We start from the raw sequence: 288,358 nt of genomic DNA, 5'->3' as shown, positions 1-288,358 counted from the left end.
GAAGATTATCGCTTTCTGGCTCAGTGTTTGTTCCAATCAAACGGGCATCGCTGAAAGGCAGAAAACGAGGCACGGTCTCAGTCTCAGAATCAGGAAGTCCTTTTTGGACCCACCGGTCGTACGGCAGAGGCAAAGGGACCCTCTTACAATGTACGCCGTGAATCCAGTTCTTTTTACCGTGCACTCGTACTGCAGAACGGGTAGATAATAACACCAGGTAAGGTCCTGTCCAGCGGGGCTGCTCGTTCTTGGTTCGCTGAAAATTCTTCACGAGCACCCACGCGCCAGGTTCAATGGTGTGCCCTGGATCTTCAGAAACCTGTGGCAAAGTATCATGAACCTGTTGATGCAGAACACGCAATTTAGCCGTCAATTCGTACAGGTAGTCAAGCAATACAGGGTGTTCTATCTCACTAAATTTTGTCGGCCGCGGCACTCCCCAAATATTTGCCGGGCGACCAAACACAACCTCATAAGGACTCAGACCCATTTGTGAATGCACAGTCATTCTTGTGGACAGAAGGGCTAACGGCAAAGCATCAGGCCATTGTAGACCAGAGCACGCTTGAATTTTGGCCAATTTCAATTTTAACGTGCCATTGTAGCACTCAACTAGACCAGCTGACTGGGGATGATTGGCAGCGTGCAACTTCTGCCGGATTCCTAACCCATCACACACTCTCTTCATCACTTGACCCACAAATTCACTCCCATTGTCACTCCAGACCATTCTCGGCAACCCATACCTAGGGAAAAATTCCTTAATAAGGGCTTTAGCTGTGGACAAGGCAGTGTTGTCCTTCAAAGGGTAGGCTTCCACCCATCTAGAAAAAGAGCAAACAACCACTAAGACATACTTCAGGTTGTTGCACCTCTCCATGTGGATGAAATCTAGCTGCAAAGCCTCAAACGGATACGTGGGAGGAGCAAAATGACCAGCTGGAGTTGGAGTTCCCTTACCAGGATTGTACATCAAACAAACCATACAGTTCTTGACCAAATTCTCTGCACACTTAGGAATTCCAGCATTTTGCCATACTGGGGCCAACAACTTACAAATCCCTTTCATACTGATATGGGCCATTCCATGTGCCCTCGTAACCACTGGAAGTACATACGCATCAGGCAACAACCATCGCTGATGCTCTGACAGCTCAACCCAACAACCATTCGAGTCCAATTTACCCTTGCTTTCTCTCCATTCATTCAACTCTTTCTCTGTAGCTTCAGCTTGGATGGATTTCACACTCTCAATCGTATCTTCACACATACTTCTATCTGGAATCCATCTCGTCGAACCCGCAACATACATTCGACTCATCACATCTCTCGCAGTCTCTTTCGCGACTTCATCTGCAAACGCATTACCACGACCAACATCATCCGGGACTTTCTTTTGCGCACTGCATTTCACGATCGCAACTTGCAACGGCAGAGTAAGAGACTCAAGAAGTTCATTCACCAATTGACCATGTTGGATCTTGGTCCCATGCGAAGTCAGAAACCCACGTTCTCTCCACAATCGTCCAAAGCTAAGAGCAACACTGAACGCATACTGGATGTCAGTGTACACAGTCACTCTTTTCCCTTTCGATAACACACACGCTCTTGTCAATGCAATCAACTCTGCCGCTTGTGCTGAATTATGTGGGATACGGGCAGCTTCAACAATCGTATGCAAAGTCGTAACCGCATATGCCGCAGTCGTATCACCATTCGGAAGCTTGAAGCATGAACCATCAACCCATAAAGTACCATCACATTCTGCAAGAGGAGTGTCCCTAAGGTCTATCCTCCCTTTCGTTTCTTCCTCAGTCCTAATAAAACAATCATGCTGTTCGGTATCATCTGTCTCAGTTGAGATTGGCAACAACGTGGCTGGGTTCAATGTGTTGCATCTCTTTATATGTACATGACTTGCTAACAAGGTCAATTCGTAACCTGACAACCGAGCACTAGTTAAGTGCTGTGTCTTGGTACGGTTCAACAAGGTATCCACTGCATGTGAAACCATCACGATCAGTGTATTGTCCATCACCAAACCAGCAGACTGTCGGATTGAAACAGCCGCTGCCGCTGTAGCTCTCAAACAACTCGGCAACGCTCTAGCTACCGGATCCAAAGTCGACGAAAAATAAGCACATGGACGTTGCTTATCGCCAAACTGCTGAGTCAAAACTGACAATGCACATCCCTCTCTCTCGTGGACATACCATGTGAAGGGTTTACTGTAATCGGGAGTACCCAACACAGGAGCCGAACACAGCGCATCACGCAATTCTGAAAAACTCTTCTGACAGTCGTCAGTCCAAGGAATAGGATTCGGAGTATCCTTAACAGTAAGAGCTATCAAAGGTTTTGCAAGCAACGAAAAATTAGGAATCCACTGTCTACAGTACGATGTAATACCTAAAAACGCACGCACTTCTCTCTGTGTCGTAGGCACACTCATTTTCGCAATCGCTTGCATTCTTTCTGGGGTCAATCTTCTTCCCTCCTTCGATAAGAGGTGACCTAAGTAGGTAACTTCTTGTCGGCAATACTGTAACTTCGAAAGAGAAACCTTATGATGGAAATCAGACAAGTGACGTAATAACGACAGAGTAGCCTCTCTACAAGTCTCTTCATTGTTAGCAGCAACTAAAAGATCATCCACATACTGAATAAGGGCAGCACCATCAGGTAAAACCAACAAATCAAGTTGCGTCTTCAATGCCTGACTCTAGATCTATGGACTCTCACAATAGCCTTGAGGAGCGCGTTTAAACCGGAAACTTCGGCCTCCTAAAGAGAAGCCAAAAATATCTCTACTCTCCACGGCAATTGGGATGCTGAAGAAAGCATTCTTCAAATCAATCACCGAAAACCACGTGGCTGTAGCCGGAATCAAAGTCAGTAAAGCGGTGATATCAGGCACGACAGGGAATTGCGGAACAACGATCCTATTCACCTCGCGAAGATCGATCACAAACCTATATACAGGAGGCTGAGAAGAATCGGTTCTTTTCAGAACAGGCAAAACCGGACTTTTGCACACATTACCTCTCGTTTCCTCAATCACACCTTTCTCAATCAGATCAGAGATGATCGCCAAGAGTGCTCTTTCACCATCACTTGAGATACGATACTGTGGAATGCGTGGCAATCTAGCATTCACCTTCAATGTCACAACATATGGCGGAATCTCCAAAAGACCCACATCATTAGGACCAGTAGCCCAAAGAGAATCAGGAAGAGAAGATAATTCAGCTGGAAGTTGGTCTTTAGACAAATACATCGGAGAGATCACTCTCTTTCCCAATGTAAGCTGTACTCCTGAAGGAGAACAATAAAGCGTCGCATACAATCTCTTCAACAAGTCCAATCCCAACAAGTTCTCACCACAACCTGTCGTCAGAATGAGGGGTACTTCGAATTCATAAGGTCCAACAGAAAGAGACAAAGGACTAGAAATCGGATTTCTAACCGGGGCGCCAGAAAAACCTACTGAAACATTCGTAGAGCCAGACAAAGCTGCACCAGGGAGTTTAGAATGCATGATAGAGCTCTTCGCAGCACCAGTATCCAACAGAAAAGGCTCTGACACACCTGATGCAATCACTTCAACATAAGGTCCACTCTGATCTACTGGAACTGAAACGACTCCCTCTCTTTGTCTGTGGCTGTCCTAACAATAATTACCTTCCTTATCCTCTCCTTCAACGTAATAATCGTCCGCATAATACTGAGCCGTCCTACCAGACGCGCCATTCTGTTGATCAAAACAATTCATCGAATTCTGCGGAGGCAAGGAACGCGCAATCTGAGACATACCACGTCCTCGCGGAGCTTGTTGAACACCTCGACCTCTCATACCAGAAACACCATTTGAGCGCTGTAATAAAATCGGGCAACTATTCTTGAAGTGACCCTCTTCTTTGCAATACGCACACTGATTAGGGCCTACAAGAAAACGCTGTTGAGAAGACTCGAACCTTTGCGAGTTTCTCTGATATTGTTGGGGTTGCTGATAATCACGCTGGGTATTGCGAGGCGGGTATGCTTGCTGCAAAAGAACCTTAGTCTTCAATTCTTTAGTCTTTTTATCCGCTTTCTCTATCTCATCCTTATTTCTATTCTCATAGTACTGGGCAGTAGCCAATATCTGAGCTGACGAAGAAACAGCCTAGGCACTTTCAGAATCCTTCAACCTATTGCACAACTCGGGGAGCAAATTATGCACAAACTTGTCAACGAACAACTTTTGACCACCTTCTGTACTCATGTCTTGACCACTGTGGTCTGTAAATGTCTCTGCAAATCGAGTGAAAAAGTCGGACACAGTTTTGTCTTTCTTCTGCTCGCATGCAGACAACTTGTCCCAATTGACACGCATAGCAGGCATCAAGGTCTTCATATAATCAATAATTCTACCAGGGAGATCAGCAATCACATTCTCGGGTTTAGCACCACCTATTTGTCTTTCATCTGCAGTTCTAAGATTATTCCATGTATCACCTAATTCCTGCGCATGATCCGTATGACGAATCTTACTCCATATAGGCTGTGGAACAACATTCCCAAATAACATATCTATATCAGCCAAATTCATAATACATGGACCCGCAGTTTGAGATAGCTCCTTATAAAACCCCGCAGGATTTTTACGTGGATCAGGCAGAGTCTGCTTTAGAGCGAGGACTTCGGCCCGCTTCCATGGAACATGCACCCAAACGCGCTGGAAATGTAGCAGAACAGGTGGATTAGCTTGCGCATCACCAGGTCTCCAAACGGGAGGAACCTCACGCATCGGATATTGACACGCCTTTCTCCTAACTGAAGAATCAGGCTCAAATAACGACCTAGAAGGAGACTCACTCCTAAACGACAACAATGTCGCGACTGCTCTTTCAACATCAAGACCCACTATAGTTCCTTTCGCAAACTCGGACCACACACGGAACAACTCAGGCGGAGTCTGCCCTACCTCACTATGTTCCCACTGTTCACGAAGGAAAGAACACATCATATCAAATACGTATCTCTGTTTCGGTGCTTCCCATTGATGGAAAACATCCATAACACCCTCAAGATCATAGTGCGAAGGAAAGGTAACCCATTTACGCACCAAGTGATCCAACACTGTCTGTTCATCAGGACCAGGCAATTGACTACACAATTGCTTACGCTCTACAACAGGAGACATTCCCAATGAACCCATTAGAGGAGAAAAAAGACTAGCAACCGCATCAGTCATCCTCCGTGGAGCAGAAGGAGAAGGTGACAAAAGAACAGGAGACAAAGCAGAATAAAAAGGAACCGAAGTCGGAACAGTGACAGAGGGAACAGACAACACAGGTATAGGAGTAGCAGACGAAGGAGGTGGCAAAGACGGCGGCCCTTGAGAAGGCTGCGCCGAAGCAGTAGTAGCCAATAGAGGGAGAGCTGGCTGTTGAGGAACCACTGGAGGTAAAGCAACCAGGGGTTGCGCAACTACAAGTGGCGGAGGTGCGGTAGCACTCTGAGCATAAGGGGGTGGCGAACTTAATAGATGTGACATTAAAGGATCTTTCGCAAGATCTTTCTTTTCTTCTTGCTGTTGAGGCGGCAAAGCTGGATAACATTTGTCTACCGCTAATTGACGTTGCCTAAACATCTGTTCGCTTTCTTGCTCTTCCTCATTATCCCTAAACTGTATAGCAGCTTGCACCATCGACATACCTTGTGCACGCTTATTTCGTTTCGCTAACTTAATTTCCTTTTGTTTGGCTTCCTTTCGCCAAAGGCGGAAAGAGTCAAACATTGCCGGCCGGGCTTTCTTGTTGAATAGTCTAACTTCTAAATTATCTAACATTTCCGTGTCATAACTACCATATTGGGGCCATTTTAGGACACCATCCTTCCTAGTATACCTAATCCATACATCATTATACGTGATGGGGCCCACGCCGTGTTTTAAATAGAGCTCATAAGTCGGAGTTCCAATCGGAGGCACCGGACACGAGTCCTCCAATCGGGAATCCCTATTACAACCATAACAAAATATCTTTCCAAGTTTGCTAAGAGCAGGCATCTTCGCTCATTAGTCTAGCTTCAAACTTCAAGGGAATATCAAAACGATAGCCTCGTGAATACACGAGTCCCTCGGCTTTGGGGCCTGCAGGTACCAAATCAAAGCGATCCCGAAGGATACCAAAACAAACTAAGGACTGGGAGACGCTCCACTCATACTTAACTGAAATATCGATGACGTCGCCAGAAGACCCGTCTATCGTCTCGCTTTACAAGTCATCAAAGGGCTCCAAGACAGGGCGACAGTCAGGGCAGCAGTCCTTCGTAGCCGTCGGAATGTGGGGAACTTCGCAGCAAAGACTTTCGGACCACAACGACATACAGGGGTCGATGAAGTGGTAGGCCTCCCTCCAGAATTTTCACACGAAGCTCCTCACGATCTTCAGGCTTGGACCGGTACCGCTGAAGTCGCCCCACATTGGGCGCCAACTGAAGAACCGGGATTTAATCCCAGCGGCGCAGGGGACACGCCTGAAGTCTTCGGGTTCACCTGTCTTAGAGTACAGAGACACGGGATTCTTGTGGTGACATCAAAGATCACATTTTATTAGCTGCAGCCAGTAACAAAGGTTCTAGAAGTACAACACGGTGTATGTTCTCAGGAGACTGCTCAAAATAATAGACCGGAGCATCGTCTTTTATGCCAAAAACCACGTTCCTGGCTAGCATCACTCACTTACAAATTTGACCAATCAGAGGATGACATTTACAGAGGCATCACATAACGACAAACCCACTTTCAGTTATCCAACCCATCGCCAATGACAAGGCAAAAATCCAGCATTCTTGCTTGAACAGGCCGCACGGGCCCATCGTAAAAGACCTCAACCCAAATCAATAATTAGGCCATAAGGCCATAAAAGGAAGGAGCAGAAACAGATGAAGAGCAAGATAGAGGGTGTGTGCGTGTGCCATGGAATCAATAAGGTCCGGCTCTTTGATCTCTATCTGACCAGCTGCTTAACAAGGTACTGGCTCAACAAGTTTAGCCTCGGGCAACAGGGTCAGTTGACTCAGGTCAAACAGGAGTCACCACGAACTCAGCTAAGGTGTACGCGTCCCTAGAGGCTCGCTTGGCCACAGTCATCCTGTAGTCATTAGCCTATGTGAGGGCAACCACAAAATGGCGGTTATGCACAAAATGAAACCCAAGGGTGCAGACTAGATCGTCAAATACACAGTGAATCCATCGGTGTAGCATGACGAAAATGCTTACGCATACCGCACTTGTCAGTCGCGGTTCGCTGATACCAAAATCATCACGATACGACAACCTTCATTGAATGGGTTCAGAATTCACGGAACCACACCTGTCCAACTCATCTTCTCATCAGGACCAAAGAACGAATCCTGACCATGTGGCTCACTATCACCACTGTTAAAATTGCTGCTACCATGAAGAACATCCAATTGGAGGCCCCATATGACCCTTGCCCCCATCACTCCTTCACCAAAGGACTTCTGCTGATCATCAAAACACTAAGACCCATCCTCAATGCCTCCATCGACTCAGCCACATTCTTGGACACCTGAAAACATTCCACCGCCAGGCCTCACAGACCGCCTCAGCATCCACCAGCTTCTTGACACCACGCAGTCCGTATTCAGGCCCAACCACAGTGCAGAAACAGCGGTCATTGCTGCCACAGATGACATCTGCATGGTCCCTGACAGAGGAGACACTCAGCCCTCATTCTCACACCCCATCCTCATTAGGCACCTCCACGACATTGCCATTCAAGGACCTGGTCTCTGTTGGATCTGCTCCTTAACGGATAGAACACAAACTTCGTACTGCTCGGAAGCCCACAAATTCATCAGTGGAGTGCCTTAAGGTTCACTGCTCAGTCCCACCCTCTTCAACACATACATGATCCCTCTAGCCATAGTAATCCGTTCACACGACATCAACATCCTCTCCTACGCTGATGATATGCAATTCATGCTATCACTCACTGACAAGACTGCCAACACAAGAAACAAGTTCACCGTCTGCATGACTGAAGTCGCTAACTGGATAAAAGCCAACTGTCTCAAACTCAACAAGACAACAGTAGTGAGGACACTTTCATATTACTCGATTTATATTTATATGTTCCATCATCTTAGATCTACTGCATACACATATAATAATCATATACATTAAAATCTTTGACAGAATAAAAATGATCAGAACAGTGAGTTTCTTCACATCCAGGTTGTATGTCTGAATATTATTAGCAAAAATAACATCTGACTGATATAATATGTCCTAAATATCATTAACAAAAAACAATTGGGTTCATATTTTCTATTATTAACATAAATGAGGCAATATTATTCTGAACCAAGCTAGGACGTGACATTTCTTCAAAACAATATTTTAGGTAAGATATTCTGGGAAAATACCCTAATTTTCTCTTGCAATATGTTTGGACTGAGAAAGAACCCCTACAAGTCTCTTTTAACATATGCTACCATTATTTCGCTGGCCTTACACCAGGAGTCATTTCATTACATTGTTGTGATTACATTGGGAGTCATTACATCACAGGTATGATTTATTGCCTTTCCTAAAAGTGTTGGTTTAAATTATAAGTTTAGAATATTCATTATAACCTGGCTGGTGTGCGCTATTGCACAATGATTCTTTCTAGATTGTGTATGTCACGTTTGTCATTTTGTTGTAGTATTGAAAAGGCTCTGACACTCTGTAGACTTTGGAATGTTACTTCTGGTTTCAGAAAACTGACAAATTAAACTAGTGATCAGTATAAAAAACTATTTGTTTGGGAGTCACATATTATGATCTTATACCTATGTTATTTATCTTTTACTTGTGTAATTAATGTCATTCACCTGTGCATATTTATTGTAATAATTTCTTATTGGATCATTGTTACATATCAGTCCAAGTAAGATAATTGAGTTTTTTAAATAATTCCTTCAGGAATACTACTGGTGAGTTATATTGTCTGTACCCATTTCCTGAGGGACGATTGGATTGCCCTACTGTGGTGGTGGAGTGAGCTAAAGAATGATGATGGATTAAACCCAGATCAGTTGACTGTGGGTGAGTGTTTGATTTGCTCTAACACTCCGTCCATCCCTTTGGTATCGCGTGGTTCTAGTATCCACCTGAACTTTAGCTGTCAAGGAACTGCATTTCAGCCCCTTAAGTAACACATAAATATGTACCATATGGCAAAGACCGAAACAGCTTTATTTTGGAGAATAGACAAATGGCACATGTTGCACTCACAAAGGGAACATTTTTGGATTCTTCTCTGTAAGGATGAAATTCCACAGACCTTGCAGAACCGGCCTGTGGCCATACAACATATGCATCCAGAGCAAAGTAGAGGACTGTATAGCTCCTGCTGGCCTCTACAGATATAAGTCGTAGATTAGGGACTACACTTCACATCTGTCTGTTTTTTTCCCTGCCGGGCAGTCAAGCCTACCATATAAACATGCCTCTGGAATTATGTTGCCAGGCGGACCAAATTATGCGCCTGGAAGACAAATTATGCAGCATAATGTTGCAAATTTTGTGATAGTATTACTTCATTATTTTGACATTTTTATACATGCGAACTCTGTCTGGGCAAAGGTTTCACCTCATTAGTATCACTTTAACACCCAAATGTAGTAATAAGCAACAGAAAGGTGACCAGCCACCCTTTGCGAAAGTATTCCACTGTGTGGCGGTCGCCATATTTTTAGTAACTTTTGATACGTATAAACTATAAGCAAATATTGTTTGGGTTAAAATCTGCAGACTATACAACAGACGATATATTATGTGGTGAATGTGGCAAATCTGTACGTTGGCCACAAAAACAGTAGCCGCTAAATCGTATACTTTTGGTGTCCCTGCTTTTAAGGTACACTGCAGTCTTAAAGACAAGAAGAACATATTTTTGAGCTTGAGAGGGTGCGGATCATGGATCTACATCAAGAGAAAATAACCCACATTCTACCTCTCTATCAACATGAATAAACAACTAAGCCACAAATACCCCTCAACCACGATGTGTCTAGACCTTTGGTTCGATTATCACTCGAAAGAGGGTCCAGCGTCCCCTAACAATTATTTCATAGCAGATGTTCAGTATACTGACACAACAAGAGGGTTTGGCCTGAATAGTGGTGACTCAGCATGTGTATTTGCTGCCCTTGGTACATAGTCTTAGGTACTAAGCAGCTGGAGGTTCAGTGCAGCTCTGTACTTGGCAGTGCTGACTGGACCAGGATGTCTTAGGAAAACACCATCCAATCCGGAATAGATCCACTGTTCACTTATCTTCCTTTTGGTATAATTCAAGGACCCTCCCAACCTCTGTTTTGTGAGATATGTTGAACCTTGGAACCGTCAAAAATAAGTGTAATAAAAATAAATAATTGAATAAACGTTATTGGTTAATGTCTCTGTATAAGAGGCATTCTAGGCTTTTAATTTGTGTACCACCACAAGTACAGATCCACAGTATTGAATTACAAATATTTCAGATTCAAGACTTTGGATCCACCACAATGTCGGATCCATTAGTTTTCAATGTTGTACAAGTAAGTGAACGTATATATAACGTAGGGTCTTAGGGTAAAAGTTATATATATGTTTGTGTATATATATATATCTATATATATATATATACATATTATCTACTGGCGGTCGCCAGTAGATAGTTATAGTTACAACCTAGTTTCCATAGGAAATCTCAAAATTCTATTTTGAATAACTTTGGCGCCGGTTGACGAATCCTCGCGAAATTTTCAAAACTAATGGGGCGCTCCGTTCAGCTCCTACCCTGAAAGTCTCGGGGTGATTCGTTAAGCGGGCGCCGAGAAAAAGGGGGGGTCCCAAAACACGTTTTCCCCATGCATTTTTCCATAGGACCTTTAGTCGCAGCTACAGCCCGAACGGCTGAACAGAATTACGTGGAATTTGGCAGAGAGGTAGCCATAAGGTCAAGGAAGTGCCTTTTGCAGGTCTGGTGTAAATATGTTCAGTATTTCCTGAGAAAATAGCATTTAAAAGAATATCAATATCTATACGCGCGCACCGTGGCGCACTGTGCGCGCACCCTGCCGTGCGCGAGCGCAATTCTGATTGGTTGTTAGAAGTCGGTAAACATTCGAATCGGTCGAAACCAGGAAGTGACGGCCGCCATTTTGTCTCTTGCAGTCTGAGGGGGTGAAAAACAAAGGTGGAGAACGTGAAAAGGGGGCAGAGTGGACAGTTCCTGACCCCCTAGCCTTGGTCAGGGGGTCACAGAAGGACCCCCTGACCAAGGCTAGGGGGCTTTTTTTTTTTAAATCGCTCGGTGCGCGCACCCTGCGCGCACTGCAGTCCGTGGGCGCGCACCGAGTGCCCACAGAACACGCACGGTGCGCGCACGGTGTAAAACCTGAAAAAAAAACCCATACCTTAGCATTTAAAAAAACGTACAAATTCACTGAAAAATCCATAGGTTTCACACACGTTATAGTTACGAATTAGCATTTAAAAAACCTTGCAAATTCACTTAAAAAACCATAGGTTTCACACATGTTATAGTTAGCTGGACATTTCACTCGTAAAAAACCAATGAAATTCCCCTGTTATAGTTACTGCAGGCAACTATAACTCACGCGACCGCAATCCTCTGCTGATGACGTCAGATATTACATCACTGATAACATATGTGTCTTTCTGAAAAATAAATATTTGTAATATATGTATAGCTAAAGATTAATGGAAGAAGACATGGGTAAATAAGTGTCTAAATACAGTGATGTAATATCTGACGTCATCAGCAGAGGATTGCGGTCGCGTGAGTTATAGTTGCCTGCAGTAACTATAACGGGGGAATTTCATTGGTTTTTTACGAGTGAAATGTCCAGCTAACTATAACAGTTGTGAAACCTATGGTGAATATATATATATATATATATATATAAACCTCAAAGTGCCCCAAAGCAATAAGAACGCACTCGACTTCAAAAGCAAACCCTCCGGTTTATTTACAGGAAAACGGGCTGCAGCATTCATGTCATTTCTTCTCCGACGCGTTTCGAGGCTCCTGCCTCTTAGTCATGGATAATTGACACTCTGCAGATGGCTCCAAATCAGCATGCTCATTTAAATACCCTTAGTGGGCGTCGCTCAATGCATCCTTCTTTTTGCAATGCAGGCTGGACCTTGTAGTAAGGCTTGGAAATTATTTAACCCTCAGTGGGCTCTGCTGAATGTCAATGCATTAAGTCTGTTATTACCCTCCAGTGGGTCATGTTTGTTGCGCTCGTTTGAATTTTGCCGCTTCTGAAGTGCTGAAATAAGTCAGGCATTGTTCCTGCTCACAGCCTCTCACTCGATAATCTGGAGATGGTGCAGTTCTCCACGGCAGGGCTGCCGTGCAATTATGTAAACCTCAAAGTGCCCCAAAGCAATAAGAACGCACTCGACTTCAAAAGCAAACCCTCCGGTTTATTTACAGGAAAACGGGCTGCAGCATTCATGTCATTTCTTCTCCGACGCGTTTCGAGGCTCCTGCCTCTTAGTCATGGATAATTGACACTCTGCAGATGGCTCCAAATCAGCATGCTCATTTAAATACCCTTAGTGGGCGTCGCTCAATGCATCCTTCTTTTTGCAATGCAGGCTGGACCTTGTAGTAAGGCTTGGAAATTATTTAACCCTCAGTGGGCTCTGCTGAATGTCAATGCATTAAGTCTGTTATTACCCTCCAGTGGGTCATGTTTGTTGCGCTCGTTTGAATTTTGCCGCTTCTGAAGTGCTGAAATAAGTCAGGCATTGTTCCTGCTCACAGCCTCTCACTCGATAATCTGGAGATGGTGCAGTTCTCCACGGCAGGGCTGCCGTGCAATTATGTAAACCTCAAAGTGCCCCAAAGCAATAAGAACGCACTCGACTTCAAAAGCAAACCCTCCGGTTTATTTACAGGAAAACGGGCTGCAGCATTCATGTCATTTCTTCTCCGACGCGTTTCGAGGCTCCTGCCTCTTAGTCATGGATAATTGACACTCTGCAGATGGCTCCAAATCAGCATGCTCATTTAAATACCCTTAGTGGGCGTCGCTCAATGCATCCTTCTTTTTGCAATGCAGGCTGGACCTTGTAGTAAGGCTTGGAAATTATTTAACCCTCAGTGGGCTCTGCTGAATGTCAATGCATTAAGTCTGTTATTACCCTCCAGTGGGTCATGTTTGTTGCGCTCGTTTGAATTTTGCCGCTTCTGAAGTGCTGAAATAAGTCAGGCATTGTTCCTGCTCACAGCCTCTCACTCGATAATCTGGAGATGGTGCAGTTCTCCACGGCAGGGCTGCCGTGCAATTATGTAAACCTCAAAGTGCCCCAAAGCAATAAGAACGCACTCGACTTCAAAAGCAAACCCTCCGGTTTATTTACAGGAAAACGGGCTGCAGCATTCATGTCATTTCTTCTCCGACGCGTTTCGAGGCTCCTGCCTCTTAGTCATGGATAATTGACACTCTGCAGATGGCTCCAAATCAGCATGCTCATTTAAATACCCTTAGTGGGCGTCGCTCAATGCATCCTTCTTTTTGCAATGCAGGCTGGACCTTGTAGTAAGGCTTGGAAATTATTTAACCCTCAGTGGGCTCTGCTGAATGTCAATGCATTAAGTCTGTTATTACCCTCCAGTGGGTCATGTTTGTTGCGCTCGTTTGAATTTTGCCGCTTCTGAAGTGCTGAAATAAGTCAGGCATTGTTCCTGCTCACAGCCTCTCACTCGATAATCTGGAGATGGTGCAGTTCTCCACGGCAGGGCTGCCGTGCAATTATGTAAACCTCAAAGTGCCCCAAAGCAATAAGAACGCACTCGACTTCAAAAGCAAACCCTCCGGTTTATTTACAGGAAAACGGGCTGCAGCATTCATGTCATTTCTTCTCCGACGCGTTTCGAGGCTCCTGCCTCTTAGTCATGGATAATTGACACTCTGCAGATGGCTCCAAATCAGCATGCTCATTTAAATACCCTTAGTGGGCGTCGCTCAATGCATCCTTCTTTTTGCAATGCAGGCTGGACCTTGTAGTAAGGCTTGGAAATTATTTAACCCTCAGTGGGCTCTGCTGAATGTCAATGCATTAAGTCTGTTATTACCCTCCAGTGGGTCATGTTTGTTGCGCTCGTTTGAATTTTGCCGCTTCTGAAGTGCTGAAATAAGTCAGGCATTGTTCCTGCTCACAGCCTCTCACTCGATAATCTGGAGATGGTGCAGTTCTCCACGGCAGGGCTGCCGTGCAATTATGTAAACCTCAAAGTGCCCCAAAGCAATAAGAACGCACTCGACTTCAAAAGCAAACCCTCCGGTTTATTTACAGGAAAACGGGCTGCAGCATTCATGTCATTTCTTCTCCGACGCGTTTCGAGGCTCCTGCCTCTTAGTCATGGATAATTGACACTCTGCAGATGGCTCCAAATCAGCATGCTCATTTAAATACCCTTAGTGGGCGTCGCTCAATGCATCCTTCTTTTTGCAATGCAGGCTGGACCTTGTAGTAAGGCTTGGAAATTATTTAACCCTCAGTGGGCTCTGCTGAATGTCAATGCATTAAGTCTGTTATTACCCTCCAGTGGGTCATGTTTGTTGCGCTCGTTTGAATTTTGCCGCTTCTGAAGTGCTGAAATAAGTCAGGCATTGTTCCTGCTCACAGCCTCTCACTCGATAATCTGGAGATGGTGCAGTTCTCCACGGCAGGGCTGCCGTGCAATTATGTAAACCTCAAAGTGCCCCAAAGCAATAAGAACGCACTCGACTTCAAAAGCAAACCCTCCGGTTTATTTACAGGAAAACGGGCTGCAGCATTCATGTCATTTCTTCTCCGACGCGTTTCGAGGCTCCTGCCTCTTAGTCATGGATAATTGACACTCTGCAGATGGCTCCAAATCAGCATGCTCATTTAAATACCCTTAGTGGGCGTCGCTCAATGCATCCTTCTTTTTGCAATGCAGGCTGGACCTTGTAGTAAGGCTTGGAAATTATTTAACCCTCAGTGGGCTCTGCTGAATGTCAATGCATTAAGTCTGTTATTACCCTCCAGTGGGTCATGTTTGTTGCGCTCGTTTGAATTTTGCCGCTTCTGAAGTGCTGAAATAAGTCAGGCATTGTTCCTGCTCACAGCCTCTCACTCGATAATCTGGAGATGGTGCAGTTCTCCACGGCAGGGCTGCCGTGCAATTATGTAAACCTCAAAGTGCCCCAAAGCAATAAGAACGCACTCGACTTCAAAAGCAAACCCTCCGGTTTATTTACAGGAAAACGGGCTGCAGCATTCATGTCATTTCTTCTCCGACGCGTTTCGAGGCTCCTGCCTCTTAGTCATGGATAATTGACACTCTGCAGATGGCTCCAAATCAGCATGCTCATTTAAATACCCTTAGTGGGCGTCGCTCAATGCATCCTTCTTTTTGCAATGCAGGCTGGACCTGCCGAGTGCATCTTTGAAAGCTTTCGGGTATTTGGTTTATACATATTTCACACGGCTGCCCTGCCGTGAAAGATCGCACCATCGCGGAAAGGCGAGGCTGTCGGTGGGAACTATGCCCATGCCGAATCCAGCACAGATGATGGGAATTAATTGCCAGCAATCAATCCGCCAGCCCACGGAGGGCAACAATAGCTAATAAAATGACTCTGCGATGGAACCTACTAAAGGAGAAAATGTTGCTCGGATTAAGGGAACCACAAGTCCCAACATGCTTCAATGAAAAGCACACTGAGTGCGGCCCACTGGGGGTCCTGCATGAGACAATGAACCAATCAGAGCATCCAGAGTTGATGTCAAGCTGCCTATGAATAAGAGGCTCATTGCTTCGAAACGCGTCAGGCCATTTGAACTGTGAAGGTGGGATTGAACTTTGCTGGCTTCTGTAAAATAAACCGGAGGTTTCATCATCCGTCGAGTGCATCTTTGAAAGCTTTCGGGTATTTGGTTTATACATATTTCACACGGCTGCCCTGCCGTGAAAGATCGCACCATCGCGGAAAGGCGAGGCTGTCGGTGGGAACTATGCCCATGCCGAATCCAGCACAGATGATGGGAATTAATTGCCAGCAATCAATCCGCCAGCCCACGGAGGGCAACAATAGCTAATAAAATGACTCTGCGATGGAACCTACTAAAGGAGAAAATGTTGCTCGGATTAAGGGAACCACAAGTCCCAACATGCTTCAATGAAAAGCACACTGAGTGCGGCCCACTGGGGGTCCTGCATGAGACAATGAACCAATCAGAGCATCCAGAGTTGATGTCAAGCTGCCTATGAATAAGAGGCTCATTGCTTCGAAACGCGTCAGGCCATTTGAACTGTGAAGGTGGGATTGAACTTTGCTGGCTTCTGTAAAATAAACCGGAGGTTTCATCATCCGTCGAGTGCATCTTTGAAAGCTTTCGGGTATTTGGTTTATACATATTTCACACGGCTGCCCTGCCGTGAAAGATCGCACCATCGCGGAAAGGCGAGGCTGTCGGTGGGAACTATGCCCATGCCGAATCCAGCACAGATGATGGGAATTAATTGCCAGCAATCAATCCGCCAGCCCACGGAGGGCAACAATAGCTAATAAAATGACTCTGCGATGGAACCTACTAAAGGAGAAAATGTTGCTCGGATTAAGGGAACCACAAGTCCCAACATGCTTCAATGAAAAGCACACTGAGTGCGGCCCACTGGGGGTCCTGCATGAGACAATGAACCAATCAGAGCATCCAGAGTTGATGTCAAGCTGCCTATGAATAAGAGGCTCATTGCTTCGAAACGCGTCAGGCCATTTGAACTGTGAAGGTGGGATTGAACTTTGCTGGCTTCTGTAAAATAAACCGGAGGTTTCATCATCCGTCGAGTGCATCTTTGAAAGCTTTCGGGTATTTGGTTTATATATATATATATATATATATATATATATAGATCAAATCCAAAGAGTTGCCTGTAAAGGAAGGGGCCCACAGAACAGGTGGGTATCAGCCACAATCTTTATTCGAAGCAACAGCGGGGAAAAATGAAAGGCGGCAACAAGTTCATCTTGCCTGACGCGTTTCGTGCATTGCGCACTTTCTCAAAGTTAACGGACTTCAGAGGCAGCAGCATGACATTTTCAGGCACCACTGTTAAATAATGAGAGGTCCCGCCCCAGTGGGCGTGGCCACACCATGGCCCGATGGTACTTGTGGTGCCCGTATTACTTCAGTGAGCAACCATGCCATTACACCAATATTGTCCAAAATAAGACCACAGTGGGTTTGCACAGCCAAGCACCCTTCCTCGTTGCTGACAATTGTCTTCAAATAACCGGCACTGTTCTCCATAGCGGAGGCGTCGTTCGGCGTCTCCAATGGTGGGCTGCTCGCAGCCCCAAGGCTCCCCTCCGCGGCTCAGGCAGGCCGCTTAAACATCAAATCCAAAGAGTTGCCTGTGAAGGAAGGAGCCCACAGAACAGGTGAGTATCAGCCACAATCTTTATTCGAAGCAACAGCGGGGAAAAATGAAAGGCGGCAACAAGTTCATCTTGCATTGCGCACTTTCTCAAAGGCAACGGACTTCAGAGGCAGCAGCATATATATATATATATATTCAATGAAAAAACAGAAGGTTAAACCTTTGTTATAGTTAGGAAAACATTATTCTTTCTTTCTATAAAAACCAAACTTAAACTACATACATTTTTGAAATTTGAAACTTATACTTATACATTATATTTATGATTTATGCAACACTTTTCAAATCACTATAAGTTGTGCACCACTGCATACAGTGTTTTCACCTCACTCGCTACACTACATTAACTATGGCTCCCCCTCCTCCATGCACTGGTATTTCATCACTTATACCACACGAAATCATAGCTTTGATAACTATACTAATGACATTACAAATCACATTATTTGTGAGAAAACAGTGCATGGTAGAATGGCGAGTTATAGTTAATGTAGTGAGGTGAGTGAGATGACAACACAGTGTACAGAAGTGCGCCATTTATAGTAATTTGAAGGTGTTGCGTAAATTCTAACTTTAAAGTAAACATTTTGAATTTCTAAAATTTCTGTAGTTTAGGTTTGGTTGTATAGAAAGAATAAATAAAGTAACGGTTATTTAAAGGTGGGGCGTAAATTAAAAGTTTAAAGTATGACTATAACTTTAGCATTTTGAATGTTCCTGTAGTTTGTGTTTGGCTTGTATAGAAGGAATAAACAACGTTTTCCTAACTATCACAAAAGTTTAACCTTTGTTTTTTTTCATTGAATTTGATTGTTTTTTAAATAAAAATGTGTTTGAAATTGTAGAGTCCAGTGTTATTAAATGGAATGTCATACAGTAGAGTGGAAGAGAGTGTTGAATAGTGTAGTATCATAGAGTATAGTGTTGTTGAGTGGAGTTGACTGGAGTGGAGTAAAGTGTTATAGTGTACAGTGGCGTGTTGTTTAGTACAGTGGCATGGAGTGCACAAGAGTGGACAGGTGAATCATAGAGTAGAGTAAAGTGTTATAAATTGGAGTGGCATGTTATACAGTACAGTGGATTGGTGTGTTGTAGAGTGTTGTAAAGTGTCATAGAGTAGAGTAGAGTGTAGTGTTCAGTGGACAGAGTACAGTGGAGTGGCATACAGTGGAATAGTGTACAGTAGAGTAGCGTATACTGAAATAGTGTAGAGTGGAGTAGCGTACAATGAAGAGGCGTACGCTGGATTGGCGTACCCTGGAGTGGAATAGAATGGAATAGTGTGCAGGGGAGTGGTGTAGAGGAGTAGCGTAGAGTGCAGTACCTTACAGTGGTGCTGTGTACAGTAGAATAGCGTATAATTGAGTGGCATTGAGTGGACTGGAGTAGAGTGGAGTGGCAAAGAGTTGGAGTTGGTGTTGAGTGTAGTTGCCTATAGTGGAATAGCGTATAGTGGAGTAGCATAGAGTGGAGTGAGGTACAGTGGAATGGCATACAGTGGAATGGCATAAAGTGGAGTGACAAAGAGTGGAGTGGCATAGAGTGGAGTGGAGTGGAGTGTAATAGTGTACAGTGGAGTAGCATAGAGTGGAGTGAAGTTGTGTGGCATACAGTGGAGTGAGATAGAGTGTAGTGGCATATAGTGGAATAGTGTAGAGCAGAGTGACGTACACTGTAGTGACGTAGAGTGGAGTTCCGTACAGTGGAGTTGTCCACAGTGGAATAGCATACAGAGTTGCATAAAGTGCAGCAGTGGATAGTGGAGTGGCGTAGACTGTAGTGGCATATAATTGGAGTGGCGTAGAGTGGAATAGCATAAATTGGAGTAGCATATAGTGGAGTGGTAAAGAGTGGAAGAGCATAGAGTGGAGTGGGTAGAGTGGAGTTGCGTATATTTGAATAGGCTAGAGTGGAGTGGCATAGACTGGAGTGGTGTAGAGTATAGTGGCATAGCGTGGAAAAGCCAGCAGCAGAGTGTCCTAGACTGGAGTGGCATAGAGTGGCATATCATACAGTGAAGTGGGTATACTGAAGTGGTGTTGAGTAGAGTGGAGTAAGGTACAGTGATGTGGCATACGGTGAAATAGTATACACTGGAGTGATTTAGATTAGAGTAGTATAAAGTGGAGTGGGGTACTATCAATTGTGTAGAGTGGAGTGGCGTAGACTGAAGTAGCATAGAGTAGAGTGACATAGAGTGGAGTGAGGTACAGTGTAGTCGTGTACAGTGTAATAGTGTTTGGTGGAGTGGCGTAGACTGGAATAACATTGAGTGTAGTGGCATACAGTGAAGTGATGTAGAGTGTAGTGTCGTACAGTGGAATAGCCTAGAGTGAAGAAGCGTAGAGTAGAGTGGCATAGAGTGGAGTTGTGTAGAATGTAATAGTGTACAGTGGCGTGTGGTAGAGTGGAGTGGCGTATAGTGGAGTGGCGTACACTGGAATGGCAAAGAGTGTTGTGTCATAGAGTGGAACAGCATAAAGTGTAGTGTTGCACAGTGATGTTATGTAGAATGAAGTAGCCTAGAGTGGAGGGGCATACAATGGAGAGGCGTAGAGTGCAATAGTGTACAGTGGATTGGCATAGAGTGAAGTGGGGTATAGTGGAATGGCATACAGTGGATTAGTGTAGAGTGGAGAGGCATATAGTGGAGTGACGTAGAGTGGAGTGCCGTAGTGTGTAATAGCGTAGAGTGGAGTGGCATTGAGTGGAGTGTGGTACTTGAAACAAATGCATTATGAAAGTGGGTGAGCATATGTAGATGTAATGTGGCAGGAACATAGATATGAGGTGTAAATGGTAATTTTTGGTAGTAGGTGTAAATAGTGTAAGTAGTGTTAACGTTGTAAGTGTTAAAATACATAGTTATATATTCTGTCACGGTATACCGTTGTAACTTTGCAGTATATCGCACTAGATGCCATTCAGAAGACAGTATGTGATTGGCTAATGGCTGTCATTACAAAACCTAAAAGGCAGCCATGTCGTTTTTAGCACACTTTCACTGCATTCTGGGTTAGGGCCTTAGAGATAGGTAAGTTGTAGGCTTTATTATTGCTCCCTACCTATAACCACAGGGGTAATAGGTAGAGAAATGTATTTATATTTTTCTATTGATCTTTTCAGCAGTTTATGGAGAACCGCACTTTAAAAAAGAATTTAAGTAGCACAGTAAATTTTTGAGATTATAGCAGTACTCCACAGACTTTGTCTGTAAACAATTAAATATGTAAAAAATTGAAAATAGACTATAGTCTGCTAGATTTGTCAAATATTGTGTAGTACAGTTTATTTGATATTTTTAACATTTTTGAAAAACATTTTTGAAATACCACGGTACGCCATACATTAAAAAAAATATAGAAACGTATAAATAAATCTCCCTACCTATTACCACTTTAATAAATATAAAACTTAATACCTACCTATATCTAAGGGCCTAACGCAGAACACAGCCATAGTGTACTTAAAACAACATGGCTGCCTTTAACTTTTGTAAAGGCAGTCAGCCTATGACATAATGCCTTGTCATCACTATGTACTGCAATAAATTCATGAAATACCTCAAAATATAGCAACATTTTACAAAACTAGGGCAACAACAGATATCACTAAGTTAAAATGTCTTAAAACTTAAATAAATACTTACCTATAGTACCCAAAAGTATCATCTGCACATCATAATATATAATCTTGCCAAATTTCTTGGAAAGTTGCTCAGTCGTTTTTGTGCTATGTCCGATACCCAAGTCTATGGAAAATGATTGGTGAAAAAACACGCTTTGGAACCCCCTTCCTTTCATCTTCCCACCCTCTCGACCATTCATTGTGAAACTTTCGACCCTTCGCCAATGTAGTAAAAGCTATAGGTCTGGAAAGTTTTGTGGATATTTGTCAAACAGAGCAGAAATCCGAGGAATTTCTATACCTGGGAATCCTAACTATAGCTCCAGAGTGGCTGCTGCTACTCTGTTATATATATATCAATATCTATATCTATATCTATATATACATATAGATCTATATATATATATATCTATATATATATATCTGATACTTAGTTCAGAGTTGTGAGTCAAAATACTTTTTTTCTTAATAACTTTGGCATCATTCAATAAATCTGCACAAAACGTGCCCATATTTTCAAGGCCACGTAAAGTCACTCTGCTTGACTTTTCATGGCCATGTAAACAGCCGCGGCCACTGCAGGTGAGAGCGGTGGGGCCGCTTTAGGGGGGATTTCAAGAGACGAACACGAGGGAAAAGTTATTATTTTTTTAACTTTCCATAGTGGTCGTCTCTCGAAATCCCCCCACACCTGGACCCACCGCTCCTACCTGCAGCGGCCGCAGCTGCATGTAAATATGTTTCCCTTTCACCCATTACTCATGTGAAAGGGGCCTGCCATGGGTGTTGCTGTGGGTCTTCCCACGCAACATCTATGGAACCTGACACATTCCCAGATTTACAACGTTTTGTAAAGCTGGGAATGTGTCAGAATCCTACGCCTCACTGGTGCAACCAGGAGAAATACTTTTATTTCTCCTTTTTTTTCAGTTATCTATGAGTGCTGCATAGAAAGAGAAAAATTGCATCAATGATTGTTTTTGTGCAGGAAGGTGTGCCTTCCTGCACAAAAACAATCATCCACGTAGTACAGGTACCCTTGCAAAATGACGCAATGGGGCCTGTGCTGGTGCTTAGTAGCCAATTGTGTGCCAGCGCAGGGGAAAGCACACGGATGCGTGGTATTGTTGTTAATACAATGCATCCCTATGCTTTGAAAATGATAGCTTGCCATGCTGCGTCATTTTCGTGTAAATGAGCCCCAACGTGAGCTAATGCCGCCTTCCTGCACTTCCACTCTGAAAATTGTCCCAGCACAGCTGGTCAGGGTCATCTCCTAGACTGACTTTAACTTTTCTCTTTATTTAAAAAAAAAAAGAAAAAGTATATGACCGAGTTAAAGTGTACTTTTATTGCATGCCTCGACATGTTTTGAAATTTATTCAAGGTTGCTTTTAGAGATTCTGAGAAATCTTGAACATTGACTATAGGAAGGCTTTGTTGGTAATACGAAAAATGTATACGATAGACTAACTTTAAATTGACTTTAAAATGTCCTTTGTTCTAGCAATTGTTTTTTCGTGGGGGCGGAGGGTGTGTGGGGGGGACAATGGGCCTTTCACTTCTTCCCATGTTACTTTTACTTGCAGTTTGTTACTCAATTGTCAAGGAGCGTACACATCTGAAGCAAGGCCACAGGTTTGTGTTTCTTTTCCTCAACATTTACAGGGTCTGTCATCACAAGAAAATGGAACCCTTGCTTTGGGAGTCTGCAGGCTGTGTCCGAGCCAACCGAATGCGGCTTCCTGGAAAGAGAGTATGTGATTGGATGGATACAATTACACGACTACAGGTGAGAGTTCAGTTGAAAGGCTTCAGCAATGCTCTGTTGTGTGATATCCCTGAGAAGGCCGCCTTCACTTAAGGGGCCTTCACGAAGGGGAATGTTGGTCGACATGGAAACCGAGGACGGGCTCACAGGTACAAAAGGCCTACTTTGTAGCAGAAGACAGGTGGCCAAACCGGAAAGGTGCTAGAGTGATGAAGAGTAAAGCATGCGGCCTCAAAGAGGAGTCAGTTACAATATTTTTTTAAGGATTTTCCCTAGATAGATATTTTTTTTCCTAACTGCAGCATCTGCAGCACTGTAGTTTGTATCATGGCTATGGAGTTGTGGGGTACACAAATCGCTTGGAGGGAACTCAGTTAGTATTTTTTTGTACCAAATTTTGTCTATACGTTTTTTTTTTTTTTTTTTTAGCAAACTGGAAGACGAATGGAGATATTTCTGATTTTATGTGCTATAAAAAATGCCTAGCTGTTGTAGTGAAATGCACAGCCCCAAAAGATATGCGCCCTTATTACACACGTCCCAGTTAATTGCGATTTGTGCAATAACTCCTGTTACCGAACAATTCGCAGGAATTTTGTGGCAAAGATTGGCAGGCTAACTCTACCGATATTTTATTGGGGAGAAATGGCCGGTATTGACCAAAATATGCATATTTTGGCGCAGGAACTAATAAAATACGCAGGTTATTCCACAAAAACTCACATCTAGCAGGTATTTGTCACACCTGATAAATTCCTTCTGAGCAGAGTTGCATTTTTGTTATGCGTGATAGATATCTCATCAATTACAAGACCGCGCAAAATGAGGGCTTTGGATCTAACTGTTAGCCAAAAGGTGTTCCTTTTCAAAAGAGTTATAAGTTTTACAGTCGACAATCATTACTCCACCAAACACAGAGCTCACACTTACATAGCAGTAGAAGGGATATTATTGGGCCTATGCATTGCACACAAGACGTTGTATGGCACGGTACCAGCCTATATTGAGGAACCGCTGAGGCACTATGTGCCTGGATGCCGTCTTTGCTCCTCTGAGGCGATCTTGCTGACCTGCCCTCGCTTTTATAAAACTACCTTGGGTGGTTGGGCATTTTAAGTTTTGATACCATAGATCTGGTAAATATTATCGGAAAGTTTGAGGAAACAGCTCTCCTCCCCTTTCTGAAGAGACTGAAAACTTTCTTATTTGAACAAGCTTTCAGAAAAAATTGACTTTCTCATTTTAATGATATCTGTTGCAACATGTTATCATAACCCTTAGATAAGCACCAAGAGACCTGTGGTACAAGTGTTACTAACAAAACATGCCTTGGACGCCGGTGATATTACAGCAAGAGAGATCAAAGAGCGATAGATGTTGGGTAATTGTAATTTGTTTGGCAAGATCGCTGTGGTAGCTAACAAGAGTTTTAAGTCTAAAACATCTCTTTTTCTTCTCCCATGCCTGTTACCATTTGTGATAATCAATGTTCACCACACGGGGAGGTACATAATAAAATGTTTAATGGGTATATATCGATGCAAGAATACCTTCTTACGTTCCTTCTGTAGACCCACCAGCACGAGCTGTGATTTATTCTAAGCTCAGCTCATCTCCAACCGAGCTCCCCAAGTGACTTCCGCAAAACCTCCCTCGCCGCTCTCACACCTCATCCCTGCAGGAAACCCATGCGTACTCTTCAAGGACAACACCCACCGACCACCAGATACCACAAGTACATTAAAATGAGATACCACAAGTACATTAACATGAGTTGCAAAGAGCACCACAGGCAAAGGTACTGTTGCCCTTTTCTGTCCCTAAGTGATCTCACTATGCAACCTTGGATGTTTGCTGTAGGACAATAATGGTGAGTGGCTGTTTCTTCGACAACAACTGGTTTAATGTTTAGCGAATTTCGATTGAGATGTGCGATTGGACTCATTAGAGAGCCTTGATGCTCTGGGTCTACATTAGAATTCTAGACCATCCAAGGGAATATTGAGAGGGCCAGACCACCACTGACATCTGTGGTTTCTTGAACATTCACGTTCTCTATTTTGTTAACTTATCCCAGAACTTGTGTGTCAACGATCCTTCCTGGGGTAGCCAAAATGTTAGATCTGCACTTGAACCATTATTCTAGCCTCCAGGGTGCTAGATAAGTAGGAAACACCCATCCTACGCAGAGGAAAGGGAAGGGGTGAACAGTAAATTATCCCCCAAACGTTTTGAATACAAGATTGGCGGACCGGTTAAAAAATGAAGACATAGTGATACATAGCCGACAAAGAGTAATGTAATGGATGATTAGTAACCTCAGGCATTGAAGGAAACACATGGACAACGTCAAGGACCATTAAGCACTAATCAGATGAATGTAGGTCAGCAGTGGTAGTGACCATTGACATATTGGTAGCTACTTAGTAAACATGCACAGATTACTTACCGGTAATCTTCATGGCACTCCTGAACTCCTACTGTTCCTTGTCAGAGTCATATGTAATGGGTTTAACATTCTCATACAGATATTTGAGCAAGCAGATAGTGTGCTTTCCACAAAAAAACATATTTTGAGTTCAAACAGCCTTATCAAAACCACCGACACCCAGGATTATGCACTAGTTAACCAAAAGAAGTGGAAAACGTACTCAGCTAGGCCGCCTCAAAGGAAGCAGCAGACTGATTCAATTTATAATGCAATGCAAAAATATGTGGGGATACCCAAGTGGCAGTGGAATGGCAGCCATCCCCTGGTAAAACGCACTAGAAGAGAAAAGCAAAGATGATTCTTATAGACAGCATATGCCGAAAGAATTGCTAACGGAATCCAGGCACTGAATGCAGACATGGGCAGCACAAAGGTAAATTTACATGTTTAGAATTACTACTAGTAAATACACTCTTACTCTTGTGAGCAACTTGACTATCTTAGGCAATTCACACAATCTGAGTCTAAAGTTACTCTAAAGTGTAGACTTGTCTGTCTCCATACCCTGGAACAGGGACTGGAATCATATTTACAAGTGTAAAGTTACTACTGCCAACTGGAAAGACTAGCACCACACATGGCCAACCACTGACACTGCTACACCCTCTAATAGAAAATAATGGATGTAGGAACTTAAAACTCCACAGGAATTCTTTTTGTTAATCAAATTAAAATATTTTAAAAAGTTAAACATATAAATACTTTTAATTTAATGTTTAAAAACAAATCCAACCATAAACGATATTTTTATTTTATTTTAACATATTTTAATAACCATTTTGAATAAAACAATGTAATATTAAAATATACATACATTACTTTATTTCTGTGCATCACTTTTAATAATTAATCACAAAAACCTTTTATTTACTTTAGGTGGGATTTGTTTTGTTTAAAATTCAGGAAAATAATGTTCATTTGGTATTGTGCAGTAAGTAAGTAGTACTACTGTAGTACTATTGTACTCACTACAATATGCAGTTTGTGAATCTGGCTCATTGAATATTTGCCCCATGACAAGTCCATAAGAAACTCAAACAACATGTGCCTTACAGAATGCAGTGGTACAAGTTGACCTGCATGGCCAACATCCAGTGAATGGAAGTCCTCGCCAGTCAAATCACAACCCCTAGGCATAGATTTGGCCAACAGATCCTTCTAAACGTAAAAAAGTGGCATAACATTAGGCCAGAATATTGGAGAAGGCTTCAACATGAACCTGCCAGGAAGAAGACATAAATTGGAGTCTCAACACCGTAAACTCCAAAATTCCTCCTGGCACTCATATAAAGCAATAGCAACCATAAAGACTAGGCCATCTTCCACATCAAACATGTAAGACCAGCTTTCTCAAATACTCACATGGAACACTCAGCAGTCCTTAAAGTTCTACAGGAAGATCCCAGGAAGGCACCACAGACCAAACTCTGAGACAGGCCAGCTCAAATCTTCTGATAAGATGAGCGTCATCCCCCTCAATAGAGGACACACCTCAATGAGGGCCTCTGGGCACTCTGATAGTTGTCAGTTAGGCATACAGAGATGAAGTGACCAGATCCAATCTCAAATCTGTCAAGCATAAAATCCAACCTATGTGATGTGTCATAGACGGGGAGAAAGATGATGTGCCTCACACCAAGAACGGAAAGCGTTTCAATTACGCGTGTATGCCTTCACACTTCCTCCTATGAAAAAGGCTGCAACAGCGTGTACTTGTTGGAGACAAACACGTCTATTCACTGAACTCTTAATCTCCTGGAAGATATCTAAATAGAGAGAGAATCCATCAAGAATGAAAGCTCTTGACTTAGTACGCCAGCACGCCCATTAGACAAACCCCGGAGTTAACCTTGTATTAAGTGTGGAGCAGAGTTTTTTGGAACTCCGCGTACTACGTGGAGTGCGGAATGGGAAAAACTGCAAACTCCACGAGCGGAGTGGAATTTCATGCCCAGGTCTACTTGGAATTGGAACAGCCCAGAGGGAATTGCAAACCGCAGGAATTACTTATGCCTTGGATGAATTGGAACATGGAAACAGCTATCCTGTAGAACGATGTAAGTCATGAAGTTGTCCAGAGCAACTGAAGGTATGATCTGTAAAGATATCAAACGACGCATTCCTGATGAAACAGTTTTCACCCTTCAGATACACAATTGTATGAAATGCCTCCCTCTGGATTTGCACACTAGGAAATGGTGGCATTACACCTGATGTCCCCACTCCTTCATGTGCACTGGTGGTCTTTCTATCACTTCTACAAGGCTACTTTCTTGACAGCAGTGCTTAATTTGTAAAATATTAAGTGCCAGGGCTCTGACCAGGAGGCCACTGCAGCTTGAACCACCCATCGCCCTTGTCATCACTGCCAAAACAACTACAAACCATCTGCCTCGCATTTATATGCAACAGTTCAGATTATTCCAGGTCCCCAAAGCTAAAGGAATGGCTGGGCAGGCAGGTATTAGCAATTTTAATGTATATTGTAGGCCTAAATATACCGCTGTTCTGCTTATCTCAAAATTAGATAAGCAGCGCCACCATGTGGTGGACTGTTCTGATTATGGTGTTGACAATTAGGTGCCGGTGCTGAGCACTGGAAAACAATTAAGTGCCGGTGCTGAGCACCGGAAAGCACCGGCTCAAATTAAGCACTGCTTGACAGGATCTAGTGGCCAGGAATCAGCTGGGTACCTGATTCTAGAGAAACAGACAGAAATTCTAGTGCACGACCTTTCTGGATCACTTCCAAAATCCAGGAGCTGCAAATTAACTCCTACCAAACTTGAGTAAATTATGAAAGGTGACATCTTACAGGGAAACATGTTCTTGCTAAGCCGAGGTGTGTCCCTATAATCATGAAAGCTTCTACTTGAGTCTCATCTGCAGGTTTCGTAGGATCCTCTACCATGCTCCTTGATGCGGGAGGTGATCTGGCACCTGGTTGAAAACATTTGAGCCGACTGTATAGAGGACAGAATATTACGCTTGGCATCCTCTGCTACCAGCTTCACCACCAACCTGATTTTTATTACCAAAACCTTTGCCCAGAAAAGGACACCTGAGCAGTAATGACTTCTGTGAGGCTTCCCCTTCCAGGGATTCATCCTATATTGTCTACACAATGTTCCTGGCTCGCAAACTGCATTCTGCAGTGTTTAAAGTACTACTAAAGTAGCAGTACTTATGTACTGCAAAATGGATAAGGAGGGCTTTAGCAGCCATGGCCCGTGCAGGTAAGAGCGGTGGGGCCGGGTGGGGAGGGATTTCTACAGACGACGACAAGGGAAAATGAACTATTTATTTAATTTTTCCTCGTGGTCGTTCGTCGAATCCCCCCAACCTGGTCCCACCGCTCTTACCTGCACGGTCCGCGGCTGGGCTTTAGTGAGGGCTATCCAAAGTCCCCTTTCCAACAATGCTTCTCCCATCTTGGTCGGTGCATGGCGGCAAAATGATGCCCCCGAACTTTGGGGCATATTATCAAGAATGACGCTAAAGTGGCGATAATGGGCTTGATAATATGCCCTTGAGAATTCCAATGGAAGCCCATGTTCTGGTGTGAACATGGGCTTCTGTTGGAATTCTCAAGGGTATATTATCAAGCCCATTATCGCCGCTTTAGCGAAAGTTTCCTGCCCCTAAAGCGGCGATAATTTTAATGCCATTCTTGATAATATGCCCCACTGATCGCAGTGAAACCAGTCGACGTATAATAGCGCTAACAATTTCACTTTACTCACTGTGACATCATCACGCTGCACGCGCTGCATGCCACAGTGATTAAAAAATATATCTTGCAGGATGCGAGCAAAGTTCTTCCCTCGTGTTCTGTAATAAAATTTAATGGAGAACATCACTGTTGTGCAAACACCAGTATGATGTTCTCATGCAATGCAGAGGACGAATCATTCACATCCCTTGTATTCCACAGGTAAGAGGATGTGAACGGTTCATCCTCTGTGTTGTAGAAGTTAAAATAGATACTTGGAGATGAATATTTTTAGGAACCTTAATATCAAAATGATATTCGAGTCCAATTATTATTGGGAATAACACATCAATTCCCAAAAAATATTGGAGATTAAAGGTTATGGAAATGCCATACAGATTCTGTGCTAATGAATTTGGTAGCATTAGGCCATTTTACGGAGCATGGAATTGTGAATTTCAGAATATTGTTAGCAAAAATATGGTCTGACACAAATATTGTCTCCTAAATATCATTTAAAATCTACTGTCCCAGTATGTGTAGGTTTCTCATTATTAGCTCTGATGAGGCGGTATTTTGTCAATAGTATTTACAGCACAATATTTCCGCTAGGCGCTATTTTGTCTACATTATTGTTTTACAGATTTGATGGAAGAGCTTGGTTCGCCCATTCTTACAGTGGTTATTATGGAGTTGAAGGGAAAAAATAGATGGGTTATTTTGATTCGCCCAAGATCACAGCATGTGTTATAGTTGGGAAAATCAAATTATAGCTTAAGTTTACGAGTTGGAAACTGAAGTTTTAAATGCTGCTGTAAATGGCATAAAATGCGTGGTTCAGTTCAAGGCCAAGAAGTATTCTAAGGAAAAGGGGCGGAGTCAGCCGAATGCCTGTATGAAGGGTTAGTTTGGTTTGCCAGAAACTTTGATCGAGATCAGTGCAAATGTTTGTACACCGAAATTATCAGCAAATAAATCAGAGCCCTGAGTTATCAGCAAATCCGATTCTCTCTCTGAGGGAAGGAGGCGACTGATGCTAAGTGGGAAAGAAACTGAGCAGGTGTCCGGCGAGTTGTGACTCTGACAAAGCCGTTAGTGCCCTGACAAACCCTTCTACAATATGGATCTAGCAAAACCCTGCAACTACAGACTTAGAAGAAGTCGTTGACTGCATCACTCAATATTGTTTGCTTCAGCACCTGCGTAGTGTTAGGCTATCTTTAAACATCTCACTGAGCCACCTGGAAGCCAAACCATTTACACGAGGCAGCCGGTCTGTATCATGGCCTCTTACGCCTAGGTGCATGTAGAGAACATGTATGTATCCTCAGCAGCATAGCTTAGAGCATATACCTACTATCCATAGCATGGCTTCCTACTAGAAGAACATGTCAAATGTGTATGTAGTCTCCTTACTATACCAATCGGGCATGTATAGTACACATAGAACATGCTTAATCTGCGTATCATGGTACAATTTGCTCTTTCCTCAGTGTTGACTGTAGTGTCAATACCACTGTCAGGACTAAGGGCCTTATGTAGGTGGGCTGGCATTTACCACTTCATAAATACCGAATCATACCGATTCGGTATTTATGAAGTGGTAAATGCAATGTAGGTAATGAGTCTGTAAATATTACCGAATCGGAAAAATTCGGTAATTACCGAATCGGTATTTACCGATTCGGTAATGAGGCATACCTTCCCATTGATGGGAAGGTATGCCTCATTACCGAATCGGTAAATACCGATTCGGTAATGGGGGAGCACATGCAAGGGTGGCAGGGTGTCACATTGACACCCTGTTGCACCCCTGATTCGGCCATGTGTGCACATGTGGCGCACATACATGCCCTAAGGGCATGTATGTCTGCCACATTGCACACTTAAACGTGCACAAAAAGGCTTTTTTTCACCTATTCGTCATTTACCACCAACCTTTAGTTGGTGGTAAATAACGAATCCCCACACCCACCACACACTCCCCCTACATCTCATTTCATGATTCGGTATTTACCGAATCGGTAAATTTACCGAATCGGTAATATTACCGATTCGGTAATATTACCGATTCGGTAATTTTACCGATTCGGTAAATACCGAATCATGAAATTCTCCCCCTACATCTCAAAAGCCAAAATACCGGTCGGTAACGGTATAATTACCGAAAATCGGCCGTTACCGACCGGTATTTGGCTTCCTACATGAGGCCCTAAGTGTTGACTGTAGTGTTGACACTGCAGTCAACACTGAAAGGAGCGCAAATTGTGCACTGCATGTACCATGATGCAAAGGAGCAAACTTTTCTGGGTTACGATGTAGTGTCTGGCCATACCCTTTTCCCTGCGCAGACTATTTTTCATGACCTCCTCTACCATTTATCACACATTCCTAATGTTCCTTTTTGTGAAAATTGCATTCCAGCCCATTGATTACACTTTATCCGGCCCGAGTTGGAGATTACGGCTCGTGCCGGAGATTACGGCCCTTGCCGGAGAGTACGGTCCGGGTGCGGAGATTACGGGCCGACTGCGGATGTAAAGTTAGGAGTCATAAGTGAATTCTGTGAATACTAAAAATCGTAAGTGCCTTCTTTGAATACCAGAAGTAGTAAGTTTAGGATTTTGTCTCAGATTAGTTCTGTGAATCGGCCCCAATGTTTTTTGCTTTTGTCTTTTTGTATGCAATGGCGTGATGATATTTGCATAGCACTGTTGCCATTCATATGACCTCACGGCGCTGCAGAACCAGAAAATGGGAAATAGAATTGGAGGGAGAGGAGACAAGTATTATGCTGGCTGAAAAAAACATTCTAATTCCCTGTAGGAAACGGTGACTTGACTTGCGCCTTGCAATTTATAAATACTCTATGGAAATACCGTGATTAAAACAAAAATATAGCAAAAGTGAAAAGCAGTACAGAAATTGCTATGAAAAATATCTCTTCAATTAATACAGTTGAAATTTTAAACAGACCCCATTAAGTTTGCAACGCTGTGCACAAATACATAACACTTGGGTATTGTGCCATGAGTTACTGCATGGACTCGGAATATTATGTAGTGAAAAATGCACTTTAGCATAGTGACACACATATATGAGATGAAAGATTTAGATTCCTTTCTAAAGGAAAATAAGAACTGCATCAACATTGTTCTTTTCACGAATATATACAAGCCCTAAAGGAAATCACCCTCCCAGCTATAGAGCAAAAGCTCTACTCACGGAAGAATTTAAACGCCTCAAAAAAAAATGGGAGCCGATTATTTTGGGGTCCCCCCAACACGGGGTGAGGACCCAGAAGATGGGCTGAAAAACGAGAGCATGTGTTGCTGAACAGTTTGATGTTTGGTCCCATCATCCTTGGACCACCACAGGCAAAGATACAGGCACACATCATTTTTTAAATAAAAGGCCCTGCAAAGCATTATGGAGCGATTCTTCGTGGTGCAGTGAATTTTATAGCAGTGGCTCTCCCGTTGTGACGGGGAGAGCCCTGAAGAGGTTTTCCTATGTTATTCCCCTATTTTGCTACAGCTTCACGCCTCTGTTTCATTTTTCTTCGGTGTTTCAACAGTATTAAAGCAAGAAGGATTGCAGATTGAATGATTTGCCCAGAATCACAGGATGTTGAGCTGGCGCCACAACTCGAACCTGGTTCCCATGCTCTAAGGTCAGCAACACTGGCCATTATGCCACATACTTTACCCTATAAAACATATAAAACACAAATCCTGAGAAATGTAATGAAAAGAGCAGAAACAAAGAAAGAGACCGCCAAAATGTACAAGCAGTGTTGTGAGAGTGCAGTACCACAGGCTTTCCCTGGATGTCCCTTGGGACCTCTTTTGGCCACATATGGTACTGCAACATGGCTACGGTAAGGATATGGCACAGCGGTGAGAGCTGCTGACTAGGACACTGGGGATCCGTGTTTGAGTCTGGTGTCTGCTCAACGTTGGGGGCATGGATAGGTACGCTACATAAATAAAAGTGACTAGTTTAAAATAACATAAGAATTCAAAGCTGCTATCTCGGGGGCGGGCAAGCAGTGGCTTGCCGTTCAAGTGGGTGGGGGTAGACTGTGTAAATTAACCGAATGAGCAAAACAGCAGTGGCCTCAGAGAGGTGGTGGGGGCCTGCGAGCAGTTTTGTGGGAGAGGTGAGGGGAAGGCAAGGGAGACAAAAGACTGAAGAAGTGTTGTGGGAGGGGTGAGGGGGAGGCAAACAAATGAAACAACCGAAGTTTCATTGCACAAGTAAACAGAACAGTTAATAAACAAAGAGGCAGGCCAACTAAAAAAAGAGTTCTCTCTAAGTATAAACAACCTGAACAGTAACAGCACCTGTAAGATGGCCTGTCCTCATGGGAGGAGACAAAATTTCAAAAGGAGGGACTAAGGGCCTCATGTAGGTAGCATACCAGTTACCACTTCTAAAATACCGAACGATACCGAATCGGTATTTTAGAAGTGGTAACTCGTATGTAGGTAATGAGTCGGTATTTTTTACCGATTCGTTACAATTCGGTAATTACCGAATCGGTATTTACCGATTCGGTAATGAGGCATACCTTCCCATTGAGGGGAAGGTATGCCTCATTACCGAATCGGTACATACCGATTCGGTAATGGTGGAGAAAATGCAAGGGTGGCAGGGTGTCACATTGACACCCTGTTGCACCCCTGATTCGGCCATGTGTGCACATGTGGCACACATACATGCCCTAAGGGCATGTATGTATGCCACATTGCACACTGCTACGCGCTTCCAAATGCATACACACATACATTAATTATTTACCACCAACTATAAGTTGGTGGTAAATACCGACTCATAAACACACACACACACTCCCCCTACATATCATTTCTGAAATCGGAATTTACCGATTCGGTAAAATTACCGAATCGGTAAAATTACCACATCGGTAACGTTACCGATTCGGTAATTTTACCGATTCGGTAGTTTTACCGATTCGGTAAATTCCGATTTCAGAAATTGACCCCCTACATACCAATAGCCAATATACCGGTCGGTAACGGTATAATTACCGAAAATCGGCCGTTACCGACCGGTATATGGCTACCTACATGAGGCCCCTAGTGTATTAACCTATGAAAAAACAGCATTTCTAAAGGACAGCAAGAGGAACAAATGAAAAAGATGGGTGGTTTTTCAAGCCCATATCCTAGATACAGCATGTCTGGAAGAGACAGTACATGCACTGCCTAGGCGAGACCTAATGTGACACTGCTTGGGTGCTGCAGGACACAATACATATCCAATGCGTGGTGCCCTTCAATGTTTATCTATGCATAGGAATTTATACTGGAAGGGTATGTTTCGAAGACAAATCATGTGCTAGACAGTGCATGCACACCTCTGCACCATGATGTGCGTCGCGCAAGCCAGCTTGTTTGAGCAGCAGTAGATGAGATGTCTCCAGTGCCTGGCGAGATTTAATAGATATGGCTCTGCGCTGAGCACTCCCCTTTGCACAGTGCAGTGCAGCAAATCTGAGTGCTCCGTTGCATTGCTTGGAACGTTAGTAATCTGGACCTGCCTGCATATCTTGCAAGCACTCACCTTATCATGGCTTGTCTCAGATGAATGCAGACCTGTTATGTACTCTTGTTACTATTAGTACATAGGGTGCATGCAGACCATTTATGTATTCTTCTAATTGCTTCTAATAATGACTGCCTGTAGTACAGGAAGGGCGTGTATCAACTCGCCAAGAATTCACTCATTGACTGCCTGAAGTACAGGAAGGGCGTGTATCAACTCTCTAAGAATTCACTCATTGACTGCCTGAAGTACAGGAAGGGCATGTATCAACTCTCTAAGAATTCACTCATTGACTGCCTGAAGTACAGGAAGGGCATGTATCAACTCTCTAAGAATTCAGTCATTGACGAACTGTCGTACAGGAAAAGTGCGTATCAACTCTCTTTGAATTTAGCAATTGACTGCCTGTAGTACAGGAAGGGTGTGTATCACCTCTCTATGAATTCTGTCATTGACGGCCTGTTGTACAGGAAGAGTGCGTATCAACTGTCTATGAATTCTGTCATTGACTGGCTGTAGTACAGGAAGACCTTCTATCAACTCTCCAAGAATTCACTCATTGACAGCCTGCAGTACAGGAAGGACGTGTACCGACTCTCTATGAATTCACTAACTGACTGCCTGTAGTACAGGAAGAGTGCGTATCAACTCTCCAAGAATTCACTCATTGACTGCCTGAAGTACAGGAAGAGTGCCTATCAACTCTCTATGAATTTAGCAATTGACTGTCTGTAGTACAGGAAGAGCGTGTATCACCTCTCTATGAATTCTGTCATTGACTGGCTGTAGTACAAGAAGAGCGTGTATCAACTCTCTTTACTCTAGCTTAGAATTTGAGCCAGTCTGTACTTGGAACATACAGTACACTTAGAGCATGCGGTGCTTTTAGCATGACATCTACTCTCATATGCCCACAGTATCAATTGGGCATTTATGTCTTCTCCATACTATGTCTCCAAATAAACATTTGTGAGCAGTATATGTAGAATATGCATGTATCCTCTTTACCATGGATTCTAAGTCTGGTGCACATTCAGTAAATGGAAGCATGTGTGCTCTAGTAATCATGTACAGTGCACGTAGAGCATGTATTGACTCTCCTTACAGTGGCCCGTAATACTCTAGTGTGTACAAGTCCTGCCTCTCCTTGAAACAGACCATGAGTTATGCTAATCAAACCACTAGTCATGGTCCAGCTAGAGTACTGTGGGTTGCACTACATGGGCCGGCTCGAAGGGTCACTGATAGGTTGCACGTACAAAATCAAGCAAGGCTGGTCACCAATCACATAACATTAGACCACATAACACGGGCCTTAAAAATACTCCATCTGGGGCTATGGCATCCAGGATCAAATTTAAAGCTCTATGCACCAATCAGAAGGCTTTTTGGAACAACTGACCAGAATATATGTTGAAGCAGGCCACATCCTACATACCACCATTTACGTGTTGCCTACTGAGCACATGCTCACAGTACATTTCAAGTATGTACGTTCACGCCTTACTATGGAAGATGACATTTGGAGACATAGAGTACATGCAGACATTTTACGTCCTCTTCGTACCATGGCCTACTATATTGAGGTGCATGCAGGATATGTAAAATGTATATGTACATGTGTGCTCTCTTTACAATGGATGCTAATCTTCTGGCAGGTATGCTACATGTAGTACTCTTCATACATGAATTCCTACAATCAAGCTCATACAGGTGTTACAGAGCACACATGCTCTCCCCTTTCCAGGTCTTTTAATAATAATTTTCCTACAGTACATGAATAACATAAATGGACTCTTCATCTGGGGTCTCTAATATCTGGGTGCTTGCAGTAGATGTGGAGCCGGTTTGTAGCACATTACTATTTAATATTAGTGTTAGACCTGGCATCCTTGGCGTGGTTTTCCCTGACTTTTGGCCTCTACCCCCTGTGTTTTTGATGCTGTGCTGGATTTCGTTTTTGCTTGCTTAGATGCTTTGGGCACTTTGCCACTGCTGATCAGTGTCAAAGTGCATGTGCTCCCTGTGTAAATTGATATTGTGATTGGTTCTCACTGATTGGCATATTTGTTTTAGCCGTAGGGCCCTAGTAAAGTGCACTGAGTTTGCCAGGGCTGGGAAATCAAATGCTACTAGTGGGCCTGCAGCACTGATTGTGCCACCCACATGAGTAGCCCTGAAAAGATGTCTCAGGCCTGCCATCGCAGTGCCAGCGCGCAGTTTGTTAACTGCCATGTCGACCTGGCCAGTGTACCCACTTGCCAGGACTTCCTCTTCCCCTTTTTTACACATAGGACACCCCTATGGGAGGCCCAAGATACCCCCCCTGGGCAGGGTGCAGTGTATGTGAACGATAGGCCATGTACAGGTGTGTGTAACATGTCCTGATAGTGAAATACTGCCAATTTAGTTTTTCACTATTGAAAGGCTATCTTACCCGTAGGACAGAATGGGGAATGATTTGTAACAAATTTACAAGCATATCTTCCCATAGGGATGAGATAGAATGATTGAGTTTAGTACCACGGAATTCAGAATTTAATAACACATCTTTTAGTAAAGATGGTTTTTAAATTGTGTATTTGAAAATACCACTTTTAGAAATTGTCTATTTTCTTGTTCAACCTTCCTGTGCGACTCTGCCTGTTTGTGGATTGACTGTCTGGCCTTGGAGTGACAGGGGCTGGGGTGGCTCCAGGTGGGTGAGTCAGCACTAGGCTGAATAGGCCTGATCTGGATTTGGAGTGGTGGGAGGACCTGAATAGGGTTGTTCCTGCCCTCCACAATGCTGGCTCCACCCCCCTGCGGTGTGTCTGGAGCCAAGGCTCACACTGACAAAGTAGGCTGGTGTGCACTGGCAGAGTGCCCCCCAGAACTGGTTTGAACTGGGCTCAGAGCCCCTTGCTCAAAGAGAACAAAAACATTTTGGGGTATAAGTCTCAGACCTAAAACCCCTGTCTTTAGATCATTCCTGGAATTCAAGAGGAACCTTTGCCAATGAGAAGAGCTGGAGAAACTGAGGATACGTACTGCCCTTGCTGTGTGTCTAGGGGTTGGCCTGCAGTTGCTGTTTCTGCCAAGGAAAGGAGAACGACTTTGCTGTGTGCTGTGTCCCCTGTTGAAGGAGAACTCCATGGGCCTGAAGTGAGCTGGCCTCCTGTTCAGAAGTCTCAGGGACACAAAGATTTCACCCCCAGCTCCCCTGAACTCTGCTGTTGTGAGTCCTGACCTGCCTTGAGGTGCCTGTACCAATTTTGGGCTTCTGGAGGTTGGTGCTGCTGTTTGGGAGCTGGAAGAGAGAAGAGACTCAAAGAACTACAGAAATCGATGCATCGCTCTTCTTGCGGCTGTTTTTCCGACGCATCTTCACCCCGCAAGAAGAATTTCCACGCATCGTCGTGCCACTGTGAAAGCTATCGCAGTGCCTGTTGTCGCGGCTAGAATCGAAGCATCGAGGGATCGCGGCTGAAGAGGACTGACGCAGTGCAACGCCGCCGCAATAATCGCCGCCGCATCCCGAAGATCCACGCATCGTACCTATGCGACACGCTTCCCCGACGCATCATCTGCGGACCGGAGCCGGCACAAAGAATCGACGCATCCCTCCCCATACAGACCGGAATCGATGCAACCTTTCCTCTGCATGCAGCGGGACTGTCGCATCGCCTCCTCAGGGTCTCAGGAGTGTCGCATCTCTTTGTTTTCTGACCCTGCGGCTGTTTGGCTTGGTGAACTTTGACGCAACTACAGGTACTTTGGTGAAAAGTCACGCATCCATAGTTTTCTATGGTACAAGTTCTTGAAACCTTTTGAGAGTCATATTTTAAATTATGCATGTTGGATGTCTGTTGTTTTGGTCTTGTTTAGTTTAGATAAAGATACTTTATTTTTCTAAACTAGTGTGGTGTCCTTTTGTGGTGTTTTCACTGTGCTACTGTGAGTGTTGGTACAAATACTTTACACATTGCCTTTGGGATAAGCCTGTCTGCTCGTGCCAAGCTACCAAGGGGGTGAGCAGGGGTTATCTAAAGTGTGTATCCTCCTTATCCTGACTAGAAGCAAGGGTCCCTATTTGGACAAAGGTACCTACCTCTGCCAACTGGAGACCCCCATTTCTAACAATTAGGCTATGTGTGATACATATAGAACATGTATCTCAACTCGACTTCGAAAATTCATGTACACATGTAGAATCTAGACGCATTCCTTTCACCATAACTTCAGTTCATGAAGTGGGCCCAGTATGTGCTAAACATGTATGGACTCTCTTAACCACAGTCTAATAATGGAGCGCACATCGTGTATCTTCAATACGTATAGAGTGGCTTCTACTACACAGATATATACAATAAGAGTAGACCATGCTTATGCGTGCCCCATCATCGTCGCTTCTAATGATCTTATGTGCATTGTATAAATACACCATGTCTATACTCCTATTAATAAGGCTGAATATGTTACATGCACAGATTTGTTTTACTCTCCTGAGCATGGCTTTTAAAACTGAGTGTGCATGCTACATGTTGACCATTTATGCATGCTCTCCATACAGCGGTCACTACATATTATTTTGTGCGTAATGGTTGCTTTTACAAAGCAGGAATGCTAATTCACAAAATGATCTGAGGATGTGCAGAATGAGTCGTGCACACACATCGTGTCCAACTGCAAAACGTGCACTTGTAGGCAGTTCAAGGATCTGGCAGGCACATAGCCTTGAATATCCCTCATTCATAAAGTGTTGCCCATCCTTTGCACCCCTTGCCAGCAGTCATCTCCAGGAGAAAGCGGAGGGGTATGCAGTGTAAGCCCAATGCTCCTTGAGTACATGGCCATTGCTGCATCGGATTCCATTTCTACATGGCCATTGCTGCATGGGATTCCATTTCTGCATGGCCTTTGCTGCATGGGACTACATTATTACATGGCCATTGCTGCATCGGATTCCATTTCTGCATGGCCATTACTGCATGGGACTCCATTTCTGCATGGCCATTGCTGCATGGGACTTCATTTTGGAATTGCAATTGCTGCATGGGATTCCTTTTATGCTTGGACATTGCTGCATGGGATTCCATTTCTGCATGGCTGTTTCTGCATGGGATTCCATTTCTGCATGGACATTGCTGCATGGGATTCCATTTCTGCATGGCCATTGTAGTATGGGATTCCATTTCTGCATGGCCATTGCTGCATGGGAACCTATTTCAGCATGACCATTGCTGCACGGGACTCCATCTCTGCATGGCCATTGCTAGATAGGATTCCATTTCTGCATGGCCATTGCTGCATGGGACTCAATTTCTGCATGGTCATTGCTGCATGGGACTCCATTTCTGCATGGTCATTGCTGCACCGGATTCCATTTCTGAATGGCCATCGCTGCATGGGAACCTATTTCAGCATGACCATTGCTGCACGGGACTCCATTTCTGCATGACCGTTGCTGCATGGGATTCCATTTCTGCACGGCCATTGCTGCATGGGATTCAGTTTCTGCATGGCCATTGCTGCATGGGACTCCATTTCTGCATGGCAATTGCTGAATGGGATACAATTTCTGCATGGCCATTGCTGCATGGGATTTCATTTCTCCTCTTAAGTGAGGCTGACCAATGAACCCCATCATATTTGCTTTTAAGGCCCCCTGGTCTGTGGCTGTTGATGCCTCAGGGATCTAGTGACATAAGATATGCACTCACGCGGCTCCTTGAGCGAATGACATGCTAAAGAAACTGCTTTGCATGCACTGCTTTAGTAATCCTGGAGGCGGAGCTGCAAGAGTTTGCAGTTGCACAACCCATGTCCTGGCAGCCCAGCCATCCTCCTGCAAGCAGGGGTTGTGAAGCAGGACCTGCATGTAAATAAAGTGCACATGAACGTTTATGTTATCCAAAAAGCTTGTTGCAAATGTGCATGCCACTGTTTGTGGTTCTGCTCACATATCTCAGGCCCTGGATTCTCCTTGGAGATCCCTAGGCATTCTGGGACCCGTAGTGTTGGTTCACTTGAATTTAAGCAACTGGACTAAGACACTTGAAAACAATGATTTGTAAAAGTTTGGGGCAACACAATCAAGATTGCACTGGAATTGTAAAAGCCACTTAAGCACGTTTTTGGGATCCAGAGTTAGCGTTTCCATTGTGGGCTCCCCAGTACTGGCCCTCAAACAGAAAAATAATAACTAGGGCTCTTGTAAAGCTACACCTTGCACTACTGCTGAATGATACAGTGAGGAGGTTTGCTTTCTTAAGGTTGAGGTGTGACCTAGTTGTGAAGTGGAAAAAAAAACTGCATTCTTGACTCCACAACCTGAACAATTGTGTGAACTTGGAGAAATAATTTAAGGCCTTATTTAGAAGGTGGTGGACAGGTCACCCCTCCACAAATATGGTGAATAGCTCTTTCCTCCAAATTTGTGACCCCCCTGTTCAGAGTTGATGGAACTGCCATGTTTCCTTCGGCTGAGCCTGCATTGGCTCCAACTGCAGAAACCTTTGACTGACAGCCCGATGGACGCTGAGCAGTCAGTCAATGGAAGTCAGACCACCCACGTGTGGAGGGTATCGTTGCAACATCGTTTTTTTGTTCTGTTAGAAACCGCCAGGCCAGTCGCCCAAAAATATTGTTTTTCTATTTGAATCTGCCAGGGAAATCCCAGTGGTCGCAAACAGGAAAACAAATAAATGAATCTCCCACCCTGGGACAAAGCTCCGGTGCTTCAGGGACATTTTTTTTGTTTTCACTGGCACACTGTGTCTTCCCTCTTGGGATTTTCTTACACAAAAAAAACTATAATCTGGCATTTAAAAAATCCAAATACTTGATTCAAACTTGAACCTAGACTTGAATTCCCAGAATGCATTTTTTTTCATTCTAACACAACCCAGAAATGATTACATCGTGCTATGCACACTTATATGCACTCTTTTGCAATATTTCGCGAGTGTTGACAAACAGGATATTTCAGAGTATTAGGCGCGATATAAATAAATGGTTATTTAAGATTAACATTCTGAAGCATCAGCTTGGGTAACGTGAAGACACATGTCCTCCTATGTCCCCAGTGCTTCATTTGTAAAAGAATAAGTGCTGGGACCAAAGGTTTTGCTCAAAATCCCAAGCTACTTGGGGCCTCATGTGGGTAGCATACCAGTTACCACTTCTTAAATACAGAACGTTACCGAATCGGTATTTAAGAAGTGGTAACTCGTATGTAGGTAAAGTGTCGGTAATTTTTACCGATTCGTTAAAATTCGGTAATTACCGAATCGGTATTTACCGATTCGGTAATGAGGCATACCTTCCCATTGATGGGAAGGTATGCCTCATTACCGAATCGGTAAATACCGATTCGGTAATGGGGGGAACACATGCAAGGGTGGCAGGGTGTCACATTGACACCCTGTTGCACCCCTGATTCGGCCATGTGTGCACATGTGGCACACATACATGCCCTAAGGGCATGTATGTCTGCCACATTGCACACTTCTAAGCGCTATCACATGCGTTTACACAACCATACATTATTTACCACCAACTATTAGTTGGTGGTAAATACCGACTCAAAACATCACCCACACACTCCCCCTACATCTCATTTTTGTATTCGGAATTTACCGAATCGGTAAAATTACCGATTCGGTAATTTTACCGATTCGGTAAATTACCGAATTCAAAAATGATCCCCCTACATACCAAAAGCCAAAATACCGGTCGGTAACGGTATAATTACCGAAAATCGGCCGTTACCGACCGGTATTTGGCGACCTACATGAGGCCCTTAGGGCCTCATGTAGGTAAATAAATATTACCGCTTCTTAAATACCGAGCCGTACCGAATCGGTATTTAAGAATCGGTAAGTTATATGTAGGTAAAAATTCGGTAACAATTACCGAATCGGTAACGTTAGGTAATCAAGAATCGGAAATCACCGATTCGGTAAATACCGAGGTGGTATTTACCGAATCGGAAAATACCGAGGTGGTATTTACCGAATCGGAAAATACCGATTCGGTATTTACCGAATCTGAAACTACCGAATCGGTATTTACCCAATCGGTAAATAATATCACATGACTTGAGGAAATAGCCAATCCTGTGCAACCACACCCCACCCAACCAGGAAGTGGCCACACCCAGGCAGGTGCACATAATTAACAGACCCTGGAGAGGCTTGGAGTGCAGAGGAGAGGCAGGGAGCCAGTGCCTGTTCGTGCAGCAAAAATAACATCATGTCCAGCCAGAGGACACAGAGAGATGGAGGGGAAAGGAGGAGGAAGCTGAAATTCAGCCCCAAGGAACTCCAGGTGCTGGTGGAGGAGGTGGTGAAGCAGCACCAGAAGCTGTTTAGGAGGCAGTCCCTGCAAGTGCCTGAGGCTGAAAAGCGCAACATTTGGCTGGCCATCCAGGCGCAGGTCAATGCTGTGGGAGTGACCCACAGGGACATAGAGGTCCTCAGAAAGCGCTGGTATGACCTGAGGATTGTAACCAAGAGGAAGATGGGGGACATCCAGAGGGAGGCCAGCCAGACTGGAGGTGGAACCAACAGGGCACCTGCCCTCACCGAACTGGAGGAGCTGGTGGGGGCCACAATCGAGCAAGAGAGCGTCGTGGGTCTTGGGGATGCTGACAGCTCTGCCAGAGCCGCCACCCAACAAGGTAAGACGAATGCACAGCAATGTAGCCCCCCCTACCCCTATCCCACATCCCCCATTGTGAAAGGAGAATCCCACTCCAGTCCACATGTGTTAGTGCAGACAGGCAATGCATTCTGGGAGATGTAGTCAGGGAAACACCAACCATGAAGTTAATGGCACAGGGCAACAAGGCATGTCACACACATGAGGCACAAGGAGGCAGAGGACATTTTGGAATGTGAAATGATTTATTGTGATGCTTGCAATGCAGCCCTTCGGGGACACTGAGCCGATGTTGCATTTCTGTCCACAGATGTGACATCACGCAGGACAGGTCATGCTGCAGGAGAGAGGGCACACCGGCCACAAAGATCACCTCTGGCCAGCACAAGTTCAGCCCAGGGAGCAGGGCCACAGGCAGCCGCACCACCAACACAGGCAGCCTCGCCTCACCCAGAGCCAGCATCACCGCACCCAGAGCCAGCATCACCTCACCCAGAGCCAGCATCACCTCACCCAGAGCCAGCATCACCTCACCCAGAGCCAGCATCGCCACTCATGTTTGAGTCACCGGCCACATCACCGCCTGCAGGTGTGAGAATGAGGAGGCGTCCTGCAGCCAGGCTGCGAGCCTCAGACACCTCGTCTGACGACAGCAGGGGCCCTGAACAAATCACCATGCCCCAGGATGGGAGCCATGCCACTGTGCCCTACACCTCACAGGCAGCACAGACGGGAGCAAGAGGGCGCCGCAGGTCGCGTGTCCAGAGTCCACCAGCAACCATTGACAGCCATGGTGTCTTCTCGGGGCTCGAGGGCCAAATGTTAAAACAACAGCGCCTGCAAACAAAGGCAGTCATGTCAGTCCAGAGGCACATGCGGGTCATGAAATCTACATTAGTTAACATGGACAATAACATCAGCGCTATGGCAGCGGGCATTCGGGACATGTCCCAGTCAATCCAGCAGTTGTGCAGCAAATTAGATGCTGACATAGATGCACGGCGCCGGGAACGGCAGAGGAGGGACACTACCACCAGGGCACTCAACCGTCTGGCAACTGCCACTTCTCTACTCTGCCGGCGCTCTGTGTCGATGCAGGAGGGCCTGACACACTGCTGCAGCGACGTGTCTCGGGGGATGGTGCAGGTGACAAGTGCACTAGAGGTGCTATTAACTAGTCAGGCGGCGACAACTGCTGCAGGGGATGCTGCGGAGAGCATCGACACCAGCAGCAGGAGCAGCATCACACCCCCTGTTCCAGAAGGACGCAGGAGCAGCAGGCGGCTTGGGGTTGGCTCTAGTGAGGATGCTCAAGCCGTGCCATCCAACACTGCAGCGCGTATGCGCAAACATTGATGCAGCCCTGCGTGGCCACTTCCCAATGGGTGACGTAACCCTGGACTTACTCCTTGTATATATGCTATGTTGCCAGATTGGCTTGATCTTGTGTTCATGGCGTAGTGCCGCATTAAAACTACGTCATTACATACCACAACTGGCTGTGTCCCCTTACTTACTCAGAAATAGTTGCATGTGATCTCTGCCCGTCTCTCTCTCCCATCTATTGCAGTTGGCACTCTAGCTGCGTTGCCCTCTGGCTGGCCTGACTCATCCTCGTTGTCCTCAAAATGTGTTAGTTCCACATCTGTACCTTTCTTCGTGGCAAGGTTGTGCAGCATTGCACAAGTGGCAATGATCTTGCAGCAGTTGATGGGTGTGTACTGGCGTGCGCCTCCGCTCTTGTGGAGGCAGCAGAACCTGCTTTTCAGTAGTCCAAACGTGCGCTCCACCACGTTGCGTGTAGATTTGTGTGCCACGTTATATCGTCTCTCACTCTGGGTTGATGGGTGTAGGTAGGGAGTGAGGATGAATGACCGGCAGGCATATGCACTGTCGCCTAGGTGAGTAAAAGGGAAACATCAGTCACATGCCTCTATACACTATGATTTGCAGGTTTCAAGGGGCGTCACTGTTACTTACCTAGCAGGTATCCCTCTCCAAATTCTCCGGCACTCAGTCGTGTGTAGATCCCACTGTTCTGGAAGATGTAAGAGTCGTGGGTGCTCCCAGGAAACTTCGCGACAATATCAGTGATGATGTTCCCTGCATCACAGATCACCTGCACATTGATGGAGTGGGTGGACTTTCTGTTCCTGTAGAAGTGCTCTGTGTCAGCTGGTGGGCAGATTGGGATGTGTGTGCCATCAATACAGCCAATGACATGGGGGAACTGTGCCATGTGATAAAAGTCAGTTTTAGTTTTCTGCAGTTCAGCCTGTGTGTTTGGGAAGCTGATGTAGTGGTGCATTCTCTGCATCATGGCATCCAGGAACTTCCTGAAGAAACGGGACAGGCAACTCTGGGATACACCACCCACCGCAGCTATCACCACCTGATAACTGCCGGATGCCAGTAGATGTAGGCTGCAGAGCACCTGCACATGTGGTGGTATGGCATGCGCCCTTCTAGTTGGCTGGTCCAGGAGTGGGTGCAGGTCCCTTATCAGGTCCATGATGGTTTGGGGGTGTAGCCTGTACCTTTCATGTATCTCTGCATCAGTCAGTTGGAAGAGTGTGATGCGCTGTCTGTAGATTTGTTCCTCCCGTCTCCATATCCTCAGACCTGCTGCCTGTAGACGTAGGCGCCTTGCAATGACATACAGAGCGGCCATGTTGTCCACGCTGTTGCATTTTGGGATTGCTTATATGCACTGTTGATGGTTACCACCTGCTTTCAATCTGTGTTAATTACCGACTCTTAATTACCGATTTTCATAGATTTCTTAATTACCGATAGTTCCTACATGTCATTTTCCGTTTTACCACTTCATATTTACCACTTCATATTTACCGAATCGGTAAATATGTATTCGGTAAATATGAATCGATATTTTTGGATTCGGTAATTATGATTCGGTATTTACCGCTTCATATTTACCGAAAAGTTGTTTTTGGACTCCTACATCTCACTTGTCTGAATACCGGTCGGTAACGGCATATTTACCGAAAATCGGCCGTTACCGACCGGTATTTGGCGACCTACATGAGGCCCTTAGTCTTTTAAAAAAATGTTTTTTTTTACTTTTTAATTTCATTTTCATAACTCGTTAAAAAAGAAAAAAGACATTGTACTACACATGACAACAGCTAGAGCGGGTAAAGAAACAATAGGCTATAAGCACTAGAACAATGCACAACATATTTGCAGCAGTCTTGTGTAATCAGTTACAGCCAGTCTGGCAAGCGAGTCGTGAAGGGCTAACTCACAGAAATCTCGGGCATATTTACAAGCCCCTACCGCCACCGGAACGTTATTAGGTTTCGCCTACGCAGCACGCAAGCGCTGCTTAGGAGGGACCTCTTGGAATCGCTCTGTACTTTCTTGGAAACTTGTGCATGTTTTGCACTGTTTCCAATGAGTACTCGTGCATGTAGAGCGTTTGCCTTGCGGGAGCGAGCAGCGGCGCCATCTGTTTGTAATTATCTTGCATGCCGCTGCTCGCTCCTGCAAGGCAAATGCTCTGCATGCACGAGTACTTTTTAACTTTCGCGGCCGCGGTGCCTTTTTAGGGAAAGTAAGGGCTTCAAAATGCTACCGCCGGCCACAGCTTGCAGTGCATGTGCGCGGGGGCGCGCTTGAGCAGAGGCGCCATATGGCGTGATTACTGCTGCGCGCACGCACCACTCGCGCACATGCACTGCAAAATGTGGCCGGCTGTAGCATTTTTCCCCTGCCACGGCAGTCATTTCACGAAGCGGGCGCTTGCTTTTTTTTTCTGTTTATTACTTCTATGTAGTAATGGCGGCACCCGTGCTTTAGCTTAAACATCTTAGGCTAAAGTCGGGTGCTGAGATTGTTTCAAAAGTAAAGAAATAGACAATTCTTTACTTTTGAAGCAATCTCGGCACCCGACTTTAGCTTAAGATGTTTAATCTAAAGCATGGGTGCCGCCATTACTACAGAGCAGTAATAAACAGAAACAAGCATTGGCATAGCCAATAGGTCTCGCTTTTGGGACCTTATAAGTATTTAGTTATGCAACTGTTGCATGGCTAAACACTTATAAGGTCCCAAAGGCAAGACCTATTGGCTATGCCAATGCCTGTTTCCGATTGGTATCAGACCTGGCCACTAGATGGCAGCAAGTATTAATCAAGAAAAAACAAAAGTCATGTGTGTAAACTTCCTGAAAACCAAAACAAAACACAACTGGTTCCTGCAAAAGTAAAGCTGGAAGTCGTGCAAGACTATAAATACCTGGGGGTTATGATTGATAACAAAGGCAACTACAAAGCACAATGTGAGGAAATAAAAAAGAGGGGACTAATGACGGAAGTGGCATTAAGAAATATGAAAAATAAGATCGCTGGACCAAGCTTTCTCCCTCTGACCAGGGTGATACAGGCTAAACTAATTCTATCAGTCAACTATGGAAGCGAAGCCATGAGAGGGAGAGATGCGAAACATTGAACGGCACCACTGCAAGAGCCTTGAGAATAATCTACGGGTTGCCAGGATACACATCTCCGGCAGAAATGAGGCTCGAATTCGGGATACAAAGACAAGAGCTGGCCCGCAAAGGAGCCTTCGTTAAAACCTGGTACGAAAAGAGGCAGTCAGAAACGCTAAACTCCTACTTGTGGAGGGAACTAGAAGCCTCAGAAACCTGCCCAGCAAGACTTTTCTTGGACACTGCACTGGACCAGCTGGGGTTACGGCAACTTTGCGAATCGTCAGGGTCCATGACATGCTTAAAAAAAATAGTAAATAACTCTGTCAAAAATGAATCTGTCATACAAGACAAAGCCGTCTTGTCAGAACGCGCACGCGACTGGTTCACTGTACAGTCCCACAGCAAAGCGACCTCCCAAGCATACCTCCAATCTAACTTCTCCAAAATCACAAAAGAGAAGTTTCTGAGATTTCGGTTAGGCTTATTGCCATCTTCACATCACTTGCCTCCATGGTTACGCCCTCCGAAGCCGGCAATTTGCCGTCTCTGTGGGGAAGGAGAGGAGGACATAGTGCACATCATAACCATATGCCGGGAATTAATGCAGGACGCCGGTCACTACTTAGACCAATTGTTAACAAGAAACAAATACTGTCATGTAGGCAAGCGTTGCTAGCAAGCTTCTCTGGTGAAGACATTCAACTAAGCTGTTGCCTGGTAACATTTTTAACTGCTGCTGAACTCAGACTAAAAAAATACAACCACACTATCTGAGAAGTGTGTCTGACAGCGCCTTATTACATCAAGTACTAAGCACTCTTGCACATCCAAGCCTTGAAGAAAAATATTAACGGGTTAACCTCTGCCACTTTGCACTGAGCTATAAAAGTTGTTGCTGCACCATGCACTTTAAACCTGCACTCAATCACCCTGCCTCATTTTGCTGCTAAGACTCTGACCAGGGAGGTTATTTTACCTTCTGAACTGCTGCTAAATCTCCGCTTACAAAAGATGAAGAATCTGGACTGTGGCCCACCAAGGCTGGGGGACTGGACCTCTTTGCAATTTTAACTGTGTTTTTAATTGTGGCTACTAGTCTTTTAAATTGAAGCTTTACAGTGTTACAGGAGATGGTCATTTTTGTAAAGGTTTTTAACTAACGTTACAATAAAAACATTACTTACTTACTTACTAGATGGCAGCAAACTTGCCCGTGAACACTTTAGCTCTCGAAGGACGACAAACTGGGAGCTGTTCGTAGCTTCTAGATTTTTTGTCCTGCTGGCATTCATGTGCTGCAAGTTATACGAACAAAAGTTCACACAGCAGGATTTTTTGAGTTCTCGTGTTATTTAGATATATGTGAATACAAAGAGGATGCAGCAGAAAGTGCCTATCGTATGGGTGTCCTTTTTATTATTATTAGTTCTTGCCTCGTTGAGTAGATGCTGCGATGGTGCAAGTCATTATTGAGGTAGAATAAATTGGATATAAATATTTAGAGCCGATCTCCCTTGTCATGGCAGGGTTTGCTCCTGTCTCTTCCTTTCGTTGCTAGTCGCCCCACGTAACGCGGCTTAGCCAGCTCATGGTGCATATTTCCTCCTTGTGCTCACTGGTAGGGGAGTGGGACCCATGACTCGAGGCCCCAAGGTGTTGTGTAGTATTTGCGCTTCAATGAAGGTGTTTAAATCCAGTGCGGAGAGTCTCTTATATGAGGAGTTGTCGTACGCCCAGCCTCGTGATGAGGTGCGGGTTTTCGTCTGCCTAATGGGAATCTCTCATCGCTGCGGTTCGACTTACTGTCACAATTACTTCAGTGAGATAGGCCACCCACCAGCTCACAGCTAGAGAGTTCATCCAGAAAGGTCTTGACGACTATGGGGCATATTATCAAGAAACAGTGTTAAAATTATCGCCCCTTTAGCGGCAGAAAACTGCCGCTAAAGCGGCGATAATGGGCTTAATAGGCCTTTGAGAATTCCAATAGAAGTCCATGTTCTGGTGTCAACATGGGCTTCTATTGGAATTCTCAAGGGCATATTATCAAGCCCATTATCGCCGCTAAAGCGCTGATAATTTTAACGCCATGCTTGATAATATGCCCCTGCGTTGTAAGGGCCTTTGGGCCACATGGCACCAGTGCCCATGTTTCAAGGACTGTCAGAATCCTACTCCTTTTGCGAAGTCCTGTTTAGGACGTAATCCAGGACCGAGGTTGTGCTTTTTTTTCCAGTTAATAAGTACGTATTTGGGTATGTGCTCCGAAACCTTAAGTTAGGGCAAGTAAATGTTGATTGATGGTCAATACTGGGTACAACACAGCACCTAGGAATACATCAAATGAAAACGTTGAGCCAGCTCCTGATTCTTAGCTCCCACATGCCACAGACTTTTAAGAACATCAGACATTATTTCAGGATAACGTGCATGTGAAATGTAGTGTAGTATCTTTGTAAAGCTAAATTAATATAGTAAAAATATTTTATAGAGCAAAGTCGTATCCTGGAAACTTAAAACACAGAAAAAATTCAAACGGGGGGCATATTGTCCTGACTCCATTAATTAGGGTTACCATTTTTCTTTACATTGCTGAAAATTACCAGCATTGGTCTATCTGTATTTTAAAAGTTCTGTTTCAGAATGTTTTTTATTAAGTAGGATTACCTAGTGCTCTGTACATATTTCAAATATTTCTTCACTGGGGTGTCCCCACAAAACTCTTGTAGTCATTCAACGATTGTGCCGTGAGATATGGGTGAGCATCAAATTATGAAAAAACACAGCTGAGCCTCGACTAAAATGGCTACTAACAGGGGCTGACGATAAGTGCGTTGTAGACTTAAGGGATGTTTGTGTGATAAAAGATCAAGGCCACGTAAATTAGGAGGTAAAGCTGTTCCGATTGTGCGGTAAGTAGCCCAGACAGCCCTATTCGATGGGATTGATGCCGCTCCTCACTGTCCCCTACGGTGCTTTCTTCTCCCCCCTGGAGAACAGAATTTGCATTTTTTTATGTCTCGCCTGCGAATGCAGCCCATGCGCTGCTTCGCCTCGACAAGATCTATTGTTTTTGCTTCTGTGTCCGGGCCTGTGGAAGCGGGGTTGGTGTCCGCCCTGTCGGCATTAGGCCCCGCCTACCCTGCTCAGACTTGCTTGAGCTTTTCAGGAAGCAATCTCGGCGTTCTGTACTTTCACGCGCTTTTATTGTTGTTGCTTCTGTGTGCGGGCCTGTGGAAGCGGGGTTGGTGTCTGCCCTGTCGGCATTAGGCCCCGCCCACCCTGCTCAGACTTGCTTGCGCTTTTCAGGAAGCAATCTCGGCGTTCTGTACTTGCACGCGCTTTTCAGTGCTCGCGCTTTTCAGGCAGCATTCTCGGCGTTCATTTTTTTTTATTTCAGTGTACGTGTATCACTGATTGATGTGTCTGAGTAATAATTTTCCATGCTCCATCGTTATGTGAGAACACGGAGTGCCACACACATGTATGCAGACAGATTCTACTCGCAAAAAACAATATCATGTTTTATTTTTACTCCGACCCAGTCAGTAAAGTCAAGATGTGAATCGAATAAAATCCGTTGTTAACATGGAAGCGATTTAATGTGGAATTGTTTATTAGCCTGCATACTCCTTGTGTATCATTGGTATAGATATGAACAGCTGATGCAGGGCTCAATGCTTTTGGTAGGTATGATCCCTGAATTACACAACGGCTGACTGGGAACCATGCTAAGGAATAAAGTCCGACACATATATTTTTGAATTCCTGAACTTTAAAAAGACTAGAACAATATCTCAGATGCTACAACATCACTGTCACCTCTCAGAATCTAAGAGGAAGGAAGTAGAAGCACCCAAGAAGTTCAAAGGCATCCGTAAAGCAGGGGAGGGGAGAAGGCTGGTGACCACCTCAGTCCAGTTTATCGATAATTGCTGACTGGAGAAGAAGAAGAGCTATTTTTGCATTTGACTACAGTGGGACTATGCTCAAGAGGAAAAAACTAACAACAAAACCCAAGACTAAGGCAAAAACATTTTCAGTCCGAGAAAAGGCTCTCAAAAAACTCTAAGGAGTCTTAGGTCCACTTGAGCAGAAACCTAACTAGTTCTCTCAAAGTGTTCGCAGACGTACTTTGCAGTGGATGAACCTAGGAAGATTAAATTACTAGAGATCTATGTTAAAAATGCGTGGTGTGTTGATAGCCATAACCAACAAACACAAAACATCTTAAGCCATGGACCAGCTTTATATGACCTTTTGCTCATGATGCAGAGATGCAGCATGCGTGGTTTAATTTTAATTTTATTGTATGCATATTTCAAGCGCGTCACAATTTTTATATTTAATTTGTAGAGATCTTTTGGCCACCAATGCCTTTTCCACTGACACATGGCTGTTGATTTGCCGTTCAGTCCACCATCTGCTACATATTACTTTAAAAGTGGGTTTCTGCTCCAACGGACCACCATTTTAAAGCACGGCACACCGAGTACAACCTGGTGCTCACGCTGAAAGAGGCAACTGTCGCTTTCCATTTGGGCAATCAAAGTGACGCTCTTCGCAACCTCCTGACTGGACTGTGGGGGGGTGGGGGTGTAAGAGCAGCATAGAGGAGTCTTAAATAAGTATTCAGACCTTCAGTGCTTCTTTTCAGCAGCAGTCATTTCAGGGGGCAGGCAGTTTCACAGTTTCCCGAATATGTTGCATAATGTTTCTGGTCTTGTCCTTGCAGTGATATTCAAAAGAAATTAATAATATTGTCCTGCGGGGCGAAAACTTATTGGAGAGAGTTGGTCTCACAGTTGATATAGTGTGGGTTTAAAACTTATTTGGGGGCTGCAGAATGAAGGCTATTAGGAGTACTGTGTTCACGTGGGCATGTTTTCTGCTGAGTGCATCGTTTCAACAAACGATTCGACTCGGGGGATAGTTTGGGAAGTGTACACTAAAGGGCTCTTCTGTGCTTCACCGCAACAAAGTTGTCAATGCTGATTGTTGTTTTCAACAACCAATGCCCATGGGTGCGCAGATTTAAATCAAAGGCACCCGAATGGATACTTATCCAAAATGCTTTTATTCTATTTGCATAAAAGCAAACGCATCTTTTTTATCATTTAAATGTGCATCTCACTTTCAAAAATACACGCAAAAGACATCCATTAAACATTACAAACAACAATTGATGAAACAGACCTGTTGACAATACATTTAAATGACAATTGTTTCACAGCTTTTAGACAAAGACTGAGACAGCATACAACAAATAACATAAAACAATGGACAGTGATTTACAAAGCGTCAGTATTAAATCATCAAACAGTGTGAATTTTTTAAAACACCATGTTTCTGCAAAGAATAAATCAACTACATTTTACAAATCCAAGCCCTAAAATGCTTGAACAGTATCCACTCTCTCCTGTCGCTCACAAAGCTCCTGCCCCGCGTACAGTTATCTTTAAAAGCAAGCATTTGCAATGCAATAGGTCTCGCAGTTGTGAGAGTTTGAGCTATTGGCAATGCCTTTTATTTACGTTTTGGTTTTTAAAACATAAATAAAAGGCATTGTCATTTACAATGCCAATAGCTTAAAGTCTCGCAAATGCGAGACCTATTGCATTGCAAATGCTTGTTTCCTTCTTTTATCGGCGCGAGAGGCCACACTCCCCTCTCCGAAGCGGTGACGAGGCCTCTAGAGTCAAGGCATTTTTTTCAAAAGCCATATAGCAAAGAAGGAGAAAGCGGGCACGTGCTGCGGATGATGTCTGGCGATAGGGGTCAAAGTTCACCGGTAAAAAGTCGCATTGTTCTAAAAACGAAAGCTTGAGAGAGGAGAAAAGTGTGGCACTTAATACCAGTAAAGAATACCCTGGCTATGGATAGGCCCTAATACGACAGCTCAGAGTTTATAATAACAACTACTATGATAATGGTAATAATAACAAGAATAATACAATAGTAATAATGACAATAAGTGTAATAACTGCCATAATGTTATCCTTAATAATAGTATTGAACCACTCTCGAGAGAAACACGGTTAAAATATTTCCCAAATTAGAAGTACATTTTATCGACTTCCAGTCGTTAATATTTAGAGTCCACCCCACAGGGGCCAATTAGTTTACACAAAGACCTCAGCATCATGATCTTTAGTCTCCTGAGCTATCTAGGACTCTACTAGTATATACATACACTTTCAATGTCGGGAGAGGGGTTGGCTTAACGGCTAGGGCGGTCGACCTCGAATCTGGGGAGCTGGGTTCGAGTCTCTGCAATGACGCTGAACATCCTGTGATTCTCGGCAAATCACTTAATCTCCCCTTGCCCAACAAAAATGAACGTGTGTCCTAATGTAACGTAACTGGTGCTATGTAAAGCGCTCTGATACCTGTTCCGGGTCATGTTCACGCTATATAAAACTCTGCAAAAAAAAAAAAAAAATGTATTGTCTGATTCCTTAGAAATCACGTCCCCCAAACCTTTCAAATGACTCCTGTTGACAATCTTTGAAACTGCCGTTTCACCATGCACAACGTTTCTGGTAGAAACGATTTTATTAATAAAAAAAATAAAACTCAAATACAGATTTGACTGATGGGCATACAAATCTTGAAAGAACTCTGCGTGGTCGTTAAACTCTATGGAAACAATGTACCAGATATTAGCGTTTCTTATTTAAACGTGTATCAGCCCCTCAGTAGTGTCACACTGGATACAATTTTATTTGTTACCAATCAAATAGTGTTAATTTTATCATCCTTACTGTGGAAGAATGAAGTGTCCAGTCAGTCCACAACAAGATTGGACCCTCACTCTGCAGGTTAAAGAACCAACCAAGACAATTTTGTTAAGCACATTGGGTTAATAGAATCTAAGAATGTCCAAAAAATGGATCAATTCATTATAATTCAGCATACATATATTTGACAGCACAATCCAAAAATGTACCATGTAAACTGAACAAGCATCGACATAGCCAATAGGTCTCGCCTTTGGGACCTTAGAAGTTTTTAGCCGTGCAACAGTTGATGTTGTTGCACCAAGGATATTGTGCTAGATAACTAAACACTTATAAGGTCCGAAAGGCGAGACCTATTGGCTATGCCATTGCTTGTTTTTTTTTTTTTTGAAACTCCAGTGGCGTTGTGTGCTGGCCCATATTTACAAGGCCACGAAAAGCCACTTTGTGTGGCTTTACACGTTCTTGTAAATATGGTCCTCTTTCACATAGTACTCTGCCTCAAAGGGGCATGTCATGGGTGTTGCTGTGGGTGTTCCCACCCAACACCCATGACTTTTTGACGCTGCCACAGATTCACAAGAATTTGTAAATCTGAGGCAGCGCCAAAACTAATGCATTTCCAGGGGAGGCGTTAAAGTGGCGCAACGAGGGGAAATACTTTTATTTCTCCTTGATTTTTGCTTTTTGCATTCTGCAGCACACATAGAAGGAGCAAAATGCCATTACTGATTGTTTTTGTGCAGGAAATTGTCCCTTCGTGCACAAACACAATCATCCCTGCAACAACGGCACCCTTGCACCATGGAGCAAGGGTGTCTGCTTTGGCGCACGGCTGCTGTTTGTGTTGCGGTGCTGGGGAGATCACAGGGGTGTGCCGTATCCTTCTAAATACGGCGCATCCCTGCGTTTTTTAAATGATGCAGCTCGGCGCAGCATAATTGCTTGCGGCGCCGCTCTGCGCCATTTCATTGTAAATATGCCCCCAGTGTTCTAACTGTTCCATTGTGAGGCCGATCGTCCTAGATATACCAGGTCTCTAGTCCCTGGTCGAAGGGGTGGTGGCGGAAGGATCCAACTCTCCAATCTGTGATTGCATCATATCGTTTCGTAATGGGCCCCATATATCTTGAGGCCTAGATTAGGGTAGTTGCATATTTAGGGCTCTTTAGTATTGATTCCACCTACTACCTCTCCCATTCACCACCAGACACTCCCTACCACTTTTATCTCACTCTTACAGGTTCTTTTTCATCTCTGCTTTCTTTGCCTGTCACTATTTTTCCTCCTTATTTTTCCCTTTTGTGTGTTTGTGGCTCTTGCTCCGGGAAATAGTCTGATGAGGAAATATAAGTGCTGTTCCCAAAAATTAGTGCCTGTGGGCCCCACCTGCAATCACCGGCTCAAATTATGCACTGTATATCCCACACATCCCCTCTCAATTCTTCAGACGAGAAAGTCTTTCATGCTTAGAAATGAAGAGAGCGTAAAAACATAAAAGCCCCCACCTGTGGAGAACTCTCACAGAACCTTGGAGTTTCCTGCCGTGGGCTGGCAGCAGATTTTGAGCATATTCCAGAAAACCTTTTACGTTTAAGGGAGCCAAGAGCCTTCTTGTCTTTTCTGCTCTTGCTGAGAGAGACATGCTATGCGTACAGAACAGCTCTCCTTTGAGGAGTGGGGAGGCGACCAAAAACCCAAGCAAGACATTTTGTAAGCTAGTGCAGAAACAAACAATGTCACCCCAATGCATGGTAAAAAGTTGAAAAAATGCATTTTCAGTGAATGTCTGTACTCCTTATTTCTCCATTGGAAGCCTGGGAAACAGGTCACATCACAAGGGCTGGACTGGTAACACAAAGCTGCCCTGGCAAATGTTGTCAGACCAGCCCCAAATACGGTACCTAGCTAGTGAGGCTGACCACTACAAGGGGACTTGGAATGGGGGGGGAGAGGCGGGGGGAATTTGAGAAGATGTGCAAAAATGGTGCATTTTGCAATACATTTTTCATTATCTATTTAATTCTATTCGTTTTTGAAGCATAGTAAATGATGACCTTACCGTGCACCAGGATACAGCAATCTTTATTGGGGCTCTTCAATGATTCCCTCCCTATCACCCCCCAAGAGTTCCTCTCATCTCTCCATAGCTCCTCTCTCACATGTATTCCATTTGTTTTATAGCGCCTCTCCTACCAGTGTAGGGTGTCGGAGCACACACACACATACAGAGACATGTGGGTCTCTTTAGTCCCCTTCTGAAAGTTGTATGGTCTGGTTACAAAGTGGAAGTTCTGCAGCAGGAGTTCAAGAGGGAGGAGCCTTGGCAGTGAAATGCATGGGATGGCATGGTGACGTGTATAAAGTTGTGGAATGTTGGTGCGTTTGTGACAAAGGTGCCACAGAAAAGACCGAATGTTGGGGTGGAATGCAGAATGTGCAGAAGCACATCGGTTGGATAGGGCGTGGAGGTTAGAAAACATATTTATGACTTAGTTTCAAAATATTTTAATATTTTAGCAATCCTAACCGTTTTGGAATTCTAAACTTAATGTAACATTAATCTATATATATATATATATATATATATATATATATATATACGAAGGTTTGACGAAGATCGTGGCTGCGATCGAAACGCGTTACCTGTGCACCAAATGAAACCGTCTTGTAAGGGATCCCGAGCGTCCTGGTGCTGGTTCTTAATGGGGGCAGGCATGTTGAGTATATATATATATATATAGTCTGTAGATAAGAAACAAAGGTGCTGAACATGATGACTATTGGATAATATTACAAAGAGCAAAGCTCCTATCTGTGTTCTCGCTGATAGTCACCAAATGTCACAGAGATTCCCTTCCTCCTTCTGTGAAAATGAGACAGACATCATAGTTAGAGAGTCTTGAGGGCCCAGATCAACGAAACTGAAGCAGCTAAAGGGGAAGGCCAGCACCTTTGTTCCTTATCTACAGTCTACCGGGTTTGGTTCTGCACGTGCAACCTTGGAACTGACAGCATCCTCACTGTAGGTTACCCTTCTTCGTCACCTGGCAACACCTTTGCCCTATATAGTTGTCCTTTACAGATCTTTTTTTTTAAACACACTTTATTTAGATACCATCATATCAACATTTTTTCAGTGAACATTGCCGTGGGGCAGGCGTTTTCAACTTGTCGTACATACAGCTTAAATATTTCACAAGGTTATCAACGTTCCCTCTCCGTAAGTCTGAAAAAACAAAAAGGGGGTAAAAATAAGGTCTGCTGGCCTCACGTTGAGCTGTCCATTGCTAGGATGGTAATTAGATGCATAGTGTAATGGTATTGCCATTTACAATTAACATATGTAACAAATACAACTTTATCCCTTCCCTCCCTAACCCTCCCAACCCTCCCACTCCTGGTCTTACAGTATTTTCTATGTCCAATAGGACCGCAAATAGGAGTATTATCTGCATGGCTCGCACTGGTGCTCAATAATCCTGTAATACTGTGTATGTATAGGACACAAACTTAAGGTCTGCTGTGGTATAGATACCTATTCTCACTAAGTGGCTACGAAGCTTGGGTTCCCGGAAGGGGCATTAAGTCAATTGATTCAAACTTGTGCAACAATGCTTCCCAGTCCATGGAAACGGGTTGTCTCCGAATCCCCTGTTCCTCCTCTCTCCTAAGTGCCGCTCCCTCAGCCTTCCCCCATTGTATCATGTTGGCTTGCCAACTGGTTACCGCTGGGCACCTGGGGGACTTCCACCTCATAGTAAGAGTTCTTACTGCTAAAATGAGTGCTAGGTCTATGAATCTCAGTCGTGCTTTCTGGACTCTTGAGCGTTTGCGGAGGCCCATTAGACAGTACAGGGCGTCGTCTGATATAGAGGTGTGTGTGGTATCGCCCAACGCTTGACGGATTCCCTCCCAGTAATTCCGGATACGTGGACAAGACCATAGCAAATGGAGAAAGTCTGCTTCATCCCCCTTACAGCGGGGGCAGTTGTGTGAGGCATCAGGGAACATACGATGGATCCACTTGGGGGTGAGATATGCCCGGTGCAGGATCATTGTCTGCATGAATTTTAGTTTGGCATTACGGGAAACTTTTTTGGGGTGTTCTAGCATGCACTGCCATGCCTTATCTGTAATCTCCGAGTTAGAGTCCCTAGACCATTGCTCTCTTAGTGAAGTTAGCGGGGTCGCCGCGTGCGCCCGTATTCCTGTGTATAGCCAATGCACCAAATGTCCCCCTTTCCCCATATAATATAACAAGTGTACTAGGTTGTGTTGTTGGGGTTCGCTACGCTGTGGCGCCCAGGTATTCTTTATGTAGTGGGATATGGCGGCATATACTAAATATAGACGTGGTGAGGCCCTGTACTCTGTATGAAGGTGTCGTGGTCCATCAGTTGTCCGTCAGTAAAGAACGCTTCTATGTCCTCCACTCCAACCTCCATCCAGTCCTGTATGGTGGTCTGTGCTATCCTGCCCTGCGGTGTGGGGATACCTAGAAGAGGGATGTTCGGTGAATAAGGGGTAGCCTTGGAAGTGTATGCTAGTGCCTTCTTCCAGCAGTGTAAAGCAGTGTGCAATAGGTGGGGGGCGTCTGAAGGGATCTTAACCTTGGGCAGCAACAGAGAGTGTAGCCTCCCCTGGTCCAATTCTGGCGAGGAGTACCCGATTTCTTGTAAGTGTCTCCCCGCGGTCCAATAGGACAGCCACTGGAGCTGACTAGCATAGTAGTAGGCACGGAAGTCGGGAACTCCCAAACCCCCCTTGCCGCTCTCGAGTTGGAGTTTCCGCAGGCTGACACGTCTGCGACCCCTGCCCCAAATAAGGTCCAGCAATAAGGTGTTTAGTGTATTAAAGGTAGACTGTGGGATTATGACCGGTAGGTTCACCAAATAGTATAACAGTCGAGGGAGCATTACCATCTTAGAGACAGCAGCCCGCCCCATTACCGAGAGCAGCAGGGAGGCCCAGAAGGCCACGCTGGCCCGGAGATTCGTTATGGCTCGTGTGATGTTACCGTCTATCTGATCTGCCTGAGTTCTATATATTTGGATACCTAAGTATTTAAAGGTGGTGGGCGCCACTGATAGTGTATTAGTGCCAAAGCGCAGGTTATCCGGACCCGGACTATCCCTGAAAAAGAAGGCCACCGATTTCTCCGGGTTTATAGTCAATCCTGAGAGGCGTTCATAGGTGTCAAAAATATCTGGTAAGGGAGCATTGACGGCTGACAGGTCTCGTAGGTACAACAGGATATCATCTGCGTAGATGGAGGTCAGGTGGGGCACTCCATCTATCGGTATACCAAGCCGGTCTGCCGACCTTCTGAGTGCTATCGTCAACGGTTCTAATGCGAGCACAAATAATAGTGGCGATAGCGGACAACCTTGTCGTGTACCCTTGTGAATGTGGTATTGCTTAGAGATGTAGCGGGCCGTTGGGGTCGTATAGAGAAGGCGCACCCATTTCAGGTATGTGTCTGGGAATCCAAATCTTTTAAGGGTTTCGAACATAAATTCCCAGGAAAGAGAGTCAAAGGCCTGTCGGAGGTCTAAGGCGATGCAACCCGCCGATTGGTAAGCCTGCGGAGCGGCCTCCATTACATAGTGCAATCGCCTAGTGTTGAGGGAGGTACTACAATTCGGCAGGAACCCGCATTGATCATTATGTATGAGCATATTAAGGGAGGGTTGAATTCGATTGGCAAGAGCCTTACTTAAAATTTTATACTCTGTCGCAAGTAGGGAGAGGGGCCTGTAATTGTGGAGGTCTAGACTGTCCCGTCCTGGTTTGGGTAAGGATATAACCAGCGCTTGCATGGTGGAAAGTGGCAGGTGGCCTTCTGAGAAGGCTGTATCATATACTGTTTCTAGCACTGGCACGTCCATCCCAGGCGTTTTATTCCGGTTTATGTCTTTTATCGCTGTACGTATTTCGTGTTGTGTTATAGGGCCATCTATACCCGTACGTGTCTCTTCGGGAAGTACCGGCATAGGTAGATCTCGTAGGAATTCCGCGATAGAGGCGTTATCAATGGGTGGGGGTATGGCGTATAGCGTGGCAAGGTATTCCTGGAAGGCTATGTTAATGTCTTGCTGAGTGTGGACGATATTACCTTGGGTTGTACGGACACTAGTTATTACCGGGGGGTCGGGTTTATCCCGAACTATGCGGGCAAGGAGTGTGCCCGACCTGTCTGCTTCCGTGTGTTTGCGTTGGAGGTATGCTCTTTGATCAATTACCCGTAGTGTTTCTAGTGTTTCAGCGTGTTCGATCTGGGCAGACTGTAATTCCATTTGTTTAATGGGGTCGGCCACTACTGCTTGCTCCAGTGTGGTCAGCCGTTGATCCACCGTGTGTAATCGTTGGTGCGTTTCCTGATGAGCCCCCACGAGTTGTCCTATCGATGCCCCCCTCACTATCATCTTAAGCGCATCCCATTCGATTAAATGAGAGGAGGCTGTGTTCCAATTCTCGGCTAGATAATCAGTAATGGTGGTGGAGAGGGCTGTCCGGAATGGGGCATCCTCCAATAGTTGCGGATGGAGCCTCCAGGTGGGCACTGGGGTAGGCACTGTACACCAGTTCAGTGTAAGCTCTAGGGGGTTATGGTCCGAGAAGGTTTTAGCTAGGTAAGTAGCATGGCTGACCTGTGTGGTAATGGCACGAGAGCAGAGAAATCTATCAATTCTAGTATGGAGACCGTGCACTGGGGAGAAGAAAGAGTACTCCTTGTGGGCCGGGTATATACTTCGCCATACGTCCACCATCGTCCAGCCATCCACCCAGGTAGCAAACAGTGTGGCCAACTTAGTAGTGTTCGCGCAGTTAAGGGGGGGGGGTGGGATCTATCCAGGGTAACTTCAAATACAGCATTCCAATCCCCCCCTAGCACCCAGGGGATCCCATCCCAGTCTGCCAATGCCATACCCAGACGGCTCAGGAAACGATCTTGTTCGAAGTTAGGGGCATATACACTACCCAGGATTATCAGGGCCCCATCCAAGGTGCCCTTCAGCAGTATGTACCTCCCTTGGTCGTCCACCCTACGCTCCAATTCCAGGAAGGGGACCCCATGACGCACCTAGATTGTTGTTCCCCTGGCGAATGCCGAGTAGTTAGTGGAATACATGTGTCCCCGCCATTATTTGCGTGTTTTTACCGTTTCTGAGTCTGTTAAGTGGGATTCCTGTAAAAACACTATATGGGCTTTGCGCCTGAGGAGATATGCATGTATGCGGTGTCTCTTCTGTATCGCCCCCATCCCGCGTACGTTCCACGTAACTAGATTATAAGACCCTAAGGTGGTAGTCGTTGTTGGCATGATACTAATTGGTAAGAGACTTTAATGTTTAGATAGAGCCTGCGAGCCAGTTGCGACCAGGAATCCCCATCCCCATAAACTACAACAACACCCGGCACCGCGTCAGAACTGCGCTGGGCCCAACAAAGATATACAACAATATCATAACCAATAACAGTGCGTACTCTAATAGGGGGGCCGCCGCCCTTGATCACGTCCATGTGTACTATAGTGACTGTCTCCCAATGGCTCTACGGGGCCCGCAGAGGGGGGAGTTATGAATAAGCCGAACAGAGACAGTGGTACCGCCTTGAACAAATTTGTACCTGCTAAAGTGCGTCGTATCCCCAGAGTCCCCGCAACCCAGTCTCCCCGCTTTTGCCGGCAAGAACCAAGTAACATCGGCCATTTAAGCAACCGTGTGTGGCCTCAAACCTCAACCCGTAGGTGATTGCAAAATAACCAATAACAGCAAGCCAGTGCAAAGATACAGAAAAAAGGATATGGTATGTTCTTGGGGTTAGTGTCTGTGACCCCTGCATTACATTCGCCAGACCATATTATAAAAAGGCACTGCTCCCCGCAGGTGAGTCCCGCGGTCTTTAATTATCGAATATGTGATCTGCCGCCCTGGGGGTAATCGTAGGAAAAATGATAATACTGTGTTCAGAATCCGAAGTGAGGGTACTATCCTCCGAGTCCGTGGGGTTTTTTAAGGAATCCTTGCGGCAAGCTCCAGCAGCGGCCAGAGCCTTCATCTGGTCCCGGCGCTGCTGTTCCCGTGATGGCCCTACTCCACTGTTCTCCTGGGCAGGGCTCCGGGAGCGGTGGGAGCGTGATTTCTGAGGGGTCGGGGATTTGCTCGAGCCTTGCGGCGATGGAGTTAGAGCACTGAGCTGGATAGACCCTATACACATTACTTCCATCCATTCCTCAGCATCCGCAGGGCTGTCAAAAAAGTGAGTTTTTTTGTCATAGATGACCTTGAGCCTGGCTGGGTAGAGTAATGCATATTTGAGTTGTGCTAGTTGCAGTTTTTTCTTGACCGCCTGGTAGGACACTTGCTGCCTCTGGACCATGACAGTGTAGTCTGGATATAATGAGATGCGATGGTTTTCAAACTGGATTATGGATTTTTCCCTGGCTTTCTGCAGCAACACATCTCGGTCCCTATAATTCAGAATTTTCACTATCAATGGACGGGGTGGTGCCCCGACCGAGGCGGTCCAGTTGGTATTAGATGGGCTCGTTCAACACAGAAGTACGGGGAGAGCCCCTCCGGCGCTACATGGTCCCGGAACCATGCCTCCATAAAGACCGGTGCCCTATTACCTTCGCTACGCTCCGGCAGGCCAATCACGCGGATATTGTTGCGTCTGTTTCTGCCTTCCGCATCCTCGACTATTTCCACAAGGCCCGATACCTGCTGCTACAGTTGGCGTAGCTCGGTGGAATTCGCAGTCACTTGTGGGTTCAGGTCCTTAAGGGATTGGCCGTGGTCCTTGACGGTGTCTGCTAGTTTCCCGTGGTCCGCCCTGAGTAGCGTAAGGCCAGTTGTGAGTGTGCTGAGCTGTGCCGCAAATTCCGCCCTGGAATCGCGAATTTCCTGCAGGATTAAGTCCAGTTTGTCAGGAGCAGCCCCAGTCGGAGCCTGGAAGATGGCCTTGTCACGTCCACCGGAGGGGGCCGCCCCAGCAGGGGGGGCCCCCCCTCTAGCCGGCCTTCGTGCGTCTTCATTTTGGTTCGGCCCATGGCGCGGGAACCCAGCAGTGGGATTGTGTGCTCTTCACTCCGCCGCCGCCTGCGCTTACTGATCCTGGGGCTCCGCGAGGCCGGGGAGGAGAGGTCCAGGCTACTCTCACTTTGGTGACGGGTGTGTGTCTCTGCCCCTATTCCGAGCGTTGCACAGAAGGGGCGGTAGGATCCGGCAGCAGGAAAGCTCAAGGCACTTTTCCGTAGGCCACACCAATTATAAGACAGAGGAGCAGGTCTGACCTGTAATGGTCCAGCAGGCCGGAGTAGGTCCCAAGTTCGCCCGGACAGCCAGTCAGGGCAAACTGTGTGGCAGCGGTGTCATTTTCTCCTCTACACCAGCCCTGTCCAACTGGTCCCAGCCGCAATCTCACCATATGTCCCAGTCTACAGGAAGACCCAAGCTGCACAGCCGAGGCCCAGCCGCTGGGCGCACACGTGAGAGGGAGGCCAGTGCCACCCCGGGAGCGAAGCTGGGCGAGACCCTACAGTCATGCAGTGCCTTATTGGACAGCGTCCATGACCTGGCCCGAGCACCCGAGGTAGCCCGCCCCCGCCTCCAGCGTGGTAATGGCTCCCTTGGCTCCAAATCGTACTCCCCAGCCCCTGGAATGGATGAGGGGCACTACGAGGTAGACCCACACACACACTGCTCACCTCGCAGTTGGATCCGGGGGAGGCCGCGCGGCATCCGTGTCCGCCGCTCCGTGCATGCAGTTCTGACCCACCGGGCCCTCCATGGACCTTTTGTGCAGGCTGTGTTCTGTCCCAAACTTTGTCGCTCGCGGGCCACAACAATCGGGGCGACGAGCGGGAGCCCCCCCCTGTAGTTCCCCGGGACGTCCCGGTCGTGCTCAGGCCGCTCCTACGTACATGGCCCGACTCCAGTACGGGCACCTGTTCTGCTCGATTTTCACGGCCTTCTTGTGTTGAAAAGTGATTGAATGTGACTTCAGTCTCTTACCATTCAAGTCTAAGGGTTAGAGTAGTGAATGGAGCCTATTTACTAGGCACTTCGACATGATCCTGTGCTCTTCCCCATAGATCAGGGCTTGCACACATAGCCTAGGGGATAGATTCGTTAGTATTAGGGATAACCTGTCCTGTAGTGAGGGTATTTCATGGAGCCGTGCTGAATTCAGGCCTGGTAGGCCTCAAACGGGAGAGACTCCATCTTTCTTTCTGCTCCGGCAGCTTGGGATGCTTCTAGGTCAAATGTAATGTTTTAGTTATGAGGTGTTATTCGCTTGGAGAGAACCGGTTCAGGCCGGCCCTTATCGAAGGATTGTATTTTTCTTCATGCCGAAGACACTACATCAGGCCGGCCGGCTGGGAAAGTGTCCTTGGTACGGGGAGGTACAAGAATTTGGTGGGCGGCAGGTTACGGGCCGGAATTTTCCATGAGGAAACGCACCTCTATATTAGTGAAAGTCTGAGGCAGTTACATGTTCAGTCCGTAGGCGGCATCTAGCCGTTAGCAGTAAAGCTATTACTTATTCCAGGGAAGACAGACGCCATCTTGAAGGCGGAGAAGAACCGAGAGACAGATACTCTCCTAGCAGAATAGCCAGAGAGGAGAGAGTAGCCGATAAGGAAGAGGTCCCAGTGACTCGGAGAAGGGTGAAGAGAACAGCGCATAGTGGTGCAGACATGTATCCGTGACTGCGGAGGTGTGACTTCCAGGCGAGCCGAGGCACAGACGAGAAGGGAACCTAGATGACCACTGAGTGCAGGCTACACACTACTAAGGTGATGTCGACCCTTTCTTATTAGAGTGTACAACTTAATCTTTCACTTTTCTTTGCAGGTTATGTGTTATATTGTAATGTTATGTGATTGCGTATGTAATGAGTAATAAAGTACCCAGTTTGTAGTGAACCAACATGTGCTGCGTGTTCTTGTATGAGAGGGTAGCCTATTCTTCTAGTCAGCTGCGGCTACATGAACAGATGTTAACCCTGATCAGGTAAGTGGTAACTGAATAAGGGAAAGAGGAGCCCATCGAACCAGAGAACAGGCTATGCTCGAACTGGCAGTCCTTGTGTGATCGGATGAATAGTGAGACTGATTCCCTTTTTGTATGTTATGGTGATCATAGGATGAACTGTTGTATGAGACTGCCGTCTGGGTAGAGAGGTCTGGATTCGTATGGGATCGCGAGGCCGCCACTTGTGATACTGTCGTATGGGCAGAGAGGTCTGGATTCGTATGGGATCGCGAGGCCGCCGATTGTGCTGAGACTGCCGTCTGGGTAGAGAGGTCTGGATTCGAATGGGATCGCGAGGCCGCCACTTGTGATACTGTCGTATGGGCAGAGAGGTCTGGATTCGTATGGGATCGCGAGGCCGCCGATTGTGCTGAGACTGCCGTCTGGGTAGAGAGGTCTGGATTCGTATGGGATCGCGAGGCCGCCACTTGTGATACTGTCGTATGGGCAGAGAGGTCTGGATTTGTATGGGATCGCGAGGCCGCCGATTGTGCTGAGACTGCCGTCTGGGTAGAGAGGTCTGGATTCGTATGGGATCGCGAGGCCGCCACTTGTGATACTGTCGTATGGGCAGAGAGGTCTGGATTCGTATGGGATCGCGAGGCCGCCGATTGTGCTGAGACTGCCGTCTGGGTAGAGAGGTCTGGATTCGTATGGGATCGCGAGGCCGCCACTTGTGATACTGTCGTATGGGCAGAGAGGTCTGGATTCGTATGGGATCGCGAGGCCGCCGATTGTGCTGAGACTGCCGTCTGGGTAGAGAGGTCTGGATTCGTATGGGATCGCGAGGCCGCCACTTGTGATACTGTCGTAGGGGCAGAGAGGTCTGGATTCGTATGGGATCGCGAGGCCGCCGATTGTGCTGAGACTACCGTCTGGGTAGAGAGGTCTGGATTCGTATGGGATCGCGAGGCCGCCACTTGTGATACTGTCGTATGGGCAGAGAGGTCTGGATTCGTATGGGATCGCGAGGCCGCCGATTGTGCTGAGACTGCCGTCTGGGTAGAGAGGTCTGGATCCGTATGGGATCGCGAGGCCGCCGATTATAAGAGGTCGTGGTATGTATAGTAGGAATTCCCTGTCCTTAGGTGATAGATATATGTGGTTGCACTATTGTAAATAGGTTCTAGGGAGGGGGTAACGTTCTGGCTGGGTTAGTGAGGCTCTGATGAGCGGGTTCTATCTGATCCGAAAACCCAAGCAGAACATTTGGCGTCACGAACCGTTTACGAAACCTGTGTGCGTTGTGGTTGTATCGTGTTTGCTTTCGGCGCGTGCGTGGTTTCGTTTGTATATTATTTGTATATAATTGTGTGTAGTTTTCTTTTCTCTTTCTTCTTTTTCTTTTTCTCTTTTTCTTTCTTTTCCGAGATGTTTTCTAGAAAGTCGAAATCTACTTTTAAGTTGCCCGTTGATATTCCCGGCTGGGATTCAACGCCTTATGAAGCCTTAGCCCGTGAGTGGGCTGATTCTACTGGTTTGAGTGAGAATTGGAATTCTTTTTTGGAGCTGGCGGAGCCGGCTAATGTGATTACTTGTTTACAGAAGGCGCCGGTATCTAAGGGTGATGAGCTTCCAGTTTTGGGGCGCAGAGGTTGGATTGTTCTGTCTGCGTACAGGATTCTGCATGAGAGGTTGTTGAAGTTACAGAACTTGCATAAGGATTTGGAAGCGAACTTTGTTGAGATTCAGAATGCTCATACTTTGTTGCGGTGTCAAAATAAGTTGCTTGCTGATAAACTTGAGACGTACCAAATTATTGCCGAGAGGGCGGCTGTGCGAATTGCTCGTTATAAATACAAGAATCGGCGTGGTCGGGTTTCGACGCGAAAGGTGCGTCTGGTCGTGGCGAAAGCCGGACTGGATTGGAATCCTGATGAATGGGATGGTAATATCTGGAACTCGAGTGATTCTCCTTCCTCGGGTGAGGAGTCTGCCAAGCGCGAGTCCTCTCGCTCCGGCCGTGATTGTAAGTCTGCTTCTTGCGCCTCTGATGGTGCACCCCGTGATTGCGCTCGTCCTTCGAGCGGGGTCGATGCTTCTTACACTGATTGTTCCTCTACGCGTACTGGTCGAGCTCCTTGTGATGCTCGTCCCGCGGTCTCGGTGCATCCAGTTTTTCGGCGGAAGTTGCAGCAGGCTCCCGGTGCTCCGAATGGTATTGCTTTAGACTCTTTGGAGGATTTTACTCAACAAGAAATTAGTGATATTTTGCAGCGATTTCGGCAGCGAGCTGGTGAGACCTTACTCACATGGATGGTGCGCCTTTATGAACTGGGCGCTGCTGGCATTATGTTGGATGCTGGCGATTGTTTGAAGTTTTGTTCCTTGAGTTCGGATTCTACTGTACAGGATCATTTTCGTAACTTTAATGTTGGTGGTCAAATTTCTTTGCTTCAATTGGCGACTGAGGGTTGTAATCAAAAATATCCTACTGAGTCTGACTGGCCTGTGAATGACAAACCGTGGTATACTTTGCGCGATGCTGCGCAACGTCTCAAAGAGGAGGTGATGAAAACGGCAATTTTTCTAAATACTGCTGACAGGTTGCTTGATGGGTTCTTGACATCTTCTGTGCGGAATCGTATTATTCGTTCTTCCCCTGTTGCTTATAAGCAGGTCATGATGACTTTATTGATTAATCAGACTGGTAACATGTTATCTGTGGTGCTGGAATCGGTACGCCAACTCGGTGAGTTGGGTGAGTGGTTTAAACCTGAACGGCAGTCCCGGCCTGACACTCGTACTCCTGGTGACAATAAACTTACTAGACGTGATATGTTTTTGGTCTTATGGCCGATGGTGTGCGGAAGGAGGACATTGATGGTGAGACTACTTCTCGTTTGTGGGAAATGTTTCGCAAACGTGGCTTGGATCGAAAGGAGGGTGCCCGGCGTGTTCGGACAACTGAGTGTGATCGTGGTTTTTCTGACGGTAGCGGTGATGACGACCGCCGTGGGCGCTCTGATCGTCGTGATGATCGACGTTATGTACGTGATTTGTCCCCCCGTCGTGAGAGAGACAGGGAGAGAGAGGGGGAAAGAGAGAGGGGGAGAGATGATTATGTTAACAGCAGACGTAGAGATGATAGGGATCAATCCCCTGAGTTGAGAAGGAGAGAGGATCGACACATATTGGCCGATCGAAACCCGCAGTACAATGCAGAGAACAGGAATCCATTTCGTAATGGAGATGGATATGAACAGGAGGTATCGATACCTGGGAAACGTGAGAGTCTTTATCCTGATTTATCCTGGTACACAGAACGCAGTAAAAATGACTAGGAAATAGGTCAAGCTCCAGTACACAGATGGGCTCACAGAGATAATAGACCCTATGTAGATATTGATATTTATTGGAGACATCGTAATGTCCAAAGGGCCCGAGCATTGGTAGATACAGGAGCGGAGGCCACTCTTATTCATGGAAAATCAAAGAAGTTTAAAGGTCAGCCTTTTACAATTACCGGATTAGGTGGAAAGGAAACTCCCGCAGTCCAAACTTTACTTGAAATGAGAATAGGTAGAATTCCTAGAAAAGAATACTCTGTATTAGTGGTACCACTCTTAGAATTCATAATTGGAATTGATATTTTGAAAGGAATGACTTTGCACTTAGATGATGGATGTTACCAATTTGGAACTAAACATTATATATCGTCCAGGCCTGTACGGGTTGGTCGTTTAAGAATGCCCCCCATAAAAGTTCCCCAGGCGACAAAAGTGGTTCGTCAGAAGCAGTATCGTATTCCAGGTGGTCATGAAGAGATTAGTACCACTATTCAGGAGTTGGTGGATGCAGGAGTTATAACCCCAGTTACTTCTGCTTGGAATAATCCTGTTTGGCCTGTACGTAAGAGTGATAATTCTTGGCGCATGACTGTTGATTATCGAGAATTGAATAGACACACACCCTCTTTGACTGTTGCAGTACCGGATGTTATTACCCTAATTGAAAGAATCCAAAAACATCCAGGTACATGGTATGCGTCCATTGATATTGCTAATGCTTTCTTTTCGAATCCGATTGCCCCTGAGTGTCAGGAACAATTCAGTTTTACGTGGAACGGGCGTCAGATGACGTTTAGAAGTCTTCCCCAGGGCTATGTGCATAGTCCTACGATATGTCACCGGCTGGTGGCAGAGCATTTGGCTGAGGTACCGGTTCATCCGCAAATTCAGATATGTCACTATATTGATGATATTTTGATCCAAGGCGAAACACAAGAGGAAGTTCAGACCCAATTGGACAGAGTCATTGAGTGCCTGCGTGAGAAAGGTTGGGAAATCAACCCGGATAAATTACAAGGTCCGTCCCAGGCTGTGAAATTTTTGGGTATTCATTGGCATGAGGGGCACCGAGAAGTGATCCCTCAGGTTAAACAGAAAATTCTTGATTTTGCAGTTCCGAGGAATAGGAAAGAAGCCCAAAGCTTCATTGGTTTGTTTGGTTTTTGGCGCCAGCATATTCCTCATTTGAGTCAAATATTGGCCCCTTTGTACCAGGTCACTCGTAAAAAGAATGCATTTGAATGGGATAAACCACAGCAAGATGCGTTCAGTCTGGCAAAAGAAGCAATTCAGCATGCTCTGGATTTATGGCCTGTATGTGATGGTGATGTGGATTTGAATGTGTCTGTACAAGGCCTTTATGCGAATTGGAGTTTGTGGCAGAAACAAGGCAAGAGTAGAGTACCGTTAGGTTTCTGGACTAAAAAGTTACCTGATGCTGGTGAGCGTTATACACCTTTTGAGAAACAGTTACTTGCATGTTATTGGGCTCTGGTGGATACCGAGCAATTGACTTTGGGACATGATATAGTTTTGCGACCTGAAATTCCTATCATGCAGTGGGTTATGAGTTCGCCGAAAACTCACCGAATTGGACACGCTCAAGAGGCGAGTGTGATTAAATGGAAATGGTATATACAAGACAGGGCACGTGTGGGACAAAAAGGAGTTGCATCTTTGCATGAGCAGGTGGCGCGGGCGCCATCGACTGAGACTGAGAGTGAATGTTCCGTACCTTTAGTACAGGAGTCTCCTGTTAAGTGGGGTAGACCTTTTGATGATTTGTCGGCGGAGGACAGAAACCATGTCTGGTTTACGGATGGTTCAGCAAGGTTCATAGGGACGAAACGGCATTGGAAGGCGGTGTCCTATAATCCGATCACACAAAAATTGCTGAGCACAACTGGTGAGGGTAAGAGCAGTCAATTTGCTGAACTCTATGCTGTTTATCAAGTTCTGAAACAAGAGTTACCTGGCACATGTCATATTTTCACCGATTCTTGGTCTACTGCCAATGGACTGGCAGTTTGGTTACCGACTTGGCATTCCCATAGTTGGAAAATCCATTCAAAAGAACTGTGGGGAAAAGAATTATGGCAGGAGATTTGGGAAATGCTCCCACAGAGTACTGTTACAATCTTCCATGTGGATGCTCATACCCCGATAGACTCTCTTGACAAATTCTTTCATAATATTGCAGATGAGAAATCTAAAATTGCTGAGGCAGTGGTGGACAGGCAAGATTCTGATATTGCGGGATTGGCGAAATGGGCCCACCAGAAAGCAGGACACTTTGGAGAGAAAGCCACTAGCAGGTGGGCTGCTGATCGAGGAATTTATATTCCCCTAGATTTAATCAAAAATGTTATTTTACATTGTCCCATTTTTCAGCATATCAGGCAGCGCAAAGTGCCCCAAACTGTTAAAGGTCATTTACATCGCGGGAAATTGCCCGCTCAAATTTGGCAGATTGATTACATTGGTCCCCTTCCTATGAGTAGGAATTGTCAATATGTTTGCACTATTGTTGATACATACAGTGGCCTGTTGGTGGCCCTTCCCTGTAAGCAAGCTACCCAATTGAATACTATTAAAACATTGGAATTGATTATGATGTATTATGGTGTGCCATTCCAAATTCAATCTGATAATGCATCCCATTTTCGTGGAAGATTGGTACAGGAATTCTGTGTGGAAAACAATATTGAATGGGTGTTTCATATACCATATTATCCACAGGCCTCGGGTCTTGTGGAGAGGTTGAATGGACTGCTGAAAGATCAGTTACGTAAATTAACAGATGACAAGTATAAGAATTGGCGAGACTTTTTGCCTCAAGCGCTATTGATTTTGAATAACCGTCCTTTTCTAAATGCTGAATCCCCACTTATGCGTTTGTTTCTCCGAATGTTGATGCTAAGCCCAATGAAATCAGAGAGACTGTGATGTACTGGGAGATTACTCCCGGAGCTTTGGCTCCATGTAGAGCGACCCCAGGGTCGGCAGGTTTAGACTTGCATGCCATGGATAACACCGTTATAAAAAGTAAGGATCGAGTCATCATTGAAACTGGTGTTGGTGTTCATATACCAACTGGGAATTTCGGATTAATAGCCCCTAGATCGGGGCTGGCTGTAAAAGGCATTCAGGTGCTTGGAGGAATCATTGATAGTGATTATCAGGGAGAGATTAAGGTGCTCCTGCTGAATAGCAGTGAGGTTGACTTACTGATACATCAGACTGACCGAGTGGCTCAATTGTTAATTATGCCTGTTTTCAGTGGTGAGATCACTAAAGGCACTGCCCCAACGTTGCTAACTGTACGAGGCCAGAAAGGTTTTGGCTCCACAGATAATCCTGGGGCCAGAGTTTGGGTGCAGTCGCCTAAGAATCCCCCTGAACAAGCAGAAGTCATTGCAACCGGTCAAGACAACACCATTTTAGTTATGAGACCAGGGAAAGATAGCTGGGAAGCAGTCCCGGCTGACAAATGTTACTTACGAGAATGAATAATGCCTGTATTTGATTTTCTTTCAGATCATTCTTTGGACTGTTGCTGCAGGATGTGTCGGCGTTGGACTCCTTTTGGGCTGGTACGACGAGAGAGGAGGGATCCCATCAACCCGGGCTGAGTTGAGAACCCGAGTGTCGCGTTCCTTCGCTGCGTGGGATTCGTCGTCGAACTTTTGGACTACGTTAGCCAAACGAGTAACTAAAGCCCCTCATTTCTGCTTGACACCGATGAGATCCGTGACTGACATTCTAGCGACTTGTTTAGTTGCTGTCCCTGCTACATTGGAGACTTTGACTCATATTTTTAATATATCGAATGCTCGCCCCAATGTTCTTCTGGGCGACTTCGCTACCCATGAGTATTGCCCCTTGTGTACTGTACTGTCAGACCCGATACCCCCCATCCAGTCCCAAATAGTTACCTATAATATCACACAGGGTGATTTGTGTTTTTTCCTTACTTGTGATCCTAGTGCGATTTCTGAATGTATGCGTTTAAGATTGAAAGGTGCCACTTCATTCACCGCTCATGAACGAACTTTGTGCCTTCAAAGGACACCGAAAACATGTACTTCTGTTCAGAATGACATGACTTGCAAGAGTATGGTAGTTACCCCCAGTCATTATCGCACGATGTTACTACCTGCCGGATGGCTTTTCTCATGTGGTAATACTTCCTGGCCATATATCCCGCAAATATTTCTGGAGGCCCTTGTGCCATTACTAGACTGAGCTTGTTAATGTTTTCATCACATCCGAATGCCAACTCTCGTGTGATTCGAGATACAGTGAGGTTACAGGAGGATTGTGACTCATCTTTGCATTTATATTCCAAGTCTGAATACCTTAGCCTGGCTGTTTCAATTGTTGGTGTTCCTGCCTTGGCAGTTTATAATGCCAAATCTATTGGGAAAATGGCCTGCTGGATGGTAAAATCCATTAATCATACTTCTACAGTCCTGTCTGACATGCTATTAGACGCCCAGGGTGAACGTAGAGCTATCTTGCAAAATCGAGCGGCCATTGATTATCTTTTGCTTAAACATGGACACGATTGTTCTGATTTTGAGGGTCTTTGTTGTTTTAACTTGTCGGATCATACAAAATCCATTCAAGCTCACATTGATAAACTACATGACTTGACAGAAGAAGTTAGAAAACACATTGACCAGGGCTGGTTTGACTGGCTCTTTAATTGGTTACCTGATTTGCATATGTTACGTCAGATATTAGGAGGTATTCTGATTACTATCGGCATTTTGATTTCTATCTGTTGCTTTATTCAGTGTATTCCTTCACTATTTCAATTCTGCACACCTGGTACTAGACATAGATCCGTTAGTCTTGTTTCATATTATTCTTCCACAGATATTAGTTCTGTTTAGTGAATGTATAATAGACTGAAGTCAAGGGTGAAATGTTCTGCTCGATTTTCCCGGCCTTCTTGTGTTGAAAAGTGATTGAATGTGACTTCAGTCTCTTACCATTCAAGTCTAAGGGTTAGAGTAGTGAATGGAGCCTATTTACTAGGCACTTCGACATGATCCTGTGCTCTTCCCCATAGATCAGGGCTTGCACACATAGCCTAGGGGATAGATTCGTTAGTATTAGGGATAACCTGTCCTGTAGTGAGGGTATTTCATGGAGCCGTGCTGAATTCAGGCCTGGTAGGCCTCAAACGGGAGAGACTCCATCTTTCTTTCTGCTCCGGCAGCTTGGGATGCTTCTAGGTCAAATGTAATGTTTTAGTTATGAGGTGTTATTCGCTTGGAGAGAACCGGTTCAGGCCGGCCCTTATCGAAGGATTGTATTTTTCTTCATGCCGAAGACACTACATCAGGCCGGCCGGCTGGGAAAGTGTCCTTGGTACGGGGAGGTACAAGAATTTGGTGGGCGGCAGGTTACGGGCCGGAATTTTCCATGAGGAAACGCACCTCTATATTAGTGAAAGTCTGAGGCAGTTACATGTTCAGTCCGTAGGCGGCATCTAGCCGTTAGCTGTAAAGCTATTACTTATTCCAGGGAAGACAGACGCCATCTTGAAGGCGGAGAAGAACCGAGAGACAGATACTCTCCTAGCAGAATAGCCAGAGAGGAGAGAGTAGCCGATAAGGAAGAGGTCCCAGTGACTCGGAGAAGGGTGAAGAGAACAGCGCATAGTGGTGCAGACATGTATCCGTGACTGCGGAGGTGTGACTTCCAGGCGAGCCGAGGCACAGACGAGAAGGGAACCTAGATGACCACTGAGTGCAGGCTACACACTACTAAGGTGATGTCGACCCTTTCTTATTAGAGTGTACAACTTAATCTTTCACTTTTCTTTGCAGGTTATGTGTTATATTGTAATGTTATGTGATTGCGTATGTAATGAGTAATAAAGTACCGAGTTTGTAGTGAACCAACATGTGCTGCGTGTTCTTGTATGAGAGGGTAGCCTATTCTTCTAGTCAGCTGCGGCTACATGAACAGATGTTAACCCTGATCAGGTAAGTGGTAACTGAATAAGGGAAAGAGGAGCCCCTCGAACCAGAGAACAGGCTATGCTCGAACTGGCAGTCCTTGTGTGATCGGATGAATAGTGAGACTGATTCCCTTTTTGTATGTTATGGTGATCATAGGATGAACTGTTGTATGAGACTGCCGTCTGGGTAGAGAGGTCTGGATTCGTATGGGATCGCGAGGCCGCCACTTGTGATACTGTCGTATGGGCAGAGAGGTCTGGATTCGTATGGGATCGCGAGGCCGCCGATTGTGCTGAGACTGCCGTCTGGGTAGAGAGGTCTGGATTCGTATGGGATCGCGAGGCCGCCACTTGTGATACTGTCGTATGGGCAGAGAGGTCTGGATTCGTGTGGGATCGCGAGGCCGCCGATTGTGCTGAGACTGCCGTCTGGGTAGAGAGGTCTGGATTCGTATGGGATCGCGAGGCCGCCACTTGTGATACTGTCGTATGGGCAGAGAGGTCTGGATTCGTATGGGATCGCGAGGCCGCCGATTGTGCTGAGACTGCCGTCTGGGTAGAGAGGTCTGGATTCGTATGGGATCGCGAGGCCGCCACTTGTGATACTGTCGTATGGGCAGAGAGGTCTGGATTCGTATGGGATCGCGAGGCCGCCGATTGTGCTGAGACTGCCGTCTGGGTAGAGAGGTCTGGATTCGTATGGGATCGCGAGGCCGCCACTTGTGATACTGCCGTATGGGCAGAGAGGTCTGGATTCGTATGGGATCGCGAGGCCGCCGATTGTGCTGAGACTGCCGTCTGGGTAGAGAGGTCTGGATTCGTATGGGATCGCGAGGCAGCCACTTGTGATACTGTCGTATGGGCAGAGAGTTCTGGATTCGTATGGGATCGCGAGGCCGCCGATTGTGCTGAGACTACCGTCTGGGTAGAGAGGTCTGGATTCGTATGGGATCGCGCGGCCGCCACTTGTGATACTGTCGTATGGGCAGAGAGGTCTGGATCCGTATGGGATCGCGAGGCCGCCGATTATAAGAGGTCGTGGTATGTATAGTAGGAATTCCCTGTCCTTAGGTGATAGATATATGTGGTTGCACTATTGTAAATAGGTTCTAGGGAGGGGGTAACGTTCTGGCTGGGTTAGTGAGGCTCTGATGAGCGGGTTCTATCTGATCCGAAAACCCAAGCAGAACAGCACCCCAGCAGATCGGCCCGGTCCTGCTTCTGCACCGCACCTCGCGCCGGACTGGCACTCAGGGTCTCCAGCTCCACGGGGGGGATCCGGGGCCACAGTCGTCGAATGTCCCGGTCGGCCAGTGTCCGGGGAAGGCGACACCGGAAGGAGGCACCTCTCACCAGTACGCACTCGTCCGGTCGCAATCCGTTGCAAATGGAGGCGGCGAGCGGGAGCCCCGCCCCACAGCACCCCGGGGGTGTCCAGAGCATGTTCAGGCAGCTCCGCAATACAGGTTCGGCTTCAGCACGGGTACCGTGGCGGCTCAGCCCCAGTCCACCTCCGTCCCCCACCATGCATCGGACGAGCACCCAGGGCTCCCATCGCAGCAGTGGGCTCCAGGGACACAGTTTATGGGTGTTCCGGCCGGTTGACAGCCAGGAAAGGCGGTACTAGAGATGAAAACCCCTCGCAGGCACCGGAGCTCTATCAGGAGTCGACCGCCATCTTGGGCGGCTAGCCACGCCCCCGTCCTTTACAGATCTTAAAGTGAGAAATTCCCTGAGATCCAACACCTGTATCCCCTTTTTATTCTGCTACTGTTATAATTTTCTCATTTGACACTTTTTTGGAACCCCTATTTTGGTTTTACACCCTTTCATAGTTATTTTTTTCTCCTTTTTTCGTAAATGTCTTTATTGCTTTTACAATATGTACAAGTAAGAGAAACACATCTAGGACTCCATTGGGGCAATCCGTATCAGAAGAAGGCAGTCGAGTACATTTCAGTCTCCAGTGTCCTTAGCTCCCTTTTGTGCAGTGTCTGGGGGTTGTGTATTCATGTGCGTAAGTCCATCAATACTGGAGGGCCAACTCCCTCAGTAATCTGAGAATACTTGTCAATAACAGTTATGCATAAGAGCACCTCTTTATCAAGAGGTCCCCTTGGTTAGTACATAGATTGACCATGATGAACAAAATAATACCACAACAACTTTAATAGTAACACCCACCCAACCCGTGTGTATAGTTCCTGGGATGTCATCGCCTTGTATCCTACATTCAATGCCACCCTTGTGTCCCTGCATGGTGTATAGGTATTTACTATGGTGTTCCAGGTCTAGCGACACTATTGTTTCCTCTCCGGGGAGGGGGGAATCCGTGTCCCTATCTACCCCACTCTGTGTGCACCCCTGGCAGTTGCTTGTGCCGTAGAGCAGGTGGGGGCCCGCAGCATCACCCAGGCAAGACTACTGTAACGGCTGTCAGGGCAGATGGTCATTTGATCATGCTTTGAGTTTCTCTAGAAAAGTATCCCAGGCCCTCAGCGGGTCTTCCCCATCACCTCTCATATGTAGTCATCTATGAACTGCTAACTTGGCTGGTGCCCATCTTCGCATATCTGCCTGCCTATGATGCAGTGCAGGTGCCGTGGTGGATTTCCAGGCCATGGTGATATAGCCTTTAGCCAGTATCAGTGCCAGATTCTGGAATCGTATCAGCCCCTTTGATCGTTTGGTGTTATGTCCGACATCCAGCAGGCACCAGATGGGTTAAAGTAGAAACAGATAGCTTGCACTAGCTGTTCCCTAAAGGTGGCAACACCACACACATCCACACCATGTGGTGGAAGTCCGCATTCGCTGTGCCAAACTCGGAACACGCACCGCTGGCACCTGGTTATATTCTGCCGATCTTCTGTGAGGTGAGGTATGCATGGCAGAGCTACTGAAATTGAATGAGGTGGAGCCACACACTGCGTGCAACTTGCCTTACTGATTGGAGGCACCGCTCCCATTGTTTAGCCTGGATGACTACTCCTGAGTGTCAAGGTCACCAGTCCCGTAGCTTCGCCGCTTTTCCAATTGGCCACTGTCGTAATGCCTTACAGGAGTGTGATGGCCTTTGTAGAATTCCCTTCCATCAGAACTGTCTCCAAGGGTGCCCCTATAGGAGACTGCACCCTGTCGGACCCCAAATCTCTGCATCACTTCCCGAAGTGCTGAGGACAGGAGGAACTAGTCTTGCCCTAACTCGTGATCCATCGTCTGGGTCTCAGACATGAAAAGTCCATCCTTTATGACCACATCTGTCCAAAAGCTTGATCCCCGCTTCCGCCCACACCTGTGTGTGGTACGTGCTCTCTATTCCTGTGTATTCAGGTGTCACCCAGATTGATAGACATGGGGCATATGGCGTGGAGCGGGAGCCATAACAAGCCGTATTGCCTCCAAACATATAAGGCCGTATGCTAAAGCACACCATTCGAGTGTTGGGGGAGAGGCGTCCAAAAGCCTATTTAAAAGGGGTCGACCGACTAGTTCGTCTACAGTTCCCGTGTGATCGAAGGATGGTACGCCTATCAACCATCTCATCGGCCACAGCAGCTGGGCAGCTGTGTATTAGAGTTAGTAATCACGGGTGCCCTGCCCTCCCTCGTCCAACGGGGCAAATAGTTTTCTAAGTGCCACTCGACACTCGCCAACATCCAGTACCCCATATCAGGCTTGTAAGAACACTCCGTAGATCCTAAAAGAAGTCCTTTTGTATAATCAATGGAAGGGCTGCGAAGAAATAAAGCTGTAGAGGCAGGACCACCATCTTAGTAAAGGCAATTCTGCCCATTGTCGACAGCGGGAGTCCAGTCCAGAAAGGGAGCAATCGACAGATGGAGGCCATCGCCTTCCCCAGGTTCCCCTCCATAAGGCCATGTGTAGCGTCACACCCATTCACAGTTGTTTCCGCTTTGCACTGTTTTTTCACATTTTTCTTGTACCTTGTCTCACATGGGGTGACCACCTTTATTTGATAATATGGGTAACTACAGTATGCCCACTTGGGCTCCATTGTTGTTGCAGTTGCTCGCAAGGCATCAAGCCGTTCTTATTTCACACAAGTGGACACTTTTGTCCGGTTCATACTGTTACTGTCAGCTTACTTTTCCAGATGTGTATGTTCACTGTTCCTATCCTGCCACACCATGATATAACATTGTATGTATATTGCCCACAGGGGTACAATTATGTTCTTAGAAAGAAACAGGGACCTTGTATTTGATTTGATCATTGCTTGTGTATTGTGTATCCCACCAGTACCCCAATGCCACCCATGGGGGTTGATAGCGTTCATGACCTGACACTGTGCATGTCGAAGAAGGAGGCCATCCTCCCGCTTGAATGTATTCTATTTCATGAACATACCATCAGTGACTTTGACACCACACCAAGACAGGACATGATTTCCAATGTGAGATTGCTTTGGCACACTGGGGCGTGACTACCAATCACAATGTTGCAATCGGGGACGCTACTTTGCATACTCATGATTTTATCAAACATGCTCACATGAGTTTGACTTCTTTCATTTGGCACCTGTCTTCTATTTTCACATACAAATGTTGCATTTTGTTTCAGTGCTCGGGTGCACTACAACACCATCCTAAGATGATGCCCGTTATGCACTACCTGTATTTTTTAATGTCTAGTGACTATAAGTTGACCATGTTTGTAAATTGAAGTCATGTGACCAAGGCCCCGGTGGGCTGAAACACGTCTGGTGTGGTGAATAAACACCGTATTTCACCTCCCCCCGCATGAGCGCTTTTGACTTATGTTGTGTTTGGTTATAAATATGTGTGTGTGTGTGTATAAATATATATATTTTATATACTCCTTTTAATTATTTCTATATGTCACTATTAATAATTATTAATACATAATGAATATATATATATATATATATATATATATATATATATATATATATATATATATATATATATATATATATATTTTACTTGAGGATGGAATTTTCTTTCAAATAAACTTCAGAAAAATTATTTTGGTTACATTTAATATGTCGAACATGATTACATTTTAAACTACAATCAAGATACTAGGGCTGTAGCATTTTGTTTTATTTAATTCTATCTTAAAAATAAATATATATAATTATTTACATTAATTTAACATAAAATATTTTCACTATTTTTTTCAAGTTTTACTTTTTTCCAGACTTTACCATAGTGGAGATCTCTCTCTGAAAATGTGTCAGTCTTGTAATGAGGAGCTTTGTCAAGGACATTGTCACAACACAGTGTTAAATGTATTTTCAGACACACAGCAACAATAACATGCATCATTTATGGAATGCAGAGCACAATCTCACTTGTCCCAGGTACTGAAGGTGTTATCACTGCCAATGTCAACAATACTTATTTTCTCAACCTCCCTTAGATGAATCCCCTGGTTGTCCTTGTCAAGATGAAAACCTCTGACCCACAAGGAGCACACATGATCTGTGCAGAAGTTGCTCAACTAACCCTCTTCACAACTATACATTCAATAAATCGGAACTTGCACCTACACGTCTGTGAAATCATGACAATTGTCTTAACCACAACTCCTCTCCATTTTATTTCTGTTGTTATTTCCTATTCATCACCCTGACTGGTCCTGGAGACATAGTTTATTGTGATCAGTAGCTTGCTGGATTCACTTGACACCTAACCACAATGTAACCAGGCTTGTTTTTGAAACATAATAATGGAGGTCAATAGAGAAGCTTCAATTTCAGGAACTTGCATCTTTGTTGCAAGGGCTTCCTAGAGGCTACCGCAGACTCCCTCTTTCTGGGAGGAGCACTCACTTCCCATCCCGTCAGCCATCTCAAGTTCCACCTTCGAGGGCCCTATACTCCCCGGCCCTGGCTTCTTGGAAAAGCAATATCATCTGGGCATTTAATAACTTCCTTTATTTTTATTTCTAAGCACCCTCTTTAGGAACTCTTCATGGTTACTGTGTCACTTGAGACCCAATGAGCTATACTGGTGTCCTCCAGCATTTCCTTTAGGAGAGCCATTCATGCCAGTGAGCTTTTGTTTCTTCTGGTTTTTTTTCAGAATATGTCAAGAAAGGCATAAATCACACACACAATAGTTTACATGTATACCAGATTTCACTCAAATGTTGATACTAGAATTTTTGGCCTCTGTCTGAGTAGTTTCCTTTTTTATAAAAAAAACTTTATTGATCGACAACAGCGAGGGGATGCAGAGCTCGTGGGGGTTTTGGTACTCCTGGCTCTGCCCTTGACAGTTCCTCTCTTAGGGATCATGAAGGTTGCAGCAGGAACAGAAAGTAAACCAGAATGCCCCCATGCCTATTTCCTCAATGACTATAATACAGGTGAGTCTTAAGAAGGGCGTAACTTGTGCCTGAGTTCTGGGAGGCTCCCTGACCACCAAGGACTGAGCCTTTTACTCAAGGATGCTGTTTCCTTCCACTGTCACATAGGCAGCCGTGATGGACTGCAAAGCCCAGTCATATCTGGAACTTTCTCTTGAATGCACTTCTCTCTAAAATAACCCGGCCCAAGGTAGCAATGAAGGTCCTAGTGAATGTCTCTGAGATGACAGGGACAACCACCTACACGGAATAATACTTTACAAACAATAAAATGCAGTGTGTCCTCAAAAATAATGTCCTAAAGGGCCAATAATATCAATGACTAATTTGTCCTGTGACCTAGGTGATATGACCCTTTGGACAATGGTGGTTTCTTCATTACCTTTAACCAATTACTGACAGCACCACCCTAGCATTACTCACTCCAACATTCATCTGTGGCCGCCTTTCCCTAGATGCCTCTTCCTAGATCTAATCCCTCTCCTTACTGCCACATATGTGATAAACTTACTGTGTGCTCCCTCATACCCACAGGTACAACCAACTTGACACCCTTCAACAACATTGCGTCAACTTTACCAACTTCTTCCTCGTCATCGCGATTATTCCAGCCTCCGGTAAAGCCTTCTCCTTACTAGAGCACCTCTCAGTCACCTTCTCAATAACATCCTGCAGCATTGTAGCGCTATTTCCCCCATGGTACCAGTCCTCAACCTCAACAGAGTCAATAATTATCACAAAACTGCTTTAGTCTCCTTATTGCCTGGCAGTTGCAACCTCAATAGGCAATTGACCATAAGATTGCACTATCTGGTGACGTCTTTCATTTCACATTTCTAGTTGGTACGCCAACAGATAATTCCAACTAAAAACTACAGATGTAGATGAGAGAAATTATTTGTTTATTGTGCCAAAAAACAGCTTTGTGGTTTGTAATGGCGCCAGCGGTAGCGCCGTGCGTGCACCACCAGTGGTCAGATGCAGGCTGGCACCGCAGTGTTTTTGGAATATATATATATTACCTGGTGAGGCTCCCAAGGAAATACCTTTATGTATTGCTAATAACTTTAAAACCGTTTGATAAATCTTCACATAACATTACAAACAAGTGCTCTGTTTTACCTAGTTTGTGCATGGAAAGTTTAAGGGTGATCTAGTGAGGTTCGAGAAAATAGGGGGCCCAAAACAAAATCCCCATACATTTTCCATAGACGTTTTTTGAACAGCGCTACCACAAAACAGCTTAATGGAACTACACCAAATTTGCCAGAAAACTAGCTCTTGGTCCAGAAAGCGTGCTTTTTGTGATCCGTTCAGTAGTTTTTCAATGAATGGATGAATTAATTAAATAAAATGTATAGAGTGCAAACGGCTGCTTAAAATCAAAGCATCCCGGTGCTGTGCTAAGATAGAAAGCAAGACTCAGCTAGTTACCCCTCATGGAAGAGAAAGGTCTTCAGGTGTGCATTACAAATGCTTGGCTTGACTCTTCAGTCTCCCGTAACAAACTAGGGACTGACAACTCTTACAAACTCTGACAAAATGACAACTCTAACTCACCTCTCACCGTGTCTGCAAGCGCCGGGACACCCCCGTTGGGGGTAGCTGTGCGCAATAAAAGATTAAATACATACATACAAAAATGCTTACCTTGCGGATAGAATAGAGATAATCTGGTTAGGAGCTCCAAGGTCTAGGGGCAAGAAAAGAGAATGATCTGCCTCCAGCTCTGCTTTTATGCACTGTTGGTATACGTAGCAAATTTAAATTGGCAGAGCGTAAGGATCTTCAGGGAAAATGTCTAATAACTTTTCCCTTAATATAGCTTGCACCGATTATATGGAATGCCCTGTGGGTGAACAACAGTGCTCTATACTTAATTCTCAAGCTAACTGGCAGCCTGTGCAGATGTTTTAAGACTTGTTGAATTGGTTGTCTTTTGGGGGTTTGTAGAACAAGATGTGCCGCTGCATTCTGAATAGCCTATAGACGGTTTACCAACTTTTGTGGGGCTCCCAGATAAAGTACATTGACATAAGCAAATCGGGAAGTAATTAACTCATGCACAATATCTTTCTGGGTAGCCAGAGGGAGATATTTCAAAGTCTTCTGGAGGCATTAAAGGAGAAAAAAGAGGTGGAGGAAATAGCCAGCACATGAGCTTTAAAAGAGAGAGACGTATCCAATTGAACCCTAAGATTTTTAGCAATAGGGGCCAGTGAGGGGGCAGCCCCTATTGCTAAAGTCTTGTAGTGTCTAGAGGGGAGGATGTACCAAAGTCTAAGATTTCAGATTGTTCAGAGTTTAATTTTAAACAGCTGCTGTGCATCCAGCTGGCTACTGCTGAGAGATATCCCTGGAAGTTGTCTACCGTGGCGTCATCAAGCTGTTGAAATCATTACGTAAGCTGAGTATTGTCTGCTATGAGATGATGTTAAATCCCCAGCCTTGTGCTATAGGGGGCAAGTGGAGCCATATAGATGTTAAACAGAGTAGAGCTTAAAGCCGAGCCCTGAGGGACTCCTCAACACATTTTTCTAAAGTGGGAGGCGAAAGGTGATAAAAAAACACTTGATGCCTACCAGTGAGATAAGAACTGAACCAGTTCAAGGCTTTGTACACAATCCCAGCTTCCTCAAGTCTCTGTAAGTGTATTTCGTGGTACACTGTATCAAATGTGGCTGAGAGATCTAAGAGAATGCCTACTGATTTTTTTCCTAGATCAAGATTGCACCTGATAAACTCAGTGGCCTCCAAAAGAGCTGACTGGGTGCTAAAATCAGAGCAAAAGACTGATTGGGATGGGTGGAGAATGCTATTCCTTTCAATGAGTCTGGTAATCTGACCATTTGCCAGTGTTTCCAGCATTTTCCCCAAAGCGGGAAATAGTGAAATAGGCCTGTAGTTGCTTAGAATGAAAGAGTTTGCATTTGTTTTCTTAAAAAGTGGCACTGATAGCATCTTTTTCCAAATTGCAGGCATAGTGCCTTGTTCCAAAGACAGATTAAATAAGGAATTAATCTGTGAGTTGATGAAAGCCCCTGCCTGCGACCAAAACTGTGGAGGACAAACATCATGGGGAAAACCAGATCTAACTTTTTAATACTTTTTTCAGAGTCATCTAAGGCAATCCTCTCAAAGGATACTAGCAAAAGACCATCCTTATCAAGCTTCGAAACAAGGTTCACCATTGAGTGGGAAACAGCGGGACCTTCTGCAACATAAGATACGTTTTATCAACTTTATCGTAAAAAGCGATGATAAGTTATCAGCAAATGATTGAGAGGCAGGACTAGTCTGTTCGCTATAGGATTCAGAAATGGTTTTACAATCGAAAAATAGTTAGGAGTATCTTCAGGTTCCAAAATTTGCTTTGCAAACAAATCTATCTTTGCCTTTTTTTTATATTTGTACGATACTGTTTAAGAACCATTTTATAGATCTTCTTATCCTCAAGGTCATATTTGCGCCACCTTTCCTTTCAAGCTGTTCACAATTGGGATTTCCTCATGCAAGCTTGGGGAATGCCACAGGGGGTACACCTCTCTTCCTTTTGATTTTTTTAATAGGTGGCAGCTTATCCAGACCCTGCAGAAGAGAGGAATTGAAAAGACTGACAGCTTGTTAATTCCCATAGTTGTGTTAACATCAATTTGCAAGCACATATCTAAAAGACTCAAGTCAGGAACAGATTGCCAGGGTCTGAAAACTCTCCCAGGCCGAGTTGTCTTAGAGTGAGCTGCATCATAGGACAGATAGAAAGATACCAAAAAATGATCAGTCCACACAAATGGGAAAGGTTTCCCCTTGACAAGAGAAGGGTAGTTGTAGAAAATAAGGTCCATCATGCAGTCTCCTTAATGAGCTGGGTCTTTGACTGTTTTTGAACAATTAAGGATCAAAAATATTTGTATATCTAGTTGATTGGGTTCGAAGGACTCTTCCGAGAGTCCCACGAACCCAATTGTAAAAAACAGAGCATACTGATTGGCTACTGGGCTTTTTCCTTTGGGCCAATTCATTCTCCTGGTAGCGAGTGCTCTGATTGACTGACTGCAACATTGAGAAAAATTTCGCAGGTAGCCATTATAGGACTCGGTGACTTAGTCCTCTCCCCTGTGTTTAAATTATTTTTTAAATAAAAGGGGCTTGGTAGGAATACTCTGTTCCCCCTAGCCCTTGTGGGTGGTTCTCAGAGAGACCTGCCCCGCTGGGGCCAAAATAATGTCTGCGGGATAACGACTTTAAAGAAAAAAAAACATGCCCGCCGGCAAGGTGGGCCAATACCCGAGGGTCGTTTTAATAAAAGTCAGTGGGGCTCCCCTCCCTTACCCAGTCCAGGCCACTGGGACCCCATTTATTGGGGTCAAATTCACACCATAGGAGAGGGGCACATTGGGCTCCCCCATACCGTGCTGATATTGGCACAGGGAGGTGGGCGTGTGGCCCCCCTTCCCGTCTGTTACCATTTTGGCCTGAGGGGATGGGGTCCCCGAGGCCTAAAAGTAGCTTTGGAGGGGGGGGCACATGCCTCCTCCCATTTTTAAGTCTATTGCCCCAGAGTACAGGGTCCCAGTAGTCCAATGGGGGCATGTGCCCTCCTCCCCATTATTAAATTATTGTCCTGGGGGATGGGGTCCCAGGGCCCACCAATGATTTGGAGGAGGGCTGCTCTCCCCACTACCCTTAAAGGCACTGAGGGATGGGGTCCCTGGGCCAATTGTGGTTTGGGGAGGGGAGCTAGACACCCCCTGCCATTTACAAATATCGTTTGGCCCCAGAGAATGGGGTCCTTGGGCCACTATTGGCTAGGGACTGTCGGCGTGCTTTCCTCTCCCCTTAATTTAAAAAATGCCCCAGGGTTGGGAGTCCCTGAGACCCTTGGTGGCTCTGGGAAGGGAGCTATGCAACCCCCTCCTCTTAATAAATAAAACAACCCGGGGATGTGGTGCCTGGGGTGCTTAGTGGCTTGGGGAGGGACATCTTGTGCCCCGTCCCTTAATCAAAATACTCTGGGTGTGGGATGATGTCCCTGGAGCCCTTAGTGGCTTGAGAAGGGGGACCGTGTGTCCCCTAGCCTTAATAAAAAAACAACGGCCCCAGGGGGTGGGGTCCCCAGGTCCAGAAGTTGCTCGGGGAGTGGGGCCGTGTGCCTCCCTCCCATAAAACAAATGCCCCAGGTATGGTGTCTTGGGACCGGAAGTGGCTTAGGAAGAGGGGCTGCATCCATGGGTTGGACGCAAGGCCTGGCCACAGGCATGGAGTTGGTTACCTGCTCGTGTTGGATGGAGGGCCTTATGGATACAGAGAATATATATATATATATATATATATATATTCACTTAAAAAAGCATAGGTTTCACACATGTTATAGTTAGCTGTACATTTCACTCGTAAAAAAACAATGAAATTCCACGTTATAGTTAGATCAGGTAACTATAACTTGCGCGCCCACAATAAACTGCTGATGACGTCACATATTACATCACTCATGACATGGTCAGTGACATCACTCATGACATCAATGATGACATCTGAAATTACACATTGTGGATTGCGGTCGCGCAAGTTATAGTTACCTGATCTAACTATAACGTGGAATTTCATTGTTTTTTTACGAGTGAAATGTACAGCTAACTATAACATGTGTGAAACCTATGGTTTTTTAAGTGAATTTGCAAGGTTTTGTAAATGATAATTCCTAACTATAACGTGTGTGAAACCTATGGTTTTTTCAGTGAATTTGTACGTTTTTTTAAATGCTAAGTTATGTTTTTTTTTTTTTTTCTGGTTTTTCACTGTGCGCACACCCTGCGCGCACGGTGCGCGATTTTATTTTAAAATTATTAAGTGTATTTTTCGTACTTTTGGGTCCTTCTTGGACCCCCTGACAAACACTAGGGGGTCTGCAACTCTCTTCGTTGCCCCCTTTTCACGTTCCTCACCTTTGTTTCTCAGTGCGAGAGACAGAAAATGGCGTCCGACACTTTCTGATTTCGACCGATTCGAATGTTTACAGTCATGTAACCACCAATCAGAATTGAGCTCGCGCACGGCACCGTACGCGTACGGTAAGCTTACGGTAAGCGCACGGAGCGCGCTTACAGATATATATATTGATTTAAATGCTATTTTCTCAGGACCTACTGAACAGATTTACACCAGACCTACAAAAGGCACATCCTTGACCTGAGGACTACCTCTCTGCCAAATTTCAAGTAATTCTGTTCAGCCGTTCGGGCTGTAGCTCGGACTAAAGGTCCTATGGGAAAATGCATGGGGAAAACGCGTTTTGGGACCCCCCTTTTTTCTCAGCCCCTACTTGACGAATCCCCCCGAGACTTTCAGGGTAGGAGCGGAGCGTAGCGCCCCATTAGTTTTGAAAATTTCGCGAGGATTCGTCGACCGGCGCCAAAGTTATTCCAAATAGAATGTTGCGGATTTCCTATGGAAACACGGTCCTAACTATAACTATCTACTGGCGACTGCCAGTAGATAAGATATATATATATATACATATACTTACATAGAGATAGACAGCTTGGGTCAGCCATCTTCATCAACTGCTCTGTTCAAGTGTCATCCACATCTTGCCTCTGCCCGCCACAGCACCATACAGCATAGGACATTGGTGCATTTTTCCAGGTCAAAAGAGAACAACAAATTGATTTTATGCTTCACTCCTTTCTTACTCCTATCTCATTTTAATAGCTCAATAGCTACACTTTGCACAAAAACTCACTAGCATTCAATTTGCTACAGATAAAAATCTGGAGACACTCAATCTCTTGCCTGGCTACAAACCCAAACTCAATTGCAAGGGGCTATCTAGTACCTGTACTAATACGTCTCAACAACCCCCCTTGCAAATACTCTTTGGTGGAAATCTGAAGGTTGTGTGAGTCAGTTAGGTAGCGTAGGGGTCATGGTCCCTAGTGCAAGTAATGAAACTAGGCCACCAGCTGTCAATAGAATTTTGCTATAAATGAGATGTAGCATGCTCATTACACCCCTGGTGTCACTGCACCTGTTACACTAATGTAACTTAGAGGGATACAAGTTCCTCCTTCTAACTGTCTTTCCTTCTCTCCTCCCTGTCTGCACCCCGCACTCCTCATGTCCTTATCCATTTCATGCTCTCCTCTCTCTCCGCTTTCTCAGTCTCTCTCTTTCTCCTCTTCTGTCTCTCACTCATCCCCATCTCTTTCTTTCCTTTTCTCCTTATTTCTGGTTCCCTGCTTTTTGTTTTCCCTTGTCAACCTTGTTCATCCTTATTTCCTTTCTCTTTCTGGCTCCACCATATTTCCTTCTCCCATTTTGTCACATTTTCCTTTCCTCTTCCCCGTTCTTACACCCTCTCCTTTTCTTCCTTCCCTTTCCTCTCTCTTCTTTATTGTATGCTTATCTTCTACCTCCTCTTTAGCCCTTCCCATGAAGAGTAAACACACATGTCCTGGCAGAGGCGTACCTAGAGCTTGTGGTGCCCGGGGCTATCCCTCAGATTGCCGCCCTTGGGGGTGGGGGGTTGCTGGGGAAAAAGGACGGCAAGCATTTGAAAGAGGACCGAGAGACACGTAGTATCGCCGTTAATAGTTACCTCGATAATGCAAGTTACATGCACATACATGACACGGTCCAAGGCTACACAGTTGAATACACTGGTGACTGGCAGTGACTGGCAGTACAAAAGAGAACACACAGACTGCATGATCTATCTGGGGACTCAGAAAAACCGCATGTAACATCCATCAGAGAGCTGCGTGAACAATTACCTGGTAATCCCCTCAGCACAATGCAAACATGCACATACATGACACTGTTCAGGGATCCATCATCTACAGCTGACATTAAATGACCATTCATCATGGTCCCCCCAGTAAAGCAGTGCACTTTGTGATCTGCATGGTACATGTTCTTTGCAGCAGGCACATTAACCCTCTGTGCTACCTTTCCAGGAGTCAACCCTTCCACTAGACAAAATTCGGATCTCTCTCTAGGAAGAACATTAATCACCGAAGTTATCATGACATTTTTATTGTTTCTGAAAATTGCTGGAGGCCAGGAAGGAGGCAGCAAGTTTTTTTAAACCATAATATACTTGAAAACACTACGCACCCACCAGAAATAGTTGCCCAGTGCGGTCACACCGTTTGCACCGCCCTTATCTGCTCAAGGTTCATGTGATCACTGTTGCTCTAGGGTGTGCTGCTTCATAGGCCTGCCCGCAAGACTGGAGATGAACTTCAGTATGGATTGTGGTGGACAGGCCTTCAAGGTTAACTTACAATTGACACCACTAGGGTACACCTGCTTGTGCTAAGACATCAAGCCTTCTAAGGTCTAGTGGGGCCTTGTAAGGTCTAGAATGGGAATATGCTCCCCCAGTAGAGTGGTCTGGTGGACTGGTCATGAAGGCTGAACCCAGTTCCCCAGTTCCAAATTCGACAGCTCTGGCCATAGTGCGACATCCTCTCCCCCACTGAACACCATACTGCCCACTGAGAAACTCGCACTGCCTTCAGCTACAAGCTAATTGTGCCCACTATAAACACTTAGATGTGGCTCAACTCAAATTATGCACTTGATAAGAGTAATATGCTGCCTAAAAAAAAAAGCAAACACTCATAGGGAATGCAAGATTAAGTAAAGCATGTGAAATGTAAGCAGAAACAACATGGTTACCTTAACGAACTCTCATTCAGAAATAAGGGAGTGGTTTTACCTGAAAAGTTAAGGACATGACTACAGGGCCCTGAAGGGAACCGTTTCAATGTCCATTGCTTATATCCTTAATAAACGTAAGCAGTATGGTTTAAAAAGACCACATCCATAAACAGAGCCATGGTACACATTTTGTTTTCCAATCCACCCATCAACCAGGTATTGCAGTACCTCCAAGAATGGTGCACTTCCCCACCTGGGGACAACAATGCTGTTCAAAGAAAGACGAGAAAACAAAAGTAGCGCTTCACTGCAAAGTCTATAAAGTGAGGCTAATGTGTTTGGATGTAAATAAAACCAATCTGGCCACCGTGCAACCACTCTGTCTTGCTTTATTTAGTTATTTATTTATTTTTCATATTTAAAACCTTCTATTTCTCTCCATCCCGCTGCACTTTGGAATAGAAAAATGGCAGAAAGAGGGCATTTCTCGCAAGAGTGTTTTTCTTTTTTGGATCCATTTCACAGGGAAGCAACTACATGAAAGAAGGAAAGAGGTTGTGAACCGTTTCTTCAAGTTAAGGTTTTCAGTAAGTGAGGAGCAAGATAGAAAGAGAGGGAATAATAGGAAGAGAGGGTGGGACAGCTGCCAGCACAAAAAAGAAGAGGACATTGCCCGAGTCCTATTCCTTCTCTGCCCGTCCCCGAACGTCCACGACAGCAAGACGAGCCTTATCTGAATGCCTTTGTCCGCCTCAAAAATAGTGCCGCCTGGGGCGGACCGCACCCACCGCCATCCCCTAGCTACGCCACTGTGTCCTGGCATGCACTGTGTCTAAAATGACAAATCAGAAGAGGCAGCCTCTGAAATATCGTCAGCTGGTGCAGAACAGGTTGGGCCCCTTCCCACCTCTGGGCCCCAGTGCATTGGGCCAGCTGCACCAAAAGTGGCTACCCCCTGGAGCGAGAGGCAAATTCCATGGAACCTATTAATGGCAGGACATGATAGGAAAAGTTAAACTGCATTCTGAGCAGAATAGTCCAGGTTAAGTAGAAGAGAAGTACTCAGAAGAGAGTAAAATGAGGTACGTCTGTAATCCTACTAGCATACTCATATGCATCCTTGTGACTCACATGAATCTTCTTGAGCTCATCCCCACCATGACTTCTCCCTGAAGAAGGGGGTTATGATCAGAGGCAATTTCCTTCCACTTACAGTATTTACCTCTGTCTGTTTTTATTGTGATCATGGAAGACTGGCTTATACCATTCTAACTGGGCCTCCTCGTGTCACTGGACCTGTCTACTACATCGCTGACACAAATTTACATTTGGCCTGGAGGCTGAGAGAGTAGGTCTGCAGAAGTGGAGGTTTCCCTTACTGGCCAGCATTCCAGGGGCCATATTATACAGTTTGCCCTGCCTGAGGGTGTAACAGGCATGTGCGCCTGCTTTTTGCACCCCGGTATAACAGAAAAGGGTGCAGACGCTTGTGTATCCTCTTCTGTAATACTGATAGCGCTGGCGCACATATATCGCCAGCCCTACCATGAGAGGGCATTCCCTCATTTGCATGGAGTCGGGGTCGTATCAGGGATGTGGGTGTAGAGGCATACAAGCCCTTAGGAGGTCAACAAAAAGGCGGTGCACTTGAAGAATGTACAAAAACGATTTGTTCCCGAGCAATGCGAAAAGACACTGTTCAATAAAACAATGACTGTTATCTTAAAGACAAGATCCAATCCATATATGTTGAAAATTTTTCTTTTTTAATATTGCAGTATCCTTGCAGTAGCCAACACGTGTTTCGTCTTGGGGCAAATAACCCCTACGACTTCCTCAGGGCTACAAAATAATAATGACAATTACAAATCACATATAATATTAAAATATCAGCACATAACAAATATTATGTTCAGATAGTCGCACTAGTGGAGACTCAGAAAAATAAAAAAACATAAATAATTGTAGAATATGAAAAGCACCTCCGTGACAGCCTCATTAAGGGCATTAAGTAGTGTATCAAAAAGAATTCAATTGCTAAAAGCATTTATCAGACATATAAAAGGTAATCAATAAAGAAAGAAATAGTCCTAAGTTTGAAGAGAGAAGAAATAAGGGTATAGTTCCAGAGATCAGTTGATAGCTTCTGGTCATATATTCACCCCAGAAAGTGTACCATATAATATAGTGACTTAAGGAATAAGTATAAGAGTTCACCCGAGCAGATATAATAAACAAGTGACAGTTCAACTCACTCACAAGTGAGAGCGACGCAGTGTCCTCACAAAACCACAATTAGTGTGTGCTTAGGATATTATGTATATGTAACATATATAGCGCACTCACCATCAATATTTAAAGTTCATTAACATATATGACGGGAATAATGGAAAGGTCAATCAGTATTTAGAACACAGTGTCAAGAACCTAAAATGCAAAAAAAAAACGGACCAACATATTAGGTTTCTATATCAGAAAAAAAGGCAGAATTAGAGCGTCCAGGTGTTTTTCTCAGAAAGTCAATATAATAAAACAATAAGACCCCAAGTAGGTAAAAAACGAAGTTCAATAACACATATCAGCGATAGGGGAAGAACTATTCAAAATGATAATCCTCTGTCATAGTTATAAACCACAGCCTTGGCCTAATCAAATGAGGAATAGTACTCCATAACGTATCACAGAAACATAGAGTAAGAATTCTGAAAATGTCTATCAGTTTATGTATAAATAAACAAAGCTCGATAATCGTTAGCTGATGGTGAAGAGCAAAACCTCAGATCAAAAATTTATAAAGTTACCTCAGTCATAACTCCGACAAAGTGGTCGTGTAAGGGTGTAACGCGCAGCAGTAGAGTCCTGAAAGTACACAGGGACACTAGTTTACTCCCTTAGATACAAATCCCAACACGTTTATCAATAAAGACGTTCCTCAATGGCAAAATATACAACGAGTCATTGCGTGTGACCAAGGATTAATTACGTTAAAGATTCAAGGTTACCAGAGTGCAAGTGAGTAGCCAAACGTCAACAAGAAAAAAACAAATCTAATGCGTCCGTCATCGTACCTGAAAAGCAGAGAGTGCTCCGTAAGTTATTTGGGGTCCCGTATCAGTCAAAGTGTATGAGCGCCATGTTGATCCCATATATGGGACTGTTCGTCAGAACGTATACGTCACTGGGAGTACAAATCAAGGAAGGACTATTACGAAGGTGTAATATTGAAGTCGTCATCTTTAAAGAGGCGAGGAAAAGTAAAACACACCCCAGAGACCGATACATACTTACAGAAACAGGGTGAAAAAGCAACATAAATCGAGTGTGTTTAATATCTACTTGTTAAAAAGCCAGAGAGAACTTGTCATACGTCTATTATTTAATGGAAACCCTCATTCCGAATATAATGCGCAAAAGTATATTAGAAACGTAGCGTGATGCCAACCGGAAGTAACTAAGCAGACCCACGGACAGAAGTCATACAAGCATAAATTCCATTATCTATGATTGGTCAATATTTGACATTAGTATGTTTGGTAGTCAAAATCTTACAACTGGCATTTATCAATCCAAACACGCTCTATGATCGAAATATGAATATAAGTATGTATATTCAGACATATTTAAATGTCATTAGAAAACACCCCATTAAGGGAGACTAGTGCAAAAAACAGGGTCAATATTTATAAGTTGTCAGAGAAAGCATGTATGATAAGGTCTAAGGAGAGTTGGTAATTAGACCAAACGTCCCAGAAAGGTCACAGCAAAATCTAGCAAGAAGTATGTATATATATATATATATATATATAGATGGAAAACACTGTGATCTGCAATAGAGGCAAACATAAGACATTATAGTTAGATACAATGTGCAACTACCAGGGCGGAGATAATTAGGAATGTCAGACATTATTGTTCCGTCTTGTTGTGGGTAATATCTAGGACAACGGTATAACAGAGGTCATTCATTTACAATAATTTATAGAATGATACAGTCATAGAGAGAAGAACAATAGTATTAACATTGTTGTTCTACATAGGTCTTGAGTCAGAAATACAGAATTTACAAATTACAGCTTGACATTGGTTACGAAGACATAACACAATAATAATGAACAAAGCCGAAATAAAGAGGACCCCTATCATGTATTCAAAAAGTAATGTAGTTCATGATCCACATTTATTCCGAGTTCAACCGCATGTAATTTAGAAATCCATCGGGCCTCACACTGTCGAAGTCTCAGTTCCCTATTTCCACCTCTAGCGTTATGCTTCACAATTTCAATACCATGAAACTGAAATCCCAATGAGGATCCCTGTTTTTGGCATGTGGCTGCATGGTTGCCTATTGGGTATCTGATATCAAGATTTTTTAAAGCACGGAAATGTTCTGCCATGCGTTCCTTAAGAGGGCGTATCGTACTAGCCACATAGATCATACTACATTTACATTGAATCACATAGACTACATATTTTGTTAGACAATCAATATGGTCACTGATTTGGAATCTGCGTGATCCATTGTATTCAAAGTCTTTTATTCCTCTCTTAGTGAACCTGCACATGCTGCAGTTGCCACATGTGTAGGAACCAATATTAAGTGAGTCTAGCCAAGTCTTCCTAGTTGGTGTCTGTTTAGGGTAACTCGGAGTGATAATGCTTTGAATTGTTCTTCCTCTCCTGTATGTTATACTAGGGGATTTGGAAATATGTTGTTCCAGTGATTTATCAGCTGTAAGTAATGGCCAATTGTTCTTGAAAATAGTGTAAAGTGTATGTGACCAAGGATGATAATTGGTCACAAGTCTGACTATAGATTTGGTGTCTTGCTTGTCTTTATGGGGTATATTCTTAAGAGTATCAGGTCTATACAATCGTATGGCTCTCTTTTTTGCCTTACCAATAGTTTTTCCTGAGTAACCCCTAGCCTGGAATCTGCATTCAATGGTATCTATCTGTGCAAAAAAATCCTCGTCTCTGCTGCAATTTCTACGGGCCCTTAGCATTTCACCAAAGGGTATGGCATTAATTTGACTCTTTGGGTGGGCGCTATCAGCATGGAGCAGGGAGTTGCACGCTGTGGTTTTCCGGTGCATTTTGCTATGTATTCTCCCTTCCTGATGGAAAAGAACAAGATCAAGGAAGATAATACTTGTTAGGTCAGATGTCATAGTGAAAGTCATGTTATACGCATTGGAATTCATATGCTTGAAAAATTCCTCAAGATCCTCACTGTTGCCAGTCCAGATGATTAAATAGTCATCTATGTATCTTCCAAAATATAAAATGGAATCATGCCATCTCGCACCCGAGGGGCCCCAGATATGCTCCGCCTCAAACCAGCCCATGAAGAGGCAGGCCAGAGACGGAGCAAATCTGGAACCCATCGCCACGCCACAGGTCTGTAAGTACCATACCTCATTGAAGAGGAAAGCGTTATTTTTTTAAATCAAGGATGACATTTCAATCAACATTTCTGAGTGGTCCAAAAGTTCTATCGGACGTCTATATAGGAAATGCTTCAGAGCCTGAATTCCATGGTCATGAGAAATATTTGTATACAGTGAAACAACATCCATTGTGACAAATCTCATATTGTGATCCCATGTGAGGTCATTGAGGATATTCAACACATGTTTCATATCCCTAATGTATGATGGGAGGTTGTGTACATACCCTTGTAGAAAGGTGTCAACAAACTCGGCCATCTTTTCGGTCGGCCCTCCAATTCCAGAGATTATTGGCCTACCTGGCGGGTTGTTAGGGTTTTTGTGGATCTTAGGGAGGGAATACATACAGGGATATCTGGGTTTATCCGGCCTGAGGAATAAAGTTTCCTCGGGGGATAGCAAACCACCTTCCTGCCATTTGGACAATTTAAGATTAAGTAATTTTGTGATTTCAAACATTGGGTTATTGTCAATTTTTTTGTACCTGATGTCATTGGTAAATTGTGACAGGATCTCCATATCATATTTTGATCTATCCATAATGACCATATTTCCGCCCTTATCGGCTTCTCTTACTATGAGATCTGTATCTTTAGCTAGATTTTCAAGTGCTATTCGTTCACTGAAAGTCAAATTACGCAATTTAGATGTATATTTGGTGGTAGTCATGCGTTTCTCCCACTTGTCTAGTTCTAGATTGACTTGTTGATGAAAGAGATCGATGTTATTTCCACTCACTAGTTGAGGGGTCCAGCGGGATTTATTTTTAAGGCCGCTGTCAATGCTAAGGTTGGTCAAATGGTCCAGATCAGAGGCCACACCTCGAATATCTACTGGTGAGTCAACTTCTTCATTCCAGGACAGAAGGGTGGTAACATTAAAAACATCATGGATAGAAACATCCCCAGTGATCTCATCACACCCCCTAGAAACAATAGGCTTTGGGTTTTGTTCAAAAAACTTTTTTAATTTCAATTTGAACACATCAATTCTGGTGTCAGTAACATCATAACTAGAGGTAGGACAAAAGTTCATCCCCTTTTGGAGTGCTGTAGTGAGATCTTTGGACAAGGTTTTACTTGATAGGTTAACAACCTGTACACTCCTTATCTGTTTCATGCCTATTGTTTGTTCTTGTTCCAAGATCTGGTGTGTATCCTCTCTCTTTCCCTTTCTTCTACCACCCCTTGTCCCCCTCCTTGTTTTTCTTTTATCTCCTGTCTTGATCTCTGCTCCTTCCCTTTGTTGCCCATACGAATCCGTTGTACCTCCTTTAAAAAAGAACTGTCTGGGAGTGTCACCATAGGTCCACTACTTGGACCCTCATCCCCACTGCTAGATATGTTGCCAGAGGAGCTTGCACTCGTAATATTGGTTGTTGGTGTATTAGTACCCAATTTGGTTTGGTCATTCTTGACAATATCATCAAATTTCTTAGCAAATGTAAAAATTCTGCCTGTAGTATAGTCAATCTCATCCCTTCTAAGTTTTCGGGCTTTGCGTTGCTTGATGTCTTCCTCAAATTTGGACATTATTTCCTCTAAGATTGTAAAATTTTTCTTAGTGGGTTCTAATAAATTGAGATCGGAAATCTCCTTTTCCAGAGACTCTATCTCCAGGGCCGTCTTAGTAACCTTGCGATCGGCATTTTCGATCAGAATGTTCATTAGTCTCATACTATTGTCATTCAGCTCTTTCTCCCAGGCCAGTAATAAATCGGCCTCTAAATCATCGTACGTGGGGAAAATTTGTGCTCTCAACCCACGTGGAACCCTATTTAGTTTGATGAAATGTTTTAGGGTTGCACCATCCCACCATTTGGACGTTTCGAATTTTCTGAGTCGTTCCAAACGTATAAATTTAGCTCTCAGTCCCTCATTTGATCTAGGAACCCCTTGGGTAACCGCTCTGTTAATAGGTACCCCAGCATGAATATTCTTGAAAAGGTCCTCTGCGACCTTTTCTCGTTCTAATCTAGAACTCATTATCTTACAATTTATCATACAATAATATTCTCTTGATATGTCGCACAACCTTAAATGATACTAAATTCTTGAACAGTGGTTAGGTTATAAATTGCGCAAAATCAATACAAAGTACACAGCAAATGAGTAACAATGAAAAGATGCTCAAGGGAGCAATGGGAGACAACCACTACGAATCCCAAAATCTTCCATCACACAAGGTAATAGACGATAAACAAGTACAAAAACGATTTGTTCCCGAGCAATGCGAAAAGACACTTGAAGAATGTCTCTTAAAGGCAGCTATCTGGAGGGGCGAAAGACGGTCCCATGGACCCCCAGATATCCCCCTATAGGCGGTTGCAGTCACTCATTACACCCACCGACATCTCCCCTCTTGAAAGTGCAGGCGGGTTGACGCCTGCACTGTGAAACACAGTCCCCAGGGCAGCGTGAGTTTGAAGCTGCCCTCAGGGCAGCGCATTCTTTGTAATACGGCGCACATTCCCTGTTTGCGCCTGGTGCACCTTTTGAATAGTGCGCTGTGGCTCAAACAGGAGAAGTGCACCATATGCATAATACGGCCCCAGGTATCCTTTGACAATTAGAGCATTAGTTTATCATACAGGCGTAGTGCTCACCAACGCTGCTGAAACTTTGAACAGCCTCTAATTCCTCGCTTTTTATGAAAAAGGATTTCGGAAGGCATTAGTGGCTAATACCCTGAGTGTCCAGGGTGTGGCTTTAATAAGTTCTGTTAGCCCTGGGATAAGTTAAAGCTGGCTGACCACTGGCTAGCCACATATTAAAAGGGTTCCTTCTAAACCCTAGGAAGGTTTTAGTTCCCCCAGGATCTCCCTTATGAACTTCTTGAGCATGTGTCTTTCGACGGTCTGTCGTAAACAATATTATTCTGCTCAGACCTTTACTGTCTGTGTTAGTTCAGTCACATTTGGATTAGAGTGCTTCGTGCAGGAAAATTGACTCATTCTTTGTATCCTTGGAGCAAAAGAAAGAGGTCTCAAACCATCAGTCTTTGCCCTAGAGGACTGCATTTGCAAGGACGTTTTCAGCCTAGGAGCTTGCCCCCTAAAAGTGCTGCAACATCTCGCCAGGAAAGTGGCAGGCAGCATTCTGAGCAGAAACCTTGGGCATCCCATTAGTAGACATCTGCAAAGCAGCAACTTGGTCCACCCATATATTCTTGTCTCATTGTCAGATGTGGACACATACCACCACCTCTTCTGCTACTAGCTCTTCTGCCGCTAATTTAGCACATTCTCCTTTTCTTCCATTACCTCGTCAGTCTATTCTAACCATTGTAATGGGAATTGCTTAAATAATATTCTCCTTTTGATATTTACTTAGCCATGAGTGACTAATCCCATCCTGAAAAATCACAATTTGTCTTTAATTTTAGTGTTCATTCAAATCATTTTAAATAAATGAAATTTAAGAAAATAATGTACCCGTAGATTCTTTTCTTTAAATTAAATTAAATTCTGGGTAATTTTCTTGGCCCCAATCACAACACTCCTTACCACCATAGAATGTTTCATTATTTTTATATTGATTAAATCAATGTAAAGGAAATTAATTTAACTTAAACAACTGTACACTAATCTTAATACAGATCGATTTACAGGAAAGGGTTTGGGATTTTTTTTTCACATCATAGGAAACTAAAAGGGTCTTGTTTCCTTTGATCATCGCACCATATGCTAACTAAATTCCCATAATATAAATAAGTGCTGTGTTATATCCTAGACCCTTTCCTGTAAATCATTTGCTTAATACAGATCGTATCCACTGCCCTAACTAATGTTTAATATATTGTATTTAAATTAAATTAAATTTCAGTCAAGGTAATTTTAATAGACTATTGCACCCTTACCCTAACACTAATACACATACTAGCAATAAGTAACAGGTTTTTATTTTGTTTCATTGTATATATTAAATTAAATTAAAATGACACATACTAGCAATAAGTAACAGGTTTTATTTTGTTTCATTGTATATATTAAATTAAATTAAAATGACACTAAATTAATTTATAAAAACAAAGAAGCCTTTCCCTACCACACATAACATTGACCCAAACCCATATCTTACCCTTAGCATCATTTGTTTTTCTTTTTATTACATGTAATTATATTTAACTGTATTAAAATAATTTAAAATATTTTTATACATTGATACCCTTATCCTCACTATAATGCTACCTCTAACATGAACTCTAATCGTATTGTATTAACTTTAATTTTATTTTATTAAATATTTTTATTATATTTTATTTGTTTATTACATTATTCAATGTTAAGTATTTCATTATTTTCATTAATTTAACATTTTCGTTTGAGGAGGGTGTGGTGTATAATGTAATTGCAAAAAGGGCAGTGGTGTTGCTAATATGGTCATGGTAATAGCGAGTAGAAAAAATTTTGACGAGGTAATATATTGTATTTTACCATCAGGTGCGCGTATGGTTATCAGACAGGGGGCCAGCGGGGTCCCGGAAGTCTTGCTGGTTTCATGCTGCGTAGGCTTCTGATAAATTCATGGGTGATGCATCTACCTATGATTGTCTTGTTTCTTTCCAGGGCCTGTGTCGCGCTTTTTGATTGGCTGTAGTTCAATACTGTGACAAGGAAGAGGGATGAGAGGTTAATATCTCTATTATTTACTAGTAGTCGTTACAAGTGAAGTAAAGCATAGTGTTTATTGATAGGTAATTAAATCCATTCAATACATCATTACTCAATCCATGGCCCATAGCTTTTTATCACTTTTTTAATCCACTTTCATAAATTGTACAAATCTACTGATTAAAGTGCCTTCGTTGCAATTAAAACTCATAAAAAGGATTCATAACATCAAGACCTTTATTTCTCAGCGCAGTATTTACCCTGGTCCCCACTCTCCCTGAAGGATGCTGACACGATTTGGCTCAGGCCCGTGGCCCCTGTTAGAAGGTAAGGTGGGTGTAGGTTCAGGATTCAAAGTAAAATAAAAATGTTCCTGCTGGAGTTTTCTACATGCGTCTAAAAAAACTTTTGGAGCCTTTTGTAGTAGTTTGGTGGCACCACTAGGTGGGGTCACATGATTTCTGCTTCACCTCATCTTATGCTACCTCTTTTACTTTCTTGTTAGAAGGATGGTGCATGGCAGGGTAAGGAAGGAAGAAAGAGGCATGTGGGTCACCGGGAAATGACGTAAAGCAGCAACAGGGGCGTAACAGGCCCCCGCGTCCCTTGTGGTGTGGGGGTGCCCCGAGCTGCAGGGGGACCCCTCAGCACAATACTCAGGCCTGAGCGCTCCGGAGGAGCAGGGGCTCCTCCGTGTACATTACAGGGGGGGGCCTAAAAACTTTTGAGCAACAATCATGTGACCCCACCTAGTGGTGCCCCCGAATTATTACAAAAGGCCCAACAATATTGTTAGGCATATGGCGAGCCCTCCAGAAGGCAAAATGGAGGCAGGGTCATAACTCAGAGCAAGAAAGAGAGGACTCCGTGTAATAAAGAATACCTCCAAGTAATCCAGACATTTGCAATCAATTTCAGGGAGAACTGGGACAACACACACCATTTTTAACACGAGCTGCGTCAAATCAGGAATTTTCCCTCATGATCAGACTGATTCCAGCCACTCTGCAAAATAAGGCAGTGAAAATAGCGCTGATTAAATGAAAAAAGGGGTTGAGGCTGAGGCTGACACCGTACCGTCTTTTCCGATTAACTTTCGTTTGTAAAATTGTTTATGGGGGTTCACCCCCTATTGTCGCCCGGGGAGGCCGTGGTTCTCCCTCCTACCTAAGTAGGTAGCTCTTCAGAAGAAGGAAAAGGAAAAAAATGACCTCTGGGAAACAAAAGAAGAAAAGCAAGAATTTTCATGCAAAATATCACAAGTACACAGTCGGGCCATATCACTTCCACCTGCTATTGTATGCTCCGTCGCCGCCTGCACCGGAGCCTAGAGTGTCGCGCTGTCACTGGGAATGCCCCTCGGTGACCCAGAAATGTCACGAAATTCTGTCTGCGCGGAGCTGGTTTTCAGGGCCCGGAGCCTCCCGCTAATGTGTCTTAATAGCGTCAGGCGACACGTGCACCGAGGGGACCGCGCCTCGGACGGGGAAATGAATACGGGACTTTGAGGGCCGCGGCTCTGCTGACGTGGGTTACGTTACATGCCGTTGACACGCACAGAGGTGACCCCGCGATTAATTGCGGTGTGGTGACCTTCTGCTCGGTAGATGGGGGACGGAGGGGGTAAATAGATCGGGCAGTATCTCTGCCCAAAAAAATCTGAAAACAATCCCTGCTCGCTCCACCTGTAGCTGTCATTTCAGAGAACAGCGCCTGGTGAATGTATTGGAACATTTTCTGCAATTATCTATGGTGGGAATTCTGGTCCTCTGATTAGTTTAGCACAAGATCTTCATGTGGCAACCGACAGGGAAACGCACAGTCAACAGTAGTACAGGCTGACACATTGCCCCAGAAAATACCACTTTGGAAGAAATTCCAGTTGACCAGTTACAGGTGTTTTCTACGGCATCACTTTGAAGTGTGTGGGTTTTCACACAATGGAATCCATGGGTCAGGGATTTGTTTTGCACCTAGATTTTGGGCATGCCAAAAAAAGCCATTTACCAGCACAAAATCTAAGTCAGGTTCAGAGAATCAGGAATTGTCGAGTTTTGCCCTCACAAATGGTATTTGCTAACACAGAAAGTCCACTGCCATAGTAGAGTTTTTGTGTGAGTAAGTTGCCACTAGAGTCAGATTTGTGGGCTCACTTGGTTAAGTCTCCAGAAAAAGATGGTGAACATCAACAACTTGCAAGTTTGTGGGTCAACATCAACGTTTTGTTCATAGTTTTCAACACTGATTTACTCCTATCAAGCGCAGCAGTATGTGTAGTTTATGTAGGTGGGAATGGGAAGAGAACACCCTCAACATTGAGAACATAATCTGCTCAAGAGTAGGGGTGGGTGGAACTCGCATAGCTTAACTCAGCAGAGTTACCTAAAAGCTCTGCAAGATTCCGCAGAGTTCTGTGAGCGGTGGAATTTCGGTACATCGCACTGCTCGCGCTGATTTTTAGTGCCAGTAGCTTGTACGTGGTGTAAAATCAGCATGAAAGGCAGCACGCGGCAAGTCAGAAGAATGCTGCTTCTTCCTGCCACACGAGTAGGTTTTCTACTGAGTGGCAGCTTTCTCAATGCGAGCGGCTGCTTTCTCAATCCGAGCAGTATCGACCTGTCGCATTGAGAAATCATACCGGGACTCATCCTCGTGTGCGATTTTCTCGCTAACCAACTTAAAGTTGGTCAGCCGAGCAGGAGTAAAACACTGCCACGCGGCAGTTGGCAGAGTTTTTCTGGAACTTCCCGCTGCAGGTGGAACGCGGAGTGGGCAAAGCTCAGAGAACTCCATCATCAGAGCAGAGTTTGCTGCCCACACCTACCAAAAAGGAAAAATTGTTACTTAACTGAGAAACACGAAAAAAAGAATTGCTGTGAAAGAACAGCATGCAGATGATTAACAGTGAGGACGTCACTGTCTGATGCTGTGGCTCAAACCACAGCATCACTCAGTGGTGGAGCTCATTAACTCACAGCCTGAACACACAAGATACCCATTTCTGGGCTCATTCTCCCATTAGTTCATCATCATCATTCAACCGAAATTGCACCCCTTATCAGGGACCTCTTGCAGTAGCCACTTTGCCTGTGAGCATGTTCTATATTACTGAAGAATGCCCTGGCCGCTCGTGATAGATGTGGGCCACTTGAGACTTGGGCCTTGTCGAGGAAGCCGAAAGTGTCTTCAGTGTCCAGCGCAAAGCCTGTTGGAGTCAGTCAAGGTGGCAAAATACCACAGTTCCCATTTTATTTAGGCCACCACCTGCTGCCAACACACAATACGGAGTACACTCCCAAAAGTACTTCCATGACTTATAAATTAATCAGCCCTCCAATACTAGCCCACGAATGTTCATTTATGGGCTCATTTTTAGGTTTGACATGCAATGGTGCTTGGGCCATTAATGTGAAATGTAGTCTACACATGTACAATGAGTATATCTATATAGAAAAGGGGTCAAAATGCCATATCCCTTCAATCATTGGTTACTTGTTGGGTCACTCGTGGTTTGGGTCAGCCCTCAGGGCAGTATGGATAAAGGTGACAATGGGTCAACACCCTTAAGCCATTGGCTCTTTTGCCAATGTCATGGTCCACGCACAAGACAATGTGTGAAAGGATACGGTGCACTCCAGATGGACTAAATAGATATACTGTGAGATTAATAAATCAAATATATACATATGGGTGCCACAGTACTACATCCTTTGTCATACAGGATGGGAAAATTCAATGAAAGGTAATATAGCAGGAGAACCTACTAGTACTATGCACTGTTCAATAGGTTTTGTCCAAAACCATTCAAAATAGACACAAATCAACAGGATTACAATACAAAATAATGATGGTAAATACACCAAAGTTGAAAAATAAATACTTTCATTAATCAGTCACATCATAAAATGTGAACATTAAAGACAATCATAATATGCTTAGTTCAGCAATCAAAATGAATACATTTATGCATAAGTGAAAAAACAAAAGTTCATTGCTTTATCCAGAGATAAGTCGAAGCCAATTTCAATACAAGACAAGCCATTTGGTGTCAGGGATGTTAAGTATTGTGAGTGGTGGTGTTTGACTTCTAACCATCTGCTCCTACATCTGGTAGTAAGAGCCTTGAGAGACAAAGGAGTTGACGTTGATAAGCCCAAAGGTTAACGTTTTCATTCTCTTCTCACATTCAGGTATTCCTCTGAGATATTGTTGTTGGAGACCACAGCGTATCCCATTCAAAACATAATTGCCATATCTCTTTATGGCACTCGGTACCAGTCCAACATCTCTGGTGCTCCACAGTACTGTAGATCGCTGGTGATGAGGGCTCGGGTGACCGTTTCTGAGAGTGTTGGGTGGGAGCAATCTGAAGACCTTCTTGAGGATTTACAAGAATACAAGTCCCCTTGTATTTCTGCTCCCCAATACTTTTGAAAGATGGCGTCTGCTATGTGGTGAGCCATTTAGAGCGAGGCAGATACAGATACCTCACACAACCAGCCAGCTATATTGAAGAGCATCTTTACAGGCATTTAATGAAGCTTGAGATAGGTCACCGGAATATACTATTTTATTTTTTTTGGTCTTGTGTAGCACATGCCAACTCCAATGAGAGAGTTAGTACACTGGAGTCTGAGAGTGCCAAATGGAGCTCAAAAGAAGCCAGTGACACCAGTGCTTAATTTGAGCCGGTGGTCTTCACCAGCACTTAATCATAAGTACTGGTGCTTTTCCGGAGCACCAGTTAAGGACACATTAATTTACGGGGAGAACTTGAGACCTTTTTAAGAGGGTCACGTGGGGAAGGAAGATGACGGTTTGATTCCGCCGTAGAGAGCTTGCAGCCTTGGTTGCTCCCGCTGATGGTATCGCAGACTATCTGAACCGGCCGTACGAGAGATGCCTGGAAACGCCATAGATGTCAATTTATCTTGCTTATTGCCCTCTCTGATTTCTTAGGATTGCGCTGTGATATACGGGGGCAACACGCCATTTCCTAACGCGATGACTACTAAGTCTGCAAGGTCTGCAGATGAGCATGGCCCCCGCGGGCCCGAAATCAGCGTACACCCGATGTTGCACCCACTCCTGCTACCGTTACCCATCCCGAAAGCAAAGGAAATAAACTTACCGTGACGGGTGGACGCCACACAGCTGGTGATGGAGGAGGGAGCTCCCAACTTGGTAAACCTGTACTCCAACTTTTCCAGACCGGAAAGGCTGCAGGCATTATTCAGATGTGTGCCGCTCCTCCGCGGGAACAGACCATGGCGGCGGCTTTGATGGAGGCGGTGCAGTCGGATCGAGACAGTGTTGCAGTTTCCCCTTCCCCTGAAGATCAGAGCAACGGCACTGAAAACGCTGCAATGATACAAGGTAATCCCCTAGTTTCACAGTTTGGATCTGAATTTGGTCTAACGGAAGCAAATAGCCTGGCTAATGATGTTATAAAAAACACTTACTCACATAATCTCAAGCTAGAATAGATAGTGGTTTGATACAGCAGGGTCTGTCTGAAGTCTCCGCTAAAGTAGTTGGTCTAACACAAGAAATAGCAGAACTACAGCAGCGTCTGTCGAACACAGAGGATATTGCTGCAACAACTGCAAAGACAACTGAAATACATGATGGCCAGCTTCTTTTTCTTAAAAACAAAATTGAAGATCTTGAAAATAGGCAACGTATGAATAATTTAAGACTCTTTGGTGTCCCTGAGGAAAAAGAGTGTACTGACCTTCGGGGCTATATAGTTCAGCTGTTTCAGCAATCATTTCCAGATCTCTCTGACTGGGATTGGGATTCTCAAATTCAGCGGGCTCATAGATTTCCACTGTTTTTAAATCAAGAGGTGCAAGCTAGTAGACAACATCCGAGGCCTATGATTATTTACTTCGGAAACGTTTTACTTAGACAAGCAGTCTTTTTCCGAGTCCGCCCAGGCACGGCCAATACACTTCCATTTTCCGCTAGGTCAGATCTCTGCAAAGAAACAATGGAGAGGCACTGGAAACTGCGCCAACTGATCGATCCTTTGAAGGCACCTGGTGCATAAGCATTTCTTCAAGAGCCAGCAATAATGTTATACGTCGGGGACATACTTGGTTCTTTCATGCAGCTAGCGATGCTCAACAGGTTCTTAACTCTTGGAGAGCGCTGTAGAACACGGCTCCCTAAGACTTGAATGTATATGATATATGATAAATTTTCTATTTATATGATTTCATCTTCGTTTTCTATAGTTCCCTTTCTGTTTTTCTTTCTTTTTTTAGGTACGTGAACCGTAGAGTTAAGATATAAGCAGATATAGGCAAGAACCTACCAATGATTATTTCTATGATTATCTTTATAATTATATGATGATATATGTAGATGTAAGGTGTCCTCCTTCTGGTGGGGGTTCTTTTTTTCCTTTTTCTGGGGCCCTCTTCTTTTCTGTGCATATGATTTAGGCTATGTCAGGGCTAATGCTTAGCGGGTAGCACCCGGGGGTGCTTAAGCTCTCTAGTAGCTGTAAGGTCCAACTACAGCCTGGTTGGGGTGATGCCTTCTCTAGGAAACGGGGAGGGTTGGGTGGGTTTTTCTCAGGGAGGGTTGGGTGGGGTATGGGTTTGGCCCTGGGGAGTTCGGGTGGAGGGGGTAAATATAAAAATATCGAAAGGAGTAAGCATAAGATCTATTTGTGGTATGAGATATTCTATCTATTGAAGCACTTTTAGATTAGGATGTTATAAACTTTGCGACTTAATGTTTGTTCATCTGGGTACTATCCAAAATAAGGGCAACAGACAGAGGTATGGCTCGGGGTTTCTAGGTCAGTGTGAAAAAAAAAGATAATAATAATTTACGGTGAAATTAAGTGATTTGCAGGATGTTGAGCTGATGCCGAGACTCAAACCTAGTACCCCTACTCCGAAGTTAGCAGCTCTGCCCATTCCGCTGCATCCTCGCCCCACTTTCATGGTTAGTAAATGGTTCAGTTTTAGGCGGCGAGAGAAATAGGCTGGTGGAAGCTGCATCCTCACGAGAGCCCCGGCACATATATTTTTTTAACAGTTAACTACTGGGTGACACACAATACGTAGATGAGGGCAAGTAAACAAGATATGCATGGTAGCAGTATGAGAGAAATCCTATTCTCACAACCAGGATAAGGAAATGGAACCAGTGTATATAATGCCACCGATTACACACCTTTATAAATTCTTATTAAAGCCACAACGACGCAGTACTAGCAGGGTTTTATTTTTAGAGCAATAGGAGCTGAGGTCCATAGTTTTGCTCAGAAATCCACAGCCGGTGCTATCAAAGATCGGGGTGTTGAATACCAAGGCTGTATAATCTTGATTACACCTCATGCCTCAGTAATGCGCCACTAGACACTCTTTGCCTCTTTATCTCATTCTTCCAGGTCCTTTTTTTACCAATGCTTTCTCCCTTTGTCACTATTTTTCGGTCTTTGTCTTACTCTTTCTTTCCCACATTTCTTTTCTCTCTCACTCTTGATTAAAAGCTGTTGAAGTAAAATAAGTGCCACTTCCCAAACATAAGTGCTGGTGGGCCCCACCTGCAACCACCGGCTCAAATTAAGCACTGACTGCACCTAATAAGAGCGACCTCATCTACTGCCCACACGTGTTTCCATATTTCACTACATTCTCTGAAGGCCTGACACACTGCAATCACTTGCTGTTCCAAAGTTTGCCTCCCGAATGCCAGTTATTAAATCAACCTATTAAGCTACTATTGATACCTACTTAAAGTCATCTATTAAATACTGAATCTATGTCAAGTATTAGTGGTAAGGAAAACTTCTTTCAAGTGAATCCTGAAGACGGGCATTTCTAGACGCAGTTGACTCACTGAATCTTGAGCATGTGAGTTGTTTATTACTAGCATTTTTGTTCAGTGTTGCTGGCTGGGCCCATAACTCCCAGCTGATTGTGTGCCAACTTTGTGTGACTGAGGATTGTGGGTAAGTGAGTGCCCTTACAAATGCCAAATGTTTGGTTTTGCCAATGCTTGTTGATTTTGGACAAAGCATTTCTTTTGTACCTGGAAGGGACTACTTGTGCTCCACTGGTGCAATGTTATTGCTTCAATGGTGGTAGTTGTCTTTTTATCAATTATGCATGTGTGAAACAGATTCCAAAGCAGTGCAAGAAAATGTCTGTGCATTGTATATTTTCACGTAGCTGCAATGTCAATCAAAGCCAGAGAGGACCTTGTCTTCCAGCTCTGCTTTTCCCTGTGTCTCTATAAAGTGTCAGTGACCGTGGTAAGGATCAAAAGGAAGGACTGGGTCACAGCTGATCTGTGAGTTGCTTGTAATTTAGGGCTACTTCTTATCATCTTTGGGACCTTCCTTCCAGAACCTTTGACCCCTTTTTAGGTTTCGCCTGCACAGCGTTTGCACTATGCTAGTGAAATCTCTTGTATTTAAGATAGCTTAAAAGGGGGCTCTTATCAGTTCCCAATGCCAAATTACTGAGTTCAATTGGTTTTTTGTTAACTTCCCCTATCTGCACACATTTACAATGCTTCTACTAAAGCTGTTCACACTGTTTAAGCCCCATTCACTGTCAAGATAAGATCTCTTCCCATGGAAACGGCAGACAGCTTCTAACAGTATTCTGGAATGCTTGCTTTTTATTACTTAGTTGTGTAAAGCAGATGCTTTAGCCTTAGAAACGTTTGTGGTATTTCCTATTCATTCCTCAGTACTTTCCTTTGCACATTGTAGGCATTATTGGATTGATTTTTTCAACTTAATCTATTTGGTCATTATGATCAAATTCTAAATGTTGTAATAAACATTGCACATTAAAAATAAAGTTAGTATACAAGAGCTATGCTATATTTTAATACGAAACAGCCAGCCACAAGTGCAGTTACCTTGCAGGCAACAGGGTTATGATTTGAATGTAGCTCCGGGCCCAGCAATTGTCAGAACTCTTCTAAACACATAATATTTCTATATTTGAGTACTAAACAGACAGTCACAATTGCAGTTACTTTGCAGTTAAAAGGGACTTGTTTTGAATAGTGCAGCAGGTGCAGTGGCACCGGGGCCAACACTCTAGGAACCCCACTAAACCCATATTATTGCTTAAAATTTAAAACTAAACAGGCAGTCACAAGTGCAGCTACCTTGCAGACAACATGGTCATGATTTTAATGGTACAACAGGTGCAGTGACACCAGGACCAAAAGCTCCAGGCACCCCATTAAACACCAAATATTTCTATATTTTACTACTAAACAGGCAGTCACAATTGCAGTTACCTTGCAGTTAGAAAGAACTTGATTTGAATGGTGCAGCAGTTGCTGTGGCACAGGGACCAAAAGCTCTAGGGACCCCCACTAAACCCAGAGTATTGCAAATTATTACTACCAAACAAGACAGTCACATGTGCATTAATGTAGCAGGCAATAGGTTCATGATGGGAATGGTGCAGCTGGAACAGCAGCACCAGGATAAAAAATTCAAGGCATTTACCAGTGCTTGTTTATTATTGTTATCTTTGAGAGTTTAAACTGTGCCTACAGGGTGCGTTAACTCAAAGAAATACTATCTTTTCTTCACACCAATAACATGTTTTTCTGTGTTGTGTGTTAAAACCAAAAGGGTTTCTATACCTGTTCTAAGTACACCTTCCTCCTATGGAGCACTCATATACTTCTATTAAAATTAGATGGAATGTTTATTTTTTAAAACCTAAAATTTTTTATTGCAGGTAATTGGTGACCATGTTTAGCTGGTGGCATGTTTTCTTTTTTCCTCTCACCAGCTTGCCAAGGCCAGACCTGTTGACTTTACCAATGCTTGTCTTCAAATGTTGTCCGCTTCTTGGCTTGCAAAGCTGGAAACGTTTCAAAAACAATTTCGAAGTAGTGAGACACAGAACCTTGCAGGTTTCCACTTTAAAAAATGCACAAACCATGTCTAAGGCAGGAGTGTGACCCCTCTTTACTTCCAGGCTATACTCGTTAATCCTGACACAGCGTTTACTCGCTGTTTGATTCTGGGCACACTTAGCATCCTAGATCAGGGCTGAATCTAAGAATCCTCTATTATGAGCAATTATGTATATTTATGCTAAACGAAGAAGTCTCATTTTGCATAATGTGCTTAGATACAGTGAAGGAAATGAGCAGTAAAAACTGCGATTTTATTGTAATATAGTGATTACAGGCAGTACAGTCTTAGGGCTAATATTTGCTTCCCAATGTGTTTAACATCATTATTTGCCTGAAATCTACAGCGAAATCGGCTGCGGTAATTAATTTCTTGGTGAACATTTCATAAGTTTCAGCTGTTGTAGAAGAGAAACACATTGTTTGTGGTCCAGCATTTTATTTCTGTGGTCATTTCAAGGCTGCAGGTCTGATCGGCATTGAAGATAAGTCTGGACACGGTTGATAAATCAATTATTGTGAAACAAAAGTAATAACTTCATATGTTATTATATTTCCTTAAAATAATGTTTTCTCTTCCTAAGTACTTTGGAAGTTAAAGGTTTTGGGCTGTGCACAGCTGTTGTGTGTGTGTGTGTGAGAGAGAGAGGGAGAGAGAGAGAGAGAAGTAAATACACACTTCATTGCGGTCAATGGCCAGTCCTCATAATAATAGGTATGTTATGTTTTGTGTGTGTGTCCGTGCGTGTGCTTGCCTGCCTGGGTGCATGCGTGCGCGTGTGTGTGTGTGTGTGTGTGTGTGTGTGTGAGAGAGAGAGAGAGAGAGAGAGAAGTAAATACACACTTCATTGCGGTCAATGGCCAGTCCTCATAATAATAGGTATGTTATGTTTTGTGTGTGTCCGTGCGTGTGCTTGCCTGCCTGCGTGCATGCGTGCGTGTGTGTGTGTGTGTGTGTGAGAGAGAGAGAGAGAGAGAGAGAAGTAAATACACACTTCCTTGCGGTCAATGTCCAGTCCTCATAATTATAGGTAAGGACTCTTGAAGTACTGGCACTTTAACGTTCTAGCTTTATTTATTGTCTTAACTAAACATGGAAACTCAAGCAATCCCGAGGAACTGCACAACCAATTAAAAGGACAATGGCCGTTTACAAAATTAAGGGCATAAAGGGGGAGGGCAGGGCATAGGGGGAATGGGGGGAACTGTCCTTTTTGAAAAAATTATCTTTCATCTGTTTTAAAATACTTGCCAACCGTTTTTTAAAAACCTAATTATTTGTTTACTGTAATGATTTCAATTAATCTAACAGTTAATAAAATCCAATTAAATTCAATAATATTAGGTATGCTATGTTGTGTATGTGGGCGTCTGAACGCATGTTTTAGTTCTGGAGAAGTTGGAGAGGTGAGGTGAAAAGGAACAGCTGTACCAGAGAGAGACCAGGCTCTGACAGGAAGGAGTCATGAATAGGTCCCTTGAGATTTCCGGTATAGACTTTAAGATTTAATATTCAAGATTTAAGATTTACGGTTTAGAATTTATGGTTTAAGATTTATGGTTTTAAGATTTAAACTGGGTCTCTGCTGGTTTAGGAAGCAGAATTTTACGTCCGAGGTCTTTGAAGTCCCGACATGTTGGGGGAGCCTGTTAGCCATCTGTAATGGCCTGCGGAGTCCGCGTCGGCTCGTACACCACGTACACCGCACATTGTGAGAGGGCATCTGTGAGCCTGGCTCTTCAACTCTGAGACAGACGCTGCCACTTTATGGATTTTGTGGCCCCGGGCAAAACATGTTTTGGGGCTCCTTGATATGAACAACCTTTACATTTGTTACACATTTTCTGTTATGTTATCCAACAGGATGCCCAACAACATTGAATTACACTTAAACTTTTAGAAATGGGGTCACACAGAAGCAGATGAACTATGTCAAAATCCTGTTCATGACGACACTGGTTAGAGAGGGAAAGACTGAGAGGCAGAGTTAGGCAGAGGTGAGTTGAAATGAAGAAACATAGAACTCTACCACAGGGTGGCCAAGAGGAAGGATGACTGACATCAAACTGAGTGCAGATTCTACACTTTGTTTTATTGCTTTCCCCACAGGTAGTTGTATCTATTGTCTTAAGTACATGGGATGCAATACCACCTCACTGACAACCAATAGTGCACCAGATGCAAGTAGCTTGGTCAGTAAGATTGGGGGGGGGGGGGTGAGCTTCAGATTTTCCGACAGTTAGGCTGGCATGTAATTTTTCAATACATTATAGGGCAAGCAGGTTGCATGAGAGGGGCCCAAGCAGCAATGGAAAGGGAGGGGAATGCGGACTAAGAGAGACAACACAATATTTTGTAAAATAACCAACATTTTTGAGATCTTTCAAAACAGAGAGGGTGAGAGAGTGTGTGCATTTTTGTTTGTGCATGTAAAACTTCCTAGTGAAATTTGACTGACATCTCACCATACCCAACTGAAAGAACCTGTACCCAACTATTTTTCGGAAAATACCTTTATGAGTGGGGTGTAACACTCTAAACACCACCCCTGAAGCAACGACCCTGGATGCAAGAAAGTTCAATGATTCATACACCACCCTCCTGTTGGCCTTTTCTTTATCCCAACCTTCTAAGACCGTTTTGTAAATATTGACAGGGTACAGATGCTAAATTCCGCCCTAGAAAAATACTGCTTAGTGGCCCATGTGGAACCACTGTTGAGCGCTAATGCAGCCAGAGCTGAGAAACTTGGCATTTATCTATCTGCAAGCCTACCACCATGGCTTACCACAATACTGCATGAATGGGTGGAATGGCAGAACAACTGTTGTCACCCGTTAACCACATTCAGCACCGTCACCACACCAAAGTCATCTTCAGGATGTAGTGGTAGATGGCCTGCACAAGATCTCATGAAAACCAGAACGCAATGTGGGTTGTGTCATGGGACGCAAGAAGAAACCCGAGTGAGTCGGAGTACGCCTGAGCTCGGTAATGAATGCATGAACGAGGGGAACAGGTGAGACCAAGGATTGATGAATGATTGAATGAGTACATTTAGAAACTGCTTTTTTGAGTGACAGCAATAAGGCTTGAACTAGCAGTGTCCTCATGAACAAATTATTTTGTTAAGGAATCTGCAAACATGCTTTTGGATTAACGAATTAGTGAAGGGATGGATTGTTCTAGTGGATATATCACTGCGCATGGGGCATTGTAATTTTTCTTCTGCAGTGTTCCCCGCTCCATGATGGACCTGAGCAGGCTAACTAAGTGATCGCCACGACTGTCATTGTGATGGTCCTTGGGTGGACGGGATGCCAGGTGAAGGGTTTCTGATGGAAGAGCAAGTTGAAGTGGTCACCATGGGAACCACAAGGGTGGTGGATGGGGCACCTGTCATTAGGTCTAGTCTGCTGACAGGGTATAGGCTTTCGCTGTGAGACGTGTTGTGTACTATAAGGGGCTTGGCTCGCACCCATTGCTTCCCATTCGCTGGCTTCATTGTCACTCTAAGATGCACATGTCATGATAAAAAAACATAATACCTATGATGCAGCCAGCACTGGCCGCGTCATAGTGCTTTTCTCTAACTTTACTTTTGGCCATGCTGCTGTAGAACATGGCTAAAAGAGATTACCAAAGCCAATAGATCTTGCATGGTTGAGACCTATTGGCTTTGCCAATATTTGTTTTTAACAAATGCTACACATGGGCCACCTCTAAATAAGCCCACAGGTCTACCTAATGAAGGATCGAGTGAGTGAACAGAAACACAAAGTAATGGGTGCATGAATGTGTAAATAAATAAAAATACAAATTAACAAATAGACATCCCCAGTTACTAAGAGATTTCCGAGTACAGAACTAATAAAGCAATTAAACAGCAGACTAAGGGGCATATGTACGCAGTGCAGCAGCTGCAAATGCTGCGCTGCGTGAAAAGGAGAGAGGAGGAAAGTGCCAATTTTGCTGAAATATGGCTCTCTCCTCCCCTTTCCCTAGCGCCTGCCCTGAAATCAGCTGCCGTGCCCCACGGAAATACTTTTGCGCCATTGTGCAAGGGTGTCTCTGAGTCTAGCATAGGTTTTGTACTAGAATAGCCTTCCAGTAGAAAATACAATGCATTGACTGACAAACTATTTTCCCTCTTTGTATGTGTACCGTACAGTGTCGAAAAAGGAAGGAGAAATTAAAGCATTTCTCGTTCCTTGCACCTACTGCAAGACGGCGCAGTTTTCTGATGCTAAACCATGTCTACTTTATTTAGAAAATTGGGTTTAGCCTCAGAAACCTTGGGTGGTTTGCTAAGCGCTGCTTTGCATTACTTTCACGTTATTTCCAGCGCCAAACTTGTTTAGTGCTGGAACGTAAATCGGGAAAAAAAGATTTTGCACCAACTTGCGTCACATTTGTGATGCAACCACTGTGTAGAATCTTAGTAAATATCCCCCTAAGATTCTTGGTTAACATCTGACTGCACGGACCAGGAGCTAGAACGGCAGAAACCAATACCTGTCAGCAAGCCAAGATAAAATGATAAGAAAATAACAAAGAAGGGAAGCTATGAGTCGAACAAGTACTAAAGAACAAGAGCACCAGCACAAAATGCCAAAGTAAAGAACCAGAAATATATGAAAAATATCACTTTATGTAAAGAAAGACATCTGCACATCGGGTCATATTGTATGGGCTGTCATAAATTGCCAAGCTTGTATTTTGGGGCCACAGACAAAAACATTTGAGTACCACAGGTTTAAAAACTTTCAAGAACCAAAACCACAGATTTGGACACAGTCTGAGGTGATGTTTTGATTACAGACGTCAGCTTCCGGTTCGGCAACAGGGCCAAAGTGGAGTGGTAATAAAGTTGTAGCCGTTGTTATGATAAAGTATCCAACCATGTTCCAAAAGCAGGCGTTTTTCCCCAAAAATGTTTTATAGCTTTCTTCCACCAATGTGACGTTTTCCAATTAGGCCTCGTTAGGCCGCCACCTGTATCCACAGTCTGCGCCGGCGCCGCCATCTTGACCACTGCACAGTCTCTGCGACACAGAGTCTCGTCATGTGGCAAAAACATGGCGGTGTGGATGTCAAGCCGTAAGCAGCTGTGGTGATACGCGAGCTCCTGCGCCAACCAACAAAACAAAGTCTCAAATTTTATGGTAATCCAAGCTGTTAAGTACTTGCCAAAATTGGGACAGACTCATGAGAAAAGTAGGAAAAATATAGGCAGAGATCTCCGCCTCTCCACGAACGTATTTTCTAATTTTATTTCAATTCTCAAACATTCTCAAGTGTATGGCTGGAAAGTTGCACCGGGTACATCTTTCCAGGCATCTGCTTGGAAGGACCAGGTGACTTTCCCTGAGGAATCTTCTAACTGCTTTGCTGACTTCTCCATAGTGATGAAGTCAGCAAATGAAGAATAGGGTACTCAGTGCAAATATACTTTTTTTTGTCTGCGGGGAAAATATTCTTTCCCTTAGGGAAAGCCCTCCAACCCCACCAAAGTTGGGGGCGATCTGTTCCTCTTCCCCTTAAATTTTCGACCAATTCCAAACTTACGAGTTTGTGGGTGTTTCCAAAATTCCAAGAAAAAACATACCTTGGAGCACCCACTTTCCCACCCATTCAGTGGAGATCACATTCATGGCAGAGATCTCCACGCCCATAAAGGGGTTTATGTCTCCTAGGAATCCCTTTGAGGGCTACTGGCAGGTATAAATGACCTAATTTATGTTTTTGAATAGGGCTTATTTAGGCTGAATTAAAAGTCTTAAACTCACATTTTATGGGCAATGTTCTTTTTTAAAAAAAATTTATTTTATTTTTCTAAATTGTATACAATCACAAAAGCTGCTGCATGGGCAATGTTCTTGATGCATTTTCTGTTCCCACCTGGAAAAGAGCCGCTGAAAATGCAATATGCAAGCGGGTTCCTGCCAGCTATGGAATTCTTCACCAGAAACGTTTCTGTGGGCAACTTTTAGACTGTTTGAGCTTCTGCGAGCCAAATGAAGGAATAGGTGGCCCACATTGTGTCATTTTGTAGACCTGAAGCATTGCCGGTTGTGTAAATTTTTCCCTTTGTCAAGACACAATCCCTTAAAGTATTGTGCCATGCGATATTCACTCCCAAAATGTGGGGAGCCGAGGCACCTCATGGCGAGAAATGCTATAAAAGAGAACAATATAACACAGTAACAAATCTCATCCTAAAATGCTTGCCTACATAAGGGCAGAATCTTGCTCTGTGATTGGATTATTTTCTAAGGTTTGAACCATTTTTCTCCCAGCTGAAAGAAAGATGGCTAGCAATGTTGAAGTTTCGAGAATAATCAGTCTTGGAATGTCTGTGGAAGCACTGATCACTTTATACATATGCACAAGGATTTATCATCATTTTAATTTATTTCATTTGTTGTTTTGTAGAGTGTTCAACCAAGCCTGGAGCTCTCTTAAGAGCGCTAGATGAAGGGATGGTTGCAGAATTGAAGAAATGATGTTGGCCTAACAGTAAACAGGGGTGTTTAGATCCGCAATGGGTTGTGCACTAATAAGGTTGTAACCTGCAATACAGTACTCATACCTGATGTGGTACGTTTTTTGACATTTCTAAAATTGGACAAATTCTCTGGCAGGTGGAGGTGGACTTTTGGATATTCCAAAAGCAGGAGGCTTTTACACGTAGCATTGTGTTTCCAAAACATTTGCCCCTCATTTGATCATTGGGAAATTTCTTTTGGAAAGCCGACTTAATGCATTTGGCAAATTGACGAGCTACCATCACTCTTGAGAGGTAGTACAGCACTGGGCTATCCAACGCTATATGGAATAAGCAGGTGGCCCAGTGACTCAAGCTGCCACCTTTGGAACCTGGAGACCCAGATTTGAATCACGGCCTTGGTGCTGAGCTCAGCATTGTGGGCAGGTTGTCGCCTGATGCCTCAAGTAATGTACAGCACTCGTTGCTTCACAGTTAGGTTTGCGCTATAGAAGTGCATACCCATTGCCTGATTGCTGTTGATCGCATTCCTGGAGAAAAATGGCAATTAAATTTGAGGTTGACCATGAGTCCAGATGTGTGCATTTGTACAGTCTTGAGATGGATCAGAATCTTCTCTATGAGGCTCTGGCAGATGTGGATTGCGGTTCCGAGATGTGTTAATAGTTCCCATTTTTAATGCTTGTTCCTATTGCAACAGAGAAACCAATTCACGTCAACACTCAGGTGAGTTACTGTAATAATCAGAAGTCCAGTAGCCGAAGTGCATATTGTTTGTATGATGGTTTATTAGTCTTAGTTGCTGGTAAGTAATACGTTCCAATAGTAAGCTTCAATGATAAGCCCCACCAGGAGTTGCCTCCCTGCTGCTCAGCCCATACTCCAATTGACACTCCAGCACCTCCCAGGCATCCAAACATTCCATTGCATCACCAGGCACCAACATTCCCCACAGGGCACTCATACTGGCTGAGCAGCAGGTTATGACAGGTAACTGTTGAAACTTTTCAATAGCAAAGAGCCCATAAGGTGAGCCTCTGTACTATTCTGGAATGATGTCTTACCTCCCAGGCTTGTGTTGATGACCTTATGAAGATTAGGACTACCGTCTTAGAACATGCCCAAGCAGAAGACGGCAAACGGTGCATAGTGGTGTTCTAGAAGCTTTTAGTAGGCAAGGGTCCATTTTGCTCACATACCCCCTGCCACTTTTCAAAAAAGGTGCTTTTGTATGTCTAATTTTGTGTAGTGTTGGGACATTTTGCCAAAATAGTCAAGCACCACTCTATGAGCACACTTACCTAATAGTGGAATGCAAGAGGATCTGCAAAGATTGTGAGAGCTTGAAGCTCATATTGGTGAAAAGCAAGTCTGAGAATACAGGGTGGTGTTCCCAGATTGACACATTTCCAATCTAGCAAATTATCAACATGGTGAAAATGTGTTTGATCTAAATTTTACAATTTTTGTCAAAAAATTGTGCTGACCCAGTCCTGAATCTAGGCTTAACAGACAAAAACACAAATAGCAACCTCTAATAATTCCCATAATGTTAGAAATATTTTTCTTTTAAAAGGAAGAGACATGGTTTCCCGAAAAAAAGAGATTGTGTTGCATTTCTTTTATGTCAATCACAACTTGTACTGGTAGAAGAAGCAGTTAGAATGGGTGTCGTGTAGGGAAGTAGGTAAGGTGGATTACCATCTGAGGCAGGGGTTGGGAAGGGCACTTAGTTGGCTGTAGGAGAGAGCAGAGAGTCAACAACAGCAGAGGGGAAAGGAGGATGAAGGCGCAGAGGACAAGGAAGAAACGAGGGAGGGGAAAAAGAGGAACTAGCTTTGAGAGAAAAAGCTCACCAGAACAGGATTCCACAAGTTATATTTTTTATCCAGATCACTTAAATACCAATAAGCATTTGTTTCAACTTTATAGAAGAGGCATACGACTTGATAAGGTCTCAAAACAGGTGCTAGTAAAAAGACTACTCAGAACTTTAAATGAACTACCTGGGGCATATCCTCAACAACCGTCAATAATTAGCGCTAAGCGCACTTAGCGCTAGGATAATTATCGCCGGCTATCGTTTGTTTTTTATCGCGGAGATAGCGCGCTATCAGCGACACTTATCTCCAGAGCGATAAAAATAACTGAGTTAGCTGCCAAATGTGCAATTATCGCTGGGATTCCAGCGATAATCGCACAACGTTTGGCGCTACGTTGTTGATAGGGCAGGGCATACTTAACCATGATATCCACCTTCCATTGGATATCATGGCTAAGTCAAACTAAAAGCAGGCGTAAGGAAAGTAGCGATAACCGTGGTTAGCGCTACTTTTCTTATCGCTATTCCTGTTAGCGTGCCCATTGATAATTGGAGAAATGTTGGTTAGCGACATTTCTCCAGTTATTTTGGGAAGGAACGCCCACTTTGCATCTCATTAGAGATTCAAAGGGAGGCGTAGGGAAAAAGGGTGCTAACATGCGATTATGCATGTTAGCACCCTCTTGTTAATAGGGCGAAAATATTATCTCTGCTTTTCTGGCTTTTAAAGCCAAAAAAGCGGAGATAAGGCCCTTGATGATATGCCCCCCGTTGTTTTCACGAAGAACTCTTTCTTTGTGACACTGTCCGAAAACAAAAAGTGATTTTCAGCTCTAGATTTCTCAGCAAACTTAAAAAGCAAAAAAATATATTAAGACACAAGTTGACTACGCCCATGCCTAGTCAGCCTTTACGTCATGATTTATCACCATTGACTTGGTTGTTGTTTGCCAGCTCAGGAAGTGGCAAGTCAACATGCTCTTTGAGGTTTCCATTGACTTGCTGCTGTTTCACTGTTTTTCAATCCACTGTGGGCCTTCCAGGGACAGGAAGTAATATAGCAATAAGGGAAACAATTAAGGAGTTTGACCACTTGCCAGAATTCAGAGGAGGCCAAGAACTAGTCTATCCGCTCTCCCTAGAACCAATTTCCGGTTGGTATTCTGGAAACAAAGCAAGCTTTATGTCTGTATGGTACTGCTCTGCCTCGCTTGGCATCCCAATGCACAATTGCCTGTCGCGTGCCCGGCACTCTACTGTGCCCTTATGCCCCCCCCTAAACTGACAGGTTGCCTTCACCAACCCATATCCTGGCATTCAATCTTTTCTGCTGGAAGGTTCACTTAAAACTTATCTGGCAACTTCCAGTCTGTATTCTCAGACATCACTATATCTTCTCTACCTCGTCAGTAAGGAACCCTCTTATGCCCGGTGCAATTGTGTCACTCCTTCCCGCCTCTCACAATTGTGACCAGCGCTTAACTATTAAAGGAATTAATGCTGGGGTCCACGTTTTTTAGGCAGCCTGCCACCGGCGCTCATAAATATCAGGAAACACAATTTTTACATTGCAGTGCCACACATTTGTTAACCCGCATTTGTTTAGCACGTATAGGCATTTGCCATGCATGCCTTTACCACGTATTTTAAGGCAAGTATGGGAGTTTGGGCGGTCCCCCCAAAAAGATTACATAGCCTGGATATGCGGATACCCTGATATTTAGGGTTGTATGACGGTACAACGCTAGTAAAAACAGCCCATGCCTTTAAAACGCATTTGTTATCCCACATTTGTTTAGCAAGCCTATGCTTTTACTAGGCTTGGGCTGTAAATTCCGTTCCGCTTGCGGAATTTGGGTAATTTTGCGTTGCGCTGAGAACGCGGAATTGCTCAAAATTCTGCGTTGCGCGGCTTCGCGGAATTTTTTGTTTGTTCGCGTTCACAAAATGCATGTTTGCAAGATATTTTCCCCCGAGCTCGCAAACAGCTTTCACGAACAGGAAAAAAGCATTGCGATCAAGCAATTCTGCGTGTTCACGGAATTTCTGCGTGCTCGCGAGATTTTTTACCATTTCGCTGAGCTTTGCAAATTACGCCCACCCCTAGCTTTTACCTCGCATGCCACTAACACGCATTGCAAACCTATGCTTTTACCTCGCATGTCATTAATATGCATTGCAAGCCTATGCTTTTACCTCGCATGCCATTAACATGCATTACTAAGGTAAGTTTAAACTTACCTTAGTAATGCATGTTAATGGAATGCGAGGTAAAAGCATAGGCTTGCTAAACAAATGTGGGTAACAAATGCGTTTTAAAAGGGTATCCTTCCAGTACAAAACAATGTGGCGTAACAAATGCGTTTTAAAGGGTATCCTTCTAGTACAAAACAATGTGGGGTAACAAATGCGTTTTAAAGGGTATCCTTTCAGTACAAATTACTATGTATAGACTGACTTTTCCCTCTTTGTATGTATGCTGTAAAGTGCAGCACACATACAAAGTGGGAGAAGGAAGGAGAAATGAAAGCATTTCTCCTTCCTTGCACCTATTTCAAAAGGGCACAGTTTTCTGATGCTAAACCCGGTCTACTTTATTTAGTAAATTGGGTTTAGCAAGGGAACGCCCATGGTACGCCTCCTTGGCGCTAAGTAATGCAAAACAGCGCTATTCCCTGCTTTGCATTACTCTCACGTTATTTCCAGCGCTAAACAAGTTTAGCACTGGAAAGTAAATTTGAAGAAAAGATTTTGCACTGATTTGCCGTCATTTTTGTGACACAAACAAGGTATACAATTTTAGTAAATCTCCCCCACAGTGTGTAGGAAGCCACTAGTTCCAGCCTGCAGCAGTGCTTAATTTGAGCCGGTGGTTTCCAGTGCTCAGCACCAGCACTTAATCATCAACACCAGCGCTTTTCATGAGAAGTAGTTAAGGACACATTAATTTATGGGGGACATTAAGTGATTTGCCCAGAATCACAAAATGTTGAGCCATCGCCGAGACTCGAACCTGGCTCTCTAGCTCCGAAGTCAGCAGCTCTGGCCATTACACCATATCCTCTCCCCTCTTCCATGGTTAGTAGTTTGTTCAGTTTTAGGTAGTGCTCACAGGAGAAATGGGCTGTTGCAGGCTGCTTCCTTAAGCGAGCCGGACACTTTTTTTTTTTTTCTTTTAATTAACCACTGGCCTGCAGCCTCCCCCTTAGCAGACAACAGTTTGGCTCGGGTGCCATGCTCCAGTGGAGTTCTGTATGATTCAGCCCTCCGCCTCTCCCCCCACCACTTATCCCACCTCAGCCCCACCTTCTGCACCAGCCCCACATCCCACAGGGATATGTATATGTTTTACAACTGTTTCTACAGTTCTTCCAAGACAAATAGTTCATTAAAAAGGGCTGCACTTTATACAGTATCTAGGAAACCAAATCTATTTCTTTCATTCACGGAGAAATCCGAAAGATAATTACAGCCCTTTCCCAGCTTTTACTCTACAAAAACCCTTTGGCATGAGACGACAGAACATTTTAGGGAGCAGCACTTGGCCGGTAGATGAGTGAGGCATGGTTTTTCTATTAGGAAGGACTAATTTGCAGAATTTGGGACTGGCACATTTAGGTCCCACGTGCAAGGGCCCTTTCTATGTCCAAGATAATAAGGCCATTTTGTTACACGATACATGCATCATTTATGTGGTATTGCTCTCTACTCTACTCAGGGCATTAACTGCTGCTAACTGACCGCCTCATACATTTGGTGCCTGAGCTAGGGCAATATCTAGAAAATAAGTTCTGTGGATCTATGGGAATTCATTACTCTATATTACCAATAAGGATATTACTGCTGTTCCTCAATACATGAAAAAAGAGGAAGAAGAGTCAAGGGGAAGGCTGGAACCAACTACAACCAATGTGTGTTTAGAGTTGGTAATCCATTTGTTGGATAATAATGCCCTCACACACCCTTTCAGGTGTCATGCTTCATCATATGGGCTGCTCCTCGTCGGGCCGGCGGTGCAATGCCCGACGGGCTCCCTTTATAAGGGGCACTTTGTCGGAGATCTTCAATCCAACTGCCGTATGGTGAAGTGCGGGTGTGGGGGCCTAAGTGATGTAGATGTAGCTAAGTGATATAAAACAGGGTTGAGAGTGCCAGTTAGGAATTAATTTTATTCTGGGGGCCTCCTTCCCTGGTTAAAAACGTGAAGGTGTAGCACTCATCAGAGTTTAATGTCTCATGTGTGAGTGGCCTATGTTAAAATGGTCAACATGTTTCTCGCATAGAGTAAATATACTCGGGATTCTTCAGGACCTAACAAGTAACTATCTACAACTGGAGAGAGTGTTATGATATTAAACCTCTCAATTCATTACTCTACTCATATCTATAAATAATCTGATGTAGTGTTCAGGTATCTCTACTAAATTATATGGCTCTATCGCTATATGTATAGGAAATAGTTGATTTGTCCCAGGTTTAAGGTATAATTGTTTGTCAGTGCACCCATGGGATGCAGGGACGTGACACCCTTTTAGACCAGTGGCTTCGTTTCAGAGGGGTTTCTGCTTGGCCGCCTACCCTAGTCATCTGCTCTCATACGGGGCCCTGAGAAACCTTGTAGAGGGTCTTGGTGGTCTATAACAGCTACATTTCTGCAAACAGTGAGTTTCCAGAATCAGAGAAGGCTAGGGTCTTAAGATCACACGTAGTTTGATGCCTAGAAATCTAAGGAAACAATGTATTCTTCTGTGTCATGAAGTGATTGCAGTTAGTCGCTATGAGGCAGCTACATTGAGAAAAGCCAACTTTATTGCATTGCATATAGGTCGAAGTGGAAACAAGTCCATATGACTAAACATCTACCACCTTAGGAATGTAAGGAAGCATGTGGCAGTCGTCAGGCATGCATTTCTCTGAACCACTTCAATCTGGCAAAAATCATGTAGTCGTGATGCAGAAATGTTTGTTTTACTTGGGTTTGGTAGGGAGGGTGAGGGTTCACCATTGACTAAAAAGTTCAGCTTGCAAATTGCATGTGGTTTGACCAAAAGAAGGCCCTTCTGCTAAGGCCTCATGCTAATGGGAATGTTGAGTGGTTCATGAGTACGATAAAACATCCATCTAAGTCCTTGAAGCATGAAATGGACGTCAATTACACATTTTTCCTAGGTTCTTCACAATTATTCAAGTAAGATGTGCATCACTCACAACTAACCGGTGTATTATGAACCCCTGCTTCGGGGAGGTACTAGAATAAAAAGCTGTTCAACTATACCCACTTTAAGGATTTGAGTAGCTGTGTCGAAGATGGAGAAATGAAGACAAAAGTTGGGAACCTAAATGCAGACAAGCTTTGAGAAGAAGGGATATTGTGTTAGCTCCTACTGTCCCATGGCCCTCCTTAGTGGAAATGTCATTACCATTGAAAGGGTAGATCACTCTCCCCAGTCACAGTAAGCAAAACCAGAGGAGCCACGAAATGACTCTGGAAACAAGAAAGGTGCTCAGGGTATGATTGGTGAACACCTCATAATGTCACCATATGGGAAGAAACCCTACTGTTGACCCAGGCATTTAAATTCCCTTTAAACACAAAGAATTTCTTGAGCCCAAGTCACTTGATTTTAACCTCCGGTAAGCACCGTGGTCTTCTCAGTTACACTAAAGATGGATGATCTCCGCAATATTTATGGGAACCCCTGATGGTGAGGAGCCCCATTTGGAGCTTTCAGGCATGATCCAGATGAGGCCCCATAAACAATAATATATGGGATCAAAAATATCATCTCTCCCGTCCTGATCCTAGCAGTCTACCACAGGGAAAAGGGTAATTTACCATTAGAGCGTCTCATTTTCTGATTCTCTTGTCCTGGACGGATCTCTCCCCCCGATCCTGGCTACCCTTAAGGCAACCACAAGTTACTAAGACAAATTATCTTCTAAGGAGGTGAAGTAACTTGTAAACAATTTTAGTCTGGACCTGGGTGTCATCTGTGAGGTGTCTACCCCTCGCCACTCCCTGGGGATGCTTTAACTAATGTGAACTACCAAGGGACTCATTCAGGACTACGGGTACTAAGACTAACCTGTTTTTAGTCCTCCTGTGGCCAGCATCTATGTAGGACTTTGGTACATGGTTTTTCTCCATGCACTAACCTAATAAGAAGAATTGTGGCTTGCTTGATGCATTGCTCAGTGTTACCGTTAAGGTAAACAAACTCTAGGGACTGTTGTGTGTGTAGCGGTTGCGGTAGTAGGTAGGACTCCCTAAGGCTTCTCTGCCCCCAGCTCTGGAAATCCTAATGTACCCCCAGCTCCACTCTTAGATGCACTGAAGCCTGCCTCAGCCCTCGGGGAGGAGGGACTTCCAAGTAAGGCACTCCAAGAATTTTGCTGAAACTGGGGCAGCTCTGTAGCCTATCGGTGCAACGACGAAAACGTCTGGCACTTCCCTCCAACCACCCGACCAATAAGTGTCATGCAATAAGTGTCATGCAGTACTCAAATTAACCACTAGGACCATACAGAGCAGGAACACCATTCATCCTGTCACTCACAGTTCACTGAGCAAAGGGTGACCCTTACATGCGGCTGCTGATGAAACTACACTGAAGAAAGTTGGACATATGCATGTGGTATTCCTTTAAGCGAACTGTGAAGAACATTAGTAAGGATAAGATCACACAATCATTACAGACACTTACTTGATGTATGGAAAAGACCACTTCAATGAAACTGGTCCACTCTGCACTACACCAAATAACTCAACCGGCCTTATGCCTTACAGCCTACAAAGCTTGCTCACATAAACAATCTGACTCCAGCACCCTTCACTACCCCACTGTCTGAGCCCAACAGCCCACAAACGCTTGGATCTCTTATTCCTCCAACAAAGCTACTCCTAAACTAATTCATCTTCACATCTTTCCCCTTGAATTTATATATCTGCCTCATTCTTGTACCATTGCTTCACCTATTCTGTGCAGTCATGTTCCTTATAGAAAGTCACAGCTTCCCTTGACCACCCACACCATTCCCCTGAGCTGGCTTGTGGTTCCTGGAACCTAATCAACCCTTCTCAAACTTCACAGAAAACAATTCTCTGGAAGCACGGGAAAGCCACTAAAGAGAAAGCCTTCCATTGTGGATCCCCAGATAAAGTCTCCTTTCTGCCTGGCTCCTCGCCCCCACTGTCCAATGGCTTGCCTCACCACTGATAACTCAGCCCACTCACTTGAGAGAAGAACAGGGCTGTCCCACACCCCAGGAGGCAGTCAATTCTAATGCACAAACCTAGGATTACACATTTAACTAGAAAGGTATCTTATAAGATGTTCACACACGTGCGAGTACACATACAGGCAAGCCATGAACACACACGTGCGCACACACACACATCCCTTCCCATTCCCACAAGCTGTCATCCACTTGTACCCACTGCATACTGGAGCTCACTTTGTCTAATGAAATGGATGACAGGCTGGTATACGAAAAGACGGGTTGCAAATTGCACACAAATTGTTTGCGATTAGTCTTAATTTTGGTGAAGCAACCTACGTACTAATAAGTGGCATTGCAAAATCCCCAGTCGCATGGAGTCAAAGAATGACCTGCCTAATTAATGTGATTTAGACATGGCTATTTGTGACCCCCCCCCCCCCCCGTGACTGGCTACAAACACCACTATGGTGGCTTACAAGGAACAGCGAACAGCATACCTGCATTTGCATTCCCACAAAAGAAGCTTTTTTTTCTAATAACAACAGTTCGGTCTGGACTGTTCCCTTTGGAGCAGCCTCAAGACTGATTTGCATATAGCTGGAACAAAACTGAGGTGCCATGCAGCGCCAAAATGACAATGGATTGGGATGGGGCCTGAGTATTTACCAGTGGTTGCGATTAATTCAAACCGTCCATCCATCACTTTTTGAAAACTTTAGTGTGTCACCCTAGGTGCGACAGGTATGCCCAGACATCGGTTCCGTGCACACTGTGTCCAAGCTATACCCTGCTGATGATCATAACAAGGGTGAAACCGATCCGGGGTTGCTTGCGTTCTGGCTCAGGGAGGCTCTGGCTTGGCAGTTTGAGCTGGACTGGTCCCATTGGCGCAGGGTCAAGACTGATTTACATATAGCTGGGTCCAGACTGAGGTGGCGTGGTGTGCAGAGTGACGATAGATTGTGCCCGCGTAATTACCAGTGGCTGAGATGGAGTCAATCATTCCATTCAGCACTTTTGTATACTTTAAGTTTTTGTATAAAGCAGCCTGTGTTGCTGAAAGGAATTGGTGCTGCTTAAAAAAATCCTGTTTTGGAAAGCCTGGGGAAAGCAGGGAGTGGTGTCTTGGACTGCTGCACACCCCCCTCAAGATGACCAAAAAAATTCCCATTAATGAAGCTGTCAAACTGGACGTCTTCCATTTTGTCAAGGAGCTACCACCTCTGAGGAGTCTGTGACTTGTCTGCTCTTTGCAAACATTCACAATTAGGGGGAGACACCGGTTTCGTGTCCCCTCCTAATTGTGATTAGCAATGGATCAGTAAAAACATCTTGCGGGTTGGAATTGGATTCACAACTTACAAAATGGACCTAGTATGTAGCAAAACACCATTTTGCGTTAGTAAATTGAGACAGCAAAATGGCTTTACACAACTAGCCCTACATGAAGTAAGGGGCTGGTGACCAGCATGAAAAGGAAACAATGTGAAAGGGAACCTCCCACTGACACCGTTCTGCAAGAAGCTCTATAAATTTGCAAAATAAAGAACATAAAAAGAATGAATGACTCAGAAAATCCCTCCTGAATGAATGGATGAATAAATACATGGATGAATAAATGAAAGAAACATGATTCATGAAGCACAACAGCTGCCCTAAACCCGGGGTCCAGGTGCTGTAAGACAACAAGAATGTTAGTTGGAAAATATTTTGAAGGTAAACTGTCCTTGTTGACAAGAGCTCTAAATGTGAATCCACGCTGACCTAATGCCAGGCCCCAACATTTTTTTGTTGTTGTTTTTTTAAGTGTGGTGGGAGGAGGTGATATACTGTTGATCTTGATCTGAAAAGGAAAAGCTGCGTGGTCCATCCAGACCAATAGACGGCGGCCTCATTTGTACGTCAATTACAGTGTAACACGGGGGCATATTTACAAGGGGATATCGCCACCAGAACGTCCCTTTTAGTCTCTTCCTACACATAAACAGCGCAGGCACTTGCAAGCGCAAGAGTCCCTGGGCTAGCGCTAGGCAGCTTTTTTAGCGCCAGGGGAAACCCAGGGGTGTGCCGTATTTTTGTAAAATATTTCAGAGCACGACGTTACCTATTTTGGTGTAACACCGCGCTCCAACAGTTTGTCGTAAATATCCCCCTAGGTCTCTTGCAATGAATCTGCCCTTTCCTAACGTCACAGTAAAAGAGCAAAGCTTGCTATCAGACATTGAACGTTTTTCATACCGTTATCACCACCCAATCAGAACAAGGCTCTCATAATCGACCTAACAGGATTGGAACATTGCTGGGGGAAGATCTGCCCCACTTGACTGATTCTGCTGACTTCGCCTAACAGGGACCTTCATAAATCAGCATAAATTACTATAAAGCACATCTGTTGTTGCTCTCCATTTTGCATTTTGTTATAAATACAAAAGGGGCGCTTTTTCCTGTGCTACACTCACCCAACTATGTTGACATCCCCTTGCTGTGGTCAGCAGTTACTTGTTTTCAATAGATTGGTGAGCTCCTGAAGCTCTAGTAAGGAAGTACACTGGACTCAAGAAAAAACAAGAAGACACAGAAACTTAATTAAAAGAATTCTCTGATTTATCTGTCTGCACATATCAGCACTCAGTGACGGTACACACCAACTTCAAATCTTGTTTGCAAATTGTTGCACTGCTTTCCATTTATTAAAATACACCTGTCTGCCCTCCATGCTACCAAGGGTGGTCAAAAGAGTTCTATAAATCAAGTTAAATTACATATGTTATTCACAGTGCTTTCACCCTCATCATGAGTTTTGTAGGGGATGGTATTTACCGTTCTCGATAAATTGTATTATCCAGAGGCAGTTGCAGTAAATAACTTCTATTCCGAGTTTTCAATTAGGAAATAATAATTAACACGCAGAATCGGTATTTTACTTTTTTTATTTTTATTTTGCAGATTTATATAGCGCGAACTCGGCCCGAAGGTATTGGAGCGCTTTACATGAGCACCAGTTACTTACACATTCAAGCACGGGGAGATTAAGTGACTTGCCCACGTTCTAAATTCCCTCTGTTTTGCTCTTTAACCAGTCATTTTCCTCTGATAAATTTCGGCAAATTTGACCCGTGGATGGAAAATTGTGGAGATGCGATGTTTACTGCGTCAGCGGAATTCTGGTCCCTGTACGGCCTCCTGTTTGCGCAGGGATGTGAATTCTGCAAACTAGGAAGTTGTTCCTGGATTCAGATGAGAGGCCTCTTGCCGGGTGGTGTTACACCGCCCCTCCTCCCCCACCCCTCTTCCGCCCCGGTAACCGCTGAACTTGCATCTTGTTTACCTCTGATTAGGGCTGCGTTGCGTTCCAGCTGCCTGCGCTGCCCCATTGTTCTCTCGCTTGGTCCCTCATTTATTTTAATGACGGTTAATAACTTGGCCCAGCCTAGGGTTTGTTCTGGCAAATTCCACTGCAAGATGGATGGCGTTGTAGTGCATTTGGCGGGCGACCGAGCCTGCGGACTTCACGGGGGACCCTGCAGGGCTGTTTACTTGTTCGAGCCGGCCAGGCTCCCATGCCCATGGAGTGTGTCAACGCTGGGCTTTCTGACATCCAGAGCTGGAGCCAGTTGGTGTGTGACATAATCGGGCGTTGTCTGGTGGCGCGGAGGAGTTTGGAACTGGCTGTCCTGCCAGGGGAGCTGATTGTACAAGGAGTTGATCAACCACTTTGGGTTGCATGCCAGTCCCCGGCAAATACCACCACCTCCTCCTACTGGCATTGTGGGTCACCCGAGAGCAGGCAAAGACTGTAGGAATCATCTTAAGATTCCAGATCGTGACCACTGTGGAGCGCCACCCATCCAACAGTCTAATTACGTGTGCCGGGCTAGTCAGTGTTTATCGCACTGACAAAAGTCCCACACCCTGAGGTTTGGAACCGTTCAGGTCTGAGAAACAGCATCTGTTCCGCAAATAACAGCGCCTGTTACCTCACCGCAATACGCACTTCCACGTAATTAGTGTCTTTTTACTCTATAAAATTCCAGCAAATTTGAGCCTACCAAAACCTAATGGGAGTGCAAACTTTATTGCATCTGATAAATGTGATAAACATAACACAACTCCTAATTCCACCCCAGAGCAAACTTTTGCATAGTGGTCTGGATTTTATGGGGTAGAGGTAATCAGGCCCTATAAGTAAAGAACCTCTAACTGTAGCCTACGATGCATCCATCCCAGGGGTGTCCAACGTTGGTCTATGATGGTAGAATCTGTGCCATATTTTCAGAATAACTCCCGCTATCTTCAGAATTCCCTATTTTATCCATTATGTGTAAACGTATAGGCCTCCCCAAAATATATAATGGAGCCACCTCCCGCGGTCCAACATTGAATACCTCTGTCTTATACATTTTATAGAAGCTATTGCTCTCATTCTGAGCCACCCGTTACTGTGCATGGGTTTCTTTGGACAGTCAGGTCTTCAGTGGTGTAGAGTCAAATGCCGCTGGTGGTGTGTCCAGGTGAAAACCTGCTCCTCATGTTATCATTCTGGCTGATCCAAATGTGTCCTTGTGCAGGAGACCATGGTCACTAATTCCATAACAAGTGCTCATAGTGGTTTTCAAGGTGATCATCAACAGAGTGCTAGACTATGTTGAGTGACAGTGGCCCTTCCAAATTGGTACATGAGAGGAGGGATGCCTCTTGGATGGGGTCCCTCTCGGTTGTAAAAGTTGGGAAAGAGAAGGTTTGGTTGCGGTTTGCAAACTGGTGACATGAGAAGCTGAAAGATGAGATCATATCACAGAGGGTGGTGCGGTGCAGCGAAAATAGAAGTGGGTCACTGGGAAGGGAGAGGGTGTAGATATCTTTGAGTCCCAGGTAGCTGAAAGCATTGCAATAAAGCATCCATGTGTCCCAGTAAATTAACCCTGTGGGTCTTTATATAAGGATCTTTCACCTAATCTAGTCACAAGGGACAGACAAGGGGTTAGTTGTACGAATGATTTGTAACTTGCAAATTGGTTGCAAATAGGTAAGTGACTGAAAAAGTGGTGTTTTATCATGTACGAATGCCATTCTCCAACCAAAAATTGCGATGCAACTGATTTGAGAATCGCTATTATTTGCAACTGACATTTGTGAGTCACAAATACGGAATCAGTATTTGTGACTCCCAAACCTTATGTGCGAGGATGTCGCAATTTGCGACTAGTCGCAAAAACGCCTGTTTGCACATGCATTCGTTTCAGGTGGTAAATGTGTGCAAACTATAAAAGCTGGCCCAGGACACTTCAGGGATTTCCACAATGGCTGCATTGTATATAATTGCGAGGCGGGTGTGACTACTGACTGCTCAGCAGAGGAGGAGGAGAAGGAGACGGGAGAGGATCTTTAGAAACAGGCTTATCATTTCCCAACAGACAGAGGAGTAAATCTTTGAAAAATACAGGTTAAGTAGTGCAGTATTTGATTGAGTTGCAGAAATCACATCTTGAAAGCAGGATGCTGCTGAAATCAAGATTTTGGTGCCTTCACAAGAGTGGAGGTGCACAACAGTGTGTTCCTGAGACAGCCTGCAAAATTGTGGCAACATGTGCCATGTTGCACAGCATAGCAATCAGGCGCAGACTGCCCATCGCTTTGGAGGACGCTGATTCTGAAGGTGAGGATGCTTAACTACTACTTCTGCAGCCTGGAGACCAGAGTACAGCAGTGGAGGGGATACGCCAATGGGATCACATTGCAACTCATTACTTCTCACGGTTGGTTCTATGTGTTACTACACTCACTGAAATGATGAAGGCAGAGTCAATGCATAAAACTAAAGCAACTTTTAATGTCAGGCTCCTATCAATTGTTTAATTTTTTTACTGTATGATAGGCAAGTGGCCAGTAAAGTACAAAGAAATGTTGGTTACATCTCCAAAATAACTACAACCAGGCCAACATGACCTAACAATATGATGTGTCCCTCACTGCTTTCTGTGGCTGTGTCCAGCATTGGCTGACCCTACTTGTTCTCCAGCAAGCGTACAGCTGCTGCTGTGTTGCAGGGCACATGCATTACCAGTAGAGACACTGCTAACACTTGAGATGTCTTCACTATCCTGAGGGGCATCTCCAACACTACCTGCTATCTGTGCTTTATTTTGCACTTCAACTGAGCCGTGATCTGCCCTAGTCCTCTTGCAATGTCACCACTAAAGTGTTCTACTTCCACCTGCAGGGTAACTGTTCTCCTTGATAGGGTGGAAGTGGCATTAGTCAAATGACTAATGGAACAGGTTAGGCCATCATTCTAGCTGCAGTGCTATGATCTCTACACTTTTGATAGGCACCGTGAGCCCTCATGTGCTGGCATAATTCCTGTATGGTGGTGGTGAGGCTGACCACAGTGGTGTTCATGGTTGCTAATTATGTCCCAATGTTGTCAAATCCAAATAAAATGCATGTTAGCATCTTTCTGTTCATGAGTTTCATCTGCTTCTGTTGCAGACTCTGAATTTGGATCATGGATGCCTCAAGGTCTCCAAACGACTGTGCATTGGCTTCAGGATCTACAGCATGATGTGCCTCTTGGCGCCTACTGCACCCAAACCCTGGCACATGCTACTGTCATTGCCTCACACATGGGTGCTGGATGAAAATGGTTGGCAGAGTGGTGTTGTCATCTTCCATTAATGCTGCCTGTGGTGACAATGAGGCAGTGCTACATTGGGCTGGTGTTGTGCTTGGGAGACTGGCAATGGAGATGGGTTCCTCAGCTGCCATGTTTACGTCCTCTACTCCTTCCACATTGGTGTCATCACTATGTACCTCAGCGAGATCTGTGGGAAATAATGAAATTCTGTTTACTCACTCATATGATAAGATATCAATCTGTATGTTTTGATAGCAGTACCCCAATAAATGTATACATGTGACTCCTGTGCTGACATTTGACTACAAGTCCCATAATGCACTGCAACTGTACTTTGTTTTTGACTAACTTAAGGAACTACCATCTAATGTATGCTACTGTTCAATGTGGACTTGGACATAGATGTAAGGCCTGAGATGTGACAATCGTAAATAATTCACACTTACTTTGTGATATTCCAGGTTCTGAGGTATCAATGTTCTCAATTCCCACAACAGTCTCAGGCTTCAGGGTGGTTGCCACCATGGTCTCCAGTGCAGTAGATGGGGGTACAGTTGGGGGGCCACCTCCTGCTGCCCGGGATTACGTCTGTCGTGCCGCCACCTTTTCTGTAGTACGCAACTTTAGGTCATATCACCTCTTGCGGATCTTATCAATGGAGCGGTGGGTGACTCCAACGGTATACATTATTTGTTGCGTTTCCTGACAGATCTTTTTCTTTTGAGAGGCTGGGGCTGTCATGGAGGCCCTTCCAAACTGTACCTCAAGTTGCTTTCAGCACTCTTGAGTCAGGATCTCCAACTCCTTTACTGAGACTTTCATTTTTTGTTTTCTGCCTCCTGCATCTTTTTCTCCCCTTTGGCTGGCCACTGGTGTAGATGGACCTCTTTGGGGTTTGGATAGCTGTGCTGGAAATTGTAGTTGCACTCCACGTCCACTTCGCATCCACTCTGGCTGGTGTCCTGCTTCAGAGGTGATTACCCAAGACCAGGCAGTTTTTAAATCCATTTGAGGTAGCATTCGCAATTTGCAACGCCAGTCGCAATTTTGGAAATCACTAATAGCGATGACCAAAATGTGATGCGACTTTGTCGCGACTTGCAATTTTCTGGCCTCATCCCTCACATCCCTGTGTAAGCTCCTTGTTTGCATCAGTTAGTCTTCAATGTTTATTTGAAGACACACTGCTTAGTGACTTAAATTGACTCTCTTGTGGACTAATGCCTAAGTTATAAAGCTTTACGTAAAAGTATTACCTATTTTAATGCAATCTGTAATAAAGTAAGTAATAGAGAATGTAGCGGAAGGGTGATGAGACAAAAATAAAAAGCCCCAAAATACCACTTACCTGCCGCATTGCCACATTGTGCTTCTCTCTACTGCAGGCTCCCATAGTCCACTGCAGCCAATCCCGATGCTGCTGTCAGCAGCTTGAAAACAGCGTCGGGATTCTCTTGAGCGCCCTCAATTTGAGCTCCCAGTTAGATTGAGACCCTGCTCTCTCCAATCCGGCAGCGTAGCTCAGGTTGAAGAGAGCTTTAGTGCGCATGACGGTTTGGTCATCCTGAGACGGCCGACCAAATCATCATGTGCACTAATAACAGTGCAGAACACTCCCCCTAGTGGCTGACATCCCCCTGGCCCCACATCCAGGCCTCAGCTCAGAGAGCAAAAATAAAATGATAATAAACAAGGATTTAGTATCTTTTTATTTATCATTTTTTTGGCTGCTGGTGACAGGGGAGTGATGCTCCTCCGCCATAGAGGAGGAACCGTCACTGGCATATAGAACATTTTGCCACTTGTGCTACTGTGCAGATAAATGCCAGAAGCATCTCTGTAGTTCCATGCGCAGTGGGGATGAAGTAGACATAGCCGAGTTTTGTCTTTGTAAGTTATTTATTAAGTCCATAAGATTACTGGTAGCAACCCCACCAGGAGCAGCCGGCCTGCTGCTCAGCCCATCTTCAACTGTCAACACTCACACCAGGCACCCAAGCATTCCACTCCTGTCCATCACACCATCATTCCATACAGAACACTCCCACTGGCTGAGCAGCTCGGAACCAGGTAACAGGGATCATTATAAACATAACAGGAAGATACTACATTCTCTAATCCCAAATGGGAGAGATAGACTGTCTCATGTTGTTTCCTCGCTCAGTGCAATTCATGATGCATGTTTTTGCCCTACCACTTAGAAAATTCACTAGCCGCCACGGCCTTTATGGAGATTAAGATTTCAGAGCTCTGCTGCCAAACTGTAGAAATTCCTTGCCATGGGTCTCTGTGCTGAAATAAACTTACTTTGGTTTAGGTGTCGGCTGAAAACCTGGAAGAAGTTGAAAGAGAATATCAATATTCTCTTTGTTACAAATTTCTTTTCACGGTTATGTGTTTCCTAAAACGCCAAGAAGCTTTTTCGTTCGTGTGCTCTGCATATATATATAAGAAAAAGGCATAACATTTCCAGCAATTGCTTCCAGCAACAGTCAGTTTGTCCATGGTATGTAATGACATATGTACTTCAAGCTAAAAAGTTGCAAAGGTAAAGGAAAGAGTATACAATAGCATATAATAGTTATTACTGATACTGCATAACTTTGTCATTTCTTTGTATAACTGAAATAGGAAATAAAAAGAGAACAAAATGTCCAGTTTGCGATTGATGACTTGCTATTGATGCCAGTGTTGACAAGAATTACCTTCTCCTCTCCCATAAAAGGTGACAGTAATAAGATACACTTATAGTGATTTTGACAAACATGATGTGCTCTTTGCAGGAGCTCCTTAAAGACAGATTAGATTAGGGTGGTGGGCTGTCACGAGCGAGCGTCCAGAGGGCTCTGGATGGAAAGCAGTGGTGGGGATTACTAGGCGGGTCTTGGCCCCTTCTATCTGAAGTTTCCTGAGTGGGCACCCCTCGCCAGATGACAGCCCAGGGCTATGCCAGGGCATGTCAATGCCAGGAAAGCTGTCTTGGAGAATGGGTTGACTGCAGGGTATCAGACAAAGAGCCTTTTTCTTTAAAATCTGCAGCTTTCAACATATGAAGAAATCTGCAAGCTCTTTTGCCGGTGTATTTTCCACCATCTGTTCTGCCAACCAGGTGCCACAAATTCCGCCACATTTGGGGCCCTATTTAGGAGAAACAAATGCAGTGTGGTGCCGCAAGTCATTTTGCTGCGCTGTGATGCGTTAGTTTCGGAGCACAGACATGTGACATATTTACAACAATAGTAGGGGGCACCTTCCTGCACAAAAACAATCAATTGAGGTGATTTCCTCTTCCAATGCGCGCTGTTGAATGCAAAAAACGAGTGGTGCCTCCCTACGCCACCCCTGGGGTGGGTTTGCATTCTGATGCAATTTCCAGGTTTGCGTTTACTCGTAAATCTGGAAATGCATCAGTTGACATGGGTGTTGCATGGGAACACCCACAGCAACACTCATGTCACGTCCCTAGCACTAAAAGTGTTGCGTGAAAAGAGGTGATATTTACGTACACGCATTAAGCCACACAGGGTGGCTTTACGTGTGCTTGTAAATATCACGCAGCAGGTTGCGCCGCTGATGCGTCACGCTACGTGACACACCGGCGGCGCAAGGAGCTTGTAAATAAGCCCCTTTAAATTTTTGTCCATGGAATGGTGGAGCCTCGGAGCCATGGACCATAATACAAGCAAGGACACAGTGCAGGGACATCTTAAGGATTTTGGGGGCCCTTGGCCAAACGTACTTTGGGGGCCCCACTTCAGAACAGCTTTGAATGTATGATCCACTTACAACTCTTTCATACCCTCTTTGGCCAAGTCACTGACAGTGCACAGGCACACTCATCCAAATTATAACAGTGTTTACATCTAATATTTAGGGAAAGTGACGTGTGTTTTCAATACTATAACAAGACATCTCACTAACATTACTACAAATGACCTCTGTGACACACTCCCATTTCTAATATGTGAGGTCCTGTTTCAATCTAAAATAAACTTTTTTATGGATGTTGCATGAAATATAATCACAACATTTCTCTGCTAAATTTTTGTAATAGACTCACACATCACCCACAGTAAAAATAAATTAAAGAAAAACGGCATTTAAAACAATCTGTTTAAAAATTATTAAAGGTCATCCGGGCAAGAATCTCTGCAGAATAGAGCTGTCTCTATCAAGGGGCCCCCTGAAAGACTGGGGCCCTGGGCCAGAGCTCACTTTGCCCATGCCTTAAAACGTCTCTGACACAGTGACCTCCTTGTCCTGATGTGATTCAGAGTCGGCTGGAGTGAAGTTGATGCACTGGATTTTGTTCTGCCTGATTCAGATTTGGGAGGTTTTACCACATCTGTTTTTTCCAGGTGTGGGAGAATCGTACTTGATTTCTCCTGCTGGTAGTTCCAGCTGGAAAAATCACATGAATTTCCCCATCGTTTACAATGCTCCCCCCTACCAGACCTTCCTTCCCCTTCCGTCTCCTACTTCTCTATGGTCTTACCTCTCTTCCCATTCCACCCACAATCCGTGCCTGCATACCTGTTCACAGCGGTTGGTAAATGTAGACGTTAAAACCCCATGGAATTGTGAATGCTGTCTAGTTTTATGACAGGACAAATTGCTCCGACATGGTAATGGCCCAGTCCAAGGCGTTTTACTCAGAATTGTATTTTACTAGTGTGGGTGTACCACACATTAACTGTAAACTCGGCTGTGATTTTATTGTTACCCCAGGACCGTACAACTTGTAATCAGGCCCCAATTAGGGGAAAGTGGGCTCTTCACACCCTTGGGCGGCAGTGCCACTGCACCTTCTGCACTATTGGTAGCTATGCCTCTGCCACCACTACGACAGAGGTTTCTTCACCAAAGGGGTGTCTCTGTAACATGCTGGAGTGTGTTTGTCAACATTTCAGGGGGGCAATAGGTTTCCAGGTTTGCAGGGCAGCCTTTAACAGTTGTACATCTGTCAAACAAGGCGGAGGATCCCACTCTGTCCAGATTGTGGTGACCCATTGGCTGCGATGAAGGTGTTTCGACCAACATGAGATATGCCATGGAGCCACCTCCAAGTGGGGTGATTCGACCACCGTTACCGCAAGTTGAAGTCCACCACTGGTGATGGAGTCTCCATTAGGACCTTCCTTGATATCAGCCCCACTTCTCATCAGGGAAGGTCCTATTCTCTGTGGAGTCACTGGTGTGTACGAGGACTTTTAAATCTTCTTTTATCTGTATCTATAGTGCAGTGTCAATCACATCATATCTGGAGCACTTTCCATACATGTGTACAAACTGTACTGGATTTAGAGTGCCCAACTCCAAAACTGGCTCCAGACAATATAGAACGCGACCACCAAGTTCGTCCTCGACCTCCCGTGACCCCCCACCTCACAGCACTGCACTGGTTCCCATCAGCAAATTCTGCCATTTCAAACTCCTCACCCACACTTACAAAGCCCTCCACAATGAGGGCCCACCCTACCTCAACCAGAGGGTGAACTTCCACCAGCCCACAAGACAGCTTCGCCCCTCCATCCTCCACCTCGCCCACTCCCTCGAATCATCAGGGGCAGAAGTGGCAGTTGATCCTTCTCCCATCTTGCCCCCAAACGCTGTAACAACTCCCTCTACCACTTCGATCAGCCCCAACACTACTGGAGTTGTGAAAGAGACTGAAAACCTGGCTCTTCAACAAATAGCTTGGAGCAGCAAAATGTCCCGCCCCCAGCATCTGAAGACCCTCACGGGTGATGAGTAGTGCTCTATAAATCCCATTTGATTTGATGTTAGAGCCTGTTTTAAATTAACATCATGTAGTGGATATTGGAATTGCTTTAATATTGTGCCAAATCCTGTAATCGAGAGAGCCACAGGTTAGTATATAGGATGAGTTTGGAGGAGTGCAGAGAGTAGATTTCAGCATAAAAGTTGGACTGGCATGATTGTATGATATGCAAGTAATGATTACCGGGTTTTGTACATTTACCATTTATTTTATCCTTTGTGTTTTTCTTCCTATAATTTTCAGCCTCGTTTAAGGGTATAGGTACATGAAAAAGGTAAATGTGTGTAATCTCCATAAAATGCGAATTACGAAATGAAACACAATCCTGGGTCAAGGCTTTACCTGTGTTTTGTACTGATAACAACAATAGAGGCGTGTTCTTTTATCATGTGGCCTCTGTGGGCATTAGTGGAAACTGTTAAGATTCTGGGAGATCTCCTAGATGCACACTTTCTGTGGATTATTAACTTGATACTGTGGTCAGAGGCTACTGGTTCCATAGTCAGACATTTTGAAGCCCATCAACGTTTTAGCAATGTGCATCAAAGGGGCTAATTTAAGTGTTGGCGGTCGGACCGCTGACCTACTATCCCACCGCCGAATTATGACTGGACTGCTGTGCTAGAGGTCGGAAAGTGCACTTTAACACTGCAGCGTGTGCTGTGGCCCAGGAAAAGGGCCACAGCACAAGCCGCAGTGTTAAAGAACACTACCTGCACATCCATGCACCGTGTACCAGGCACCATTTGGTGCCTGGCACACGGTGCATGGATGTGTGTGGGGGCACTACATGCTCCCCCAGGGCTACTTTACATTGATCCAAGGGGGACAGGGGCCCACAAAGCGTGTTTCTGACAAGCTTTTCATGGTGATTAGACCGCCTCAAAAAGGCTGTCTAAAAGGGACATCGTAATCCCGACTGCAGTACCTGCCTCAGCAACGCCGTCATTGGGGATTGCGCTTCAGATCGCCGCCCTGTCGGGATCAGTAGATCCTGTCGAAGGCAGCGGTTTGTTCTCCCGTCTGCCAGGGTCCGACCTCCAGTATTGTAATCTCGCAGGCAGACTGAAGGGCTGTCTGTCAGTGAGACCACCACCAATTGCCTGTTGGTGGCGGTCCCAATGACATCCAAATGAGGCCCAACCTTTTTTTGATATTTTTGCGAAATGTTGCTGTTGTTTGATCTGGTGGAGAGCATTGTCGAGAAGTATTTTTTCGGTTGGTTTTCTGGAGACAGAAGGTTTTTTTTTGTATTGTGACTTGCTGCTTTCTGTCCCATTAGTTTTAGCTCCAAGAAGCCCCATGCATGAGTGTTAGAGCACTTTACAAAAACTTGTGCATGAATAAATAAATAAATACACAAATAAATAAGTGACTACTTATCAAGTAATTGTGATATACCCTTAAACGATGCTTTGTGGTTCCTTCTGCATATACCTAAAAGCAGAGTATGGATCTTATGTTAACCTTTCAGAGGGTACCACAGTTAGAATGCCCGTGCACTGATTCATCATAGAGTGACCGAAAGGATCTGTTATGCGCATGGGCAGAGCCTTATAGTATGACTTACAGTGCCCTCAGTTGACCTCTGGGCTCCGTGCCTACAGGCAAGTGGCTAACAATGTCTGAGAAAAGAATATTTGAATACTTGGGTTCATCAGTTGGTTTTGAGAGGCTGGTGCGGGGGCCAGTGCTTAATTTGTAAAATATTAAGTGCCAGGGCTATTGACCAGGAGGTCACTGCAGCTTGCACCACCCATCGCCCTTGTCATCACAGCCAAAACAACTACTAACCATCTCTTTCGCATGTGAATGCAACAGTTCAGATTATTCCAGGTCCCCAAAGCTAAAGGAATGGCTGGGGAGGCAGGTATTAGCACTATTTTAATATGTATTGTATTCCTAAACAACCATTGTTCTGCTCATCCCTAAATTAGATGATCAGCGCCACCTTGTGGTAGACTGTTCTAAATATGGTGTTGACAATTAAGTGCCGGTGCTGAGCACCGGCTCAAATTAAGCACTGTGCGGGGCTTTCCGCCACTGGAACGTTGACAAAATTGACATTCCGGCGGCACAATCCCTTTGTACAAATGCGATTTTGTGTTTTCCCTACCCATTCCCTGACCTCCCAGAGCTGTGCTGTCTGCTCTCCATCAGAGCAGAGAGCAACTTTTTGTTTTCCACCGTTGCCATGTCTAATAATCCTGACAGAAGTAAGGAAAAAACCTTCCAAAGCCAGCAGCAAGAAATGACACATCCACTGTGAGGAAGAATGCAGTGCTCCGGAATGGGAGAATCCTTAGTCAGAGGCCACAGATTGTAGTTGTAGAGGGTCACACTGAGTGAATGAGGCAGGCAGTCTCCTACAGCAAAGGGCACAGACTGGGAGTGGGAAATGAAGATGATGTGTCTGAGGACAGGTCATGCATTTCACCAGATGCCAGAAGCAGACTGTACATAAAGCTTTGAGCTCCAGGGACTGCCAAGAACTCACCACAGGCCATTTACTCTCACTTCGAAGGGTAGCGTGTGGCTTTCGTAAATCCCAGTTAATTTGCACATATTTTCGGCATTCAGTCCTTGGATTTTGTGTACTGTGCTGCAGCATTTTCTCACAGAATATCTGAATTACAGTCACATTCATGATACACATGTTCAGTGCATAAGCAGACTTCTCAGAAGGGAGTTCGTTACAGCTTCTGTTTGGTGTCCATACACTGTACATCCACTGGGGGTTTAATTGTTTGATGTCTGAAGCTGCGGCAGCTGCTGAGTTCATGCACTTGTGATGTCTTACTACTGGTCCCAGGCATTCTGAGTTGGGTCTCCCCACCCGTTGAATTATGGGCTCTCAGATGTCTAAGCATCCCTCTCTCTCTCATCTTGGAACCAAGACTTATCTCTCCTTTTATTGGCTGGCCGACCACACTTATTTCTCATTAATTACCATGACCACCATTGTCTCTGGCCGCGTAGAGGGCTGCTGAGTATATCCCTCATATCTTGGACTATAAAGGAGTCGGTCGCCAGGTTGTAGCTCTTGGCTGTTACTACTTTGTGATGTCAGGCATATCCGCCTCAGGCAGTTGCCGTTGACATTTGGTATGCCTTGCAGGTTATGGCGCCAACCGAGCCATTTGTCTATCAAGTGGGTACCTTGGTAATAGCTACACCTGTTACTCCAACTTTCTTACTCCCTTACTCGCCCATTGTCTACTAGTGAGTTCTGGAACCAATAGAGACGACTTCTTAAGTTGTACTTTAGATCTTACAGTGCCCATCCTTCTATTTGCATGCGCAGGACGTAAGTGGGCACACACACCTCTGCCATCCAAAACATATAAATTAAGAGGAGCCCACATACCTCCTGCAAGCAGTGTAGATAGCCTTTGCCCTTACTAGACACACGAATACTCATTGTGGGCTCCAACAGTCTATGTTACTTCCAGACTATGGGGTATAAAAATATATCATAAGATGGGCACAACAACTGCTGTATTTAAGTCCTGTGAACTCTACTGTGTTAAGACCTGCTTGGGCATGAGTGATCCCTCATTAAGGCACTTCTATGAACCTGCCTAAGGCGTCAGGCAGCAACACAGTAAACAAAAACCTTGTAGTTACAGAGACTGATGGAAAACAGAAGGCACTGAGCAGTTTTCTAAAGAGAATGTGATTGTAAGCCAAGCAGAGCTGAAGAGGAAGTTTGTTCCAGAGGGTAGAGCTGACAACAAAAAAGACTGGCTGCCCAGATTCCGACGTCTGAGACGCCAATCAATGAGACTAGTCAGACTCTGAGAGTGCTGATTGGTCCAGGGATATATCTCTGTACTGTTTTTCTAAACAAAATGGAGGAGGAGCCAAATACTGTTTAGGTAAGTCACATGCCGTAACACTCCCCTGCAGTGACATCACTGGAAGGCACATCAGACAACGTTTGGTACCAATGAAACAACACTGTATCTTGCACCTATTCTTAATGAAGCATTCAAAGCGTTTGCGTGTTAAAGAACATTTATTGGTTACAAGCACACAGCCCACCAAGTGGACTTACATTCACTAAAGATCTACTTACTTTGAAAAGATCATCTACCAGATTGGTTGAATCACAGAGGTATTAAATTGGTTCACTTGGGTGACAACAGCAATAAACGGTGTCCAGTAAATTCGGTACATCAGTGTCCTCAGTGGAGAGTTCCCTGGTGACTACATGTGACTGGCTCCAACCTCCTTACTGTCTCAGTGGGATGAGAATTACAATTTGAATATTGTTAATGCAAAGGATAAGGGCGGTGACTGAAAGGGAAATGTGGATAGGGGCATAGGCGGACGGAAAAGGACAGAGGTTCAGCCAGCGCAGACAATGAGGCAGTGAACCCTGAAGAAGATCAAGGGTTGGAGACTGCTGGAGAGGACGCCGGTCAGAGAAGCAACAAGTGCCTTGTTGTTAAAGACAGTGATTGTACATTGTTCTTTTATTCATGAATTACTGTTGACCTAATCCAATCCAATCCAACCTAACCCTACTAAATCCAACCTAACATAACCCAACCCAAAACAAAATAACCCAACCAACCTAGCCCAAATAAACTCAAAGCAACCTAACCAAACACTGCCTAACCAAACCCAACCCAACCCAACAAAACACAACCCAACCCAACCCAACACAACCCAGCCCAACCCAACCCAATCCAACCCAACCCAATCCAACCCACTCTAACCTGAACCAGCCTAACCCACCTAACCCCGGTCATTCCAACCGAACACTACCCTCTATCCTTGCATTTATTGTTAGCTATTTATTTGATTGTTGAATTTAATGGGTTTGTTGAATGTGAACAAGGTCAGTGTGAGACCAGGTATGTAATCTGTATGGTTGTAGTGAAATGTGTGCGCTTGCTTGAGTCTAATATATCTTTATTGAGACTATATTGACCTGTGACAATGGAAGAACCAGGGTCTAAAAGGGCAAGTCAGGGCTAGCAAGTGCTAGCCCGACTACCTCTACGTGATGTCCTCGCCTTTGTAAGTGATTCTTGCACCTACGCTAAACAGGGACATGTAACTGTGCATAGATATGCAGCATTTGCATCTGTCTGTGTTTATTTCGGTTAGGGTTGCACCTGCTGTAGAAATATTGAAATCCAGCCAAATGAGTTTTTACTCCACCCTTCAGTGCTTCTTGAAGCATTTGAATACATCATATCATTTTAACGAGCTAAAGCATGGACAAGGCTTGGGATTTGAATAAAGGCAAATGTTCAAAGAAGTCCCCGGGCGCTTTCATCAAATCTGACCTCAACAAGCGCTGGCCTCCATAGCTTCAGGTCGGTGTAGTCAGGAATATCGACTACATGAATGTCGTGATACCTTAATATTGCAGCCAAAATATTGAGGACCAATATATCGAGAGGTAAGGGCATATAGGGAAGTATACATTTACTGTTCTTTACTCCACCTCTATGTACCTTGAAGATATATTTATCATTAAGGTGCGTAGATGTGGAGTTTGGTATAGAAAATCTAAATATATCTACCGTCAATATTTTTGTCCTCAATATTTTGGCTACGATATTAGGGTATAACAATATTCCTTACTCAACATTGATGATGCACACCATCCAGGCAACCGGTGCATCAGCGAGGAAATCTCACTATATAAACACATTCTTTTATATGTACGGCTTCCATGAGAGGTCCTTAAACAAAACAAAACAAAACACGCTGGTCGCTGTTAACAACTGCTATGATGTCACACCAGTGTACAAACAAAAAGAATGAACTGTGGTGTGACGTTGCCCTGCTTGCAAGGCTTACTGCTGTCTTCCACTAGTCCCATGATCTTCATAAACCCAAGGGAAATAGGTGAAGGCTGCTGGCAAGGTGGATATTATCAAGGTGCTGGCAAGGTGGATATTATCAAGGTGGGGCAAAGTGACATGAGCTCCCGGATACGTCTTTGTGAGATGAGGCTGCTCGTTGACACCTCTTGTCACACTTTTTTGTTCTGGCTCATTATGACACTCTTGAGAAGAGAGGAAGGGAAGCATAGAGGGATCATATGCAATGTAGCATTATTGTAGGGAATGCATTAAGAAGGGAGTTTTTCTTCCTAGTTGTCCAGAGAACACGGAATTAGCTTCCAGTGTGTGGAAGGAAGAGCTTTATTCTTTTTCTGTTCCGGATGCCTTTGTGCGGACAGAAGACCCAAACTGCATAATATACAGCAGGCATGGAGTCAGAGGTCCTGCCAGCAACTGCCCTGAAGCCCCATCAGTAGCATAGCCAGTGTGTCACGGGTAGGGGTGGGCGGAACTTGCGAAATTCACTTTCGCAAATTATCACGAAAATGTTAAAAATCTCTGCAAACACGCGGAAATATCGCGAAGATGCAGAAGTTTTTTTCCCGCCCGTTCACGGTATTTTCTGCGTGGTCGCGGCTCGCCAACTTACCCATGCGGTTGCTCGCGGGCGCGGCCATCTTGTTTTCACTTGTCTCGCGGTGCATGATCGTGAGAAGAAAGACGTGATCGTGCGACGAATGACATTACTGCAGGCACGAATTGTCGCGAGACAGCGCAAATGGCTACCAACAATCCAACATCTCGTGGAGAACGCGACCGGATCGGGAAAACTTGTCGGCGAACGCGGGGATTCAGGTAAAGCGATCGCGCGCACGTGAGAATGTATTATTTTACAGCGCAAGCAAGCAAAAAATTTCCGGTAAAATGCGGATTGCGGAAATTTTGACATTTTGGCGCTCTCCGCGGAACGCGAAAATGTCAAATTATCGCAATTTCCGCGAGCGGAACGGATTTTTAGCCCAGGCCTAGTCACAGGCACTAGTGCAAGGAAGGAAATGGGCCCCCTAGCTGCTGTTTGAATTATAAAATACAACAATAATCAGGGTTCAGTGGGTCCTTCACGCCTCTGCATTAATGGAAGCTACACTCTTGACCCCCACCCATTCACCTTAGGCTAGGCTTGCAAAAGGTGGCCGGTCATGAGTCCACCAATTTTTGGTAGATGTCCTGTTATCATCCATCTTTAAATAACTCCCTTAGCATTTCCTGTCTACTGAAGAGTTTGAAATAGAAAGAAAAATGCAACTGTCATGCTATGCAGGACAGCATCAAACTACACAAGGATCAGAAATGTTCTTCCTGTCTTATTATCAGTTTTACCTGTCATTGGTCTGAGCAGCTGTAGGGATAGACATGTCTTGGATGAAAGAGTCAATATCTATGTGACTAAAGCACGTGATTGCATATGGCCAAGCAACAACCCTTCATCTGTCCCATAATGCATAGCACTTGTCATCACAATGGCACACCCTAGTGGTGCATCTGCAGATTTATGCAGTTAGATGGCTTTGCAGAACCAGGACCCTCCTTCTTAACAGGACATGCGCAGCTCCTCCTTAAGTTAAGAGATTTTTTTACACTGTCCCAATAGCTTTCATTAGCGCTGTTGCAGAAATTAATGCATATTTTGCAAAGGCTGAGTGAGTCACATAATAGAACAGAAAGGAATCGAAAGGAACGTATTAAGGACAATGTTCACCAACAAGGCATATTGACACTGGAGAGGAAACAAAACACTAGGAACAAGTCACTCAAGTTAGTCGCTTGCAGTAGGTTGTAGGCTGGGAACATTGAATCCCGAATATCAGTGCAACAGAATATCGTTACAACGATTGCAAGGGACAAAGTATCAAAAGGTTAAGTTTCTAATTATTTTCTCCACCTAAATACACATAAATTCACATCTACCTGCTTGATGATATATTTATATATATACATTCAAGGTACGTAGATGTGGAGTTAAGAATAGAATAACATTCTGAGTTAGGAAAAACAAGCCAATGAAACTACATTAATCAAAAACAAAAAACATGAATCTATCACTTGCCCCAAAAACTTGACCTTAGGTGATGAGAAAGGTGGATTTCCCAGAGAATTTGGCCAGAAGGAGTCCTGCCATCGCTCACTGTTGTTGCCAACCAAAGAAATCTTAGTTTTACAGGTGTTACGTTGTAGGAAGTTGTGGGATATCCTATTCTGAACAGCAGAGAGAATCACACTTCCTTGTTTTTTATGTCAACTGGTCAACAGTGGCATAGCGACACCTTGTGTCGCCTGTGGCGGTCCCTGCGTTTGCCGCCCACGGCAGCTGCAGGTAAAAGCAGAGTCGGGGATAGGCCACCACCTCCAAAACTCCCCCCTTGCTATGGCACTGCTGGTCAAAATGGAAAATCAACGGAGAATTATCGGCATACAAGATGAACGAAGCCCAAATGTCCTAATGGGTTGAAACAATGGCTGGATACTAAATAATGTGTGGTGAAGGGAGGAGCCCTGAAATACTCGACAACCCACGACTGGCCTTCTGAATTGAATGGAGAAAGTACAAGATTTGTGGGATAGTCAGTCTGAAAGGAGGGAAACCAGGTTAGGACTAATCAATTTAGTTCAGTCTCCCAGAGGCAATTTAGCAAAATCCTGTAGTCCACAGTATCAAAAGCTGTGGACAAGTCCAGCACTAACAGCGCTGTGGAGCCACCCTGGTCAACTACTAATCTTAACTCACCCAGTTCCAATTCAAGAGCAGTTTCTGCGCCTCCAACAGGACATGCACCCAGTGGTTAAGGGTCCAACTAGGTTGATCCTTGCAAACGGGAGGCCATTGTTTAGCTACTATACACTCACCATTTTGGGTCTATTGTTTTCTACCCTCCATGTAACAAGACAGGATTGTAACCCGTCGAGAGTGAGAGACTAATGACGTTGGTAAGCTGAGTGCATGCTTGTAAAAAGGAAACAGTGCAGACATCATCGGAGAGCCTGATTTTAACTTCCTAAGTATTTACTAGCTTCAACCTGAGTGGCCAGGATGAAAGAAGTCCAGTCTCCCAGAAGCTCATTACTTGCAACCAGGGGCAGGGTTGCTATTCATGCAGGAAAAACGATTCTGAATGTCAAAATAAATCTTATTCATTTTGGTTGTGACAAAAAGTGTCTGCTTCAACACAATAGGGAGATAAGAGTGTTTAAAGTGGAAAAACAGATTTCTGGAGAAGTTTTTGAGAGTCGGAGAGAATTGCGAAGGTGGAAGACTTTACTAACTAAGAAAAGTTGACTTGTCTAGCTGCTCCCTTGTCTGTACCTTTTCTCAAAGTGGCCCACTGTCCATCAGTGGTTCTTCTTGCATATACATATCTTACTATCACTCACTCACTAGGAAATGACGTATACATGTTTCTCAGACTGAACCTGTAGACAGTATTCGGAACGCATGGCACAGGATCAGTTTTCCCAGTTTAGTCGTTGATGGCCCTGAGAGGGTCTAACTTCCCTCTCAGGAAGTTTTCTTGGCTGTTCTGCTCAGTAAGCAAAGACAAGATGTCTGGCACTGTCCTTTGATCCTAAGTTCTGAACCCATATCGCAAACTCTGTATCAATCAGACTTCACCCAAACCGCATTTATGCAAAGAGCTGAACACCCAAATCTTTAAGCAACACTCGTCTACAGAGTAACCACCCAGAGACCAAACCACACATGAGCAGGGCTGGGAATGTGCACCCAGCCATTCCCAGCCGCCCTCTTGTACATGTAGATCATACACTGCTGATGCTACTCTGATCTTCCCTACAAGCCTCACTCCAGCACTCTTCAATCTATAGCATACACTCACCCTTCACACATTCAATACACTATTTGGAATAGCAGGCTTATTACTACCATGGACGTCAATTCAAGAACATGCCAGGGTTAGCGGAAGTGACTTCACATGCCCCTTGAGCTTCACTTTCACTCACACATACACACGCATTCACATACACACACACACTCACACACTCTTACATACACTCATACACTCACACATACACACTCACACATGCACACACATTCACACATAGACACACACTCTGCCTACACATACACACACGCTCACACATACACACACACACACTTTGCCTACACATAATCACACGTACACTTACTCATACATAAAAACTCTCAAAACTGCAAACACGCACACTACATACATACATTTAGAAGCATTTTTTTTACTTACCTCAGCTGCCAGGGAAAGCCATTCCAGCTATTTGTACTCCATTTTTTTTTTATTAAACTATTATTCACTATTAGTATACTAAAAATTGACAAAAAAATGAGAGTGAATCCCCCACCGACGTCCATGAGGACGAGCTGCTTCTGTTCCTGGCACTGATTTTGCCACTGCTGACGCTAGGGGTCGCACAGGCAGTGCCAGAGGTCACAGCAGCAACCCCTGGTGATACCTAAATGACATGCATGATTACTACATGTTATTCATGTATTAACCTGTAGACATGTTAATACATGCTAATACAGCACCTCAAAGCCGGTTCACTGCTTGTGCTCAGCTGGGTGTATGAGTAGTGAGCAAAAGATGGCATTTGTCACTGAGACGCTTTGTCATCTCCCGCACTCTCAAGTAATCCCACATTAAAACTTTGTGGCGGTTTGCATCACGTTTTCTGCCTTTGCACCTGCAAAAATGTTAATAAACCTCTCCAAAGTGTTTATTGGTCATAAGCATGGCGGCCAAAAAGAAAAGGTCAGAACGCTGAGGCAGGCATGCTCTTGTTTATGAAGCAATAAACGCGTAAAGGCCTATTCACAAATGTTAATATTCACATGTATTTAAATAAATGTAAACGTTCACATGTATTTAAATAAATACAAATAAATAAATATTCACATGTAAATAAATAAATATAAAATAAAAATAAATAATTTAAATATTTCTCGTATGTATATATATATACTACTACACATAGGTGTAATTCTAATTTTTGGTACTCACCATTTCTTGGTAGAGATAACACATAGGTGTAGACTTACATGTCTCTACCACCTCAAAACCAGGGGGTGAAGTCTTCTTCAAAAGTATTTACAGGTGTATAGGAACTATTAGTAACTTTGCACATGTAGGTGGAGACGATCTCGCCATGGAAAAGTATTGGAAACGTTTTTTGTTCTTTAAAAAATGTAAAAACGACTTTAATGTAAAATAAAAATGTAAATTAATTCACATTCAGTTTTATTATTTATTTTAGCCTATAACTACTATTATAAAAAAATTACAGCACTTTCATTCTTTAAATGTTTTTTTTAAATAATGAATTTAAATGTATTTAATTTAATACATAAAACCTTGAAAAAAGGTGTTTAGTTAATTTCAATTACAATGCATTTCCAATAAAGTTTGAAAGTTTAATTTATTTTTTGAATTAAGTTATTAACTTTAATATAGATTTTAACATTAAAATAATTATATATTTATATGTATACATATATGAGTATTCTAAATGTCAAAATAATGTAATTATTTTAACATTAGTTGCTTTGGAGTGTTACTTATTTCCCTGCCCTCAATGTTTTCTCTGCCGGTATGTTGTAGGACTTGAGAGTGGCCACGTGTGGTGCCTGACTTACTCAAGACTGGGCTAGAGTATTTTTACACTATTTATGACACCTAGGAGCTATTGTAAATTTAGAAGTGTCGTTTGTGAATAGCAATGGTTTTAGGCCCAGATTTACTAAGATTTTGTGTCAGGGTTGCATCACTTTTGTGGCGCAGCCCCGACACAAAATCCATTTTGGCATTTATTAAGCTGCGCAAAGTCGATTCGCATGGTTTATCAAATACAAAGTAACGGTAGGCAACAAATAGCGCCAGGTAGGCGTTACATGGGTGGAGCATGGGAGTTCCCATTCATCCACCCATGTATTCCGATGCAAACCCAGATTTACAAAGACTTGTAAACTACTTTGGTGCATCTACCCAACAGGTATAACAAGGAGACATATCCTCTTTCCTTTATGTTACTTCCTCTGTCTAGGTGTACTGCATTCTGCAGCAAACATACAAAGAGGAATATGCCTCTAGGGGTTTTAAATATATATATATATATATTTTTTCTTTTTTCTCAGAGTTTTATATAGTGCGAACTTGACCCGAATCGGGTATCAGAGCGCTTTACATAGCACCAGTTACGTTACATGAGGACACACATTCATTTTTGGTTAGGCACGGGGAGATTAAGTGATTTGCCTAGAATCACAGGATGTTCAGCGTCATTGCCGGGACTCGACCCAGTTCCCCAGATTCGAGGTCGACCGCCGTAGCCGTTAAGGTAACTCCTCTCCCCTCTGAGGAAGGTACTCATTCCTGAGCAAAGACAATCCTGCTCGTAATGCAGGCCCCCTTGCACCATGGCGTACTGGTACCTTTGTTAGCACTAAACGTCACAAGCACACCAGCGCATAGAGGGAGTCGAACCACGCCATATCTTGGTAAATATGGAGGAGCTGTTCATCTCTCTCCCATCCAACCAAAGCAGAGCAGCTACTTGCCTTGACACGCGCCCTGTTAGTGTACACCTCCACACGTGTGAAACACAAGGGTGGAGATCCATATCACTAGAGCCTTTGGTTGGGAGCTGTCCCATGAGCTCCTTCACTATTGGCCAAAGCAGTCCTCTAAACCAAGGCAAAGCACATAGAAGGCTCGAGAGCACAGAGCAGTGGCAGCAAGGGTGGGTCTGAAATACAGATTTCCAGTAAATAATCAGGGCATTGCTGCCTTCTCTTCTTTCCTCTTCTCAGCGTTTATAGATCCCAGACAGGAACTGATCACTTACTTTAAACATAGTGTGGGTTTGTCAGAGTGTGTCATCTTTTGCTTCTGTTTATTTCAAACTGTGCATATATCACATTAGAGACAAGTCAACAAAAATGGAAACAGTACGGCTGCAAAAGTATTTTTCACGTTTTATGATAATGCATAGAAAATATACACTTGATCATACTATATCCAAAAATGGTAATCAGAAGAAAGTAAACAATGAAAAGGCAAATGAACACATGCAAATTGTGGAGTCGAACAGTCACCTTGGAGTACTGGACAACATTAAGGGAATATATTTTCCTTGTATCTCGTCATTAACTTCCGCTAAAACGGCGATAATGGGCTTGATAATATGCTCTATGGAATTCTAATTGATGCCCATGTTAGATGTGAAGGACGATAATTTTATCGCCTGGCTTGATAATATGCCCCCAAGTGCTTCCACAGACGACAAGTCACTTGGTACAATGCATACCTGTAGGATGTATTCAGACTCATGCAGAGTTGGTAAGTGTCAGAGTGCAACAGCTGCTATCAATGGTGCCCAGTACTGCACCAGAACCGGATTACAAAAGTGACCTGGGTCCGAAGTGGACTTTTTCTTCCTATATCTGCATTACAGAAGCGGATGCATATGCTTTTACAGCCGCTACCCCCTACTGTGATACTCATTGTGTGGGTATACATTTCGTGCCTACACAATGTCATAGGCGTGTTCCATCTGGAACATCTTTTCCCTTGCGTCCAGGCCACATTGCTGATGCAGGTAGAGGGGCAAGCAGGCTCTCTCACACTGTGTGCCATTTAGGAAGTTAGCTGGGAGGGGTGTGGCGCAGCGGGCATAAGGTCTGACTCCGGAGCGCGGGGCAAACCTTAATAGGTGTTATGCTTATGCTTTACAAATATGGATTATTATTATTATTATTATTATTATGAGTGCGCCCACCTAGGGTGCCTTTTGGGAGGGAGCCCAGTGATCTCAAAAACCTCACTCCTCCCACTGACTGCTCTTAAAACTTAGTCCAGTCTGCCCACATGGAAAGATGGAGAGGAGTTTGAAACTGCTGAGTCATCTTTCCCTGTTATATTCTCCGGAGCACTTCTCACCTGCACAGGGGAGAGTATTTGTTTTGTAATCATGCCCACTCTATGCCAGGTCCACTTTATGAGGATCTGCCATGGTGTGGTCAAAAACTCTGCACCTGTTTCCACAGTGCAACATCTGGTAGTGTTGTGTAAGTTTGGAAGGAAAAAAAACAAGTGCAACGCTGCAAATAATCTTAAGTGTCGAGTTACAGCTAGCCATGCCCTTTGTAGCTCTGCTCTTCATGGTCCATGGACCAATTCATGAGACAGGACATGAAGAAACAGCTGGAAACAGCCTATGCCAAAAAATAAATGTTGCTACTTTGAGCTCAGTGTAAATGTTTGGGCAAATATGAATGAATGAATGAATGAAAGAGTATTTATAGAGCGCATGGTTACCCAGAGGCATCCCAGCGCTAGCAGACACTCGGCGGGAAACAAGAGAATTACTGAAAAAGAAAGGTTTTAACCAGTTTTCTGAACGTAAGATGATCTGGTTCAGAGCGCAGATGTAGTGGAATACTGTTCCATAATTTGGCCCCATTATAAGAAAACATTCGGCCACCACTGCGAGCACATTTGATCTTCGGTACAACAATTAAGCCTTTGCTCCCTGACCTAAGATTACAATTAGGAACATATCGCTGATTCCAAATGCGGATCAGGGGCGGGCCCTTTCCTGCCAAGGATTTATGGATGATACAGAGTGCCTTAAATTGTACTCTTTTTTGGACAGGAAGCCAGTGAAGAGTATCAAGGGCCGGCTTAGCCGAGGAACGTTTCGGGATGTTCAACAGCATACGAGCTGCACAGTTCTGTACAATTTGGAGTCTTCTAATTGTGGCCAATGGGGCTCCAAGGTAGATCACGTTAGCATAATCCAGCCGTGACAATACAATAGCTTGTACAAGTAGACGTCTTGCTGGAAAAGGCAGCAGTGGCAATACCTTTCTGAATCTCCTAAGCAATCCGTAACAGTTCGCTGCTACTTTACGCGATTGTACCTTAAAGTCCAAGTTATTATCTACAGAAAGAGTTCAAATATTTTTTCGACCTGAAGAAGGCCTGTGGAAACGAGCCGGCGGTTGAAACGGCATAGACTATATTGTGTATCAGAATCTCATCATATATGTATTTCAAATGCAGTTGTTCTATGATGCAGCCATTTGTCTATTCATTTTATTTAACTCCTAAAGCTAAAGGTGAGAGTGCACAAGTGTGTCGAATATATTTTAACAGTGATGACAGTGTTCTTTCATGGGTGGCTCCAGGTATTGCTAATGCTTATGATAAGAGACAATTTGTTTGTTTTGTGGTCTTAGAGAAAAACGTATTTCTTTGTTGGACTAATTTTCTATCTTTTTTAAAAAGAGTTACAAGATTTGATAAGCTTTCAGCTGGGGAAAGCAAAAATGACCACATTTTTCCAAATTTTTATGTCATAATGGTCAAAGAAAGAATCATGTTGTAACATAGGTAAAACGCTTGCATATATAGGAATTTGAGTGCAGGAGTTCTCAATGGTGTCGGTTAAATTTCAATTCACAACACGTCTTGCTCAGCTCTTTTCCGCTCCTTTCTTCCTTCCTTGGACGGAATCCTAAATTCCTCAGTTCTTGTTGTGAAAGTGCAGTCACCCTCTGCTCAATGCTCCTGTTTATGGAACCCAGCCAACCCTTGGCAGTGAGACATCCTGTCCCACCCCTTTCCTCTCTGATGTGGTTTAAGAGCATCTGAGCTCAGTCCGCGGTTTCTGTCCAGGAGTTAATGGATAAGACATGGCATCATCCTGGAGCGGCTACAAACAATGTATAGAAGCACTTTTAACACCTGTAAGCCACTGCTACCCCTCTCTTTGCTCAACATTAATTGTAACGTGTGGTTTAGGCACATATTGAGCAGGAGTGCCCAACGTAGGTCCAGGAGGGCTGGATCCAAGCCAAATGTTCAGAATGTCCACATACATTTGCATACAATTAATGTAAATACGACTAATTTACATAAGCAGTAGGTATCCTGAAAATCTGACATGATCCAAACTTTTGACCTGATGTAGAGGGTGAGATTATAGTATATCTGAAGAAATGCACTCTCTTAAGGGGCTTTTCATACTACTGAATTTTTACTGAATAATGTATTGCCCTGAAAGGCTGATCCAAATGTACACCTCAAATAAAACAAATGGTTGAAACAGTTATCAAAATCCTTTTATTGGCAAACAAACTTAAAAAAACAAGTAGACTTAGGGCCTTATTATGAGTTTGGCGGTGCGGGAGCGGGACCGCCCGCTACTGTACTGCCTAACCTATGTAGGAACCGGCCACCTCATGAGTTTTCTCTTGGTCTGACGGGCAGTTCTTTGGCGTTCCCACGGTGGTGCCTATGAAATAGGCACCGCAATGGGAACGTCAAAGGTAGAACCTGCAGGGCATGGACTGCTGTGGTCCATGCCATGCAGGTACTGGAGTGCATGTACACAGGTATGTGCATCCAAATGGTGTGAGGCACCAGGGGGTACTGTAGGCCCCCCTCTGTTTCATCCCTGCCATGGTTTTCATGGCTGGCTCACCGCCATGAAAACCGTGGCGGAGAGAAAATTCGTAATATACTTGGCTGGACCGCAGCGGTCCCGCCAAGCATATTGCGGCCTCAGGACTGACATGCAACTGCCAGGGACTGGCATCTAACTATTCCCAAGCCTACTACAGAGATGGCTGGCATATGACTATGGCTCAGGCAGGATCTATTAGTGGGTCGTCACCAGGACTTAAATTTTCCCAAGCCTACTACTGTTATGCAGTCTTCTGAGACATTCTTCTTGACATCTTTCAATTCGAAAATAAGGGCTGAAGCCTTTTATTTTCACTTCTGAGTCCATAGTAGTACCTGAATGAAGATGGGAAATGGTCACAGATTGATGAAAACCTCAGACATTAGAGAGAAAAAGCAAAACAAAAAACCTCTAAGAATACAGGCAGCATCCGGAATCCTTGCAGTAGAATTAGAAAGAAAACTGGAAGCCTTCTGGAATGAGCAATGAATCAAAAGTGCATTTGCGAGGCACCAGCAGACTGACGAGCTCCATTTTATACTCTTAGAATCTTGGCTTAATTTGAGCCGGCGGTTTCCAGTACTCGGTACCGGCACTTAATTGTCAACAGCGGCGCTTGTGACAGTCTGCCACAAGGTGGCACCGTCTGGCTAATTTAAGACTACAACAACAGTTTATTGTTAATTCAATATACAATAAAAATAACTATTACATGCCGCCCAAGCCATTCTTATAATTTTGAGGGCCTGAAATAGTCCGAATTGTCACACTTGTAGGAGTGTAATGGTTAGTAGTTGTGTTGCCACTATCATTTGCAGCATGGCAAGCTGCAGTGACCTCTTGACGAGAGCCCTGGCACTTCTTTTTTATTTTACAAATTAAGTGCCGCTTAGATTTGGCCTACAACAGGGAGCAGAGAAAGAAGAGGGAGACATATATCTTGCTTTAAAGGATAGGGAAGGTCACAATAGAAACAGGCAACACAGTAAGTAAAGTTTGCAAGGAAATATCTCACCTGGAACAGGCCTGAACCAAAAGGAAAGGATCTGGGTTCCCAACGGACAGATGGCCACTAAACCCGGCTCAGCATTCTGCACTAAACCTCTCGACTGGCAACGATGAACAACGCCTAGAAGACTTGCATTAAAATAGGGCTTCATAGTTTGCCAGCTGACCCTCTGACATGCGCAAGACAGTTGACAAGTGCTCCAATGCCACCTACATCCTTCAGTTTGTGAGTAGACTTGTCAGAACAGAGGGGCATATCTACAAGGCAGCGATATTAAAGTATCGCAGCTTTTGCGGCCGTTTTCGGCCGAAAAGCAGCGATAATTTTATCGCTATATCAGCAAGGTCACGCTATCACGTGAAACCTTGCCTTAGCGCCTGAATTCCTAACGCCCATCTTTGCATCTCTAATGAGATGCAAAGTGAACGTTCCTCCCCAGGATAACGGGAGAAATGTCGCCGGTTGTTGCTGATATGCCCTCAAGACTCTTAACAACTACAAAGATGGCTGCCACATAGTTTGTGCTCAAGAAGGATCCAACAGTGGTGCCAGCATCAGGATCAAACTCGTGCCAAGTCTACTACAAAGTGCCTCAGTTAATGATAGGCCCCTTGGTATACTCATCAAGTTGGCAAAAGACAGAGACAGAAAAATCTGTAATGATGAAGCACACAACCAGTAGGCACACAGACGATACCCAAACAAGGAAATTACAAGGAAAGGAACTGGAGTTGGTCTATAGTCTAGAGGAAAAGAAACAATGTAAGATTAAAGAAACTGGAGAACAGGGGAAAAGGGAGCACCTAAGAAAATGAAAATGAAAAATTATCTGGAACTAAAAAATGCGATACTAAAGAGGCTACAAATATACTGACAAATACACATCAACGCATTACACACAAAGTCCTTAATCAGAAGTTTCATTTTATATTGTCAAGAAAGGACTTGCAAAATTGATTTGAATAATAGGGTCCGGTAACCTGCTGGTGGAGGCCTCTGCATACAGGAAAGTAAGCCCGGTCCGTTTGCTGCCAAATGGCCTACAAGCAGAGGGATCCGGCTACATATAACCCGGCACTTAAGGTGTGTGCTGGCAATGCTGTGCATCACCAGAGCCATCAAAGCACGTAAGAAACAGTCTGAGAAAGAGGTCCAAACTAAATATCCTATAAGTATATTTCCAAAAAGAGGCAAGGTTTTTGATACAAAGCACATAAATACATATATCTATATAATCACTGAAAAAATAAAAGTTACTGGGACGTAATAGATAGGTTCAGATTTTACCTACACAAAACCATAGAAATTCACCAGTTTTAGTTCGAGTTATCTCAAGTAACTATAATTTGTGGATGTATGACGATACAACGCATACATTTACAACGCATGCCTTTACAATGCAGTTTTTACATCGCAACATCCATTACAATGCATGTTTTTACATCGCATGCCATCACAATGCATTTTTAGAAACTACATTTACAAGGCATTCCATTACAAAGTATACCATTACAACACATACCATTACAACGCATATTACTTTTAGGGCAACAGTAGGGTAAGTGTTGGATAGTGTAGGGGTAAAAAATACTATTCCCACTCCAGTGAGTGCAACAGTAGGGTATGTGTTGGATAGTGTAGGGGTAAAAATGACTATTCCCACTCCAGTGAGTACAAAAGTAGGATAAGTGTTGGATAGGGGAAGGGTAAAAATTACTATTCCCCATTACTTACCTTATATTGCGTTGTAACGACATGCTTTGTAGTGACATGCGTTGTAATGACATGCGTTGTCGTGACATGCGATGTAAAGGCTGCGTTGTAATGTCATGTGATGTAAAGGATATTGCGTTGTAATGACTGTGTTGTAAAAGTAGTGGGATGTAATGAATGCATTGTAAAGGTTGTTTCCCATAATTTGTGCCCTAAAGTAACTATAACTCGCACCCCCACCACGCACAGTTTTCTCATTAGTAATTTTGCTGCAAATGTTGCAGTGATATTATCAATGATGTCATAAGTGTTGTATGTGGGGTAATTAGCAGTGCATTGCAAGGGAGCGAGTTATAGTTACCTTTGAGCATGAGTAATAGTTACTTGAGATAACTCTAACAGTGGAAGACGTAGATTGAAGTAGCATAGAGTGGTGTAGCATACAATTAAATAGTGTAGTGTGGAGTGCAGTGACCTAGCAAAACTTAATGGGGCCCCCCTGCAAAGTACATGGAGGGGGCCCCCCACGCTCCAGAAACACTCAAGAGCTCTCAAGCCCACTCGTGCACAGTGCTGGAGGGGGCTCCCTAGAGCTTGAGGGCCCCGTGCATTGCAGGGACTGCTGGGGATACTGTTACGCCACTGGTGGAGTGGCATAGAGTGGAGTGGAGTGGCATACACTGGAGTGGCATAAAGTGGAGTACTGCACAATGGAGTTGCATATAGTAAAATAGCGCAAAGTGGAGTAGAGCAGAGTGAGTTGCGTAGCGTGGAGTAGCGTACGATGGAGTGGCGTACACTGGAGTGGCATAGAGTGGAATAGCATACCGTGGAATGGTGTAAAGTGGAGTTGCATACTGTGGAATAGTGTAAAGTGGCATAGAGTGGAGTGACGCTGAGTGGAGTGGTGTACAGTGGAATAGCATAGAGTGGAGTAGTGTAGAGTAGGGTGGAGTGGGACAGAGTGGAGTGGCATACAGTAGATTGGCATAGAATGGAATGGCATAGATTGGAATATCGTAGAGTGCAGTGGCATAGAGAGGAGTGCATAGTAAAGTATAGTTGTGTAGAGTACAATAGTGTGGAGTAGAGTGACGTAGAGTGGAATTGCGTTAAGTGGAGTGATGTGCAGTGGAAAAGCATAGAGTAAAGTGGCTTAGAGTGGAATGGCATAAATTTGAATATCGGAGAGTGGAGCTGCCTAGAGTGGAGTTGCATACAGGGAAGCTGCGTACAGTAGAATAGCGCACAATGGATTGTGATCCAGTGTAGTGGCATGGAGTGGGACAGCGTAGAGCAGCGCCCAGTGGAATAGCATACACTGAAGTGTTGTACAGTGCAATGACATAGGGTGGAGTGTAGTAGACTGGACTGGCATACAATGGAATACCGTAGAGTGGAGTGGCATAAAGTGGAGTGGTGTAGAGGGGGTGGAGTGGTGTAGATTGTACTGGTGCAGAGTGAAGCAAGGTACACTGCAGTGGCCTACAGTGGAATAGTGTATGGTGAAGTGCTGTAGAGTGGAGTGGCGGTCAGTGGAGTGGGGCAGAATAGACTGGCATGGAATGGAGTGGGGTACAGTGGAGTTGTGTATAGTGGAATAGCGTACAGTGGCTTGGGGTACAGTGTAGTGGCGTACAGTGGAGTGGTGTACACTGGAGCGGAGTAGAGTGGATCAGAGTACAGTGGAATAGCATACAGTAAAGTGGCTACGCTACCATGCACTGTATTCTCACAAGTTATGTCATTTGCAATGTCGAGTTTAATGGCATAGAGGGCTGTGGTGTGCAGTGTTTTGGCATACAGTGGAGTGGTGTAGAGTGGACAGGTATAGAGTGGACTAGCGTACAGTGGAATAGCATTCTGTGGAGTGGCGCAGAGTGGAGTGGCATACACTGGAATAGCGTATACTGGAGTGGCATAGAGTGGAGCGGCATAGAGTGGAGTGGCATTTAGTGAAAGAGCATAAAGTGGAGTGGTGTAGAGTGGCATGGCATCCAATGAAATAGCATAGAATGAAGTGGTATAGAGTGGAGTGGCATGCACTGGGGTGACATAAAATAGAGTAGCGCACTATGGAGTTGCATGTATTCAAATATAGCACAGAGTGGAGTGCTATAGAGTGGAGTGACATATAGTGTAATAGTGCAGAGTGGAGTGGCGTACAGCGGAGTAGCGTAGCGTGGCATAGCATAGAGTGTAGTAGCGTACAGTGGAGTGCCATACATTGAAGTGGCCTGGACTGGAGCGGCGTACATTGGAGTGGGTTAGAGTGGAATAGCATACAGTGGAGTGGTGTAGAATTGGAGTGACATACAGTGGAATAGTGTACGGTGGAGGGGCATAGAGTGGAGGGGCATATAGTGGAATAGCATGGGCTGTAGTAGCGTAGGGTGTAGTGCTGTACACTGAAGTGGTGTAGACCGGAGTGTCATACAGTAGAGTTGGTTAGGGTGGAGTGGCATAGAGTGGAGTTGCGAAGAGTGGACTTGCATAGAGTGCAGTGATGTGGAGTGGAGTAGCATAGAGTGGAGTGGCATAGCGTGGAGTGGCATACAGTAGAATAGCGTATAGAGGAGTGGTGTAGATTGGAATAACATAGAGTGGAGTGGCATAGAGTGCAATATCATACCGTGGAGTGGTGTACAGTGGAGTGGTTTACAGTAGAACAGAACAGCATAAAGTGGAGTGCCGTAGAGTGTAGTTGCATACAGTACAATAATGTAGAATGGAGCAGCATAGACTGGAGTAGCATACAGTGGAGTGGTGCAGACTTGAGTGACATAGAATTGAGTGGCATAGAGTAAAATACCACAGCGGGTAAATGGCATAGAGTGGATAGGTACAGAGTGGAGTGGCTTAGAGTAGATTTCCATTGAGTGAAGTGGCGTACAGTGGAAAAGCAAATAGTAGAGTGGTGCACAGTGGTGTGGCATACTGTGAAGTGGCATAGAATGAAATAGCGTACAGTGGAGTGGCGCACAGTGGAGTTATGTACAGTGGAGCTGCGCACAGTGGGATAGCGTCCAGTGGATTGGGTGTACAGTGTAGTGGAATAGACTAGAGCAGTGTAGAGTGGTGCAACATGCAGTGGAATAGTGTACAGTAAAGTGTTGTGCAGTGCAGTGGCATAGAGTGGAGTGTGCCAGAGTGGACTGGCATACTGTGGAATGGCCTACAGTGGAGTGCCGTAGAATGGCGTGGCGCAGAGTGGAGTGGTGTAGAGTGGAGCAGGGTAGAATGGTGTGAGTTACACTGTAGTGGCCTACAGGACAATAGTGTAGAGTGGAGTGGTGTACAGAGGAGTGGTATAGACTGGAGCGGAGTAGAGTGGAGTGGTGTACAGGAGAATAGCATATAGTGAAGTGGTGTACAATGCAGTGGCCACTCTACCATGCACTGTGTTCTCGCAAATTATGCGAGTATCATGGCACAGAGTGCTGTGGCGTACAGTGTTATGATGTACAGTGGAGTGGTGTAGAGTGGGGAGGCATAGAGTGGAGCGGCGTACAGTGGTATAGCATTATGTGGAGTGAGCGTAGAGTGGAGTGGTGTACACTGGAATAGCGTATACTGGAGTGGCATACAGTGGAGCGGCATAGAGTGGAGTAGCATACAAAGGAAGAGCATAGAGTGGAGTGGCGTAGAGTGGTGTGGTATCCAATGAAATAGCGTAGAGTGGAGTAGGGCAGAATGGAGTGGCATACAATGGAGTGGCGTAAAATGGAGTAGCACGCAAAAGAGTTGCATATAGTGGAATAGCAGAGTGGAGTGGCATATTGTGGAATAGTACAGAGTAGAGTAACGTATAGTAGATTGGCGTAGAGTTGAGTGGTGTAGATTGGAATAGCATAGAGTGGAGTGGCATAGAGTGTAATATCATACCATGGAGTGGTGTACAGTGGAATTGTTTAGAGTAGTACAGACTAGCATAAAGTGGAGTGGCGTAGAGTATAGTTGCGTACAGTACAATAATGTAGAATGGAGCAGCATACAGTAGAGTAGCATATAGTGGAGTGGTGCAGACTGGAGTGGAATAGAGAAAAATAGCACAGGGGGTAAATGGCATAGAGTGGATAGGTGTAGAGTGGAGTGGCTTAGAGTGGATTTCCATTGAGTGGAGTGGCGTACAGTGGAAAAGCAAATGGTAGGGTGGCGCACAGTGATGTGGCATACTGTGGAGTGGCTTAGAGTGAAATAGCGTACAGTGGAGTGGCGTACAGTGGAGTTGTGTAAAGTGGAGCTGCGCACAGTGGGATACCGTCCAGTGGTTTGGGGTACAGTGTAGTCGAATAGACTAGAGCAGTGTAGAGTGGAGCGACATACAGTGGAATAGTGTACAGTAAAGTGAAGTGCAGTGCAGTGGCATAGAGTGGAGTGTGCCAGAGTGGACTGGCATACTGTGGAATGGCCTACTGTGGAGTGCCGTAGAATGGCGTGGTGCATAGTGCAGTGGTGTAGAGTGGACCAGGGTGAAATGCTGTGAGTTACACTGTAGTGGCCTACAGCACAATAGTGTAGAGTGGAGTGGTGTACAGTGGAGTGGTGTAGACTGGAGCGGAGTAGAGTGGAGTGGTGTACAGGAGAATAGCATATAGTGAAGTGGTGTACAATGCAGTGGCCACTCTACCATGCAGTGCGTTCTCACAAATTATGCAAGTATCATGGCATAGAGTGCTGTGACGTACAGTGTTACAGTGTACAGTGGAGTGGTGTAGAGTGGGGAGGCATAGAGTGGAGCGGCGTACAGTGCCATAGCATTATGTGGAGTGAGCGTAGAGTGGAGTGGCGTATACTGGAATAGCGTATACTGGAGTGGCATACAGTGGAGCGGCACAGAGTGGAGTAGCATACAATGGAAGAGCATGGAGTGGAGTGGCGTAGAGTGGTGTGGTGTGGTATCCAATGAAATAGCGTAGAGTGGAGTAGGGCAGAATGGAGTGGCATACAATGGAGTGGCGTAAAATGGAGTAGCACGCAAAAGAGTTGCATATAGTAGAATAGCAGAGTGGAGTGGCATATTGTGGAATAGTACAGAGTAGAGTAACGTATAGTAGATTGGCGTAGAGTTGAGTGGTGTAGATTGGAATAGCATAGAGTGGAGTGGCATAGAGTGTAATATCATACCATGGAGTGGTGTACAGTGGAATTGTTTAGAGTAGAACAGACTAGCATAAAGTGGAGTGGCGTAGAGTATAGTTGCGTACAGTACAATAATGTAGAATGGAGCAGCATACAGTAGAGTAGCATATAGTGGAGTGGTACAGACTGGAGTGGAATAGAGAAAAATAGCACAGGGGGTAAATGGCATAGAGTGGATAGGTGTAGAGTGGAGTGGCTTAGAGTGGATTTCCATTGAGTGGAGTGGCGTACAGTGGAAAAGCAAATGGTAGGGTGGTGCACAGTGGTGTGGCATACTGTGGAGTGGCTTAGAGTGAAATAGCGTACAGTGGAGTGGCGTACAGTGGAGTTGTGTAAAGTGGAGCTGCGCACAGTGGGATACCGTCCAGTGGTTTGGGGTACAGTGTAGTCGAATAGACTAGAGCAGTGTAGAGTGGAGCGACATACAGTGGAATAGTGTACAGTAAAGTGAAGTGCAGTGCAGTGGCATAGAGTGGAGTGTGCCAGAGTGGACTGGCATACTGTGGAATAGCCTACTGTGGAGTGCCGTAGAATGGCGTGGTGCATAGTGCAGTGGTGTAGAGTGGACCAGGGTGAAATGCTGTGAGTTACACTGTAGTGGCCTACAGCACAATAGTGTAGAGTGGAGTGGTGTACAGTGGAGTGGTGTAGACTGGAGCGGAGTAGAGTGGAGTGGTGTACAGGAGAATAGCATATAGTGAAGTGGTGTACAATGCAGTGGCCACTCTACCATGCAGTGCGTTCTCACAAATTATGCAAGTATCATGGCATAGAGTGCTGTGACGTACAGTGTTACAGTGTACAGTGGAGTGGTGTAGAGTGGGGAGGCATAGAGTGGAGCGGCGTACAGTGCCATAGCATTATGTGGAGTGAGCGTAGAGTGGAGTGGCGTATACTGGAATAGCGTATACTGGAGTGGCATACAGTGGAGCGGCACAGAGTGGAGTAGCATACAATGGAAGAGCATGGAGTGGAGTGGCGTAGAGTGGTGTGGTGTGGTATCCAATGAAATAGCGTAGAGTGGAGTGGTGCAGAATGGAGTGGCATACAATGGAGTGGCATTAAATGGAGTAGCGCACAAAAGAGTTGAATATATAGTGGAATAGCAAAGTGGAGTGGTATATTGTGGAATAGTGCAGAGTGAAGTTGAGTACATTGGAGTAGGGTAGAGTGGCATAGCATAGAGTGTAGTAGCTTACAGTAGAGTGCTATACATTGGAATGGCCTGGACTGGAGTGGCATACAGTGGAGTGGGTTAAAGTGGAATAGCATTCAGTGGAGTGGCGTAGATTGGAGTGACATACAGTAGAATAGTGTAGAGTTGAGTGGCATAGAATGGAGAGGCATACATAGAGAGGAGAAGCAAAGAGTGTAGTGGAGTACAGTGGAGTGCTGTACAGTGGAGTGTCACAGTGGAGTGGGATAAAGTGGAATAGCATACCATTGTGGAGAAGTGTGGCTCAATGGTTAGAGCGGCAGACTCTGATGCAGAGGTCTGGCCCGGGACCAGGGTTCACTTCCCGCCTCGGCGGCTCTTGGATTCAATTTCCCCGGACCTGATAATTCTCGCCTCGGTGCCTATTCTAATCATGGGTCCCACTGTGCAACTCTGGGCAATAGCTTGCTTAATCTCCACAACGGCCCCCACAGCGCTAGGATGCCTGGCTTCACCTTGGGGGTGCCCAGGAGTGGACATCTCACAGGAAAACATTGTGGAAGAGTGTACAGTGGATTAGGAAACAGTGTAGTAGCGTACAGTGGAGTGCCGTACACTGGAGCAGTGTAGAGTGGAGCAGCATACAGTGGAATAGCATATAGTGTAGAGGTGTACAGTACCATGGCGTAGAGTGGAATGTGGTAGAGTGGCCTGGCGTACAGTGAAATAGCGTACACTGGAGTGCCGTAGACTGGAGCAGCATAGAGTGGGGCTGTGTAAGGTGGAATAGCATTTAGTGAAGTGGTGTACAGTGCCGTGGCATAGGGTGGAATGTGGTAGAGTGGACTGGCGTACAGTGGAATAGCGTACAGTGGAGTGGTGCAGAGTGGACTGGCGTAGAGTGGAGTGTGAGGCAGTGTAGTGACGTACAGTGGAATAGCATGGAGTGGTGTGGAGTGGAATGGCATACAGTGGAGTGGCTCACAGTGGAATAGAATACTCCCGAGTGGGGTAGAGGGGAGTGCTGTAGCGTGGAGTGGTGTAGAGGGAGTGTTGTATTGCGGAGTGGACGTGCATGAGTTTGCTGATTTTCACTCAGCACTAGCTGCTAGATACTTCTAGTTTCAGTGACTATTTTATGTTTTATCACAAAATCCTATTGCACTGAATATTTAGATTTTAATTGCATTGCGGATATTTTTAAACTGTTCCTAACACTTGTGTCTAATCAGTTGGGATGATACAGTTAATTTTGTAAATACCTCATTTCACTTCTGTGGCCATTTCTTTAGGTTGCTCTCCTCGGTCCACCGCCGGCCTCTGTCCCGTTTGTGTGGAGGGAGGCAACTTCCGGCTGATTGGAGGTTGGCGGTCTAATCCGCCAATCTCTTCCATAAAAACGGATGCAGAACGGAGCGCCTAGCGGACGCGCGCAGTGGGCTCTCCGGCGGCGCACGACCGTCGCCAGGAGCCAGGACCCCTGCTCTGTTTAATTTAGAACGAGGTACTGTTCTTACGTGAAAATATTCAAGTAGACAGCTATTGCATCTCAGGGAAAACTCAAAATGTTGCTGCGCCTCTCACCCAGCGAAGAGGGTGAGGCTCCTTGTTCGTATGGAAGGTCCTTTCTCATGTATAAACTGCAGATATCAGAGTATAGGACTCGATCAAGAGACATACAATCCAGATAACCCCACATTGTTGGGTCGATCTGGGATAAAAATGAGTAACCTCCCTGTGGTGAAAACTATAAGACAGGACCCATGGCTTGAACCTGCCTGTTTCGGGCAGAACTGTAAGGGTTTCCTGGGCAATGTCAGATCGCTTCCCAAACACGCAATTGAAATATGGGATTTTCTCAACTCAGAGAAACCTGATCTAGGCTTCCTAACTGAGACCTGGCTAAAACCGAGTTCTACCCCTGCTATTACCATAGCAGAGATTGGATAGGCAGACGAATGTGGGTGGTGGGATAGCTAAACTCCATAATGATAAGGTGAAGGTAACTGTACTGGAGCAACGTTGTAACAAGAAAATTGAAATTTTGACATTTCGGATGGAACGTCTTCCACAGTCCAGTTGGAAAGGTGCATTAGTTAATCGGCCTGCAGGTCCTATTGCCAAATTCTCACTTCAATTAATGGAACTGATTGCACCCCATGTGATCTCCTCCAATAGTTTTATGCTGTTGGGAGATTTTAATGTACACAGCGAGTGCCAAGACAATGTGGAGATGGCGTCTTTCTTGGCTGACTTAGCCACACTGGACCTAATTAAAACTACTGACAGTCCAACCCCATAAAGCAGGACATACTCTAGACATCATTTTGTCTAACTCACCTCATTTCTCTTGTAAAGCCCCATGGCCACTTAGTTGGTCGGATTATTCACTCATTGACTTTCATATGCAGGGATCCAGAGGACAGTAGTCACATAGTCCAGTTCCTTTATAGGCAATGACACAAAGTCACCCCTGACTCCTTCTCAGCGGTTTTCACCTCTCTATGGGATACTGAACTCAGAAATGTTGAGGAGGGCCTAGCTCATTTCAACGAGGCAGCTAAGGCCGCCATTGACTAGATCGCCCAATTGAGAACTCGAGTGAGTAAATCCAGGCAAACCCAGGCAGCCTGGTTTACACCCGAGCTTCGTGATGGAAAAAGGCATTGCAAAAACTTGGAGAGGCGATGGCGACGCCTCATCTCACCGATGACAAAGAGAAATATAAGACAGTCCTCACCCAGTATCACAAAAACATAAAGCTGGCCCGAAAATCCTATATCACCCAACAGCTAAGTCAGGCTGAGAATACACCTAACGTATTGTTCCAGATTCTGAAAACTTTTACAAATCCTAAAGCCTGTGATCTTGAAGACATTTCAACTCAAATTCTCTTTGATTTTATACAGAAAATAGATACCATCTATAATAAGATCACCTCTGCTGGCAGTTCACAGCTGATTGCCACTACTATAGAACCTCCACCTTGTTCAAAGGTAAATTCATTGGCGAGTTTCCCCTCTCTAACTTTGGAAGAGGTGGGAACCTTAATATGCAGTGTGAAATCAGGTTCGCCACTTGATATTATACCTGCCAGAATCTCTTCGTCTCTGGTCAAACAGCTGTCAGCCCCAATTTGCTCTCTACTTAACTTATCATTGAAGGAAGGAAAACTGTCTCTGGCATGGAAGGCGGCACAGATTATTCCGATTCGGAAAAATACCAAAGCCTCCTTGGAAGACCTCTCTAATTTACGTCCAATATCTCTCTTACCTCTCATGAGCAAACTGCTGGAAAAGCACATTAACAAACATTTGTCAGACCATATCGAATCGGAAGTCTGCCTTGACCCTTCACAATCAGGCTTTCGACCGAAACATAGCACCGAAACAGCCTTGGTGGTTGTCACAGATAACATCAGGTTAGCACTCGATAACAGTCAATCCACTCTTCTGGTGTTATTAGATCTTTCCGCCGCATTCAATACGGTCGACCATCAGACCTTGCGCATGGGACTAGAGGAATCTGGAATTAGTGGTGTGGCACTGCAATGGATGACGAGTTGCCTTACAAATCGCTCCCAGACCGTGAACCTGGGGCTGTATCGTTCTAAGTCCTAAGAACTGACCAAGGGAGTGCCCCAGGGGTCTTGTTTAAGCCCCACCTTATTTAATATCTATATCGCTCCCTTGGCCGCTCTTCTAAGGAACTATGGGTTCATCCCAATATCATATGCAGATGACACCCAACTTACTTTTTCTTTTAAGAAATCTCTCCAGACGGCTCCAGCCATCATCTCCTCCGGCATGCTGGCAATCTCTCAATGCGTACCAACTTTTTACAACTAAACGCCGGAAAGAGTGAAATCATGCTGTGGACCCCAGAGTGGTGGCCAAGAGAGCTGGGGACTGTCCCAGTACCAAAGACAATGGTAAAAAATTTAGGGGTTCGTATTGAGCAGATCCTAACCATGAAGGAGCATGTGACCCATACGGTTGGATCTTGCTTTCACTTGCTAAGCTTGTTAAGAAGAGTCTTCCCTTTCCTTCCTGATTCTATAAGAAAGTCTCTTATTCAGGCTCTAGTGTTGAGCAGATTGGATCATTGCAACGCTTTGCTGATTGCAACCAATGAGTCTTCTCTGGATCGCCTACAGGTAGTGCAGAATACGGCGGCCCGCTTAACACTGAATGCCCCTTTTCGAACTGCCTCACTGCTCCTTCTCCAAAAGCTCCACTGGCTGCCCGTACGCAAACTAATACAATTTAAGGTTTGTTGCATTAATCACAAAGCAGTGTGGGGTAACGGACCTATTTACCTGGCAGAGAAACTTAACCGGTTCATTCCCCTTAGGGATCTCCACTCTGGTTCGAAAACCCTCCTCAAGATACCGAAGGTTAAGAAGTCAAGGACAGGGGGAAAAGCATTTTCATGTTTAGCACCTCTCTATTGGAATCTGCTCCCCATTTCATTGAGGCTGCGCCCAAACCATCTGTAGTAAACACTTACATTTGATATATTATGTATAACACACAACACAGTAAAACTGTGCCGTAATCAAGATGGCTGCCTTTATATTTTGAAAAGGTTTTTATTAGCCAATTATATTGTGTTTTGTCATCGCTATGTACCGCAGTAGTTACGTGGTACTACCACAGTAGACCGGGCCTGAGATATCACTACATTTTTGTGCCTTTTAACTGAAAAACTACTAAACCAATAGACTTACAGATACGAACAAGGATCCTTTCCACACCATAATCTATTTCCAGTCATATTTAATTAAAATTCATCCAGCCGTTTTGGTTCAAAGTCTGTCTAAAACGTCCCAAAAAGTCAATTGAAAATGCATTGGGGAAAAACGTGTTTTGGGACCCCAATTTTACTTTGTTCCCCCTTGACGAATAATCCCAAAACTTTACATCATCCACCAATGTGGAAAAAGGAAAAGGCCTTTAAAATTTCATGGTGATATGCATATGTAGATATACAGTTTTGTGTTCTAAAACTTAAATTACACTTTTGCTAAAACACTAAAAATAATGTAAGTTTTATCTGTGCAACATAAATATTAACAAAATGTAATACATGTTAATTGAAAATGTCACAGTGGGTATAAATAATTTTGTACATTATAATTTAGGAAATATTATTTTTAAATTTAATAGATATATTTTGCAGTAATTAATTATTTAATACACAATTCATTTAGTGAGTTAATGTGATGTAACATTTTATTTTAGCAGTTCTCGGTTTAATTAACTTATTTTCAATTATTTTACATTTCTATTTTATATTAACCTATTTTTAATCTTTTTTTCTCCCAAGGGAGATCTCTGCCACTGTGATGAAGACCTCTGCCTACATGTGAAAACTTACTAGTAGTAACGCTATGCTTGTTAATCCTGTTGTTGGAAGCTCACTCAGGAGGTGGAGACACGAACTCCTAAATTTAGAGGTAAATCTACACAATGGTGAAAAGAAAAAAGTGTATATTTACACCTAGTTGCAGTAGTGGAGGTACAAGTGAAAGAATCTATATGTGTAAATTTACCTCTGTGACTCGTGACCAAAGGAAGTACCTGTCTTAAGCCACCGCCACAAGAGGATGCCCGCATGTTAAAATGGCCTTGTTTCTAGGGGGAGGGTGCACCAAACTGCAAAATGTAATTTTGTCTGGGGTGCCGAAAACCTTGCACTGGAGCTTCATGCCATTTACCAAAGACTTAGGTCCTCATTTATAAAAAATGACGAAGCGTGGCGCCGCAAGACATTTTGCTGTGTCATTTTAAAAGCACAGGGATGCGTCGTATTGACAATAATACAACGCATCCGTGTGCTTTTCCCTGCACTGGCACACAATTGGCTGCCATGCATCAGGGCAGGCACCCTTGCGTCATGTTGCAAGGGTGCCTACGTTGCAGGGATTATTGTTTTTGTGCAGAAAGGGAGACCTTCCTGCACAAAAACATTGATAACATATTCCTCTTTCTATGCATGCTGAAGGAAAATAAAAGTATTTCTCCTTGTTGCGCCACTCCTATGCCTCTCCTAGGGAGGTGTAGGATTCTGACGCATTCCCAGCTTTACAAAACATTGTAAATCTGGGAACGTGTCAGGTTCCATGGACTTTGTGTGGGAACACCCACAGCAACACCCATAGAACGCCCCTTTTACGTAGAGTATTGCGTGAAAGGGGTCCATATTTACAAGGCCATGAAAAGTCATGCAGGGTGATTTTACATGGCCCTGGAAAAATGGGCAAGCCCAGTGTGCTGCTTGTGCGTCAAAAAAAGTGACGCACCAGCAGCACAATGGGCTTGTTAATGAGGCCCTTGGAATCTGCAGATATATAGCCAATCAGATACCACTGAGATGAGGAGGCAAAAGGATGCAACTCCGACCTCCTGTGCGGCTGCCCAATCAAGTTGTCATCCTGGATGACATGTACAGGGTTTCACAGATTTCAATTTGGCTGCTGCACACAGGAACCAACTCTACCCCAGTCCTGGCAAATCCACACCCAATACGTGCGGGAAAAGTCCCCCCTTCCCGCTCGCTTGAGTAAAGAAAGAAAAACAGTGATTAACAAACATAAAAGTTGAAATGAAAACAAAACCGACCTCTGTTATTCATTATCCTGTGTGTGTTTCATGATCCCTCAGCGAGGCCTTCATGACTAACCTATCATTAATGGGATTTCATTTCTGACAAAGCAGCTTTCCAGCACCTCCCTGCAGGTTTTAGAGTAATTGTGTCAGCTTAGAGATGTGGTATTGCTTTCTAACTATTATTTACCCATGTCAAAAAGTCTCAACTTTTGGTAAAGGTGAAAAGTCTCATAAACAATCGTTACAACTCTGGAAAATGACAAAATCAATATTAAAATTGTAAAGTTATTACCTTGCTCGGTCAAAACCACGTGCCTTTTTGCCCACACTCATTTACATAAGAGAGTTTCACCAAATAAAATATAAGAACTATCATTCCTAAGATGATCACAGGAGATATGGCATTCAAAACTCTCTCTTTACCTATTGTCTTCAAGGAACTTTCTGCCAAGCCTGGATTTTCAACCAACATCACTCTGTGTTCTAGGCGGCTTATTTACAAGCCCTGTGTGCCACCGGAATGCCACTTTTTGTGATGTTCCAGTGGCGTACAGGGCTTAGCCATATCTACAAGGCCACGTAAAGCCACCCTGCATGGCTTTTCATGGCCTTGTAGATGGAGTGAGGCAGTGCAGAGCAAGTCTCAGCGTTGCTTCACACTGCGTCGGGAGGCGTGCCATGGGCGTTGCAGTGGGTGTTCCCATGCAACGCCCATAGGTTCAAGATTCCCAGATTTACTACATCCCAGATTTACTACATGGTGTGAATCTGGGAATGTTTTAAAACTGTGCGCCTCCCCAAGGGTGGCATACGTTTTTTCCTCTTTCCAGGAAGGAAAACACCTTTTGTGATTGTTTTTGTGCAGGAAGGAGTCCCTTCCTGCACAAAACAATAATGCCAACAACACAAACACCCGGTGCCTGCATTGGCGCACAGCTGCTAATTGTGCGCCGGCTGAAAGGGCAGGAATGCACTGTATATTGTAAATACGGTGCATTCCTTCCCTTTTGAATCGGTGTAGGGCAGCACAGCAAAACGACTTCCATAAAGAACAAATGATAGACAGAATGCTGAACAAATCAAACATTCCCCCCCAGTCACAGATCTGGGTTTAATCCATCGTTTATCTGCTCACCACACCACTCCAGATTGGACCCAGCCAAATGCAAATCAGTCTTGACCCTGCTTCCCAAGGGAACAGTCCAGCCCAAACTGCCAGGCCAGGTCCTCCCTGGACTGGAAACAAGCATCATGGGACTGCTTTGAAGGTATCACTCCTCATCAGCCAGGCTAGCTTGAATCCAGTGGCACAGTGAGCACGGGACCCACATCTAAGCATACCGTTCCTACTTAGGGCGGAAAAAGCAAAAAGAACAAATGATGGACGGAATGCTAAACAAATCAAACATTCACCCCCAGTCCCAGATCTGGGTTTAATCCATTGTTTTTTAACTCACCACACCACCCCTGTTGGACCCAGCCATATGCAAATCAGTTTTGATCCTGCCCCCCCATGGGAACAGTCCAACACAAACTGCCAGGCCAGGTTCTCCCTGGACAGGAACAAAGCATTGTGGGACTAGTTTGAAAGTATCACTTCTCATCAGCCAGGCTAGCTTGAATCCAGTGGCACAGTAAGCACAGGACCCACATCTGGGCATACCGTTCCCACTTAGGGCGACAAAAGCAAAAATAACAAATGATGTTTTTTAGCTCACCACACCACCCCAGTTGAACCCAGCCATACGCAAATCAGTCTTGACCCTGTCCCCCCCATGGGAACAGTCCAGCCCGAACTGCCAGACCAGGTCCTTTCTGGACTGGAAACAAGCATCCTGTGACCGGTTTCAGGGTATCACCCCTAATCAGACAGGCTGTCTTGAATGACTTGCGGTACTGCCATGCGCCAATTCTTTTATAATAAGCCTCTAGGAGCTGATACGTAGAGTTGTAGGAGTGTAAAAATGCAACTACTTTATGACCTTTGAGTAGCTTTACATAATTCTTCACAGCTTTAGGTAGTTTGAAAAGTATTGTACTTTGGAATTACCATGTGAAAAATGTTACGCAATTTGGAAAAAAATATATTTTTTAAAGAACGGGTCTGCCCTTATTCAGTGTGAGGAGATTGATGTGTGGAATGCTTGAAGTTATCTCAGCCACTGGTAATTACTCGGCCACATTGCAATGCATTTTTCTTTTTTTGCCCTTGTGCCACCTAAGACAAGAAACCAGCTATGTGCAAATCAGCATTTTTCCTGCTGCACAAAACAGTCTAGCCCGAACTGCCAGGTCAGGTCCCCTATGAACAGCAACTCAAGAAATCTCGGACTGGCTTTAGCCTGTTTATGCCTCATCCAGGGGCGTAGCTTAGTCAGTTTGATTGGGGGGATCACGAGCTTCAGATTTCCCGACAATCACGTTGGCATATAATGTTAAAATACATAATACGAAAAACAGGGCACACAGGAGGGGAAAATCAGGCAGTAAAAAGGGAGAGGAATGACTATTGGTAGGAGTACTAAGGGGCTCATTACGATGGTGTAACGATCGCGATCGTTACGCCATCCTAATGAGAAATACCCACCGCCATATTAGGATGGCGGTGGGTACCTCGACAGACGCAAGGTCCGTCCGCCGCTTTTCCGCCGGTGGCAATCGTCACGATTGCCTGCCGGGCGGAGCTGGGCCACTAATATGGTGGCGGTGCCTAGCAGGTACCACCCTCCATATTAGGGTGTGGGTCATTATAGGCCTTTCCATGGCGGCGATGTCGCCATGGAAAGGTTGGCAGGGATTGGCTTTGGAGGCCCGTTGCGGGCGGGGGGTGCACTAGGGGGTACACATGGTATCCCCCTGCAGTTCTCTGCACCAAGTGGCAGGCACCGTGTGGTGCCTGCCACGTGGTGCAGGGAAGTGCTGTGCATGCTCTTTTCCCATTGCGGACGGTGCTGCAGCCAGCAGCACCATCCGCAATGGTAAAAGGCCAGGATGCGCCCGCCAGTATGTCAGGCGCATCCTAATTGGGCTGGTGGGACTAGCGCACGTCTGGTGGGCGGTCCCATCACCGTTATGATGTCCGCCCGCCATCATAATGAGCCCCTAAATGAGAGAAACAAAATATTTTGTCAAATCAAAACTTTTTAGGGCTTTCAAAATGGAAATAAAAGAGAGAGAGTGTGTGTGGTTTTGTCAGTGTCTGCATGCAAAAAATCCAAGTGAAATCTGACAGGCACCTCACCATACCTGACTGAAGCATCTGGACCCAACTATTTATCTTAAACTACATTTATTAGGGGGGTATAACACCCCAAACAGCCCCCTTGAAACTACGCCTCTGGCTTCATCAGTTGGGTGCAGCTTGAGTCCTATGGTATGTTGAGTACAGGAATACCTGATGCACTTAGGGCATTGCCCAGAGGAGACAAAAAAGTGATGCTATGGATTTTTGACTTAGTCTCAACCACTGGTAGTTACTTGGATACTCATTCCAGGACATTGTTTTATGTCAACTATGCCACCTCAGGCAGATGTGCTACAGCAGAACCATCCAGCCATATACATATCAGTCCAAATTGACAGGTCAGGACCTGATTGAACGGGAACACAAGCAACCCCTGCCCATCATTTTTTTGTTTTCATCAATGTGTTGACCTAAGTGTGATAGGGATGGCCATACATGGGTACCATGCTCACTTTTTGATGAAGAATTCCCCTCCCTTCCCATTAATCGATCTTACAACACTTTTCACTGCCATCAACAGTCAAATTCTTCTTGACACACTAAAAAACAGAATTGGGAACTGAAGAAATGTAGGCAAAGAAGAACGGTCTTGAAATGGTTCAAACTCTAAATCCCTGGGACGGTTGTATGTGATTTCATACAAAACTATTTCATGGAATATTATTACTGAGAAACCATTGCATCTAAGGGGTTTAATGGAAATTTTTAGAATGAATTGCACTTAGCTTTTTGGAGGAACCAATTCACAGTTTGGTCGAAATTGGTATTTGAATGCTTATTTTTTAAGTGTAAATGCAATGGATGCATGTCTTGCTTTCAGAAACAGTTTATTTTGGTGCTTTACTTAGGAGGCATTATTTCATATTTATATCTTTTACATTGTCAAACAATTACTTGGGGGGGTTTTAATTAGGTGACCCATCACCACCCCTAAACACCATCCACTGCTGACCCCTCACAACCCCTAAAAACCAACAATCCCAGCCTCTTAAAACTCCTCACCACACCTAAATTACACTCATCCTTGAAGCCTAAAAACCCTTTATACCCCATATTTCCACCATTATCTAAACCATATAATCCCTCGCTACCCCTAACTCCACCCATTTTGAAACCCTAAAAACCACTTTGTACACCACCCATCCCATACCACTTAAAACAACTCAGCACACCTCAACTGCACTCATAGCTGAACCCTAAAAACCCTCACTGCCCTTAAACACCACCCATCCATGACCCATAAGAACTTGTCATCACCCTAAAATACTCATCCCTGAACCTGAAAACCCCTTTCTACATCTAAACTCCACCTATCCCCAGATCCTTAAAACGCTTCACCACCCTAAACTCCAGCCCACCCTGAAACCATAAAAACTCTGAACCACCCCAGCCTCTACCCATAGTTGAACCTTAAAAATCCTCATCAGCCCCAAACTCCAGCAATTCATGAACGCTATAATCCCTGAACATCCTTACACCCCACCCATCCCTGAAACCTAAAAACACCTCACATGCCTAAACACTGCTTATACGTAAACCGTAAGGACCCCTCAACACCTCTACACTCTACCCATCTCTGAACCCTAAACAAAACTTTTTATGCCTGGCCTCCAATTATTCCTGACCCCTAAAAACCCCTCATCACCTTTAGCATTACTCATCCCAGAACCCAAAAACCCTGCAGAAGTCCTAATTCCATCCCCGTTTAATGTAATTTTGGATTTTTCCTTAAAATTGTCTTTCGTTTAATATTTTTCCTTTCCTTTTCAGTATTTTTCTGTTTCCTTAAAAATAGATTTTCCATGGTTGGTTTCCTCCAATGTGGTTTCTCAGTTTTCGTCTTCCATTATTTCACACACATCACCCTGTGAAATGGCCTTGACCAGGGCTCACAAGAGCCCAAGAAGTATACTGTCATTTCTTTCTACACTCCCTAAAGAATGATGCAAAAGTACAATGGTTCCTACGGAAACATTTCAAAAACCTTCTGTTCAAATTCAAAGAGAATGGAACACAATCGTCTCCATACATTGCATGTTAAAAGTACCAAAAGTCAAAAATGCTATGAATAAACAAACATTTATAGCAGGTTTTTAGTGGCAAAACTGTCCAACAGATATAAAGCAGAGTAATCTACATTAAAAGTGGTGCTCAGTGGATGTAATGCACAATTAAGGTGAAGTGATAGTTGTGTACAAGCGACAAAATTAAAATAGATACAAATATATACAAAAACTAGCTGCCTCAAATTCAGATTCAAGTTCAGAACAGTATTTACTAGATGTTCATGGCGTTTTCTTAATTGGGCTTAACAAGCTCCTGGCAGGCCACTCATGTTCAAAAAGTCAATTTATCGACCCCTGAAGAATTGACTATATTGGGGTGCACAAATGGTTGATAAACTACCAGCGCATATTAGTAGGTTATGGTTCAATACCAGAACTCATTTGTAACAATTTTCTTAAACTTGTGTCAACTACTGCAGCATATGTAAGGGACACTGTGCACATTATAAATATCCTGGAAGGTTATAGGTTTGATGTGATTCAGCAAATGTTGGTCACCTTTAAAATCAATGTAAAAAAATATTCCCCAGCACGAGGCCTTAACAATGGTTACCTCAGCTCTAAATAAAAGAGCTTGCCCAATGCAAGTACCTACTATGTTTATTGTAGATCTTCTATAAATAGCTATCAATGTTTTATTTTAATTCAAAGGGGATTTTTACTTCTAAACCAAGGGGATTATTATGGGGTAAGGTTTTGCCCCAGATTTAGAGAATCTCTATATGGATTACTGTGAACTTCTGCATTTATTTTCTGTCATCAATCCCTTCCATTGAAATATAACTTGGTGGAATAGCTATGTTGATGGTGTCATTACGATATGGAAAGGTAATGTGTTCACCCCTGAATCCTTTCTACAATGCTGGCTGCAGCACCCGCCGCACGACAAAAAGGGGTCACTGCACATATCCCTGCACTACGTGGCAGGCACCATGCAGTGGCTGCCACATGGTGCAGGGACATGTAGGGGGGCACCATAGGTGCCCCACAGTGCCCACATCGGAGGGCCAGCCTTTTCATGGCAGGCTAACCGCCATGAAAAGGTGGGCGGAAAGGGACATTGTAATCCCTATGGCAGTGCCTGTAAGGCAGCGCTACCATGGTAGGGACTACAACCCCCTCCGCTGCACCGGCAGGCTCAAGGAGCCCGTCGGATGCGTGGCTGTTGGTCTTGCTGGCTGCCAACAAACTGCCCGCCATCCTAATGTAGTTGGCGGGAAATTTGCTTAGGATGGCAGTGAGACCGCCACCGACGGGCTGTCGGTGGTGGTATCACTGCCACCCTAATTAGCCCCCAAGTGTTTTTGAGAACAGGACGTCTACATTTCTGTGAGAGCACCCATTTTCAGTAGCCATTCGGAAGGTCACAATAAAACACTGTGCACCCTTCTTACCCATCTTGCTAGGCAACAAAGAAAAGTGAGGCATTCAGAACCTATGTTCACACAATGTATTTTGCCTGATCCTGCTGGATTCACCACTCAGTAGAAAATTGCCTCAACCTTTTATAACTTGGATTCTGCCACCACCTATAAAGCCAAGGTTAGCAGTAACGGAAAAGTTACTAATCAAGCACAAAACTGCGTGAGATGTATAATAAGTTAGCCCTAACAAGAAATAAACTATATAAAAGCTGAGAGCAAGCTTAACTAATTTTCTTTAATGTAACAGAAACTAAACTTTGCAACGGTCAATTGCTTGACACAATGGTTGAACCTAATTGTCTCATCGATGTTGGCAGAAGTAAGGGTGAATCCTTCCTATAGCCACTATGTTGCTTAATAGTTTCGAGTATCATGTTCAAGTAACATGCATTCTTCTGAAGGGTCTCTAAATAGCGGAAAAATCCAAGTGGCATACAAATCCTCCTGACAGGCAGGATAAATCCAAGTAGAAATAGTAGAGGGACCTGGCACAAGCAAACCCCAAACCAGAGTAGATGAGGACTAGATCTAGCTGGAGCAGGATTCCAGAGGAGAACCTGTGTTTTAAAGGCAGGAAAACAGAAAACAAGCAGCAAAAGTAACCACAAGGGAGAAACCCACTTCCATAATTACCAGAGAGTTTATAAGGCATGGTACTGATGATTCCTTCTCTTTATAATTGGGGTGTGGAGGGAAAAATTAGGACAAACATAAGGTATTAGCAAGGTAGTCCTTATTTGATTGGGATAAACATATAGGGGCTGATTATGATGTCGGTTGGTAAGGCTCCAAACGTCATTCAGTTACTCCGAATCTGTGTCAGAAGCCTTGTTTCCGACCGACCTGGAAACTTTTCAGACTGACTGATTACGATGGTTGGAAACCGCTTGGACTTTCCGACTCTGTTTCGACTCGTGTCTGACCGGCATTCGGAGAGACTGAGTCGGTCGGAGCCAACTCGTGCGTCTCTACAGACCACATTTCCAACTGAACTATTATGATTTCGGATTAGGACAGCCTTTCTGAATTGGTCTGTCCGACACAGATCGACTGTCGGAATCTGATTTTGGGGGCTCGTAGCAGGTTTCCCTTCACCCGGAGGCCTCCGGTTGGGAGCCGTGGGCATACCCATGGTTCCCCTCTTTCCAACCATGCATGGTGTGGTAGGCACCAAGGGGTGCACGCCACAGGGTGCATCGTTTTCTGCAACCACCCCTTTTATCAATGGGAGCCTGTGTTGTCGGTTGGACCACAGGCTTCCATTGAAGTCAATGGGAGTCCGACTGAACGATGTTCAGTCACATCGTAATTGGTCAGTCGGACTCCCTGAATCCAATTCGGTCAGACCCCATTCCAAAACCAAGTCGGTCGGAATGCTTTATGACTGCGATCCTCATCAGGCCCATAGTGACACTTTCTGTTTCATGGACAGAGAAACAATGAATGGACCCATTATGGGTATAGGGCGGTCGACCTTGAATCTGGGGAACTGGGTTTGAGTCTCGGCAACGACGCTGAACATCCTGTGATTGTGGGCAAATCACTTAATCTCCCTGTGCCGAACAAAAATGAATGTGTCCTCATGTAATGAAACTGGTGCTATGTAAAGCGCTCTGATACACGATTCGGGTCAAGATTGCGCTATATAAAACGCTGTAAAAAAATAAATGAAATAAAAATGAGAATAGACCCAGAATTCCTCAAAAGAAATTTCCATGGTAAGGGTTTGAGTGAAATAAGTGATTTACCCCAGCAGAGCCATTTAACAGAATGTGGTAAGTGAGGGGGGCCAATACTAGCTGCACCCAAGAAATAACATGCCCTGTGAACCCATCCCCCCCGGAGCAATGCAGTACCCAGAGGCAGAGGTGGACACACCGTTGAACTAGGAGCCTGCTCACAACCCAGTCGACAACAACTTGCCCCCGTAAATCAACAACTGTTAATGCCAAGAGTTACCTGTGATGCAATATAAAATAGCAAAAGACAGAACACTCCTGTGCCTCAACAGGAGTAGAGTTCAAGTTGAAACTAATTCTGTAAATGTTTAAGCTTATTTCCTGTGATGAAACTGTGAAGGACGTTACTGTGAAACTGTGCAATTAGAAAATGGATGACATGAAGATAATAATAGTGAACCAGAATATGTTTAAAGTCAAATGTGTTTAATCAGAATGGTGATTGGGTGTATCTGAGGGTGAACATAAGCATCATTGCTCCAGCTAGATCCAGATAGAGAAGTTAGTGATCACAACACTCAGGGCCCGATTAACAAAGGAAAACTTAGACCTAAAGTCTACATTTAGACCTGAAGTCTAAGTTTAGACCTGAAGTTAAAGTTTATACTTCAGGTCTAAAGTCAGACTTCAGGTCTAAACTTAGACCTCAGGTAGAAAGATAGACTTTAGGTCTAATCTTAGACTTCAGTTCCAAAGTTAGACTTTATGTCTATATTTAGGCTTCAGGTCTAAACTTGGACTTTAGGTCAAAACGTAGACTTCAGGTGAAGCTTACCTTAGTGAATTGGGCCCTCAAATAGCTGCCAATTGGAAAAAAGCGGTAGTGTCATTTCTCTCCTCACTCCTACAAAGTGTTGCATCCCGCAAGGATCTCTGGGTGAACTGCTTAAAGATCTTGGTGTAGCTTTTTGTCTATATTTTGGTGACAATAATGTCCATTTGAAATTGGACTCCTGTGAATCCATAGCAAAGATCAAATAATACCTGCTCCGCATCCATAATTTAATGGGTCGAAAACATCTGAAATGCTATGTCTTAAGCACTGAATTTCTTTGTTGAACCCAAAGTCTGACTGGGCCACCAAAGATTGACCTGAAATCATTAAAACCGTGTGAAATTTCTCCTTCAAAAGTTCAAAAGTACATAACACTCTCAGATAAAGATCTAAAATAGCCATTAGGACCATGGAAATTCCCAACTTGCATATTGCATTATAACCTATTGTGTTGATATAATGCTTTCCATACCTCTTGGGAGGCTTACAACATTTTGAAGACCCCTTGCATGGCTCAGTCCTTTTAGCTTGCCTCCAGATGGTCAGACATGCTCCACTTTGGGGCATTTGTACATGTTGCTACATGCTGCTGCAATGTCCTATGAGAAAGTTACTGTCTCACAATCAAGGCTCTACGCAGATACTTCTCCACTAGCTATCATTTGGTTGCTAAGGCAGAAGCTCTCTCTCACCCTCTTTGAAGAGGTAGAGTACACTCTTCAAAACCTTCTTGGATAATGCTACTAAAATCTGGAAAGCTATCCTTCCTTACATCGGTATTTAGAGAAAATATTTAGTAAATATTTTCGACATACAGAATTATAATTAAAAAAATATTGTTGCTACAGAAATATCGTGGCACAGAATATGGTTGTCAAGAATACCAATATTAATCTAAGAAATATCGCTTTATTCAAATATAATTGTTTAATTTATTCAATGTGTTTTAGTAAATGTATATGTTTTAGGTGGTAATATTGTTAAAATTGCTTTTTATTTGTTAAAATATAGGAAATGGAAAAGAAAAAGAAGAAGAAATTTTCCCACTCAAAGGGGACAACATCTTTCATCCATCGCCTTTCTCACATATATAACCAGCTTATTTTTTGCTCCCGGCGGCCTCCGCTGAGATGTCGTCCAATAACTTTGGAGCTTCAATTTCAGAGATAAAGCTGTAATTCTGTCCATGAACGACAACTTTCAGCCTGGCTGGATTCTGAAAAAACACTACAGCTCCTGCTTTCTGGAAAAGGGGTCATGAGCTGCCTGAGCCGCCTCTCCTCTTGACGATGGCATGTGCAAAGTCTCGTTTGGCAGAAAAGGAGTTCTCAAAACTTCTTTTGGTATTAGGCCTGGCCAGTTCGTACACAGCCTGGCATAACAAAAAATTGCCGAAGTAAATCAGTATGGCAGGGGGCAGTGTCCGCTTGTTAGATGGGTGTCTTGCACGTGTTAAAGGAAATCGATGGACGCGCTGGACTTCCTTGTCTCAATCCCAGTGGGAGAGTTCAGGTAAAGAGATTTTCAACATGATGATTGTAAATATCCTTATATCGCTGCCTTCAAAATTTTCAGGTATCCCTAGCAGTCTCAAATTATTGAGACGCTGGCGATTCTCATACTCCTCCCGCTTCCACATCACATCTTTCAGGGTACTCTCCTGTGATGTATCTACAGTGCCTCAGTGCGCGTCTCCACCATATTTAATCTTTCTGAGATCTCAGTGCATGTTTTGCCAATCTTATGAACAGATCCTTGAAGTTTTTTGAGGCTAACCAAGCCAAACGATTATCTGACTTGACCTCATCTTGAAATAGTCTTAGGGATTGCAGAATCAAGGACAGGGAGGGCTCAGCTGATGTCCCATTGTTTGTTTGTGCAGATTCGCCCCCTAGATTCTCCCTTGGAGATTTCCCCTTTTCCCTTACTCCATCGGGGGGTAGTAGTTGTGTTGCTGACTAATCCCAGCCCAATTCTTCCTCATCCTCTCCATCCCCAAGGGCTCTCTTACTGGGTTTTTTCCCTGATGTCCGTTTATATCTTTTGGGGGTCACCCGTTCCCTTTCCATACTGCTATTGCTTGAGGGAGAGACTCCGCCATCACTACTAGCAAATATGCTAGTATCGGATACCCCTGATTCCTCAGTTAAAGAAAAAAACTTTTCAAGAGAGTCGGGGGTAGGTATCCGGTCTCCATGATCTTTTTGTGGGGATTACCCCCTCTAGCTGCGCCGTACCTTGTTTTGTTTTCTGTTTCTGGTGTAATAACACCTGCCTCAGTCTCTGCTTTACTGGTAGAAGCATTGAGGGCACAGTTATTATTTAGCAGAGTCTCCTTCTCATTGCCATTCTCAAAACGAGTGTGTCGGGGCGCTTCCAGGATAGTACTATTGTAATTTGACAGCCATGGGGTCCCACTCTGTGGCACTGTGTTAATCCTATGTTTAAAAACTTTGCTGTATAAATGGCAAATGACTTTGTCCCTTCCTATCTCGGTGTGGATGGCACTGTGTTAATCCTATGCTTAAGCATTTTGATAGAAAAGCAGACATTTGAGGTGAGCAAATGTAGAGTATCGCTGGTGTGGAGGGTGTGCCATACAAGAGCTGCTCTCTAACCTAAACTGGGGAACTACCCTGAATTAGAATCAGGAGACAAAGATTATAGGAAAGATCAGGACAGGACAAATACTTACTAAACTTCTCTCTAGAATCCGACGCACCGGGGCGCTTCCCTCTTTTACACTCTCTCCCTCCTCGATGTTCTTCCGGAATCTTCAAATCTAATCAGACTGTCATTTGGATCTGAATCTTCCCAGTCTGCTCTCTCTCTTCTTCTAGCAGCTCTCGCCTCCCTCTCTCAGCATCAATGTGATCTATATCATCTCCTTCTGCACCCCAATTGTTCCGCACCATTATCTCTCTCTATTCTAAGTTACTATAGTTATAGTCTTTAACTCAACATGTCCCACTCTCTAAAGTTGCAAATATCATTGAAATGCTGCATATGATTGGTCGGGGCAAGGGTAGTTTCATCATACCATGCTGACATATTCATTTTTATTAACGTTCTTATTGTTCTGCAAACCCTTCCTCTTTAGCTCATTTAAAACTTTATTTCTTATACATGTATTGTTACAATATTTATTAACATCTTAATACAGTCTTCATAGATGAGGGATACATAGCACCACTTTCCCACGTCGCCTGTCCTTGGCATCTGGCTGCTATTCAATTCTTCGGTCATCGGGTATCAATCATGGTTCACTAGGTATGCGCAACTCGTTCGTCATCCAGACACCATATTTCTTATTGTAATGATCGTATTAGGCCCAAAGTTACACTACTGATAAAAGAATCAAAAACAGTTGTTATTTTCTTAAACATATGATCCTCACTGTCACCACCCACTTCTACTTTATCCCAGGTCATTGTTATTTTTCTGAGCAAAAGCATTAACAATAGCCGCCTTCTTTTAAATTCAAGCAAGCAGATGTCGGGCATGTGGTTCCTCAAGACCACGTAGTAGTCCTTTGTGCGCATGCGTGAGAGTTTTTCCCTCTCAAAGCGAGTTAGTCACATTATTACTACGCAATTCTGGTTCACACATGTGCAGAGCGTTTCCACACATTAAAGCGAGTTTTAGTCGCATTGCGATTTTATTTCACATTAATTTAAGTATGCGTAAAGCTTTTCTCTCCATATTTGAGTCTGGTGCATATCATTTCATTCCATTCACAGTTTTAATAGTTAATAAATGTTAACGAGGATTGCATCGAGCAAGCTTCATTTTTCTTGAATCCTTGCTCCATCAATCCCCCCTCTAATGGCATTTTTGAGCCATCATAAAAATACCCATCATTACCAAGTGCCAACTATATTTCTCTAATTTCAGTATTTTCTTCCCCTTTCATAAATTCTTTATTTTCATATTTTATGTCTAATTCTTTCATTTTCTCATACAGACTTCCTTTTATTTCCTCTAACTCAATCTCTTCCCTTTTTCTCTTTCTTCCCATTCTTTTATTCTTTATTTCAGTAATCGTTCTCGTTCTAGTTTTACTCTTGTAACATTTATACGTCATCATTATCATCAAGATTATCAGTGCTACTGAAGTTATGGGTATTATTATTTTTCCTAATAGACTACTTCCAAAAGTAGAAAAACAGCTATCTATAGTGGAAATACTTTTAGTTAATCTTTCCCAAACGCCGTCAACCCCCAGTTGGGTCAAATCGTCATGAATCTTTGTAATATTCTTAATATATCCCTCAATACCTTTACTTTTGTCTGGGGTACATGTACAGCAGTGTTGAATTTTCAACATGCCACAGACTCCACCCTCTTTTGCTAATTATATATCAAGGGCAAGTCGATTTTGCAAAACCATAGATCTAATTGCAACCATTTCGGTATTGATCGTCAGAAATCCTCCAGCAGTATCTGTTGATAAACGATCAACTACTGTTGACAATTTACGTATTTTATGTGAATTCAATATGACTCCGACTGACGGTATCAGTGCTCCAAATATGTCACCTACTATTTCTGAAAAACTCGCCATTTACTCCGTGTTAGTCCTTGACTTATTTCATTGATTCCATTGTTCTTGTCTATGTCATAAACCTTCGGAAATACTATTCCAAAGTAACAACTACCATACCATCATGCAGGTAAGCTATAATAGACATTTTTACCGCACACATAATAGATCCCTGGAAATACAGGATCAGTTCCACCTTTGAGTCCCCAACCTCCCATAATTAAGAAGGTGTGTTCACATTCACTGGAACCAATGAAAATATTGTTATAATCAGTTTTTAGTCTCTGCAGACAAAATTTTCCCATTCTTGACAAATCCAGGAACATTGCAGCATGAGTCTTGCCTTTCTTAAAGTCCCCTTCTTTACTAGCCCATGGTGGTACATATGACTTCTGCTCAACAGCTTTCTTTTGAAATCTTGCCTTCTTTCCTCTACTAAATTTAAGAAATCTTTATCTTCATCACTTAAAATACATGTTAGATTGTTCTTATGAGCATATGTTATATCTATTGAGCTTGTTGTTAAGAAGAACTCTCCCATAAATTCTGCATCTTTACTTCTAAGCACTGGGTTCATGTTTCTTCGAATAGGAATTTCAGAAGAGACCACATCCATGTTTGAATAATAATACTCCAATGTACCTGTTACATAGAATAGACTTGACACAACACTACATGATACACCATATGTTAAAGGAAGGTGGTGATATGTCACCCCTTCTGAGACAGACAAAGGTAATTTAATGCTCACATAACAATCACTCACATCCATGGTATCAACATACTCATAGAGGAGTTTAGTAAATAATGACAAATCACTATTTTATTTGGGATTATGATACATGCTCACATCCATTAGTTTTAATTTTTCAGTAGTAGTTTCTTTAGTAACTGTATTCATTCGTTCACTAGTATTTGTGTTATTTCGATTATTAGTTACCATTAGGACAGGTATTACCACAGTTAACAATAAACACCTCAACATTAGTATGAAAATACTACACAAACAATATTTAAAACATCTTCGTTTTAGACTGGATTTCGGATGTTCAGTCACTTCTGTTCCAGCCATTTTAGTACTAAAATGTTGATGAATACCTAAATGATCCTTTCTAAAAATAATTTATTCAAGAAAAATAGAGTCTAAAATTTCTATCTAAAAAAAATGTTTGTTTGTGTGATCCCACACTTCAAAAACCTTTCGCCTTTGCCCTTTTCTTTGTTTTTCTTCTCTTCTTTTGACTCTTTTATTTTCTTCTCTATTTGTTTACAAAATGTGCACCCTCTATCAAAGTCTTTTCCTTTTAAGGTGTCTAGATTTGCTTTTGTCAATTCTCTCAGTATTTTCACTTTCTTGTTCTTTATTCAGATCAAGATTCTCAAAGTCCTCAAGTATAATATATGTCCATTCAGGAGCTTTATATTTTCTGTTTAGAACTCTCAATCTTTTCGATCTTCGTGTTGGTTTTCTTCTTGATTGCTCTTGTTCAGTTTGACTTGACACCTCATTTACTCGCTCTAGTTCTTTCCCTGATTTACTTCTTAGAATATATTTCAGTCTGTTCACTCCACTCGGCCAGTGGTCACCTTTTCTGACCCTTTTGATCTGTACTGCTCTTTCACATTCCTTGTCTGCTTCAAGAGTCCTTTTATTTTCCCTTTCCTTTAACTGTACTTGTTCTGGAATTTCTGATCTTGTAGGAGAGTGGCATCGACTGCATAGTTGCCCCCAACCTTTTGCTGATGTTTTGACTGTTTTATGACTCTAGCCAGGCTGTGGCCCTGCTATCCAGGACCCCAGCCTATCTGCTTCTTCTCTAAACTGAAGGGAGTACCCTAGGTACAACCCAATTGGATACTGAGGATACCCTGTCAGCCCTTGTAGATGGTACCCTAGGTACCCAGGGCATGGGTCCCTCAGAGGCCTATCAGGGCTGCAGCACTTATTGTGCCACCCTGGGACAGCCATACCAAATGACACCACCAGACCACTACTGTAGTCTGGGTAAGGTGGTGCTTGCACCCCCTTACAGGGATACAGGTACCCTGTATCCCACCTATGTACAACACATGTAGTCTCATTGGTCACCCCTCAAGCAGGCCTTGCTAATCCTACAAGGCAGGGTGCTGGAATATGTGTGAGGGGGGACCCCTACCTGAGTAGGGCCCCTCTGCAACCCTTTTAAAACCATTGCTGGGTTGTTTGTAGTGTAGCCATACCATATACTCTTAACCGCTTCATAAGTATATCGCGATAGCCTGATAACTTGAGAATGGCTACACAGAACCATATCGTGTTTGGTGTCAAACATGTAGGAATCATACCCCCAGTCCAGTCATGGGCATGAGGGCATGCTTCCCCCCTGCTAGGGGGGCGATATGGGAAAAGCGGCAGAATTGAGACACCAATTTAAAAGTGCACACGTATCACAAAATGGATGCTACTCGCCACCCACACGACTCTGGCTGCCTGTTGCTAGGCAAAACCCCAGCCTCGGCAGCTGGACAATAGGGATCCTGTTGCAGGGAGGTGCCAGCACCTTCCCAGACAGGCTATGTGGATTGGAACTGGGTGGGTGCACCATAGGATGCCTTTCAGAGTTGCACGTAGGCTGCTACAGCGCCTACATTCTGCATACACCGCCTGGAACCCGTTCAGGGGCATCCTGCCCCTCGCCCAGGCGGGAAACACACAAAGGGGAGAGGGTGTAGCCACCCTTTCCCGCCTTAACTCCCATTGGTGGACACTGATCTGGACACTCCCCTAATCTTGTGGATAAAGGTGAATAACGTGTCCCCAGAGAATCAGATTAATCTTGGACTTCACAGACTTGACCTTCGACGAGCTGCTGCCCAGCTGACTGAAGAAATCTCCCTTGGGGTAAAGGAGTTACCCCCCTGCTTGGCAGGCACCTGAAACACTGCAAGTGACCCGGTTGGAACTTTGCTGCTCCTTCGGACATCGATGACTCCTCTCAACCTTGAGGTGGGTTTCCTAGCATCCCAGAGGCTAGTGAGCGTGCCCAGCAAGTCTGAGCACCGTGGACCGCATGGGTGCCGAGATCCCCGATACCCCAGGACACCAGCCACCTCTTGCGTAGCACATGATCCTGATCAGTGGGGAAGTTGTGCTTTGGCCCAATATTGAGCCAACCTCTCAGCAGCAACTGTGCCAAAGATCAGCACCCTAGCTCACTCTGGTGGCCCGTGGGCACCCTTTTCTGCACTCCAAATTGCTGCCTTCCACGGTCCCTTGTCTCTCGACTTGTGAGCCCTGGCCGAAGACAATCCTTACTTTTAAGAGTTCCCTTGGTTGCTCCAGGCCTGCTCTACAGTCTCCTTGAAGGAGACCTCTTTCAGATCTCGTGGGTCTGCACCAGTAGCTGATTTGTTTATCTTGCGTGGGTTGCGGTTGCCAAGGCTTAGTGGATCCAATCCAGACACTAACACCGCAGCAACCCTTATCCTTTGTGGGACAGTTGCACTCCAGAAGCTAGCCTTCCTTGAAGCCTCCCGGAGCCCGTGGCTGCAGATCCAAGCTACGCCTTTTCCACTTGAAGCACCCGACATTGAAGGGCTCTTTTCCTTGAGCGCCCTGGTCACTGTGCCGTGACCCAGACTCTGTCCCCTCTGCTTTCAGGTTCTTCTCTGCAAGATCTACAACTTCATTCTTCATGGCATCATCGACGCTTTTGGCTAGCAGCAGTTTTGTACCTTTTCCCATTGAAAATCAGCCCGCGACCCGACATTGAAAACGACCTATGCACCCAGCTTCCCTGGGGCAGGTAACAGTGGTACCTCGGTACTCCATGGTAGTTGGCTCCTCAAAAGCTTAATTCTAAGTTTTTAACTTTGAACTCCTGCTAGAAGTGTCTTTAATCTGTTTAAACCAAACCACGTCATTCTCCATAGGCTTTAATAGAGATCCCAATAGCAGCTATTTCCACTGCACACGCCTCCCATGGGTCCCCTTCCTCATAACCTGGGGTAGATTCTCAAGAGGCCAGCGATCCTAAATGCCCTAGGCATTGTCTGTAGAATTGTCGTGGTTCTTATACCACTTTTTTAATATATGGTTTGGTCCCCCCCTGGGGCCCTGTGATTCCAGTGCTATTTATTGTATCTATAAATGCTTGTTTGAATTGTAACTTTACCTCTAGCCTCATAATGAGACTTGTGGGATTCTGTTTAGAATAAATACATATATTTTATATATATACCTGTGTGGACTACTCTTTCATTTGGTCATTCAAGAGGTTATCTATGGTAAAACAATAAGCTTAACACTCCTTCAAGACTTAGCCTGAAGGCTGCTCTCCACATCTACCACTAGGATAGCTTTCTTTAAAGGTTGTCTTTTAAACCTATCACCTTAAGAGTCGAATTGGACTGGTGCAAGGTGGCCACTATAACTAGTGACCAGCATATGCCAGGCCAACTTCTCACAGATCTCCTTTCTGTTGACTGAATTTGTTTTGGATCTTTAAGTATTTCGTTTTTTCCTTCTGACTGAGCTTGATCTGGATTTTCTGTGTTATATTCTTCTTCTCTTTGTTTTGATCTGTTCTGGTCTCTCAGTTTCTTTTTCTTCTTCTGTGTCAACAGCAGCTTCACAAGATCCAGTTAGTGTCCACCCTACTTGACTGGTACTTGGTGGTTCGTCGTCAATGCGTTCTTCAGAGTCTGATTCTCTGACTTCTTCAACCTCACACATCTCAGCTTCTGGTTCTTCTATGGGTTCTTCCAGTTGCTGCTTTCGTTGTTCAGGTGGATCTGGGACTTTCTGTGTATGACTGGCATGGCTCCCATTTGGTAAGCCAACACACTTCATAGCTGTCGTTGTGACGAAAATCACTTAATGGGGTCCTTTCCATCTAGGTTCCAAACACGTCTTTCTCATGTGTTTCTTTACTACGACCGAATCTCTGTATACAAATCATGAGCTTGAACCGGCTGTGCTGTGGTTGCTCCATCAGTTGCGTCTTCTCCAACCTGATGAGACACAGAACGCACCAGATCAGCTAGTCCTTTACAATAGTCCAACACTAGATCATCAGTTATATTCATCAGTTTGTTTCCAGGTACGAATGCTTGCCTCATTGCTCATCCCATGAGAATCCTGTGTGGACTTAGTCTTGTTCTTCTGTCTGGAATGCTTCTAAGACTCACTAATACAAGGGGCAAAGCATCAGGCCATTTTAGTGTTGTAGATTCACACACCTTTCCTAGCCTAGATTTTATTGTGCCATTCAGCTGCTCAACCACTCCAGAGGCTTCTGGTCTATAGGCACAGTGTAATTTCTGTTCAATCTTGAAAGCTGCACAAATCAATCGAATTATCTCATTGTTAAAATGAGGTCCTCTATCTGATTCCAAAGTGACTGGAAATCCGAACCTAGGGATAAGTTCTCTCAGCAGTAGTTTAGCAACTGTAAGACTGTCATTCTTTCTCGTGGGATAGGCTTCTACCCATTGAGAAAATAGACATACAATGAATGACAAGGACATACTTCAACCCATTGCACGGTGGCAATTCTACGAAGTCAATTTGCAGTCGGGTGAATGGTCCTTCTGCCTTTCCAATTTTTCCCCAACCGACAATTTTTTTCTACCTGGATTTTGCTGTTGGCATGTCAAGCATCTTTGGCAAAGACTCTCTGCAATTACCCTGAGTTTGGGATTGTACCATGTCTGCCTGAAGTGTCTGATCATAGCATCCCTCCCAATGTGTGTAGCTCATGATATACCCTTGCCATTTGTGATAACAGACTATCTGGCATTATTGGTCTACCATCTGGGCACACTCATACTTCATCATCTGCTCTTCTTGTACAACCTGATTCAATCCAGAGTTCTTTTTCATTTCGATCTGCCTCATCCTGCAACTGTCTGACTTCATCCCATGTTTCAAAAGCAGAGAAAAACATTAGTTGCCAATTGGTAATCTCCTTTTCCAACCCTCTGTTCAAAGACATTGTATTTCGAGCACAGAATTGTGCAACTTAGTCAGCATATCTATTGCCCTGTGGAACATAAACATTCCTGACTTATGTGCGGCACATTTGACCACTGCAATTTCTTTTGGCAATTTTAATGCTCCCAATAGTTATTTGGCATTTTTACTATTCCTGATAGGGGAACCTGAAGAAGTAAGAAGTCCCCTTTGCATCCATAATTGGCCGAAGTCATGCACAACCCCGAAACCATATTGACTATCCTTAAATATGGTTCCTCTTAATCTCCTCCCTATTTTGCATGCTTTTGTCAAAGCCAATAATTCGGCAACTTGTGCAGACTTGACTCCTCTTAAACAGGATGCTTCCAGGATTGCAGAAACTGCACATACAGCATAGGCAGAACTCAATTCTCCATTCTACTTCCTCAGACATGATCCAGCTACAAACATTACATAATCTGATTCTTCTAATGGTACGTCAAGGATGTCAGGTCTGGGCTTTGTAAACATTTGTCACATCCAAACAATCATGATCAGCTTCCTCTTTCACTTCTTCACAATATGGATCAGGCAGCAATGTTGCCGGATTTACTGTAGTGCATCTGGTCACACTTACATTCTCAGCACCCAAAATTATTCTTCCATACTTGGTCAATCGACTTGGGGTCAAATGCTGAGTACGAGTCCTTGTTAAAAGGATCTCGACTGAATGTGGCACATATACTTTTAAAGGATGTCCCATCACAATTGATTCACTCTGTTCTAGACTCACACAAGTAACAGCTACTGCCAGGCAATGCTGCAGCCACTGGATCCAAAGTGGCAGAAAAGTACGCCACTGGACGTTGTGACAATCCATGTCTCTGGGTTAACACTGAAAGTGCACATCCTTCCCTTTCACAACAGAACAAAGCAAATTCTTTCGTATAGTCTGGCATTCCCAATGCTGGTGCTTGACATAAACATTTTCCCAATTTCACAAATGCTTCCGCACTTTCATCATCCTATTCAATCAGATCTCTCATTTCCTTTCGGGTCAATCTTATCAAAGGCTTTGCAAGCAATGAAAATCCACTGATCCACTGACGACAATATCCAATCACTCCTAAAAACATTCGCATTTCTTTCTTAGTTTCAGGCAAATTCATTTGTCGAATCACTTTTATTCTTTCTGGTGTTACTTTTCTGACTCCTCTTCCTATCTTATGTCCCAGATATTGAACTTCTTGTTGACAAAACTGCAATTTTTCTGGCGACACCTCGGGCCCGATTCACAGAACTAACTTAAGACAAAATCCTAAACTTACTACCATTTACTCACTATGGTATTCACAGAAGGCACTTACTCATTTTGGTATTCACAGAAGGCACTTACTCATTGATGAGTAAGTGCCTTCTGTGGATACCAAAATGAGTAAGTGTACTTGCCACTAGACTTTTTAAGCCCCATGATTGGCGAATTGCAAGGACTGCTCATTATTTCTTTTAGAATACCTTTTTCAATCATTTGATCAATTACTGGAGCAACTCCTGCTTTGACTTCAGGACTCATTCTGTACTGGGGTGTGTTCGGAAAAACTTCACCCTCTTTCACCATGATTTTTGTCAGGTTTACATTTGCCATTAGACCAATTTATTTTTCTGTAAAATCCCATACATCTGATCTCACTGTGTCTTTCAGCTCCTCAGGCAGATTGTTTTGGTAAGCAATGAAAACATCTCATCTACTTCTGTCCCTTGCTTTGCTAGCATCATTTTGAAAGCAACAATCTCATCAGGTGTTTGAAAAGCAATACCATCAGGCGTACAGTAAATGGTGCAATTCATCTTGCACAGCAAATCCCTTCCCAATACATTTACTGGACTTGAATCACATACCACAAACGAATGCATGTCTCTGAAATTTCCAATATTCACTTCTATTAGTTTTGTGACTGGAGTTCTTATATGCTTATTTGAGACTCCTACAACTTGGATAATTTCTCCCGAGAGGGGTAGGTTAGGAACTTCTGCTGCTCTCACGGTAGAACGGGTAGCACCAGTACCCACTAGGAAAGTGATGTAAATACACCAAGTTGGCCGCTGAGGAGGAGCCTCCCGAGGAGCTCCCAGTTTGGGGATTACGAATCTGGTAATTATCCCCGTAAAAACCACCTCACCACCCCAGGACCAGATGGTGCACGCTTCTGAAGCTTTCCACTGAAGCAGAACTTATCATCAAACTTACCCATCAGATCGACCGCCGCTGCTGCTCCGGTCTGTACCTACGCGGCCCGGACTCCTGCACTTCTCGGCTGATCTCCTGCGGTGGGGCCAATCTGCTGCTGGAAGGCAGATATCTACTGCGGCAAGCCCTTGTTCCTGATGCTGTTGGTTCCTCCGATCCCGTGCCTGCCTGCCCCTGGAGGATCGAGGTCTCCTGGCATCAGGGGGTGACCCGGTCTGCAAGCGCCATCTGCAAGGACTCTCCCGTTGGCCCTGCCTGCTGCCTTCGTGCCGCGTCTCGGAGAACCTGACTGTAGCCCGGCAGCCAGCACCTGGACGGTGGTTCTCTCTCCCCCACCCCGTAGGATTGTTCTTTTTACCTAATATCAGCAGGGGGGCTGTGGTTACCGGCACCATTTGGTCCTCGGCGCCATTTTGCATCCTCAAGCTTTGCTGCCCTTCTGACCGGCCCGGAGCCCGATTGACGGCACCACTCGAATCTCTTATGCCTTCTGTGCAATCTCTGCAGCCGGAAATCAGGTGTGCTGCGCAGCCCCCACCATCGCGGCCAGTTTTCAGGTTTTTTTTGTTTTGTTTTTCTTCGGGTTTTCATTCAGCCACTGAGACATCGGAGAACACTATGCCGGGACCCTCAAAATGGCGGACGCTATAGTGCTACCTCAGGCAACACGCGACTCCCACAAGTTTTAAGCAAGACCACTGACCCTCTTTCCCTCACCTGCATGCAGTTAACCTTAATGTACGCTGGCCACCTACCACATCCTACTTGGCATAGCCAAAGGGCAGACCCTGTTCTCTGCCATCTCCCTCTGCCTGACCCTAAGATGGCCGCCTCCTACGAGGCCGATCGCACAGAATAAGAAACTTTTAACTGAGCCTGCTGAACACGCCTGACCACAAAATCTACCGTAAACAGTTACACCAGGTTATTGCACACAGGGACCTCTAATATGCTAGACACCTCACTGGGCTATCCCCTCCTGTAAAGATCTCCGCAGGGGATTACTGCTTCGGCCCCAGTATGACAGACTCTCCTGATGATCGCAGCTCCTCCAGCCCAGGGATACATCTATTTCCTTCACGTGTTTTCTTCACGGCCAGAGCCCAGCAATTCTGCGGACCTCCTTGGCGGGACCCCTGACGAGGGATCAGCACGGTTGAATTCACACCTGCAACCTCCCGCAGGTCCTCCTCAACCCTAAAGTTTCCCCTCTCTCCCCAACATGGCAGGGCCCTGCTTAACCTCTACAGGCGACAACGCCTACACCATTGTCTATCCTCCTAATCTCTCCAAAACCGCCGCCAAATCCTTCAAACACTCCTTCCTGAAAAGTCGTCCTGAGACCCTGATCTCTGACCTGCGTTTCAGCGTGGACAAGGGCACAGTCATTAATGACCTCATCTTCTACTCCAGAAAAACATCCCTATGGCGCAAAGCCATCTCGATCCTCCTTAACGTACATGAAGTCAGGAACATTCCATATGGCAATAAGCTCACGATTGTTCCATCCTCAAACCTGCGTGCTGACCTCACCATCACTTTATACAAAAACGGCATCGCCCTGATCCAAGGACCACCCAAAGACCTCAATAAATTCTCTGACCTCTTCACCCGCCTAAAGAAATATGTGCACGACCCTCCTCCGTCCAAGCTCCTTCCGCACCATCCCTTGACCATTCCTCCAAGGGTGCATAGCCTCTCACAAAGCACCCCTCCAAGGGCTCATGACACAAGTCAACCTAGCCCCACTATCATGCCTCCAGCGCTTGCCAACAGACCCGTGCCCAAACCACTGACGTCCTGCCCGCAAGCTCCTCCCTCTCTTATGATTATTGAAACTCCCCCAAGGGGTCACGACTCTAGCCGACCTAGCCCTTCCACCATGCCACTAACACATGCCCACAGTACCGTCCCCAAACATTTGACCTCCTGCCCGCAAACTCTTCCCTCCCATATGGATTTTGAAACTCCTCCAAGGGTTCACGACACCAGTCGACTTAGCCCCACTTCTAAGCTACCAGAGCATGCCATCAGAAGCGTTCCCATACTATCGGCCCCCTGCCCACAAGAGCATCCCTCTTATAGGGATATTGACACTTTCCACCACAGAGCTACCGAGCTAACTCAGAGCATCCACAACTCCATTATGGATCTAAAGAACCTCCTGCACCTCACCGAACTCTCCTTCTCTAATCTCAAGCTCTCGCAGAACTCTACGCCCCCCTTCCACCGAGCCCCTCCTTCCTCCATTACCGCTATCCCTGAGACACCAGCACTCTCACAAGCAGCCTTGCTACCACTCAGAGGAGGAAACTCTGGCCCTCCTTCTTTCCCACAAATCCACCCCTCTAACTCCCAGCCTACTAGACCTCACGGAGGATAGAAGTTTTAGACCTCCTCATTAGCTACCAAACCGCCCTGGTAACCCCATGCCCTTCTGAGTGAAAAACACGCTATCCGCATGGTTGTAACCAACCCCAACAGATCAGCTACCCTCCGCAACAGAGGAGTTATCAATAGCAATCTAGCATTAGTACCCATCTCTGCCTCTACTCTCGACACTCACTTAGACCCCCGTATATCCGGCCTCCTAATCAACTGCCGCTCAGCAGTAAAGCATGCTGCTGATGTCGCTGATCTCATCTTGAGCCAAAAATCGGACTTAGCGATCCTGACAGAATCTTGGCTCAACTAATCCTCATCGCCCTGCCTAGACCACTGAGTCCCACCCAACTATAACATCGTAAGGCTGGATAGGCAATCTAAGAAAAAAGGAGGAGGCATTGCCTGCATCTACCGATCTAACCTCCTTGTTACTGAACTTCTAGCTGATCCTACAGACTCCTGTGAATACCTTGCATTTTCCATATTTAGCAACACCACCCAATTGCACATCTGTTACCACCCTCAGGCATGAATGACACCTTCACTGACCACCTCATGGAAATCATCACAGCCACGGTTTCCCCCAACTCTAATGACATTTTCCTTGGCGACTTGAATCTGCATAGGAATGACCCCAAAGACCCTCAGGTCAACGCTATTAGAGACTTCCTGGCTGACCAAGCCCTTACCCAAGCCTGAACACTCCCAACTTACCTGAAAGGCGTCATCCTAGACTGGATCATCACTAAGGAATCAGCGATCAAGCTTATCTCTATAGACCCATGCGATTGGTCTGACCACCACGCTATCACCTTCCTTCTGCCTGGCACCCATAAGACATGGGCACCACAACCCATGTTTCCCAAACGCTTGGTTAGAGACACCAAAATCCTTGATCTCGGGAAACTTGCTTAACGGATCCCTCAACAATGAGAGGAGATCCCTCCGGCAGACAGAACGAAATTGGAAACAGCACCCGTCAGCAGCCCATCTAAAACTTCTCCGCCAATCCAGAAATGCCTACAATGGGAAGATCCTCAACTCTAACAAAGAGTTCTTCAGAACAGAATTGAGAACGCTAAGAACAGACCTCGCAAGCTATTCGAATTGGTCAAACACCAATCTAACAAACTGGCAAAAACCTCAAAAGAACTCCCTAAATCTCTAGTATCATGCGAGGGATTTTCCTCCTTCTCCTGAGACAAAATCTCTGTCCTAGGAAATGAACTTAGATCCTCCACTCACTCCCAAACCCCTCCGGCTCTACCTCTTCTCTCTGTGCTGCCCTCCCAGACATCACCCAAAAACCAAGCGCACTGGTCCAACTTCAAGACTTACGACGAGCATTCCGTCTCAAAAATTCTATCCTCTTTAAACCCGAACAATCACTTTAATGATCCTCTCCCATCTAACTGCTTAACTGCCGCCTCTCAGGCTATCATTCCTATTTGGACTGCAATAATCTACACATCCCTCCTACAGGGATCGATACCTGACTCTCTTAAAGCTGACCAAGTCGTCCCTATCTTTAAAAAAACTACGCTGGATCCTGCTTCCCCCGACAACTATTGACCTATATCAAATATCCCACTCCTAGCTAAAGTTCTGGAGAAATGTGTGCAACAGTAGTTGAGCCATCACATCACCAACTTCCACTTACTAGACGACTTCCAATCAGGGTTCAGGCCAGGACACAGCACCGAAACCACCCTCCTCCACATCCTGGATGATGCCCTCCAAGCCCTTGACCAAGGCACAACCTGTCTCCTAAACCTCCTAGACCTATCCTCAGCTTTCGATACGGTTAACCACGAAAAACGCCTTGAACGCCTCAAAACCAGGATGGGACTGTATGGCCCCGTTCTTGAATGGTCTAGGTCCTTCCTCCAGAATCGTTCACAGAGATTCCTCATTAACGGCGACTTAGCCACTCCTACTCCAATCACGGTTGGAGTCCCCCAAGGATCAACCCTGTCCCCTACCCTCTTCAATCTTTTCCTCGAACAGCTTGCAAAAGTACTACGCACTGCCAACATTGCCTACCACATGTATGCCAACGACACCCAGATCTACATCAATTTCTCTTCTCCTGAGGACATTCTCTCCCTGAATGAGGCCTTGAAGTTGACTGTCCACTGACTCACTTCTAACCAGCTTAAACTAAAAAAAACGAATTTCTTCTAATCTCCCCACCCAAAACCAACATTCAGGAATGGATCAAGTCTATCACAGCGTTAAACTGCCCTCCAACCATAGTGGACTCTGCTAAATCCCTTGGAATAACCCTAGATTGCAGCTTGAATATGCGTGGCCATATCAACTCAATGGCCAAAACAGCCAGATTTCACCTGAGCTACTTAAGAAACCTGAAACCTTTCCTCGACACTCCTGACCTGAAAATAGCAATCCAAGCACTAGTCATCTCTAGACTAGAATATGGATGCTCTACCCTCTCAGGTCTACCCAAGATCTCTTCGGCTCCATTGAAAGCCTGCCTCAACGCGGCCACCAGTGTACAAACAAAGAAATTCAACCACATCTCTCCACACCTTAAAGCTCTGAACTGGCTTCCTCTCGAGGCCAGAATCCAACTGAGGCTAGCTGGCATCACTCACAAGGCCTTATACTCTAATTCCCCAGAATTTCTCACCCAGAAACTCGTGGTATCCGGAGGAGCCAGAAACTCTTGGTCTGCCAGAGACCTCTTGGTCCAACCAGCAAGCTTGCGAGAAAAATAAAATGTACAATCTGGGCTTCTCTGGGGCCGCTCCAAGAATATGGAATTCACACCCGCCCACCATTAGAAGACTTTGGGCCTCATGTAGGTAGCCAAATACCGGTCGGTAACGGCCGATTTTCGGTAAATATGCCGTTACCGACCGGTATTTAGACAAGTGAGATGTAGGAGGCCAAAAACAAGTTTTCGGTAAATATGAAGCGGTAAATACCGATTCATAATTACCGAATTCTAAAATACTGATTCATATTTACCGAATACATATTTACCAATTCGGTAAATATGAAGTGGTAAATATGAATCGGTAAATATGAAGTGGTAAATATGAAGTGGTAAAACTGAAAATGACATGTAGGAAAAATCGGTAATTAAGAAATCCATGAAATTCGGTAATTAACACTGAGTGAAAGCAGGTGGTAACCATCAACAGACCATATAAGCAATCCCAAAATGCAACAGCGTGGACAACATGGCCGCTCTGTATGTCATTGCAAGGCGCCTACGTCTACAGGCAGCAGGTCTGAGGATATGGAGACGGGAGGAACGCATCTACAGACAGCGCATCACACTCTTCCAACTGACTGATGCAGAGATACATGAAAGGTACAGGCTACACCCCCAAACCATCATGGACCTGATAAGGGACCCGCACCCACTCCTGGACCAGCCAACAAGAAGGGCGCATGCCATACCACCACATGTGCAGGTGCTCTGCAGCCTACATCTACTGGCATCTGGCAGTTACCAGGGGGTGATAGCTGCGGTGGGCGGTGTATCCCAGAGTTGCCTGTCCCGTTTCTTCAGGAAGTTCCTGGATGCCATGATGCAGAGAATGCACCACTACATCAGCTTCCCAAACACACAGGCTGAACTGCAGAAAACTAAAACTGACTTTTATCACATGGCACAGTTCCCCCATGTCATTGGCTGTATTGATGGCACACACATCCCAATCTGCCCACCAGCTGACACTGAGCACATCTACAGGAACAGAAAGTCCACCCACTCCATCAATGTGCAGGTGATCTGTGATGCAGGGAACATCATCACTGATATTGTAGCGAAGTTTCCTGGGAGCACCCACGACTCTTACATCTTCCAGAACAGTGGGATCTACACACGACTGATTGCCGGAGAATTTGGAGAGGGATACCTGCTAGGTAAGTAACAGTGACGCCCCATGAAACCTGCAAATCATAGTGTATAGAGGCATGTGACTGATGGTTCCCTTTTACTCACCTAGGCGACAGTGCATATGCCTGTCGGTCATTCATCCTCACTCCCTACCTACACCCATCAACCCAGAGTGAGAGACGATATAACGTGGCACATAAATCTACACGCAATGTGGTGGAGCGCACGTTTGGACTACTGAAAAGCAGGTTCCGCTGCCTCCACAAGAGCAGAGGCGCACGCCAGTACACACCGATCAACTGCTGCAAGATCATTGCCACTTGTGCAATGCTGCACAACCTTGCCACGAAGAGAGGAACAGAGGTGGAACTAACAGATTTTGAGGACAACGAGGAAGAGTCAGGCCAGCCAGAGGGCAACGCAGCTGGAGTGCCAACTGCAATAGATGGGAGAGAGAGACGGGCAGAGATCACATGCAACTATTTCTGAGTAAGTAAGGGGACACAGCCAGTTGTGGTATGTCATGACGTAGTTTTAATGCGGCACTACGCCATGAAAACAAGATCAAGCCAATCTGGCAACATAGCATATTTACAAGGAGTAAGTCCAGTGTTACGTCACCCATTGGGAATTGGCTACGCAGGGCTGCATCATTGTTTGCGCATACGCGCTGCAGTGTGGGATGGCACGGATTGAGCATCCTCACTACAGCCAACCCCAAGCCGCCTGCTGCTCCTGTGTGCTTCTGGGACGGGGGGTGTGATGCTGCTCCTGCTGCTGGAGTCGATGCTCTCCGCAGCATCCCCTGCAGCAGTTGTCGCCGCCTGACTTGTTAATAGCACCTCTAGTGCACTTGTCACCTGCACCATCCCCCGAGATACGTCGCTGCAGCAGTGTGTCAGGCCCTCCTGCATCGACACAGAGCGCTGGCAGAGTAGAGAAGTGGCAGTTGCCAAACGGTTGAGTGCCCTGGTGTTAGTGTCCCTCCTCTGCCGTTCCCGGCGCCGTGCATCTATGTCAGCATCTAATTTGCTGCACAACTGCTGGATTGACTGGGACATGTCCCGAATGCCCGCTGCCATTGTGCTGATGTTATTGTCCATGTTGACTAATGTAGATTTCATGCACCGCATATGCCTCTGGACTGACATGACTGCCTTTGTTTGCAGGCGCTGTTGTTTTAAAATTTGTCCTCGAGCCCCGAGAAGACACCATGGCTGTCAATGTTTGCTGGTGGACTCTGGACACGCGACCTGCGGCGCCCTCTTGCACCCGTCTGTTCTGCCTGTGAGGTGTAGGGCACAGTGACATGGCTCCCATCCTGGGGCATAGTAATTTGATCAGGGCCCCTGCTGTCGTCAGACGAGGTGTCTAAGGCTCGCAGCACGCCTCCTCATTCTCACACATGCAGGCGGTGATGTGGCCGGTGACTCAAACATGAGTGGCGATGCTGGCTCTGGGTGAGGTGATGCTGGCTCTGGTTGAGGTGAGGCTGGCTCTGGTTGAGGTGAGGCTGGCTCTGGTTGAGGCGAGGCTGCCTGTGTTAGTGGTGCGGCTGCCTGTGGCACTGCTCCCTGGGCTGAACTTGTGCTGGCCAGAGTTGATCTGTGTGGCCGGTGTGCCCTCTCTCCTGCAGCATGTCCTGCGCGATGTCACATCTGTGGACAGAAATGCAACATCGGCTCAGTGTACCTGAAGGGCTGCATTGTAAGCATCACAATTAAATCATGTTACACTCTAAATTTGTCCTCTGCCTGCTTTTGGCTAATGTGTGTAACATGCCTTGTTGTCCTGTGCCATTTACTTCATGGTTGGGGTTTCCCTGACTACATCTCCCAGAATGCATTGCCTGTCTGCACTAACACATGGACTGGAGTGGGATACTCATTTCACAATGGGGGATGTGGGATAGGGGTAGGGGGGGCTACATTGCTGTGCATTCGTCTTACCTTGTTGGGTGGCGGCTCTGGCAGAGCTGTCAGCATCCCCAAGGCCTACGACGCTCTCATTCTCGATTGTGGCCCCCACCAGCTCCTCAAGTTCGGTGAGGGCAGGTGCCCTGTTGGTTCCACCTCCAGTCTGGCTGGCCTCCTTCTGGATTTCCCCCATCTTCCTCTTGGTTACAATCCTCAGGTCATACCAGCGCTTTTTGAGGACCTCTATGTCCCTGTGGGTCACTCCCACAGCATTGACCTGCGCCTGGATGGCCAGCCAAATATTGCGCTTTTCAGCCTCAGGCACTTGCAGGGACTGCCTCCCAAACTGCTTCTGGTGCTGCTTCACCACCTCCTCCACCAGCACCTGGAGTTCCTTGGGGCTGAATTTCATCTTCCTCCTCCTTTCCCCTCCATCTCTCACTGTCCTCTGCGTCGACATGATGGTTTTTTTGCTGCACAAACAGGCACTGGCTCCCTGCCTCTCCTCTGCACTCCAAGCCTCTCCAGAGTCTGTTAATTGTGTGCACCTGCCTGGGTGTGGCCACTTCCTGGTTGGGTGGGGTGTGGTTGCACAGGATTGGCTATTTCATCCAGTCATGTGATTTTTTTTCCCGATTCGGTAAATACCGATTCGGTATTTCCCGATTCGGTAAATACCACCTCGGTATTTACCGATTCGGTAAATTCCGATTCTTGATTACCGAATGTTACCGATTCAGTAATTATTACCGAATTTTTACCTACATATAACTTACCGATTCTTAAATACCGATTCGGTACGGTTCGGTATTTAAGAATCGGTAATTTTTATTTACCTACATGAGGCCCTTTGTCTCTGGCATACTTTAAAAAGGAGGCCAAAACCTTCCTAATGGGCAAATTCCTCTTCTGACGCTTGCACTACAATCACCTCAGCGACTTTGTTCTACCTCTAATTACGGCCTCTCCATGGTTGTCCCGAATGATTTCTACCCGGCTCCTCTGGGTACCCCACCCGGGACTTGAGACCGCCTGTCCCTTGTAAATGTTCCTATCTGTTTTTTTCTTCCCCAAATGTATCCTCCCTCCTAAGTCTTTGTATACCACCTGTCAATCCTGTAAAGCGCTCTGTTACCTTCAATGTTCTGGTTCGCGCTCTATAAAACTCTATATAAATAAAATAAAATGTCATTACCTTCCACTTTCCCATCAACAAATGGACCTGACTGATCGACCGCCAAGGATGCGCCAAGCATGCACTCCTCCTCCCCCCTCAGGCACCGTCATTGGGACGTGTCTGAATCACTCTCATTACTTTGCATCCAATATTGTCAAACTGTTTGTGTATTCTTACCACTTTCTCCTTGAAATCCGGTGTACACACTGCATCTCTGCACCTGAGCGTTCACGTGGTTTGGCATAGGGGCTTCTGGCACTTGAAATTGAGGAGTAACTACCTGCTGCTGTTGCTGCTGGTTCACTACCACCTCATTCTGCATCTGTGGATTTAAGATTTGATTTACCCCATTATTCTGTTGAACATTTCTACACTCATTCTTCCAATGTCCAAGCTTTCCGCAAGCGTGACAAAGATATTTCTCTCTCGCTTCTTCTCTATTCATTCGTCCTTTTTCCTTATTTCCATTCGAAGCTTGATTAATTTGACCATTTGTCTGGTTTTCATTTTGAGAACCAGGATTTACCTCTTGTTGCTCTGCTAATTTCACTTGAGCCCACATCATTTCCTCTTTCAGCTTTCTATGTTTTGCATCAATATCATCACTACAATACTTCACATACTTTATAATATCATCTATGGACTTGCTCTGCCAACAAAGCATATGCTGCTGAATCATCTGACTAATTTCTGATCTTAATCCATACACAAACCTATACACAAAATGTCCCATATCCTCATCACCAATATTCTCAAATCCACTATACTGTTTGAACACCTGCAACAATCTGTCATAATAGGCATGCACTGACTCCTTTGGTTCTTGAGTTGTTCTGCCTATTTTAACCCAATCTGTTTCTTTCTGAGGATTTTTACTTTTTAAGAAAGTAATCACCTGGTGATATTTTGTCATCATCTCTTCTGAAGGTGCACATGTCCTTGCATCCCTGGGATACTCTTCAGCTGGCCAATCAATAGTAATCTTACATTCGGTCCACAAATCCGTTGGCACCACTATGTCAAACAGGCCATCCAAATCTTTTAACAAAACCTTTGAGACTTTCACAAACCTTTCTACCTGCTTATACCATTCAACCGTTTTTTCTCTTAATCTGGGAAAATCATTCGTAAAAGACAAAATATCCTTTCTAGTCAAAGGAAGGATCCACCACCAGGAGCTTCTCTCATTGGACACACTCTTTCAACTCATTCTGCTTCTCTTAATGGAAATGCAGATGTTTCCTTAAAAGCTGCTTCATCTCTTTTTCTTGTCCATCTACCTCTCCATCGGTCTACAACTCCCCATTTTTTCAAGATATACATTAATTCTTTTATCTGTAATCTCCTTCCTGATGCATTCAAACTTTCCAAATCCTTTTCAGTAAATTCTGATTTATATGGCTTCTGCAATATTTTTGACTTCTCTACATCTATCCTGAATTCTGCAGCCACCTCTATTATCTTTTCATGTAGATTTTTCACTCTCCATGTTATACTCTTGCATAAAAATAGCAATTCATCATCTCCATATGAACCTAATCTATCTGAATTTATGGTCCCAATAATCATCTCTTCCAAATCCCCTCTCAATTTGCTTACATCTACATTTAGTGGTTGTGTTTTTTTCTTTTCTAATCCCTTTGCCCACTCTTCTAAGTCTTCTGGTGAAAACCCATTAGAATTTCCTACAACTGATGTGATAGTTGGTGTTTTTCTTCTTGTATCTACGGGAGTAATTCTTTTCGAGGTTTCAATCACCGTCTCAAAATTTGGGAGATCTAACAATGAAACATTTGAATCACTCTCACTAGCTTGATCATCTAACATCACTACCACTTTTCTAGCATTATTCCGTTGGACTGCCACTGTCTGACGTTTTGTGGTATATCGTTTATCACCATACAATGGAATAACAGGACCAATTGTTACTGGTACTGTCAATGCTTCAGCATTCAAGCCTCACTGATTCATTTTCTGAATTATTTCTTCTTTTGTCTTGTCCAATACATTCCTTTCCTTCTCTTGTAATATTCTGCTAACTGTTGGATCGTATAAAACCTGTGAGACTAATGGAGTTCTCAACATTGGCGCACTTGGAGTGATAGCTCTAGCATTCTCTTGAGAAGGCGGAGGCCTTTTAACTAAAATGTCCTCTAATAAATCATCATCAGATTCATCAACACCCTGTTCCTGTCGCACCTATGTGTTTTGTTTTTTATTTACATTTACTCCCTACTTGATCTTCAGCCATCAAAACTGGATATAAGCCTTCAGTTACCACAGCTCTTCTCCATTTTTTCATCTGATCTCCTCTAGTGTCAAATGAGTATCTAGGCAAGAATCCTCTATTGATCCTTCTACCTCCTCTGTGTTCTCTCGTTCAAATGCCTCAACTTCCCACTCCTCTAAAGCTTCATACTGAGTTAATCTAGGATTTGGTTCTAATGAATTCATCTGATTTCTTAAATTCTGAAGAATCCTTACATTGAACGTACCATTTTGTGTACTCTACCCAATTTTCCAACCACACACAAGTATGATATCCTCGTTCCATCATCATAAAAGAAGCAGGCGTATTAGGAGGTGGCATAATAATTCCCTCCTTAGTTACTATACGCTTCTCCTTTTTAAAGAAAATTTTAATTGTATTAATCAACTTCATTTCTCCTGACTCCTGTGACTAATTAATTCAACAGGCAAAATTCAGAAACTCTTCCGTAAACTTGCGTATTCAATTGACTAAAACCCGTCCTATACCAGCGCCACTCACACCAACAATCCAATCAAAGCTCACTACGTATCTTCGCTCTCAACCAATACTTGCGCGACTCTTGTCTACTGTCCAATCAGAGCTTAGCACACACCCACTGGTCTGACCAATGCCAGCACGGCTCTTTGTGACGTCAGTTTTTACTCCTACTACTGACCCTCCCTTTACAATCTGCTCTTGTTACACGCCCGCTGTTTCAACCAATACCAGCGCGGCTCTCTGTGATGTCAGTATGAGTCCTGCTACTGACCCTCCCTTTACAAGGTAATATGACAATATTTCTTAACTTTTCTTTATCATAGTTATGTTAGTAACAACTTTACTCTGTCTGCTCCGCTAAACCAAAGATAGTTCCTTCACTCGCTTCATAGAGAAAAATACTTCCTTTCGCTACGAGTAAAAAACACTGTTTACCCTTCACTTAAGCTCGGGGAGGACCTTTTACTCCTCTAGGGATACTCCTCCTTTGGATAAGGCCAGAGTTTCTCAGGTGGACCCTTCGCTATCATTTACACTCTACTTTTATACGATATAGTCCCTAATATAACATCTATAGCCCTCCGTAGCTTTTAGGTATTATGACAACAGACGAGTAACCTTGTGCAGTGTGATTTCCTTACCACACTAAATTCCATTCCCGGGTTCCCAGGTATCTCCGTACCTGTACTTCCAGAGAACATTGAACGCGACACTAACTCTTAATGTTAAACATATAGATATTAATCAATAATCAAGAAATCAATAATCAAAAATGAATAATCAATAATCACCATACTAAGCAATAATAACCATAACTCTTCTACCAGAAAAACGGATCCAGCGGAAAGGCCGGAAGAACACTTTACAGTCAACCATTTAACGGGGCCCATATACATTTAACCCAAATATTTCATCCACATTCCCTGGCCGATCCGCTGGGGGGGGGGGGGGTTGTTTTTGTCACGTTTTATAGTTCACTCAGTTCTGATTAGTTAGCTTTCTGTAATCCCAATCAATTTATAATAACATTTTATAACAAACTAATCTTTCACTGATCAACACTCTTTCCTCTGGTCGATGGACAATTAGTTGAGTTAGTTGATGGTGATATTAACAGCTATCTAACTATTTCATATATTTCAGTAAAATAACCACAGGCTCTGGGTAAGATTCATAAGTTTTATCTAAATTTTCAGTCATAAATTGAACGATCACAGATAGTAATTGACAGTGCAAACTCCTTCATTCTTTGCATAGGAGAGAACATTTCATTTGACAAAATGATCATTAACACAACTCATTCTGCAACAAAATGCATAAGAGTGGATAGTTGTAGAGACAGCAGGTTCAAGACATATTACATTTGCAAAGAAATATGCAAATTCGAGACAGACTAATAGTTAGCTAGTTATGAAAATCTGGAAAAAACAATCCTCTGACCAAAGGACTGGTGGGGGTTCGCTGAATTAGAATCAGGAGACAAAGTCTATAGGACAGGAACAGGACAGGAAAAATGCTTACTAAACTTCTCTCTAGAACCCGACGCACCGGGGCGCTTCCCTCTCTTACACTCTCTCCCTCCTCGATGTTCTTCCAGAATCTTCTAATCTAATCAGGCTGTCATTTGGATCTGAATCTTCCCAGTCTGCTCTCTCTCTTCTTCTAGTAGCTCTCGCATCTCTCTCTCAGCATCAATGTGATCTATATCATCTCCTTCTGCACCTCAATTGTTCCACACCATCATCTCTCTCTATTCTAAGTTACTCTAGTTATAGTCTTTAACTCAACATGTCCCCGCTCTAAAGTTGCAAATATCAGTGAAATGCTGCATATGATTGGTCGGGGCAAGGGTAGTTTCATCATACAATGTTGACATATTCATTTTTATTAACGTTCTTATTGTTCAGCAAACCCTTCCTTTTTAGATCATTTAAAACTTTAATTCTTATACATGTATTTTTACAATATTTATTAACATCTTAATACAGTCTTCATAGACGTTGCATACATAGCACCACTTTCCCACGTCGCCTGTCCTTGGCATCTGGCCGCTGTTCAATTCTTCGGCCATTGGGTCACAATCATGGTTCACTAGGCATGCGTAACTCGTTCGTCATCCAGACGCCATTTTCTTATTGTTATGATCGTATTAGACCTAAACTTACACTATTGATAAAAGAATCAAAAACAGTTGTTATTTTCTTAAACATTTGATCCTCACTGTTCACCACCCACTTCTACTCTATCCCATGTCATTGTTATTTTTCTGAGCAAAAGCATTAACAATAGCAGACTTCTTTTAAATTCACGTGGTTCCTCAAGACCACCTGTTAGTCCTTCTTGCGCATGCGTGAGCGTTTTTCCCTCTCAAAGCGAGTTAGTCACGTTATTACTACGTAATTCTGGTTCACACATGCCCAGAGCGTTTCCACACATTAAAGTGAGTTTTAATCGTGTTGCAATTTTATTTCACATTAATTAAAGCATGAGTACAGCTTTTCTCCCCATATTTGTGTCTGGTGCATATTCATTTCATTCCATTCACAGTTAGTAAATGTTAACGAGGATTGCCCAGAGCAAGTTTTGTTTTCCTGAATCCTTGCTCCATCACTAGTGTTGAAGGTGCTTTATAATTAATTTGGGAACTAGCCATAGTTCTCTGCTTCATTTTTGCATAATTTATGCGTCACTCTATGCCTGAAAGGTTATTCTTTTGGCTTAAACTGGGTGCTCCCTTGTGTCTGGACAAATCTAAACTTCTCTGAAGAGCTATAATGAAAGCGAAACACATGTCAGGAGTTGCTTTTATTCATTTCAGGTTGGCTTGGTTTGTATTTTACCAATTCAAAGCTGTAATAATATGCCTGGAGTGGTAAAAGGCTTTTGTCATTTTATAGCTCGGCATGGATGGCACTGTGTTAATCCTATGTTTTAAAACTTTGCTGTATAATTGGAAAAATACTTAAATACTTTGCCGCTTTGTATCTCGGGGTGGATGGCCCTGTGCTAGTCCAATGCTTAAAGATTTTGATAGACAATAAGACATTTGAGGTGAGAGAAATTTAGAGTGTTGCTGGTGTTGAGGGTGCTCTATACAGGAGCTACTCTCCACCTAAACTTGGGAACTTCCTAGAGGTCTTTGCTTCTTATATATATATATAAGACGCATTCACTCGGGATCAATAGTTAAATAATTTATTCAATGCAAAGGCGATAGCCATGTCAACGCGTTTCGGTTCACCACTCGAACCTTCCTCACGGGATGTTTTTTCAAATTCAAAAACAGGCCTAATTTATTTCCACTATTCACAAGCAGTTCCTGTTGGTTACTCACATAGCATGCTGGTTCATGTAGTCAATTACATTTCTTTTTTAGATTTTTAAAGCGACGCTGTGCATAAGTGCGATGTGATAAGGCGATAAAACATGTGCAAAATGTGCTATGATTAAAAAGTTTTTCATTGAACAATTATTTGAAAAGTTATTGACAAGTTCATGAGGCAAAACGAATTTGTACATTTCAAATGCTTTTGTTAGTCAATTATTTAACCCCTTCAGCGCGGCGTGGATTTCCGCGCCACGCTGAAGGTTCCGTGCGCGGGCGGGGCAATGACGGAACTGTTCCGTCATGCGCACAGCGCAACCGACGTGCATGACAAAACCGTTCCGTCATGCGCGTCGAACGGGTTAAGTTGCAGGTTTCATTAACAGTCTCCGGTGAGTATTGTTATGAGGTTTTTGAGATTTTATCATATTGATTGTTACCTCATTCAATTTGCCACTCATTGGTGAGCATTGTGACTAATGTCTTGTTTCTACATGATAATGATTTCCTGTTTTCATTTATCATTTTAATGCTCTCTAGTGAGCTTTTTCGTTCTTCAGAGACAGTCCAGATTTACAGATCTTAGAGATGTACGTACAATTCCTCGTCCTGGTTCAATCCCAACGGTGTTAATTTTCTGAACAATACAATATGTTTAGATTCTTTTTGCCATAAAAGTCTTTCACGGTTACCTCCTCTCTCAGAAATCGGAACTTGTTCAATAGCATAGAATTTTAGAACTTCCAATTTGCTGTTATGGGTTTTTTCCATATGTTTAGCTATGGCGTTGGACCGATCATTATTTTTAGTAGGTCTAATGTGTTCTAAAAAAAAATTTTTATCTCACAAGTTGTACTGTTTATGTATTTTAATTTGCAATGGCACACCACAATGTAGATTACATATTTGCTTCTGCACGTTATGTGCTGTTTGATTTTCCACTTTGTTCCTTTGGTGATAGCCACTTCTTTTTTGCTTTCTGCTATTTGGCAGGCTTTACAGTTTTTGCATGGCCAGAAACCTTCTATTTGTGTCCACAATTTGGTTTGTTTTGCTTTGAAGTGGCTGTGTGTTAGTCTGTCACCGATATTTAATGCTTGTCTGTATGTTATATTTGTATGATTACCTAATATTCCTGATAATGTTGGGTCCAGTTGTAAGATTCCCCAATTATTTTGAATGATCCTAGTCAATTTGATGGCTTATATTGTATATGTTGTTATAAGTCTGATTTTTGAGGGATCATTTTTTTCTGGTTGTTTAGAGTTCTTCAAAATCTCAGTTCGATTCTTTGATTTTACTTTCCATAAGCTCTTGTCAATGACCTTTGTAGGATATTTCCTCTTTTTGAATCTCAACTGTGCATCTTTGCTGTGTTTTTCAAATTCTCCATCAGATGAACAGTTTCTCCGTAGTCTCAGAAATTCTCTATATAGTATATTCCACTTTAGATTATTCGGGTGAAAACTGTTTGCATGGAGAATTGCATTAGTGGCTGTTGCTTTTCTATAGAGTGTTGTTTGCAAAGCATTTCCTTCAACATAGATTTCACTATCTAAGAATGTTATTTTAGTTGAAGTGATCTCATACGTGAATTTTAGATTGGCCTCATTGTTGTTGAGTATATCGAAATATGAGGCATATTGCTCTTCTGTGCCGTCCCAAATAATAAAAAGGTCATCAATGAAACTCAGCCATAGGAGGATTTTATTTACGAACTCATCATTTTCAGATTTCCAGGCGATTTTCTGTTCGAACCATCCCATTACCAGATTATCATAGTTCGGAGAAAATGAAAATCCCATGGCTGTACCTTTGATCTGTTTGAAAATCTCTTTATTGAACATAAAGATAATATTATGTAGGCAAAGAGAGATAATGTCAATTAGCATTGTATTGTGATGTTGATATTGAATGTTTCTTTTTCCAATCTTGTGCTCTATGTTGGTATATAATGAGACAACATCCATTGCTATTAATTTATATTCTGAATGCCAAGATATCCCTTCTAATTTTTGCAAGAGGTCTGTTGTGTCTCTTAAATAAGAATTCAGATCTTTTACCAACAAAGCAAGGAAAAAATCTATATGGTTTGACATTGGTTCTAATATAGAACCATTTGGTCTTACCAATGGTTTTTGTTGGATTTTGTGTAATTTCGTTAGAAAATATATGGTGGTCAATGTTGGATTTTCCACCACCAGAAATTTATTTTCTTCCTCATCTATCAGTCCTTGATTTAGCCAAATTTGTAGATATTTGTCAAGAGCTGCTTCAATTTCTTTCGTGGGATTGTTTTTTAAGGTCTCATACCATGTGGAATCTCTCAGTTGTCTATTAACTTCTTGAATATAATCCTGTTTGTTTTGGATTATAATGTTCCCACCTTTATCAGCAGGCTTTATTTCTAATACTGCTTGTTGTTGCTGATGCACTTGCTCCTTCATTCTCACGTGCATCTGTGCTTGTTAATGATTAATAGCTTGAGAATTCTCTGCTGGTTGTTTCCAATTGTTCTTTACTTTGTGTTTCAAATTTCCTAGCAAACGTGAAAATTCTCCCTTCCTTATAATCTGTTTTATCTCTCTGGAACTTGAATTGTTTTCTCTGTTTTACTCTTTCTTCATGTGTTTCTAAGTTTTTCAGGATTTCATCCTTTAGGTTCTTAAGTTCCTCAGATAGTTCCATTTTATCCAGTGGTAAGGTAAGGTAATATTTATTTTGCTTGATTAATTAAAATCTTTGCAAATACATCAAGATTCCTCGTACAAACAATTAATAAGAACAAAAAACAATGATAAAAGATCATCAATAAAATATTCCCAGCTTGTACAATTGGCTGTTCTTGCAAGACAATGCAAATAAATCCTTATACTTTAGATAGAGCTGAGCTAACAATAACTTCCATTGATTTACATGCAGCGTGACACAGCATAACAAAGTACGTTGTTTTAAGCTGTTGGGTGTCATTAATTTAAAATGTTTGTGCAACTATAGCAAGCTAGTAAGTTCATTAAACATATAAAAGGCATTTTCTAAACCTATAGGCAATAAGTTAAAGTGCTGGTGCAACTGTAAAGTGCTATTATTCACTTTTGGCGGCTCCCTTCAGATGCCCTTGTACCCTTATTTTTTACATACTTCAGTATACGACACATTTTCAAGTCTCTTGGATACCGTCTCAAAGAATGTTGTTAGCCGACAGTTAAGCTGAACCTAAATAGGGTTAAAGCAAAGCTTCACTGCCTGCCTACAGGACCGGGTGCCATGATACCTGAAAAAAGGACGTAACAAGGTGCATATTATGTCCTTTGAGTTAGGACAGTTACAGATTACATGAATAATGTCATCCTTCCCACTTCCACATAGACGGCTATGTTGGTGTGCCTCCTCTCCTTTTTCATGGCGGGAGGTGGGGATTGATAGCAATAACCCCCAGTCGTAGCTTTAGCAAATTTTCCTTCGTTCTTATTTTGACTCCTGAAAATTGTGGTTTGAGCCTTACATAATTACTGAGCACTATCCAGCCGTGTGCCTTTTTAGCAAGAACTGCTTTTTCTTCTAAAACAGATAGCATGGATGTTGTCTTTTTCACTGCTTTTTTGAAGGAAAGATGATCTGCTGGTGTGGCCCAGAGTTCAGACAATCTCAGTAGCTCAAGGGAGTCAAGCGGATAATCCCTGGCTGAGCATTTGCCTTGATGAGTTAATTTGTTCCAGAGGTGGGAGTTTAGGGATCCTGCCTCTGCACTGCAAATTTCATGCCAACTTTTTACATACGCACTTCTTCTTTCCACCTTTTGTCTTTGAAGCCTAAATTCCAACCGTATTTGGGCAAGGGAGACGTATTTTGGGAGATGGAAATTTGCTCTATAAGAATTGGCTATTACTACGTCTAGGGCTGCCGCATCTTTGCCTTTTAGAGCCTCACTCCCGTATGTTAATGTCGGCAGCAGTTTGGCTCGCAGAACTTGTAGGAAGGGATCAAGCGTTAGGTCGGTAAGCCATTTCTTCAATGATTTCAATGCTAAATAAGTTGTTATTCCCTTTCTCCGCATGGACTCTAGCTGAGGCTTAAAGGAGCTTTTATGGTCCATAAGTATTCCCAGATATTTATAACTTGTTACCTGATCCAAACGATGGCCATCTAGGAATCAACTGTTATTCTTCCTTTTATGATAGTTTACTGCCATAATTTTGGTTTTCTTAAGATTTATTTGGAGGGCGGTCCGATGTGAGAAACTACTTGTTGTATTTAAAAGATGCTGAAGACCAATGGGAGTCCGACTTATCAAAACCAGGTCGTCCGCATATAGCATTTTTGACAATGACTTGTTTCCCAGTTTTAGAGCGTGGGATGTGCAGCTATCCAACTCACCTGGGAGATCAGCTTAAAAAAAGGTTAAAAAGATGCATGTGTTTCTTCTAGTTCTTTTAACTCACTCTAGATATTTGTATAGGCTTTTTCCGTATGCTTTATCAGAATTAATATCAGACCCATTGAGGATCCCAGAACGTGCTCTCCCCATTCCTGTAGTAATTCACCACTCGTGTCTTGATGACTAGGCATGAGTGTAATGCGGAGGCCTCGAGGAATCTGTTTAACTTCCACATATTTTTTGAGTGCTATTAGTTCCCACCATTTGTTTATTCTTTCTTGGATAATCTTTCCCAATGTCTGAGAGTTTCTTTATTATCGTTCGGTGTCTTAAGATGAGGTTTCCCCCTGGGATTGAAAGCTGTAGGATTGTTTTCAAATATCTGCAACAATTCCACATTTCATTTTGCCTCCCTTCTCTACATGGCTATCTAAGCTTTCTTTGCCGTATATTTGCTATTTATTGCTTTTAAAACACAATATAATATATATATATATATATATTTTTTCTTTTATAATTTAGAATTTATTTTACTGTCACTGCTAAACAAATGAATATTATAAACAACGTTTGTTTACTGTTGAATTACTTTTAAATTTTATATATATATATACACACACACAGACAGATATATTCAATAAAAAATATGAATATAAATACATTATGGAAGTAAATATACCTTAAATTATTAAATGTAAATTATTGTACTTTCAGAGTGAAATGTTTAAAATAGACTACTTTTTAGATAATATTTACTTAGAAAACTATATTCTCTGTTTTTGGGCAATATTACATTATAAGTATAGGATCACAATATTTTTGATAAAAATATTTTTTAAATGATATTTCTGCATCCTGATATTTGCAGACACAATATTCTGTCAGTGATCCATTACATCAGGAAGGTCCTTTTATTTTGAGCATTAAATCCATTCTTAAATATTCTTTCCTTGAGAAAAAGTATCTTCCAACTGTTTTAACTCCTCATTCGTGTCTGCTCTACCAGTGCTACAACCCACTTCTTTTTTAATCTTTAGTCCATATTGCTGCCTTGTCAATCTATTAATTTTCTCACTCATCCTTCAACCTACATGTTATTTCCTTTGCACTCTCTTTTACTGCTCGTTCCCTCTTTCCCTCACACACTCCATCCCATTTGTGGATTCAACAGGAGTTTGTTGCAAACATTTTTATATCTGCTATCCCCATTTCTATTGATCTTTCCAACATCTATATTGTGTAATCCCCTTCAGATATCAATGTTGCATTGCACAATGGTCCAATAGATGCTAGTCTGAGACATCTATGCTTTTGCTCTAATGGTATATGTCCCCTCAATATTTTGTACTCATCATCTCAACTTCTTTACTCCAGTGCAACAATAAATGGGATGGTACTAAATATCATTGTCAGACTATCCTCTGACTAAAATTTTGTGTCCTAAATAGGATTTACAAACATATCGTCCTACTGCAGTTAATGATAGAAAATCTACACCCATATGTTTGTAAACCTTATTCCCTATATTAATGTCAGGTGATATTTCTACGTAAAATATTCTTACATACAACCAAAATACATCAATGAATCTTTCAACCTCTCTCCTGCTTGGTGCTCTAATTTTTTTTATATCTTTATCATCTGATATACGCCTCACCCATTATATTGGCATCTTAATACTATCATTGTTTATGTAACAACAACTTACACCCTCCCCTGCCTGCTCTGTATAGTGATCAAAGTCCTCTACTATGATTTCTGCTCCGCTATAAGGCCCTCATTATAAACTGCTTAGTTAATTGTGATATGCGTGGTAACACTTCTTACTGTACATATTGCAGTTATGACTTTTGTGATAAATATTGGCCAGTCAAAATTACTGATAGTTATCAAGGGAAAAATGCCTGGTATTTAACTAACATGCAGATTTCTGTCCTGCTAGCACCAAAATCTGCATGTTATTCCCCAAAAACGTGAAATTGAGTGGTAGTTATCGCACAAGATAAATTCCAACTCGGCAGAGTCGGAATTTAACAAGTGTGATAAATATGATAATTACCCGGCCATTCGTAATGAGGGCCTTTGATTGTTTTCACACTCAGTAGACCTTATTTGCTTGCATCGCAGTTTCTACATTCCCATAATCTAGTTTTATCTCTCAAGAAATTGTCAAGTAATTTTTATCACGTTCCCTCATATGGAATTATTAAGCTCTCTTTCTCTCCTCTCACTTATCCATTGTATTTCCATTCCAGTCTACTGTTTTCCTAGTATATGACAGTTTCTTCAGGAGTTTGTGCACCACCTGCTAAACTGTGTGGCAGATTTACTATGAGTTTGTGTTGGGGTTACATCACTTTTGCCCGCTGTAAAACCATGTTTGGCATTTACTAAGCCACACAAAGTCACTTTGAGTGGCTTTGTGTGGCTTAGTAAATCCAAAGAAAAAAGCAAGGTAGCATTCGGCGTAACCTTGATTTACTTTGTGTTGGGTAGGCTTTACATAGATGGAGCATGGGCGTTCCCATGTGTCCCCCCAGTTATTGTGCTGCTAACACATATTTGCAAAGCTTGTAAACTTGGGTTTGCACCAAAATTGTGCGCCTACCTGATAGAGGCATAACGAGGAAAAATATCTTTATTTCTCATTGTTAATCCCTCTTTCCAAGTGTAAATCCCTCTTTCCACATGCAAATGTGCCTCTAAGGATTGTGAAAGAATGGTAAATCTGTCCCACGTTACAACGAAACCTGATTTGGCGGAGTTTGTGAAATATAGGACATTCGATACATAAAAAAGATATCAATCCCTTGCCCTGCTTTAGTTTGTACAGTTGATCACAGCAAACTAATAAATTTGTATAAATTGTCTGTATTTGCTCTTTTTTTATAGCCGCGTCACTGTGAAATGCCTTCGCTATGGACTAAAATTGAAGTATTGATAAATCCAGTGATTTGTTTAAGCCAGTTGGGGACGTTTTGCAGTTTAGAAGAGTGGGATCCTTTGAAGTATTTTTAACCTAGCAGAATTCCAAGAACAGAGTGAAACAATTTGCCAGAGCAACACTTGTAGATTAACACCTACATTTGGAGTTGATTTAGAATTTTGAGGAAATCTCAAAAAATGTAGGAACAGTCCTGGGAAACTGCAGCATTCACAGGTTTTCTGGAGTACTCACAAAAAAAACCACTTAAAGATGTGTAAAAAATGACACCGGATCGGTGGATACATGGGTGGTCCTATGGGAAGGTTTTAAAGCATATATTCGGGGGGTTTGTATTGCCAAAAATGCGGGAGTCCTAAAAGACCTGTGCAATACCCTAGCCCGCAATGAGAAGGACATATCAGCATTAGACGCAGAGATGCTTGAGACGCCTCCGTGGAGGTGGAAACTCGGCGCTTGGCTCTGTTGGTGGATTTCCGGGATGCTGCGGACAGGGAACTATTATACCTGGGTAAATATCACACGGCTAGGATGTACGGAGAGGGCGAGCGCCCTGGCAGAATACTGGCACACATACTCTGCCCCCCCTACAGTAGAGCATACATAACTGAAATTCGAAACTCAGATGACCAGTCTGTGTATTCTACTCCAGAGATAAGTGACACATTTCTGACCCACTTTAAAACCCTGTACACTTCCAGAATAGACGGCGATCTCGGCGCCCAGGAAGATTACTTATCCGAAATTGCGCTAGTTTATCTTGAGAAATATATGTAGGACTTCCTGGCTATACCCATATCCCAAGAAAATGTGGTGGAGGCCATAGATGCGCTCCGAGGTTCCTCTGCTCCGGGCATCGATCGGTTCACCGCAGATTTTTATAAGGCGTACAAAGACATTCTGGTCTCACGATTGATAGAGGTATATGCAGAAGTGTTGGACAAACACATTCTCCCCACCACCTTTAGAGAGGCCGCCATTATTCTTCTTCCTAAACCTGGCAAGGACCCTTCTCTGTGCGGCTCGTATAGGCCCCTTTCTTTATTAAACCTGGATTATAAAATATTAGCTAAGGTGATTGCAATCAGACTTTCTTTGTTAATGGAGTATATTATTTCCCCTGCGCAGTCCGGGTTCGTTCCCCAGCGATCCACTTCGCTTAATCTGCGGACCCTTTTTGCAGTTATTCATAGGATAGATCCCATGATCCCAGCAGCGGCGGTTTTATTAGATGCCGAAAAGGCCTTTGATTCCCTAGAATGGCCCTTTTTTATTTCGGTGATGCGACGCATGGGGTTGCCTGAGGGTTTGGTTTCCACTACGGCTCTCTTAAACACCAGCCCCACTGCCAGGCTGCACGTTAACGGCACGCTCTCCCAACCCTTTCGTTTGACTCGCGGAACAAGGCAGGGATGCCCTTTGTCCCCATTATTGTTTATTTTAGCGATGGACCCCCTAATAAGACATTTCCAGGAACGCCACTTACACCGTGGTCTGCAGTTTAAAACTGGTCCATTGCTGGTATCCCTTTATGCAGACGATACTATTCTATATGTGAGACATCCACAGCTTAATCTTGAGCCAATTATTAGGGAAATCTTGCGGTTTGGTTGGTTTTCGGGGCTTGGCATTAATTGGCACAAGTCCATACACTTCCCGTTGATGCGCAGCACTGTTCCTTGGGACTGTGGGTATCCACTCGAGTGGTGCCATGACACGGGCAAATATCTAGGCGTCCATATACACATGGACTCATCTACTATAATTAGGTTAAATTATGGATGGGCCATTAGCTGCTTGGAGTCACAAGTAGAGAGGTGGCTTCGTATCCCACTGTCAATGGCGGGTAGGGTCGCCATTATTAAAATGATAGTACTGCCGAAATGTTTATATCTCTTTAAAAATATTCCTATTCCCCTCACTCAGTCCTTTTTTCTGCAGCTGCGGGAACTCCTTCTTTGATTGGTTTGCGGGGTAGGCGACCGCAGGTTAACTGGCAGATTTTGACTCTACCGTATGAGAGGGGGGGTTTCGGCGTCCCAGATATGTATATATATTATTTAACTGCGCAGTGCAGTTATGCTTACGCTTGGTATCACCCGGATGCCCGGATCCCTTTCTTGAGACCGGCGGCAGATTTGGTGTTCCCACAGAGGTTGTCCACAGTACTTCCCAAGGGGTTCCCTAGGGACCCACTGGATATCCAGACAGTGTCCACCAGTAGCTGGGCATGGGAGAAGCTACGGAGACTGTTGGGGCTGCCTCTAATGTACTCACCAGCGTTACCGCTTCCAAACCCCTCATGGCTACCCATCACGGGAGAAACACTAGCCCAACGCACACTGGCTAAGTTTGATGTCCAAAATACAGATCTATTTCCGAAAGATCATGTCTTCTCAGTGTCGGAGGATGTTTGGTTTCAGGACTGCTCATTCATGGATGCCTTTATACTGCGATGTATGCATTCCATACTGCGAGCCGCTCTTCCTACATATCCAGTGGTGCCAGAACCTGCAGCCCCATTAACGCTGATAATTGAGAGTGAAAAGGGCACTCGTTTAATTTCTACAATGTACAGAGCATGCCTCAAAATTCGTCCAATCGCTGACGTTAAAATTCGCATGGCATGGGAACGTGATCTAGGCCGGCCCATATCGGATGACCAATGGAAACAGTGTTGCATGGTCACAAAGGAAATATCCCTCAACAGCAGACACAAACTCATTCACTTTAAATTCCTTCGTAGAATGTACCACACTCCTGCTTGGTCGCATAAGATAGACCCATCTAGACCACACCATTGTTTGAAATGTTCTGTCCCTCAAGCGGACTTCACCCACTTGACTTGGACTTGTCCAAAACTACACCCGTATTGGGATCAGGTGCATGCCACATTAGGTGACATGATCTCCATGTCGCTGACCCCCACTCCGGAAATCGCACTTTTGGGATATATACGATCAACTTCCCCAAGAAAGCTAGGAGGTTTGTGGCACTTGGGTTTCTGCTGGCTAGGCGGGAGATAGCGCTAGTGTAGGGCAAGAAAACAGCACCCACACTGCAGGCCTGGCTGCGTAGCCTAGCTTATTGTAATGTAAGTTGTGAAGTCTACGCATCACTAATGCCAAGCTCCTCATGCCCCAAAGACATATGGAGCCCTTACAGGGCATACATTGCTGAGAGGAGCAGGGACACTGATACACAAGCCGAATGCGGCATTGTGCCAGAAGGGGTGGGTTGAGAGGGCATCCTATAGGCACGAAGCTCCTGTTATTTAATGTACTCTATACTCACATTTCTGCACTACGCTTATCCCATTCGATGCATCTGCCTACGGATTGGGTAACTGCTACTATACACAGAGTTGCTATAGATCACAACGTCGCTGACCATACGTAATAGGGACTGGAAGTTTACTAAAGTCATCTGCCCTATAGACAGGATTTCCTCTACTGTTGCTAAATATTATGTTATGCATGTCATAGTATATCATTGTTCTGTGATGAAGCGCCTGACAATGTACCGTTCCAATATTGATTCCTTGATTATTATGTGTTAAAACTGAAAAATAAACATTAAAAAAAAATGTGTAAAAGTGTGAAGAGTGCCTGTACGAACTGCATGTGCAAATCATTAGCAAAAGTACATATGAACACGCAAACATAGAAAATTTCCTTTTTCTGCACTTCTACGAATGGGACATAGAAAGGTTTGTGAATACTCACAAATTTGTGACTTTCCAGATATACACAAAATGTTTTGTGTCCACCATTTTGCCTGTTCCTTCAGTTGAGGGTACAATGCAACCAATTTATGAAAGTAAACTTTACCTTTGTAAATTTGTAATTTTGTAAACAAAATTTGCATCCTTAGATTATAACATTTGGCACACATGCGTTGAACAGCCGCGGCTCCTCTGCTATGGCGGAGGAGCAGAGGCAGACGAAAAATAAAATGATTATTTTCATTTTCGTCTGTCTGAGTCTTGTGGGCGGGGCCACAGCACTACAGCAGGAAGAGTGTTGGGCACTGCTGTCAGGGAGCATGACGGTTTGGCCGGCTGTCTTCTCTCCAACCCAGCTGCCTTGCTGGGTGAAGACACCAGCAGGCAAAGGCTCCCAGCTCCCAATGGAGCGTAAAAGGAGTGCGCCCCGCCCAATCCCGGCACTGCTCTCATGGTGAGAGCAGCGTCAGAATTTGCCGCAGGGGAGTCTGTGCCCAGAGGAGCAGAAGAGCGGCGAGGAAAAGAGTGCAGGAAATCATGTCAGTGTTTTTTTTCTTTCTTTCTTTGTTACTGCCTCCCCCGTGCTTCCTCACCATTTTTATTGAACACCAGCCGCTACTGGCGTTGAACGTTTGGGTTTTGTTTGGTATTCAGGCCTATCTTTATATGTGCAGAGTTTTCAGTCCCCGACCACGGAGTCTCTGAAGTCGTAAATACACTATTAACTTGTAGTTTGTGCATACCAAAAAAAATAAAAAATTAAACTTGCACAAAAGTGTATGTTTACCTTTGTGAATCAGTCCCTGAGTTACTTCGACTTCCCATAAAGTGGAATGACTTTCACAATTTGAAACACAGAACTCTGACTCTCCTTCCCAAAAAGTTAACAGGTCTGGCCAAGTCAACATGTATAACGAGAAAGAGAGACGTCTTTATTGGATGTTTTATGCTAGATCGAGTTAGGACCCGTCCAACTAATAACCATAGTGATTTTTATTGCTTGTAAATAACTTGAATTATGCTGCATGTTCATAGCCGGTGAAGGTCTTTATTGCACATTTCATGCCAGGAGATCCGAAGCAGGACTGGAAGAAAGAGCGTGTAAATAAACCATTAATTCAAAATATAATGTTCTGGTTCTGGGCGGGGGATATACCGAGTCCTGTTTTCTTGTAAATGGCGCGGTCATAAACATATTAAAAGCTCGAAGGGTTTGGCTAGCCAAGGGCTAACTTGTCTATGTCGCAGTGACCAGAGGTTTTTTATACCACTCATTTATACATCACAAAACTGAACTGAACAGGTCTTCGGTGATTAGTACTGCCTATTATTATTAATAAATCAAAGGGTTCACCGTTTAGTCAACTTCAGAAACATGAAAGGGTGAGTTTGACTGCTTGTACTGTTTGATTATCTATTCTTGTGCCTTATTCTGTTTATGGAAAGTGGTTCAAAATGAGCCAAATGGTGAAAAAACTAAAAACATTGCTAATCATATGGGAGAGACAGTCGATAAACACAGAAGCTGTGCACTTAGCGGTTAAATGATGTTGTGATGTATGCAATTTTCATTTAAAATAGTATAGAATTACTTAAAGAATGCACAAGTTTGCTTCGAAATGGCATAGATTGCCCATCTCGCAGGTTGGCCACTGTAGTATCATTAGAATGCGTATTTTGCCCAAGTTCCAGTACCTCTCTGGGTCAATACCACTTTTGATCTCCAATATTTTTTTTTGTAAACTTGAACCTGTAATATTTAGCTATATATTTGAATATCAAAAAACCAGGAAGGTAGTATATGTCATCAAATTCCCAATATAAAAAGGGGTGGTGGCGGGTAGGCCTCATTACTGGGCCTCTACAGCACAAAGAAGGTTCTGTTTATTAACTGAAGAACCCTCAGCTCGCTTTCTTCCATTGTTTTTAATGACACTTGGGGCCTATTAGGATGGCGGGCGGACTTTCGTCAGCCCGCCACTCTAGCGGTGCTGGGACCGGCCGCCAGTGGTGCGGCAGTCCCGCACCGGCGATTAGGATGCCACCGCCACTGTGGCGGTGGCATCCTCTATTCCCAGCATTGTGGCGGGCAGTGCTCACAGCACTGCCCGCCACAATGCTGGGAATGCACTGTGTGCATTGTCATGCACAAGGTGACAGGCACCGCGAGGTGCCTGCCACCATGTCCTAGACAATGCAAGGGGGTACCATAGGTACCCCCCATGTGCACACCCCACCCCTCAAATACCCTGGGGGCCCGCAACAGGCCACCAAAAGCAAATTCCGCATGCCTTCCGCCACGGAAAAACTGCTTCCCGCCCCCATGCTAATATGGATGGCGGTGTGTAGCAGACACCGCCACCATATATAGCCTCTTTCCGTCTGCCGGGGTCGCCCCCGCCATACTAATGTGGCGGGGGAAATGAGTGGCGGGCAGGGTAGGATGTAGGGCGGATCGCCACCGCCATGCGGGCGGTGGCGATCCGCCCTACATCCTAATAGACCCCTAGGAGAGGATGCTAATGGCTATTTATTCAAATGTTATTATGGAAGACTCTTCAAAAGGTTTCAGTTTAAGCTAATAAAAGCTGTTATATGTCAGGCAGATATAGTGGGGTTCAGTGGAGATCACATCTGTTAATAAATATACATTACTCTGGGGCCAATCTTTTTTCTAGATATATTTTAGGGTAGTATCTCTAATAAGTGGACATCTCTTGGATTGAGGATTGTAGATTAGCTCTTTTAAAACGGAGTTTCAAAACATTTGACAAGCTGCAAGGGAAGTTCAATGTCCCAAGATTTTATTTTCCAGATACCTACTACTTAGGGCCTGATTACGATGTGGGCAGGAAGGGTTCTTACCGTCGGTCAGAGCCCTTCTGCCCACATCGTAATCACAGATGCGGGTTCCCTTCCGAACGAGCCATTTTGAATCCGAATCAGTCTCCCAAATGGCTTACAATGGGCTCAGAGAGCCCGTGTGCCATTCAGAAGGCCCACAGTAATCCCCCGGCTGGCTCTTTCTGGCCGAGGGATTACGATGGCAGTTTCCCTCTGCCTTTTTGTGCCGGCCTTTCAGGCACAAAAAGGCATTGGGAACCAGCTTTGGGCGCCCCAAGCAGGGCCCCCGTGGGTGCAAGGCCGCCAAATGGCGGTCTAGGTGCCCCCCTGTTAATACCTGCACACAGTGGCAGGCACCTTGAGGTGTCTGCCACAGGGTGCAAGAATAAACTGCAACCCTGCTCTTTGCTATGAGAGCATGCATTTTGTTCGGAATGCGTGCTCTCCTAGCAAAGTATAGGATTGTGACTGAACAGGGTTCGGTCGCGTACCAATTCCTGGGCTGGACCCGACGACTAGAGGTCGTTCGGTTCCAGAACAATGCCAGACAGACTCGGGTCCATCCGGCATCGTAATCTGCCCCTTAGAGAATTTCTTTTTGCAAGATGGGCATGGCTAAAGTTAAGACGAATAACATAGAAAAAAATGTAATGGGCTTCCCTTCCAGAAACAAGCATCAGGATCAAGGATGCCTTTGAGATATTCTGGAATTCTCTCAATGATGATACGATCCAAATGTCTAATAGATAGATGGAAATATTTGGGACTGATATACAGGTGCAAAATATATAGGATTCTATTGGGTTGTATGACACAACACACATGCCTAAACCACATGTTCCTTATCAACGCGACCGGAAGAACGAATGAATCTTAACCACGCATTCCTTTACCACACAAGTTTTTACACTGACTTGCCTTAGGAAAAGCGCTGGACTTTGGAACAGTATAATTTACTATTCTAACTCCAGTCCATCCAACAGTAGGGAAAGTGTTGGACTTTAAAGTCCACTGTCGCTTTCACCTACAGCATGTCATTGTAACGACATGCGTGGTAAAGGAATGCATGATTTGGCCGTGGATGTAATTGCTGTTTCCCCAAAGAATATTTATAGATGGAATAGTTGAAGCTATAGACTAAAGCCAAATCAAATTGTCCAAGAAGTCTCCTGGATGGTGCAGATCATCTACATGTTTGTTACATGTAAGAAGTTGGGTAATTTCTGGTCTGAGGTGGTAAAACAGTATTTACCCTCACTGAGCAAGAAGTAGTAATCTCAGCTATGAGCATTATGCTGGGATTAGACGGAGAGATAAGTAAGGAGAATGCCCTGTTTATATTCATCGCTTTAGCCTCCGTTTGACTTTGTAGAGCCCAAGATTGGACCAATTCTGCACCAAGGATCACTGATAAATGGAGACACTGACTGTGGTACTTTTATGATCATGAACTGGTAGTCCAACAGGTTATGGGGATCAATAGCAGAAAACACTTTTTAAAAACACGGAGATTTGTATTGTGGAACCTCCATTTAAGCTAGGATAATAAGGTAGAAGAGATGATGATTGATGTGTGTTGGCATATATAGTATGTAGATCTTTGTAATACAATGGTATATATTAATGCACGTTATGCATGCAAGTGTATTTCTGCATATTTCCTTGCAAAATTCAATATTCTGCTCATGCATACTGGGTATCTAGTTTTTATGATTATAAATGAGCGCTGTCCCATCGCACATGGTCATTGCCCTAAAATTGAGTCTGAAAATCCAGCAGGGGACTGAAGGATCTTTCACTCTGTAGTATACATTTCAGATATCTATGAGACATCCACCAAAACTGTCTTGGTAACCTGCGAAGTAGAAATAATGTTCTGGTATTTATTATTTAAAAATATCTAGGTACCATCCACATGCATGTGACCATATTTGAGACTTTTGAAGCAACTCACTGCTTAATTTGTTCTAGTGGTTGCAGGTGGTTGGCACTGGCTCTCATTTTTGAGGGCCAGGCCTTATTTTTCATTATTATGCTTTGACCCAGGGCAAGAGAGACAGGTATATGAAGGAAAATGAAGAAGATATAAACCAGTGACAAAGGGAGAACGCAGGATTGATAAAGAGCCTGCATGAGTGAGATGAAGAGACAGGGAAGTGTAGAGTGCTGGAAGAAAGAGGAATGAGGTGGAATCAAGACTAGACAGCCTTGGTGTTTAGCAACTCTGGCATTCAGCACATGTACAAATTAAACACTGCCCTTACTGGTGGCGCCATAGGCTGCTGCATAAACAGATTGCTCTAGAACTAGCTGCATTGCTTAGCCTGTAATTTCCACATTTTTTTGCATGACTATTTACAATATTAGAAATTAAAGGAAAGTGGGGGCTCCACCATAATTCATAATGCATTTTAGAAAAATAAATATAGTTGATTTTTCAAAAAATCCTAACGAAAAATTTAGGGGGCATAAATTTGCAAATAGTCTGACATTTTAAAAAGGTAAATGTAAGTGATGTAACAAAATTGCACTGTTTAATTTGTGGACCCAGTGAGAATCCTGCTAAAATTTATGATAGTAGGGTGGCCCAATAGTCTAAATTTCAATTGTGTAACCTTATTTTAGCTGAGTTTGTTTTAATTTAGTCCAACGCTTTCTCGGTGCAACAATGAGAAAAAAATATTTATTTTTGTGGAAGGTAGACAATAATGAATTAGAAATTTCAAGAATTACATTCCGATATATGAAAAAAATGTGGTACAATATTCATCTTCATCAAAGCAGGGCACTAGTGAACATGCAAATGTATCAACATAAGGGGGTCGAAGGAAGGGAGTTGGATTCAACACGTTTCTGTTAGCTAGTTTTTATTATTATTTCATATCAACAGGGCCAAGATTACAAATTCTGGGCTCGTTTCTAACCCCTGTGCAAACTGAAGTCTGAAAACAGAGAAGCACGGTCAGGGTACGATTATCACACCCTAACAGTTTTATCACACCCTAACAGTTTTATCACACCCTAATAGTTTTTCCATGATAAAACTGCCAAGCTTAATCAGGGGAAAAGGCACTGGAAAAAGGCAAAACATTCAGAATTTGGAGTGGTGAAAAGTAATTCTGCCTGCTATGCCTCATTTTCATGTTGAAAACTCAGTATAAGAGATATTTACAATGTGTCGTAAATATCCCACCATATTCCACACAACCTGGAATCCGGGCCATGGTATTTGTAATGATCTGCTTTATTTGACTGGGGTCAGGGCTGGACTGGGAACGCAAACCAGCCATGGTAATTACATCGGACCGGTCCCTGGGGGGGTGGGGGAGGTGCGGGTGGGAAAAACTGTTGCTGCGCTTTTGTTACAGGGGGGCAATTTCGCCGCACTGCTGAAAAACCAGCCCCCAGTAACAAAAAAGGCCCACACCGGTCCAAAGCCGGTCCCTTCGTTCCGGCCCACCAGGAAAATGCCTGGTGCCCGCTATGGCCTGTCCAGCCCTGTCTGGGGTGGAAGATTCTAAGAACATTTCTAACATTCAGAAAGTCATACAGTGTTGATCAGGTATCACATTATTTGGCCATTCTTCTGAGAGATGAGAAGATCGAGGTTATATGCAGAGGGCCTGATCCCATAAACTATTTGCAAATATGAGAATAGCCTTTTTGTATGGACGTCGAATCACCAAAATGCTAGGGTGCTAGGCGTAGTGGAAGTGACATTACACATCCTTTGACCTCAGTGACATCATAGGAAGTGACATCATAGGACCTTTGCTCCCGACGTTAAGAATCCCATAATAAGTGCATACTTAATACAACACAGGAGTTACTAACACAAATACATGTCTATTTTATATATATATATATATTGATTTATGCTAATTAGGATACTGCGATGATATGCCAGGGAAACATTACAAATTTATTTTCTTTTTAACTGGAAATAATTGTGCTACAAAACAAAAAATTGTATTGGCTTACAGTATTTCGATGATTGCTAAAAGTTTTTATTTAGGATCACTCTTACTAATATCATTTTTCATTGATTCACAGTAAAGAAACATAATACGCTCTGCAACAATGTGTTTTCTATTTAACTTTTTTTATTGTTTATTTAGAAGAGTGGTATACCTCTGCTGAATTCACTTATTTTGAAAAATTGGGTCCCAGTGGAAGCAGCAAAATGTAAACAGTGTTCATCAGGAGACTGTTTACCTTCTTTCCCGGTACTCCTTTTGCCACCTCTGAGGCCAGGGGTGGCAAAGGAAGTGCCAGGTGTAGTTGGGAGCAAGCCTGGGGGGAGTGGGGTTTTCACAGTTGCATCCTTTGGCACTCCTTAATAACGTCTGCCACTGTAAAACTAATTTTGCAATTCAAAAATGGTGGTTTAGACTTGTGACTTGTGATAAGATTCATGTGAGTAAATCTATTTTAGGCGGATGTTCCATGGCAAAATGAAGTGAAAATTTGTGCACACTCACAAATGCATGCGCTAGTGGCTCAGAGATCCTATAATAGAGGCAAATAGGGACACCTGTACCAGCACACTCCTTGTAAAATTTACATGAGAAGCCAAATGGTTGTGATCCAGGATTTTTGTAGTAATTTAGTGCACTATGCACAGTGCTGTTTTATATTTCATGCATCATATGCCTTGTTCAGCCTCAAATTGGTGCATCCCTTTGATGTAGTCAACACTCTGTATTCTTTATTCTTCATTCTGATACTAGACCCTATCTTCTGAGTACTCATGTCAGATGGTTCTTCACCTTTGGGCAAGTCAGTGAGAGGCAAAGCCTAGTTAGAAATGTTAACTTGTTGGGCCATCATCATTTCTGTCAAACACCGTTTGGAAGAGCAGAGGGAAGCTCCTTGGTCCCACCATGGTCGTGGAGATCGTTTGCCACCAGTATCTTGGGGTCCGTCATACTGTGACTCTGCAAACTGGGCCAAGTCCAACCCTTCCTTTGCTTGACTGTGAGGGTAGCGAGGATGAATCATCACAGGCTTCTCAGTTAGGTAGTATTGGGGACAAGAGCTCAGAACTCAACATGGAAAGAATAGACACAATAACACTGTGTCAACCCGGTGCTTGCCATTTTGTAAGAGACCACACTTTCAACCGCATGGCAGAACTAAATACCACACAATTCAATTTTCAGTTTCAGGAGGACGCCAAATTGTGATCCCCCGTAAGATTTACACCCTGCCCAGTGCCCCCATAGCCTTTGGCAGGTGCGTGAATTAGGCATAATTGCTGATTTGTTCCCCACAGGGTCAGATTGACCAAACTGCGCACTCAGTTTGGTCAATCTTACGCTCGTTGATGTGGGTAAAGACAGTCTAAAGTCCTGGTTCTCAATTCATTGTTTTGCAGTTTTTCTTTGGAACAGAGGTAATTCAGTACTGTATCTCAGCAGGTTTTGTTGAGTCAATCTCAGTATCTTTGGCTAGTGCAGCCCACCATTTGCTAATCACAGACTGGTCCTACGACAAGGTGGGTGCGTGTGTTCCTACCTGCTGCTTCCTTCCTACACAGATCAGCTCTCTCTTGGCAGTACCACAGCTTCTCATGCTGTCAATGGAGGCAAGGCCAAATTGCAACTCATAGCAGCTGTGGGGGAGTGGGGGCTAAGGTTTGTGGAATCTGAGCAGTCTTTGGGAGCATTTCTCAATGGGAATCATGGAGTGAGACCAAGAGACCCATGCACAGCACAGGTCACTCCTGGCTTTACTCTCTCAGGCAGTCAGATTGCTCAGGGTTTTCTTCACACCATGAACACACTGGGCTGTACCTTCTGGACAGTCTCTCCTCCTGTAAACCAAGGCAACTCCTTCTCTCTCTCAGAAAGCAGGCTTCTAGGCACTGGGCCCCTGGCTCCTGCAGCAGAAAGTGCAGACCTCATTTGATGTCCCCTCAACTTTGGGAGACATGCTGTCAGGCAGAAAAGAGGCCTCATTACACAGAAGCACTTTTAGTATGCAGAGCACTCCCTTCCATGGTCATGAACAACTTGGAATTGGAAGAAAGTGGAGTGGTTTTATACACTTTTACTTCTGAGGGAGTTTCCTTTCATGTGTCCACCCCCAACAAAGTGTAACTCTAGACTCATTTCTCACCCGGCCTTCCCAGGTTCTCCAAAACTGTCTGTAGTTCACTGTGTCAAGTAGTATGAGGAAATGACTGAAGAGTTTCAGCCCCATGGGGAGTGGCAGTTGCTTATTGCTCTTTGCAAACCAAACAAGGCAGTCTCCTTCCCAACCACTGCACGCTGTGTTCGCTGGGCCATGCAAGAGGCGGGTATTGACACAAAGGTGTTTGGAGCCCATTCCACCGGTGGGGCTGTGGTGCCAAAAGTGTTTGCCCTTGGGGCTCGCTTGAGGATATAATGAATGCTGCAGATTGGTCTTCCCATTCGACCATTAAGAGGTTTTTTTTCAATCTAGTTCCCTCCATTGCGACGGTGGTGTTAGATAAGCTTTATGTTTAAATCTCTTTATTAAATACCAACAAAAACCAGCAGCATCCATAACAGTCCATGCATACGCCTACAACCACAGGGGCCGGCAAGTATTACATGGAACAACTTCTTCCCCTGGGACCCCCGTAGACCCTGTCGCCCTGTCAATGTGATATCCCGTATCTCCCCGGCCCCTCGTAGCATTCTCTAGGAGTTTCTCCGTTACCCGTGGTCTATGTGCCACTAAACTTTCAACCCTCCCTCCCTTCCCCCCTCCCCCCCCCTGCACCACACCCCCCCCCGTCCATAGCTGATGTCCAAGGACCTTGCTCCCCGCTACGTCATCCATCCGTACCTCCCTACGCAGGGGGCCTCACCCAGCCTGTCCTTCCGGTTCCGAAAGCCGTAAGAGTTTGAGGTATCTAGGACATGTCAGTTCCCTGAATTCGGTGGCGAGCAAAGAAATAAACGGCCTCCAGATTTCCCTATATTGCTCGACCTCCCCCCGTGCTGTCAGAGACATTTTCTCCATTCCCAGCACATACCACAGTCTGTGCAACCACCCTGTGACCGTAGGGAGTGTGGGTGTGCGCCAATGTGTGAGGATGTTTTGAATGGCTGAGCCTAGCGCTATCGCAATTTGCCTCCCTCTACGAGATCTGAGCGGGTACATCAATGCGTTGGGGAGGCCCAACAGAATGTAGGCCGGCAGATGTGGTAACTCAATATCAAACTGGGAGTCAACCGTGTCCAACACTTCCTTCCAATAATCCCCCAGTCGCGTGCATTCCCACAATATGTGGGTCAATGTCCCTACCTGCTCGCACCCCCGCCAGCATCTCGAGTCTTTACTGCTGTCCATAGCATGAATGCGTGCCGGAGTGTAGTACCAATACAGAGACACCTTCGTGAGGGTCTCTGTCAGGCCTGTGTGATACGCCGAGTGTCGTGCCCTATACGCAATTTGCTCCCACTCCTTATGGCTTAGTGCCCTACCGAGTTCCGCCTCCCAGCGCACCCGGCCCGGGTGATAAAAGTGCGAGGAAGGCAGCTGGAGAAATTTATAGAGATCACTTATGAGCTTCGCGTCGGACGTCCGGGTCATAAGCCAGCGCTCATATGGGAATAGTCTCCTATCTGCGGTCTCCCACACCTGAGGGCTCAGCGCCCAGTGTCGGGCCTGCAGATACCTCATTCTCTCCGTCTCGGGTAACATATATTCCTGCCTAAAGCTCGAGAAAGGGATAATCCCCTCTGCGGTGTACAGGTGGCACAGCGCTCTGCAGCCAGCCGCTCTCCAATGGGCAAACGCTCCCCTCTGCATACCCGGTGTAAAGTCCGGGTTGTCCACCAGGGGCGTCAGCGGGGACGGAAACGAGGTCAACCCGTATGCGAGGTTTGTGGCGTCCCACGCCCTCAGTGGCACTCTGGTGACAAAAGAAGCATAGAGGTTAGGTGGGCGATGGGCCCGTCTCAGGAACGGCACTTCCTGCAATGGCCGACCCGCCACCGCCTGGTCCTGGAAGAGCCAGTGTTTGTCTGACTCCCACTTGCTCCACTCCACCAGGTGTCGCAGCTGAGCTGCTTGAAAATATTTGCGGAGATCCGGGACGCCTAGGCCCCCCTCCTCCGGCGCCAGCAGGGAGAGCGCCCACTGCAGTCTCGGTTTCTTTCCCTGCCACACAAACCTCCCCAGCTCCGACTGCATCCTCCGGATCCACCCAACCGGCGGCTTCAACGGGAGCGCCCGAAACAGATAGAGTATCTGAGGCAGGGCAGTCATTTTAATGGCTGCCACTCTGCCCAGCAATGACAGGGTACCGCGGTCCCACCGAGCCAATTCATCCCCTATCTTCCTGCCTAGGGTCGTGTAATTGACCGCCGTCATCTCCGGCAGGGTGGGGGCCAGCTGTATCCCCAGGTACGGGATCGTGTCTGTAGACCAGATTATCGGGGCTAGACGCTGCAGACGCGCCCTGGTCCCCGGCGAAAGCGACAGGCCGAGGGCCACTGACTTCCCCATATTCATCTTAAATCCAGAAACCACCGCGAACGCGGCCAGCTCCTCGAGGCACGCCGGCAAGGCCCGGAGCGGTTCCTCCAAAGAGAAGATCACATTGTCTGCGTATAGGCTGACTGCGTGGTAGAACCCACCCATTTTCACTCCCTTCACCTCTGGGTTGTCCCTAATACGTTGCGCGAACGGCTCCATATACAGGGCAAACAGTATGGGCGATAGCGGGCAGCCCTGCCTCGTGCCCCTCTCAATGTTAAAGCTCCCGGAGCTGCAGCCATTAACCCTCACCACCGCGGTTGGAGTCCCGTAGCAGTTGAATATCATGTTACGGAATTTATCCCCGATCCCCACTTTCTCAAGCACTTGTTCTAGGTAAGGCAAGTGCACCCGATCGAAGGCCTTCTCGGCGTCTACCGCCAGGAGCATTCTCTCACCTCGAATCCGTGCCGCCTTTTCTATAATGTGCACGATCCGTTTGGTGTTGTCTACCGTCTGCCGCCCGGGGACGAAGCCCGCTTGATCTGGACCTATAAGTCCTGGCAGCAGGGGGGCCAATCGGGACGCCAGGATCCCCGTATATACCTTTAGATCCACATTCAATAAGGATATCGGCCTGTAGGAGCCACATTGGGAGCCGTCATTCCCCGGCTTAGGGATAACCGTCAGTGACGCCCTCAGCAAATCCCGCGGCATAGTACCCTGTTCTGCGAAGGTGTTGAAGAGGCGTGTGAGGATCGGTGCGAGTGCAGTGCAGAACGTTTTATAGAAGAGGGCGGTAAATCCATCCGGTCCCGGAGATTTACCGATCTTAAGTTTGGCTATGGCGGAGATCACCTCTTCCACTCTAATGTCCCTGTCAAGACCCTCCGCCTGCAGCGGTGTCAACGTAGGCAGAGAAACCGAATCCAGATATCCCTTTGTGGCGCGCCCGTCCGGGGGGTCCCCAGCATAAAGGTCCACGTAGTATTGGCGGAAAGCATCCGCGATGAGGCCATCCTCCGTGACTGTCGACCCCGAGGGGTCGGTGATCCCCTTCACCCGGTGCTTCTGGCGTGCCACCCGGAGCTTGCTCGCAAGCAAGCGGCCGCACCGATCCCCCCCAGTGTAGTAGGCATGCTTAAGGCGGAGCGCCGCGTATTCCGCTCTGTCCATATCCAAAGCGACAAGGGTCTTTCTTGCTCCTTGGAGCTGCCGCCATATCCGGGGAGCCCCGGTTCGGCGATGCACGTGTTCCAACTCCCTGACCTTCTGCGTGAGCTCCTCCCGTTTGCTACGTCTATGTGCATTATCCGCCGCCGAGATCGCAATGAACTCCCCCCGCAGGACTGCCTTCAGGGCAGCCCATTGCGTCGCCCTGGAGGTTTCCGTATTCTCATTGTGGGATTGGTATTCCCGAATCGCGGCAATCACCTGTTTGATGACGTCCCCTCTGTATAGTAAGGTGTCCCGAAGGCGCCACACTCTAGGGGCGGTATTCACCGGCGGCATCGAGAAGACAGCCGTCACCGGGGCATGGTCCGACATGGAGATTACTCCTATGTCCGCCGCTGTAGCCAGCACGCTGACCGGCTCGGTCACTAGGAAGTGATCCAGCCGTGCGTAGGTTTTGTGGGCATGTGAGTAGAAGGTGTAGTCCCGTTCTGTCAGGTGCAGGTGACGCCACAGATCCCGCAGTCCCATGTCTATCAGCTGTTCCTTGCTACCCGCCGAGAACTCCCCTGCCTGCTGCGACCGCTGGGCGGATCTATCCAGCGTCGAATCGAAGACTAGGTTAAAGTCTCCCCCTATAATTACATGTCTGTCCGGAGCAGCCGCCACCTCTCCCAGCGCCACCTCAAGAAATAGATCCTGCCGGTCATTCGGGCTATATAGAGATCCAATTGTGATGGCTGTGCCCGCCACCCGGAACCGGTAGACCAACAAACGGCCCAGCAGCTCCGCAAGCTTGTGGAGGACCTCTCCCTGAAATCGCCTAGCTACCAATATCGCCACCCCTGCTGTTTTGGTATTATTAGAGGAGAAGAACTGCGTGGGGAATTTGTGAGAGCGCAGTCTGGCGCAATCCCTGGGCAAGAGGTGCGTTTCCTGAAGTAGACAGATGTCTGCCTGCGTGTTGTCTAATAAAGAGAGTACCGCCCGCCGTTTGGTTGGATTGTTAAGGCCCCGCACATTCAGCGTCACTATTTTAAAATTCACGGGTGACATGTAGTAGTAAAGCCTCTCCCGCTCCGTGCTCCCCCCGGTGTCAAATGGCATTTCCATGAGGTCGCTGCGCCTGTCTGGCCCCTTTTCCCTGTCTTGCAATCTGTCCTGCTTGGGACGGTACCTCCACCCCTCCCCGTGACCTACCATCTTTGTTCCCCTTCCTGGTGTGGTGCCCACTCTTCCCCCCCGTCCGCTCCGTAACGTCAACTGCCCCCTCCCCCTCCCCCCCCGCCCGCCCCCCAGCAGCCCGTGCCCCCGAATCAAACCAACAACTGCCCCAACAAAACCCCCCGCCCTAACCCCAACACTTGCATCTGCATAGTCCAAGTCCGGTCCTCTAGAGGACAAGTCTTCGGTAACTTTTTCCAGTGGGCGTTAGACCACTTACCCCCCCCCCCCCGCCAGCCCCCCCTCCCCCTCCCCTCCCCGTACCCCGAACCTGAAAGCTGGTGTGTCCTCTTGTGATCTCCCCCCGGAGCAGTTCTTAAGCTGTTAATGCGACGTCACTGTCATTGGGGCCAGCGCTCCCGGCCACCTCTGGATCTGCACTGTCCCCTTCTGCCCGGACGGCCTGTACGCCTGGCCTCGTCGGGCGGTCCCGAGAGCGCCTCCCAGACACCCGCCGCCAGTCTCCACCTCTGGCGCGCCCTCGGCGCGGCGGGGGTGCCTCATCCTCCCCTTCTGGCAAGCCCAGAATTCCGCAGGTTTCCCGCAGGGACCGCAGCTGGTGCTGGACTCCATTCCACCGAAAGATGAGTCTGAAGGGATGCCCCCAAGCATAGGGCACCTGGTTTTCTCGTAGAAAGTCGGTGGCCGGTTTGAACGTCCTCCGTTTCTGGAGCGTGATTGCCGACAGGTCCTGATAGAGGGCCACCGAGTGCCCCCGGAAAGTCAGGGGCTGCCGTCTCCGCGCCTCCGCCATGATCCGCTCTTTGAGTGGGAAGTCTGGTAGATAGGCTAAAATGTCCGGGGCCGGCGCTGGTCCTCTCCGCTGTGCTCCCACTCTGTGTGCCCTGTCGATTCGGACCTGGAACCCCTCTGGCTCTCCCAGGACTTCTCGGAACAGCGCCCCCAAGTTTCCTGCCATGTCTGTTCCCTCTTCTAACGATGGGACCCCGCGGACCCGTATGTTGTTTCGCCGAGACCTGTTTTCCAGGTCTTCAGCATGGGACTGGAGATCGATCTGCTGGTCCCGCAGTCTCAATACCTCTTGTCGCAAGTGTTCGATCTCCTCGTCTCGTCGGAGGCCAGTCTCTTCCACCGTGGCCACTCGCTCACCTAGGCCGTCCACTTCCCGTTTAATTTCCCGCACCTCACTGGCCACTTCCTTCTTCAGGACTTGAAAATCCTCCCGTAGAGATCCAAAGAGGGATTCCATAAAGGATCTGGTGAGCGGGGCCTCCCCTCCCTCGGGGTCTGCTGCCGTTCCAGGGGCCTGGGGTGACCGCTGCCCCCTTTCCTGCCGTTGCGACTGCCGGCCCAACATCTCAGGAAGAGTACGCTCTCCCTTCCGCCTGCCTCTGCTACCAGCCATGGTCGCTGGGTCGGGGGGGCTGGTCTCGATCGCTTTGTTGATCTGGCGCCGGGCCTGCTCCTGGGGGCGTCCCATGCCCGAGCGTTCCTCTGGGCCCCCTGGTCTTCGACCTCCGGCCTCCCCTCTTCAGGACTAACCTCCCAACACGGCTGTCTGTGGTCGCAGTGCCCGGCTGCGCTCCCCGGTCGGTCCTCCCTCGGCGCTCCGATCGGTCTCCTGGTGGTCCCAGACCCCGCTGCCTCGTCTCTTCTGCCCCGTCTGCTGTCGTCGTTGCACCGGGTCGTCCCCGCTCTCCCGGGGGCTGCCCCAGTCGCCGAGTCACCACCCCGTCTTCGAAGCACTGGGCCCTCCGATCGTCCTCCGGCGTAGCGCCTCTCTGGAGGGGGCCCCGTCCACGCCTCCGCTCACCCTAGTGCTTCAGCCGCTGGCTTCCGCTGCCCTCAACGGCTCTGCGCCGCCATTACCTCGGCCCCGGATCCATCCAGCGCGATGGCTGCTCGCGCACTCACCGCTGCCGCACGGCCTTCGGGCACCGTCCACCTACAGCCGCAGGGGCACTCCACCGGACCTGCTCGCTCCCTATTCTCCTCTGAGGGGGGGGGGGTCCCACTTCTGGTGTCCCCGCCAGCGCAGATTCTCGGGCCGAGGCCTACCTCTGCCCGTGGCTGTGGGCCTCCTCCGTGTTCTTGGCAGCCGCCTGATCTCTCCCTGGGACTCGTTCTCAGCAGTCCGTCCCCGTGCGCCCCCCCCGGGGTCCTGGTCCGCTGCGGGTAAGTCCGCTTCCTCGCGTGCTCCCCCTCCGTCACCGATCCCGCATGGCACGGGGGGGGGGTAAGGGGGGCCCGGACGGGCGAGGAACCCCGCGTGGGCTCCGACCCCGGTAGCCTCGCCGCTCTCACAGTCCTCTCCCCTCGGGACTCACCCGGGGGCTCCCGACACTGGGCCTCTGTCGGCTAGGGTCGCTGCTTCCTTCCCCCTCGTCCGCCGACTCTCCCGGGTGGAGCTCCCTTGTCCGCTTCGGCCCATCCGTGCAGCCCCCTCCTTCCGCGGGGCCGCTCCGCTCAGCGCGGGGCCGCTCTCGCTCCCTGGCGCGGGCTCGCTCCCCACTTCTCCTAGCGCCAGGCCTCTTCGGTGAGTCCGGACTCTCTCGCGTCGGCCAGGCCGCGCGCGCTGCCGTCCCCTCCGGCGCTAGGCTCTGCCTCTGATCGGCCGCTCAGCTACCGCGGCCCTCCGTAGCTGCCTCGGGGCCCCTGGGTCTCCTATCTGCGTCCCCCGCAGTTCCGCCATCCCCTCCGCCCGTTAGAGCCTCAGGACGGGGGGAGATCCTGCTGCGGGGTCGGGGCTAGGGGTTCAGCAGAGCGAGAGCCGACAGAGGAAGCGTGCGCTCACTCCGCCATCTTGGCCACGCCCCCGTTAGATAAGCTTTAAACTGGTATAATCCTCGCTTCCAAGTCCTGACAAAGAATAAAACATTTCCTAGCAATCGTAAAGGGAAGTTTCAATTCTATTAAGGACATGGAGGCGAGGATTAGCACACCCTCTGCTCTGTGATCTTTGCTCACTCAGTGATGCAGGAGGTTCCTTTAAAAGGTATAAGTGATGTGTTTTGATCAATTTACATGCTAGCTATGTAGACTAGTTTTTCATTAGGGATGCTCACCCCTTCAAATGTTTGGTGTTATGGTGCACTGGACTGATTATTAGTTCGCCTAAGGGCCTGGTTTGAAATTTTGATCCATTGATTCTTGCAGGACCGGATTCGTCCAGACATGAGTGAGTTGTTTCATCGTCAGCTTTCTTCGCAGGAAGAAAGAGGATGAGCATGGGCAGACGGGGATTCAAAAGGGTCATGCTGAGTCCTGATTGGACAATGTGTTCTTTCTTATTTCCCCATGAAGGATGGGAAATTAAGTTTCTATAGATTTGTTTGAATATGACCGCTGTTGAAATAAACAAAGAAAGTGGGGCATTATCCTCACCTCCATGTCTTTTATAGAATTGAAACTTTCCTTTACGATTGCTAGGGAATTTTTGATTCTCCTATATGCTGCCTAAAATCTGTGCCAAAAAGAGTCGGACAAGCTAAAGTGTGTCTGCAGGGTAGGTACACTGAACCAGAGTCACTGCAGTGGAAGTGACCGACATACTAAGTACCATGGGAAAGCCAAAAGTCTTGTAAAGACAGAGTCCCAACATAGACACGACAGCAGCACTAACTGATGCAAGCTGAAAGTCTAAATAAATGGCAACTGAGCAATTCCACAAGCAGTAGAATCTAGACAGGTTCTTAAATGCTATCACAGACATGATTGAGGTGCTCAAAACTGATACAGAGACAATAGATGTCAGTCTCCTTTAACACGATCCAGCTAAACTAGCAAAAAGAGTGAAGGAAACTGACGGTGATATTCCAGAATTGATTTCAGATACATAAACTTTGAAGAACAATTTATAGACTTAACAGAAAGAATGTTTTCTAGACTGGTGGTTCCCAAACGTTTTACTTCTGGGGACCTCTACTTAATCATTACTGGTGCCCGGGGACCCCAACTGAATGATTATTAGAATCCGGGGAGCCCCCACGAGTCATTACTGGAAGCCGGGAACCCCGGCCTGAGCAATTTCGATGATTTGAACCGCAAAACAATACACAAAAATACAGAAAAAACATTAAACAAATACACAAATGACACATTTGATTTAATTAGCAAATACAAATAAAGAAAAAAAAAATCTAAATGTAATTTTACTAGAACGGTTGGAGCTTTTCTAAATTCGATTGAGGCCACACAGCATCCATATTATATTCAGTTGGATGCATCTGCACTGCTCCCACAAATCAATCTGAGAATACTAATTTAATTTTTAGCCTCCAGTTTCAGATTCCTTCGCATTTACAGTGTGTTTTAAAATGTTCAATTGTACATTTAGCTTCTTTATTAATAAACACTTTATTAATCTGTTAATATTATTTGAATTTCAAAGTAGTCGGGAGCCCCTGAGGAGGCTTTGGGGACCCCCATGGGTCAGCGGACCTCAGTTTAGGAACCACTATTCTAGACTACAGGACTGAAGGCATCAATCACAGCTTACTAATATACCAGTAGTACGCCTAACAGTGAATATTGAGCGTCGGGACATGGTGTCCTACTTGAAACGATGGCTTGGGTAAATTGTAAGATCCCAAGGATTCTCCAATAACTTAGTGGCTGAAAGGGTGCAATAAGTACCTGCCCAATGTCTGCCACAGGTATCTCTTCACTGGCCAATGGAGAGCTAAGATCCTGAATGAAGAGAACCATCGCAAGTCAAGAAGAGGACACAAGCCCAGGCTTTGGAGGGACAGGTAGTGGTGATTGGAGATGTGGCCGACAGCCACGACTGACACTCATTCTGATGCGGCACAGCTGCAGAATCAAACAGAACATCTTACGGATCAGATGTGAATCTTGCGATGGGAGATGACAAGGAGTGACTGAAAGGGACCCCAATGTCATCAGATGAGTTACATTAAATGTCTACAGTGCTTGGAATCTAGAGTTGGTCAAGGTCTTTGCTTTCATAATCAGATGGCAATGAAAGGAACAAACTGTTGGATTGAAGATATAACCTTTCTGTCGACACAGAGGAGGAGCTGGCAAGGAGTTTAATGAGCAGAGACGGTCACCCCTTCCTTTCTCCCCTTAACACGTGGGAGGCTGTTAGACACCTCTGGCAATGGCATTTGCTGGTTAGTGGCCAACTATTGTTCTGCGCCCTGGGGTGGGAGGGTTGGTTTCAGATGATTTCCCGGAGCCTGGCATTGAATGTGGTACTTTTGACGTGATGTTGAACTTGGGTCTAAGAACATCCACCTAGATAGGACAACAAACTTTTTTGCAGAAATGTCTATATATAAGACACATGTCTGTTGAAAGGTGACATACATGAAGTATAGGTGTACAAATATGCATTGTTGAAAACCATTTCTGAACGATTTGAGAAGAGGTATCCTGTTCTATCCATCGAAAATCTATAAATGTTTTAAAAATAAATATTTTAAATCATGCATCACTTAGTTTCATTTAAGAATCACGGGATGAAGTACTGGTGCATGTGATAAGTAGAAGCATACAGAGGATTTTCTTTATGTGTATGTAATGAATTCAGCTTATGAAGTATGAGCCTTATGTGTATGATTCATGTGAGCACATAAGCATTTAAAAAAAAAAACATACAATATGATGTCTGGCTATGTGATATAGATATGTGTGTGTCTGTTTTTGGAGGGTTACACTCCTAAACTCCTCCTTTTTTTGTAAAAACTACTTACCCCACTTTACCTCTACCCACTCCCTGAACCAAAACAACCCCTTTCACACTTTACACAACCCTTAACCCTAAAATCAGCTTTACCTCTACCCACCCCTTAACCCTAAAAAAACACTTACCTGTGCCGTAAAGGTATGCGGAGTAAAGGATGAGGAATAAAGTCTATGTAGACTAAAGACGGCGGAATAAAGGTTAGAAACCGGTAATGCAGAAAAGCGAGGGTCTAAAAGGAGAAAACTATAAGAAAAAAAAGATTTGAAATAGCGGTCACGTGTGTGAGTGTTAATGTGCTTTTTTGAACCGTAGCTGCTTGTTTTGTGGCAGAAGTTCAATGTTTCCTCACTTCACATCTCTTTATGGAGCACAATGCCAGATATATAGATGATAATAATAATAACACCCAGAGCTCCTCCAGGGGGGCCGTTGAATATTGCTTGGCAAGGCATGTTTGCTGTTTCCATAAACACTGGATTAGAATACAGACTGGGGACATTTATATGAATGAGAAACTGAGAGGTTTTGTTAAAAATCTGAACACGTGTGCTGGCCCACCCAATTTCCTGTGTGCTTTCTGTTTTTTGTTAAAGGATGCGTTCACTGTGCTACACTGAGGCCACTAAGGATTGTGCCTCACAGCGTCACCTCAAGGGGCAAAATGTTGGTGATACTTGTGGCACCATCTGAGCAAAGCGTGCATTGGCAACTGCCTGTGTGAATTATGTATAGAAACTACTCCAGTGACGGCTACTGTGGCATTTATATGGTGGGGCAGCATGCGGGAGGGCAGCGCAGTGGAGGGCAATGCCACGGGGGGCAGCATGGGGAAAAGAATTAACAAAATAATGCTTCTGCAGCGTCGGTGCCCTTCTGGCCTCTGATCCTCGACTCCCGGCATGCCACAGGGTCCCCCTCCCAATCCAGACACTGCTTTCATGCTGGTATTACCCAGCATGAGAGAAGCGCTGTGATTTGTGTGAGCGCCCTAGTTAGGCGCTCACTAAGGGACTATGACCCTCTGCTTGTTCTCCGCCCAGCTGTAAAGCATAGCTCGGTGGAAAGATCTAAGTGCGCATGCCGGTTTGGCCAGCCTTAGACGTCCGGCCAAACTGCATGTGCACTTGAAGCAGTGCCCCCACTCCTCCTCCTTCCTGCGGCTGTGTCGACATGTCGGCAAGGACAGCCCTACTCCCGGCTCAGCTGCAGGTAGTAAACGAGGAAAAGTAAAATGATAATAACCTTTGTTATTTTTATTTCTTTTTCCTTTTTCACTGCTCAAAAGCAGTGGGGCGACTATCCTACACTCAGCGGAGGAGCCACCGATTCACTACTCTGCTATCCTCTCTCTCCAACGCCCTCTTGCCTTCTCTCTAATTCTGTCTCTCACACCCCACCCCCTTTCTATCTCATTTTATTGAGATATTTATATAGCACAAACCTAATCCAGAGGGCAGATGAGCACACACAACAGATGTCAAGGTCTCTCCCTCTGTTTCACTCTCTACCACTCTGTTGTTGTTTCTCCACGATGGCTGGACAAAGTGAACTGGTGGAGCAAGGGCTTCTGCCTCCCACCACCACAGAACCTGAAAAGCTGAGAGGCATATTTACAATCCCCTAGTACTGCAAGAGCGTCACTTTTTTTCATGCTTCAGTGGCGCTCTATGCAAGCCCATATTTACAAGGCCACGCTAAGCCACTTTGCGTGGCTTAACACAGCCTTGTAAATATGGTCCTCCACAGTGCAGTTTTCAGCAGCAAAGGGGCGTGCATTGGGTGTTGCTGTAGGCCTTCCCAGCAACACCCACAGCTTTTTGACATTTACAAGAACCTGTAAATCTGAGGCAGAGTCAAAAACTAGCGCCTTTCAAAAGGAGGTGTTAATGTGGCGCAATGAAGTGAAAACTTTTATTTCTCCCCGTTTTTGCTCTTTCTATGTGTGCTGCATTCTGCTTTATTTCGGTAAAATACCATAAAAGAAACAAAGATTCGAGATAGACTTCGCACATGCCAGTGTAGCGACAAGACACTGCATATGATTAATTACAAAAAAAACAATCATCCCTGCACGCAGGCACCCTTGCATGATAGTGCATTGGTGCCTGCTTTAGCACTAGGCAGCTTTTTTAGCGCCGGCACGGTGTGAGCACCGGGATGCGTCCCTGCATTTTGAAAATGATGCAGCTTGGTGTCGCAAAATTGCTTGCGGCACTACGCTGCATCATTTTCATGTAAATATGCCCCCAACTGCGTATGTGGCAGCACATCGCAATGTAGGTGGGTCCTTGTGGGTGTCATGACGACATGTGATGGTCCACCCTGCCTCGCTGTACAGAGGCATGACATTAACGAGCCGCTAGCCGATGGCTCCCATTTGATTACAGCAGAGGTGGACACAACTGTCAAAGTAAAATGACCCATGGGGTATAGTCCGTGCTCAGGGGGCATTTCTTTCACATCAGTATTTCGTTTCTCATCCGATACCCTTTATAGGTGTTTAAAGCCAACTTAATAAGGCATCCCTAACCTGGCACCTCATCTCCCCCCCCTCCTGGAAGTGGATCTGCCCAGACCTGATATAATGGCTCAAGCGACAGATTTGACAGAGTGAGATTCGTAAGAGTTACGGAAAGGAAGAAAGGTTGAGGGAAGGTATCAGGAAGAGGATGACCCAAATAAAGAGATACATAGGAGAACAGGATAAATAAAAAAGTATCACGAGATAAGAAGGTTTTAATAAGATCAGGATTGAGTAAGTGGATGGAGGCTAGAGGCTGGATGTGCTAAGTATCCTGGTCCCAAACATTATGTTATTGGACTATTTATAGTGTACACACTACCCTGGTCAGGGTATCCGAACTCTTTGTGATGATTGGACTAACTGGAGAAGAGGAGAAGAACAAGCATTGGCATAGCCAATAGGTCTCGCCTTTGGGACCTTATAAGTGTTTAGCCATGCAACAGTTGCATAACTAAACACTTATAAGGTCCCAAAAGCGAGACCTATTGGCTATGCCAATGCTTGTTTTAACTGCTGCAATCTATTGAAGCCTCAGGGAGAACATCAAAGCGGCCCTACGGCCGCGAAAGTGAAAGTAATTGTGGTAAACCGCGATGCGCGCGCCCTCACACATGCACTGTAGCTCTAGGCTGGCCTGGTAGCACTTTTTGGAGCCCTCACAACATGTCTCGCCAAACCAGCGCATGCGCTGGGTCAGGGGAGACCTAAAAAGGAAAACTTAGAAAAGCCAGGCTTTGTGTTTCGTTTTAATAGAATCTGGTGGATCACAGGATTAGTGAAAGTTAAGACCATGCTTGGCTGCTAGTTAGAAAAAGGAGTGTCCTCCTTTGCGTGAGTGCCGGATGCAATAGGTATGAGCCAGATAAAGACCGTAGGAGCGAAGGACTTTGATGTGAATGAGGAATGAGATTCTATGGTTGAGATACCTAGGGCTGAAGTTGTTGAGGGCTTTGAAGGTGTGACAGAGAAGCTTTAATAAGGCAGAGAACCTGTGAAGGCCCCGAAGCTGATGAGTGAACAACAAGCATGCTAGAATGTTCAGTGCATCTGGCAACAAAGTTTTGTACCACTTGTAGCCTCTTAACCTGATAGTCTGGTATGCCTTCATGAAGTGAGTTTAACTAGTCTACATGGCTAGTGATAAGGGCTTGAGTGACAATCTTGTGGCAGATTTGATTGGCCATTGAGAGTTGATTGTCAATTATGATCCCGACAGTGGCGGCTGGCATGTCCCAAGGGTGGGATGTGGGTGGCAAAAATTGTTTTAAAAAAAATACATTAAATAAACTTACCTCCTTGAGGCAGGCTCCCAAGCCAATCCTGGCGCTGCTCTCATGCTCATGAGAGCAGCGCCCTAATTTGAGGGAGCGGCCTCTGTCGGCGCTCCTGGGGGCACTGGATGCCTGCACTTACTTTCAACCCAACTGTTTTAAGACAGCTGGGTTGAGAGGTTTAAAGTGTGCATGTATGGCAGGCCATTGTAAAATGGCCTGCCAAAGAGACATGCGCACTTTAAACAAGTGCAAAAGGCAGCTCACTCTCCTCCCTGCTGTTGCTACCGTTCAGCAGGCCCTGCCCCGGCCTGACACTCCGTTTGGAAAGGGGTGACGAAAAATAAAATGGTAATGAATTAGCTTCATTACCATTTTATTTTTCTGCTCTGGGGACATTTCAGTGGGGCGACGCGCCTCTGCAATAAAGGAGGAGCCGCCCCTGGATCCCGAGATCCTTAGCTGAAGTGGGCAGGACCCTGTTCTCTGGGTCACCAGTCCTAGGACCAGTGTGCAGTATTGTTTCCAAATAAGATTACTTCAGTCTTGTCGCCGTTTAGTTTCTGGCAGTTTTTACTCATTCAACTGGCAACCCCAAGCGTGCAAGTGTTAAATATGAATTGATTAGTATGAAAGTCATCAGAAATGGAGATAAGTTGAGTGTCATCAGTGTAGGGCACGACCTTGAAGCCTCATGAGCTGATCATTTCTGCCTGTGGAAAGGCACACATTAAAAAGTGTATAACTTAAAAAAAATCCCTAGTGGACTTTGCAAGTGATTTTTAGGTCTCGGCTGGCGTGGGCTGCGCACATGCGCAGTCTCACTGGTGATATTTAATGTTTTGGAGGAGTTTTGGTAAAGGGCTTTAAGCCCCGCCCCTCTTTTCCATTGGCTGGCGTCACCGTTTATGCTAAACGGTGGCCAGCCATTGGAAAAGAGCTTGTTGTGACGTTTACTTTTGGCTTTTTCGCCCGTCCCACCTGGACGGGCTCGCCTGCTTTCCTTCTGAAGTAAAAGGTTTCTTATCTTTATGGGGCCAAACACATGGCCCCATAAAGACAAGAAATAGTTTTGCTCCAGACGAAAGTGAAAGCGGACCGTGCTTGTTGTCGATACGCTTGTGTTTCCGCCGTGGTGTGAAGGGTTAGTTTTCCTTCAATCAAATCGTGAGTCCAGTTGATCGTCGCATGCGCCATTCCCCTCTCTCCCAAAATTGCAAGCGAGCCCTGTCCTATTGCAGCCGCTCAGCCCGAGTGTCCCGGGCATGTTAGAGTGTATCCCGCTTCTGATAGGGTGTGTGTCTTCACATCACTTACACACATTTCCGACATGATCAACAATTCTTTTTTTCAATAAATGGAAATTACCCTTCTACCCAATGTGGCCCCCACCCCCTCCCTCGGCAACCCCGCCCCTCCCCTAAGGCACACGGTCGTGGGGGGGGTCCAGGCAGCCCAGCCCCTACTTTATTCTAAGCCCGCAGCCGACCGGGAGTCCTGGGAGAGGCACATAACGATGCAGGAGGAGCAGCCGGCGCAGGACCGTTAGACTTGGCAGCCGGAGCCCAGGCAACAAACTTTCAGCCCCTGTTCCGGGGTGTCAGCGAGCCCTCGAGAGGAGCCCGGGGCTCGGGGGTGTGCAGGACCTTAGATCTGCTCCTCCGGTGCCGATCTGTCTCCCCAGGACTTCCAGTACCTCTCGCCCGCCCCCAGCCCTGCTGCCCCCCACAAAGGGCCCCCGGGGCCACCGCAACCCTTCCCACGCACGCCGGCCGCAGAGAGTCGATGTCAGCCTATGTTGCGGGTGAGGAACGAGACCCCATGTCTAATACATGATAGGTAAGCAAGTATTAAGGTGCTATAAGAGTCAGCACGTGACGTTAATTCAGATCTGCCTCTCTGTCTCATCAGGCATGGCGGGTGTGATGGTGACCGGGTTGGGGGCACACATAGTACATTCCGGGCCTAAAGTAGTCAGGGTCGAATGTGGTATGTGAGTGCAAAAGTATCCTAGTCCTCAGGTGTAGGGTAGGGGTTAGCGCGCAGCCGGGTCAGTCTGCTTAGAAGAAAAAACAGGGTGAGGCAATTCCTCAACAAGGTTGGTGTTTAGCAGACCCATTCATGAAGGGTGATGCAAGACTCTATAGTTCTGACCACGGGATATCATCGTTCAGGCCTTGTGTGTCAGTGTGAAGACGGTGGACCAAACGTTGTTCACGTCTAAAAAGGGAGTCACTGTTCCAGTGCGGGTTGGCCTCTAGGATGGTCCAATGGAGCCGGGTCTGGTGGCTCAGTGGACTAATGCGTCTGCTGCAGGGGCCTGTGTTCGACCTCATGGTCACAGGTTCAAATCCCGGCGGGTCCACTCAGCCTTTCATCCATCTGAGGTCGATAAAATGAGTACCATTGAGTTGGGTAACAATAAACATCTGTTATTCAGCGCCAAGATACCCGTAGTGGTGAACGTGCGCTTTACAAATAAACATGTTATGTTATGTTATAGCTTCACATGGGTGGCCTTTCTCTAAGAAATGGGTGGTCAATTTTGTGGCTGAGCGTGCTCGTCTCACTGTACTCTTGTGCTCGCTGATCCTCTTCTTGATGGCTCTGGTCGTCATCCCAACGTAATGAAGAGTGCAAGGGCATGAGATGAGATATACACAGTTCGTTGTGTTGCAATTAGTATGTTTGCGTTGTTCCCATTTCAAGTTTCCCAGTTGTAGAAATTTAGTGTGTCGTGTAGAGGAGCAGGCCCCACATGTGCCACAGGGATAATGTCCTGTGACTGCTGGAAGGTCCCGGAGGGTGGTTTCTTTGGTCATCTGTGCGGGTCATGGTCGTGTGTTAATTAACTGGTCCCGTAAATTCTCCGTACTTTTTAAGGCAAAACGGGGCGTCAGGATATCCAAACTGTCACTGTTGAGAATCCTCCAGTTCCGGTTGATGATTTTTAAAATTTGGTTAGATAGAGGAGTGAAGGTTGTGACACAGGTAATAAGATCATTGGTTTTGGGCTCCCTTGTTTCCAGAAGGCCTTCACGTGTGTTGTTCCTGGCCCGTTTTTTGGCTCTTCTTATCACCTGTTCTGGGTAGTGTCTCTGAGTGAGGTTATCTGCCAGGTTGTTGGCTTGAAGTTCAAAGTCCTGTATTTTGCTGCAACTGCGTCTGATTCTCAAGAATTGACCGTAAGGTAGGTTTTTTCTCAAGGCTTTGGGGTGGTAGCTCTTGAAACTCAGGAGGCTATTGCAGTCCGTGCTTTTCTTGTATGTGGTGGTATGTAGTATACCGTTTTCGAGGCTAATGAAAAGGTCCAGGAAGGGGATCCTCTCTTTGCTGGTCGTCATCGTAAATCGAAGGTGAGGATCCTGGTTGTTGATCTATTCCAAGAATCCCATGGCCAAGGATTCAGGGCCCCTCCAAGGATCAGAATATCATCAATGTAACGTTTCCAGGTTACAAATGCTTATGGAAGGGGTTGGTATCTGAAAAAATGTGGGTACTCTCAAAATGGGCTATGTACAGGCCTGCCAGGCTCGGCGCAAAGGTGCTACCCATACTGGTACCTTGTACCTGGTGGTATATGGTGGTTTTGTACATGAAAAAGTTGTTAGTGTGCCAGTGCGATCAGTGCTGAGATGAACCCTGCCGGAGTTTGGGTGGGGAGTTCAGATTCGCGTAGAAGGTTGCTGATGACTTCGATGGTAGCATCTTGGGGTATGTTCGTGCAGAGTGCTTCTACATCGAGTGTGAGCAATAGGTCGATGTACTCAGTATTCTCCTCGTTGATGACCTGAATTAGATTGAGGACATCGCGGGTATCCTTCAAGTATGCTGGCGTGGCTTGGACCAGAGGACGTAAGAAGAAGTCGCTGAATTGGCTGAGAGGTTCCAACAATGAACCAATACCCCACACGATGGGCTGACCGGGGCAAGGGGTGACACCCTTGTGGATCTTCGGGAGAAGGTAGAAATAGGGCATCCTAGGTGTCGTATTCACTAGGAAAGCCGCTTCTTTGGGTGTGATCCAGCCTTCTGTGGAGGCTTCATTCACCATGATGCGAATCTGTCCAAGTAACATCGTGGTAGGGTCGGTCTCTAGTATCTCATAATATTCCGTATTGTTGAGTTGGCGGGTGCATTCCTGTTCGTAGTCCTGTGTGTTTAGAATTACAGTGGCGCCCCCTTTATCCGCTGGTTTGATCACAATAGTGATATCATTTTTGAGGGAGGTCACCGCGTTCCGTAGTTTGTTGGACAGGTTGTTATAGGGGCTGGGAGATTTCAGGAGGTTGACTTCCTTCAGGACTGCCTTCTCAAAGGTGAGGACCTCATGAGGGACCATGCCGGTTGTGGGGGTAAACCTGGAGGGTGGTCTCAGTCCTGTGTCGTCCTGTTCTAGTGCGGCAGTATCCTTGAAGAAGGCCCTCATTCTCACTTTGCGAAAGAGTTGATGAAGTTCTTCATTGAGCCTAAAGTTGTCCTCTTTAGGGGTGGGGACAAATCCAAGTCCTAGTTAAGAGCTGCAGTCTCGTCAGAATTAATGGTTCTGGATGACAGATTGACAATCAGTTTCTTTGGTGTGCCATGCTCCTTGTTGTTCTCTGTTGGTTTTCTGAGTCCTGCCATTGAACCTGTTTGTTCCCTCTTCTTCTTCCTCTGCCTCTGCCCCTGCCTCTGTTCTGAAAAGGAGGTGGAGGGGTATGGAAAAAAGGTTGTTGGAACCCCGGTTGGGGTAAATTATATGGAGGGTACCACATAGGTCCTGGTTGTGGATAAGGTTGGGCTGGGAAACCATAAAATGGTGGCATCCCGGGAGGTGGTAGAAGACCTTGTTGATTGGAGCGGCGGCCCCAGCTCTGATTGCTAGAGTTGCTAATGGAGGAGTGACCCGATTGATTGGATGTGGATGAACCATCATCGGAAATTGCATCAGTGTCAGTGGGTTGAAAATCTTCTTTGGTGTATGGGTAGTTTTTCTCCCTGGATCAACAACCAGGATCCTCACCTTCGATTTACGATGACGACCAGCAAAGAGAGGATCCCCTTCCTGGACCTTTCCATTAGCCTCGAAAACGGTATACTACATACCACCACATACAAGAAAACCACGGACTGCAATAGCCTCCTGAGTTTCAAGAGCTACCACCCCAAAGCCTTGAGAGAAAACCTACCTTACGGTCAATTCTTGAGAATCAGACGCAATTGCAGCAAAATACAGGACTTTGAACTTCAAGCCAACAACCTGGCAGATAACCTCACTCAGAGACACTACCCAGAACAGGTGATCAGAAGAGCCAAAAAACGGGCCAGGAACAACACACGTGAAGGCCTTCTGGAAACAAGGGAGCCCAAAACCAATGATCTTATTACCTGTTTCACAACCTTCACTCCTCTATCTAACCAAATTTAAAAAATCATCAACCGGAACAGGAGGATTCTCAACAGTGACACTTTGGATATCCCGATGCCCCGTTTTGCCTTAAAAAGTACGGAGAATTTACGGGACCAGTTAATTAACACACGACCACGACCCGCACAGATGACCAAAGAAACCACCCTCTGGGACCTTCCAGCAGTCACAGGACATTATCCCTGTGGCACATGTGGGGCCTGCTCCTCTACACGACACACTAAATTTCTACAACTGGGAAACTTGAAATGGGAACAACGCAAACATACTAATTGCAACACAACGAACTGTGTATATCTCATCTCATGCCCTTGCACTCTTCATTACGTTGGGATGACGACCAGAGCCATCAAGAAGAGGATCAGCGAGCACAAGAGTACAGTGAGACGAGCACGCTCAGCCACAAAATTGACCACCAATTTCTTGGAGAAAGGCCACCCATGTGAAGCTATCCAGTGGACCATCCTAGAGGCCAACCCGCACTGGAACAGTGACTCCCTTTTTAGACGTGAACAACGTTGGGTCCACTGTCTTCACACTGACACACAAGGCCTGAACGATGATATCCCGTGGTCAGAACTATAGAGTCTTGCATCACCCTTCATGAATGGGTCTGCTAAACACCAACCTTGTTGAGGAATTGCCTCACCCTGTATTTACTTCTAAGCAGACTGACCCGGCTGCGCGCTAACCCCTACCCTACACCTGAGGACTAGGATACTTTTGCACTTACATATCACATTCGACCCTGACTACTTTAGGCCCGGAATGTACTATGTGTGCCCCCAATCCGGTCACCATCACACCCGCCATGCCTGATGAGACAGAGAGGCAGATCTGAATTAACGGCACGTGCAGACTCTTATAGCACCTTAATACTTACTTACCTATCATGTATTAGACATGGGGTCTCGTTCCTCACCCGCTTTTTGTTTACATTTTACACGTTAGCGGACTAACCTGTGGCCCTCAATATGCCCGATTCAATATTAGCCCCGCACTATGTCTATATCTTTGTCAACGCGTACATTTTCCAGACTAGCTATACGAGAGCTGCAGATCTCTCAACCACTCCCACGCGTTACCTCCACACCACGCATGCGCACTTCCAGCACATTACACTATACGCATGCGCGCGTGAGCACTGGCTTGGTTTCAGCTACACGCATGGGCATTTCTCCCCCTGCTGACTGAGCATGACGCGCTTCACCGGAAATAGGAACCTCCTCACACGCCCCGTTTTTACACTTTAACTACAGCCAGCCCCACTCTTGAGCTTACCTACGAGCTGGCGTCTGGATGGGGCAGGTTTCCAGAGCCGACACCTGAGTAATCCGTGAGTATACACCGAGGCCGCTGTTCGCAGACATTGCCGAAGTAAATCTCAACCACGAATGTTTTTTCCTATGCTTCTAATGCTGTGCTGCACATACGCCTCTCCTTTTTCTCCCACCCCTCTCACGGGTCCTACCATTACGATACCTTGTACTGCACGCCGGCAGCCCGAGAAGGTGTGGGCGTGCAACGCCGCTAGACTCAAGGAGTAACTTTTGCTCCTCATTTAGGTAAGCCGGTAAGCCCGCACCTCACGCTCCCCATGATTCTTTGACTGAGGAAGTATGGATCATTGAGCACGACCTCCTCGGTCAGAGCGTGTTTTTTAGATCGCTACTGGTCACACGTGGTATTGACCCACTGTCATTGCAACGGCCAGGGGTTTTGTGAATTGAGACGCCTACTCAACCCACTCAGACGCCCCGTTTTGGGTTCTAGGGCGACCCCCCTTTCCATGCCCCTGTCTGGAGCTGACACGGGACACACCATACACTGGTTAACCGGAACTGAACCTGGCATTTTCATGTCTCATTTCTTGTTTTTAAGTTACTGTCTGCGTGTACAGAATGTTGATACACTGACGCTCCACATGTGCCAGCATGAGCGGTATATCTGTTTTTAAACTCTCCTCCTCCCTTTTTTGTTTCTGTTTTCTTTTTCTTTGTGTCTTAGGTCGCGATCAAAGGGGGCATACCTGACTCTAGAGCAGAGGTCTTCAAACTTTTGGATGCCGAGACCCCCCCCGTCAATATTTTGAGGCGTAAGGACCCCCTCCTGACAAAAATGTCTAAACCTGTTGACTAAATCGCGTGGGATGAAAATGTAAATTAGGTTATGTGATGCAGCGTATTTTGGGATAGCATTGCTTCATTATTTTGACATTTGTTACACACAGTAACACTGAGGAAAGATTTCACCCAATCAGTACCCATTTATAACCAAAATACAGCAATTATCATCAGAAAGATTTCAAGTCAACCTTTGTGAAGGCCCTTCCACTCTGCAGGAATACGTGCTGCCACATTAGAAGCTTACCTGACCCTGGACGGGAGAAGCAGGGGTCCCTTAAAAACCCTGGGGGTCTTGTGCAGAGTTAAGCAGTTTACCCATGCAGCTTTCCTCTCACCCCCTCCCTTCCATCCCTCTCTCCTTTCCTAACCCCGGATCCCTCTCTCACTTTGCAGGCCATTTTCTTTCACCCCTTTTTACAACTTCTGAATTCTCCCCATTCAACCTCTCACTTCACCTTTAATCACCTCTTGCCATTTTGTCTTTTCACTGCCCTCATCTCTAACAGTCTCTCACATTTATCTCATGGCCTCTCTGGCCCGGTCACCTCCCGTGCCCCTCAGCACTTCTCATTCACCTCGTCTCTCCATTCAAATTTTTGTCTATTTGTATCTTACACCTCTGCAGTCCCCCCATTCCTCTTTCACATCTCCCGTTTGTTCTAACAGAAGCCCTCACCTTTGGATCACACTCACTTCTTGTGTGTCCACACTTCTCTTCGGCAATTCACATTTCTACTCATCCCTGACCTCTTCAATCAAATTCTCTCACTCCCTTGCTGTCCTCTCTCATCCTCTCATCACCAAGCATACGGGTCGGACCCGTATGCTCCTCTCGGCAGGTGCCACTCTGCTTATTGTTCCCTAATTCAAGAAGGCATGAATTGTCTGTCTCGCTGTTTGATGCAGGCCGCGCAGTTATGGAACGTGCACCCTCCTTTGCTTCGCTCCACCAAGAATCTATTATCCTTTAGGAAGATATAAAAACCTTTCTCTATGCTCTGTAGGTTACCCCATTTGGCTGGTTCTCCTTCTCCTTCTGTGTGTTTCTCATTTGCTTTCAGGCAGTTGATGGTTATTAGCCCCAGGACATCTTTTTGTAACAGTAGCGCACTACAAATGTAAATAATAATAGGCAGAAGCAGGGGAGCCACTAGACCAGAACTTCAGAGGGGGGGCTAACACTCCCAGTCAGGGCTGGTCCTAACGCTGGTCGCACCCGGTGCATCAGTCTTTTTTGATGCCCCACCCCCGTTTCCTCCTTCTCCATGAATTCCAACACTGTCACTCACCAACACTGCACCGCATCTCTCTATAGCACCTTTCTGACAAACATTTCATTTTTTATTGCACTACTCATAGTTTACTCACACTCATTTCTGGGATCTGCATGGTACATATTCTTTGTAGCAGGCACATTAACTCTCTGCACTGTGTGGGTGACAAGAGTGCCCATGTGAGTGCACGGTGAGCGATGCAACAGTGAGAGTAGGACAAGAGGAGTGACTGCAGAGTGAGTGAGGTGGAGTATGAATTTGGGTGCGGATGCAAGTTCAGAATGGGATGAATGAATGTATGATTACTGATGGGCTGTTTGAGTGAGTTGCATATTGAGTAGTGAGGGGGACAGGTGAGTGAAGTGTCACATGAGTGCAGGATGAGTAGTGTACTCGTGTGACTGCAGGTTGAGGTAAAGGGTGAGCAGCTCAAGTGCATTGTGAGTGCAGAGTGATCACTGTGAGTGCAAGGTGAGCGGGTGAATGGTGCGAGTGCATGGTGATCAGTGTGAGTGCATTGTGATCGCTGTGGGTGCAGGGTGAGCGTGAAAATGAAGGGCGAGAATAAGGAATGAGTTTTCTGAATGCAGGGTGCATTCCCGGACCCATGAAGTAACTCAGCATGTTATTGACGGAAGCGTAGAGTTTAAGGTCTAAGTTAAACTATCGCGGCATTAATCGTGGATCGAGAGTGAAGGAAATAAATAATGAGCTGATCCTGTAACAAACTTCCAGTCCTATGGTTAGGGTTGCCAGCAGTTTATTTTGATGGCCCAATCAGTACAAAAAAAAGCAGTCACCTAAAGCGGTATTTTCAGCACTTATCTGTGCATACTTCCAACAGCAAATATAAATAGAAAGCACTTTTAATTGTGTTCTAGGGCTGCCTCAATGATCCATGACTGATAATTAAAGAGAACAAAGACAGAAAAGTCACATAACGAATGCATACATACTTTTTTATTTTTAAGTCTATTTAGTACCAAGAGGAGATCTTTGCAGGCTCTTCAAACAAAACACGGCAAGCATTTTTCTTTTGGCAAGCCTACTTTGTATTCCTTTCCTTGAAATGCATTCTCACACTACAGCAGTAAATGTAAAATACAAATGAAAGGAATAGGCTGAGTGGGGACCCAGGGAGTACTGGAACCAGGAAAAAAAACCTAAGCCTCTGTAACCAGTTTGCAAAGGCATGTAAAAATGCAAATGGTCTTTAAAGACCTGTGAAAAACACGGGGTGCCGGAGATAAGACTCCAGACACTGCCCAGCTGAGCCCCCAGCAGCTCAAGATTCACTGCAGCAGCCCGGGCTGAGACACAGGACGGGGGAAGAGGTGGGGGGGGGCTGAAGCCCTTGGGCCTGGGCAGAAGTGTGACTGGGAAGGCGCGACCCCCTTTGCATCACTCCACGGCCCCCCTGGGGGTCGCGCCCCACAGTTTGAAGACCCCTGCTCTACAGCCACACACAATTAGTGTAGGAGGCACCCCCCACCCCCCTCTTTTGATCAGTGAGAGGGCTAATGGTACCCTACACACACCAATAAGTTCGTGCACTCACCTCACAGCACCATCACCCCTGGTCCTGATGAAACACCAAGGATCTTACTGACCACCCAAGGTGTGAAACATGTCGACCATAGCCTAGTTACCCAGACACATTACGTCTCTACTGGTAACTGTTAACCTACGGGTTTTTTACTTTACCAAGGGCACCTCTTTATTAAATAATTCTTCTATGTTTGGTAACCCTTAGGTATTTTTAACTCACACTGCACGCACTACCTTCACTTCTCATTTGGTACTTAATTCCACATACCCACATGCACCCATTGGCAGTTCTCTAAAAGATCTCCGCTAAAGAGACCCTTCGGGGGACCCGTAGGGCATTGCACCGCCGGCCCGACGAGGAGCAACCGCCCGATGATGAAGCATGACATCCTTCGGGGTGTGTGAGGGCAACAAGAGACAATTTATGCCTCTCCCCACCTCAAGAACCAAGTCCCTGACCTAACTTCTCCATCTTTCCCACCCCTGACCCTATTGTGTGTGTAGGTTGTTCTTCGACCACACTCACCACGGAACAGTGCCTCCTGTGTGATTACCTCATTGACTTTTCGGAGCATAGGCACTGGACCATTAACTAGCTCCTGGTCCCCCCCTTCTCCATTATTATTTAGTATCAAGCACGGCGGCTCAGCCGAGGGACCTCTCTTTCTATTCTTTTTCCTCTCACCCACTACCTTTTTCCTGAGACATGTCTATCTCCACTATGGGGGACAAGTTAGGCCTCAGTTTCGGTGAGGATATAGTGGCAGAGATCCTGAGAACTCCGTCACTGCTTGACAGTGATGGTAACACAGCCTGTACTAGTGCACAGGGTGACTGGAACTCACTAGCCTCACTCAGAAAGCTACAAGTTAAAATCGCCCTTCATGGGTCTGTTATGACCGAATACCTCAGAGCCAACGCAGCACCTAATGGCCTTTTGGTACGAACGGCACCAAGGATTTTCTTGGAGGATTTCATCTTCAGGCGGGAATGGAGCTAAATAGCATGGAAATGCACTCGCGACTGGATTGGTCTGATTATCAGCACCGCGAAACGTCTTTCTGAAGCTCTGATTATTAAAATCAATATAGCAGAAAACGGCCTCAAAACAGGCTTCAGTTTATCAGCATATAAAACCCGCCTGGCAGAGATTAACACGGAAATCACTGACCATCGTGACTATCTTCTTAACCAGAAAATCACAAAACTACAAAAGGATCTTCAGAGATTTGACAGGGAGAAAATCTACCCATACACCAAAGAAGGTTTTCAACCCACTGACACTGATGCAATTTCAGATGATGGTTCATCCACATCCAATCAATCGGGTCACTCCTCCATTAGCAACTCTAGCAATCAGAGCTGGGGCCGCCGCTCCAATCAACAAGGTCTTCTACCACCTCCCGGGATGCCACCATTTTATGGTTTTCCAGCCCAACCTTATCGACAACCAGGACCTATGTGGTACCCTCCATATAATTTACCCCAACCGGGGTTCCAACAACCTTTTTTCCATACCCCTCCACCTCCTTTTCAGAACAGAGGCAGGGGCAGAGGCAGAGGAAGAAGAAGAGGGAACAAACAGGTGCAATGGCAGGACTCAGAAAACCAACAGAGAACAACAAGGAGCATGGCACACCAAAGAAACTGATCGTCAATCTGTCATCCAGAACCCTTAATTCTGACGAGACTGCAGCTCTTGAACTAGGACTTGGATTTGTCCCCACCCCTAAAGAGGACAAATTTAGGCTCAATGAAGAACTTCATCAACTCTTTCGCAAAGTGAGACTGAGGGCCTTCTTCAAGGATACTGCCGCACTAGAACAGGACGACACAGGACTGGGACCACCCTCCAGGTTTACCCCCACAACCGGCATGGTCCCTCATGAGGTCCTCACCTTTGAGACGGCAGTCCTGAAGGAAGTCAACCTCCTGAAATCTCCCAGCCCCTATAACAACCTGTCCAACAAACTACGGAACGCGGTGACCTCCCTCAAAAATGATTTCACTATTGTGATCAAACCAGCGGATAAAGGGGGCGCCACTGTAATTCTAAACACACAGGACTACGAACAGGAATGCACCCGCCAATTCAACAATACGGAATATTATGAGATACTAGAGACCGACCCTACCACGATGTTACTTGGACAGATTCGCATCATGGTGAATGAAGCCTCCACAGAAGGCTGGATCACACCCAAAGAAGCGTCTTTCCTAGTGAATACGACACCTAGGATGCCCTATTTCTACCTTCTCCCGAAGATCCACAAGGGTGTCACCCCTTGCCCCGGTCATCCCATCGTGTCGGGTATTGGTTCATTGTTGGAACCTCTCAGCCAATTCAGCGACTTCTTCTTACGTCCTCTGGTCCAAGCCACGCCAGCATACTTGAAGGATACCCGCGATGTCCTCAATGTAATTCAGGTCATCAACGAGGAGAATACTGAGGACATCGACCTATTGCTCACACTCGATGTAGAAGCACTGTACACGAACATACCCCAAGATGCTACCATCGAAGTCATCAGCAACCTTCTACGAGAATCTGAACTCCCCACCCAAACTCCGGCAGGGTTCATCTCAGCACTGATCGCACTGGCACTCACTAACAACTTTTTCATGTACAAAACCACCATATACCACCAGGTACAAGGTACCAGTATGGGTAGCACCTTTGCGCCGAGCCTGGCAGGCCTGTACATGGCCCATTTTGAGAGTACCCACATTTTTTCAGATACCAACCCCTTCCATAAGCATCTTGTAACCTGGAAACGTTACATTGATGATATCCTGATCCTTTGGAGGGGCCCTGAAACCTTGGCCATGGGATTCTTGGAATGGATCAACAACCAGGATCCTCACCTTCGATTTACGATGACGACCAGCAAAGAGAGGATCCCCTTCCTGGACCTTTCCATTAGCCTCGAAAACGGTATACTACATACCACCACATACAAGAAAAGCACGGACTGCAATAGCCTCCTGAGTTTCAAGAGCTACCACCCCAAAGCCTTGAGAGAAAACCTACCTTACGGTCAATTCTTGAGAATCAGACACAATTGCAGCAAAATACAGGACTTTGAACTTCAAGCCAACAACCTGGCAGATAACCTCACCCAGAGACACTACCCATAACAGGTGATCAGAAGAGCCAAAAGACAGGCCAGGAACAACACACGTGAAGGCCTTCTGGAAACAAGGGAGCCCAAAACCAATGATCTTATTACTTGTGTCACAACCTTCACTCCTCTATCTAACCAAATTTAAAAAATCATCAACCGGAACTGGAGGATTCTCAACAGTGACACTTTGGATATCCCGACGTCCCGTTTTGCCTTCAAAAGGACGGAGAATTTACGGGACCAGTTAATTTCCACACGACCACGACCCGCACAGATGACCAAAGAAACCACCCTCTGGGACCTTCCAGCAGTCACAGGACATTATCCCTGTGGCACATGTGGGGCCTGCTCCTCTACACGACACACTAAATTTCTACAACTGGGAAACTTGAAATGGGAACAACGCAAACATACTAATTGCAACACAACGAACTGTGTATATCTCATCTCATGCCCTTGCACTCTTCATTACGTTGGGGTGACAACCAGAGCCATCAAGAAGAGGATCAGCGAGCACAAGAGCACAGTGAGACGAGCACGCTCAGCCACAAAATTGACCACCCATTTCTTGGAGAAAGGCCACCCATGTGAAGCTATCCAGTGGACCATCCTAGAGGCCAACCCGCACTGGAACAGTGACTCCCTTTTTAGACGTGAACAACGTTGGGTCCACCGTCTTCACACTGACACACAAGACCTGAACGATGATATCCCGTGGTCAGAACTATAGAGTCTTGCATCACCCTTCATGAATGGGTCTGCTAAACACCAACCTTGTTGAGGAATTGCCTCACCCTGTTTTTTCTTCTAAGCAGACTGACCCGGCTGCGCGCTAACCCCTACCCTACACCTGAGGACTAGGATACTTTTGCACTCACATACCACATTCGACCCTGACTACTTTAGGCCCGGAATGTACTATGTGTGCCCCCAATCCGGTCACCATCACACCCGCCATGCCTGATGAGACAGAGAGGCAGATCTGAATTAACGGCACGTGCTGACTCTTATAGCACCTTAATACTTACTTACCTATCATGTATTAGACATGGGGTCTCGTTCCTCACCCGCTTTTTGTTTACATTTAACACGTTAGCGGACTAACCTGTGGCCTTCAATATGCCCGATTCAATATTAGCCCCGCACTATGTCTATATCTTTGTCAACGCGTACATTTTCCAGACTAGCTATACGAGAGCTGCAGATCTCTCAACCACTCCCACGCGTTACCTCCACACCACGCATGCGCACTTCCAGCACATTACACTATACGCATGCGCGCGTGAGCACTGGCTTGGTTTCAGCTACACGCATGGGCATTTCTCCCCCTGCTGACTGAGCATGACGCGCTTCACCGGAAATAGGAACCTCCTCACACGCCCCGTTTTTACACTTTAAGTACAGCCAGCCCCACTCTTGAGCTTACCTACGAGCTGGCGTCTGGATGGGGCAGGTTTCCAGAGCCGACACCTGAGTAATCCGTGAGTATACACCGAGGCCGCTGTTCGCAGACATTGCCGTAGTAAATCTCGACCACGAATGTTTTTTCCTATGCTTCTAATGCTGTGCTACACATACGCCTCTCCTTTTTCTCCCACTCCTCTCACGGGTCCTACCATTATGATACCTTGTACTGCACGCCGGCAGCCCGAGAAGGCGAGGGCGTCCAACGCCGCTAGACTCAAGGAGTAACCATTTAGGTAAGCCTGCACCTCACGCTCCCCATGATTCTTTGACTGAGGAAGTATGGATCATTGAGCACGACCTCCTCGGTCAGAGCGTGTTTTTTAGATCGCTACTGGTCACACGTGGTATTGACCCACTGTCATTGCAACGGCCAGGGGTTTTGTGATTTGGGACGCCTACTCAACCCACTCGGACGCCCCGTTTTGGGTTCTAGGGCGACCCCCCTTTCCATGCCCCTGTCTGGAGCTGACACGGTACACACCATACACTGATTAACCGAAACTGAACCTGGCATTTTCATGTCTCATTTCTTGTTTTTAAGTTACTGTCTGCTGGCTGCGTGTACAGAATGTTGATACACTGACGCTCCACATGTGCCAGCATGAGCGGTATATCTGTTTTTAAACTCCCCTCCTCCCTTTTTTGTTTCTGTTTTCTTTTTCTTTGTGTCTTAGGTCGCGATCCAAGGGGGCATAACTGACACTAGAGCCACACACAATTAGTGTAGGAGGCACCCCCACCCCCCTCTTTTGATCAGTGAGAGGGCTAATGGTACCCTACTCACACCAATAAGTTTGTGCACTCACCTCACATCACCATCACCCCTGGTCCTGATGAAACGCCAAGGATCTTACTGACCACCCAAGGCGTGAAACATGTCGACCATAGCCTAGTTACCCAGACACATTACGTCTCTACTGGTTACTGTTAACCTATGTGTTTTTTACTTTACCAAGGGCACCTCTTTATTAAATAATTCTTCTATGTTTGGTAACCCTTAGGTATTTTTAACTCACACTGCACGCACTACCTTCACTTCTCATTTGGTACTTAATTCCACATACCCACATGCACCCATCCGCAGTTCTCTAAAAGATCTCCGCTAAAGAGACCCTTCAGGGGACCCGTAGGGCATTGCACCGCCGGCCCGACGAGGAGCAACCGCCCGATGATGAAGTATGACATCCTTCGGGGTGTGTGAGGGCAACAAGAGACAATTTATGCCTCTCCCCACCTCAAGTGCCAAGTCCCTGACCTAACTTCTCCATCTTTCCCACCCCTGACCCTATTGTGTGTGTAGGTTGTTCTTCGACCACACTCACCACGGAACAGTGCTTCCTGTGTGATTACCTCATTGACTTTTCGGAGCATAGGCACTGGACCATTAACTAGCTCCTGGTCCCCCCCTTCTCCATTTTTATTTATTTACAAAGATGTACATTTATTTCAAATTTAGGAGTATAGAGTAAACCTGATAGAGTAACCTTATATTTTTTAATCAGCTCTTCTATATATACTTTCAACCAGTGCTTAATTTGAGATAGTGGTTTCTGGTGCTCCACCCTGGCACTTAACTGTCTTCCCCGGGCTTGTACCAGTCTGCCACATGGTGGCGCTGTCTGTCTAATTTAGAGATGAGCACAACAACAGCTGCTAATTAATTCAATATATTCCCTTACCTTCATATCAGTCCCCCCTATGGTAGGCCCAAGGGCAGGGTGCATTGTAAGCATAAGGTAGGACAAGCCTTGATGTGTGTGGCATGTCCTAATAGTGAATTACAGCCATTTTCGTTTTTCACTATTGTAAGGCTACCTGTTCTCCATAGGCCAGAATGGGCTGTTAGAATTGTTACATCCTATGATCCTAACAGACCCAGGGAACATGGTAGAAATTCGTGTTTAGTATGCCTCAACTCAGAATAATAAAATACATCTTTTAGTAAAGTTTATTTTAATATTCTGTGTTTGCAAATACCACTTTTAGAAAGTTGGTATTTGCTTGCCTGACCATTTCAGCCCGCCTCTGCTATGATGTGTATCTGCCTGTCTGGTTGTGTGAGTGACAGGGCTGGGGAAACCCAGAGGGGCAGGGCTAGGTAGCCTGGTGGTGAATAGGAAGATTGGCAGTCAGATGGGTGGGAGGAGTACACCTGGGCTCTGAATAGGGTTGTGCTCTGCTACCACAATGCTGGCTCCACCTCCTGCGGAGCGGCTGATGTCTCTGCCCTGCACCCTGAATAGAAAGGCAGAGTCATGTCAACAGAGTGCTCAAGAACTGGTTTGGACTGGGCAAAGGCCCCTCAACCCCAGAGGAACAAAGGAATTAGGGGTATAAGTATTGGGACCCTGCTCCCAAGAAATGAGATCCTGCTGAAACAAGAAGAACCTCTGCCAGAGGAGAAGGAACTGGGAAAGCTGTAGGAGGAGTACTGTCCCTGACCTGGGGGATTGGCCTGCAATGGTTGCCTTGCTGCTGAAGGAGAGGAGAAAGACTACTAAATACTTTGCTTCAACTTGTGCTTTAAAAAGATCTCCAAGGGCTTGAACTGAGCTTGCCCCCTGAACGAAGTCCCAGGACCAGTGGACTTCACCCCCAGCTCTCCAGAGTCTTTTGGAAGTGCCTGCTGCTGTTGTTGGGCCTTTGGAGGGACTGCGTGTCGCAAAGAGCTGGAAGCGCGACGCAAGGAAGAGAAGCGTGCCGCCGTCGGAGCTGTTGCCGTTGCATCTCGCAGAGAGTGTCACCGCTGCAGCATCGCATTGAGCAGAAGCACCTCGCATCATTCCGGAAGTATCTCGCAACGCCGAAAAAGCGTGTCGCCATCGCAGCCATCGTAGCTGTCGCATTGCACCGCATCGAGAGAAGAGTCTCGCATCGAGGAGGAAGCGTGTCGCCATCGCAGCCATCGTAGTTGTCGCATTGCACCGCATCCAGAAAAGCGCCTCTTATCCACGGAGAAGCGTGCCGCCGTCGGAGCCGCTGTCGTCGCATCTCGCAGAAGGGGTGTTGCCGCTGCAGTATCGCATCGAGCGGAAGCGTCTCGCAACGCCGGAGAAGAGTGCCGCTGCCAAAGCCGCTGTCGTCGCATCTCGTCAAGGGTGACGCCGCTGTAGCTGACGCATCGAGTCGAGTCTTCTCGCAACATCGGAGAAGCGTAACGCATCTGGAAGATCCCGTCTTTATTTCTTTTGCACAAAGAACTTCAACGCATCTGCATCGCTGCAACACTTTTGTTGCCCTGCGTGTCGCATCTAAGGTACATTGACTCAAAGTGTCGCATTTAAGAACTTAAGAGAAACTAAGCAATCTTCTACCAACTAAGCAACCGTATTGTGTATTTTTAATCGTTTAATGGTCTTGTGATAATCCTATATAAAGAATCCTTATTTGTAATATAAATACCTGTGTGGTGTCCATTTGTAGTGTTGTCACTTGGTTACTGTATGTGTTCACAAATGCTTAACCTATAACGCTCTGAGATAAGCCTTGTCTGCTCGCGCCAAGCTACCTAGAGGGTGAGCAGGGGTTGTTTTAGTAGTGTAACCCCTTACCCTGACTAGAGGAAAGGTTCCCTGCTTGTCACAAGTACCTACCTGTGCCAACCAGAGAACCCGTATTCTAACATTGGTGGTCAGCGGTGAGGATTCTGGACTTGCATTTGTGACTGATGTACAGTGATTGGTGAACACTACTTAGTGAGTGCAGACCTTAAACGCAACCAATACTTGTTGGTAGATTTCTTTTTGGGACTGTCTATTTTTGAGCACTGCCAAGCTTACCATGGTGGAGAAAGCAGCATCCATAGTCTCTGTCAATACAGAATTTGAATGGGAAGAAGAGGAAATAGATAATTACACTGCCAAGCAGCTAAAGTTCTTTTGCAAGAAGTTTAATGTTTCTACAACTGGATGTAAAAACAAGACACAGATCTACAAGGCGCCGAGGGCCTGGGTAGAAGCAAGGAAGGCCACTGATGATGATAATGCAGATGAGCAACTGGATGGGCCAGTGGGCTCAAGAGGAAGGAGAAGCCCTTCCCCTGCTGGCAGCAGTATTTCTAGGAAAAGTATATCTCCAGAGGAGCTGGCAGATAGAAGAGAGGGTAGGATGCACGAAATGGAAATGGCAAAGCTCAAATTGAATGGGCAGCTGGAGCTAGAGAGCAAAAAGCTGGCTCTGGAAGAGAGAAGAATACAAATGGAACATGAAACAAAGTTGAGGGAATTAGATCTGAAAGCTAAGAGTTTAGAGTCTACTCCCTCTGGTGGCAGCACACCATCAGTGCAGACAGAATCAAGGGTGTACATACCCTGAGCTACGCCAGCACCTGATTGATAGTAGGCTGACTAACCCTAGGAAGCTTGCTGAGGAGGCGGACCACTGGGTCAGTACCAGGGTCCACAAGGGTCAAGTGGGAGATTCCGACAAAGGTGGGCAGGGTCCCCAGCAGAAGAGTGGGGGGGACAAGGGTAAACAGAGGGAGTTCCAGAGGAGGCCCCAAAGTAATCCCCAAGAGAACCAAGGGAAAGGTTCTCAGCCTCCCCCACCACAGAAACCGACCGGTGCCCCGACAGGTACACCTGTTCAGAAAGGGCCCATCAGATGTTACAAGTGTGGTACCATGGGGCATTTTGCCTCTGATGTGAAATGTTCATTTCCAGCACCCAGTGGTGCTCCATCCCGGCAGGTGACTAGTGTAGCCCTGGGGGAGGAGATGGGTGTCCAAGGTGGGTGGGGTTCCACAGAGATGTCCCTTGTCTCATTAGGAGACTGTGAAGTGGTCCCCCAAACCCAGCTGCCTGAGAACACTAAAAAATACAGGCAGTGGGAGACCATAAAAGGCCATATGGTTGAAGCTCTCAGAGACACAGGAGCCAGTGTGGCGGCTGTCAAGCGCCACCTGGTGTCTCAGGACAGGTTGTCCCAGGAGCATTCTATCCGGTGGTTGCCGCCGACAACACCGAGAGTCACTGCCCAGTGGCTCAGGTTCCCTTTCAGTGGGGGACGGGGGGGGTCTCTGGTACTCTTCAGGTAGCTGTGAGGCCCGCCATGCCTGTAGACTGTCTGTTAGGGAACGACTTGGAGAGCTCACCTTGGGCTAAGGTGGAGCGGAGTGCTCACCTGGAGATGTTGGGTGTGCTGGATTGGGCGTGTGTCACCACACGGTCCATGGCAGCCAGTAGGGGTGCTCAAGAGGTCCTGGAGCCTGAGAGGGAGGCCCAGGGACCGGCCTTAAAGAGAAGGAGCAGGGGGCGCGGGAAGCCGGCCCCTGAAGTTCCCACGGTCCAGGAGGGAGCAGACCTTGAGGGGGATGCCCTGGAACCTACAGGGGAACAGATAGCTGAACTGGGGGACCTGCCTGAGCTGACCCATTGGCAGCAAGAAGGAGGACCCTCCAGGGAAGAGTTCTGCAGGGAGCAGAAAGAATACCCTTCTCTTGTGGGTATGCGGCAGCAGGCTGCAGACCAGGCCAACGGTGATCAGTCCGGAACACATTTCATTTACTGGGAGAACGACCTCCTGTATTCTGAGCCTAAGGTTGCTGAGCCTGGGTCAGCCCGTGTGCTGGTGGTACCCCAGTGCTTCAGAGCCTTCCTACTGGGGCTGGCTCACGATGTACCCTTAGCAGGACATTTGGGGCAGGACAAGACCTTTGAAAGGCTTGTCACCCACTTCTTTTGGCCCCAAATGCGCAGTAGTTCAGATACTCACTGCAGAACATGCCAAACTTGCCAGGCAAGTGGGAAGAGTGGAAGGAAGCAGAAGGCTCCAATCCAACCATTCCCTGTGGTCGTTACCCCATTCCAGCGAGTGGGTATTGACATTGTAGGGCCACTGGACCCCAGGATAGCGATGGGCAATAGGTTCATCCTGGTCCTGGTGGACCATGCCACCCGGTACCCGGAAGCCATTCCTCTGAGGACAGTGACGGCCCCCATGGTGGGACGTGCGCTGATGGGAATTTTCTCCAGAGTGGGATTCCCTCTAGAGGTGGTGTCTGACCGAGGAACCAATTTCATATCTAAATATATGAAATCCCTTTGGCAAGAGTGTGGTGTAACCTACAAGTTCACCACACCTTACCACCCCCAAGGAAACGGGTTGGTTGAGTGATTCAACCGAACCCTCAAAGGCATGATAATGGCCTGGAAGGACCCATGAGGCGTAAGTGGGACGTCCTCTTACCATGCCTTCACTTTGCTTACAGAGAGGTGCCACAGAAGTCTCTAGGGTTCAGTCCCTTTGAGCTTCTGTACGGACACCCAGTGAGAGGACCTCTAAGTCTGGTCAAGGAAGGCTGGGAACAATCTCCCAGGAAACCTCCCCAGAATGTATATAGCTACATGTTGGCCTTCAGAAAACAGACTAGGCATTTCAGGGAACTTGCTGAGGCAAACCTGGAAGCCAGCCAGGAGGAGATGAAGCGGTGGTACGACCGGAATGCCACTCTGGTAGTGCTTCAGCCTGGACAGAAGGTATGGGTCTTGGCCCCCGTGGAGCCCTGTGCGCTCCAGGATAAGTGGACCGGTCCCTTTGAGGTGGTGGAGCGCAAGAGTCCGGTTACCTATTTGGTGGACTTGCGGTCTCCAAGGAACCCCTTAAGTGTCCTTCATGTCAACCGCCTCAAGCCCCACTTGGAGAGGTCCCAAGTGGGCATGCTCTTAGCGACAGATGCTGGGATGGAGGAGGAGACCGAGCCTCTTCCTGACCTCCTGTCAGTCAAGGAGCAAGATGGGTCAGTGGATGGTGTCATCCTCTCTTCCACCCTGACCCCTGAGCAACAGAATGATTGTCGCCAGCTGCTGGGACAATTTTCTGATCTGTTTTCCCAGGTTCCCGGTGTCACTGATTGGTGCGTCCATGATGTGGACACTGGGGATAGTACACCTGTGAGGCACAAGGCCTACAGGGTGACTGATAGGGTAAGGGCCTGCTTCAAGGAGGAGGTCTCCAAGATTTTTGCCCTTGGGGTAATTGAGTCCTCAAGCAGTCCTTGGGCCAGCCCAGTGGTCTTGGTCCCAAAGGCTGCAGCGCCGGGAGCCACACCCGATCTCCGGTTCTGTGTCACCAGGACTGACGCACACCCCATCCCCAGAGCTGATGAGCTCATAGATCGGCTAGAGGCTGCCCACTACCTCAGCACGTTTGATCTAACGTATGGGTATTTTCAGATCGCCTTGACCGATGGGGCCAAAGAGAGGTCAGCATTTTCCACCCCTGATGGGCATTACCAGTTCCGGGTCATGCCCTTTGGGATGAAAAATGCCCCTGCCACCTTCCAGAGGTTAGTCAACCAGGTGTTGGTTGGGCTGGATTCGTTCAGTGCAGCATACCTGGATGACATAGCAGTGTTCAGCTCCACGTGGGAGGAACCACCTCTGGGAAGTGTTGATGGCGCTGCGGAGGGCAGGCCTCACGATCAAGGCAAGTAAGTGCCAGATCGGGCAGGGTTCAGTGGTGTACTTGGGGCACCAAGTTGTGAGTGGCCAGGTGGCACCCCTTCAACCCAAGATAGAAACCATCCTGAATTGGGAGTCGCCCAAAACCCAGACGGAGGTGAGAGCCTTCCTAGGTCTCACCGGGTACTACAGGAGGTTTGTCAAGGGGTATGGCAACATTGTTGCTCCCTTGACAGCGCTGACTTCAAGGAAGGTGATCTGGACTAACACCTGTCAGAAATCTTTTGAGGCCCTGAAAGCTGCTATGTGCACGGCACCCGTGCTTTTGGCTCCCAACTTCGCCAAAGAGTTTATCGTTCAGACAGACGCTTCAGAGCATGGTGTGGGGGCTGTCCTTTCACAGATTAATGAAGAGGGCCTAGATCAACCTGTAGCCTTTATTAGCAGGAGGTTACTTCCACGGGAACAGAGATGGAGAGCTATTGAGCGTGAGGCATTTGCTGTGGTCTGGGCGCTGAAGAAGCTAAGACCATACCTGTTTGGGTCTCACTTCCGGGTTCAGACAGACCACAGGCCCCTCAGATGGTTGATGCATATGAGGGGTGAGAATCCAAAGCTGTTGAGGTGGTCCATTTCCCTACAGGGTATGGATTTCACGGTGGAACATCGCCCTGGTACAGATCACGCCAATGCAGACGGTCTGTCCAGATTTTTCCTCCTTAGTGATGAGGAACTCCCTGGGGTAGGGTAGTTCTCCCCACTTTTCAGCTGGAGGGGACACGTGTTAGACCTGGCACCTTGGCGTGAGTCTCCCTTCCACTTTTTGTCGCTGTGCCTCATGTGTTTTGCTGGTGTTAGCTGCTCAGAGCACTGTGCCACTGCCAACCAGTGCCACAGTGCAAGTGCTCCCTATTTAAAATGTATATGTTGGTTGGATTCCATGATTTGCTTATTTGGTTTACTGTCAGACCCCAGTAAAGTGCACCAGGAGTGCCCAGGGCTTGTAAACACAAATGCTGCTGGTGGGCTTGCAGCACTGGTTGTGCCACCCACAGAAGCGGCCTGGTAAAATGTATCTAAGGTCTGCCATTGCAGAAACTGCGTGCAGTCTGGTACTGTCATGCTGACTGGGCAAGTGCACACACTTGCCAGTCCCTAAACCTTCCATTAACTTCATATTAGTCACCCCTATGGTAGGCCCAAGGGCAGGGTGCATTGTAAGCATAAGGTAGGACAAGCCCTGACGTGTGTGGCATGTCCTAATAGTGAATTACAGCCATTTTCGTTTTTCACTATTGTAAGGCTACCTGTTCCCCATAGGCCAGAATGGGCTGTTAGAATTGTTACATCCTATGATCCTAACAGACCCAGGGAACATGGTAGAAATTCGTGTTTAGTATGCCTGAACTCAGAATAATAAAATACATCTTTTAGTAAAGTTTATGTTAATATTCTGTGTTTGGAAATACCACTTTTAGAAAGTTGGTATTTGCTTGCCTGACCATTTCAGCCCGCCTCTGCTATGATGTGTATCTGCCTGTCTGGTTGTGTGAGTGACAGGGCTGGGGAAACCCAGAGGGGCAGGGCTAGGTAGCCTGGTGGTGAATAGGAAGATTGGCAGTCAGATGGGTGGGAGGAGTACACCTGGGCTCTGAATAGTGTTGTGCTCTGCTACCACAATGCTGGCTCCACCTCCTGTGGAGCAGCTGATGTCTCTGCCCTGCACCCTGAATAGAAAGGCAGAGTCATGTCAACAGAGTGCTCAAGAACTGGTTTGGACTGGGCAAAGGCCCCTCAACCCTAGAGGAACAAAGGAATTAGGGGTGTAAGTATTGGGACCCTGCTCCCAAGAAATGAGATCCTGCTGAAACAAGAAGAACCTCTGCCAGAGGAGAAGGAACTGGGATAGCTGTAGGAGGAGTACTGTCTCTGACCTGGGGGATTGGCCTGCAGTGGTTGCCTTGCTGCTGAAGGAGAGGAGAAAGACTACTAAAGACTTTGCTTCAACTTGTGCTTTAAAAAGATCTCCAAGGGCTTGAACTGAGCTTGCCCCCTGAACGAAGTCCCAGGACCAGTGGACTTCACCCCCAGCTCTCCAGAGTCTTTTGGAAGTGCCTGCTGCTGTTGTTGGGCCTTCGGAGGGACTGCGTGTCGCAAAGAGCTGGAAGCGCGATGCAAGGAAGAGAAGCGTGCCGCCGTCGGAGCTGTTGCCGTTACATCTCGCAGAGAGTGCCGCCGCTGCAGCATCGCATCGAGCGGAAGCGCCTCGCATCATTCCGGAAGTGTCTAGCAACGCCGAAAAAGCGTGACGCCATCGCAGCCATCGTAGCTGTCGCATTGCACCGCATCGAGAGAAGAGTCTTGCATCGAGGAGGAAGCGTGTCGCCATCGCAGCCATCGTAGTTGTCGCATTGCACCGCATCCAGAAAAGCGCCTCGTATCCACGGAGAAGCGTGCCGCCGTCGGAGCCGCTGTCGTCGCATCTCGTAGAAGGGGTGTTGCCGCTGCAGTATCGCATCGAGTGGAAGCGTCTCGCAACGCCGGAGAAGAGTGCCGCTGCCAAAGCCGCTGTCGTCGCATCTCGTCAAGGGTGACGCCGCTGTAGCTGACGCATCGAGTCGAGTCTTCTCGCAACATCGGAGAAGCGTAACGCATCTGGAAGATCCCGTCTTTATTTCTTTTGCACCAAGAACTTCAACGCATCTGCATCGCTGCAGCACTTTCGTTGCCCTGCGCGTCGCATCTAAGGTACATTGACTTAAAGTGTCGCATTTAAGAACTTAAGAGAAACTAAGCAATCTTCTACCAACTAAGCAACCGTATTGTGTATTTTTAATCGTTTAATGGTCTTGTGATAATCCTATATAAAGAATCCTTATTTTTAATATAAATACCTGTGTGGTGTCCATTTGTAGAGTTGTCACTTGGTTACTGTATGTGTTCACAAATGCTTAACCTATAACGCTCTGAGATAAGCCTTGTCTGCTCGCGCCAAGCTACCAAGAGGGTGAGCAGGGGTTGTTTTAGTAGTGTAACCCCTTACCCTGTCTAGAGGAAAGGTTCCCTGCTTGTCACAAGTACCTACCTGTGCCAACCAGAGAACCCGGATTCTAACACAGAGAAAATGTGTGTCTCCTTGAAGCAGAGACACAATTTATGAACACACTCCTGACTGCCTTAATTTCTTAAAATTGCGCTTCCGGTTGGCAATATCGAAAGCGATCCTACAATGGACTATGAGATGAGGAAAATGTGCAAATGTACCACCTCAAATGAACTGGTTTCTAGGCCTACTACATCCATGAGTCATAGCAGGTGTGTTGAGGCTAATTGGCATTTCAAATTATTAAGAAAATGTATTTCACATATGATTCTAAAATCTATCATGTTATTATATACAGGTACATTGATGTGAAAGCAACAGGAATACAAGATTATGTTTTCACACTTCCCAACCCACAGACCTACTGTAAAATGTGTATTAAAATCAATTTAAGAAACACATTACAAAAACTGACTTGGATCTTAGGCGTATGGTTTACAGGGGGCAAGCAAAACATGCACTTACCCGAGTAGCAGTGTAAACTTACAAAAGATGGAGACAGTGGTTAATTTGTAAAACATTTAGTGCCAGGGCCCTTCTCGGAAGGCCACTGCAGCCTCCACCACTCATACCCTGCCAGCCCTGCCAATAGAAGTATCAACATGACACTTAACCATCGCACTCCTCCTACAAGTGTGACATTTCAGACTATTTCAGGCCACATAAAGCTATAATAATGGCATGAGAGGCAGGTATAATTCATTTTCAATGTATACACGGCTGTTGTGCTCATCTCAAAATTAAAAAGACAGCATCACCATGTGGTGGACTGTTACTAGAGTTGGTGCTGACAATTAAATGCCAGTGCTGAGCACCGGAATCCACTGGCTTAAATTAAGCACTGGATATAGGGCCAATGCAGAAGCAGTGCACGCATCCATCCCTCCACGTCCCCAGCCACTGTTTCAAAGACAGCAGAGTGTCCCCCCCAACAAAGAGAGACCGAGCCTCATCTGTAACCAAAGAAGGGGAGTGAGTGTGCCCTCAGTTGGAACACCATCCATTCCAGAATGTGGACAGTACCCTCTCAAAAGAGGGCCTGAGCATCCTCTTCTAAAGAGGAATAATGTTACAGCACAAACGAATGTGGTACATGCTGTAAAGACAGATATCACATCTCCACAGAGAGGAACAGGCAATTTTGGTTCATAACTTATGCACACGGCTGGAAATACCTTGAATTGGGCCCTGTGAAACTACACATGCACATATGTCTTCATGTGGAAATTTGTACTAGAGAGTGCTCCTCAAGTGAACACTTCACACAAGACAATGTTCACCTGCTTTTCTATCACAGAATAATGCTATTTTTTCATAGCTTTGTGCTAATAATGCATTTTTTGCATAAGTGCGACCAATGACATCATTGACATATGTCGACAGAAAACACTGTGTTGGTGTAGTTTTTGCCGGTTGCGCAATCGATTTCCTTGCAGGATTGTGTTGCACTAATTTTGCTAAATCTTGACCTATGAGCCACAGGAAATCCTTATTTGGTTTATAGATTAATTTAATCAAATCAATAAAAATGATTCGCAGTCACTACATGCAGAATTGCAAACAAGGTGATAGAATTGCTGTGTCATTTCACTAAAACCATAGAGTAAGCGGAAGTGAGATGACATAACACAGAATTTAACCTCAATGAAGGACTACTGCACATTGTTTTTCATCTTTATTGAGAACTCAAGGCTGCAGCATGTCTATGAACAGTGACTGAAAACACAGAGCATCGACCACTATTATTCAACAATCCTTCACAAAAGTTCAAAATTCTGCAAAATCCTGCTAGAACAATAAGCTTGTAAAAAAGGACAAATTTATTCCACCTGCAAAATTTCTCCTATGGGGGAATTTTGTGTGTTTCACGGTTTGGCAGAATGGCTCCTCACCACTAAGTGCATCTACCTTGTGCTATTCTTACATGGCACTCACGAAAAGGAATGACTCAGTGGATGTATCTGCAAATGCGGTCACGTGTTGATCATGAAAACGATATATGGGGATGTCAAAACACACAGGAGCAGATTTACAAAACGTCAGAGTGCGTGCTGCACCAAATTTGGCAGCGTCGAGCTCTGACATTTTGAAAGCACAAGGATGTGCAATATTCACAAGAATGCGGTGCACCCCTGTGTTCGCCCTAGCGCCGGTGCAAAAAAACATGCCTAGCACCACAGCAGGCACCCTGCGGCCATGTTGCAAGGGTGCCTGCGCTACACCGACAATTGTTTATGTGTGGGAAGGGACACCTTCCTGCACATAAACAATTAATAATGGTGATTTGCTCTTTCTATGTGTGCTTACGAATGCAGTATACATGAAAAGAGCAAAAAATGAAGAGAAATTAATAATTTATCCTTGTATTGCCTTTCTAACGCTTGGTATTCCATGGCATTCATTTTTGGTGCTGCCGCAGCCTTGTATATCTGAGGCAGCGTCAAAAAGCAATGGGTGTTGTGTGGGAACGCTCATTGCACGCCCCTTTGCCGCAGTGGACTGCGACGGAGAGGAGCATATTTACAAGGTGTCCGTTAAGCCACGCTGAGTGGCTTGACGTCACCTTGTAAATATGGAAAATAGCGCTACGCCACCGCAGCATAAAAAAAAAAGTGACACTCCGGTGGTGATAGGGTTAATATACATTACAGTTTATAATTGACCCTAAGGCCCAGAAGGTCTTTCTTTCGGAGATCTCTTGACAAATCTTTTCTCACTGGCACCGCATGGTGGAATCCATGCATTTCTTCCGTCTGTCAACAAATAACTTGGTTTACCACAATTATCTCCTCTGGCTTGCAAATAGCCCACTAGACTCTGAAAATTGGGCAGTGATTCTGTACAGGAAATAATCTATGCCACGGATTGACCTCTGGAGATTCCCACGAGATGAATATTATTTCGTTGTTTACATTTCATAGATTTTTCAGAACAAAAATGTTCTTAAAGTTATGGAGGCTGAGCCAATGACAACAGGATCCTGCTTCTAGCTGCCCCCCCCCCCCCCCCCCCCCCCCCCCAGTGATAGTTTGGGCCATGTCTCCTTTGGCGGACATTTTGATTTTCGTCTAACACCATGATCCTTTTTGTTACCTTGTGCATGTAATCCTGGAATGAGTTCTCATAATATTTCGTGGCAGTGGAGTCTCAGTCGGCTATTGTTTTAAATTTTAAATGTAGAGTTGGGTTACCTTCTTGTTGAAAAGAATATTACCCGAATAACAAGTTTTTACAATTTTGATAAAATTATCAATTTGGAAATAAAAACAATAACAATATAATATGGATTGTATTTCCTGAAATATCCGTAGGGAACATGACAAGGAAGTTGTGGCAGAGAGGAAGTCACTCCTCAGTTTTTTTGGCAACTTGGCCTCCATTTATTAATCAGCCATTTCTAGAGAATCATGCTTCACATAGGCAGAGGTAGATAGCACCTCAACCAGGAAATCCTGCCCCTGGAGTACATTGCAGGCCTGGAGAGGGGGGTGGGGTTATCATGAGAAGTTAGAGCAGATTTGAAAATGACAACACAGGAGGAAGAAAAAGAGGAGGCGGGGACAAAGTAGAAGCTGAAATTTCCCGATTGGCTGTTGGAGTAACCCATCACAAGACAGAGGCGATCAGTAGATGGCTGCCTCCTAGCCCCTAGGCCTTACATGTACGTGGTCCTCTGACCTCGCTCCACTGTGTCTGAGGCTGCTTCCTCGCTCCTCTGCTTCTCCTCTGCCTTTCTCCCTCGTTCTTTCTCTCTCACACACACACACACACACACACAGTGGCGGTGCATCCATTGGGGTGCTGGGGCGTGCCCTACTCGTCACATGATTCAGGCAAGCGGCAAGCAACTTAGTCACTCGCAGTCGATATGCCAGTCTCAGGCAATCGGCCACTGAAGGGGGTTGGGGCGGGGGGGTGGGGCTGGCTGCAGCAGCAACTAAGGATTACTAAGGGGTGTGTGACATGACAGCAGAGCAGCGCTTGCAATAGTGTGCGCATGCTCGATTTTGGGTTGGTCATTTTTATGACCAACCCGACCATGCGCACTACAGGCCAGCCACCTACTATCATGAGAGAGCGAGGGGGGACCCGAGAGGCCGAGGGTTGCTTAATGCAGCAACCCCCGGTCTCCTAATGGGCGGGCCGTCTCCATGCCCTAGCCAATCCTGACGCTGCTAATGCAGCGTCTGGATTGGCTGCCTGAGACACCGCGCAGCCTCAGGGCTGTTGTGCAGAAGACGCGGGACCGGCCCAGGACAGAGCAGAACAGAAGGCGCCAAAATGTGAACAGGCAAAATGGATCCCACCTATAGGCCATACCCGACTCCGTGCCCACCAAGCCAGTACCAGTCACGACATGCGTCGTCTGGTTGTAAATATACCAGAGGCCTTTGAAGTGCTGGCAATGAATTGCTCCAGGCTTGGGTCGCCGGGTGGCACGGCCTCTTGTGTACAGCGGCCATTGGCCCCGGATTAGTTGGCCTGGCGTGCCTCCAAGTGCTCGAGTCGACATACATGGCCTCTTTAGCCGGCGCAGAACCCCTCCCCGGCCCTCTTTGTGCTCAGCTGGGCCCCGGGCTCACTGACAGCAGACTCGAGGCCTTTTCACAGAGCCTTGTTCGCATCTTTTCAGCTGTGGATTACACTAGCAGCCCCCAACGCGGGACCCCGGCCCAGGAACAGAGGCGGCACGGACCAGGAAAGTTTTGTTTTCTATTGCAGTGCCCCTGACCCTGACTATAGTTTTGGGCACATGTAAGTTATACAGAAAATGCAGCTGATCTTGCCGATGTGAATGCAGCTGATACTGCCGGTGTGACAACAATTTAATGTCTATAAAACCAAATAAATTAAGATGTTTGTAAAAAGAAATACATAAATTAACGCTGCTGTAGCAAAGAGGGACAAGGTTTATTTTTATAATGGAAACAGAGCTCACGTGGTTTATGTATTATATATTAATATTAATATAATATTATATATTTTTATCACTTGCTTTTGTTTACTTGTGTTTGGGTTTTTTGTCGAGCGCTGCCATCTCCCTCCCAGCATCATCTCATCATTTATTTATCTAAACAGCCGAGGACTTGGGCTCCAGGGACATATACATGGGAGAGACAGTGTCTACAAAATATACAGTCCGTGTAACCTTATTATAATGGAAATTGGTGCGAGAGACTAATTTCATATGCGCATATTGTATGCACCTCCTGTTTTCGGATATTTCATATGTGAAATCGACATTTCTGGATGTGTGATGTAATTCGACTATTGGACGCCAGGGACCCGCAGCAGTCGTTCGTTTACCCAACAGACTGCCTTTATTGCCTTTGATGTCTACAGAGCAGGGAGTTCGAGATCAACAGTGTAGGGAGTTCTCAGGTCAATTGCGGTTGTTGTGTTGTGTTGGTCTGTCTTCTGTTGGGAAACTCCGATAATTATGATGGTGCTCTCCTCGGATCTGAGTGCTATGCGAAAAATGTCAAGCATGTTCCTTAACAAAGTGTAAAAAGCTATTGTGATGGCAGGAGGTCCAATTGTCATGCCAACACATTTTGTTTTGTTGCTAGAAAGTCCAAGTATGGTGGCAGACGGTCCATCTCTGGTGTCACGATCCCCATGTCAAGTCAGAAATCCTTGTGTTGTTGTCATGACGCTCCCGTTGTTATGTCAAGAAGACTCACTGTGATTGCAGTAAGGCTTTTTGTGCAGGCACAAATTCATATTGTTACGTCATCAAAACATATTGTTATGTCAGTTCTTTTGTGATGTCATGCAGGGTTTTGTAATGTCATGATGCTCTATTAGTAAGTTAGAAGACTTATTTTGATGGAATAAAGCTGCCTTGTGCTGTTATAGACTCTATTGTTGTATTAGAAAGACCTGTTGTGATGTCAGAGAGCTGCATTTGATAGCAGGAAGATTTTTTGTGATGTCAGGAAGACCCTTTGGGTGCTGAATCTGATTACATTATTACAAAACCACTTTGCATAACTAGAAAACCCTTTTATGATGTCAGAAACTCAATTTTTAATACCAAAAACCTGTGTCAATTACAAGAGGCTGATTCTTGATGGATGCTCGATAATTAGCAAGTCATTTACCCAGGCCTTTAAGTGATATTGTATTTCTCCTCTCTAGTGTATTTTTGATAGGAATTATAAAAATATTTATAGAATGAAAGCATGTTACAGCATTTGATGATTTAAATGTTCATTCCCAGTAATGTTTTATACATCCCTGTTCATTCAAACCACGTACGAAGCTTTCTTTGCCCTTAAAGTATTCTGCAACACTGTCACATGCGATGCATCCAAGTCATTTATAGTTCTTTTATTCTGCACCCCTGTCATAAGTTATGTATCCAAGTCGTTTGCAGCAGTGATGGCGTGTGAACAATCCAATGTGTTTATGTCACCCAACACGAGCAGTTCAGACTTTATTGATCCCAGAAGGATGGTAAACCTGTAACATTTACACAGATTTTTGCAGAAGGCATTCATTCGAGCTGTATGGGGAATTTTCATGTGTAATCTTGGGGAGCAATTTACATATTACAATAACTTGAACAAATTAATGCAAGAAGATACAGGGCAGTTTTTAATGTGTTTAATATTTCAAGACTATACGTCCCCACTGCTTAATAAGCCTTGCTTTATCGCTGCATTAATTTGCTTTAAAATACATCATTTGCCAATCTTTTTAAAATTTCTTTCTCAGGAGAGGGACTCTCCCTAGACCCAAGATTTGTCCATTGAACTTGTTCAAATTGCTAACTAGTGTTTTCTATTGGAAAGGGTACAGCCAAAGCAGTCTTGCTTAGTACCCTACCCCTCTTTAGAAGTCAGACTTGCTTGGCAACCGAGAAATTCTCTGAAATAATGTATGAGATTTCTTTTATGACTGCCTGGAAGGACTGAATTTTTAGTCCATTTATTACAGAAATAGTGCTTAAAATCGCACCAAAAAGATGCCAATTTGAAAAAAATGTCTTCATGGGGGGATAAACCCCCCGAACCCTCCTTATTGACGCCGGGCTCGCTCACTGCGCTCGCTTGCATGCATTGATTCGGTCTGCATACGCCCCGTCAGTTCCAAATTCCATCAGTGGCCCTCTATCTATAGCTCTCTTTTGCTCCTTCTCTCCTTCAGGGCTGCTTTTGTCCTGCTGACACTGTTCCGTTCTGTCCTTTTGCTTATAACTTTCCAGTTTCATTTGCTCCTCTGTGCTAATTCTTTCTTGCCACTCTTGCTTTTCTGCCCATTTTTCTTTTTGTCATTTCCACTCGTTTTTGCCCGTTTTCTCTCTAGCACTTTCATTCATTTTTGCTCGCTCTCTCTTTTCTTTGTTCACTCTGACACAGTTTTGCTCTGTCTATTTTGTTCTTTCTTTTACACAGTTTTTCTCCTTTCTGCTTTGTTCACTCTTTTACACACTTTTGTTCCGTTTTGCTTTATTCGCTCTTGAACACAGTTTTGCTCTTTTCTGCTTTCTGACACTCTTTTACTCTTTTCTGCTTTGTTTCTCGCTCACTCGCCTTCTCTGGCCTTTTTTCTGCCTCTTTTTCCTCCCTCTGCCTCGCACGCTCCTTACCTCTTTGCCCACTTTTAGTACTCTCCCGCTCACCTGCTTCTCACACTCCCTCCCTGTACCACCCCCTGCTCTCTTTCCCACTCCAGGACCTACTTAATGGCAGCTGGAGTACAGATGCGTGCAGCGAGATGGCACTGGTGCACCAAAGGTATACAAAGGCAAGTCATCTATGCCCTACTGTGCCCCACACATGCCCAGCACCAGGAACACTGGTCCTCCCCCATCTGCCGCTACCCTGCAGCAACCCTCCCTGCTCTCACACTGCTTGCCGCGCTGCTGCTGCACTGCACCAAACAACATTGGAGGGGTGTTATCCTCAGCCACCTATAAGTTCTCATATACCGTTCCACAACCAATGGTCATTACTCCAGCACAGACTGCACCCAACACCAGCTCTGTCACACCCACATTCACCAGCCACTGACAGCTCAAAACTACAGGATATTAGGATCATGCATAAACTTCGCCAACACAATCACTGATTTCACTGCGCCCTTATCCTTGACTCGAGCAACCTCCTCCTCTCTAAAGAGCTGAGCCTCCACCTGGAAGACCAGCAGACCCAAACACGACTGCAATACTTGAAGACCTAGTAAACCTAGGTGGTCTCACTCAGCATGTGAAAGGACTCACACACTTTGCCAGACGTGTCTTGGAAGCGATCGTCACCACCTTCGACAACGTCTTAGTTCAAAAGCCCATGCTAATCACCAGGATCAACCATGCCTTCATCAAATTCACCATCCCAGTCCCACACTATCACAGAACTACCACATCAATGTGAACCCACTGGGATCAGTACAACATCCGAGAGGAAGAATGGAAATCTGAACTCACGGAACACTGACCCGATCCCAGGATGCTTGTTTCTGGCACAGGGAGGACCTGGCCTGGCAGTTTGGGTGGATTGTTCCCATGAGGAGCATGGTCAAGACTGATTTGCATATAGCTGGGTCTAAACTGGGGTGGTGGAGTGAGCAAAAGAACAATGTATTTAACCCAGATCTCTTGACTGGCGGGGAATGTTTGATTTGCTCTGCATTCCGTCCCCCCATCTGTGTGTCTTCTGCTTTCACCAGAGTGCAGCATTTTATTTGGGAACTTTTGATCCATTTGAGCTAGAAGCATTTATTTCTGTTGAAATCCTCAAATTATGCAGAAGGTGGTTGTTGCAAAGTCATCCTGTGCCCTGGGCACCCCCCAACTTTTTGCTGAAGGGTACTGGTGGTAACTGACTCTGACTGACCCTGGGCTCTGCCTAACCAGGCCCAGGGCCAGTGCTATGATGAAGACAACTAGAATACAGTGAAAACACCTACATACACTAGGGTACACTAAGGGTTGTGGTACCTCTGTGATTGGCATGACCTACCCCATAGGGCCCTAGTACTTAATAGGGTAGGGGAATTGAAACTCCCTATCAGTCCCGAGTACAAAATAGGGCACAGCAGTTTGGAGGCCAGCAGCCCTTTATACACTTGCATGTGTGCACTGCTCAAGCCTGAGGTCAGTTTAAAAAGTGGCTCTGGGCTACAGGACTGCTTTCAAAAAGTAAAGTGTGCCCAAACTCGACTTTCATGTTTGGGGCACTTAAAAATGGTTAACCTACAATGTTTGGGCATATTAGGTACCCCCAGGGTCTCCCCTAGGTGTCTCAGGGGTGGGGGGTCAGGTATCTATCAGGTGGACCCTTATAAAATGGGTTTTATATGCCCTGGATAAAGTGAAATTGCACATTTCACTCCCCACATTGTGATAAAGTGCTGCCCAAAATCGACTTTGGTGGTAGGAGCACTGTGGGAGGAGGATCTGCAATATTTTTACATATTCTCCCCTAGGTGTTCCCTAGGGTGGGGGTCCTGTAGATACATGTAGCATACTTATAAAATATGTTTTTATAAGCCCTGGTGCTGGAAAAATGGCCCAAGTCACTTTTCCCATTGCAAATCCCATGCCATAGAATAACATTGGAAAAGGTTATTAGTTAGTAACTGGAGAAAGGAAAGCCCTAAAACTAGGATTAAAGGACTCAGTAGAATGGTAATGATAAATCCAACAATATGGTATTATCTGAATTTATTGTAAAATATACAGACAAGAAGTTATAAGACTTTTTTGTCTGTAAGCCAAACTTCAACCCTGTACTGCTCTGCCCTGATTGGTCAGAGATAAGCGGGTGAACCTGGCTGCTTTGAAGAGGTGATAAATGACCCCCGGGGTTAGGAAGCCTCTCAGGGAGGAGAGGTTGCTGGGAATAGGAATGCCAGAGCAGGGGGAGGAGTCATAAACCATGGACTTCAAGCGAGGGGGAGGTCCCCTGTTCACCTCTAGCCAGATGCTAGGATTAGGAAAGGAATGAGCAGATGCAAGGGGGATAGACTAAGGAGATTAGCCATCCAAGGGGTGTGTTTAGCCAGCTCTTCTCTCCATGCTGAAAATTCTGACATATTGAATTTTGAAAGAATAGTGGTTTTTGAGTTACAATTTTACCACACTCTGCAGGAAGTGGTCAGACCTTTATGTGGAACCCTGCAGCTCATTGGACAGGAGTGCCCTCCTGCTTGACTCCAGAGAACACTGAATAAGTATCTAAGAGGGGCGGTGCCTCTCATATCTGCTGCTTGAAACTTAAGTGAATAAGAAGGGCCTGCGCTGAAGAGTTTGACGTGCATGTCCAAATGACTGGACACTGAACATTCGCCTTTTTGCACCATTTGAAACTAACGCCCTGTGGATTAAACCTGCTTCAAAAGGACTAAAGAGTGGACTCCCTGCAAGCTACAGGTTACCGGAACTCACCTGGACCATCACCACAAGAATCCCCAGCCTGGAGTACTACCAGTGGATTTGTAAGGGTTTTGTCCAAGTGGATAGTGGGAATTGATGTCTCACACTTTCAAGGACCCTCTTGGAGATTCCAGAACCTTGGATTGTGTGTTGGATTCTTTGGGACCTGCAAGAAGAACTTCAGGAGGGAGCTCTAACAGGAACCAGCCTGCTGGAGGGGGCTACACAAGACTGGTCAGAGATCCTCGAGAACAATTGCTATAGGTGAATGTGTCCCTGTCAGAGGCAACGAAATGACTAAAAGGGGCACTGTTGGTTTCTGAGCACTAGAAAGTGACTAATCTTTAAAAATTCATATCTCTGGTTCCCTACAGTGGATTTATTTTCGTTTTGGTGTCATTTAAAAGATCAAAAAAATCCTATTTTTATAAATTGGTGTTGGATTTTTATTTTGTGTTGTGTCTTAATTATTTACTGAATTGGTGTTTTTAAATGCTTTACATACCTGTCTTTGAAGCTAAGCCTGCCTGCTCGCAGCCACCTTACCAAGGGTTGAGCACAGGAATAATTTTCTAAAACCTATTCTGAGCCCTATACTGTGTTAGTAGCCTAATTGCCAGTGGCAGACCTACATTTACCCCTGCCAATAATCCACTTTCCAACAGTGGTGGAATATATTGCATGTGCAGCAAATCCACAATCATGCGCAAAGCCCATTGGCGACAAAATCCCTCAATTCCACCATGCTGCAGTATATCCCTGTCACTCTTTCTAAGAGGTCTGTTTGTGAGACACATATTCTTGTGATACAATCTAACTGGCCCTTTCACTTGTCTGTAAGGCTATAAGATTGGCAGACTTGTCATCATTCATGCAGAGACCCTGAAGGTGTTGTTCATATCTAGCAGAGACCTTTTGGCCACAATGCCATTTATTCCCACCTTGTTTTCTTCAAAGTATCACGCCAATCATTTGTAGATCATGCACCTGATTCCCAAAGCTATTTGTATGTCTAAGTGTAGTTTACATGCACATATTGACTTTTTTTTTTTTTTACAAATGCGAATCTACTTTTGGATTTCACAGATAGATAAGCATTTGTAAAAGCATTACCTCAAGCAAAGATTTCGTGTGAAGAATTGTCCGCACAGATGGCTTTCCAGTGCTGGATTGCTATGTGAGATTCTGGAAAATCCACACATTTACACGTTGGTGGGTTTCCATAAACCCTTCTGGGAAAAAGCAGACTTACTCCTGACAAAGGCATCAGTCAGTCATTTTTCAGGTTGGGAAGTGCAATGGGAACACTTCTCAAAACTGGTTGTAGTGTGGGGGAAGGGTTTTGCCCCATGGAAAAATATTTTTCATGTGGTGAAAAAAGTAAATGCTTGGGACCCTAGTCACAACAGTAAATATGGATGCAAACTTATGTTTAAGAGCGAATTTACCTTTTTTATGTGTGCCACAAATTCACAAAGGGATTCCTGGCTGGTGTACGCCCATTTACAGGGGTGGAGATGTCCACCAGGAGTGCAGAGATCTGAGCAGCTATAAATCCACTGAAATGGGTGTGTCAAGGTGTGGATTGCCTTGACATTTTAGCAAAGTCTACAAATATGGAAATTCATCTGCATTCCCAAACTCTGATCTGACTCCTTCCCACCCTGAAAATGGTTTCAGATTTACTCCAGCACAGGGCTGGCATTACTCTTCTGGGACAAACCATCCCTGCATTTGATGGGGGTGGAGAGGAAGGGCTTTCTCCCTTTCTGCACTACAAAAAATGATTTCCCTGCAACAACAAAAAAAGTGCATTTTCACAAGTGAATCCATTCTCACTGTATGGAGATCTCCACGTGATTCTCAATGGAATCTGTATGGACATCTGCATCATTGGCAGCTTTCCATGGTGGTTTCATCCAGAATCGGTGAAATACTAAAAGTAGCAAATCTTCACCAGCACCTAGAAGATCTACTATTTTTTGTGACAAGGGCCTTTGGGATGCACATTTACACTTGTTTAGCAGATTTTAAGTGCACGGTTGCTCATGCAATAATAGAACTGGCATATTTTACAGGCATACTTCTGTGTGCTTTTGCAAATTCCTGAAAATTATTAATCTCCACACATATGCGGTCTGTGGAAGCAGATATGACTTTCTTTGCTGATTTTGCGTTTTGTGTTTTGATAAACAAAACGTCTCTGTTCTAACCAGCAGAGACTGCTCCATGAAAACACAACTCGATTTCTTGCTGAGGGAAGGATTTATTCAGAATAGCCCTTTCACAAACCCACAAAAAGTATGCCAATTGTCATTTTTTAGGAAATTCTGCATTTATGTTCAAGTTCTTTTTGGTGTGTTAACCAATTGCTTAATAAACTTGGTGGCGGTCTGTTTTTTAATTAATTATCCATCTATTCCTGAAGATATGGGCACCAAAAGCAGCCACATTTTTAATGCTTGCTGAATGGTCACAAACGTTTTGGCCGATATTTGGTCAGATATCTGCTCAATTCACTGAACAGAGGGACTAGGTGATACATCGGACACACTGGGGCATATGTTCAAAGAAATGGCAGAGTGAGACGTTAGCCTTCCTGACTTAACACGCGCTCCGCCACTTCAGAAACGCTGGGCTACACCATATTTACAAGAATATGGTGCAGCCCTGCGTTTCCCCCTGCGCTGGTGCTACACTTAGCAGCCTTGCGCCAATGCAGGCACCCTTGCACCACAGTGCAAGGGTGTCTGCGTACAGGGGAAGGGGTACAGGGGAAGATTGTTTATGAGCAGGAAGGTCCCCCTTCCTGCACATAAACAATCTTTAAATGCCCTTTTGTAACTTCTATGTGTGCTGCTTAATGCAGCCCATATAGAAGTTTAAAAACTGAATTTTTTTAACCAGTTAACCACGGCGTAAAATCCGCAACGGTGCGGACGTTTCCGTGCGCGGGCGGGCCGCGTCGGCCAACGGACATGCGCAGCACTACGGAGGTACTACTCGCGACGGCCGTTGACCGATGCATGCAGCGAACGGGTTAAAATGAGTGTTTATGTGCAGGATAGGGGACCTTCCTGCACATAAACAATCATTGGCCTTTTGCTGTTTTCATGTGTGCTGCACAACGGGACACACTTGAAAACAGCCAAAACGAGGACAAATGAATCATTTCTCCTCGTTGTGCCAGGGTAAGACCAGGTTTTTCCGGGTCTTAATTCTGGGGCTGCCTCCTATCTGTGCCTCCCTTGTAAATAGGAGTCAGCCTCAGAATCAATGGGTGTTGCGGTGGAACGCCCAAAGCAACACCCATTGCCCTCCCCTTTCACGCTAAGTATAGCGTGAAAGGGGGCCTTATTTTCAAGGCAGCTTTAAGCCACAGCTTAGCGCTGACTTGTAAATAAGGCAAAGCTTCTATCACCACAGGAACGTCGTAAAAAGTGACATATAGAGAGTTAATATGTATACCATAGGATAATAGTATGCTTATGCACTATACATCAGCAAGCACAATTTGTATACATAAAAGAGCATATGATCTTTTCTATTATTGACCATTTACTCACTCAGAAACACCACACTTTTCTTTGCACTCTACATTGCCAATCAATGACACCTTCTCACTATACTTAGCAGTGCAAGTCTCCATGGATGTTATTTGGAGGTAGTCAGGGGTCGCAGCTGTGATCTCTAGCTTGCTCCCTGCTACTCCAGGCACTTCCTTAATGACCCTTGGCCTCAAAAGCCACCTCTAAGGCCAGGGGTCGCACAGGAAGTGCCAGGAGTAGCAATGAGCAGGCTAGAGGTCACAGCTGCGACCCCTGACTACCTCCAAATGACGTTTTGCACCCCCTGAGGCCAGGGGTCGCAAAGGAAAAGCCAGGGGTAGCAGGGAGCAAGCTAGAGGTCAAAGCTGCGACCCTTGACTACCTCCAAATTACGTTTTGCCCCCTCTGAGGCCAGGGGTTGCAAAGGAAGTCATTTCAAATTGGAGCTTTAGAGGGAAGAATGCCAAGCTGCCCTCCACTCAAAGTCTAATAACAACAACAAATAGCTTGGCATCAAGAGGGTTCAAATATCAGTCCAAGGGCCAACCACTATTGGTGGGAGCAACTGTGTTCCAACCACTGGCAATATGTCAACAAAATTAGACTGGCCCTAAACCTCTTTAATTGTTAATTAAGAGCATCTGCAAAGCAACCCTTCAAGAACTCACAGAAAGTGTATCACCCCAGCTCACACAAAAAGTGATGTGATTCGTGAAAAGAGTGTGAGAAATGAGAAGGCACCTCACGTACGCAACACCAGGAAGGCTGCCAGCTGGTACTCGCTGGTATGCCCACGTTTTGTCATCATCGGTTGCCAACTCAAACAAGAAAATAATGTCCAGTAAGAAAAAAGAGAACAGAGATAGTTTTAGCAGAAACACTTTGCTGTCCCCATAAACAAAGAGTGAGAATGAAGAGACCCGGTGAATTGCTAAGAACAGGTTGTTCAAAGCAACGATAAAATTGAGATATAAACTCACTATAAAGGACAAACTCTTTATTCAAAACCAGTGAGTTCACTCAAGGTAAAAGCACTAAATGTCGCTAACCTTTATAAAGAAGGCCAACATGTTTCATTGCCACTAGTATTTCGGCAATTTCATCAGGGCATGGGGTTTTTTTTGCACTCGTTTAACTGGACATCCACTTTACTGTTTTATGGAAGGGCTGTGTAAATCACATCACTTTTTGTGTGAGCTGGGGTGATACACTTTCTGTGAGTTCTTGAAGGGTTGCTTTGCAGATGCTCTTAATTAACAATTAAAGAGGTTTAGGGCCAGTCTAATTTTGTTGACATATTGCCAGTGGTTGGAACACAGTTGCTCCCACCAATAGTGGTTGGCCCTTGGACTGATATTTGAACCCTCTTGATGCCAAGCTATTTGTTGTTGCAAAGGAAGTGCCAGGAGTAGTAAGGAGCAAGCTAGAGGTGCACAGCTGCGACCCATGACTACCTCCAAATTATGTTTTGCCCCTTCTGAGGCCAAGGGTCGCAAATGAAATGCCAGGAGAAATAGGGAGCAAGCTAGAGGTCACAGCTGCGACCCCTGACTACCTCTAAATTACGTTTTGCCTCCTCTGAGGCCAAGGGTTGCAAAGGAAGTGCCAGGAGTAGCAGGGAGCAAGCTAGTGGTCCCAGCTGCGAACCCTGACTACCTACGAATGATGTCCATGCGAGTCCCTAACCCTTTACCGAACTTGATGATGGATTTCCATCCTCTTCTGCTCCAAGCTCATCAGTGTGATATAGAATTCATCTTGAATAATGAGGTTTGAGAATATGCCAACGCTTGAAAATGTAAAAGCTATAGCAAGTAAGAAATCCCTGGGTCAGTGAAAATAATTATTCCTCTATGCACAATCCTCACCCTCTACAACCTTTTATTGCAGGATTTCATCCCAGAAGGAAGGAAGGTGCACAGTTTCGGGTATGTACATTTTCAACAAGCAACACTCATTTTGTAGCTTCAAGGATTCCAAAGAAATAATTCATAGTGTTGCTTCAAACACTGGTCCAAACCATAACCATTATTTTTTATAGGGCTTAATGCCACAATTCGCCATCTATAAGTACTATCCATAGAGGGAGAGGATGTGGTTTGAGGCCAGAAATGCCGAAGCTAGAACTGGGGAACTGGGTTTGAGGCTTTGCATCGCCTCACCATCCCATGATTCTGGCAAATCACCTAGGGCCCGATTCGCAAAGGGCCTCCGGACTCATGGTGGAGGTCCTGCAGTAGAGGTGGGGGTCCTGCACTCATGGTGGGACTTCTGTAATGCGGAACTGCTATGCGTAGGTCCCACCAGGACTGCAGCCCCACTGCCACGAGTGTGGAGGCCCTTTGAGAATCAGGCCCCCAATCTCACCATGCCTACAAAAATGAATGTGCCTTGTGTAATGTAACTGAAGCTCACGTAAAGCACTCAGATACCATGGGGTCGAGTTCGTTGTATGTAAACTGCAAAATAAACCCCATAAAGCAGGAGTTATTATTTCCAGCCTGAGAGTACTCTTTTATGGATCCCGTAAGGTTGAATGACTAAGCTGGTCTTGCTGGGATTCGAACAACGGACCTGCTGGTCAAACAAGATGTCAATCATGAGAACCAGCCTGGAAGTGACAGGCAGGGAGGGCTCTAAGACATTGACCAATCACAGATGAGAGAAGCTGTAGGCCCTGTAGGGGGGGTTGTGTGGTGTGCAGATCCTTATTTGGAATGTTTTTGTCTATTTCACATTGTTGAACTTAGTCCTCTCATGCTTTCTAGAAGAGCTCCCACGCCTCCCCTCCACGGTGTGTACTACTGTCTCGGGGGCAGGAGGGTGACAATAATGGGGCAGTTAGGAATAGCGCCTAAATACAAGCCTCTGACTCAGACAGTATTCCATAGGATAGCCTTGTGTCCAAACAATGCAATTTCCAAATAATGAACTGCACTCTGGAGATGATCAGGCCTGGAGCCAGTGCGTATTGTTTTGCTTTTGTTGGTGTTGTGAAACTTTTGGCTTGCACTGTGGGAAGTCTACTTGTGCCTGTCACTCGAGCTCCCTAGCAAAGGTTAGGAAGGATTCAGACCAAATGTAGGCTCCCTAGTCCTTGGGAGGGGCAGCAGACCCCCTCGCTCTATGTTAAATGCTGACTCAGACATTTCATAGGTTTTAAGCTGGTAGGTTGTCAAGGCACGTCTGATTTATAGCTTGGTGGATTAATGCATCATATACAGGGCCGAACTGGCTGTACAGGGCATTGGGCGTTTCCCCCGAAGGCTGGACAGCTGGAGGCCGGTTTTGCAGAAGTGGGGGCCAGTTTTGTAACTGGGGCCAGGTGTTGCAATGGTGCTGCAATATTGCCTCAAGTAACAAAAGCAGCAGTGCTTCACACTTGCACCCCCACACACTCTAGGGGCTGGTCCGACAAAATCACCAGGGTTCCCAGTCTGGGCCTGATTCTATACACCGGTTTGTTGTTGACCTTGTACTCACTGGACCGATTCTCTGCAGGGCTACTCAGTCTTTCAACCACCAGGTAAAATAAGTACTTCGGCACTAATACCTCACCCCATGGGGCGTGAACGTGGGTTTTAAATACGGATATTTGATGTTATCTGAATGGCAGCAACTTTCTCGTTATGCTGTCTGACACAAGAGTTCCATTTGAAGTTCCACAGAAGTACTGTACTTATACTGCATGCCCTCTTTGCCAGGTTTGGCCTCTTTTGTAACATTGCGGCCTATCACTGTTGTCTCTTTGTTTCTGAGCTGCAGTAGGATTATTGAAGGTGGGTTATAAAATGGCCAGTGCTGAAAGCAGCACAGAGATCTTGTGGTACCAAACACACTGCCATTACCGCCTACCTGACAGAAATGTGTGGTGCTAACTGCTGCCCATATACAGAAAGAAAGACTCGAACAATATTTTACCCACCTTTAGTCTTGAATCAGCTCCTTCAGAGATAGAGGAGCCCGAGGCCAGGGCCAAGATTTACAAAGGTTTGTCACTTTTTTAACACACACCCGATGCTAAACCTGTTTGGGGATTAACAAACTAATACAAATTGGTATTTGCGTTGGTTTGTATGGAAAAGTAATCAAAGCAGAGCAAAACGGTTCTTTGTATTACTTTGTGTCAAGCGGGCGTGACATGGATGGTACCCATGCAACCACCCATGCTTTTTGACGCAAAACTCTATCTACTAACATTAGTAGACGTGGGGGGGAGAGTCTCAAACATTTTGTGCTGTGTTTTTTGCTTGATTCATTTTCTAGTGCAAAACTTGTTTAGAGCTGGAAAGTACCCAAAAGTAACACAAAGCAGCGTGAAACACAGCTTTGCATCAAGGGGCATTATATGGGTGCTACATAGGCATTCCCATGCAACCACCCATGCTTTTTGACGCTAAACCATATGTAGTAACATTAGTAGACAACATTTAGCGCCAAAAATGAACGCCGTTTTAAAAGCAGGCGTCAAAAGGAGAAATATTTTCATTTCTCCTTTATTTTCCGACGTTGCATGCGTGCTGCACTGTACAGCACACATACAAAGTAGGAAAAGGTTCTTCACTTGTCTAGCCATAGTATTTTGTACAGGAAGGGTAGCCTTCCTGTACAGAACCTATGGTAGACTCAGGCCTGCACCCTAGTACTATGGCACTAAGATGTGTGCCTGGAGCGCGGCAGTTGAAATCAGCGCCGGCGCTATGGAGAGGGGAGGAGAGAGCCATATCTCTGTGAATATGCTGCTCTCCTGCTCTCTCCCTGTCAGACAACACAGCAGAACATTTTTGACTGCTGAGCTGCGTTCCGTGACACCCTGCGAGAATCCGGGCCAGGGTTTATCGCCCAAAATTAACGCTGCTGGAAAGCAGGCATTAAAAGGAGAAATGTTTTCATTTCTCCTTGCTTTTCCAACTTTACAAAGTAGGAAAAACATTGAAGTGTGTCTAAGCATAGTGTTTTGTACTTTAAGGGTGCCCTTCCAGTACAAGACTTATGGTAGACTCAGGCACGCATCCTAGCGCTATGGTGCTAAGGTGTGTGCCTGGCACACAGCAGCTGAAATCAGTGTCGGCACTAGGAAGAGGGGAGGAGAGCGCCATATCGCTGTGGATATGGCGCTCTCCTGCTCTTTCCCTGTCATGCAACACAGTGCAGCATTTTTAGCTGCTGCGCTGTGCTCTGTGACACTATTGAGAATATGTGCTCAACTGTTAGTCTGTATACAACACATAATCTGACAATTCACATTTAGAGAAAAGTCTCTTGTTCTTTGCTTTACTATATTTACATTTTGCTCCTTAGCAAAAATAAAAGAATAAAAGGTGCTTTCATATACCTAGTACAAATATTGATATGTACCATTATTGTACTAATTATCTCAGTGCTCCCTTCTTTTGCCTGCTTCCCAAATGTCAGAAAATGTCGAGCTTAGCCATGAAATGGGCGAGTTTGGTCCTCTTTGGCATCCTTTCCCAGGATTGAATAGCTTCTGTAGTCTTTCTGTTACTGAGTGCACATGTTTAAGGTACTGACCATAACTCAGAAAGGCGACTTTATTCTTGCCAATTAAAGAGTTAGCGGAAAATGATATCAGGGCCTGACTGAGAAAGCAAACCAGCCTGGCAATTAGGTCAGACCTCCCCGGGTGGAGGGGTGGAGGGGAGGGGGGTGGGGTGGAGGGGTGGCTGAGGGTGCTGGTGGGAAACACTGCTGCTGCTTTTGTTCCAGGGTCCGATATTGCAGCACTGCTACAAAACCGGCCCCCAGGGACAAAATGGCCCCCACCACTCTCAAACTGGCCCCCATCCTTCCAGCCCACCGGAAAAACGCCTGGTGCCCGCTTCGGCCAGTCCGGCCCTGAATGATATGCTATCACTGAACACGTGCATGAACTATTGGCATTCTTGTCATCCTCTGTGGTAGGATTACAGACTGACCTGGTGCTGACCTTTGAACTTTAGGTATTATCCAGCCGTGCAGTGGATGCATTAGACGTTTTGGCTATGCATACTAAGCCTTCCTTGTGCAGCAATAGCAGGATGAAAACCACAGCTTCAGTGAACTTTGAAGCCTTGTCAGGCGGACGGATTCGCGGATCCTAGAGATACAATTGAAGTAAGTTTCTTGCTAGCTCTTTGCCTGTCTCTTGCTGGGAGTGCAGCCCTCCTAAAATATTCCACCGGAAGGATGAATATCTTGCACCGAGGGGCGTTTCAAACCCCATCACGTGCATTCCTTCACCCTCTATTGTGTCGTTGTCCTCTATGACATATCGCATATCGCAAAATAGAAGCCTGGTGTAGGCCATGGAGGAGCAAAGCTTGCAGTTGAGTCTTGAAACTTGGACAGTGGACCACAAAGCAACATGTGCAGCACCTGTACCGACATTTACCACTAATTAAATGCAAAAGCAATCCTGTGTGCAGCAAACCAAATGTGCCCCCTGTCCAGAGGCACCACCCCTAATGAGGTGATTAGATACAAAACAACCGAATTGGAACCGCACCACTGCTAATCAAGTAAGTTCATAAGTGAGAGTCCATGGGTGTTGTAAAAACTGAATTCAATGAAGGAAATAGTTGCAGCTACAAGCTATGTATCATTTTCTTCTTTATTTGGTCCTTGGAATAAATCACCAGCCAACGCGTTTCGTCCTTTTAAACATAGGACTTCTTCAGGGCTGTAAGTTAAAAACATATATAAAAAAGACATGTACAGAAAACACACTCAACATGACCAACAACACTCATATATACATAACAATTATATACATAAATGACACATTAAAAGCAAAGATACATCATTGTGTATCAATCTTAATACATTAAAGGAAAAAATTCCCTCTACACCATACCCAAGGTGACATACAAAACAAGAGTTTACACAAACAATTCATAAGCTGTATTGACAATCATATGTACAAACAGGTTTAGCAAGAAAGCAGGATGAGTCTGCCTGGTGCCTTACCGACAGGTCAAGACTGTACATCAGGCTGGCTTCTGTTGTCCTTGGATAGGAAGACTGGTTGCCTGCATCTATTCAGGGACGACTCTGATTCCTGCCTTATGAGAAAATGACCAACACAGTCCCATCACTCTGCCCAGTGCTTCGTTTGAGCCAATGGCTGCTGGTGGAGGCCACCAGCACTTATTTTTGGGGACCAGCACTTATTTGTCCACATTAGATATTTACTCAGAGCAAGTAATGGAAAAACACACAAATCCAAAAGAAGGAGGAAGAGAAAGATGGAAATCCGCCACAAAGGAAGGAAGCAGGAACCTGTAAGAGTGAGAAATAGGGGCAGGGAGTGTCTGGTAGTGGATTAAAGATGCATGAGGTGGATTTAAGACCACCATCCTAGGAATTCAGTGTACCGATGTTTAATTGCACTGACCGCTAGCTTCTGAGCAGATCTCTGGGCGCCAGCACTCTTTCTTTCACGCATCTATCTCGTCATCCCGCAGTCTTTTTCCCCACAGGGAATCACAACACGGTCGTTACAACGGCCGCGTTGTGATTCCGCATACCATTACTCCACAAGTCGGAACAACAACTTGCGGAGGGGGGCGCTGGATGTTGGAATAGTATAATTTACTATTCCAACTCCAGTCTGTGCGGACACTAGGGAAGGTGTTGGATTTTAAATCCAAC

The sequence above is a fragment of the Triturus cristatus genome, chromosome 10 (genome assembly GCF_964204655.1).
Source record: "Triturus cristatus chromosome 10, aTriCri1.1, whole genome shotgun sequence".
NCBI lineage: Eukaryota > Metazoa > Chordata > Amphibia > Caudata > Salamandridae > Triturus > Triturus cristatus.
The sequence above is the reverse complement of the archived record's forward strand: the minus strand, read 5'-3'. Positions refer to the sequence as shown.